Source organism: Narcine bancroftii, chromosome 14, assembly GCF_036971445.1.
Source record: "Narcine bancroftii isolate sNarBan1 chromosome 14, sNarBan1.hap1, whole genome shotgun sequence".
Classification (NCBI taxonomy): Eukaryota; Metazoa; Chordata; class Chondrichthyes; order Torpediniformes; family Narcinidae; genus Narcine; species Narcine bancroftii.
This window is the reverse complement of record NC_091482.1, coordinates 6,632,315-6,920,672: the sequence shown is the minus strand read 5'-3', so window position 1 is coordinate 6,920,672 and position 288,358 is coordinate 6,632,315. Positions and strand designations below refer to the sequence as shown.

The 288,358-nt window shown below is 45.7% G+C and overlaps 5 protein-coding genes and 1 non-coding gene across 16 annotated transcripts; 1 reads left to right on the top strand and 5 right to left on the bottom strand.

Moving 5' to 3' along the window:
• Nucleotides 1-15,874: 15,874 nt before the first annotated feature.
• Nucleotides 15,875-27,301, bottom strand: mrps23 (mitochondrial ribosomal protein S23). 2 transcript variants are annotated; one of them, XM_069910521.1, is made up of 5 exons: nt 26,997-27,301; nt 24,803-24,979; nt 24,145-24,222; nt 21,472-21,595; nt 15,875-16,359 (listed from the first exon to the last, which is right to left on the bottom strand). In XM_069910521.1, the coding sequence occupies exons 1-5, from the start codon at nt 27,257-27,259 to the stop codon at nt 16,228-16,230; spliced, it is 774 nt and encodes a 257-aa protein (XP_069766622.1). In that variant the 5' UTR covers nt 27,260-27,301; the 3' UTR covers nt 15,875-16,227. The 2 variants fall into 2 exon arrangements, with proteins under 2 accessions (XP_069766622.1, XP_069766623.1); XM_069910522.1 differs by having other exon boundaries at nt 27,027-27,301.
• A 1,897-nt stretch (nt 27,302-29,198) lies between these two features.
• glod4 (glyoxalase domain containing 4) lies at nt 29,199-67,926 on the bottom strand. 2 transcript variants are annotated; one of them, XM_069911463.1, is made up of 9 exons: nt 40,573-40,715; nt 38,925-38,974; nt 36,546-36,666; nt 35,760-35,904; nt 33,133-33,269; nt 32,594-32,680; nt 31,237-31,350; nt 31,040-31,126; nt 29,199-29,479 (listed from the first exon to the last, which is right to left on the bottom strand). In XM_069911463.1, exons 1-9 carry the CDS (start codon nt 40,660-40,662, stop codon nt 29,414-29,416), a joined length of 897 nt encoding a protein of 298 aa, XP_069767564.1. In that variant the 5' UTR covers nt 40,663-40,715; the 3' UTR covers nt 29,199-29,413. The 2 variants fall into 2 exon arrangements, with proteins under 2 accessions (XP_069767564.1, XP_069767565.1); XM_069911464.1 differs by lacking the exons at nt 38,925-38,974; nt 40,573-40,715 and adding an exon at nt 67,745-67,926.
• mrm3a (mitochondrial rRNA methyltransferase 3a) lies at nt 42,079-55,873 on the top strand. 2 transcript variants are annotated; one of them, XM_069911461.1, is made up of 4 exons: nt 42,079-42,505; nt 46,079-46,323; nt 52,342-52,506; nt 55,010-55,873. In XM_069911461.1, exons 1-4 carry the CDS (start codon nt 42,129-42,131, stop codon nt 55,543-55,545), a joined length of 1,323 nt encoding a protein of 440 aa, XP_069767562.1. In that variant the 5' UTR covers nt 42,079-42,128; the 3' UTR covers nt 55,546-55,873. The 2 variants fall into 2 exon arrangements, with proteins under 2 accessions (XP_069767562.1, XP_069767563.1); XM_069911462.1 differs by lacking the exon at nt 52,342-52,506.
• On the bottom strand, nt 44,112-44,247 carry LOC138750051 (U4 spliceosomal RNA). The gene has a single exon (XR_011349041.1). It is a non-coding gene; the product is annotated as a U4 spliceosomal RNA (small nuclear RNA).
• A 9,182-nt stretch (nt 67,927-77,108) lies between the features above and the next one.
• nxn (nucleoredoxin) lies at nt 77,109-167,994 on the bottom strand. 2 transcript variants are annotated; one of them, XM_069910959.1, is made up of 9 exons: nt 167,561-167,994; nt 117,764-117,881; nt 117,542-117,675; nt 115,790-115,890; nt 107,393-107,499; nt 100,679-100,858; nt 99,976-100,097; nt 93,990-94,059; nt 77,895-78,080 (listed from the first exon to the last, which is right to left on the bottom strand). In XM_069910959.1, exons 1-9 carry the CDS (start codon nt 167,864-167,866, stop codon nt 77,992-77,994), a joined length of 1,227 nt encoding a protein of 408 aa, XP_069767060.1. In that variant the 5' UTR covers nt 167,867-167,994; the 3' UTR covers nt 77,895-77,991. The 2 variants fall into 2 exon arrangements, with proteins under 2 accessions (XP_069767059.1, XP_069767060.1); XM_069910958.1 differs by lacking the exon at nt 93,990-94,059 and having other exon boundaries at nt 77,109-78,080.
• Nucleotides 167,995-168,217: 223 nt separating this feature from the next.
• On the bottom strand, nt 168,218-277,794 carry LOC138749514 (aldehyde dehydrogenase, dimeric NADP-preferring-like). 7 transcript variants are annotated; one of them, XR_011348713.1, is made up of 27 exons: nt 277,686-277,794; nt 273,233-273,458; nt 270,884-271,115; nt 262,005-262,090; nt 260,897-261,105; nt 259,785-259,902; nt 257,263-257,404; nt 256,049-256,215; nt 253,575-253,674; nt 250,717-250,949; nt 217,730-217,831; nt 215,549-215,617; nt 213,313-213,461; nt 211,421-211,463; nt 209,282-209,326; nt 207,892-207,989; nt 206,632-206,729; nt 205,651-205,764; nt 204,579-204,646; nt 200,981-201,089; nt 200,302-200,377; nt 199,495-199,564; nt 195,875-196,007; nt 193,420-193,514; nt 192,338-192,419; nt 173,724-173,867; nt 168,218-168,340 (listed from the first exon to the last, which is right to left on the bottom strand). XR_011348713.1 is itself a non-coding variant. In XM_069910955.1 (27 exons), exons 3-27 carry the CDS (start codon nt 273,392-273,394, stop codon nt 190,801-190,803), a joined length of 3,012 nt encoding a protein of 1,003 aa, XP_069767056.1. In that variant the 5' UTR covers nt 273,395-273,458; nt 275,351-275,410; nt 276,071-276,200; the 3' UTR covers nt 189,764-190,800. The 7 variants fall into 7 exon arrangements, 6 of the variants coding, with proteins under 6 accessions (XP_069767056.1, XP_069767052.1, XP_069767054.1 ...); XM_069910955.1 differs by lacking the exons at nt 168,218-168,340; nt 173,724-173,867; nt 277,686-277,794 and adding exons at nt 189,764-191,012; nt 275,351-275,410; nt 276,071-276,200; XM_069910951.1 differs by lacking the exons at nt 168,218-168,340; nt 173,724-173,867 and adding an exon at nt 189,764-191,012.
• Nucleotides 277,795-288,358: the final 10,564 nt, after the last annotated feature.

The following is a 288,358-nucleotide window of genomic DNA, read 5'->3' as shown; positions in this document are numbered from 1 at the left end:
ACCTACATCTATGTTGTCGATCCCCCTCATAATTTTAAATACCTCTATCAAATCTCCCCTATGCACCAGGGAATAAAGTCCTAACCTGTTTAACCTGTCTCTGTAACTCAGTTGCTGAAGTCCCAGCAACATCCTAGTAAATTTTTCTATTTTATTCAAAAGTGAATCACGAAAATCTGTGGACCTTGTGGTTGAAGTAAAAACACAAAATGCTGGAGAAACTCAGCAGGTTAACATGGTCTTTATGGGGACCACTGTTTGACCTGCTGAGTTTCTCCAGCATTTTGTGTTTTTACTTCAATCTTATTGATAGCTCTCCTGCAGTTAGGTGACCAGAACTGCACGCAATACTCCAAATTGAGCCTCACCAATGTTTTATAGAACTTCACCATAATATCCCGATCCTGTACTCAATACTTCAATTTATGAAGGTCAATGTGCCAAAAGCTCTATTTACCTGTGATGTCACTTTCAGGGAATTCTGTACCTGTGTTCCCAGATCCCTCTGTTCTACCTCACTCCTTAGTGCTCTACAATTTACCTTGTATAAGTATTATTTTACTTACTGCGGACCACCTACAACGACCCTGTGGGGGGAAGCATGAGCACCTCCCCAGACCACCATGGAATCTTTATCCTGTTAGGGGAGAAGGGGGGCATTTTTTTAGAACTTATTTTCTTTGCATGGTCAAATTAGCAACCTGGTTTCCCACGAGCTCCAGATTCCAAGAGCACATGCAGGCTCGCCGTCAGTGATGGTCTTCCCCGCCTCTCCGCGGACCACTGCAGACCAAAGGCTGAGAAATCCTGCCATTGGAGTTGAGGCTTAGGTCTCGAGAGTGGGGTTGGAACCTACGATCCCCACTGTTCCCCAGTGAACCAAGGCTTGCTACCTCAGACGCAGCAGGGGATTCAGTGAGGAACATGCAATTGGTGAATTGGGCTGCTCAAAAAGCAAATGGTATATCTGCAGCTTTGACATGATGCTGTCTGACATGGAAAGCCTCTCGTCTCCGAGTCAGAGGATAGTGGGGTGGACCTGTCTGAAGAGGGCATGTAAAATCATTGAGGACTCCTTCCACCCTACACACATCTTTCAGCTGCTCACGTCAGGAAAGAGATACAGGAGGATTAGAGCCAGCACCACCAGGCTGAGGAACAGCTTCTTCCCACGGACAGTAAGAATGCTAAACGACCAAAGGAAGTGCTCACATTAACCATCTGAGACTCTCATATGTACAAAACAATATCTTATAGATATAATTCTTGTCCTGCATATGTATTATTTGTCTGTATGTGTGTTATGTCTGGTTGTGTGTCTGCACGTTTAGCACCGAGGACCAGAGAACCCCGTTTTATCAGGTTGTACTTGTACACTCAGATGACAATAAACTTGGCTTGACTTGAGTCGCACTCCAGAGACTTGGGAGCGAAGACCAGGTCTAACACGGCAACACTGAAGGAATGCTTCAGTGGTGGCCACTGACAGTGAAACATTCTGCTGAAGACAGAAAATGCCTTTAATTCTTCAGATTGCTGTAAACAGTGGGTTAAGAGCTCTGTTTTATGTCAAAAGCAAAAGTCACACCATCTGTTCTCAGTTTGCAAAATAAACAGGTAACATGAATTATGATAAACTTGAGCAGCTTTTCATTTTTCATCCTTAATTTTGTCACTTAAATAGTAACTCCCATGGGAAAGTTGAACGCTGCTTTTAAATCAGGGCTGTGCTTTGCTATTTTGTACTTAACCAAAACAAATGCAGGTTCATATCTGTAACAAAGGCAGCAATGGTAATAAATGGAGATAATGTACAGCTGCAGCTGAAACCTGGTATTTGGAAATGTTAATAGCTTGTATCTGGGTTAGTTGTGCCCATGACTAATCTCTAATTACTAACTGCCAATTTCTGCGCAGCGCCCTGTCACTTATTCGAGTTGATTGATAAAAAGCACAGAGCAGCTGATTCCATCTCGTTCTCACACTGAAGCTCTCGACTGGCAGCGTCGCGCTGATCCATTAAACCGTGCACTGGGTGCGCACACCATTACAATAGCCTCCCTGCACGCAATGATAATGGATACTTGGGACCCATTTCAAAGCCGCAATCTAATTCTGGGTTTAAATTACATTACCCACCGCAAGCTAGAAAGAATTAAAAAAATCTTGACGGAACTGTCATCTGAATACTGAATTAGTGCTTTGAAATCACAGCAGTAATCTAATATTTTATGCAGTCACAGATTCTGTTAATAGCTGGCGGATTTGTTCAGTGGGGTGCAGGCTGGAGACGGGGTTTCTGGGTGAGATGCAGTCAGGGTGCATTGTTATAGCACTCTTGATGTTTCCCCTGGGGCTGTGATCAGTCTTGTGTGGTGGTCACACTTGTTACACAAGGTGGAGGTGCAGTGTGTTATCTTCAGTTTCATACACAGAGGGCACTGCGCTGTCACAAGTACGCAGAACAGCAGTTTGGTCGGCGTACCGGGTTCAAATCTGGCTCTGTCGGTAAGGAGTTTGTACCTACTCCCCGTATCCGTGTGGGTTTCCTCTCATTTTTCAAAATGTACTGGGGGTTGTAGGTCAATTGGGTGTAATTGGGGGGGCACGGGTTTAAATGGGTGGAATTGGCTTCTACCGTGCTGTAAATGGCCCTTCAGCCCATTGCATCTGCACTAATCATGATGTCCCTTTAAACCAGTGGCTCTCAACCTTCTTTTTTCCACTCACATACGACTTCAAGTAATCCCTTCTGAGAATAGGATGCTGACTTTGTGGAGTTTGCAAGTCCTCGCGGTGACTGTCAGCTTCCTCCAGGTTCTCTGGTTTCTTCCCCACCTTCCAAAAAGCACACAGATGGGTTGGTAAACTGCCCCCTCAGTGCAGGTTAGTGGTAGAATCTGGGGGGAGGGGGAGGTACTCAGAATGAGAACAAAATAGAATTAGGGTAGGATTAAAGTAAACGAGACCCAGGGTTACCTGTTATCGTGCTGTGCCCCTCGCCTTCGGATCCACCACAGAGAGTTGACTTAATACCTCTCCCCCTGAACATCCATCTCCCCTAATCCCCCTGATTGGGCCTACCTCAGCAGCTCCTTGGGAATAGAGAACTTGTCCACGGAGGAGAAACTTCTCCTTCACTCAATCTTAAATGGACAAGCCCGTGCCATGAGATATGCCTCTCCCTTTGGAGCATTGGCTGTCAGGATCGGAGGCTGCCTTTCACCCATTGCTGTCAGCCCCCTCACCATCGCTATGAATTAAGTGGATGGTATCCCACGTCTCTGAATGCACAAGGTGACCACCCCACATTGGCCAATCTCTGCTGACCACATTAACCCTTCATGCCAATGTTTCTAGCCTGTGCGTGATTCAAGTCAGTTGACTCCATCAGGAAGCAACATGTTAAAAACAAGCAGCTGTGTGAGAGACTGTGAGAGGCTGGATTGTCTGCAAGGATGGCCATTACACTGGACAATGAAGATTTCCCTTCCTGAACAGACGGTTTTTAAATATAACCTATTTTTGTGATTTCCTGTCATATTTTAAGTCTACTTCAAGCAGACAAAACCATGAAGTGAAACATTTCATTCAAAATCCATTTTCTGCATTCGCACTTGGGACTTCTTCCCGGCTGATCTCGGTGCCATCAGTGACGAACACGGTGAATGGTTTCCCCAGGACCTTACGGCCGTGGAAAAGTAGTATCAGGGCAACTGGAATCCATCTATGCCGGCCGACTATTGCTGGGCTCTGACATGAGAGGCATCAGATGCTGAGTGCAAACAAAAATCAGCGGGAAAGCATTTTTAGGTCAGTTGAACTAATGCAAGGACCCAGTTATGTGATTAAACAGGCCAAATGCAATAAAAGCTCATTTGATGTTTCTCCAACTTCCTTCGTGATACAACAAATCTGGAATTGTCTTTGTGTTCAGCTTGAAGTTGTCTATCATAATCCCCCATTTGTTTTCAGGAAGCAAATCTTTTTAAAAAAGTATAGTTGTCCAGTGTTATTTGTTCCTGAATAATCAATGAACCAAAGACGTTGCCTTTTCGTGCACTTTTTAAAAATTTATTGTTGTAAGTTGTTTTATAGGAATATTTGCTCTGTGACGCTGCCGCATCACAACGAATTTCACGACTCGTTCATGACAATAGATTCTGATCAGCAATTGCTCTGGTGTTAACATGTTTGTCCACTCAAACCTCTCTCTCATCACAGACAGATACCATGGCCCAAGTATTACTCCCCCTGATAACTGCATCAGCAGGCATCTGAATAAAAGGCATGGAATAAATTGACCAAAAACAAGAGGGAGAATAATTCTTTCTGTTTGATTTATGTTTGAAAGGACCCTCCGACAGTGAAGGCAGTCTCATTAATATAAAGAATAAGGTGTTTAATGCAGTACTTGATTTCTAACCACCCTTTGAATATTTCATCCTTAGGGGATTTGGGTAAAGAGTGATGTTTAGTGCCTTGTTTAATTAAGCTCTTCCTGTTGGATGAATATGAATCAATTTATTTCCCTAAAACCTGTCGTGACTGATGAGCTTTGGAGACCCATAGTTTCATAAAAGGATTATCTGTCGGTGGTGATTTGTTGAAATTTCTTGAGATGAGAAATTTGAGAAGGAGTTAATGCAGAAGAATTCACAATCGTGAGTTAGGTGCAGATTTATTGTCAGAGTATTTACATGACACCGCGTGCAACCCTGAGATCCTTTTTCCTGTGGGCGACACAGGAAAAAAAACTGCTCAATGGACACATGTAAACAAATAAAGAAATGTAAACAAACTGACAGTGCAATAGAGAGAGAACTAAAAGAAAATCAATAAAGTGCAACAAGTAAGAGTCCATAAATGAGTCCCTGATTGAGGAGTCTGATGGTGGAGGGGGAACAGCTGTTCCTGAACCTGGTGGTGCGAGTCTTGTGAAACCTACTCCTCTTTCCCGACGGCAGCAGCAAGAACAGAGCGTGAGCTGGGTGTCCAGTGTGAGTTGTAAGATGTGGATCATTATGCACCTGACAGACAAACAAGCTAGTGCACACAAGCGCGAGACACACACCCACACCCACACACCCACACACACCCAGGTGAGTGAATACACAAGCACAAACACAATAGTAAACATGGATTCACATGAATCTCTGGATCACAAGTTAAACAATGCATGATTTACCCTCCCCTCTATCTGACAAGCCTGCCACCAGGATTCCTTTGGCTGGAATCTGCCAACTCGCTATAGACTGGAGAACTATCCCTACAAATGTCTCAGCGAAGATGCCAGAAGCAGACAACAGCACGGGGCAGTTCCCCGGCCCACAGAGAAGTTGAACTGACACCAGAGAAACAGGGCGCACGAAGGCAGGGCTCGTTGGAGAGGGCGACCCTTGTTCAAATGAATGATCTCCTAACCCTGGGTCTTGCCCCATGTTGCCATGATTCAAGTCACGAGGTTTCACCTTTGGGAGAGTCAGCTTCCTTTGGCTTCCAACTCCGATGAGTGGAAGAGCCTGGTTCCATGATCCACCAGCAGGCTCTATCATTCCTGGAACCTGGCCCACTATTTGGGGAACCACTTCAGTTTTTAAATTTAATTTAGAATCAGCACGGTGACAGGCCCTTCTAGCCCACGTCAATTACACCTGCACAACCAGTTAACCTATCGACTCCCAGGCCCTTTCAGAATGTTTCTGAAGGGTGGGAGGAAACCAGAGCACCCAGACAAAACCCATGCAGGTCATGGGGAGACTGAATCCGAACCCAGGTCACTGGCGCTGCGTTTACCGCTATGTTAACCATGTTGCCCAGTCTCCGATCACCTGCCCCGGCACGTACTGGTACGCACACCTCTTCATGGTGCCTGGTGTAATGCATCAGCCTCTGAAACCATGAAGCCGTTTGGCCGATTGGGTCCATGCCATCCCCAGAGGTAAAGGCCTGTTGGTCTCATATCCTCACGGTAAAACTCGCTCGGCAGGGAGCCAGTCATACAGCATGGAAACAGGCCCTTCAGCCCATTGAGTTACTGTTTTACAATGATACACATTCCCCGATGTATGAATTTTAAACGAAGACATAGAGCACGGTAACAGGCCATTTCGGCCCACGAGCCCGTGCCGCCTAATTACACCCAATTAACTTATAACCCCCCGGTACATTTTGAACTGTGGGAGGAAACCAGAGCACTTAGAGGAACCCACGCAGACAGAGGAAGTACGTACAAACTCCTCACAGAGAGCATCTGATTGCCGACGCTATACCAGTGTTGCTCTAACCGCATCACCAACCATGTCGCCCAACGACAATAAAATAATTTAATTAAAAAGAGACAATAAATTTTTTTAAAATAGATAATTAAGACAGAATAGACTTTGGGTTAACCTCAGTGGAATTTGGAAGAATTAAAGGATCTCATAGAGATGGATAAAATTCTAACAGGACTAGACAGGATAGACCAGGAAGGACAATTCCTGATGTTGGGTTCAATGGGACACAGTTGAAGATCAAGGATGAAGCCATTCAAGGCTGAAATGAGCAGAAACCTCTTTGCTCAGAGAGCTGTGAATCTGTGGAAGTCCCTGCTGTAGACTGATTCATTGGGCAGATTCAGAAGGGAGATGGATGTTGCCCTCGTGGTTGGAAGGGATTCAGGGGTATGGAGAGAGAGCAACAATAAGGGACGGAAGTCACACGATCGTACTGAATGGTGTTGCAGGACAGAGGGGCTGACCGCTCCCTCTATGGAAGAAAATCTTCGGCCAGATTCATGCATGGGATTATGGAGTGTGTAGGATTAGAACTGTGGAGTCCACATTAGGGTTGGGGGTAACATTAATTATGACTCAAAGCCACACCTGGGTTGGACCTTCCGGCTTTTTATGTGGTTCGTTTGCAGTTATCTCACAGTAACCAACAGTCAGTTAATGGACTAAAGGTTCTTGTACTCATTACAAACAAGCCATTTAACCCAATGAGTCCAGACAGGCTCAAATCAGTTCCCTGCAACTCATTCTTCCTTGCACGAGCCCATGAATTCCCTTCTAACTATTAAAGGGTGGTGGTTTTATTAAAATCCTGCGACCATGGGGTCTGCACCCACGATGTCAGTGCCTATGTTTGGCAGCAGCCACAAGATGTTAGAGACTCCAGGGAAGCGGAGGTTTGGTACAAGGCAACAGACAAAAGGGAGACCACCCCTGCCCAACCTGTGAGAAGAAAAAGCAGAGGAGAGGGGCAATGAGTCAGCACACAGGAGGGAGATTGAAAACTTGCCTGAATGGGGAATCAACAACAACCTGGCACTCAATGTCACCAAAACCAAGGAGCTGATTATGGACTTCAGGGAAGGGAAAACCAGGGGTGTACGATTCAGTGATCATTGGGGGATCGGAGGGGGAGAGGGGGAGCAAATTCAAGTTCCTGGGAGTCACTATCTAGGAGGATCTTTTCCTGGACCCAAGAAGAAACTCATCAGCACCTCTACTTCCTCAGGAGTTTGCCGAGAATTGGTATTACAGTGGAAACCCTGGCGAATTTCTACAGACGTGTGGTGGAAAGTGTGATATCCTGCTGCATCACGGACTGGTACGGGGACACCAGTACCCGAGCAGAAAGCCCTGGAAAAGGGAGTAAACACAGCCCAGGACATCACAGCCAAAACCCACCCCACCATCGAGAACATCTACAGGGAACGCTGCCGTCAGAGAGCAGCAGGATCTACACCACCCAGCACACGCTCTGCTCGCTGCTACCAGCAGGAAATTTTTAAGTTTAAATTTAGACACACAGCACGGTAACTTGCTATTTCAGCCCACGAGCCCGTGCCACCCAATTACACTCCATTGACCGACACCCCAGTACTGTTTTAAACAGTGGGATGAAACCGGAGCTCCCGGGGAAAACCCACGCAGACACGGGGAGAACGTATAAACTCCTTACAGACAGCGCGGGATTCGAACCCCAGTATTGATCGCTGGTGCTATAAAAGCGTGGTGCTATAAAAGCGTGGTGCTAACCGCTACGCCAACTGTGCCGAAAGAGGTGTAGGTGCCACAAGACTCACACCACCAGGTTTGGGAACAGCTGCTCCCCCTCCACCATCAGACTCTTCAACAACAAGTTCAATCAGGGACTCATTTAAGGACTTTTACTTGTGCACTTTTTGATTTTTCTCTCTGTATTGCAGTTTGTTTACATGTGTACAGTTTTTTTTGCACTACCAATAAGTGATAATTCTGCCTCATCCGCAGGAAAAAGGACCTCAGGGTTGTACGTGATATGTATGTACTGAAATCTGAATACACCACAATCTCCATTTAAGAGGTAAAAAAAATCTGGCACTGGACAATTTATCTACACTCCCTCTTCTTCTAACCATCAACACAAACATTCTGCTCCCAGGGTGACGTGCAGTCCCTCTTTCAATGTCAGAGCAGCTGAGTTTTACTTTAAAAAATTTCTCTAATGTAGGATGTTGATAGAAAGTTCCTTGGCTTCAAGTCCACAGAATGGGAGGGTTGAAAGCTGGGAACCGGTGCCACCTGCTGGGCAATCCAAGGACTGTGTCCCTGCAGCCCAGAAATAGGCAACTTTGACAAGGGATTTGCATCTCTGAACATGGATTTTTCTCGAGATTAAACCTTTGTGTCACTTCATTAAAAGTACTCTTCAGTCAGTTTGCTTGAAATGTTAAGCCTCTCAAGCCTGACCTACACTCAGGCAGAGAAATCTCAGTGGAAATTTAAGAAAATTGTATTTCCACTGATATGCCGTAATTACCAGGTTATTTTATTCTCTTTCCTTCGAATGAATAATGAAAATTTATTCTGTTGGCTTGTTTTTTTTTATTTTGTGCAACAAAGTGCAGCATGAATAGATGGCAGGTGTGTGGCACTGTCTCAAGGAACTGTTGGGAGAGGCGACTACAACAGTCAAAGTGGCTAACCCCTGACCCCAGCAGGACACCTGAGACTTCTGGGTCTGTGCTTCCCCAAGGGGAGGGGAGCAACAACGCAAGAGGCCATTCAGCCCATCGAGTCCATGTCAGCTCGCTGTTGGATCGACTCAGCTGGGGGCCCTCCCCTGTTCCTTTGATCCAGTCACACAAGTTCAAATCTGGCCACCGCACCTTGGAAATTTCGAGCCATAGGACGGAGTTATGGAGACAGAGAGCTCGGAAATAGGACCCTTGGTTCACCGAGTCCACACCAACTGCCCACCTTAACCCTATTTCTTTCATTCTCTCCATATCTTAATCAACTCCCCACAGATGCTACTGACCTTGTGGCCTGTTTCAAGGCTGTAACAGTTCCACAGACGATGCCACAGCCTTGACCTTTCACTCTGTCCTGACCCATATGGAGAACAATGATGGCAGGCTGCTATTCATTGACTTCAGCTTGGCGTTTAAGACAATCATTTTCCAGAGGCTGGTAGAGAAACTATCCTCGCCGGGATGCAACACCCCTCTCTGTCACCGGATTCTGGACTTCCTAAGGGAAACACCGCAGTCTGTCCAAGTTAGTAGTAGAAAGTCGTTGAGCACTAGCACACCTCGTGCCTGTGTGCTGACTGCCAGATCCAGCTCCAACAGTGTCAAGTTTGCAGACAACACATCAGTAGTTAGCTTCATCAGCAATAATGATGAGTTGCACTGAAGAGGAGGTGGAGAATCTCGTGGTTATGGAGCAAGAGTAACAACCTGAGTGGGGGAAAAAAACGAAGATGATCGTGGACTTCAGGAGGACCAGGAACAACCACCTTCCACTACACATTAACGACTCTGTATGGAGAAAGTGGAGTTCACTTAACTAGTAACCTATTGAGGACATGCAACAGCTCCTCATTTGTAAGGAAGGCTGCACTTCCTGCAAAGACTGAAGCAGGTGTGACTACCGGCCACTATCATGTCAACCTTCTACAGGAGTTCTAATGAGAGCATCCTGGCCCGGCTACATCACAGTGGTGTAGTTACTGCAGAGAAATGGATCGGAGGTTAATCCACAGGACCATCAGAGCAGCAGAGAGGATCTCCCCCCCCCCTCGACGTGATCTACTGGAATAGTTGTCTGAAGAGGGTGCGCAAAATCATCGAGGACCCCTTCCACTCTGCACACAGCATCTTTCAGCTGCTCCGGGGGAGAGATACAGGAGGATCAGAGCCAGTACCACAACAGCTTCTTCCCATGGGCAGTGAGAATGCTGAACGACCAAAGGAGCTGCTCACACTAACCATCCGAGACTCTCATATTCACTAAACGATATTTATTTATTACCATCTATGAATACTTGTCCTGCAGATGTATTGTTCGTATGTGTGCTATATCTGCTTTTTTTTGCACTGAGAATCGGAGAAAACAGTTTCGTCAGGTTGTACTTGTGCAATCAGATGACAATAAACTTGACTTAAAATTGGGAATTACTGGAAGTACTCAACAGATCTGTGTTAAGCGACTCCATCTATCATTTCATTTGGAGACCTTGCATCTGAACAGTCAGTCGGCCATAGTTACGAGTGCAGACACAGAGGCTCTTCAGTCCATCTCCTTTGTGCTGACCATGTTACTCTTCTGAGCCAGTCCATATTTGCCTGTGCTTGGCCCATACCTCTCTACACCTTTCCCATCCATGAATACGTCCAAATATCTTTTAAATATTGTAAATGTCCCCACCTCTACCATTTCATCTGGCAGTTCGTTCCACCGCCCCGTGTGTAGAAAAGATCCCATTTAAATCTTTCGCCCCACCCTCAAATCTGTTGTTGTCATCGGTATGTTATGTTTGCAGCAAGAATTTTGCTGCATCTGTACATTATCTGTATATGTGGGACAGCACGGTTAGTGTAGCAGTTAGCGCCACGCTGCCACAGCGCCATGCTGCCGCAGCGCCACGCTGTCACAACGCCAGCGACCCGGGTTCAAATCCAGTGCTGTAAGGAGTTTGTACGTTCTTCCCCATGTCTGTGTGGGTTTACTCCCACCCTTCAAAAATGTACAGGGGTTGTAAGTTAATTGGGTATAAATGGGCAGCATGGGCTTGTGGGCTGGAAGGGCCTTTTACTGTGCCGGATGTCTACATTTCTACAATTTTCATTTCTGCTCACTGATTTTAGACATCCCTTCCCAGGAAAGAAATGTGATCACTTAGTTTATCCAAGCTGTAAACCTCACAAAGATCAATCTCCCCCCCCCCCCCCACCCCTCACCCCCCAGACTCCTACAAAGATCTATCTTCCACCAGTTCCATGGGTCTCCAATCTGAAATGTTGACTCCATTTCTCTTCTAGAACTAGGGGACACAGCCTCAAGATTTGAAGGAGTAGGTTTAGGATGGAAAGGAGGAGGAACTTATTTACACAGAGTGGTGAACCTGTGGAACTCTCTGCCCAGAGAAGCAGTGGAAGGTGCCACATTGATTAAAAAATCAGGTGTATTTTTGCAATGTGGGGGAAATTAAGGGTTACAGGGAAAAGGCAGGTCAATGGAGCTGAGCCCAAGGCCAGATCAGCCCTGATCTTATTGAATGGCAAAACTCAAACGTTTCGAATTGCAATTCAATTTGCTTTAACAACGTTGCCCACGGCTCCTCTGATCATCACCTGGACCAGCCATTCTCAATGGGGGCCACAACCCATTCAAGTAAAAATGGTGAGAAAACACACAAATGCTGGAGAAATTCAGCAGGTCAAACAGTGCCTTCATGTAAAAATACATCTCCAACGTTTCAGGCTCACCTTGATGAAGGGCTCAAGCCCTGAAACATTGATGACGTATCTTTACCTTTGTTACATAAAGGCGCTGTTGGACCTGCTGAGTTTCTCCAGCGTTTGTGTGTTTTCTCACTTAATCACAGTGTCAACAGAATCCTGGGTTTTACAAATAAAAACACTGTTTTCCTTTCACCTCACATAACAAAAAATTTTTTTAAATTATTTTTATGTAATAGGTACAGACGAAACCAAAATCTGTTTCACAAGGTAGAGGCCCATAAACTGAGCAGAATCCTAGAGAGGTCAGAATGGAAAAAAGGTTGAGAATAGCTCATATAGGACCACTGTACATGAACTCGACTGGCCAGTGCTGTGACAGGGAGGGCCAAGTAGACAATGCATGTTTTAACAGAGCGTAATTGAACGAGTTATCAACATCGATTTCAATTTAGTGCATTTTAGAAACTAAACATTGTGCAATTCTTTTCAGAATTAGATTCACAGAGTCACTTTGGCCCAACTCATCTGTGCTGACCACGTTGCCATTCTGGTCCAGTCGCATTTTATCCAGATCCTTCTAAATCCTTTGCATCGACTGTATACAGCATATCCACTCAAGTGTCCTTTGAACATTGCAATTCAAATTAGAGTACCCGACTCCGCCAGAGAACATCAATCGTGAAAACACCTCAAACCCAGCAGAAATTAAATATGGAAACATCCCCAACTTTTTAAAAAACTGCTCCCGCACTTCCTGTCCACAGCCGCACTAGATACGCTGAGTGGTTTGATCGAAGACATTTAGCCAATTATAGGGGATACTGTAGATGCTGAACAGCTGAATTAAAAAAAAAAATACTGTGATGACCCAGGTGACAAGGCTGGCCTGTGACAGAGAACAAACACAGGAAAGGATTTCTTCACCTGGGGACAGCTCGGAAAGGGAAGATAAACAAAGTATAAAATGGCTACGTTGAACTATATGACTTTAAATATTAATGGTATACATAACCAAATTAAAAGGAAGAAACTGCTAAATTTACTGAAAAAAGAAAAAATTGATATAGCATTTGTGCAAGAAACACATTTAACTGAATTGGAGCACAAGAAATTGAAGAGAGATTGGGTAGGACACGTAACAGCAGCATCGTATAATTCAAAAGCAAGAGGAGTAGCTATATTAATTAGTAAAAATGTGCCATTTAAAATAGAAGAGGAAATAATAGATCCAGCAGGGAGATATGTAATGATAAAATGTCAGATATATTCGGAGTTTTGGAATCTACTCAATGTATATTCACCTAACGAAGAATATCAAAAGTTTATGCAAGATATCTTTTTAAAGGTAGCAGATACGCAAGGGAACATATTAATAGGAGGGGATTTCAACCTGAATTTGGATTCAAATATGGACAAAACTGGGAAAAAAATTAACAGAAAGAACAAAGTAACCAAATTTATAATTAAATCGATGGAAGAAATGCAACTTTTGGATATATGGAGGAAACAACACCCAAAGGAAAAGGAATATTCATATTACTCGGCTAGACATAAAACATACTCAAGAATAGACCTATTTTTGTTATCAGCTCGTATGCAGGATAGAGTAAGAAAAACAGAATATAAAGCTAGAATACTATCGGACCATTCACCCTTAATATTGACAGTAAAGTTAGAGGACATCCCTCCAAGAATGTATAGATGGAGATTAAACCCCATGTTACTTAAAAGGCAGGATTTTAGAGAATTTATTGAAAAACAAATTAAAATGTATTTTGAAATAAATACGGAATCAGTGGAAGATAAGTTTATACTATGGGATGCAATGAAAGCATTCATTAGAGGGCAAATAATAAGTTATGTAACCAAGATGAAGAAGGACTATAATCAGGAAACAGAGCAGTTGGAAAGGGAAATAGTAAATATAGAAAAAGAATTAGTAATGAAGGAAGATACAACTAAAAGAAGAGAATTGGCGGATAAAAAAATAAAATATGAAACACTACAAACATATAAGGTGGAGAAGAATATAATGAAGACAAAACAGAAATATTATGAACTAGGGGAAAAAACACACAAAATTCTAGCATGGCAGCTTAAGACAGAACAAGCTAAGAAAATGGTATTGGCATCAAGGAAAAAAGACAAACAAATTACATATAATCCAACGGAGATTAATGAAAACTTTAGAGAATTCTATGAACAATTATACAAAACTGAAAACGAAGGGAAAGAAGGGAAAATAGATGAATTTCTGACTAAAATTGAACTACCAAAACTACAAATAGAGGAACAAAATAAATTAACAGAACCATTTGGAATAGTAGAAATACAAGAGATAATAAAAAAATTACCAAATAATAAGACACCAGGAGAGGATGGATTCCCAATAGAATTCTACAAAACATTTAAAGACTTATTAATTCCGCCCCTCCTGGAAGTAATCAACCAGATTGATAAAACACAAAGCTTACCAGATTCATGTAAAACAGCAATAATTACAGTAATACTAAAGCAAGGGAAAGATCCACTCTCACCAGCGTCATATAGACCAATATCTTTACTTAACACAGATTATAAGATAATAGCTAAACTATTAGCAAACAGATTAGCAGAGTATGTACCGAAAATGGTAAATTTAGACCAAACTGGATTTACCTGGGGCCAGCTAACGTTTTGAAAGTCTGTACCCACGAAGGTTTGGAGGCTCAATGGGTGATGGTATTCCACCTCAAAGCAATAACAAAGAGTCCTTCAACAATGAAGGGTGTCCACTTCGAACAGAGACGCGGAGGAATTGCTTCAGCCAGAGGGTGGTGAATCTGTCCAATTTGTTGCCACAGGCGGTGGTCATTGGGTACATTTAAGGCAGGGATTGATAGGTTCTTGATTAGCCAGGGCTTCAAAGGTTGTGGGAAGAAGGCCGGGCAGTGGGGCTGAGAGGGAGAATGGATCAGCTCATGATTAAAAATGGTGGGGCAGTCTCGATGGGCTGAATAACTTATTTCTACTTCTAACGATCCAGCATTTTCTACTTTTATTTAATCTTTTTTATGGCCGGATGCGGGGGGGCGGGGGGGCGGAATTCTGGGGCGGTTGGCAGCAGAGAGCATGACTAATATTGTGCAGTGAGGTCGGAATTGGAGAACAGTGGCTCTCAACCACAAGAGTCCCTCCTACATCCAAACCTTCCACCAGTGCCTGCTCTGTTCCTGCAATGGCAAATAACATACAATATTTCAGCCCTTCTAGTCCCGCCCAGAGCCCACCATACCCCTCCCACCCAAATTTTACTTAAATGTTAAAATTCACTAGTTCAGCTAGCAGCTTGTTCCATACTCCCACCACTCTCTATGTGAAGAAGTCCCCCCTTCACCCTTAACCCATGTCCTCTAGTTTTTTTTTAAATCTCACCTAACCTCAGTGGGAAAAAGCCTGCTTCCATCTGTACCCATCATAATTTTGTAAACCTCTATCAAATCTCCCCTCATTCTTCTACACACCAGGGAATGAAGTTTTAACCCATGGAACAATGCAGTGCAGAAACCAGCCTTTCTAGTTTGTACCCAACTATTATTCTCCCTAGCCACACTGACCTGCACCCTGACCATAGCTCTCCATACCCCTCCCATCAATGTAGTGTCCAAATTCTCCTTAAAAGTTAAAATTGATCCCACATTCAACTGGAACCTCGTTCCACACTCTCTGAGTGAAGAAGTTCCCCCTAAACTTTTCCCCTTTCACCCTTAGCCCATGTCCTCTGGTTTGTACCTCACCTACCCTCAGTGTAAAAAGCCCACCTACATTTACTCCGTCTAATCCCCTCATATTTTTAAATACCTCTATTTAATCTCCCCTCCATTCTTCTACGCTCCAGGAAATAAAGTCCTAATCTGTTTAACCTTTTCCTGAAGTCCTGGTAACATTCCAGTAAATCTTCTCTCCACTCTTTCTATCTCATTGATATCATTCCTGTAGTTAGGTGACCAAAACTGCACACAACACTCCAAATTCATCCTCACTAATGTCACACGCACCTTCACAACATTCCCACTCCCATACTCAAAGCTTGATTCGTGAACATCAATGAGCCCAAAGCTCTCCTTACCAATCTTTTTCCAAACATCAATTATTTAAAATAAAAGTAATGCAAGATTAATTTTTACTAAATAGATTATATTTCAGAAACTGCAGATCTGGAGCTAAAAACAAGGGGGTGAAGGAACTGAGTGGGTTAGGCAGCAGCCAGTATCAATGTTTCAGATGGACCTCCCCCTTTCTTCAGATGAAACATCAACCGCCCCTCTGCCTCAAGAGTTTTCTTTCTGCAGTACAGTTCAGGAAGACATCCGCAGGAGGTCTCAGTAAAATCCGAGACTCCCTTCAGCTGTCCTGCAACACAAAGGGATAATTTCTTGGCGGGGCGCTTCAGGTCAACCCTTGGAAGGGGACATGTCCACCACATGCAATTGGAAACTGTTCATCCCGGGCTGAGGTCGGCTAGAGACCTACGGCTGAGTCGTCTCCTCCCTTGATCCCTCTTGCCCATCCTTCGGCGCTTCTTGCGACTTCAGGTCCGACACCAGACCCTGCGCCTCCGCCTCCTGGAGAACCCCGCCTGGCAAACTCTTTGAAGGAATCTGCAAGTTCACAGCAGGGTACAGAGTCACAGAGACACACACAGCATGGGGAACAGGCCATTCGGCCCGTCGGGTCTATCCCAACAGTAATCCATCCAATTACACCGATCCTACATTTTATCCCAACATCCCCCAGGATCCCTCAGCTCACCCACACATACAGCGGCTATTTAACCTGCCAAACCATGTTGGAAAATGAGACGGAACAGGAGCACCTGCTGGGGTGGGGAGGGGGCACGGGAAGCCACATGGTCAAAGGGAGAACGAGCAAACTCCGCAAAATCTGCACCCGGGCTAAGAACTGAAGCTAAACAAGAAAGTCTGCAGATGCGATTACTGTAGTTTACACAAAAATGCTGGAGAAACTCAGCATAGCGTTCTTTATGTAGCAATGATAAAGATACATAAACAACATGAGTTGAGGTACAAGCAAAGCATAGGCAGGTGGCTGAATAAAATGGTGGGGGTGAGAGGCAAAGGGAGGAGCACAGGACCACAGGCAGGAGGTAATAGGTGGATAAGGGAGGGAGGGCACAAGAGAAAACATGGGGAGGGGCTATGGCTCTGTGAATGGAGAGCTGGAGGAAAGAAGACAGAGAGATGGGGAAGTGAGGAGAAAGAAAAGGGAGTAGTCTAACCAGAGAAAGATGAAGTTAATGCTATCTGGTTGGAGAGTGTCCAGACGGAATATAAGGTGTTGCTCCTCCAATTTGCAGGAGCCCTCAGTTTGGCAGTGCACGAGGCCATGGACAAACATGTTGCCGGGGTAGTGGGGTGCAGAATTTAAATGGTTGGCCATCATAGCTGTGGCAGAGGGAAGGTGCTCAGTGAAGCAAATTTCTGCAGGTGTCCATGGACAGCATTCTGTCTGGTACGGAGATGCCAATGCACAGGTCAGGAAAAGACCAGAGAGTTGTGCACTCAGCCAACGCCAACATGGGCATTAGTCTCAAAGGGGGGGGGGGAGAAAAAGTCACTGTATATGTGTGAAAAAGAAATAGTGTATATCATGGCTAATGTGATTTATGGTGTGAAAAATAAAAAAATTTAAAAAAAAAAAAATTTTATACTTATCACATAATGATAAGATCAGATCTGGAATTTTCATGTTTCCTTTTGACATTGGGTCCATGCCACCTCTCAGACCAATCCCTTCAATCGTGTTTCAAATGTATTTCCCAATAAACTAGTGTGTAACGTAAAAAAAAACAAAAAAAAAAAAACATGGGCATTAGTCTCCACTCCATTAAAGAGGTGGTATCTCAAGAAAGCAGCTTCTATCATCAAGGACCCTCACCACTCAGGTCAGGCCCTCTTCTCACTACTACCATCATGAAGGAGGTACAGGAGCCTGAAGATGAACACCCAGTGGTACAAAACAGCTTCTTCCCCTCCACCATCAGATTTCTGATTTGACCAGGCATTATCTCACTTTTTTCTCTTCTTCTGCACTAATTTTTTAAAAATGTAATTTATAGCAATATTTTCACCTGTGACGCTGCCGCAAAACAACAAATTTTGTGACATGTTCATGATAATAAATTATGATTCTGATTTTTCAGAGGTTGACATTCTGAGTCTCAGGAGTTGAATGCTTGGCTACTGAGTATACAGGGGAAGAAGGGGAACTTGCAGGAGACTACAGGGATGTGAAGGGCTGAGTCAGAGACTCGACCAGAGGAATCATACTTCAGCAAACTGGTTAACAATTTGCAATATGAGAAATGAATGATGGAGAATTCATGGAGATCAGACAGCTGCATACCACATAGAGCAGAACAGGTTATTCCCGTCTTACTCAGCAGACAATCGGCTCAAACTTCGAGCTGATGGAGGAACTCAGCAGGTCAGGCAGCCCCCACGAGTAGAAATGGGCTGTCAACGTTTCAGGATGGGACCCTTTATTTGAGCATTTCCCTCTGCGGACGCCATCTGACTTGCCGAGTTTCACCAACAGCTCCTCGTATGCTCAAGATTCTACAGTATTTTTTGTTTCTCTCGACCAGTCATTCTCAACAGGGGCCCTATGGCCCCCTCTGGGAGACACAGCAGATTTGTCAAAGCCTTTTCAACTCACACAAAGCAATTCTTTTTAACATGGTCGGTAGGAGAGAAGTACGGAAGAAATCAAAACAACAACTTCACAGGGAAGGGGGCCCATAAACTGAGCAGAGTTATTTTTGGGGTAGGGAAAAAAGTTTAAGAATGGCTGGTCGAGGACCTCGGTTCACACTTCTCTCTGCCTCTCAGTACCACCTTCAGCCAACAGAGGGTGCATGGAGATGGGGGAAGCAACAGTAAATTTTCACATGGCTAATTTTCAACTTTGCATGAAGCATTTGACGTTTGCAGTGTCTTCACTGAGAGAAAGGAAAGAGCATCTGGAAAAGAAACAGGCTGGGAAATGCATTACTGAGGAAGTGGTAGCGGGAGAACTGGAACATCAATCAGAGTCAATGTGGCTTTATGAAAGAGAAATATTTTTTGACAAATCTCTTTGAAGATGCAATAAACAGATTGGATAACAGGAAACCAGTAATATATACATTGGATTTCCAAAAGAGATGGAGAAATAATAGAGCTACACAAGTCAGGAGGTCATACCTAGTGATTCTCTACATCAGGCAGTTCAAAACCCCCTTTATCACCCACAGACCACCTGAAGTATTGATTCTGCATTTTTACTCATGGATGCTATCTGACCTACAGAGTTTCTCCAAAAATTTTTTTGTCAGGACCCCACCATTGCAGGCTCCAGGGGTACATGCGGAGAGCGCACTGAGGCTTGGCACAGCCAATGCAAGGGCGCTGTGGGGAAGGACCACAGTCTAGAGAGTCTGTCACCAGACATTGAGGGGCTGAGACTGAGGGGAAGCCCCTGCAAACAAAGGGTGTGTGGGGGTGGAGAAGTGACAAGGAGCCAAGTGGTGGCAATGGTGTAAATAGAAATTAATCCAACAATGTTCAGTGATGGGAACGTATGGATACGAAACTAAGGGTTGGAAGAAACTGAATGGTTTCCTTTTGTAAATAATTTATTGTGAATAAAATTTACTTCTGCTTTTTAAAAAATTCCTTCAGTGCTGCACTGAAGAGTCAACCGAGATCTTTGTGCTTAGGTCCACGTAGAAAAGCCCAGTACCTTCTGCTTCAGAGACAACAGTGCTTTCCACTGAGCCACACACCATGATTCACACTGCCCGTCCTGGCCACGGAACCAGGGTTTACTTTATAGTAAACCTTACTTTGGAGGTAGGCTGAGAAAGTTTGCTTGTCAATTCCTGGGATGGAGATTTAAAGGGAATAATTGAGCAGATTGGGAGGTGGGGTGGGGGAGGGACTCAGTGGAGTTTACAACAAAATGATCTTATTGAACTACTGAGAGGTTGTTTCCTTGTCAGGCAATCTAGTACTGGAGTTTCAGAAAATGTCACTGCCCACTAATGATAGGGGTAGTTCTTCTTTCAATTATGTGGATCCTTGGATTTCTCTACCCCAGAGAGAGCCACTGAATGTGCTCAAGGTTGAAATGAACAATTTTGGACTAGCTGGGATTCAAGGTTAAGAGGCACAGGTCAGAGGGCAAGATTAGACCAGCTCTAATTTTACACAACAGGAGAAAATGCTTGAAGGGTCACACAGACAATTCTTGCTACTAGATGAAAATACGTCTTTATGTTAATTGACTTGCTAATATTACTGATGTGACTATCATCTCCTCCAAACCCTGGAACCCTTAAAGATCTATGCCCTCCTCAAATGGTCAGATTTACATTGTACATCACACACGGTGGCTATCTCATTAACTGCCAAGGTCCCACCTGTGAAATTCCCTCCCTAAAGTTCTCTGCCTCACTCCACTTTCCAGCCGCAATAACTCTGGACGTGGCCCAAGGTGAAATTCTGCCTGGTAATTAGTCCATGAAGTGTCATGGAACCAATTACCGTGGCAACAGAGGGTTACAAAGGCAAGTTGCCGTTTCATGCCTACAGATGATAAACAAGGAGAGTCTTTTCCAATCCAGTACGCAAAAGTGCTGGAGAAACCCAGATGCACCATCCATCAGAAGTCAGGGCATAACTATCAGTAATTTAGCATTCAACAATCATTTGGCGTCTTTCTTCACATGGAAATATTCCAAATATTTTGGAGAATCAAAGATGCAAAGAGAATAAGGGACAGAAGTCATTAAGTATTAATTAAATACTTTTACTTGGTTGGTGAGCTTGAAAGCTGGTAAATCCCACAGACATGAATATCTGAATCCTTGGACTTTGAAAGAAACTACTTGAAAATTGTGAATGCTGTGATTATCAACACTTTTTAAATTTTATTTATAGCATGACAGAAGCCAATTCTGGCCATTTAAAGGCGCAGTGCCAAATTACACCCAAATGATCCTACAACCCCGTAGATTTTGGAGGGTGGGAGGAAACCCACACAGACACCCGGAAGAACGTAACCTGTGTTACGGGCAACACTGGATTTGAAACCAGGTCGCTGGCGCTGTAACAGCATTGCACTAATCACTACGCTTCAAAAGTACTACAAAATTTAATCGATACCACTGGAGTTTGTTTTTGTGCAAAAAAAAGAATTTCAGCACCTACGTGCCTTGTACTTGGTGTATGACAATAAACCTGTGATTGTTATTGCTCATTATCACAACAGTCTCTAAGCATTGGAGGGTAGCGAACTTGATCCCAATATTTAAAAGAGCAAGGAGAGGAAACGTGGAACCATCAACCTGCTGGGCTTGCATTATTTTTCCCATCACTGATGATATCAATAAAGACGAATGCAATAAGAGGATTAGTGCACACACCATCAACTGGGGTTCAAATCCGACGCTGTCTGCAAGGAGTATGCACGTTCTCCCCGGGCCAGCGTGGGTTTTCTCCCGCTGCTCCGGTTTCATCCCACCCTTCAAAAGTGTACCAGGGTTGTAGACTAATTGGGTGTAATTATGTTTAAATTTAAATTTAAAAAGGAGTACTTGGGTTAGGGTTATGAAAAGGAAAATCATCCTAAGTTCTTTGAAGATGTGACGAGTAGTAGAATAGACATGGGGAAATCAGTGGACTGCTGCAGACCACCGGCGCTGTACGTACCCGGTTTCCTGCCTTCCTCCGCAAAATTATCCCCTCTGCCAGGAGCGCCCTGCTGGTTCCCTCAAAGAGTTTCTCTTCATCAGCTTCGCCTTGAGCCTCCAAATCCTGGTACTTCTCCACAAACCTAGAAACAGCAGTTTGCACAACGTGAGAGTTTCGAGCCCAAAACCAGGAATCTTGCCCGTCCTCAGCATCAAAACTGAAGCTCTATATGTGGAAAAACATTACTTTCAATGAAACAAATGTTTTCTGCTGTGACAGAAGAACAAAGATGAAGAACAAATTATCGATGACTTAAACTTTGTGCATGAATAATCAAAGATCAGAGTTAATGATTACCCCACCACTGAATCACAGAATGTTGCAGTGCAGGTCGAGGCCATTAGGTCCATCGAATCTGTACCGGATCTATGTGAGAGCAATCCAGATAGTCTCACTCCCCCAATCTCCCCAAGGCCACACAATTTCTTGCTCTTTAGATAAGTTCTTCCTTTTGAAAACTACAATGTATCTTTCTAGAATGCATATAAAAATGTACTTGTGCATCAACTTTGCAAACCAGTAACTTGTATAGAGATGGTATCAACTCATCCTTTACATATTTTATTCCTTCAGAATCAATTGTCATGAAGATGTCACAAAATGTGTTGTTTTACAGCAGCGTCACAAGTGCAAATCTTGCGAAATTACATTTAAAAATACATAAATTAGTGCCGAAATAAGAGAAAGTGAGGCAGTGCCTGTGGTTCATTTTCTTTTCAGAAATTTGACGGCAGAGGGGAAGAAAATGTCCATGTGCTGCTGGGTGCTCGTCTTCAGGTTCCTATACCTCCTTCCTGATGGTAGCAGAGTGAAGAGGGCATGGCCTGGGTGGTAGGGGGAGGGTCCTTGAGGATAGAGACCACTTTCTTGTCACTACCTCTTGTCGATGTCCTTGCTGGAGGGAAGGCTGGAGTCCCTGATGTTGCAGGCCGAGTTAACATTCCTCTGGATTTTTTCCTCCCTGTCCTGTGCATTGGCACCACCATACCAGACAGTGATGCAACTGCCCAGGCAGGAAACTTTCTCGATGTATCTACAACATCCATGTCTCTGCAGTGACCCACCTTCAGCATTGCAGAATCATTTTTGATGCCCCTTTCAATCAATTTGATAGCTCAAACTAGACCATCAAAAAAATGATGATATGGGAAACTATCAAAACTTTGATGACATGGGAAACCTTCACACTCAGAGTTGGGGGGTGGGGGAGGAGGAGGAATTTCTGGTCCCAGCAGACAATCATGGGTCACCGAATGAGTGCTGTACAAAGCTACAAGGTGAAAGAAGCAAGGTTTCTCAACACACTTGCTTCATGTCTTTGTCAATATGCAAGTCCATAGCTGGTCTGTATTGTTTCTAAGGTGAATGGAGAGGGCGGTGCATCAACTTGGCTATAGACAATGACACCCACAGCACAGCTAGCGCAACACTACTACAGTGCCAGCGAACGGGACCAGGAATCGAATCCAGTGCCAACTGTAAGGAGTTTGTACGTTCTCCCCGTGTCTGCCTTGGTTTTCTCTGGGTGTTCCAGTTTCCCCCCCACCTTTCAAAACATACAGGATTGTAGGTTAATTGGGGTATTTGGATGGCACCGTCTCATGGGCCTGTTACCTTGCTGTTCATCTAAATTTAAATGTAACCTCAGAAAGTCCCAAAGCGAAGGACTGTCAATGTTTGTTGTAATGCAGATATGCCAGAGCATCACGTACAGCTCATTTTCATTGAAACAGTGCTGCACTGTCCTTTACATCCAGATGAGATTCCACATTAGGCTGTGGTCTCATTTTAATTTTAACAGGCCTATACTGCCCAAACACACCAGTTAACCTACAAACCCGTATGTTTCAGAGGGTGGAAGGTAACTGGAGCACCTAAACGAAACCTTCCTCCCTGCACACAGCATCTTTCAGCTGCTCCCGTCAGGAAAGAGATACAGGAGGATCAGAGCCAGCACCACCAGGCTGAGAAACAGCTTCTTCCCACAGGCAGTGAGAATACTGAATGACCAAAGGAACTGCTCACACTAGCCCACTGAGACTCTACTATTCATTAAACTATATTTATTTTATCTATGAATACTTGGCCTGAATATGTATTGTTTGTCTGTATGTGTGTTATGTCTGGTTGTGAGTCTGCACGGAGAATGCTGTTTCGTCGGGTTGAACTTGTGTAATCAGATGACAATAAACTTGGTCATGGTGTAATAGAAATGAATGTAACAATGGACAGTGATGCAAATGTAAAACTAAGAGCGGGAAGAGATTTTGATTGGTTTTCCTTTTATAAATAATTTATTTTGGTTTTTTTAAAAATTCCCTTGGTGCTGCACTCAAGAGTCAACCAAGATCTTTGTGCTCAGGTCCATGTATTCAAGTCCAGTACCTTCTGCTTCAGAGACAACAGTGCTACCCACTGAGCCACACACAATGATCCACATCTTGCCTCTGTCTATCCTGGCCACATTTTACCTGCCCACAGAACAATAAGCGAGACCCAAGTGTGACACAATAAATGGGCTTGCTTCATAGCTAAATCATCGGGTTGTTCATTGGGCATTTGGATACTGTAATAGGTGCAGTGATGTCACTGGTTCGGCAAGGTGGGAAAATAAACAAAGGTTTCTCTTACCTTTGGCACGTGGAGACAAAATTGGATCGTGAAAGGTCAAATGCTCTTGGCCCATTTCCATACATCTCATAGAATTTCCTGCAATTAAAATAATCTTTTAAAAACCTTAGAAGTAGAACTGAGACTCAGTGCAGTGAATTACCTGTTCGAACAATACACAGAAATGCTGGAGGGACTCAGCAGGTCCACTGGAGATAAAGATATCTTACTGACATTTCGGGCTTGAGCCCTTCCTCAAGCTATGAGCAAAAGGCAGCCAAGAGGTGAAAAGGGAAAAAAGGGAGGGGCAGGAGTACAGAACAATAGACCAAAACATGTAAATTGGATGATAAGAGCGAACTGTGCACAGCGAGGGGTTATTTTGTGTGGACTACCTTAACTTTCTACCTTTTTCTCTGATCCCATGTTTTGTGCATTGAACGTGTGTGGGAGACTAGAAAAGGGTTAAATTACCTGGTTATCAGGTTGCTCTTTGTGGGTGCATGTTGTACATAAATCACCAATGACTATCTTATATTATCTTCAACAGTTGTAAGGTGCTTTGAGATACAATGAAAGGTGTGACCAAAATGGGTCTTGATCTCTCTACAGTTATTATCTCCCCCACTAGCAGATTTTTGTGTCTACTGTTGTTTGTAGAAGTGCAGGTAGAACTTACGCCCGAATCATGTCTTCCTGGTAGAAAATCTCCTGAACTGGATCTTGGGCTTTTCCAAACCTTTGCTTTGGTTTCTGGTAGATAGGTTCACGTTTTGGAGGGAATGCAGCATATACATCAAACCAGGAGGGCTTCTGATACTCCTTCAACACACCAGAGCGCAACAGGTCTCTGACCCTACATTTTAACCAACATCAATATCAGCATTAGTAGATTCTTAATCTTTATCTAATATGAATAGGCTAATTCCGACCTTAATTCTTAACAAAGTTATCATGTTAAACCCAAAGGAAATGAATGGCGGACCTCAGAGAGAATGTACCTGTCAATTATTTAAAAAATAAAATCTGCTTCTTGGGGCCTTTCTCAATAGGAATACAGCAAATAATAGGATCACACAGGCCCTGGAAACCTGAGAACGAGGAGACAGTCTGAAAGTCCTCTCGGCTTCCCCCCTCCCCCAACTTTTTTTTCTCATGTGTTTGTAATTGTTTTTAAATAATTGATTTTTGCACTTTTACTTGGGTTGAACTGGGAAGGAGGGTGAAGGGTGGGGGGTGGAGAAAGGAAAAAGAGAGGACTTGGCAAACAATGACCTGTAAAAGGGGAGGATAGTTCCTCTATCATACCTGGCTAATATGAGTCTGTAAAACGCTAAATAAAATTTTCCACAAAAAAAATCTGCAGATGCTGGGGTCGAATGCAATAGAAAAAATGTGCTGGAGAAACTCAGCAGGAAATAAAGAGTATCCAACGTTTCAGGCCTGGGTCCTTCGTCAGATGCAAGGAAAAATTCTGGGTGTAGTTAGTGTAGTGGTTAGCGCAACACTGTGACCCAGCTTCGGAACCAGCTGTCTGTAAGGAGTTTGTATGTTCTTCCTGTGTCTGCATGGGTTTCCTCTGGGTGCTCCATTTTCCTCCCACCGTTCAAAACTTATGTGGGCTGTAGGTCAATTGGGCGGCACGGGCTCGTGGGCTGAAAGGACCATTACTGCGCTGTATGTCTAAACTTTTTTTTTTAATTGTTGTGACCAATACATACATCTCGATCCATGGAAACAGCAATATACTAACAATCAGGTATAGTCGTGATGTTGACTCAGAAAAAATGTTGACCAGAAGAATTACTGCGTACTGAAATACTGCAAGGAATCTTTCTCGAGCAGGGTCTCCAAAGACTTCACACTCTTCCCAAGAGTCAAGTGAGATTTTGTTTCTCAAGTCACAGAGGGCAGGCTTGAATCCATAACCCTCTGACTTAAAGTTGCTCACATTTGTAATGGGGGAAGGGAAAGGAACACCCCTAGATTCTGAGATGGACTATTGCCATTTAACTTAAACAAAAATCACAGGCTTTTAACCCTGACACCCCCCTAAACCCCCTCCCATCCTGACCCCAAAACCCCTCAAACTCTGCAAGCCCTCAAACCCCCCCCCAGACCTTTCAAACTCCTCTGTACCCCCCAAACTCCTCCCCAGACCTTTTAAATCCCCTCCAGACCCCCCCAAACTCTCTGCACCCTCAAACCCCCCCGTCCCTAAACACTCCCGACCTACAAACCCTTCCACTCCTCCAACCACCCCAAACCCTGCTGAATTCTACAAGGCCTCAAATCCCCAGACCCCCCCAAACTCTCTGCACCCCCAAACCCCCCCGTCCCTAAACACTCCCGACCTACAAACCCTTCCACTCCTCCAACCACCCCAAACCCTGCTGAATTCTACAAGGCCTCAAATCCCCAGACCCCCCCCAAACTCTCTGCACCCCCAAACCCTCCACACCTTGACCACCAAAACCCTCCCATGCCTCTGACCTTCCCAAACCCCAAAACAGCCCGAACTTTGCACGCCCCCAAACCCCAACACTCACACCCCAACCCCTTCCACGCCCCTGACCACCCCAAATCCCAATTCTGCAAGCCCCCAAACCTTCCAAACTCCTCCATACCCCCCCAGTCCATCAACACAACCCACCCCCAACCCCTGACCACCCCAGACTTTTCAAACCCCGTGCCCCCAGCCCCCCCAAACCCTCCCGACCCCGCAGACCCTCCTCCGCTCCACGCCCCTGACCAACGCAACCCAACCCCCCCCCAGTCCATCAACACGACCGACCCCCCCAACCCCTTCCACGCCCATGACCACCCCTCACCCCCTCCGAGGCCCCGACTCTGCTCTTGGCCGCCCCGCCGACCTGGTGAAGACGCTGCCGAATCTCTCCAACCTGCTGCCCGCCATGTTGCCCGTCGCCGGCCGCTCCGAGACGCCGCCAGGCTCACCAATCGATCGGCCGCTCCGAGTCGCCGCCAGGCTCACCAATCGATCGGCCGCCCGACACTCAGACATCGATGAGCAGGCGGGACGATCCCCTCCTCTCCCACTGCTGGTGAAATGTTTGACCACGTGAAGGTGGAGAAATGAAGGATGCAGGTGCCGGATGGAGAAGGGCCGGCTCATGTGGGGATGTCCCCATCCTCAGGGAGTTGGTGCCAGACCCCCAGATTGGGGACTGTCAACCCAGAGAGGGGGAGGGGGAGGGGGAGGGGGAGGGGGAGGGGGAGGGGGAGGGGGGGGGAGGGGGAGGGGGAAGGGGGAGAGGGGGGGAGGGGGAGGGGGAAGGGGGAGGGGGAAGGGGGAGGGGAGGGGGGAGGGGGAGGGGGGAGGGGGAGGGGGAGGGGGAGGGGGAGGGGGGAGGGGGAGGGGGAGGGGGGAGGGGGAGGGGGAGGGGGGAGGGGGAGGGGGGAGGGGGGGGAATGGATGCATTTTGCAGGACTGGAAAGTGAGCAGAACAAAGAAGCCCATGGGTACAGGCTGTGTGGAAATGGCCGAGGAGAACAGAATCTGGCCAACTTCACCCTGTGCTGGGGGACATCAAACCAGCAGAAGTTCAGAGAGAAAAACCTGGACCCAGCAAACTGGCCAGTCACAGATTTCCAGTTTTTAAGGCCCTTCCCAAATTCAAGGCCTCGGCCAAAATCTCCGCAGGGTCTGGTTTGCAACAGAACCCACACTCAATTCCCTGCTGCGAGAAGCTCAGCCAAGGCACTGACCCTATCATCCCCATTTATGTCTATCTTGATTTCCCAAGTCATAAGTGTGTTTGTGTATATAATATATATCCCTCCATAAATCTTCGTCCGCGAAGCCAAGCCAAAGATATATATTCATACATAGAACACAAGAGCATAGTACAGGCCCTTCAGCCCACAGTATATACCTAACTGTGGTGGAACACTGTACTGTTTGGCCAGTACAGAATGCAACTCCTCCCCTTCGAGGAGTCCTAATAAAGGCTGCATCACCAAATCCCCTCCCTTAGTACTTCCTTGGAATCAGGCCAACAGTATATAAATATGACTGTGTTTACAGTGATTAAAGCCTATTAACCTCAACTTCTGGTCGGGTCTAATTGATAGCACTACACTAACCGAAAAAAAACCCTCCCTACCTCATAACCACTATTTTCATTCCATCCACGTGCTTGTCTAAGTCTCTTAAATCTCCCTATTGTTCCAGCCTCCACTACCCCCGGCAATGCACTCCAGGCACCCACGACTCTCTGTGAAAAATACTTACCCTGTTGTCTCCCCTAAACATTTCTCCCTTCACATTGTACAGATGTCTTCTGTTGCCTGCTACTCACACCCTGTGAAAAAGGTGCTGCTCGCAGAATCTTGTAGACCTCTATTAAGTTGCTCCTTCTTCACTCCAAAGAGAAAAGCCCTAGCTCTGCTAAACATGCCTTACAAGACTCTCTTCCCAATCCAGGCAACATCCTGGTAACTCTACTCTGCACCCTCTCCATAGCTTCCCCATCCTTCCTGTAATGAGATTTCAAATTTAGATTTATTGACAATGGCACATACATGACATCACATATAACCCTGAGATTCTTTTTCCCTGTGGTCAAGGCAGAATTACCACTTATTGGTCATGTAGTCCTGGTGCCTGTACAGATCCACACACACAACACACAAAATACACAACACAATCTCAAACACACACATAATCTCACACAACACAATCTCACATACAATTTCACACACAAAACATACAACACATTATATCACACACACATAATAATCTCACACACACACAACATGGCTGCCTCCCTATTACTCTGCATTCTAATCTACAGATTTCCATTCTCATGGATTAAATAAAACCTCGAAGGTAAGCTACAGCTGAATAGAAGTTGTAACTAGTGTTTAGACATGAACTGCACTGGGAAGGGTTGGATGTAAAATTGTGCTTCACAGTTAGTAAAAAGTCTGAATACAACTTTGGACTCTGGAGAGCTCATCCACCCTCACTACTATTGGACCAATGAATACAGCCATCGTCAGGATGGACAAACACAGAGCAGAACTACCATATTAATATTGCCACTAACCACGAACGTCAACAGCCTTTATTTCGAAGCAGTGGACAACTTCAGTACAAGGAAGGGGGCAGGTTTATTTGCTTTGTGCCGGGTGTCCTTGGTGAGGATTTTCCACGTCGGCGGACACTCAGCTGCATGACTACCACCAAGGAAACAGAGCCCCCCAGCCCCACCAAAATAAAATTCTGCAATCAGTGAGGTCTGTGCCCGAGCCACTCCAGCCCCTTTCACGCGGACGGCTTTTCATGACGATGTTTTGCAAACCATTCTTTGCTCTTGTCTGCTGCGATAGCCTGTGAGGAAGAATAAAGCAACGGTTAATCTCCCACTGTAACTTGTGTCTTGGTTCCTTTGTTGCATCAGCCACGCACATCCTTCTTCACGCTTAAACTCTTTCAACCCACACAGAGAACCTTCCAACAGAGTACAGGCCCTTTGTGCCAACCTCTATAAACCCACTCCACAAACTAAACCTTCCCCACCTCACACCCATAACCCTCTATTTTTATTGCATCCATGTGCCTATTAAATGTCCCCTCGGTACTAGCCTCCACAACCACTCCTGGAATGCATTCCAGGCACCCACAACTCTATGTAAAGAATTTACCCCCCAAGGTCTCCCCTAAATTTTCCTCCCCTCACCTTGTACTGATGTCCTCTGGTATTTGTTATTCTCGCCTCAGGATAAAGGTGCAGGCTGTTCACCCTATCTATGCCTGTCATAATCTTCTTCTCCTCTAATATTCACCTCACATCTTCTTTGCTCCAAAGTAAAAAGGCCAAGTTCTGCTAACCTTGCATCACCCGGCCCGTCAAGCCTGCTCCGCCATTTAATGAGATCATGGCTCATCTCCACCGACCTACTTTTCCCCCAGATCCTTTAATTCCCCAACTATGTAAAAATATCTCCAACCTTGTCTTAAATTGCTTTACTGAGATCGCCTGCACTGCTTCAATGGGCAGCGAATTCCACAGATTCACCACCCTCTGGGAAAAGTAGTTCCTCCTCATCTCTGTCCTAAATCTACTACCCTGAATCTTGAAGCTATGTCCCCTAGTTTTAGTCTCAATTATCAGTTGTTAAAAAAAAAACATACCTACCTCTATCTTATCAATTCCTTTCATAATTTTATATGCATCAGGAAGATCCCCTCTCATTCTTCTGAATTCCAGCAAGTATAGCCCCAGGCGACTCAATCTCTCCTCATGGGCCAACCCACTCATCTCTGGAATCAACCTGGTGAACCTCCTCGGCACCATGTCCAAAGCCAGTCCATCCTTCCTCAAGTCAGGAGACCAGAACTGCACGCAGTTCTCCAGATGCAGCCTCACCAGTACCTTGTACAGTTGCAGCACAACCTCCCTGCTCCTAAATTCAATCCCTCTGACAATGAAGGCCAACCCTCCATTTGCCTTTCTAATAGCCTGCAGCACCTGCAAACCAACCTTTGCGAAGCATCACCAGCATGTCACGGTCGTGTACTGGGGGAGGGTGGGGAGTAGAGCCGGTCATCACTGGTGACGTATCTGGGGCGACACAGGAGAGGTAACGCACGTGCGAGCTGGCCATCGCTGCTGACATATCCAGGGTGATGCATGAGATGTAACAGGAGGAAAATGGGAGCGCCGCGATCAGCTGCGTGGTAGAAAGCCAATGAAAAGGGAAGGGGGTGTGGTGAGAGGTATTTTCTGGGAAGTAGAAAGGGGATGTTTTTGGAATAATAAAAAGGTCGCTGCTAAATTTTTGGGCTGAAGAAGTGTTCTTTTAAATGTGCAGAGCGTTTACCTTACAGTCTCTACAAGCACTCCCAAGTCCTTCTGCACTCAGCATGCTGCAATTGCAAGGTACTCACATCGTCCAGCAGCTTGGAGGCAGCAGGATCCACCTTGGAGAGGTCACGGAAAGCTTCATCACCCACAAGGCAAATCTCGTGGCCGTCCTTGTGAACGAGACACACAAGTTTCATTATGCAGCGTTGGGACAATAGGCAGGTGACCCAAGAAACAAACACCTCCCACCCCACCAGAGTAACAAAGCCCTGCGGCTCACCGGATCTGCCAGGATCACAACATCCACCGTTGCCTTCCCCGGCGTCTCCAGGCTCACCAGTGCCGTCAGGATCTTGTGCTTTTCCTTTCTAATCTGGGACTCAATACCTGGTAACTTTAATAAAAATAATGAACACAATTCATTGTCCTGTCTGGCTGAATCATCACATGAGAGAGTATCGGACCAGAAGTCAATACAGAGGATCGTCAACACGGCTGAGAAGATCACCCTTTCCTCTAAGACGACATTCAAATTAATTTAGACATACAGCACAGTAACAGGCCATTTCGGCCCACGGGTCCGTGCTGCCCAATTTACACCCAATTAACCTACACCCAATTAACCTACACCCCCGGTACATTTTTGAATGGTGGGAGGAAACCAGAGCCCCCGGAGAAAACCCACACAGACACAGGGAGAGCATACCAACTCCATTCAGACAGTGTGGGATTCGAACCCCAGTTTTGATCACTGGCGCTGTAAAGATGTTGCGCTAACTGCTATACATATTCTGCAATAATTTACTCCATTTCATTTATAAGAGATCCAAGATTGCAGGACATTGTTCACCAATCGCACGTCTTGCCAGGAAGAAGCTATTTCCAAGCCTGATTTTAATGCTCCTGTACCTCCTTCCCAATGGTAGTGGGTCAGAGTCGGTCATCTGTATACATTACCCCCTTAAGCCTCAGTGAAGCTTGGTCTGTGGAGACAGTAGACCACAATTGGAACACAGTGGCTAAACCATAGAAGAATGAGGGGAGATTTGATAGGGGTATATAAAATGATGGTAGGTATAGATCAGTGGGCCTCAACCCTTTCATATCCACTCACACACCATCTTAAGTAATCCCTTACTAGCCATGGAGTACTTACGGCACCATTGGGGTTGGGTGAGTTACAAACCAGAGGACATGGATTAAGGGTGAAAGGGGAAAAGTTTAGGGGAAACTTCTTCACACAGAGAGAGGTGGGGTTGTGGAACGAGCTGAAGTGCTGAATGTGGGTTCAATTTTAACATTTAAGAAAATATTGGACAGGTTCGTGAATGGGAAGGGTATGGACTGGTGCAGCTCAGTGGAACTGGACAGAATAATGGACTAGAAGGTTTGAAGGGCCTGTGTCTGGGGTTTCTCGATGGTTCTAAAAGACCAAGTTATGGAGTACTTTCTCCTCAAAAGCCCCTCTTTGCTCCTGTCCAAGGTGACAGAAATGGGTCAGCTTTCCCACCTCAGTTTACTCTTTTAAAAAAAAAACCAAAACCCCACCACGCTGGTTCCTGCTGCTCTGTAGTGGCTGTTACAGTGATTTATGACCTCCATTCGGCCTTCTGCTTGTTTATTAACCCCATCATTACCTGCTGCCTTGGACACGAGAATGCAATCCTTCCGTAAGCTGTGGCATGATCGACAGGGCCCCCGATATCCTGCAGTTCCAACTTGCACTGTAACGTGAGCAAGACATCAGCTGGGCTGCCAAAAGCAAGATTCTGCCATGTGGCCCTTTTGAGTTCTGATCAGGGTGCCTCTCTTCTTTGCCCTCGGACCTCTCCCCCATCATCTTTCTCTCCTCCCTTCCACCTGTATCTATTACCTCTTAGGATGAGCCTGTGCTCATCCCCTTGCTTCCTCCCCATTTCCTCCATCTCTCCCCTCATCCTTCCCCTTTGTTCCCCCCATCCCTTTCCTTCTCCCCATTCCTCTTTCCCTCCCCCCATTCCTCCTTCTGAGGAAATCTGAGGAAAATAGACAGTAGGGGAAAAGGAGTGAGAGAATGCAATGGCACAAACTCGTGGCCTCTGCTGTGTTGCAAGGATTTAGTTTCACCCCATCTTCTCCCTCACTATCCCCACCCATCTCAGATCAACTGCACAGACGTGATTTGACCACAGCTCACCTGTTCATCTGCATAACCTAGCAGGACCTGTTTCTCACTGTCATTCTTCTTGTAGACTTTCATCCCAAGCACATCACACCAGTATTTAATTGAGCGCTGGAGGTCCGACACAGCAAGGGTCACCTTCTGAACTGGATCTGTCAGAGCAACAGGAGCCTTTATGCAACATACCTGAAGTTGAATAGATGCTCTCCAAGCCCTTTGACCAGTTGCTGTGGTTGAAGGGGTTAATGCTACCCAGTGAGGATGGGATACTTACATTTTTTAAAATTTAGACACGCAGCACAGTAATAAGGCCATTTCGGCCCACAAGTCCGTGCCACCCAAATTCACACCCAATTAATCTACACCCCAGTACGTTTTGAACGGTGGGAGAAAGCAGAACCCTCAGGGAAAACCCACGTAGACACGGAGAGAACTTGTCCTTACAGACAGCATGAGATTCCAACCCCAGTCCTGCGCTAACAGTGTTAACTTTTACAAGCGAGCTGAATTTTAAACAACTGATGCCAGCTGAGTAATGTTAGTCATCATGGTTACAAAGCAACTCACAAATACCTCAAGGATTATAGCTCCCATTTGATTAGACTCAGCTGCCAGCAGGGAGCTGACATACAGAGTATGCGGGATCTGTAATGGGGCTTGCAGTCTCATGGTGATGTTTACATCAACTTTAAAGTAAAGAACTTTTCCTTCATCCATGTGTTTTCTAAGAACTCACACATACGAATATTAGATGAAACAAGTGTAACCTTCAAAATCATCAAACGTGCTGAGAAATCTTTGGAAGGAAGAGTCCACAGCCTGTTAAGCAGGTCAAATGATTGACTGATCCTGAGGCTGGTCGAGTTAATCTTGTTAAATCACGGTTAAGTATAGTACAACCCCGATTATCCAAAATCAGATTCTCCAAAATCCTCATTGATGCAAAAAAAAAAGTTTTAATTCTAGGTAAATGAGAATATCCGAAACAAATCAGAAATCCTCATTTATCCAAAATTTTTTTGGAGCCAAACTGACCTCACACGTTGGAAAAAATTCTCTCGACGTGTAATTAGAACAATTGTCCTCATTTCAGGTAACTCCCTTCCCCCCTCTCTTTCCATTTCTTCTTTACCTATCCCTATTAATTCTTTTCTCCAACTCTCCCTCTCAAACTGCGCGCCACTGTCTCCCAGCTGCAAGCGGTCAGAAGAATCCCTTGAAATCAAGGAGTCATCAATGAGAGTGGTCTCCTGGGCAGGAGTGGGGCCTTGGTGGGGAGGTGTTGGTGATTGGTGACAGCCAGCATTTTTTGGTGAGAATTAAACATCACTTTAATGCTTAAAAAGCTTTCCCTTGCTTTTCATTGTTGTTTAAACACTGTTAAAAGTGATTTGCTGTTGCTATTGGGATGTTGATAAAAAAATATCAGAAAAAAATTGTTTATATGACATAGGCTCGGTCCCGGCCATTTTGGATAATAAGGGTTGTACTGTATGTAAAAGAAAGAGTTAACTCCATCCTATTCCCTTGCGGACATGTCTGTCCACGGTCTCATGCACTGCCAGACTGAGACCAGCCACAAATTGGAGGAACAACACCTCATCTTCCGTCTGGGCGCCCTCCAACCGAACGGCTCTGGTTGATGAAACCACTGTGGAAACGGCAGACTCTGGCCCGTCGGTGAGGAGGCCCACTGCTTCTGCAAGCTCCTGATGCACGTGCTCAAAGCCCTGTTTCATTGTTTGCCTGGGTGACTTTCCCTAGCCCAGAGTTTTCGCTACTGAACAGAGTTCACTGGCCAGTGATGGCAGCCTGCAACCAAGCACTGATTCGCTGCATCAAGAGGCTGAATTTTATTTTTCTCTGATCGCACCAAACTGTGTCAAATTTTTAACAAGTAATGGTGACATGGTTATTACTGTACAGCAATAAATTAGATTAGAGCTGCCATTCTCAACCTTGTTTTTGGCTATGGCCCCTCTTAGGACTATGCTCAAAGTTTAAGGGCCCCCCCCTTCCCTGTGAAGCAGGGTTTTGTCCGTAATTCTCTCCAACGGACTCCGTAAAAGACATAAATATTTCAGTCAGTGGTTCCCCCTTAGACGCACTGCTGCCCCCAGGACTTTAGAACCCCCGTTGAGATTGTTTTTTTTTTAAAAAATGTTTTATTTAACAATTTTTAAACCACAACAGTAAATGCATTTCTTTCAATAAAAAAAAACACAAAAATTATACATGCGGAATACAAAATCCCACCCTCCCTTCCCAAACCCCCCCACCCCCAAAAACTGGAGAATGTCAAGAGAGTAAACTATTTAATGTAAAGTTTTTAATAATATATTGATGCTGGGGATTACCAAGAGATGGGGGTCTTCAGGGAGTCTGTTAAACATTCATACCCACATTTTGCAAATATAGGTGCCATATTTTCCAAAATACCTGATCGTTATTTTATAAATTATTGTTGGGAAATATTAGGACTCTAAGACCTAAATTGAATTGAATTTGTACAAATTGCTTTTGGAATCAGACATAGATTGAGGGATGGGGAGATGGCATGCAGAGCTTTGTTGGTGGATTCCTCCGTTGAGATTGGCTGCTTTAAAACAATAGAGTAAAGGAACAATAATCCGTGTGCAAACCTGTCTTGGGCTGATCTTGATCCACCAAATAGAATTTGTATCCACCTGGGGCCTCAGTTACATACGTCGCATCCTGAACTTCGGTCAGGGGCCATCCGTGCCTCTTCGCATTGCTCACTGCCTCACTCGACTGAAGGGTCATTCCCTATGGAAAGGAAAATCCCGTGAGATTGGATGCCTGTGCCAAGTCGGGACTTGGTGCTTGGACCCTCGCTGTTTGCAATCTACGGGTCCGACTTGGAAGCGGAGGTGGGAAGGCAAGATCAGCGAGTGCGCGGATGGCACAAGGAATGGTGGAATTGTTGATGGGGCTGGGGAGAGGCATCGATCGTCAATGGCAAAACAAAGTGACAGAGGAGCCCAGCAGGCCAAGCAGCATCTGTGGAGGCAAAGGGACGGTCGATGGGTCAAGACACTGCATCGAGACTGACAGCTACATATGAAATTTGGGATATTTCGGCAGCGTCACAGTACAAACATTCATATTATAACCATCTTACAACATTACTATAAAATAATAAGAATGCTCAAAAAGGCAGTGTCTTTGGTTCGTTGATTATTCAGGAATCTGATGTCCTTGTGCTGCTCAGTGCTTGTCTTTGGGCTCCTGTACCTTTTCCCCAATGTTAGCAGAGTCCAAGACCTTTGATTAGAATGGAGAGAGTGGGGGAGTAAGAAATCAGGTTGGTTTAAAGAGTGGGGCTCTAACTCAATTTAGATTGATCTTAACAGACATCAATGTAACCCAGGCAGGCAGAGAAATGGGTGGTCAAACGGGATACTTACTAGGAAGTCATTCCCCAAGCGATATTCACCAACTCCATAATTATACGTCAACTCAGATGCAAAGTGATTGTCCTCGGGACCATAGCCAACCATGGTCTTGCTCCATTTGCCATCGTAAGGCCTGTAATGCAGTTGAAAAAGTTTAGGACATTTGTAATTTCTGCAGTCAACTTACAACAAAGTACAGTAAAACCCTTGGGGAATGGTAGATGCAGGTTAAGTGAATTTTCCGGTTGCTTGAGATTGCGTGGATTGGCGGACTAACGGCGAGGTGCAACAATTTTAAACTTTCGTATTTTTTTTAACCAACTTATTTTCTGCAGTTTTGCCGGTTGCTTGAATTTCTGATAACTAACTTAATCCCAGAGTGCCAATCTGCAACAAAAGGCACGTCCACATTCAGTTTACAATAGTACAGATTTTAGATTTATTGTCAGATTCTCTTTCCTGAGGATGAGGCAGAATTTACCACTCATTGGGAAAGCAAAAAAACAGACTGAAGGTACACACGTAAACAACTAAAGAAATGTAAACAAACTCACTGTGCAACAAAGAAAAAAAAAGTTAGAGCCCTTAAATAAATACGTCCCTGATTGAGTTTGTCATTGAGGAATTTGATGGTGCAGGGGGTCGCAGCTGTTGGTGAGTTTCATGGCTCCTACCCTTCTTTCCAGATGGCAGCAGTGAGAACAAAGAGTGTGCTGGGTGGTGTGGGTCCTTGATGATCGCTTCTATTTTCTGATGGCATAGATGTGGTCAATGGTGGGGAGGGTTTTGTAGGTGATGCTCTGGGCTGTGTCCGCTACTTTTTGCGGGACTTTACGCTCAGGGGCATTGGTGTCTCAATACCACAATGCAGCCGGTCAGCATTCTTTCCACCATACATCTGTATAAATCTGCCAGGGTTTCTGATGTCATACCAAACCTCCATAAACTCTTGAGAGAGTAGAGACACAGGCATTCTTTCTTCACAATGCCATTATCACTGTATTTTTAAAATTGTTCTGTATGATGTTTTTTCACTGCTGTACTACATACTCGATGGAGTGCACGTACAACAAACACTCTCACTGAACCTCGGTACATAGGACGAATTGTCCAGGCAGTCCAGTCCTTGATTCTCATCTGCAGCCACTGTTGACTCACCACAGAGAGACCCCAATCTCATTGAGACGAATAACCAGGATAGTCTGCAGACATTGAGATTGTGGTGCAATACACAAGTGTGCTGGTGAAACAGCAGGTCACACAGCATCTATAGGAAGTAAAGGGTAACCAGTGTTTTGGTCCTGAGCCCTTAGTTTGAACACCAGGAAAATACTTCTACATCGTTTTGAACAGTGCATCATTTACAGGAGTCATGGAATTAGGCTGCCCATCATGGGTTTTATCTGACACTGCAGCCCTCCAGAATCAGAACTTGCTAATCACAAAATTTGTTGTTTTGCAGCAGTACCACAGCGTAAAGATTTATATAAACCACTTTTACAAAAATAAATAAAAATAGTGCAAGAAAAATCAAAGTAAGACAGTGTCTGCGGTTCATTGATCGTTCAGGAATCTGAAGGCAGAGGAGAAAAAGCTGTCCTTGTGCCGCTGAGTGCTCATCTTCAGGCTTGAGTTTTTTTTTTCTTGTCTTGATCTTTGGCACCTCCAAACCAGACAGTGATGCAACCAGCCGGGTGCTCTCAACGGTACGATGCAGCAGTTTTTGAGAGTCTTTGGTGACGTACTGAATCTCCTCAAACACCTCCCAAAGTCTAGCTGCAGGCGAACCTTTGAACGCGTCGAAGCGGAGGCTCCAGGACAGACCCTCGGAGATGTTGACATTCAGGAATTTGAAGTTCTTGACCTTCTACACGATGAGGTCCATTCATATTCTCCTGACTTCCTCCTCCAGTCCACAATGATTGCCTAGGGTTTGATAAGAGTGCAAGGTTGTTGGTGTGATTCTGTCCCCCTCCTGTACACCCTCGCACTGCCATATGTGATTCTGCCGACAACCATGGTGTCAACAGCAAATTTATAGATCTCCACCCCCAGTCATGGTGTAGTGCGAGTGGAGCAGTGGGCGAAGCACACATCCTTGAGGATTTTCAGAGATAAAGTCAATTCTTACATAGATAAAGATGATCCATTTCAAAGATAAAGAGAACAAACTCCAGTGTTCCTCCAACACAACCAAAATAGATTACAGGGCCTTGACCTGCAACACTGACCATCTCTTTCCCTCCACGGGTGACAATGACCCACTAAGTTCCTCCAGCAGTTTGCTGCTTTTGCTGCAAACAGCACATTGCTCATTGAAAGCCAGTCAATGAATTTATCTGCCTGGGTCAGTCATCGTTTATTCCCACAAGCAAAGCAAATTCTACTCACCCATTGCAACTTGCTTTGCAGCCTTCTTCAAACTCCTCGTGACGTAGAACCTGTTGCAATCATCCAACATTCAGTTATTCTCCTTGGAACAGAGGAGATGGATATATTTAAACTTTTTTACATTTAAATTTATTTTTAAATTTAGCCATACAGCACTGTTACAGGCCCACGAACCCATGCTGACCAAATACCCCAATTAACCTACTCTCCCCCCACCATCACCCCCATACAGAGGAAACCCACGCAGACGTGGGGAGAACGTACAAACCCCTCGTGGACAGTGCCGGATTCAAAGCTGGGTTACTGATGCTGTAACAGCGTTGCACTAACCGTGTCTCTGTGAGTGAACTTCACTCTGAAGGACACATCATTTATTGCCAATAGGTGTTAAAGGGGATTTCACAGCTGAATGGATTGCAAGGCCAGATAACAGTTGGAGGAGGATTGGCAGTATCTGTTAGCCAGACCAGGTGAATGATTTCCCATCACTGGAGGATGTGGAGCAGCAAAGTGCATTTTTCTTTGAAAGGCAACAATCTGATATTTTGAGATCACTTTTACTAAATCCAGCTAGTATATATGCCGGTGTATCGAACAGCTCTGTATTGGGCAACCCCCAAATTTTCCACCTAAAGTGTAGGCTTTGCACTACATCCTTTGTATAGGACGACCCACTGACCAGTGCAATGATGCTGTTTCATTACCAAATATTAATTATTTTTAAATTTTTAAATAATCCACTGTCAGCTCCTGTAACAGGCTGCTTATAGCCTATACAGAGCTGACAGTGGTAAGACTAGGATGGACCCCCGCGGAGGGAGTGCTGACATTGGACACGCACAGGTTTCCCCCCTCCCCCCCCCCGAGGAACTTGGTGGGTCAGTGTCACCCAGGGGCACAGACTGAATTCATTTTGTTTTATGCAGTCATTAAAACAGCTCTTGATATAATGGACTGCTCATACTCTGATGAAGCACTCAGGCTCGAATTGTTGGTTATGTATCTTTTATACCTTGATGAAGGTATAGAAAGTGCACTCTTGACCTAAAGGTAAATCACGAAAGTCTGAAGACACCACAGTTGAAGTAAAAGCACAAAATGCTGGAGAAGTTCAGCAGGTCAAACAGTGTCCTTTATGTAGCAAAATTTTTTTTTAAATAACTGATGTTTCAGGCATGATTGAGCCCTTCATCAAGATAGCTTGATCTGCTGAGTTTCTCCAGCATTGCAATTTTACTTCAACCACGATGCCTGCAGACTTTCGTGTTTTACTTGTCATATCTGAAGTACAGGAAAAACGAACTGAATTTGACTGCTTCACAGGGGAAATGGGGCCATAAACTTTACACAGAATCCAAAAAATGTTGTCATGAATGGCTGTTCATTCATTGGGAGCTTAAACAAGGAGGAAAATGCGGTGCATCCTTCCAGCTGCCGCCTGCCCCATCAATCACCTCCCACTCCACATGGCAGAGTTTCTGGTTCTTCATCAACCCACCTGCGAGCTGGAGTGTTTGCCTGGTCTCCTCAGTCGTGGGGAGGCGGGGAAAGGGGAGTGCACCAGCGCTCTTCATGAAGTTGCGCCTCCACAGACACTAAAGCAGCAACAAGCCTACCTGCAGCGAGGAGACGCAAACATCACACCCACCTTCATGCCCAGGACATCCCTGTAAAACTTGATGACAGGATCGCGATCGCCCACTTTAAACACGTAATGCAGCGCCCGTCCCAGCACCATCGCGACGCGGCAGCTATGGGCCTTCGCGTCACGTGATCCGGCCAGATTGTTACAACTGCACCCCAAGGCGCATGCGCGCTCCTCTCCCATTTGTTTCCAGTTGCCTGAAGCGATTTTTATTTGGCATTTTCTTACGAAATAAACACCAATATATCCTGGAAACGCCTGACATGCTTTAAAAAGAGAAAATGATCTGAGTACTTAGCAAGTCAGGCAGCATTAATGGAAAGAGAAACTCAACGTTGCAGAGCATTGCATAACAGACCCTTCAGCCCACAATGCTGTGTCAACTAGTGGTTCTCAACCTTTTTCTTTCCACTCGTGGAAAGAAAAAGGTTGAGAAATTTTTCCTACCTCACACCCATAGCCCTCTTATTTTCTTACATCCATGTGCTTCTCTAAGAACTCCACGAGTGACAAGTGAAGTTCCATGGGGATATGTTCTGCTCTTCAGTTGCTCCTGTCAGGAAAGAGATTCAGGAGGATCAGAGCCAGCACCACCAGGCTGAGGAACAACGTCTTCCCTCGGGTAGTGAGAATGTTGAATGACCAAAGGAACTGAAAATACTGGATACATTCAGCAGGTCAGGTAGCATTTGTGGAAGGAGAAACAGTTCATATTTTGTTTCCTTATCCCTTCTTCTGAACTGCATTTATTATCCTTGTGTGTCAGTTTCACTGGGTTGTGAATCCAACTCTAGCTGTATAAGTACCGCGCGCTAACCGATTGCGCCACTGGAGCTCTGAATCCAACTCTAGCTGATATGTTTCTAAACTATCATAGGAATGTCATATCAACTTGGATTCAGACATTGATTTAAATATTTGGCATGTCATTGAAAAAAACTCATGGAAGCATCTACAGGTGAATCGTTGAGAGCATTCTGGCTGATTGCATCTCTGTCTGGTATGGAAGTGCCAATGCTCCAGACAAGAAAAAAAACTCCAGAGGCCAGTGACATCATGGGAACCAGTCTTCACTACGTCAATGAAATCTACAAGAGATGTTGTCTTAAGAAAGCAGCCTTTATCCACAGGACCCTCACCATCCAGGCCAAGCTCTCTTCACTCTGCTACCGTCAGGACAAAGGTATAGGAGACTGAAGACGAGCACTCAGCACAAGGACAGCTTCTTCTCCTCCAACAATAGATTTCTGAATGATCAATAAACTACAGACACTGCCTTACTATGACTTTCCTTCACTATTTTTATTTATTTTACAAGATGGGTTATATAAATGTTTGCGCAGTAACGTTGTCGCAAAACAACGAACTTCGTGACATGTTCATGACAATAAATTCTAATTCTGATTCTGCAATATCAAAAGCGATGCACCTCAAACATCAGAGGTCAGGGCTGTCAATCAAAGGTCCCAGGTCTCTTGACGCTTATGACGTCACCAAGACAGCCATGTGATTCTCTGCTCAGCTCTCATCGGTACGCATGCGCGGGGCGACGGGCAAAGATGGCGGCGCTCATGGGGGTTGTGTGTCGTTGGACAGGAACCCGGCTTTCGCCGTCCTGTGGCCCGGGAAGGCGATATGTGAGGGCGCTGAGGAGGAGGCCGATTGAGATCGTGGATACTCGGAGCCTGGGAGCTTCTGGGACCGGAGAGAGGCCCGGAACCGGCAAGAGGGCCCCCGGCCAGGCGGTGTCCGGCGAGAGGGCCCCCGGCCAGGCGGTGTCCGGCGAGAGAGCCCCCGGCCAGGTGGTGTCCGGCGAGAGGGCCCCCAGCCAGGCGGTGCTCTGGGGCGGGGATCAAGGCGGGCAGCAGGCCTTCGGCCCCGGATCGCTGCACGGCCTGTCGTTCGAGAGGGCGATCCCTGGGGATAAGCGGCTGGCGTAAGGAACAGTTACTGATTAAACCTCCTCGACAGATCCGGCTAAACCGGGGACTGACCCTCAACACCCTGCTCCATCAACCCCCCCCACCATCTCACTTGATTCCACCAACCGTTCTGTCTCACTCCTCACATGTACAGGCTGTGACCCCACTGCACTCTCATGATGCAGGGTCCCGACCAGAAATATCGAACATTCAGAGATGCTGCCTGACCTTCTATTTTGTTTGTAGTGTAATTAGCACTTCTCTGTGGACCTGCACTGCCATTCACCAAGATCATGACTGGTCTTCCACCTCAATGCTTCTTTCCTCCAATATCAACCTATACCTCATTGCTTAGAAATGAGTGAGTCTCTGCAGCCCTGTGAATTTTTGGAATTTATTTCCCTTTAAAAAAAAATTAATCTCAGTCTGAAACAACCTACCCCTTGTTCTCAAATTGGACTCCTTAGTCGTAGAAAGCCTCCTTCCTACCCAATGTTCCCTTTAATATTTAGTGGTCAGCATACGCATAAAAATCTTGCATTGTGTCCATTTTTTTCCCCCCAGTGATGAAAGTATGTGCGCACAATGGTTGTGCAAATGTAAACTTGAAATTGTTTCAAGATCATTTTGCCACAGCCTATCTCTCGTAGCTGTATTGGCATGTTTTAATATAATACAAATGTGATTGCATTCTATGAAGTATTATTATTAACCGCATTATTTTAGGTAACTAACCTTTTGTGCACACATTAATTTCCTTTTGTACACTGGTTGTAAAACAAGTGTGCATGCACACATGTGCACACTTAGACCTGTCATGCTCTTTAAGAGTTCTGTGAGTTTTGATGCGATTTCTTTTCATTCTCCTAAAACTCCAGCCTATAGAATACAGTCCAAGTCCAGTCAATGTTTCCTCAGAGCAAACCTGTCTCCTGAATTTTCACTAACTTTCTACATGATAAGTACATTCTTTCTCAAGTTAGAGGTCAAACTCTGTAGTACACTCCATGGCATGTCTCACAGAATGCTGTATAGTTGCAATAAAACTTACTTCTCTAATCAACCCCACTTGTAATCAATGTTCACATACCATTTGGTCTCATAGCTGTTTATCACACCTGACCATTGGCCTTTAATAAGGGACCCTTTGAATAACACTTTAATTTTTCTACACCATTTAATAAATAATCTGAATTTTTGTTAAATGCACAAAAGTTCAAAATTTAAATTTATTGTCAGAGTACATACAACTCCGAGATTCTTTTTCCTGCAGGCCAGGCAGAATTTCGAATTACAGTTAACTGTATAAAACTCGACTCAAGAAGAAAAATGTAAACAAATTGACTGCAAATACAGAAATATTAAATAATGAGTCCTTAAATGAGTCTTTGAGTGACCCTGTATATGATCGCAATTTTTTCTTAAATTTAAATTTAGACATAGAGCACAGTAATAAGCCATTTCAGCCCACGAGTCTGTGCCACCAAATTTACACCCCATTAACCTACACCCTTGGTATGTTTTTTGAACGGTGGGAGGAATCCGGAGCCCCCAAGGATACCCACGCAGACACCCAGAGAATGTACAAATTCCTTACAGACAGTGCAGGATTTGAACCCCGGTCCGGTACCGATGCTGGCATTGTAAAGGCATTGTGCTAACCACTATGCCAACTGTGCTGCTCTAAGTTTTCAATAGGCAATAATTGCGCCTCGGGAAAGCCTCATCGGCTACAATGGTGCCACTGCACAAAGCCATTGTTTTCCCAACTCACTATTCTTGTCGATATTTTCTTAAGAAAAATTATAGGAGCCTCAGTGTTCAAAATTCAACTTCATTTAGCATCATCAGTGAACTTGGAAACTTGACGTTTGGTACCCCGCAACCAAGTTATTGAGGCACATTGTGAATAGCACTGATCTCTGGTGTATGTGGCTAGTCACATCCTGAGATGAGTTCATTTACTTACACCCTGTGCTTTTTATCCAATAATATCCTCAGGCCATATGCTCTAACCATAAAAGATTACAGCACAGAAACGGGCCTCTTCAGCCCTTCTAGTCTGTGCTGAACCATTTTTCATAGTTCCACTGCACCCATAGCCCCCTGCACCATGTCCCTGTCCAAATTTCTCTTAAATGTTAAAATTGAGCCTTCATTCACCATCTCAGCTCGAAACTCATTCCACACCCCCACCAGAAAAGATGTAAATCAGGGCTGAATTTAAAACCAAAAAGAGATGGGCATCTTAGTTTTATTTAATAAAACCGGATAAACTCAGTGGACTTATTCCATGCTGTCATAAGAAAGGAGCGGAGAAACTTTTGGAATTGCCCATCTCTGCTTGGTCCTGACAACACATGGTATGCAAGTATAGTCCATCTTCTTAACCAACCTCCTGTTTGGGACCTTATTGAAGCTCTATTGGAAATCCAAGTTCACCATCTACATTTCCTCCCTTCTACTTGCATTCTCCAAAAAAACTTCATTTTTTTAAAATTTAATTCAGAGATCCAGCACGATAATGGACCCTCCCGCCCCATGATCCTCACCACCCAATTATAGCCACGTGACAAATTCACCTACTAACCCCGTCTTTGGAACAGCCGGAGGAAACCCACACAGACGTGAGAACCTGCAAACTCCTTGCAGTCAGTGGTGGATTTGAACCCAGGTCGCTGGCCTTGTAATAGCGTTGCACCAACCGCTACACTAACTGTGCCGCCCTATTTCTCAGACATGACTTCTGCTTTATAAATCCATGGTGGCTGCATTCAATCTTTTTACACCTTCATGACTAGTTTATAAAGGGAAGTTATTCCCATCAACTGATCACTCTGGGGACTCATTTAAAGTTTGGGGCATAAGGTACAAGGGAAGTGCAAGGAAAAATTGCTAGGTAAGGTATGGTCTGGAATTCACTGCCCAACAGAGAGTTGTGGTAAATAAATTGGACAGACATATGAGAGGGCACGTGGGATGGAACTGATGGGATCACTCTGCAAGCATCTGGATCAATCTAAAGGGCTCAGTAGCCTGCGCATATGTGCCATCATCCCTTTGTAAACCAGATTGTGAACTTGGACTTTTTTTTGTGTAATACCATGTATACTTGTGTAAAAGTCGAATTTTGTAGACCATTTTTTAACGTTAAATTTTTGGGGTCAACTATTACATGGATACGACTCTTGACTGTAATATTAAAGTATCTGCATCATCTGAGAGGTTGGGAGTTCTGATAGGTAGTGGCCAAGGTGTGAGTCCACGTTCCAGGTATCGGGAATTCCAGTGGGCAGGTGGCTGGGACCAGGTGGGAAACCAGCGTTCAAGGCGTCGAGAGTTCCGATGAATGGGCAGCCGTGGCAGAGGTGTGAGTGCGCGTCCAGTACATTGGGACATCTGACCTGCGGGTGGCCAGAGGTTAAAGACTAGGGTCGACCTTTACACGCGATAAATGCAAAATAACTGATTTTTGGGGCCAAAAATACAGGGTCGACTTTTAAATGGTATTGACTATTACACAAGTATAAATGGTAAATCCTGGTGACTCTGGTCTGAATCTAAACAAGTCTTACTGTTACCAACAGAAAGGTTATGACCATTGTGAAGTCCAAGAAATTCCGTGACCAGCACGGGAAAATCCTGCTCGAGGGTCGACGGTTGATAACTGATGCTTTAGGGGCCGGAGCTTCGCTCGAGACTCTCTTCTTCAGTCGTGTGGAGAGCCTGAAGGAATTGCCTCTAGAGAAACTGAAACATGTTAAATATATCAAAGTGAAGTTCGACGAGATTAAGATGTGGTCTGATCTTGTGACTTCCCAGGGTGCAATGGGTAAGTGACAAACATCACTGGGGATAAAGGGAATTAATAGTGCCACTTGTAGACTGTAGGTACAAACAATAAAAAGGACACACTCAATGTACTTCAGCCAAAACCTGTGTCAACGTTTTCTTTAACTCTACACGAATCTTCTTCCCAGCTGCCTCATGCCACAGCCTCTGCCTTTCTGAATCACTAGAGAGCTGCAGGTAACCGTGAAGCTCCATCCTCTCCTTCTTCTGACCCTTTGTATGCGCGTTAATCGCTCTGCTGTTCCTGGTCCCCATTCCAACACGCGCATGCACATTGCATTTCCTGAGCATCACCAGCAGGCGACCAGCCCTACTCCAGGCCTGCATAGCATAGGCCTGCATAGCATAGGCCTGCATAGCATAGGCCTGCATAGCATAGGCCTGCATAGCATAGGCCTGCATAGCATAGGCCTGCATAGCATAGGCCTGCATAGCATAGGCCTGCATAGCATAGGCCTGCATAGCATAGGCCTGCATAGCATAGGCCTGCATAGCATAGGCCTGCATAGCATAGGCCTGCATAGCATAGGCCTGCATAGCATAGGCCTGCATAGCATAGGCCTGCATAGCATAGGCCTGCATAGCATAGGCCTGCATAGCATAGGCCTGCATAGCATAGGCCTGCATAGCATAGGCCTGCATAGCATAGGCCTGCATAGCATAGGCCTGCATAGCATAGGCCTGCATAGCATAGGCCTGCATAGCATAGGCCTGCATAGCATAGGCCTGCATAGCATAGGCCTGCATAGGTGTGCGACCCAACAAGACGCACAGGAGATCACAAGGGTTGAAAGCCTGAGCAATGATACGCGGGAGGAACTCAGAGGGTCAAGCAGCCTTCCTGAAGGGTTCCAGCCCAAAACATTGGCACTTCTTTCTCTCCCGCTGATGCTGCTTGACCGGCTGAGATCTTCTAGCGAATTGTTGCTCCAGGAATCATTGTAGCTGGATGATCAAGAGGTCCAAGTTGTTTTAAACCTGCAGCAAACCCAATAAAAGAAAAGGATAATTTGGACGTGTTGCTTTTCCAAAGTACTTTACAGCCAAGGAAGTAAATTAGATCCAAAAAGATTAAAAATTCCATTCTTGTCATGTAATAGTACAGACTATGTTCTATTACATGAAATTGTCTTCTTCCTGCTGTAAGGCAGGCAAAGAGTCATCATGAGTGTTGCCCGGCACCCCTTACAGTACAAGAGAAAGAGAGGCCCTTCAGACAGACTGAGTGTGCACGGATTTGCCTCCAGCGCTCCAGCAGCCACACAGACCTCTGTTTGATTAATCGGCGACCCGAGCTCCAGATCCAAACCTCCAACACAATGAGTGCCCAAGGCCTTTTGGGAGCCCTTCTTGCCCTCAGCGCCCTCTCGACTACCTGGTTCCCATGAGCCAGTCTCCAGCAGCCCGTGAGGGTCCCATGACTGCAGGTCGCCCGCAGTCCGTGTGGGTCCCTCAGCTGCTGAGCCCATTATAACGTAGAAAATATGACTGTGCCATTGTGTACACCACATCCTTCCAGATATCAGGGTGGCCTTTTAATATTCATTTTCCCTTTGTCTGGTGATTCGGCCCTTGAGGGAACTCTGCTGGGACAAAATAATGACACAATGACCTATCTACTGCCCAATTGATTCCACATAATGACAGAACATTACAGCACAGCAAACAAGCTCTTTGGCTCTTCCAGTCTGTGCCAAACTCTTATTCTGCGTAGTTTCACTCACCTGAGACCAGCCCATAGCCCTCCATATCCCTTCCATCCATGTACCTGTCCAATTTTTTCTTGAATGTTAAAATTTAGCCTGCATTCACCACTTCACCTGGCAGCTCATTTCACACTCGCACTACTCTGTGTGAAGAAGTCTCCCAAATAGAGGATGGATTCCCAATAGAATTCCATAAAACATTTAAAGATTTATTAATTCCTCCCCTCCTGGAAGTAATCAACCAGATTGATAAAACACAAAGCTTACCAGATTCATACAAAACAGCAATAATTACAGTAATACCAAAGACAGGGAAAGATCCACTCGCACCAGCGTCATATAGACCAATATCTTTACTTAACACAGATTATAAGATGATAGCTAAACTATTAGCGAACAGATTAGCCGACTATGTACCAAAAATAGTAAATCTAGACCAAACTGGATTTATTAAAAAAAGACAAACAACAGACAATATTTGTAAATTTATTAACTTAATTCATGCAGTAGAAGGAAGTAAAGCTCCAACAGTAGCGGTTGCTTTAGACACAGAGAAGGCCTTTGACAGAGTAGAATGGAATTATTTATTCAAAGTACTATAAAAATTCAGCTTACCAGAGAAATTTATTAATTGGATCAAAGCATTATATAAGGGGCCATTGGCGAAAGTGACAGTAAATGGATATATATCAAAGCAATTTAACTTAAGCAGGTCAACACGACAGGGATGCCCACTATCACCTTTATTGTTCGCGTTAGCTATAGAACCACTAGCAGAACTGATAAGAACAGAAAATAAAATAAAAGGGATAAAAATAAAAGACAAGGAATATAAAATCAGTTTATTTGCAGATGATGTTATAATATACTTAACAGAACCAGAAATATCAATAAAAGAATTACAGAAGAAATTGAAGGAATATGGAGAAGTGTCGGGATACAAGATTAACGCAAATAAAAGTGAAGCAATGCCAATGAATAATGCGGATTTCTCAAAATTTAAGAAAGAATCACCATTCAGATGGCAAATGCAAGCAATGCGATACCTAGGTATACAAATAAATAAAAACCTCGGCCATCTATATAAACTCAATTATTATCCACTACTGAAAAAATTACAGGACGACTTAGAGCATTGGAAAGACTTACCACTAACACTAATAGGAAGGATAATTAAAATGAACATTTTCCCAAGGATACAATACCTATTTCAGGCATTGCCAATACCTATTTCAGGCATTGCCAATACCTATTTCAGGCATTGCCAATACCTATTTCAGGCATTGCCAATACCTATTTCAGGCATTGCCAATTCTTCAAGGAGTTAAAGAAAATAATAAGGAAATTTTTATGGAAAGGGGGGAAACTGAGGATAGCACTAGATAAATTAACAGAATGGTATAAACAAGGAGGCTTACAACTGCCAAACTTTAAAAATTATTATAGAGCCACACAATTAAGATACCTATCAGATTTTTATTAAACAAGGGAAAAGCCAGATTGGACTAGATTAGAACTAGATAAAATAGGGGAAAAGATACCTGAACACATATTATATAAATGGGATGAAAAATTGGTACAATGTAGGAGTTCTCCAGTATTACATCATCTGCTCAATATTTGGAAGAAGATTCATGTAGAAAGGAATAAAACAAATTACCAATTACCAAAACTAATACTGATGCAAAATCAGCTAATCCCTTTTACAATAGATAACCTTTCCTTTAGAGAATGGGAGAAAAAAGGGATCTAAAGAATAGGAAATTGCTTTTCGGGAAATAAATTATTATCCTTTGAACAAATGAAGGATAAATATAACTCACGATATAGTGTTGGCATACTACCAACTGAAATCCTACTTGAAGGAGAAATTGGGAAGCAGTCTGAGGTTACCAGAGGGAAGTAACTTTGAATATGTGATTACAGATACAATGATAATCAAAAGATTTATAACAAATATGTATATTAAACTACAAGAAAAGGAGAATGAGGAAACAAATGGTAAAACTAAACAAAAATGGGAACAAGAATTAAACATAAAGATAAAGAAGGAAACATGGGAGAAGCTATGCTCTGGAACTATGAGAAATACAATAAACACGAGGTTACGTATGATACAATATAACTGGATACACAGGCTATACATTACACCTCAAAAGTTAAATAAATGGGACCCAACAGTATCTGACAGATGTTTTCACTGTAAAAAGGAAATGGGAACAACAATTCATGCAATCTGGACATGTGAGAAAGTGAAAAAATTTTGGGAAGATCTAAACCAGACATTAAATAAAATCAAAAAACCCAGAGATCTTCCTCCTAAGTAACATAAAAAACAAAGAATTTGGACTTGATTTGGATGGTGCACAAAAAAGATTTGTTAGGATAGCCCTAGCTGTAGCAAAAAAATGTATTATGTCAGCCTGGAAATTAGAAGATAACTTGAGAATACAACAATGGTATATAGAAATGAATAAATGTATTCCATTAGAAAAAATAACATATAATTTAAGAAATAATATTACAATATTTGAACATATATGGGAGCCATACATGAAACATAATAGAGAAAACCTACCGGGGACATCTACCACCTAAAATGACAGAAGGAGAAGAGAATGAAAAGAACAGACTCAGTGGAATTTCTTGTTTATTTTTATTGAGTGACAACATTGTTTGATGGGTTTAATGTATCTTAGATTCTGAACTTTAAATGAATGGGAGGGGAGGTAGGGAAGGTGGGAGGGGAAGAGGGAGGGGGGGAAAAAACAACACTGTATATATTTGAAAAGGAAAATGTATGCATCTTGATCAATGTGGTTTATAGTGTGAAAAATAAAAAATAAAAAGTCTCCCAAATGTTCCCCAAAACCTTAACCCATGTTAAGGTATCTCAGCCTAGTTGCATTTACACTGTACCCTTCATAATGTTGTATAGCTCTATCAAAACTCCCCAGTTACTCATCAGGGTCTTTTTTCACATTCCAACATCTGCATCTTCTTGAAAGTTCAACATACACATGTAAATAATGAAATGTAAACAAACTGACTGCGATACAGAGAGAGAAAAATCAATAAAGTGCACAAGTAAGAGTCCTTAAATGAGTCCCTGACTGAGTTTGTCATTGAGGAGTCTGATGGTGGAGGGGTAGCAGCTGTTCCTGAAGTGGTGGTGCAAGTCTATTGGCACCTACACCTCTTGATGGCAACAGTGAGAACAGAGCATGTGCTGGGTGGTGTTGATCCTTGATGATTGCTGACGACAGACGTTCCCTGTAGATGTTCTTGATGGTGGGGAGGTTTTGCCTGTGATGTCCTGGTCTGTGTCCACTCCTTTTTGGAGGGCTTTACACTCGGGGATATTGGCCATACCAGACCATGATGCAGCCGGTCAGTTCATTTTCCACCACACATCTGTGGAAATTTACCAGGATTCTGGCACCAAACCACTGCAAACTCTTGAGGAAGTAGAGGGGCTGATGTGCTTTCTTTATCGTGCCATTAGCATGTTGAGTCTAGGAGAGATCCTCTGAGGTAGTGACTTCAATAACTTAAATTTGCTCACCCTCTCCACCTCTGATCTCACAATGATCACTGTGTTGTGTCTCCAAGTTACCTTCTAACCTCTGTCTCCCTCCCCCCACATAGCTGTCTCGGTCTTTCTCCTGTTTTCTCTCTCCTTGTGTGTCTTTATCACTCAGCAGCCACTGTCTCTCAACTGCATGCCTCCTCCTGGCTTCCTCTCCCCTTCACCTTTCCTCATCTAATTCCATTCATCACCTGTTCGCCCGTCTCCCCCCACCTCTGCCAAACTCCTTGCTACACTCAGTCCTGACGCATGGTCTCGAAGCAAGACGTCAACCATCCCTTTCCCTCCATAGATGCTGTCTGCTTCACTGAGTTCCTCCCACAATTTATCTTTTGGACCAAGATTCAATTTTCACTTGAACAATCCTTTTTGAATCACATTGCATTGAAATTTTTGAAGTATTTTAAAAGAGCTGTGTTGGCCAATGAATGTTAATGTATGGCAGATAATTCTACACAGCAAGGGGGTTGGGATGGAGGGCTGATCTTCCAGGACATAGCAGAACCCCCTGCTCCTCTTCAAAAGTTCTACATCTACAGGAGTTCTGGTTTTGGTTTAATATCTTGCCAGGAGAACTGTACCAATACTAAGCTAACCATTGGATGGCCTGGAATTTCTGGAGAAAATAATTTACTAACCTGTAGTCTTGGGCCTGGAAGCAAATAGGACACAGAATAGTACATTTTCCTTCTGTTTTTGGCAGGGATTTTTGTGAAGCCAGAATATTCCACGATGAAGTATCCAGTTCTCCCAGAGCACAGCATACCCCTCTACCTCATCTGTGACAACATCCGGGACCCTGGGAACCTGGGCACAATATTGCGATCTGCGGTGGCAGCTGGATGTAGTAAAGTATTATTGATGAAAGGTCAGTGTCATCAGTACCAGAGAGAGTGGTCGAATCAAGTACAATTGTAACATTGAAAAGATGATTAGCAGTGTTGAGTCGGAAGGGAAAAGTTTGATGGGTTCAAAGAATAGCGGGTCTGGACACAGGCTGAATGCAGAAATCTTTACTGAAACACAAGTAAGGGATTCGCAACAGTGCAATCTGTCACATCGGACTTAACAAAACTGATACCAGTAACTGCTTACACTCTTACAAGTACAGCACAACCCACTCACATCGGTCTTAATACCTACTGATACTAGCAGCTGCTCATATACATTTTTCACAACCAACGCTACCTGCCATTCCTTGTCTAATGTGGACATGGCTCGGATGCTATCTACAACTATAACAGCATACAACAGCCCAATGTAGTGCATACCTTACCAACAACTCCTCCGGCATTGTTCACAACAGGGTTTGTCAAATGGCCAAAGAGCAAAAGAGGAAGATCTACTACATGTGGTGGACTTTACAGTACAGTAAGCTGGAGGACCTGGTCATCCCTGGGTACAGAGAAGCCACATGACCGTCCATAATCCACACTCCCACCAGGTTCCAGACGGAGAGGCCACATGACCCTCCACAATCCATACTACAGCCAGGTACAGGGATAGGAAAGGTTTAGAGGGAAGTGGGCCAGATGCAGGCAAGTGGGATCATCTTGGTCAGCATGGGCAAATTGGGCTGAAGGGCCTGTTTCTGTGCTACATTCCTCTATGCCTGTAACTGTTATAACTCCCCCCCACCCCCACCAAAATCCTCAGCTCTTTGGCTTCTCTCCAGACACCAAACAGGGTTTCCGGTAACCGTTTTAATTCTGCCCCTCCCCAATAAACTGCGGGAAAGAAACCCACAGAAAGTGCTGAAGGTGTTCAGCAGATCAGGCAGCTTCTGTGAAGAGAGAACCAAGTAATACTGCTGATGCCTTGTATGAACTGGAAGCAGTGAGAGGACACATGTTATAGGAGACGGAAAGGCATGAGGAGAATGTTTATGAAATGATGGTACCCAAGGTTGTCCAGGTCATAGAATCTTTTTTTTTTTTACATACATAATTTATAATTTAATAATTTATAACCATGCAGCATGATTACAGGCCCTTCTGGGTCATGACCCCGTGCCGCCCAATTAACCTACAACTCCCGTACATTTTTGGAGGGTGGGAGGAAACCAGAGCACCCGGAGGAAACCCACGCAGACATAAGGAGAACGTACAATCTCCTTACAGACAGCACTGGATTCGATCCCAGGTCGCCGGTGCTGTAATAGCGTTGGGCTAATCGCATTGAAGACCGTAAAACATAGGATGTTTCATGTACCTGTTTAACATTAAATTAATTTTATTGGCCCCAAATATTACCACTAACCCATACACTAGCAAAGGTTCACAAGGCAGTAACTATCCAGCCCATCGTGTCTGCCCCACAATTTAATCATGAGCTGATCCACTTTCCCACTCAGCCCCACTGCCCGGCCTTCTCCCCATCACTTGTGATGCCCTGGCCAATCAAGAACCTGTCAATCTCTCCCTTAAATACACCCAATGACCCAGCCTCCATAACCGCCTGTGGCAACAAATTCCACAGATTTACCACCGTCTGGCTGAAGAAATTACGAGGCATCTCTGTTCTCAGCAGGCACCCTTCAATCTTGAAGTTGTGCCCTCTCGTCCTTGAACCATGAAAAACAACCTTTCTACATTACACTGTCCATACCTTTCAGCATTCGAAAGGTTTCAATGAGTCCCCCCGCCCACTCATTCTCCTAAATTCCAATGAGTACAGGCCAAAAGTTGTCAAATGCTCCTCGTATGATTACCCTTTCGTTCCTGGAATCATCCTGGTGAACCTCCTCTGAATCCTCCAACATCAGCACATCTTTTCTGAAATGAGGAGTTCACAACTGCTCACCAGTGTCTTACAAAGCCTCACATCCTTGAAATAGGCCATTTGGCCCACATAGTCCATGCTAAACATCATGTACCTGTTTAACATTAAATTAATTTTATTGGCCCCAAATATCACCACTAACCCATACACTAGCAAAGGTTCACAAGGCAGTAACTTACATACCAAATCTTCTACCTTTGGGATGTGAAAAGAAACTGAATGTCAGGGAGAGTGTACAGGCCCCACACAGTCCCAGAGCTCTGGGTTGAACCCTGTTCACAGGAGCAGTGAGGCAGTGTCTGGTCCACTGCTGTGCCCTGTGTGACGCAGGTCCTTAGAGCGCCTCATTGTCCCTCTTACTCGCTGCTTTCAGGGAGGAACAATTGTGATTGAACATTTAAGGTAAGGAAGCAGGCGCTAACTTTACCCCAGACCCACTCCAATCTCCCGACCCAATCCCTGACTTGTGCAGACAATGGCTGGAATGTTCAACTCGACTCTACACTATCTTTGAGCACAGGCTGGAGCTCCCGCATAGATCACGGAGTGTTGTCGAGTTACTCACGTGATTTTTCTCTCTTCTCCCCTAGGTTGTGTGGATGTTTGGGAGCCCAAAGTGCTCCGGGCAGGAATGGGCGCCCACTTCCGCATCCCTGTGATATCACATTTGGAGTGGGAAGTGGTCCCCAACTATCTAACCACCAGCACATGTGTCCATGTGGCTGACCACTGCTGTCCGGTGGCCAAGAGCCCCCCAGCCCCTCCCCAATCTCTCTCCGCCAGCGAGGCTGCCAGGGAGCCAACAATGGATCCCGCCGAGAGTGACAGCGAGGACAAGGAGAGCAGCTTCCCCCTCTCACTGCCCCGAGTGGCTGCTCAAAGCTGCTACCAGCCATGGGCGAGGAAGCAAACTGCCATCGTGATTGGCGGGGAGACGCACGGACTCAGCTTAGAGGCCCTGCTGCTGGCTGAGAGGACGAGAGGAAAACGACTATATGTTCCCATGTCTCCCGGCGTGGAGAGCCTCAACTCAGCCATGGCGGCGTGCATTTTACTATTCGAGGGGCGGCGGCAGCTCTTGTTCAAGGGACCAGATGCCAACAGGATTAAACTGAGCTCAAAATAACACAGGGCACATCCAAGGCACTACCATCTCTAACTGTTCTCAAACCGTCTGACCAAACCACCTCCATTACTTTGGGAGGTCCTGGTGAAACTTGTACTGTTCAGACCACCAGGCAACGTCGGGAGTTCATTAACATAGCTGTTGGCATATTTCCTCTGATTACTGTGGAAACAAGGAGCTGGTCTGGCACCAATAACCTCAGTGTGATTTGGCTCAGAGTGCTTCTAAAAGAAACAACTTAAAAGTACATTGACCGCAATATTGGTTTAAACAGTATATTATGCTCCAAGATGTGAAATTGTATTAAATAGCAAGCAATTACCAAACCCATTTAGTTTGCAAGCACTGTTTTGGTTCGCCTTCACGGATCATTTTCAATGAACAAGTGTGCTGAGAGCAGTCTTGGTGGGGCCTTTAGAGGGGTGCAGGTGCTCTAAAGGTTCAAGGTTCCTTTTATTGTCGCATAATAATATTAAAAATTTAATATACATGATATACGGAGTGGAACACGAGCCTGCAGACACTGTGATTTAGTGAAAACACAGAAATGCTGGGGGGCGTCGCAGAGTCCACAAGAGGATAGAGAACTGACGTTTAGGGCCTGAGCCCTTCAAGATATCACTTACATAAGGTGCCACATACACGACGTACCTTGACTTTTGTCTGATACAAGGCAAATAAAGAGTCGTCATTAGTCCCTAAAAATAAGAAGCAAAAGAGAGTCCCTTCAGATTTACTGAGTGTCCATGGATTCGCCTCCAGTGGTTCTATAGGAACCTGGAGCAACAATAAATCAGCTGGAGGGACTCAGTGGGTTGAGCACAGAGCATCAATGGGAGAAAATGCGCGCTTGACGAACTTGGCCAGAACCCGTCAAAGGTTGGATGCCTTTCCGGCCGAGATTCTCCAACCCGTTTGTGCATGACAGTCGGCCCAAGAATCTGCAGACCTCTTTTAAACTCCACAGGGTATTGGACAGGGGATGGGGAGTAAGATAGAGGGAGAGACTGCTGCGAAAGATAGAGATTAGAATGGGAGTAGTTAAAGAAGGGGTAGAAGCAGGGGGATCCGAAAGAAGGGGTGGAAGCAGGGGGATCCGAAAGAAGGGGTGGAAGCAGGGGGATCCGAAAGAAGGGGTGGAAGCAGGGGGATCCGAAAGAAGGGGTGGAAGCAGGGGGATCCGAAAGAAGGGGTGGAAGCAGGGGGATCCGAAAGAAGGGGTGGAAGCAGGGGGATCCGAAAGAAGGGGTGGAAGCAGGGGGATCCGAAAGAAGGGGTGGAAGCAGGGGGATCCGATAGAAGGGGTGGAAGCAGGGGGATCCGATAGAAGGGGTGGAAGCAGGGGGATCCGATAGAAGGGGTGGAAGCAGGGGGATCCGATAGAAGGGGTGGAAGCAGGGGGATCCGATAGAAGGGGTGGAAGCAGGGGGATCCGATAGAAGGGGTGGAAGCAGGGGGATCCGATAGAAGGGGTGGAAGCAGGGGGATCCGATAGAAGGGGTGGAAGCAGGGGGATCCGATAGAAGGGGTGGAAGCACGGGGATCCGATAGAAAGGGTGGAAGCACGGGGATCCGATAGAAGGGGTGGAAGCAGGGGGATCCGATAGAAGGGGTGGAAGCAGGGGGATCCGATAGAAGTGGGGCTACCGAAGACGATATCCATGAACCTGCAATAGCTGCTGGTGCGTGCGAGCGGGGAGCGGAGACACAGCACTCCCCTGCGGGGTCCAACCACCCACCCAAACCGACTGCCATCGGCCCCAAACAGGCTTTCAAGGAGGTGACAAGAGGTTTATTAAAATTCTGCGACTCCGAAATCTGAGCCCAAGATGGTAGGGCCGTGGCCAGATTCCGGGGAAGCAGAAGTCTGGAGCAGGGCCCCAGAAAGACAGGGCAACCTCCCCAGCTCCGTTTGAGAAGCAGAGGAGGCGACCCCCAGGACGGTGACCGTGGCTGGAGACCCACGCAGGCTGTGGGGCACTGGAGACTGGCTCGGGACCGGTGGAAGTAGGAACCGGGATGTGAGAGGGAGCTGGAGGCTCCTGACCAGGACAGCGTTTCGGATCTGGAGCTCGGGTCGTTCGTGGATGGTTTGGACTGAAGGCTGATCTAGGACCACTCAGTCACCGAAGGCTCTCTCTTTTGCTTCTGTCTCGGACTAAGGGGCACCAGGCAATTTCTGCCAGTAGCAAATGTTGTGTAATATGACATGTTCTGTTGAATTTCATGTCAATAAATGAATCTTGAAATGACAGACGGGGTCTCTGCTCCTGTTAAGAATTTCAGATCCTGCAATTCAGTGACTTGCCCCGGCCTGGAGCTGTATCCAGTATTTTGTGATGCTGACTGTAGCCACATGTGACGCCCCGATCTGCTCTGAGGACCACTGCAGCAACTTCGTGGGGCAGGAGAACCACCCTCTCTCTAGGAAGGTTGAGCAGAGGCAGACGCGTTCCTTTAAGGTTTAGAACAGTGGTTTTCAAATTGCCCCCCCCCACCCCAAACACATTCCACCTGAAGCAATCCCTATGTCATGTGTAAGGGATTGCTTAACTGAGTGGAAATAAAAAGTTTTGATTGGACCTCATTGAGTCGTTATGTGCACGGTTTCAGAACTCCAAAAGGAAATGGGCCGATGACAATTTTTCTCAAGCTAAATATTTCAATAACAATGGGGTTGATTCTCAACCTTCCCTTCCCACGAATCCCTTACTAATCGCAGAACACCTATGGCATAGGGATTACTTAAAGTGGTCTGCGAGTGTTAAGATACCTATCAGATTTTTATCAAACAAGGGAAAAGCCAGATTGGACTAAATTAGAACTAGATAAAATAGGGGAGAAGATACCTGAACATATATTATATAAATGGGATGAAAAATTGGTAAAATGTAGAAATTCTCCAGTATTACATCATCTACTCTATTTGGAAGAAGATTCATGTAGAAAGGAATAAAACAAATTACCAATTACCAAAACTAATACTGACGCAAAATCAGCTAATCCCTTTTACAATAGATTACCTTTCCTTTAGAGAATGGGAGAAAAAAGGGATCAAAAGAATAGAAAATTGTTTTTCGGGAAATAAATTATTATCCTTTGAACAAATGAAGGATAAATATAATATAACTCACGATACAATGTTGGCATACTACCAACTGAAATCCTACTTGAAGGACAAATTGGGAAACAGTCTGAGGTTACCAGAGGGAAGTAACTTTGAATATGTGATTACAGACACAATGATAATCAAAAGATTTATAACAAACATGTATATTAAACTACAAGAAAAGGAGAATGAGGAAACAAATGGTAAAACTAAACAAAAATGGGAACAAGATTTAAATATAAAGATAAAGAAGGAAACATGGGAGAAGTTATGCTCTGGAACGATGAGAAATACAATAAACACGAGGTTACGTATGATACAATATAACTGGATACACAGGCTATACATTACACCTCAAAAGTTAAATAAATGGGACCCAACAGAATCTGACAGATGTTTTCGCTGTAAAAAGGAAACGGGAACAACAATTCATGCAATCTGGACATGTGAGAAAGTGAAAAAATTTTGGGAAGATCTAAACCAGATATTAAATAAAATTACAGAAAACAATATACCAAAAAACCCAGAGATCTTCCTCCTAAGTAACATAAAAAACAAAGAATTTGGACTTGATTTGGATGGTGCACAAAAAGGATTTGTTATGATAGTTCTAGCCGTAGCAAAAAAATGTATAATGTCAGCCTGGAAATTAGAAGATAACTTGAGAATACAACAATGGTATATAGAAATTAATAAATGTATTCCATTAGAAAAAATAACATATAATTTAAGAAATAATATTGAAATATTTGAACAAATATGGGAACCATACATGAAACACAATAGAGAAAACCTACCGGGGACAACTACCACCTAAAATAACGGAAGGAGAAGGAAATGAAAAGAACAATTTCTTGTGTATTTTTATTGAGTGACAACATTGTTTGACTGGTTTAATGTAGCTTAGATTCTGTACTTTAAATTAATGGGAGGGGAGGTAGGGAGGGTGAGATGGAAAGGGGGGGGGGGAGAGAAAATGACACTATATATTTGAAAAGGAAAATGTATGTATCTTGGTCAATGTGGTTTATGGTGTGAAAAATAAAAAATTTACAAAAAAAGTGGTCTGCGAGTGGAAAGAAAAAGGTTGACCACCATTGTTCTAGGGTCTAACATTCTGTGTTCAAAACATACCACAACTCCAGGCCCACCAACAATTGCTAGCCTTGTGATATCGTGCTAACCGTGTGGATACATGGATAGGATGGGTTTAGAGGGAGATGGGCAAAACACAGGCAGATGGGATGAGTGCAAGTGGGCCTTTTTGTTCAGTGTGGGCAGATTGGACACGAACATATAAAATTACAGCGCACTACAGTCCTTCTGCTCTCAAATGTGCCGACCTATGTATTCCTAACAAAAAAAACTCAAAACCTTCCATACCTCATAACCTTCTATTTTTTTTCATCCATGCAAATCTCCCTTAAATACACCCAATGACCCAGCCTCCATAACCGCCTGTGGCAACAAATTCCACAGATTTACCACCGTCTGGCTGAAGAAATTACGAGGCATCTCTGTTCTCAGCAGGCACCCTTCAATCTTGAAGTTGTGCCCTCTCGTCCTTGAACCATGAAAAACAACCTTTCTACATTACTCTGTCCATACCTTTCAACATTCGAAAGGTTTCAATGAGTCCCCCCGCCCACTCATTCTCCTAAATTCCAATGAGTACAGGCCAAAAGTTGTCAAATGCTCCTCGTATGATTACCCTTTCGTTCCTGGAATCATCCTGGAATCATCACACTCTTAAATGCATCTATTGTTCCAACTCCACCACCACAACTCTCTGTTGAAAAATACTTGCCCCTGATGTCTCCCCTAAACCTCTTCACTTTGTACAGATGTCCTCTGCTGTTTGCTACTCTCGCCCTAGGAAAATGGTGCTGGCTGTCTACTTTATCTATGCCTCTCAGAATCTTGTAGACCTCTTCAGTAACCTCTCTCCAAAGAGAAAAGCTGTAACACTGCTAATCTTTACCTCATAAGACATATTTTCCAATCCAGGCAACATCTTGGTAAACCTCATCTTTCCAGAAACAAGGTGACCAGAACTGAAAACAATATTCTCAGTGTGGTCTCACCAGACATGTGTAGAGTTGCAACATGACCTCTTGACTCTTGAACTCAATCCCCCGACTAATGAGGCCAGCATCCCATAGGTCTTCTTAACTACCCTATCAACCTGTGCGGCGACTTTGAGGGATGTATGGATTTGAATCTCAAGGTCCCTCTGTTCATCCTCACTCCTAAGTAACCAACCATTAACCCTGTCCTCAGCCTTCCGGTTTGTCCTTGCAAAATACATCACCTCAAACTTATCTGGATTGAAACCACTGTTTTAATCGTATCTATTGACTTGTTATGTGCACAAAATGGGCCAATGACAACGCAGGTTGATAGGACAGTTAAAAAGTCCTTTGGTATCCTGGGCTTCCTTAGTCTGGGGATTGAGTTCATGAGGTAATATTGCAGCTCTGTAAATCTCTGCTGAGATCCCACTTGAACATTGTGTTCATATCTGGTCACCTCATTACAGGAAAAATGTGGAAGCTATCTGGAGGATGCAGAGGAGATTTGCCAGGATGTTACCTGGATTGGAAAACATATCTTATGAGGAAAGGTTAGCTTTTCTCTTTGGAGTGAAAAGGATGAGGGTCTACAAGATTCCAGGCGTAGATAAGGTTGACAGCCAGCACCTTTTTCCCAGGGTGGGAGGACATCTGTACAAATTGAAGGGGGGAGAGTTTAGGGGAGACATCAGGGATACGTGTTTTTTTTTTTTTTTTTTTATACACAGAGAGTCGTGGGGGTCTGGAATGCATTTCCAGTGCAGGCTGGAACAATAGGGGTGTTTATGAGACGCAGTCAAGGCATAAGGATGAAAGAAAAATACAGGGTAATAAGGTAGGGAGGGCTTTGATTTAATTTTGGTCAGTATATAGTGCTCTAAGGGCTGAAGGGCCTGTGCTGTAATATTCTATGTTCCAATAGTCAACTAAATGATCTGGGCACTAACAAAGCTGGCTAAGCAGCATTATGGTGAAAGTAGAGATAGAAGAAGGTTATTCCGGTGGAGCAGACAAGGCGGAAAGATCAGCACCGAGTTTCAAAGGTCGAGGTGGTGCAAAGACTCCTCTGTAGGCTGGGAGCCAGCAGAAGCGAAAGGGTCTGTAGCAGATCTGCAGTGGTAGCAAATGAACTGCTAGTGAGGAACATCTGGAAACTCTCAGGCTAAAAACAAGCACTCGACATTTGGAAATAAAAAGTGAGAGGTTTGGCAAACTGACAAAGATTTGCAATAAAATGGACGGCGATACTACTTTAAAATTCTTCAAAACATTCCTGAGGAATGTGTCCCTTTAATGGGCAGAGAGTGAAATGGGTTAGAATCCGTGGGGCCAGATGGAGATCCCAGTGGGGGTAAAAAAAAAAAAGGGACATAGATGTTGAAACTCGAGGTTATTTCTGGAGTGGAGGCCAAGCTTGGATTGAAATTTGGTTATGTGACACCTGAAATACTGCGCTTAATCTAAAATAATAAATGTAACACTCAGGGGAAAAAAAACCCAAGTAGTTTGCAAGGAAGTTCCACACCGGAAATGAAGATTCCCTCAAAAAAAAAAGGTTTCTCAATACCCCTGACCGGAAAGCCCTGTAAAAGGTACTGGACACAGCCCAGGACATCTCAGGCAAAACCATCCCTGTCAAAACCATCCCCGCTATTGAGAATGCGAATGCTGCCGTCAGAGAGGAGCAGCAAAAATCATCAAGGATCCCCACCACCCAGAACAGATTCTTCTCGCTGATGCCACAAGACTCACACCACCAGGTTCAGGAACAGCTGCTTCCCCTCCACCATCAGACTCATCAACGACAAACTCAGTCAGGGGCTCGTTTAAAGACTCGTACTGTTGCACTTTATTGATTTTTTAAATTCTCTCTGTATTACGCAGTTTGTTTACATTTCTTTATGTCTTCAGTATTTTTTCCCACTACTGATTAGTGGTATTTCTGCCTTGCCCACAGGAAAAAAAAATCTCAAGGTTATATGTGATGTCAAGGATGTTCTCTGACGAGAAAATCTGAAAAGTGAAGATTATCAGGGAAGGTGGTGAACTGGGCAAACAATGAGGAACTCAGTAGATCAGGCAGCATCCGTGGGGAGACATGGTCAGTCAATGTTTCGGGTCAGAAGTCTAGACACTGGTAGGGAGGGGTGATATCAAGGGGTGGGGGTGGAGAAGCTGGGGAGGGACAGAGCAGGGCTGAGACCTCTGGGAGAGTTCAGAAAAGCAAGGTGGAAGCAGAGGAACCAGATAGAGGTGGGGGAGGGGGGATTCACTAAAAACTAGATGGGGGGGCGTGGGGAGTGCATGTGACTGGATATCCTGAACTTTGAAATCTTTGGTCATATTGACAGAGGCATTTTCCATTTCTAGGGGAGACTTAAAAAAGGGGCCAAGAATCAAAAGTGATCAGCAATTTGTCTAACAGGAGCATCTTGATCAGTGGGTGACATGGTTAGTTCAATGCTTTTACAGCGCCAGTAACCCGAGTTCAAATCTGGCACTGTCGGTAAGGAGTTTGTACTCTCTCCCGGTGTCTGTGTGAGTTTTCCCTGGGGTGCTCCAGTATCTTCCCCCTCTCCAAAAATGCGGGTTAGTGGGTTAATTGGGTGTAATTGGGCAGCTCTGGGTCATGGGCCAGAAGGGCCTTTACCAGAGAATATTACAGCACAGAAACAGGCCCTTTAGCCCTTCTAGTCTGTGCCAAACTATTTTTCTGCCTTGTCCCACAGAGTATGGGCACCCAGTCCATATTCTCCCATCCATGTGCCTGTCCAAATTCTTCTTAAATGTTAAAATTGAGCCCAAATTCACTTTAGCTGGAAGCTTGTTCCACACTCCCACCAATTTCTGTGTGAAGTTCCCCCTAATGTTCCCCTTTCACCCTTAACCCATGCCCTCTAGTTTATATCTCACCTGCCCTCGGTGGAAAAAGCCTACCTACATTTACTCTGTCTACCCCTCTCATAATTTTATATACCTCATCAAATCTCCCTTCATTCTTCTCCACTCCAGGGAATGAAGTCCTGACCTGTTTAGCCTGTCCCTGAAGTCCGGGCAATATCTTAGTAAATCTTCTCTGCAGTCTTTCTATCTTCTATCCTGTTGTTAGGGGACCAAAACTGCACACAATCCTCCAAATATGGCCTCACCAATGTCTTGTACCATAACATAACTCCTATACTCAGTAGTTTGATTTCTGAAGGCTAATATGCCAAAAGATCTCTTTACAGCCCTGTGTACCTGTGATGCCACTTTCAGGAAATTATTTACCTATATCCCCAGATCCCTCTGCTCTACTGCAGTCCTCAGCGCCCGACCGTTTTCTATGTATGTCCTTTCTTGGTTGGTTCTTCAAAAATGCAACACCTCACATTTGTCTCACACCACGTTGTAAAGGACTAGATCTGGAAACAGGCCCAACTCCAACAGTTAATTAAATATTTGAGAATAAAAAGCTTGTATCATAAGTAAGTAATTGAAGTGAATCCAGTAATTAAAATCCTGTCCTTGCTCGGCCTGGATACCGTGCAACTCCAAACTCACAGCCTGTGATCAGCTCTTAACAGACCTTCTAAAAAAAATGGCCCAGAGAGTCACAGGCAAATGATTACAAAATTCTGCATATTTTAAGCAATATCCAGGAAGAAAGGATGTAACGTCAGAAAACCTTAGAAAGGATTATGATGTGTAAACGTCAACACCTGAAGGGAAATTCAAGTTCCTGCTTATTGCCATCTGATTCTACATATACAACATGACAAAACAACACATCTCCGGACCATGGTGCGCACACACACACGCACACACACAGAGTCATACTGTACACCCCATGCACAAACAACACGTATCCATAGAAATTCAAAATATTTATAAAAATATGGGTTTCTAGGATTGTTCAATGGACTTGATCAGGCTTGATCAGTTATAGATATGGGCAGATAAGTGACAAATGAAGTTTAGTCTGGATAAGCATAAGGCTTAACACTTTGTCCCATCACCTACTATAAAATACACGACTTACAATAATACTGACAGCCCTTTTGTGGAGTTGGAGCAGTCCCTGATTCATGTAACAAGGGGAGGTTCGAGAGCCTGACAGCTGTGGAAAGAAAATGTTTCTGAACCTAGAGATTCTCGTCTTCAAACTTCGGTACCTTCTACCCGAACGTAGCAGTGAGAAGAGATTGTCGCCAGGGTGATGGGGGACCTTTACTTTGGCTGCCGTCTTGAGGCAGATTTCTTCAATGGAGGGGAGCTCAGGAATTGTTAGAATTACATTGATAGGTTTCAGGAATCGGAGGTTGTCGGGATTGGGCTGGAAAACAGAACAGGATGGTTTTAATAAATGACAGAGTGGGCTCCAGGGATTGGCAGATCTCTGCTTCCATCTCTTGAATTCTTATGGTCAATTAATTTAAATCCATGTTCTCTGGTTTCTGTCTCTCCTGCCAGTAAAGACTTCATGGACTGGCAAACCGAGGCTTCCCGCAAAGTGGAGGAACAAATGCTAATATTCCAACTGCACTCTCCAACCAGACTGCATTAACATCAACTTCTCCGGTTTCTGTTAAACCCCTCCCCTGTGACTCTCTCTTTCCCTAACCCTCTGTCTCTCCTTCCCTCCAGCACCCCACCCCCTTCCCTCCATTCAGAGAGCTACCCCCTGCCTCCATCACCTTGGCTTTTTTCTAGTCCACCCTCCCACCTATATCCACTGTTAGCTGTTAGCCTGTGCTCCTTCCCCTGGCCCTTCCTCCTCCCCTCACACCTTGACGAAGGGCTCTGGCCTGAAGCGTTGGTTACCCTCCACTTCCCGTGGCTGCTAAATGACCTGCTGAATTTCTTCAGCACACCGGACACAGGCCACTGGCAATTGCAATCACAGGACTCACACCAGGCCGCAGACTGCCGAAGACTGGCTGAAGGAGTACCAGGTATCAGAACCAGGGAGCTGGAGGTGTGCATCTGGAGCTGATGGTTTGGACTGAAGGTCGTGTGGCTGCGGGAGCGGTGGAGGCGAACCCTTATACTCTGGGGATTGGGGGTGTGCCTTTCTTTGGCTTCTCTCTCTGATTGTAAGGGGTGCCTGGCCAATTTTTGCTGATAGTGAATCTTTGTCTGTCTTACGGCAGACTAAAGGAAATTTCATGTATCTTCACATTTTCTGTTTTATTTTATGACAATAATTGCACACCCAAAGAACCTTTTTTTGGAAGAAATGTTGTTTCCAAAGGGAAGCCTCTCTCCAAGATGGCTCCTGTGTTTTGTTCTAACTCACCACATACCCTTACTATCTGAATGTAGTTTCTCAATGCATGTGTTTGGGGTGGGGGGAGGGTTGGGGAGCAGATGGTTGGATGTACAATGTAATGAGGTTGAGATTAGAACTAGATTCATGGGCGTCCTGGACAGACCTGTCAGCGTGACGGATGGTGTCTGGATTGTCACAACGACACACCAGCCTATTGCCGGCAGTGTGATGTACAAATGCATCCCACGGCTGACTGATTAACTACATTACAGACTGCGGGTAAAATATTAAGCCAGGATTTCTCATTTATCAAGCTTGGCTGGGATGGCAGCAAGCCAGCAAGGAGAATTTTGGCCAATTAACATTTAGAGTTTGTTTTGCAAGAACAATCTTGCTGAGGATGGATCCACACCTATTTAATCCCTGTCGCTCTGCAGCAGACTTTTTGTTCAACAGTACTGTAGTTAATAAAATAATCATGCATTTTAAAATGGAGTCTGGTTAAATACTTGGGGAAAGAGCAGGGCCTTATTAGAACTGCCACATTGACTTGCCCACAGTATGTACTGCAAGAATCTATAAACCATTATAAAATCTATTGTAAACAACGGTGTTGATTTTATGTGCATCTTTTAAGCTGTGTGTTGGGAGACAAGCTGTAGTCAGTAGCCCGGAGGGTGTTTCAACAGTCAGGTTTTATTAAATTTGTATTCCTTTGGATTGCCACACATAATAAATCTCCCTGGCCAGTGCCCGAAAGCAGGGGAACCGCCTCTAACAGCAGAAATGCTCCCATGTGCAAAAGCCCACAGCAACAGGGTTAAAGATGGATTATTCCCTGCACCCTTCAAGCTCCTGAATAAACCCCACAACAGTGCTCTCGTGCTACCTTGCTTGGGACCGATTTTCTTTTAATTAAAACTCTATATCGTGCTCTTTACACTGCTGAATGAACATATGGGAGAACCGGCTGGACTGTTTGTAGAAGAACCATTCTGACTGGAGAAGGCGAGCAAATTTAAGATCTTAGGAGTCATTATCTCAGAGGATCTTTCCTGGTCCCAACACACCAATGGCATCGTGAAGAAAGCACGTCAGCGCCTCTACTTCCTCAGGAGATTTGGAGGTTTGATACGACAACAGAAACCCTGGCAAATTTCTACAGAGGTGCGGTGGAAAGTGTGCTGGCCGGCTGCCTCACGGGGGCACCAATACCCCTGAACATAAAGCCCTCCAAAAGGTAGTGGACACAGCCCAAGACATCACGGGCAAAACCCTCCCACTATTGAGTATATCTAGAGGGTACGTTGCTGTCGGAGAGCAGCAGCAATCATCAAAGACCCACAACACCCAGCACACATTCTGTACCCACTGCTACCATCAGGAAAGAGGTATCGGGGTCTCAAGTCTGTTTAATCTTTCCCTGTAACTCAGTTCCTGAAGTCCCGAGAACATCCTAGTAAATCTTGTCTGCACTCTTTCAATCTTATTGGTATCTTTCCCGTTCTAAGCTAGCCCAACCCTTCACCTTCTGAAACCCAAAATAGCTGCTGTGTTTACTTTCATATTAGTGGCTTGGTTCCCTGCAAGCTTTCTGTTGTGACCAATCAATCTTAAACTAAGTCTTCGTTCTGCTGTTTAAATTTAATTTCCTCTCCAGGGTGTTTAATGAGCTTAAAAACAATCCCGTTGTGTTCCTTGCTGCAGATATAGAACAAAGATTTGCACAGCACCTTTCTCAGGCTCTGGATGGTCCCAAGCACCTACCTGCTGATGGAGCGGAGTTGCCACATGGCGGTCAGGGTGCACAGCTGGATCCCACGGAGACCCTCGGGTGATAATAACGTTACTGGTGCACTCGAGGGGTCGATATCAGTTGGGATGCTGGCCAATCATTCCCCCCCTCTCCTTAAAATGGTGGCTGTCACAGCATCACTCACATCAGCTGGCGAGAACAGTCAACGTCCTAGCTGTGAAACACAGTCAACAAACACAGTCAACCCAGGGGCGTATCTACGGAAAATAGCACCTATGGCAAGCACTGAAATTGCACCCCTGTCCAAACATCTTTTAAATAATATTACCATAATATCAGCTCAAAAATCAAGCTTGCTAACCTTTTAATTAACAATTTATGGCACGATATGAAAATTATAACTGCGCCTTCATTGCTTTTACTGATACAAATTGGTCTACGATGTGATCAATGTCCATTTTTTCAGTTTCCTTTCTTTCTATATTCAGCAGAGCAAGATTACAGAGTCTGCCTTGACCCATGGAGGTTCAGCGTGGCTGCTCCAGAAGCCCAGCAGGACGGACGGGCAGTCTTCGACGTGCGCGTCATTGAGGAAGCGCAGGACGATGGGCTCCTGCATCCCGTCATCACGGTTCAGCAGCTCCTTGAAACACTCAGGTTGAACACCTTGAAAACGCAGTCCCGGAGCCACTCAAGGCAGGGGGGTGGGGGGCGGTCGTCGATCAACATGGCCAGACAGGGCTGGGCCTCACCGCCAGTTTCTTCCCACAGTTCAAATAAAGTACGGGGTATTTGGGCATCATGGGCCAGAAAGGCCTTTACCATGTGTTTATCAGAATTTAAATGTTTAAAATTTAAATTTATTTAAAAGAATACTCACAAGGATGTCACTGGGCTGAAGGACTTGAGATATATGGAGGGAGCAGATTGATAGATGACCCAGTTAGCGCGACACTATTACTGGTTTGAATCCGCCACTATCAGTAAAGGGTTCGTGTGTTCTCTCTGTGACTCCGTGGGTTTCCTTCGGGTACTCTGGTTCAGCCCCCCACCCATGTTATAAAGACGTACGGGGTTAATTGGTCACAAGGGTATATTTGGGCGCTGCGGGCTCATGGGCCGGAAGGGCTTGTCACCGTGCTGTATTGCTAAACTCAAATTAAGAATAGGGTGAAACTGTTTTCCCATGAGTGAAGGAGGCTGAGGGGTGACAGGCCAATAAAAGTTTGAGATCTAGATAGGGCAGACCATTTACGAGAGGGTAGAGACTAAACGTGAGAGGAACAAGAGTTAAAGGGGACCTGAGGGAAACTTTCCCACACAGAGGCTGGTGAACGTGAAGAACGAGCTGCCAGACGAAGAGGTACAATTAGAATATGTAAAGGACATTGGACAAGGAAAGGTTTAAAGCTGTGGTTCGCAACCTTTTTCTTTCCACTCACACTCCACCTTAAGTAACCCATCTGCCATCGGTGCTCTGATTAGTAAGAGATTGCTTAAGGTGGGATGTGAGTGGGAAGAAAAAGGTTGAGAACCACTGGTTTAGAGGGATATGGGACAGACAAATAGATAGACATCTTGATCACCATGGAAGAGTCGGCTTGTTTACGACCCATATAATCCTGTGTCCTAAAAATGGGATGACGTTCATTTGACAGACACAAGGTTTCAAAACTATGGGGACCTTTCCTGAGCTACTTTCAGAATCTCTAATTTTATTATAAAACCTGTCTTCCAACACTATTATATTACTCCAGGTACAAGGGCTACTTTAATTATAGAACTTCAGCTTGGTAATGGGCACCGGGGGTGGGAGGGGAGGGCAGAAAATGAAAATGTAATATTCAGGATATAATTGTAAGATGTTCTGGTACCTTATAGATGTTCTCTGTAAATTAGAAAACTTGTTGATTTCTTTATATTTGACATCTGTTTCAGATTTTACAAATGTTCAGTATGTATTTGTTTATTTTTGTAAAACAAAAAATATTTAGAAAAGAAAAATGGAATGTGATAGCATAATGTGATGGGCTGAACAGCCTTTCTCTATGACAGTGGTGGTGAAGAATGCATAGTCTAACTGGTACAAAAGGTTTAGCACACACTAGATGGGCTGAAGAGCCTGTTTATGTGCTGTACTATGGCACCATGGTATAAACAACAATGTAATTGTCTACCCTCCAAGGGATTAACACTGAACGTGTGTGAATTCTCCATCAAAATTCTATTTCAAAGAACTCTTCCTGCTTGGGAGTCCAAGCCCCACAATCTTGGCCTTGATAAGATTTTTCCACTGTTATGTGACACATACTGCTCATTAGCTGTGATGAGCAAGAGGTCCACAGGATGTATCTTGATGCCGGACAATAGTCACTCAATAAATCACCCAGCACTGTCTTCGACTGGTGCTTGAACGATAAATGACTTGGTTACACAAGCTGCTGCAGTGATCACAAGAACCAGGCTTGTAGGAATTAGCAACCCACAAGGGTCTAACAAAGGAAAACCAGGGGTATACGATCCAGTGATCACTGGGTGATCAGAGGTGGAGAGGGTGAGCAAATTTTATTTCTTGGGAGTCACTATCTTGGAGGATCTTTCCTGGACCCAACACACCAATGGCCTCGTGAGGAAAACACATCAGCGCCTCGACTTCCTCAGGAGTTTGAGACATGGATCGGAAACCCTGGCAAATTTCTGCAGGTGTGTGGTGATAAGTGTGCATCAAGGTCTGGTTCGGGGACACCAATACCCCGGAGCATAAAGCCCTGCAAAAGAGAGCCCAAGCCATCACAGGCACCAAGAACGTCTACAGGGAGCGCTGCCGTCGGAGGGCAGCAGCAATTCTCAAGGATCCACACCACCCAGCGCACGCTCTGTTTTCGCCGCTGCCATCAGGAAAGAGGTGCAGGTGCCACAAGACTCGCACCACCAGGTTCAGGAAGAGCTGCTCCCCCTCCACCATTAGACCCCTCAACGCCAAACTCAATCAGAGATTCATTTAAGGACTCATACTTTTGCACTGTATTGATATTTTTCTTCTCTGTATTGCACAGTTTGTTTACAATTCTTTATCTGTTTACTTTTTTTGCACCATCAATAAGTGGCAATTCTGCCTCGCCCTTAGGAAAGAGAGTCTCAGGGTTGTATGTGATGTCATATACATACTGACATAAAAATCTGAAAGGAGGCTGGGAGCCTTCATTAGAAGCAGAAGATTCCAACACCAATAATAAAAGTACAAACGGAAAACTCACCCTTTAATTCCTCTACTGTTGGACTCAAAATATTGAGCATTTGAAGCCAGGATCCAAGTCCAGCTGAATACATTCCAAGAGCTTGCATCAAATGACCACCTGCCTCACATTGTCCCACTCTCCTCTCTCATTGGCTGCTTGTCCTTGGCCGAGTGCAGCCAATTGCAAAGCAATTAAGGGCTCTTCAGCACCCAGTTGAATGTACCACAGCTGTCACTCCCACAGAGTGTAAATTAGTTCCCATATTGACTTCACTAGAATCAAAATTTATTGCCATTAACATGTTTTGTGACAGCACTTACAAAATAAATATTATTCAGGAATCACAAGATCACAAGAAAAAGGAACAGAAGCAGGTCATTTGGCCCATCGAGTCTGCTCCGTGAGACCTCCCTGAGCTAAACTGTTCTCACATCTAGTTCCAAGCTCCGGCCTTGTTCCCATATCCCATGATACCCTGACTATTTAGATACCTATCAATTTCCTCTTTAAACTCCCCCAATGATCCAGCCTCCACAGCTGTACGTGGCAACGAATTCCACAAATCCACCACCCTCTGGCTAAAGAAATTTCTCCTCGTCTCCGTTGGGAATTGGCACTTTTTAATTCTGAGACTGTGCTCCCATGCCCTGGAATCTGATGGCGGAGGGGAAGAAACCGTCCTTGTGCTGCTGAGTGCTCGTCTTCAGGCTTCTGTTGGTAGCAGAGTGAAGAGGGAATGGCCTGGGTGGTGGGAGGTCCTTGAGGATTGAGGTTGCTTTCTTCAGACATCGCCTCTTATAGATGTCCTCGATGGAGTGATGTCGCAGGCCAATTGACCAACATTCCAGAGATTTTTCCGGTCCTGTGAGTTGGTACCTCCGTACTAGGCAGTGATGCAACCAGCCAGAATCCTCTCCATGGGGCACCTGTTGAAGTTTCTGAGAGTCTTTGGTGACATCCCGAATCGCTTCAAACTCCTGATGAAGTATAGCCACTGGCGAACCTTCTTCGTGACTGCATCAATGTGGAGGCTCCAGGACAGATCCTCAGAGATGTTGACACCCAGGAATTTGAAGTATTTTAACTAAATAACAAACCTGTTCAAAGGAAGTGAAATAATTTCTTTTCTCACCCCGAGTGGATGTATTCCCGATTCCACAGCCTCTTGGAAATTAATATTTAATCCTTCAGCGCTCTGGACATACCTTTCCATTCATTATTTATAATGTATTCACTTTGGATCAGGAGGAGTGAGAGTCTGGAGTGTGCTTGAAGTTTCCTTCCCTGAAGGGAATTAGTGAACTTCCTATTTTTTGGTAAAACAAACCATTACTAGTCTTATCAAAAAAACACACACTAATCCAGATTTACTTAATTAAATAGAACCTCTCAGTCTGCGCCAGATCATTAATCTAGAGCTCCCAGCGCAGGGATATAAGAACAATGCTACTGTGCTCCCCAGTTAAACAAACGAACTAGCAGAGGCTGGGGGTCTTGTGCCGTATGCAGAAGTGCTGGAGAAACTCAGCAGGTCATGTGGCGCCCATGGAACATTACAGCACAGAAAACAGTCCTTTGGCCCTTCTAGTCTGTGCTGAACTATTATTCTGCCTTGTCCTATGGGCCTGCACCCCGTGCATAGCCCTCCTCACCCCTCCCATCCATGTACCTGACTAAAGTTTCTTCATTGTTAAAATTGAGCCCACATTCACCACTTCAGTTGGCAGCTCGTTTCACACTCCCACCACTCTCTGGGCAAAGTTCACCTGAATGTTCCTCTAAAACTTTTCCCCTTTCACCCTTAACCCATGTCCTCTGATTTGAATCTCACCTACCCTCAGTGAGGAAAAAAGCCTGCTTGCATTTACTCCAACGACACCCCTCATCTTTTTGTAAACCTCTATCAAATCTCCCCTCGTTCTTCTACACTAAAGTAGTGAATGTGGGCTCAATTTTATCATTTTAGCAGAATTTCGACAGATACATGGATGGGAGGAGGAGTGTTCCATGGTTATAATAGGAATGGGAGTAGGGAAAGAGAAGATGGGAGCATTGGAACCACAGAGGTGGGGGTTACGTAAATATCGATGTTGATGCCATGTGGGTGAGTCACATGGTTCCCCATCTTTATGTTTCGCGTCTCTCTGGTAATGGATGAGGCCGAGGACAGGCATGTCTGTGTGGAAATGATGCGAGAAATTAAAATGGAGATCCCTATTGCATTGCATCACATCCTTCCCTGTGTCTATAACCTCTGCTGGCCCCAACATATAGCACTCCACCAGTTCTGCGCTCCTGAATTCATCCACTCGACTATTGGAACATTAGAACATAGAACATTGCAGCACAGCACAGGCCCTTCAGTCCTCAATGTTATGCTGACCCATATATTTCTATTAAAAAATATTAAACCCTTCCTATTTCATAACCCTCTTTTTTTTTCATCCATGTGCCTGTCAAAGAGACTCTTTAATGCCCGTTATTTGCAGCCTCCCCCACCCTCCCTGGCAAGGCATTCCAGGTGCCCACAGCTCTCTGCGTAAAACACTGACATCTCCCCTAAACTTCCTTCCCTTCACTTTGTACAGCAGCCAAGTGTTCAGCTGCTGACAGACTAAACCCGTGAATCTCCCTCTCTAAACCTCTCTGCCTCTCCGTTTAAAACCTACCCCTGCAAGCAAGATTCCTGCACTCGTTTGATGTCCTATTTGCTCTTAGGTATGTTTTACGGGGTTAAAAGGTACTCCATAAACACAAATAGTTGTTGCTGCCGCTTCCAGACCGAAAGGAACTGTTTGCTCGAAAGCTTTTCTTTCAGTTCAGTGTTTACACTGGAGCTCAAACAGGCTTCAAATTAAATTTCAGCCCAGGCCCATTGACTTTCCCTCTGCCTGACAAATAAGCTGTGGCATGAACAATGGGGATTTGACCTGTGACCTTTGCATGGTTGTCCTTATTAGCCCATCTGCTTTAGTCATGCAATTAAATCCTCTCCCATCACAAAAAAATATGATACTCAGCACAACACTTGGGCAGTTCCCACCTCCCACAAACCACAGCTTGATCATTGTGAAAGGCAAATCAGACGGCATGTTTTCCAGTGAAGGATACATCCAGCCATTGTTTCCTCTGTGTTTGTCCCTGCTTCTTGCGTTAACAGCACTGGTTCCTGGGAACCTGATCAGAGAGGAAGCAGTTCGCCCTATATGGACAGGACAGCAACTCTTTCACTTAAGCCCACTTAAACTCTAGCTGCAATGTGAAAACTAGTCCTCCCGCCCAAAACCTAACAGAGGAAAGGAACAAGTTTTTTCTTTGCGTGTGTACATGCTGGGGAGGGGGTGGGGAAGGTGGAGAATCAGGACAACCGTGGAATGCAGCTGGGCAAAGTAACATCATCTCGAACCACGTGGGGCCCTCAGGCATTCCATGCCCACGATACACACTGATTTTGGTTCTGGCTCCCTCCTTAGCGCCTGCCCTCGGGGGAGTTTAACATTGCATTGTGTCCTGACCATTTGGCCCAACAAGTGTATGCTAGTCCACGATCTGCCCAGACCTCCTCTCGTGTTGGAGAACTGGAACAATCTTTCCTTTTAAACAAGAGGAGAGAAGGTTCTTCAGGGTAGGCATTCCAGCTCACCGACATCTTCGCTCTGGTGCTCTCTCCGAGGTATGCCAACCCTGAAGAACTTTCCCTCCTCTCACTCATGCAACACAAGGTGAAGGAAGGGCTCAGGCATAACATTGTGGGCCAAAGGGCCTGTACTGTGCTGCAATGGACCTGCTGAGTTTCTCAAGCACTCTCTTTTGTTCCTTTTTCCCTTGTCTACCCACTTCACCTCCTCATAGGGAAGGGCTCTGTATCCCAAGCCCTCTTTACGGGACAGTGCTCGAGGCGAGCTAATTCTATCTGCCGCCCCGTGTGGTCATTCGTGGGGGTTGGAGGGGGTGAGGGGCACAGAGGTCCTCTTCAGTGGGGGAGACAGGGACAGAAAGAGGCTGCCCAGATCCTCAAATCCCACCCACTCCCCCCCCAGCCCGACCTCATTGCCCTTGGTCCAAGCGTATCATTAGGCCAGAGGGGGTTGCAGAGAAAAGTTCACAAGAATGTTCCCAAAACTGGAGGACTTGAATCACAAGGAGAGGCTGGGACTGTTCCCCTGGAGGGTGGGGGTCACCTTACAGACATTTATAAAGTCACGAGGGACACGGGTGAGGTGATCAGTCATTGTCTGTTCCACAGAGAAGGAAAACTAGATGGAATAGGTTTAAGGCGTGAGGGGGGGGGGGGGGGGGAGAGTATTTTAAAAGGAGTTGCTAATGCAATGCTGTTTCAGCGCCAGTGATCGGGACTGGGGTTCCAATCCCTCGTTGCCTGTCATTCTCTATCTGAATTGCATTGAGTGTCCTTGAGGATCATTTTAATTTTAACTGCCAGGAGAGGACCTTCTGAGCTTCCTGTGTTGCCTGTATGGTCTCCCCGTATCAGCATGGGTTTCCTCCAGAGGGCTCCGGTTTCCTCCCAGCGTTCAAAAATGTACCGGGAGTCAGAGGTCAATTGGGCGGCACGGGCAAGGAAACTCAGGGGCGTAATTTTTCCACACAAAAGGAGTCAGGCGTGCGGACCGAGCTGCCAGAGGTGAGACCAACTCAACATTTAAAAGGATGGGAAGGATTTCAAGGGAAGAGGGATGAATCCAGGCTTGGGGAGACCACTTCGATAGGTTGGGCGGAAGGGTCTGTTCCCATGCTGAACATTTCGGCTTCATAAACACTCTGCATCCATGGCTGCCTGGATCTGGACCCTAGAGGGGAATATTCTCGTCCATCTGGAGACCATTCCTCTTAATGCCGGATACCCCCAAGTGGGAAACATCCTCTCACCATTAAACCCACAATACAGATGTTGTACTGAATTTGACAGCTCACACACAGGCCATTCGGCCCACCTAGTGTATACCAGCCATTCCACAACTCTTTACACTAAACCCCTCCTCTCCCCCGCACCCCTCCAACATTCCTACCGACTCCCCCCCAAATCTTACCACCCACATCTACACTTCCAGCGGCCACCCCCATCCCTGTCAACCTACCAACCTGCAGTGGTTTAAGAGTATGAGAGGAAACGAGAGCCTGAGGCAGACCCACACAGTCCCAGGGAGGACATGCAAACGCCACACAGACAGCACCTGAGACTGGGTTTGTGGCCAGGTCTCTGGACCTGTGACGCAGTGGTCCCAGCTGCCACAATCATTTCAATGCGATCATTTCATCCATACTGGGGTGTGAATATGGAAGTGGACAGATGCCCACCTGAGTCACACATACACCCACCCCCATACAAATATGCACACACATTCCACACCCCCACACATCCAAATACCCCCACACACCCACCCCCCCCACACACTCACACAGGCACCCACACCCATCCTCATTCACACCCACACACACCTACTCACGCATCCACATGCACACACACATTGTCTGAGCAACATACGTGCACATACACACTCACTTAGCAACACACATGTACACCTTCACACCAACACACACATATGCACTGAGCAATGCACAAGTGCACACACTCCGAGCAACACACACACAAGCACAAACAAACACACTGGCACACACTCATGCGAAGGCACACATACAAACTTTGAGCAAACACAATGCATACATTCACATCCAAACACACACCTATTTACATGTGTGCACACACCCACACACATACAAATACATGCTCTCACACCCACACACATAGAAAGATGGAAAGAAATTAAATGCATGGAGAGAGATATGCACAAAGCAGAAGAAAAGAGACCAAATGAGGAGAAACGGATAAGAGAGAGTCTGGGAGAGAAAATATAAAAATTGAAACGATGCGACAGAGACAGATGATGATGGAAGAGGACATTATACAAAGGTCCAGAAACACACTATCGAGGGTCACCTCCACTGTGTCCAAGGGAACTGACCTCAGCCTCAGTCAATGAGGGTCAACAGCAGTTCAAGTGCTGCCACCAGCTCTTCACCACAGCCGGTGAAGTGATGCGGGTGAAAGGTGCTGCCATCTACCCTTTTCCACTGGAAGCCATTTGCACCAGACACAATGAAAATAAATCACAGCTGCTTTCAATGTGATTGCTGCCATGTTTATTGGGCTGAACTTGCAATAATTTTAAAACATTTTTACGGAACCAGATTACATAAAAAGGTGGGGGAGGGGTGAAGTGCCAGTCGATGAAGTAGACAAAGATGATGTGGTCCAACAATAATCATGGCTTTTATTAGCAGAAGGTCATGGAACAATAATGAAAGACAATGGGTGCCTATACAGTTATATCCAAGGGAGTGTCCTTAACAGTCGAGATAACGCACAGCCAATGTTAGTACAGCAAGGCTCGCCAGAGGGGAGACAGGCAGCTTGGCAGACATTCACCACAAGGGGATATAAAAATGAAGTGGCAAACAATCCAGCCTTTAACTGGCCAATTGATGGGGGCCTTCTCTGCAGAACCAGAGCTGGGTTAGCATTTGAGATAGCCAAAGGGCTCGGTCTACCTTTGAGAAGGCAGTCTGCATGGGATGGAGGTGTGCCCAAAGCTGGGGCAGCCCCTTGCTTTGGTGGTCCAACTTCTTCCAGTTTCAGAAGATGGGAGCTGTGACACCCCCCCACCCTCCCCAAGCCCTCGGCCTGTCGCAGATGTGGAAGGACTGTAATGCTCAAGGCGGGATTTAGATCGAGCTCTCTTCGTGCTAGGATCTGGTAAAGCAGAGGTAGGAAATGCCAGCGGTTTCCCAGCTCAGAACCACAACGGTAAAACAGGTAGAAATTCGAGATTTAGAAAGACCTTTTTTTTTGGAAATTGTTTTTTTCATGATTTAAATAGGATCAGGTGAGAGCATTAAATGTTCTCCTTCAGATTGGCTCCGGCTTTAGCTTTTCCTTCAGAAAGGCCCGGACAAACTCCTCCACAACAGCTGGCGTGATCTCCTCCACGTCCTTGACATACTTAGCTCTCTGCGACATGTCCAGGATGGTGAGCAGCGGCGCCGATTCTGGCAGGTTGTTGAAATCCCTCAGCGACTCCGTCATGTCCTCCTGCAAGAGGAGTGGGGAGGGGGGTGCAGGTTAGTGGCCGGAACGATCGCGGAGCAAGGAGGCTTTGCTTTGGCGATGCAACCGGTGTGTCAGTGCAACCCAGTCGAACATTGCAAGCAACTGCACGGGGTGGGGGTTGCCCAGAATTGGACATTTTGGTGCTGGACATTATAGAGAAAAATAAAGACTTTTGTAGTCCTTTGGACATTTTGCCGCCCACAGTTTGGAGCTTTCCAGGAAACCCCCAGCGTTGGAATTTATTGTTATACTTATTAAATAATCAAAGGGTGGAGAGACCCTCTCTCAGGGTCAACGGCCGTCTAGCAAACACGTGCCTTGAAGCACAGAAAGGGCACCCCTTGCATCAATGCTTGGTCTGGCCATTCACGGCCATAGAACTTCCCCCAACTGTCTTGGACCTCACCATGCCGCTGGGTCCGGGAGGGGATGTTGAGAGGGTGGGTCTGGACCTGTGCAACCCCCTGCTCACCTAAATCCATTCACGCACATTCTGTTCCTTTCTGAGGAGTGGGATATCAAAGATTGCAGAGGGATTTAAACTACTTAGAGGAGTGGACAGAGAGATGGCAGATGAAGTTTAATGTTGAGGTGCTTCATTTTGGAAAGAATAATCAAAGCAAGACATGTGTGGTAAATGGGAGGGTGTTGAAGAATGCAGTGGAGCAGAAAGATCTAGGAATAACGGTGCATTGTTCCCTGAAGGTAGGAGCGCATTTGGATAGGGTGGTGAAGAAGGCCTTTAGTATGCTTGCCTATATCAATCAGGGCATAGAATATAGGAGTTGGGAAGTAATGATGAAACTGTACAAGGCATTGGTGAGGCCAAATTTAGAGGATTGTGTGCAGTTCTGGTCACCGATTTATAGGAAGGATATTAACAAGATAGAGAGAGTGCAGAGAAGATTTACAAAAATGTTGCCTGGGTTTCAGCATCTGAAATACAAGGAAAGATTGAGCAAATTAGGTCTTTGAGAGGGATAGATAGAGTTGATGTGGAAAGGTTTTTCCCATTGAGAGTAGGAGAGATGGATACAAGAGGTCATGAGTTGAGAGTTGACGGGCGCAAAGATTTAGGAGTAACATGAGGGGGAACTTCTTTACTCAGAGAGTGGTTACTGTGTGGAATGAGCTTCCGGGAAAGGTGGTGGAGACAGGGTCAATTTTGTCATTTAAGAAAGAGTTGGATAAGTATATGGATGGGAGGGGGATGGAGGGATATGGGCAGAGTGCTGGTAAGTGGGATTAGAGGAGGGTACTTGGATCAGTGCAGACTAGAAGGGCCAAATTGGCCTGTTTCCTTGCTGTAATTCATTTTGGATTTATTGTTATATGTATTAAATAATCATGCAAATAAAGGCAGAGGTTTCAGACAGGGCAGTGGGACTGAGTTGGGCAGCAGACAGTGAGTGGGCCAAAATGTCCAGGCATCTCTGAGAGGGCCAAAATGTCTTAGACCAGGCGAGGGTGGTAGGGGTGGTGGAGGCTTCAACAAGCAAATGGTTCAACAGGAGATATTGGAGTCGCGTGTGATACACACACCTGCTCGAGAAACTCAGCAGGTCACGCAGCATCCATAGGGAGTAAAGGCTAACCAACCTTTCAGGCCTGGGCCCATCCCCAAGGTATGAAGAGGGCTCGGTATAAGAATATAATTGGGTCAGGAACAAGCCCCATGGTGTCGATCCTGCCTCAGTTCTGTTCTCCTGCACATTCCCCGGAAACCTCAACTCCACCAGCAACAGGCCCTGGCCTCTGTATATTCAATGATTGTAAGATAATTCCAGGTTTACAAGTTTTCATTACATGGAACGTTACGGCACAGTATAGGACCTTCAGCCCACGATGTTGTGCTGACCTATGTAAACCTACTCCACAATGGCTTCCAATCACACCCAAATTAACTCGTCCATCTTCCCTCCTCACAGCCCATAACCCTCCATTTTTCTTGCCCCTATCCTACCAGCCTCCACAACCACCTCCGGCAATCCATTCCAGACACCCACCACCTCTAAATGTTGCTTCCCTCACTTTGAAGAGATGTCCTCTGGCATTGACCATGCTGCCCTGGAGAAAAGCTGCTGGCCATCCACCCTCTCATTACACCTCTACTAAGCCACCTCTGTCAGTCCGAAGAGAAAAGCCCTAGCTTGCTAAACCTTTCCTTCAAAGGTGATCTCCAATCCTGGCAACATCCTGGTAAATCTCCTCTGCTCCCTCCTCCAAAGCTTGGATGTAGTTCTGATAATGAGGCGACCAGAACAACACATTTGTTCTCTCAGGCTCTTGAACCTCCCCTTGTTACACTAATCAGGGTCCAACTGACACCACGAAATGTCTCTCTGTTCTATGGCTGTCACCTTTTTTGGCACCAGGAATTATTATCCATCTATTTTTTTCTGGGACATAGTGGAGTTTAGGGTTAACAATAGATAATAGGAGCTGGAGTAGGCCCTTCGGCCCGTCGAGCCAGCACCGCCATTTTACAGATCATGGCTGATCACTACTATCAGTACCCCTTTCCAGCCTTATCCCCATAACCCTTAACTCCTTTGCCCACTAGAGTCTTATCTAACTCTCTTTTGAACATAATCAGCGAATCTGCCTCTACCACCCTGGGAATGGGGAGGAAAGTGTGGCTGAGGCAGGATTTTTAAAAAATTTAAACCGACTCCAGCCATTGAAACCCGTGCCGCCCAATTCCACCCAAATTAACTCCAGCCCCCGTACATTTTGGAACGCACGAGGAAACTGGAGCACCCGGGGAAAACCCACGCACACACAATGAGAACGTACAGAGAGCGCTGGATTCAAACCTGAGTCGTGGGCGCTGTAATAAGTGTCATGTTTACTACTCGGCTAACTGTGCTGGCCAAGATCTGGTGGGGCAGTTTCGAGGGGTTTGTTCAAGTTCACTATCATCTGACTGTACATGTACCACCAAATGAAACAGCGTTTCTCTGGACCATGGTGCACACACGTATCACATTTCTCACACGGCACATAACAATCACATACATACATAAACAATTAACCCTATTACAGTAACCCCCCCCAGTAACTGGCACCTATTGGGATTGGTAGATGCCAGATAAGTGAATTTTCTGGTTGCTTGAGATTGTGTGTTGCGTGATCGGTGAACTGACCACTGGGGGGATTTAAACTTTCATATTTTTTACCTATTTATTTTCCGCAATTACCTTCCGTTTCTCCATCCATTGCACTGTTTGCTTATTGAAGCTCGCAACATTTCATTCTCTCTTTTTAATTCAATTAAGTCTACAATTGCAATTATTTTTATAGTTGTGTTTTTTGTTTACTGTTTGGCTGCAGCAAGTAAAAAATATGGTTCATAGATACATTGTACAATGTGTTGGATAATCAATCAATCTTCACTAAAACCAATTTTCCCATTCACAGACCATAGGCTGGAGACATTTTGTCTGCACAGGCAGTTGCAAGACCCTGCGCTGTGTTAAGGATAGATCCTGGCCTGCTGGTCCCCTGCAGCTTCTCATAGCTGGCACGATGGGCTGTGTATATTGGATTCCATTAAGTGGCATCTAAGTCTATGTTTTGTGGAGGTGACTGCAATGACCTTATATGGCTTTGTAAACTGTATCGACACACTCGCTGTTTGAAAGACTTTGATGTGTTTTGAGTAAAAACACAGAAATGCTGGAGGAATTCAGCAGATCTCGGAGCTTCCACGGGAGGTAAAGATATCCTGAATCATTTACCTTTACCTCCTGTGGACGCTGCAAGACCGGCTGAGATCCTCCAGCATTTCTGTGCTTTGACCACAATCACAGCGTCTGCAGACTTTCATATTTCACTTTTTAGCATCGTGGTTGATGGGGCTATCCAAGGGGTCGAAAAATGCCAGAGGAGGTCGATTGAACTTTTGGGGTTGAAAGAATTGTAGAGATCAACATCTCTGCTCCTGCCCGGGGAGCCCGACGTCCCCACTCCTGCCCGGGAGCCCAATGACCCCACTCCTGCTCAAGGGTCGGAAGGGCCTGTTACTGTCTTATATATCTAAATTTTTTTTGAAAACAACCCTGCCTCCACAGCGCTGCAGCATAGAGAGAATTCCCGGTGAGAAAAATAATTGCTTCTCATCTATCCCTCGACAAGTCCTTAATCCGCAATTAGTTCCGTATGATGATGGTGGTGGTGAGAGTTTACTGACGTACACACAAGTACAAATGCAATGAAAGTCTTACTTGCTGGTAATGTAAAGTATACGAACAAACAATAAAAGGCAGATCGAAGACAGAGAGAGTCAGATACTCAAATGTCAACAGGTGTACTGTGGAAAATTCACTGACAGCCTGGTTGGGGAATTCGATTGCCCAGGAGTGCAGAAGGTAGCAAACATAGCCAGGTCCATCACAGGCTCTGACCTCCCGTCTATTGTAGACATCTATGTGAAGCAGCCAACCTCATAAAGGAACCCCACCCCCACCCTGGTCACAGTCTCTTTTCACTGCTCCCTTCGGGCTGAAGGTACAGAAGGATGGTTTCCAAAATCTATCAGGCTCTTGAACCTCCCGTTGTGACTCTAATCAGAGACGAGTCCAAAACCATAAAAGGTTTGTCTGCACTATTGCAAAATAGTGGGATAACTGTGAATATTTGTTACCTATTTATCTTATTGTCTGTTAAATCAATTAAGTTTTATTATTATAGATTTTCTTGACAAGTACCTGTTCGGCTGCAGTAAGAATTTTGGTGACTTATGTACATTGTACATTTTATAGGAGTGTACACTCATTATTTTCATAAGTATAAATTAAATTAACAAAAATTACAATAAACAAATAAATTAAATTCACACACCCCCTCCAAATCAAGAAGAAACTCTCAGTAACACCCAGTCAAGTCTCCTAAGGATCTTAATAAGATCACATCTCCTTCTTGTAAACATTATTGAGAAAAGGCCCACGCTGTGTATAAAACCCCTGCAATCAATACCGCCAACCTTCACTGGTGCCTCAACTCCCTCCTTGGACAACGCCCACCTTCACTGGTGCCTCAACTCCCTCCTTGGACAATGCCCACCTTCACTGGTGCCTCAACTCCCTCCTTGGACAACGCCCACCTTCACTGGTGCCTCAACTCCCTCCTTGGACAACGCCCACCTTCACTGGTGCCTCAACTCCCTCCTTGGACAATGCCCACCTTCACTGGTGCCTCAACTCCTTCCTTGGACAACGCCCACCTTCACTGGTGCCTCAACTCCCTCCTTGGACAACGCCCACCTTCACTGGTGCCTCAACTCCTTCCTTGGACAAAGAAAAAAACAGAAAGCAGTGAGTGTTTCCAACTGCCTCTCTCTGTGGAGAGAGTGTTTTGGCCAATTGACCCTTCTAACTCCATGGGGCGGTGAAATGAAATCGAGTTCAAAAGGTGAGTCCTGAAACAAGAAGAGGCAAGCAGCTGCTGGTAAAGTGGAGCAACACATCTAATGCTGGAGGAACTTAGTGGGTCAGACAGCGTCATGGAATCCCGGAGAAGGGTTTCGGGTCGAAACATTAACTGTCAATTGTCTTCCTTCCCTGGCCTGCTGAGTTCCTCCAGCATTATGTTTGGGGCTCCTGGGGGCTGTATTGTTTGGAGTTTGTACTCAGACAGGCTGGTTCTGATGAAGAGTCATCAGCCTGTAAAATTAACTCCATTTTCCTCTCTCCACAGCAGCTGACTGACCTGCTGAGCGTTTCCAGAAATTCCCTTAGATTTCAGATTACCAGCGAGTGTATGCTTTATATCTCGCACTTCCCGAGTAACGTGGATGTCATTGGGACATGGAGGGGAGCTTGAGTTTTAAGGAGAAACTGGCCTCTCTTTTCCATCTCTTCCTTATCTTGATAGTGGCGGCTGGACTAATGGTGTGTTTTTGTTATAAGGCACTGGTGAGATCTCACTGTGAGCAGTTTTGGGCTCCTAATATAAGAAAGAATGTGTTGACTTTGGAGATGGTTCAGAGGAGGTTCATCAGGATGATTCCGGAATGAAAGGGTTATCAAATGAGGAGCATTTGACAGCTCTTGGCCTGTACTCATTGGAATTTAGGAGAATGGTGGGGGGGGGGGGGGGGGAAATCTCATTGAAACATTTCAAATGTTGAAAGGCGTGGACAGAGTAGAAAAGTTGTTTCCCATGGTGGGAGATTCTAGATCAAGAGGGCACAACTTCAGGATCGAAGGGTATCCAGTTGGAACAGAGATGTGGAAAAATTTCTATAGCCAGAGGGTGGTGAATCTATGGAATTTGTTGCCACGGGTGGTTGTGGAGGCTGGGTCATTGGGTGTATTGAAGGCAGAAATTGATAGGTTCTTGATTAGCCAGGGTATCAAAGGTTGTGGGAAGAAGGCCAGGCAGTGGGGCTGAGTGGGGAAATGGATCAGCTCATGATTGAATGACGGGGCAGACTCAACGGGCTGAATCGCCTTTTTCTGCTCCTGCGCTTGATAGTCTAAAACAAAGGGAAACCAATGTTGTCCATTTTGTGCACACACCCATAATGGGATTTTGAATCTTGACACTGATATTTTATTCCAGATTGATCAAGCTAATTGATTTAAACTCGTGCAGTTTACTGACCCCAAACCTGACTGCACAACTGAGATTGTCCTGTGTGGCGGGAATATTGTGTGGGACAGTAGATGCAAAGCATCGAACCGGAAGTCAATACAGAGGATCATCGAAATGGCTGGGAAGATCACTGGGGTCTTCCTTTCCTCTACGGATGACTTTCACCAGGAGCACCGCTTAAAAGGGCTCATTGAGGACTCTTTCAATCCAGCACACTGTATCTTCGACTCACTACCATCAGGAAGGAGCATCAACATCGGGACTGCCAGGGTGGGAAAATGTTTCTTCCCACAGGCTGCGAGATTGACATAACCATGTAAATCATCCCAAAATATTTATTTTGAATTATATCTTTATGGATGTGATCATGACGTGCTGTGTATTGTGTGTGTGTGAGCATTGTAGTCCAGAGAAATACTGTCTCATTGGGTTGTACATATAGGGATGATAATAAACTCGAGGTGGATCTCCTGGTCTCTAATGCTGATACACACCTGATCAAATCTGCAGAGCTTGGCAGGGCCTGTGATCTAACAGCCTGCCCGTCTACTATCTGAATAAAGCAGGGAGCCTCCCATGACTGGAGAAGTCTGGGACTTGGGAACAGCAGGAAAATTAAGGAGCACATTACAAGGACAGGGAGGCAGAACGTTGGAGGAGGATCTTGGGCAAGGGAAGGAGCGGAAGGACAGGGAATGACGTTGGGAAGATTGGTAGGGAGAGCAGGAAAGTGAAATGATTGCTAAATGGTAGGAAGCTCGTAAATGTTTGCAGGGACATCTGGGTTGTGCTGCTTTATGAGGTAGGGAAAATAGACATGCAGGTAATTGGGTAAGTGGTTGGGAAATTGGCCCAGACTGCATGAGGGTGGAAATAGAAAAGCATTCGGATTCCAGCCTTCTTGCAACAGAGGCCAACGCTTCATAAGGATGAATCCTTGAAATTCCTGAGCTCAAAGCACCATGGATGGTGGGATGTTGAGCTTTTTTCGAGGCCACGAGGATTTGATGGGAAAGGATTCGCCCAGGACGATCCAGGAACCGAATAGCCTAACTTTTCCAAAAGCTGCAGTGGCAAGATTCCTTTATTGCCATGTAATAAAAACAAAAGCTGTTGTTATCTGCCATAAGGCAGAGAGATTCACCATCAGCGCCTCTTACAGTCAGAGAGAGAGAAGAAAAAGTGAGGCCCCCTCAGAGTCACCGAGGGTCTGTAGATTCACCTCCAACAATGCTGCAGCCCCCATAGCCGCAAAGAGTCCAATCCAAGCTCCAGATCCAAACGATGACCTTCAGGGCCCTTGGACCCCCTCTCGCATCCCAGATCTGATCCCTTCAGCCAGTCTTGAGCAGTCCGCAGTGTGAATCCCTCCACTGCAATTGGCAGCAGCCCGCAGCCCACGCGGGTTTCTCTCTCGCGCCATCAGCAGCCTATGTGCTCTTCAGCCGCAGAACCTCTCACTGGTCCCCCATCATGATCACTGTCCCGTTAGTCGTCTCCTTCTCAAACGGGGGTTTTTCTAGTGCTCTGTGCCAGTCCTCTGCTTCCCCGGAGTCTGCAACACCCCACCACCCCCCCCCCACTCTCCGTGGCTGCTGCCGATCACAGGCGCCGCCATTTTGGGTGCAGACCCCGCGGTCGCAGAATTTTTAAGTACGGAGCTGAGGGCTGTTGGACTGGTTGGTTGGACATTGCGGGAACGCTGTATCTCTGTTCCCTGCTCTCCGCGGGTCTGCACCAACACCGCCATCTTTGCGTCGTTGTTGATGTAGTGAGTGGGGAGAGAGGATAAGGGAAAGGTGCCATCTCGTTCATTCTCCCATGGTGGTGAAGTTGTATAAGACATTGGTGAGGCCAGATTTGGAGGATTGTGTGCAGTTCTGGTCATCGAACTACAGTAAAAATATCAATAAGATAGAAAGAGTGCAGAGAAGATTATGAGGATGTTGCCTGGACTTCAAGAATTGAGTTTCAGGGAAAGGTTAAATAGGTTAGGACTTTATTCCCTGGAGTGCAGAAGAATGAGGGGAGATTTGATAAGACGTATTTAAAATTATGAGGGGTATAGACAGAGTAAATGTAGGTAGGCATTTTCCACCAAGGTTAAGCAAGACAAGATCTAAAGGACACGAGTTAAAGGTGAAAGGGAACATGTTTAATTGGAACATTAGGGGGAATTTCTTCATACAGAGTGTAGTGGGAGTGTGGAACGAGCTGCCAGCTGAGGTGGTGAATGTGGGCTTAATTTTGACATTTAAGAGAAATTTGGACAGGTACATGGATGGGAGGGGTATGGAGGGCTATGTTCAGAGGGGCTACGCAGAATAACAGTTCAGCACAGACTAGATGGGCTTTTTCTGTGCCATAGTGTTCTATGGAAGGGAAGGTGCCCACAGAATAGAGAGCAAGTTAAGAGCCTTACAGATCTTCCAACAGACCTGGAATCACAGCTGAGGCTGCGTGGGATCAGGACTCAGTCCAAGACCAAAATTAATGTCAGCATCTGAAAACATTTAAGGTCAAATACTTTCATTGGTTGCAAGCTACAACATTCTGATTCCTATTGCAATTCACTCGAAAATAACCTCAAATCCATTTCCGAGATGGTTAACGTTATAAATGTAATGAGATGGAACATGTCCCAGTAATCCACGGCAGATTATGTATGAGCATTTCCAGTCATTAACCCTTCCCCGTCCTGGAAGAGCTGGGAGTTAATGTTCTGGAAAATAAACAAGAATCAAAAGGAGCGACAGACAGGCAGCAGGTAACAAGGGGCTACAAAAGGTCGGCACAGGGAGCATAAAGGCTAGCACCTCACTGTTACGCCACCCTTCAAAGAAACGTACCGAGGTTGTAAGTCAATTGGGTGCAATTGGACAGCATGGGCTCGTGGGCCAAAAGGGACTGTTACCTTGTGACCCATTGCATTTAAATTTCAAGTCCTCCCATGCCAACCCTCTTTCAATTGTGCCTCAGGGGGACGGGCACTCACCTCCCAGACAGAATCTATGGGTTCAAATCCCACTCCAGAGGGCTCAAATAAGCCTTCACCTTTTAGAGAACCGGGAACTGAGGAACTCTCATGGCAGGAGGACATCCCATCCCTAATGCAGGTCCAGGAACTGTGGATTGTGTGGAGAAGGATACGCAAGGGTCCTTGTCACAGTTCATCCCCTGCAGCAGCCTGACGGGCTCTCTGATTCACCGGCTGTTGCCAGGGACGCACGCAGAGACAGTCATCCAGAGCTGCTGGAAGATCAACTCGGCGAGAGCGGCCTCTGCCTGAAATCTGTTGGTCTTTCAGCTCATGGAGACGTTGGTGAGGGAATGCTGCCAACTGCAGGGGTAGGTGCTGAGTGAAGCCCCGAGGCTTGGTGCAGCCAATGCAAGGGTGCGGTGGAGAAGGATCACAGTCCAGAGTCCTTCCACAGTGAGGCTTGGGCTATGTGAGCTGCTATTTGCTGTTACTTTGACACTAGTCTCTCCACTAGCTGTGGAGAGAGTGGAGAGAATGAAGTGACCTCACTTGTCGGGAAGGCACAACAGTAGATGACTGAAGCGGGCAAGGCGACCGGCCACCATTATGTCAACCTTCTATAGGAGCGCTTTCGAGAGGGTGGTGGTTGACCGCATCACAGTGTGGGTACGCGAGTGGCTGAGAGGATCAGTGGATTCTCACTTCCCACTATCAATGTGATCGACTGGGATTGTTGTCTGAAAAGGCCGCATTGAGGACCCCTTAAACTCCACATCTTTCAGCTGCTCCCGTCAGGAAAGAGATACAGGAGTATCAGAGCCAGCACCACCAGGCTGAGGAACAGCTTCTTCCCACGGGTAACGAGAATGCTGAACGACCAAAGGGACCGATCGCACTAACCATCCAAGACTCTCACATTTCTGAAACAATATTTATTTATTTGTATATATGAATACTTGTCCTGCATGGGTATTGTTTGTCTGTACGTGTGTTATATCAGGTTGTGTGTCTGCGTGTTTTGCACCGAGGACTGGAGAACGCTGTATCGTCGGGTTGTACTCCGCAATCTGATGACAATAAACACAACTTGACTACCAGACACATTTTCCCCTCCTCTAGATCTCTGCATCAACCCTCCCTATTTCTATTCCCCCCCCCCCCCCCCGCCCTTGACACTTGGGCCAACACTCCTTTAACCTTCCTGGTGCTCGTCCCTGCACGCTCTCCTGTTGAGTGTCACCTTTCTGGATCACGATGTCACGGCGTGGCGGTTACACAACAACACCACCCCCCACCCCCCCCCCCACCGGGCCTGCTGGAGCCGCAGCCCTTTGTACGCAGAAACTGGAAGCGATCTCGTCTTCACCTGACCTGGGCGTTACTTTGCAGGGTTGAAAGAGAAGGAATAGAAATGAGCTGCAGGGGAATCATCCATCATTCTGACAAGTGCAGACTCACTGCCTCACTCACAAGATGAGGACGGCCAAGTTGCTGGGTATTGTATTAACTTCCCATTGACGAGAACATTCCGGGGATTGGCGGGCTTCAAGTTTGAAGGGAGTTTGGATAGGCTGGGACTTTTCTCCCTGCAGCATAAAAGGCTGACAGGAGAGGGTAATAAAATCACGAGGGGCCTAGAAAAGGTAAATAGTCCTTGCCTTTTCCCGTGGGGGGGGGGGGGGAAGAGAGAGTCTAAAACTAGAGAGCATAGATTTAAGGCAAAGAGGGGAAAGATGTGGAAGGGAACTGCCTCCACAGAGGGCAGTGGGTATGTGGAACGAGCTTCCAGAGGAAGTAGACCCGAGGACAAATCAAACATTTAAAAGATATTCAATAAACGGAGGGGAAAGGGTTACGACAGGGTTGGTCAACCTTTTAATTTAGACATACAGCACAGTAACAGGCCATTTCGGCCCACGAGTCTATACCAGGTTAATTGGGCGGCACGACTCATGGGCCAAAACGACCTGTTACCGTGCTGTATGTCTAAATTAAAAGGTTGGCCACCCCTGGGTTGAAGTATCTGGTTGAAGGTGAGGGGAGAAGATTTAGAAGGGAGCTGAGAGGCACCTTCTTCACCACGCAGAAGGTGGTGGGTATGCGGAGGGGGGTAGAGACAGTAAAGACAAGACACTGGAGAAACTCGCCAAAGATAAAGTTACATAACCAATATTTCAGGCCTGAGTCCTTCATAGGCAAAATGTAGGCAGGCATCTGAATAAAATGATGTGGGGAAGGGGCAGGAGCACAGTCCCACAGGCAGGAGTTAATGGGTGGTTAAGGGAGGGAGGGCACAGCAGCAAACAAGGGAAGGGGGTGGCTCTGTGAAGGGGGTGGGGAGACAGAGGGATGGGGGAGGGGGGGAGGGAGGGAGAATGGGGAGTGGTCCAGCAGAAACCGGAGAAGCCGACATTAATGATAATACAGTTGGATGTTAGGTGTCTGCAGACACAATGATTGAAATTTTTTAAAAAGCGATGGTGGAGAAACTCAGCAGATCAAATAGTGTACTTTACGTAGCAAAGAGAAACAGAAATCTTTTGTCTGGGCGCCTGCCCACATTTTATCAAATGTGATGAAGGGCTCAAGCCTGAAACGTTGGTGATGCATCTTTGTCTTTTGTCTTCTTTGTGTCAGGAATGTTAGATGCTGTTCCTCCAATTTACGGGTGGCCTTGGTTTGGCAGCACACGAGGCCATGGACAGACACATTGGCATGGGGGCAGAATTTTTTTTGAAGGAGGGGGTAACCTCGGATGATCAAGATCAGTGGTTCTCAACCTTTTTCTTTCCACACATTCCACTTTAAGTAATCGTGGTGCTCTGTGACTAGAAAGGGATCGCTTAAGGTGGGATGTGAGTGGGAAGGGAAGGTTGAGAATCACTGCTCTAGACCCCATTGTTACTGAAATATTTTGCTTGAGAAAAATTGTCATTGGCCCATTTCCTTTGGAGTTATGAAACCGTGCACGTAACAAGTCAATGAGGTACAATTAAAACAGTTGTTTCAAACTTTTTATTTTCACTCACACACCACCTTAAGCAATCCCTTACTAATCACAGAGCACCAATGACATAGAAATTACTTAAGATGGTCTGTGAGTGGAAAGAAAAAGGTTGAGAACCACTAATCTAGATCTCAGGTACATAGATAGGTAAGGTTGAACAGGATTTGGGCGATCATGAGGGGAAAGTGAGGGGGGCAGTGGGTGTGCGGAACGGGCTGGGCAGAGGACATTGGGATGAAAGGCCTGTTAACAGTGTGGTAAAACTCAGTGACTACGACCATTGCCTTGGGAATCCTCAGCAACAGGAGAAGCACAGAATAAAGCAGAAACTTCCACGGGAATGGAAAGCCTCGACTTGCCAGCGAGGGTCTGAAGCTGTCACTGGCCCTGACCAATTAGCCAGGTGCAGGATGTATTTAATGCACTGTAGCTTGCAGTGACTGTCACTCGCCATATCCATCACACTCGCAGCTCATTTCCGATCTTTGCTCTTTGATCTTCGTGTTTACAGCAGCCTTCGAGTTAGGGGCAAGTCAGTCTGGCTCATGTCAGACTGAGGTAATGGATTGGAGCACAGGCCCTCTGGGGAAGAGACCCAGGGCTGTTCCCGAGGTTCTTTGGAACGCTCTGCAGGCCATCCCATGAGCGGCCGGAACCCACTACCACTTCCCAGGCTCGGAGCTTCGGTCAAGCTTGATTGCTGAGTCCACTACCTTTCTGCGAATAATGAAATCATCTCTGAAATAGCCAGCATGAGAACACAAGCCAACAGGAACAGGGCACTCAGCCCTTCTAATCCCCCCAAACCCCATCATTCATGGCTGATCCTCAACCCCTCTACTGCCCCAGTTAAGAGTCAAGTGGCAGAGAGGCAGGCCATTTGGCCCATCCTATCCATACCACCCATCAAATACTCCTGGAGTGTAGGAAGTTGAGAGGGGATTTTGGATGGCATGGTTAGCGAGATGCTATCGCAGAGCCAGCAATCTGTGTTTGAATCTGTGGCTGTCTGCAAGGAGTTTGTGTGCTCTTCCTGTGTCTCCGGTTTCCTCCCATGGGATTAACAGATTAATTGGTGTATTTAGGCGACACGGGCCTGTAAGCCTAAAAACACACACAAATGCTGGAGGATCTCAGCCGGTTTCACAGCATCCATAGGAGGTAGATATATAACTAACAGTTTGGGCCGGAGCCCTTCAAGGTATGACTAAAGAACAGAAAGGCAAAAGACTGAAGACCAGCAGAGAGAGGAGTCCAGTCCCACAAAAGGTGTTAATTGAATATGATAAGACCCAACCAGTCTTCAGCCTTTAGGTCAGTGGTTCCCAACCTTTTTCTTTCCACTCACATACCACTTTAATTATTCCCTATGCCATAGGTGATCTGTGATTGGTAAGGGATTGCTTAAGGTGGTCTATGGGTGGAAAGAAAAAGTTTGAAAACCGTGGTTTTATTCATACCTGATTGACTCATTATGTGCATGGTTTCATAACTCCAAAGGAAATGGGCCAATGACAATCTTTCTCAAGCAAAATATTTCAGTAACAATTGGGTCTACAGAAGTGATTCTCAGCCTTCCCTTCCCACCCACATCCCACCTTAAGCAATCCTTTACTAATCACAGAGGACTGATGGCATAAGGATTACTTAAAGTGGTATGTGAGTGGAAAGAAAAAGTTTGAAAACTGCTAAAGACTCCATTATTGGAATGTAATACTACATTTAGAATGCGACATATATGAAATTTTTAAATTCTCCCCACTGTCAGGAAGACAGAGTTGCCACTTTGTCCGCACCCCTCACAGAAATGAAGGCCCAGCGAGGAATGAATTCACGATCCCTTGTTTACAAGGCCAGTGTTCTAACCACTGAACTATTGGAGCCTCTTCAGATGCATTTAGGTCTGGAGTGCCGAAAGCTAGAGGTTCTGGGTCAAAGGTGAGAGGGGTAGGAGACCCAAGGGGCAATTATTTTCACACAGAGGGCGGTGGGTGAGTGGAACGAGCTGCCTGAGAAAGTGGCAGAGGTAGGGGATAATTGCAATTTTAGAAGAGATTTGGGCAGGTACATGGAGGAGAAAGTTTTCAAGCAATGGTTCTCCACCTTTTCCTTCCACTCACATACCACCTTAAGTAATCCCTTATTAACCATGGAGCACCGATGGCAACTTATGGCAAATTTAAGTTCTTGGGTGTCACTATCTCAGAGGATCTTTCCTGGACCCAACACACCAATGGCATTGTGAAGAAAGCCCGTCAGTGCCTCCATTTCCTCAGGAGTTTGAGGAGGTTTGGTTTGACACCAGAAACCCTAGCAAATTTCTACAGAGGTGTGGTAGAAAGTGTGTAACCAGCTGCATCACGGTCTCGTATCGGAACATCAATGCCGCCCCCCCCCAGCGAAAACCCCTGCAAAACATAATGGATGCAGTCCAGGGGCATCACACACAAAACCCTCCCCACCATCGAGAACATCTGCAGGGAACCCTGCCGTCAGAGAGCAGCAGCGATCATCAAGGATCCACACCACCCAGCACACGATCTGTTCTGGCTGGTGCCATCAGGAAAGAGGTATAGGAGCGACCAGGTTCAGAGATCCCCCTCCACTATCAGACACCTCAACGACAAACTCAATCAGGGACTCATACTTCATTAATTTTTTACTCTGTAATGTACAGTCAGTTTGTTTACATTCCTTTATTTGTTTACACGTGTACCCTGAGTAAGTTTTTCGTTTGCACTACCAATAATTGGTAATTCTGCCTGGCCCGCTGAAAAAAGAATCTCAGGGCTGTATGTGATGGCGAGTGTGTAGTCGGACAATAAAGCTGATTTCTTGCATGGGTTCCTTCCCTGCTTTTGGCCTCTCCCAAGCCTGGTTCAAGGTGTGACTCTGACCCGAGGGCCACCAACAGCCTCCCACACCACGTTGAGCCTTCTCAGTAACAGATGCCGAATCCTCGCTGCAGCAGCGCTCCCCAAATCGTCGCCAATTAGCACAAGCTCAGTAGAAGAATTAAAACCAGTTGGACGAGGTGCTCCTGGCTGAAATTCAAGGACGACAAACTCATCTCAGGAGCTCCAGAAAATTCATCTGGGCATCCTTCCACTGGAATCTTCTCCAGCACTGGTTATCCTGAAATATATTGAAACCATTCCGTTCCACTGACAGCTCATCACTAAATTAGATTACACTGTGAGCTCAGTGCAGTCACACATGGAGGAAACACAAGAAACTGCAGTAGAAAATGCAAACCCATCAGCAATTCAATAAAACGCTTCAAGACCATAGTCTCTTACAAACTCACCCCCAAATTTCGGGATCTCGGCCTCGGCACCGTGCCCGGCTCCCACCCCTGCAACTGGATCCCGGGCTTCCTGTCGAACAGACCATAATCAGTGAAGTAGGGGGTAAATGGCGTTTTGGGCCTGGGCCCATTGTCAGGTACAAGCAAAAAGTAGGCAAACCCTATCAATTTTCTACAAAGGTGTGGTGGAAAGTGTACTGGCCGGCTGCATCACGATCTGGTGTGGGGTCACCAATACCCCTGAGTGTAAAGCCCTGCAGAAGGACATGGACACAGTCCAGGACATCATGGGCAAAACCCTCCCCATATCGAGAACATCTACGGGGAACGCTGCAGTCGGAGAGCAGCAGGGACAAAAAAGGATCCTAAAGGATCCTCACCACCCAACATATACTCTGTCCTCACTGCTGCCATCAGGAAAGAGGCCTCAGTGCCACAAGATTCACACCATCAGGTTCAGGAACAGCTGCTACGCCCTCCGCCATCAGACTCCTCAACGACAAACTCAATCAGGGACTCATTTAAGGACTCTTTTTACTTCATTAATTTTTTACTCTGTAATGTACAGTCAGTTTGTTTACATTCCTTGTACCCTGAGTAAGTTTTTCGTTTGCACTACCAATAATTGGTAATTCTGCCTGGCCCACTGGAAAAAGAATCTCAGGGCTGTATGTGATGTCGAGTGTGTACTCGGACAATAAAGCTGATTTCTTGCATGGGTTCCTTCCCTGCTTTTGGCCTCTCCCAAGCCTGGTTCAAGGTGTGACTCTGACCCGAGGGCCACCAGCAGCCTCCCACACCACGTTGAGTCTTCTCAGTAACAGATGCCAAATCCTCGCTGCAGCAGCGCTCCCCAAACCGTCGCCAATCAGCACAAGCTCAGCAGAAGAATTAAAACCAGTTGGACGAGGTGCTCCTGGCTGAAATTCAAGGACGACAAACTCATCTCAGGAGCTCCAGAAAATTCATCTGGGCATCCTTCCACTGGAATCTTCTCCAGCACTGGTTATCCTGAAATATATTGAAACCATCCCGTTCCACTGACAGCTCATCACTAAATTAGATTACACTGTGAGCTCAGTGCAGTCACACATGGAGGAAACACAAGAAACCGCAGTAGAAAATGCAAACCCATCAACAATTCAATAAAACGCTTCAAGACCACAGTCTCTTGCAAACTCACCACCAAACTTCAGCATCTCAGCCTCGGCACCGCGCCCGTCTCCCACCCCTACAACTGGACCCAATGTTACAGGACATTCAGTAAAGTAGGGGGTAACCGGCATTTTGGGCCTGAGCCCGTCGTCAGGTACAAGTAAAAAGTAGGCAAACCCTGTCAATTTTCTACAGAGATGTGGTGGAAAGTGTACTGACCGGCTTCAACACTGTCTGGTGTGGGGTCACGAATACCCCTGAGCGTTAAGCCCTGCAGAAGGAAGTGGACACACCTCAGGACATCACGGGCAAAGCCCTCCGCACTATCGAGAACATCTACGGAGAACGCTGCCGTTGGAGAGCAGCAGGAATCATAAAGGATCCTCACCACCCAATACATGCTCTGTGCTCGCTGCTGCCATCAGAAAAGGTGCCACAAAACTCGCACCCACCAGGTTAAGGAACGGCTGCTTCCCCTCCACCATCAGACTCCTCAATGACAATCTCAATCAGGGGCTCATTTATGGACTCTTACTTGTGCACTTTATTGATTTTCTTTTTTTATTCTCTCTGTATTGCACAGTCAGTGTGTTTACATTTCTTTCTTTGTTTATACATGTATGTTGAGTACAGTTTTTTTCTGCACTACCAATAAGGGGTAATTCTGTCGTGCCCGCAGGAGAAAGGATCTCGGGGCGGTATGTGATCTGTCAATAAATCGGAATTCTGAATCTGATTAAAAAGCGGGAGGGGGAGAGGGGAGGGGAGAGGAAGGGGCACAGACCAACAGGTCATAGGTGGGAGGGTGGAAGAAGCTGGGAAGTAATGGGGCGGTATCTCTGTATGGAGAGGGAGGGCAGTGGGTAGCTAGAGGAAGGAGATGGAGTGTTGAGGGAAAGGGAGGGATGGGGAAAGGGTGAACAGAAATTGTAGAATTTGATATTAATGCCATCTGGTCATAGTGGCAAGACAGAGTATAAGATATTGTGACCCCCCCCCCACCCATGTCTTTATTCAGGAGCTTGTCTGTTTTTGCTGAAACATGACGAAGGGTCCCGGCCCAAAATGTCAGCCACCCTTTATGGATGCTGCATGAGCTGCTGAGTTTCTCCAGCACTTTTGTGTATTATGGCCGTGTGAGCGAACCTGGCCGCTGATCGCTGACAGGAGATCAAAGGTTCACTCACATCAGTGGAAAGGTGAATCCAGTCACATTCCTGATCCCAACAGGTTTAAAGAGAATTATTACCTTCTAACTTTCCGCCCAGTCTTGCTTCTGATGGTTTAGCGCAAGGTCTGTTTCTAGTTTAAGGTTGAGTATGTTCTCATGTTAAGGGAATGCTTCCAATTAACGCTCAAAGCTTTCAGGCTCAGTTTGGACAGTGGCAGACACGAGTGCCTGGGAAACATCAGCCATTCCAGACGCAGTGACCACTTGGTACCAGGAATTATTTCCATCAGATGCAAGATCACCAAACTCTGGTTTGGATCTGGAGCTTGGTTGCTCCAGATCAGGAGTCTGTGTAGCCAGAAGCGAATCCATGGACACTCAGTGACTCTGAAGGGATTCTCTTTTGCTTTTCTTTCTTGTTCTGTCAGGGGCAATACTTATGGCAACTCTTTGTCTGCCTTTCGGCAGGCAGTTAAAGTATGTGTGTTACATTTTCATTGATTTATTACGTGATAATAAAAGGAGCATTAAACTTGCTATGACACCATCTGTGCACCTGATCTACCCGTTTAAAAAAATAATTAAAATGTACAGACCCTCTGGCCCATGCCATCCAAATGTAGCCCTGTGACCAATTAACCTACCGACCCTGTAGATCTTTGGAGGGTGGGAGGAAATGGAGCACCCAGGGGAAATCCACGCAGACATGGGGAGAACGTACAAACTCCTTACAGACAGCACCGGATTCGAACCTGGGTGGCTGGCCCTGCACTAACTGTTCCTTCCTTCAGTACCTGAAGCCTTGGGTAAAGGAAGGCGGTGGGATTCAAGAACTGCAGTCACGAACGTAATGCTTGTGTAGCAAACATGCACGCACTACTTTAATTCCGAGATACCGCAAGGTGGCAGGCCCTTCTGGCCCACCAGTCTGCGCCCATGTGACCAATTAATTTACCGACCCCTCACGTCTTTGGAAGACACCCAAGTATCTGAGAGAAACCCATGCAGCAACAGGGAGGAGGTACAGACTCCTTACACCGGATTCAAACCTGGATTTCTGGCACGTTAGTAATGCTGAGCTAGACGTGCTGCCCAAGTTTGTGAGGGTGTCGGTTTCCCTCACCCACGCATGTTCCAGCTTCTCCTTCTCCAATGCACAATTCCCTCAGCAGGTACCCAGACTCAGCGGTGATCAGGCTGGCCTGATATCCTCTGGTGTCCGTGGTAGCTGCCATTCCTCCCCACTAAGCCAGGCAGCCATGTGCGGGACCTCACTTTCTGGCAGTGAGCACGGATTGTAGCCGGACGTGGTCCAAGAGGAGGGAGAGGACGCTTCTCCAGAGTGGCAGCGTCAGACCGCCAGGCTCCAGTTCATGCATCAGGGTTGGGGGTTAACACCCAAGGTCTGCGTGATTCTGCCTCTACCAGTCATCTGAGCGGAGAAGGTATCGCAGCCTCCCACACTGCAGCAGGCAAGGAATGGGGGCACCACTAACTCCCGCTGCCCTCCCCACCTGCAGCTGATGAACCCAGGTCTGGCTCACTTCTACAGACCCCACCCTGGGCATCTGCCTGGTGATGGACCACAGATATCACCCCCGATCAGTTCATTTTATGTCTCGAGGGATATCTCCCCTGAAGAAGTTACGGACACCGTTTGACCAGCTATATGGTTATAATTGAAAATATTGTTAACTGAGATCACAAAAAATGCAATAGGAAGTTAATTCCCTGCAGATTAGTGCTCAGATCAGTTTTTTTCAGATCTTAGTTAAAAACTGTACTATTGACCTCAGGAGTTGCTGAACCGGAGTTTTAACCTGGAGAATATGCATACTGAAATCAGGAACAAATAAACGATAAGCAGGAAAACTGGTGATGATTTAACTGACTTTTAGTTGTATTTTTGCCCGTGCACATGTGGGCATGTGCCTGAATTTCTGGCAGCCCTTGCATGGGAGGCCTTGTGTATCTTTCAACTTAATTTCATTTCCCTTACGCTCCTGGGAAATGTTTAAATGCTTTTAAAAGTCAAAACACAAGGCTCTGCGATTGCGTCTCAAGCTGGGCCCTCTCCCCACCCCATCCCCCACATCTTGGCAGTGCGGGAGTTGGGGGGGGGGGGGGAATGGATCCCAGCCTCGCTCCCTGCGGAACAGCTGGCAGCTGCCAAGGGACAGCACCTGGTTCACAGCAGGAGCCGGCAGACACCAGCGTTACTTAGTGGGTGGAAGAAAAAAAAACGTCTTTTAACAAGCACACAACATGTTCCCCTCCGCTAGCGCCGATGCCCACAGGCTTGGGAAAATTACTGCCATTCGGAAACAAGGCAGAGCCATTTTTCCACAGCTTTACCTGCTTTCGGTTTCATTGCAGCCCCCTTGCATTTTAGGTGAGGTTTTACAAGCATTGGACCAAAGCTTGCGAGCTGAAGGAAAGGGTTATGTCAGCCATCAAAGCCATGTTATCAATGCAGCTGCCCTCTTAGAGTGACAGAGAGAGATAACCACAGAAACAGGCCCTTCTAATTGTCAGCCACCCAATCACACAGAGCCTCTTTAATTCTCTCTACATTCCCATCATTCCCAAACTACACCCCCTCCCCCCCCCCCCCCCCCCCCGCCCCTGTTTCTACAGACTAGGAAGAATTTACAACTTCCAATTAGCCCACTGACCTGCATGTCTTTGGGACAGGAGAGGAAACCAGGGCAGAACACCTAACATGACGCTGTTACATGGCCAGCAACCTGGGTTCAAATCATGCACTGTCTGTGAAGAGTCTGCACGTTCTCCCCGTGTCTGCGTGGGTTTACTTCGGGTGCTCCGGTTTCCTCCCACCCTTAAAAAATGTACCATGTCCTTGGGCATTGCAGGGACAGGCCTGCAGAGATGATACCATGGTCACCTTGCAACCAAGTCACCCTCCCCCCCACCACACACACACACACACACACACACACACACACACACAGATAAACAGATGCGAAGACACAATGCATACCCACACACACTCTCTCTCTCTCTCCTTGAGTTCTGTGGCCGACAATGTTTTAGGATTCTTTCTGCAGAGAGGTTGGACAGGGACCATTAGACCGGGGAGAGGTGAGGGATGATGAGTAGAGGCAGTTGACTGGCAGGTGTCAAACAAAGGAAGGGCGAAGACTGGCAGGTGTCAAACAAAGGAAGGGCGAAGCAAGAGGAAGGGGTCAGGTGGAGGGTAGAGCCTTCATCCCCACAGATCATCCCAAACCACCCTGTGTGACCCACCTTCCACCTGAGCCCCTCCTCTTGCCTCTCCCTCCCTCGGTCTCCCACCTGTCCATCATCCTTCAGCCCTCCCTGCTTCACCAATCCCTTACCAGCACCTGCCCAACCCCTCCTGCCCTCTCCTCATTGCACTGGCCCTCTCCTGACTGCCATTAGGTTCCAGCCTGAAATGGTGACTGTTCATTCTCTTGCACTGAGCCGCAGTGACCCGCCAGCAGATTGCTTGTGGCTCGAAATAAAAGCCTGTCTGGCTAATAGCAGGAGGAGCAACCAGACGTTCGGAATATCACCCAGACCAGCGCAATTGAAGTGCGGAGGGAGCCGGATCGTAGGAACGTTACTGGAGCAGAGAGCCATGGGATTGCAGGGGTACGTTCACGCTTATTCACCTACCTCTCCTGCCACAAAGAACAACAGTGGGGGGCTCTCCTCCTTCTCTTTGTGCTCTGAGAGAATTTTTTCTGCGATTGGTTGGATCAGTTGTTTTGCTGGCTCCAGTTCTTCCTCCTCCGAATCTCAAGGGAAAGTTAAATTGGGAACAGTCACCGACAGGCTGAAGTCAAACAAGCACACGTATACCCTCACCACCTCCCCCCCACGCATACACACGCACCCCCAGCCCCACACACCCACATATACACTTTTATTATTGCAGGAGTGACTGTACAAGTATGGATTGACTTGCCTGGATTGCACGCCAATCTTTTCACTGCATCTCGTTACATATGACAATGCACAATTCAGTTCTTTTTACACAGATACTCTATATGCAGACACAATCACTCTCACATACAGGCAATTTGTATACACTTGTTTACAATATGCACATTTCCACAGTCTCCACATATACTCAGGAAACGCTGCATACACGCGTACACACAGATACACAAAGCATCATAAACACAGACACATCTTCTCACACACATATATACACACACAAAGGTGATACTTGCAACACACAGATACTTACACGTACACAGACACACACACAGCAGATACTTATACTTGTAGATACAGACCCACATTTACACATGTACACATGCACACACATGCACAGATTCAAACTCAGTTCTCGAGCAGGAGATCGATGCCTTACCCACAAACAGAACCAGGCAGGGCCCCTCGTTCAGCTGCATGGCGTTGGACTCTGTGAGTTCCAGCACAGGTTTGGGATGCCAGGGAAACTCTTTACAGTCCATGTCGTTGACCACTGCCACCCTTCCCTGCAGAGTGATGACCTTGCCCTCCTGGTCCAGGATAATCAGGGTTGGAATGCCTGCATTTAAAATAAAACATCAGTGATCACTTGGCCTCTGTGTACAACTTCAGCAACATTACAGCTCCAGTGAATCACCTCTGCTGTAATTGTCTGGTCTGAACATGTATTGTGAACCTTAATGCCACAGATTCAGGGGGAACCAAGACATTTCTTGCAATGAAATATGAAGGTTTGATTGCAACAAAAGTGCCCTGAGATGATTCAATCGGAGTTTATTATTGGCTTCACTGCATCAAATATAATCCAGCCGAGGGAGTACTGTACACATTTTTCTCACAATATAGAATGAGGACATTCAGCCCATCAAGTCTGTTCTGGGTCTCAGAGCAATTCTATCAATTTCATTCTTCCCTTGTACCCTGTAACAAAAGCGCGCAAAATCATCGAGGATGCCTTCCACCCCGCACACAGCATCTTCCAGCTGTTCCCATCAGGGAACAGATCCAGGAGGATCGGAGCCAGCACCACCAGGCTGAGGAACAGCTTCTTCCCACAGGCAATGAGAATGCTGAACGACTGAAGGAACTGCTCGTGCTCAAAACAATAGAGATGAAATACTTGTCCTGCATGTGTATTGTTTATCTGTACATGTGTTATGTCTGGTTGTGTGTCTGCGTGTTTTGCACCGAGGACCGGAGAATGTTGTTCCGTCAGGTTGTACTTGTGCAATCAAATGACAATTATCTTGACCTGACTGTAACTTATTCTCTATCATAAGACCATTACTCCTCCTTCTCCTTAAATTAAACTACTCATCAATAAATCAGATGCATATGGAACGTCCCCCGAGGTCAGGTTCCAACTCAGGTCACGGGCAGCTCTGTGAACACTCTGTCTGTGAAGGGTAAATACAAAGATGGGCTGAGCGGTCTGTTTCAATGCCCTGGAAAGCCCTGCTGGCTCTCCATTGGAAAAGGCTGCCTCCTGTGCAGGCAATGTGGGAGCAAAATGCTCCTCCACCAGCCCCCCCACCAACGTCCGTCAGTCAGCGGTTAGGCCAATAGGAATCCACACCACTTCGCTCCCTCAGCTACGGGTGCATCTGCTGGAGACCCCGCAGTAACCCAGCCTCGGTCTATCACAGGCAGCACAGCAACAGCTGCATTTTAACCTCAGCCTCCAACATTCAGTCCCGCTGACATCCTCAATTACAAGCAGGCATACCCATTCCATTTTAGGAGACGCCCTACCTCACCTGCTCCTCATCTTCCTTTCTCTTTGCAATACACAAATGTAGCGGAGAAACTCAGCGGGTCACGTGGCATCCAGGGGAAGGATCTTCTAACTGTTTAGGGGAAGGATCTTCTAACTGTCCAGGGGAAGGATCTTCTAACTGTCCAGGGGAAGGATCTTCTAAATGTCCAGGGGAAGGATCTTCTAACTGTCCAGGGGAAGGATCTTCTAAATGTCCAGGGGAAGGATCTTCCAACTGCCCAGGGTAAGGATCTTCAAAACATCCAGGGGAAGGATCTTCTAACTGTCCAGGGGAAGGATCTTCTAACTGTCCAGGGGAAGGATCTTCTAAATGTCCAGGGGAAGGATCTTCCAACTGCCCAGGGTAAGGATCTTCAAAACATCCAGGGGAAGGATCTTCTAAATGTCCAGGGGAAGGATCTTCAAAGCATTTGTGTATTGCACTTGATCCCAGCATCTGCAGATTTTTTTCATTCATTCCTCTCTCTACCTTTTCTGCTCTCATCCTTTCCCTGCCTCTCACCCCTTCCTTCCTATCACCTTTGGAACCCTCCCCCAGCTTCTTTCCCCCTTTACACGTCATCTAATTTTTAATTTAGAGACTCATGTTTACAGGCACTAGTGGCCCACATCTGTAGAACGTGGGAGGAAACCATAGCTCCCAGAGGAAACGCATGCAGACACGAGGAGAACGTAAGAACTCCTTACAGACAGCACGGGATTCGAACCCGGGTTGCTGGCACTGTAACAGCGTTGCACTGTCCGTGCCGCACCAGAAATGTCAATTTTTAAAATAAATCTCATCTTGACTAAGGGTCTCACCCCAAAATGCTGATAAGACATTTATCTCCACAGATGGTGCCTGACGCATTGGTCCTCCCCCAGCTTCTCCCTGTTTGCTAACAGCAGAATTTGTTCTGGGGGGTGGGGAGATGAAGGGGTCAATCGCATGTGTGTCAGGAATCTAACCCCATGGATCAACGCCCCATGAGTTCTACAGTTAGTCGGGGCAAACCGACTGCAGGCAGTATCTTGCCCAGAGGTGTTTCAATGTCAGGCTAAAAACAAAATCTGGACAGTTAAATCCAGTCAAGCTCTGTTCAGTGAAAGCAGAATAGAACTGTGGGCATCACGGTTAGTATAGGTGGGCATCACGGTTAACATAGATGGGCATCACGGTTAACATAGATGGGCATCACGGTTAGCATAGATGGGCATCACGGTTAACATAGATGGGCATCACGGTTAACATAGATGGGCATCACGGTTAACATAGATGGGCATCACGGTTAACATAGATGGGCATCACGGTTAACATAGATGGGCATCACGGTTAACATAGATGGGCATCACGGTTAACATAGGTGGGCATCACGGTTAGCATAGGTGGGCATCACGGTTAGCATAGGTGGGCATCACGGTTAACATAGGTGGGCATCACGGTTAACATAGGTGGGCATCACGGTTAACATAGGTGGGCATCACGGTTAACAAAGGTGGGCATCACGGTTAACATAGATGGGCATCACGGTTAACATAGATGGGCATCACGGTTAACATAGATGGGCATCACGGTTAACATAGATGGGCATCACGGTTAACATAGATGGGCATCACGGTTAACATAGATGGGCATCACGGTTAGCATAGATGGGCATCACGGTTAGCATAGATGGGCATCACGGTTAACATAGATGGGCATCACGGTTAACATAGATGGGCATCACGGTTAACATAGATGGGCATCACGGTTAACATAGATGGGCATCACGGTTAACATAGATGGGCATCACGGTTAACATAGGTGGGCATCACGGTTAGCATAGGTGGGCATCACGGTTAGCATAGGTGGGCATCACGGTTAACATAGGTGGGCATCACGGTTAACATAGGTGGGCATCACGGTTAACATAGGTGGGCATCACGGTTAACATAGATGGGCATCACGGTTAACATAGATGGGCATCACGGTTAACATAGATGGGCATCACGGTTAACATAGATGGGCATCACGGTTAACATAGATGGGCATCACGGTTAACATAGATGGGCATCACGGTTAACATAGATGGGCATCACGGTTAACATAGATGGGCATCACGGTTAACATAGATGGGCATCACGGTTAACATAGATGGGCATCACGGTTAACATAGATGGGCATCACGGTTAACATAGATGGGCATCACGGTTAACATAGATGGGCATCACGGTTAACATAGATGGGCATCGCAGTTAGTGTAGGTGTGTCATGGTTAGTGTAGGTGGGCATCACGGTTAGTATAGGTGGGCATCATGGTTAGTCTAGGTGTGTCATGGTTAGCGTAGGTGGGCGTCACGGTTAGCATAGGTGGGCGTCACGGTTAGTGTAGGTGGGCATCACGGTTAGTATAGGTGGGCATCATGGTTAGTGTAGGTGTGTCATGGTTAGCGTAGGTGGGCGTCACGGTTAGCATAGGTGGGCGTCACGGTTAACATAGATGGGCATCACGGTTAACATAGATGGGCATCACGGTTAACATAGATGGGCATCGCAGTTAGTGTAGGTGTGTCATGGTTAGTGTAGGTGGGCATCACGGTTAGTATAGGTGGGCATCATGGTTAGTCTAGGTGTGTCATGGTTAGCGTAGGTGGGCGTCACGGTTAGCATAGGTGGGCGTCACGGTTAGTGTAGGTGGGCATCACGGTTAGTATAGGTGGGCATCATGGTTAGTGTAGGTGTGTCATGGTTAGCGTAGGTGGGCGTCACGGTTAGCATAGGTGGGCGTCACGGTTAGTGTAGGTGGGCATCGCAGTTAGTGTAGGTGTGTCATGGTTAGCGTAGGTGGGCGTCACGATTAGCGTAGGTGGGCGTCACGGTTAGTGTAGGTGGGTGTCACAGTTAGCATAGGTGGGCATCACAGTTAGTGTAGGTGTGTCATGGTTAGTGTAGGTGGGCAGCATGGTTAGCGTAGCAGTTAACACAACGCCGTTACAGTGCCAGAGATGGATCTGGGGTTCGAATCCTGCACTGAAAGTAAGGAGTTTGTTCGTTCTCCCAGTGACTGCATGAGTTTTCCCCGGGACTCCCACCTCCTACCACCGTTCAAAAATATACGGGAGTGGGTGGTGTCTGAAGGTTAATTGGTTGTAATTGGGCGATGCGGGCTTGTGGGCTGAAAGGCACACTGTGCTGTATGTCTAATTTCAAATAAAAAGAACAATTTTCTGTTATTAGGGGACTATATTGATATTTCTTGCTGCCATGTTTGTTTCTATTTTATGATAAGTTTATGTTTTGTAGCTTGATGATTTACATTAACACTGACTCAAGGGTTTGGGGAATCTTTTTAAAGGAATTCAATAACATTTAAATCTTTAAAAAGGACTGGTCAGGGGTCTCCCGAGAACCTTCTGAGCAGCAGCTCTGCTTCAATGGCCCAACACATGCTCTGTCATGCACTGGAACCGTGTGTGTTGTAATAAATCCTCCAGAGTTCACACGCACTCCCAGCGCCGAAGATCAAATGTACTCAAGCTTTGGAAAATAAACATTACAAATGGCTTCTTTACTCCTGAGAGCAACTGGGAGGTTTAGTTAAAGGAGGTGAGGGAGAGGAGATGGGCTTACAATGCAAAATGGCATTGGAAATGAAAGGGGGTGTGGGTGGGCCAGGTAGTCTCTGTGGCACAGCGTGGTCAGGTACCACAGAGAGCTCATGAATCAGAGGACGTTCTATGTGACGGGAGGCCAATCAGCCCACTGGCCTCTGCCAGCCCCCCTTTCTCTCTTTGAATCTTTTTATCGAGTTTTATAGAACAACCACACATTGTATACGAGGTCACCAAGTATGAAGAACAAAAGTACATTTCCAAAATTAAAACAATAGCGAGATACCCCTTCCCCGTACAATGTTGTTGGAATGAGAAAAAAGGGGGAAAAAAACAAAGAACTCTCACCCCCTCCCCCCCAGCGAAAAATACTTGGGATGTTTTGACATAAAATTAATAGAGTTCTGCTGAATCTATAAAACATTACTAACTGAAGGAAAAACCATGTATGTAAGTGAAAACTTTCAAAAATCAAGACAAAGAGATGTTAATGAGTATAAAAATACTCCCTAAGAGACTCCAAATTTTATGAAAATTAGTGTCAGCGTTCACCGCGGAAAACCTCCCCCTTTTCTTTCAGCGGAAATGCAGCCCGTGTGAAAGTGACCTTGGGTTCCAAAAATGAAGCAAGTAAATCATTCCAAAATATTTCTTTTGGGTTTTGTATAAGTGCGTTTTTTATGCGCTGTGTCTGTGGGGGCACAGTGGTCCAGAGAAATGCTGTTTCGTCGGGTTGTGTATGGAACACTACAGCACAGTACAGGCCCTCCGGCCCTCGATGTTGTGCCGGCCCATATATTCGTTTAAAAAAAAGCACTAAACCCTGATGAGAGGAGACTTAATAGAGATTATGAGAGGCATAGATAGGATGGACAGCCAGGACCTGTTTCCCAGGGCAGGATCAGCAAACACCAGAGGGCATGTATAAACTTGAACTTGAACTATGGTGACGTAGGACATGGGCTGCAGCGAATTGGCTCACAGCGAAGTCCTACCAGCATCAATGACAGCAGGGTCAACATTGTTAGCAACATCGAGTCATGGAGAATTGACACTGACATCTGCTCAGGATGGCATCAGGGGATTATTTTGCTTGGAGCTGAGATTCGACAGGGTGTCACTGCCAAAGTTGTGCAGGAGTCCTCCACAAGTGCTCGTCAGAGGGCCCCACTCTCCCCTCGCTGCTTCCCAACACGCTCTCTTTTCCTAGCAGGGACTTAACTGCACCAGGACAGAGAATTCTGAGCAGCGCAGGAGCCAATGAGGCACTGTCAACAACAACCCACGTCCACTCGGGATAGAGCCGAAGCCTTCAGTGAGACCCAAATACACCAATTAATCTAGAACCCCGATACATTTTTGAAGGGTGGAACAAAACCGTGGCACCCAAAGGAAACCCACAAAGACACAGGGAGAATGTACAAACTCCTTACAGACCCGGGTCACTGGCGCTGCGATAGCATCACACTAACCACATCAAGTTGGACGACCTTCCCTGGTCATTCCCCACCCCACCCCACCACCCCCAACAAGTGTCTGGGCAGACTCAGAAGTAACTCACTGAACAGATTTAAAACAGAAGTCCCAATGCCTTTCTGGAGTCATTTAACCCCAGACGCTGGGATTTTCACAGAAGTCTGCAAACTGCTGTTTTGTGGTAGAAAGCTCAGTTGATGCCATTGATGTTTTGTGGTCTGTGAGAGGAGAGACAAGAAGGATTCCCATGCCGACAGCGAAGGCGCCTACCTTGTATGCTGTAATGTCGGTTGAGCCGAGATCTCCTGGCTTCATCAGAGTACGGTACAGCTGTCCAAGGCATCTCACTGAAATACTGTTTGTAGGAGTCCTCCGACCTGTGGAGGGAGGGAGTTCATTGAGAGAAGCAGGGTTCTGTTTCTAAGCTGGGCATGGGCGAGGGAGGGTTTGAGGCTGAGTATTGCAGTATTCACCATCCATAGGGGGCATCATGCAGGGTGTCGGTGGAAGAAATTTAAGGGGACAATGTGGAAGAACACGGCACAGTAGTGTAGCGGTTAGTACAATGCTATGCAGCGCCAGGCACCCGGGTTCGAATCCAGCCCAGTCTGTTAAGGAGTCCGTACATTCTCCCTGTGGGTTTCCTCCAAGTGCTCCAGTTTCCTCCAATGTTCAGGGTTGGTAGGTTATTTGGTCACATGGGCTTGTGGGCCAGAAGGGCCTGTTACTGTGCTGTGTCTCTAAATTTAAAAAAAATTATAAGGGGTGTGGAAAGAATAAATGCTTTCTTCACTGAGGTTCGGTAATACAGAATAGAGGACGCAAGTTAAGAGTGAAAGAGGAAATATTTAAAGGCAACATTATGGGGAACTTCTTCACATAGAGAGCAGTGGGAGTGCGTCATGTACTGAGCTGCCAGCCAAAGTGGCTAATCTGGGCTCGATTTTAACATTTGAGATAAATATGGACATGTAGATGGAGGGGAGGGATATGGTCTGGGTGCAGGTCTGTAGGGGAAAGCTGAATAATAGTTCGGCACAGACTTTATGGGATAGACAGTCTGATTCTGTGCTGCTGTCTTGTGCAGTTCTATGGAGGGGCAGGACCTTCACTCATAGAATAGCAGGTCTCCCAGGAAGGGGGGGGGGGGGGGGAGACAGAAAGAAAAAGAGAGAGAAAGAAAGTTAGAGAGAGAGAGAAGTTAGAGAGGTAGGAGGGAGAGAGAGGGGTTAGAGAGCGAGGGGAGCTAGAGAGAAAGGGGTTAGAGAGAGAGAGAGTGTTGGGGGGTTAAAGAGAGAGAAAAGTTAAAGGGAGAGGTGAGAGAGAGAGAGTCAGAGGCTGTTTGGCTGGCAGGGTGAAGGGTGGAACAAAACCGTGAACCATCTGATTTGCTTCAGCTTAGAGGCCTATGGGCAGATACACCTTTTTCCCTCAGCTTAGAGGCCTATGGGCAGATACACCTTTTTCCCTCTAGTAAGGGACTTTGAAAATAGAGCACATAAATAGGGCACCAGAGGGGCAAGTTACTCAAGAGTAACTCACAAAATTCTGCAGACGAAGTAAAAACCACAATGCTGGAGAAACTCAGCTGGTCAAACCGCACACTTTATATGGCAAAGATAGGTACATAACCAATGTTTGGGGCCTGAGCCCTTCAATGTATGATGAAGCTGAAGCCTGAAACATTGGTTATGTGTCTTTACCTTTGCTACATAAAGTCCACTGCTTGACTGCTGAGTTTCTCCAGCATCATGTTTTTACTTCAGTCACTGTGTCCACAGACTTTTGTGTTTTACTCCAGTTACCAGCATGCCTAGTGAAGGAAAGGGTAAAAGGAATTTGCTGCTCTTGCTTCTAACATCTGGCCCAGCTGGGAAGAGGAAGCCACACTCCTAAAAATCCCTGTGATTTGGGATTGTAGAGGGAGCGAGCCGTGACCTGGTACGTAATGAGCTGATCTTTGTCTAACAAAGCAGCAGCCACGTCATCTCGATCTGATCCTGGACAGGGACAAAGCAATGTTTATAATTAGAGTCACTGCTCATAAATATCAGCGGAAGAATTACGGTCTCTGTTCCTGGAGAAGTGCCAACAGCTAACTCGACACTCGGGCTTGGTTTCACCCAAAGATTACGGACGGCCTGTCGCACGTGCACAGACCAGGCCTGCATTAACCATTAAGCAAAATGAGCACATGTTTGGCCACCGAGGGAAGGGGGAACCGCAGAGTTTTTTCCAGTGCCGGATTTACCATGAACGAGGGTCCCACAAAAAGGGACCCCACAATAAATTAAAAAAAAAACATATATAGATACAATTTATATTTGCTATAGTTGAGGTGCCTGGAAGAAACTGATTTTTTAATCTCTTATATATCACATTCAGGACTTATTGAGTCTTAATGTCCTGTCAGATAGACAATGGAAGGATCGAGGGATCCATTGTCGGGCTGTGTTTAGGGTATCAATTGGCCTTAATCCAGCCCTGGCACAGACCCACATTGTGTCTGACTGCACCACATGTTAACCAATTGAGACACCAGAAACACCACCAGGCCACACACCATTCTGAATTGTCATTCACATTCTCGCGTGATGTCAAACGAGACCATTTCGCCCATCGGGTCTATGTCAGTTCTCAGGCTCTCCCACAGGCCAGACAACTGCCCCCAGGTTCTCCCACTCACCGACACGCCCAGGGCAATTAATGGTGGATGATTCAACTTGCAGTCTGCAGGTAGTAGGGTCCTGGGAGGAAACCGGAGCACTTGAGCGGGTGTGGTCACAGGAAGAACATGCAAACTCCACAAACACAGTGCCAGAGTTCATGATCACCAGCCTGGAGAGGTAGCAGCATTATCCTCTGCACACAATGTATGGACCCCAACTTGTTTAAAGTCACCGAGGAAGTGGTTGGTGGGGGGGGGAGGTGGTAATGTGTGTGTCTGTGTCTACATAGGTGCAAATTTGAGCAGCACGGTTAGCATAGCGGCTGCCAAATCTGCTGCTGTCTCTAAGGCATTGTACAGTCTCCCTGTGTCCGCGCGGGTATCCTCAAGGTGCTCTGGTTTCCTCCCACCCTTCAAAACGTACAAGGGTTGTTGGGTGGCACAGGTTTGTGGGCCACAAGGGACTATTACTGCGGTGCATGTATAAATGTAAATATTAATTAAATGTGCCTGTGTGAGTGCAAGCATGTGTGTGTAGGTGCGCATATGAGCACGTGTGCTACATGTGCCTGTGCACTCACATGTGTGTGTGTATATGAACATGTGTGCATGCTTGTGTGTTCATGCAAGTGTGTGTGTGTGTGTGTGTGTGTGTGTGTGTGTGTGTGTGTGTGTGTGGTGTACTTAACATACACCATTTCCACAGATCGTCACCCCTGGAATTTCCAACCTGCAGTACAGTACTGAGTGATGCTATAGAAATCCAAGTTGTTATTGAGCCGAGTCCTTGTTTAGGAGGGTGCTTACCGAGGGAGACTGGGCTTAGATGTGGATGATGTTGGCAAGCTCGTGTTTATTGTACATCCCCAAGTTCTAGTTTACTATCAGCTTACTGTAGACTTATAACTAGATGTAACAGCATTTCTCCAGATGACAGTGTGCCTACACACACAAGCACACACGTGCACACACAGAGCACATGATAATCGCATACATACATACATACAAAGAAATAGTATATAAAATAAATCTGTATAAATATTCTGAAATATTTTACTCCACTTCATGACTAAAAGAGCCATCAATCTCACAGTTTGGCAGTCCTGATGGTAGTGGGTCAAAGTTATTGTGCACCACGTGGAAAGGCCCCTCAGTAACGCTCCTATAATGAGGCAAGGGAGGTCCCACTAGATGAAGTAGGTCCTGTATTTAAGGGGGAAGCTCTGAATTAAGTTTTGTTCCTCCAGGGTGAACCCAAGCCCTTTTACCGGTATTTTGCTCAGGGTAAATCCGAAATGAAAATGCACATTTAACTTGTCATTTGTCCAGATGTTCTTTCCAAAGAGAAGTCTTTGTGCAGCCACTAATTGATGGAGGAGCCTTCAATGGGCCCTTTCAACCCTGGGATTCTCCATCCAAAGACAATAGAACATTCTAGCACAGGCCCTTTGCCCACGATGTTGTAAGCCGACAAGAATTTCACCCTTCCTTCCCTCACACCTATTTCTTACATCCATGTGCTAAGAGTCTTTTGAATGTCCCTATTGTACCAGCCTCCATCACAGCCCCCCCCCCCCCCCCACTACCCCGGGCAATACAATCCGCACAAATAGACAAAGCCTCCTCTCTTTATCAGCTGTACATTAAAGGCTTTGGTTCACCTCATCCCAGCTAAGAGTGTGGACACTGGTCCATCTCACACTGTGGGGCAAGAAGATGCGGGGATTAGAAGTTAGATGTGCCAAACTGTTGCTATGATGGGAGGCGGTGGGGACTTCTCAGAATGGGATGGGGGCACTCTGCTGAGGGAGTATTGTCCCTTCCCTGAACCGGGAGGCTGTTGGGCTTACAAAGAGGAGGCTAAATCAATTCTGCTCCCTGATGCCAACAGAAGATTGGACCTCAGCTTTCACTCTCACGGCCTCCAGTCAACCGTATGTCAGAATCCATGGATGTCAACCTTCCATGGGAAAAGGCATTCCCTACGGAGCAACTTCCAGGATATTTCTTGCAGCTGGAACTCGTCTTCATCTCATTAGTTTTGGAAGCTTCTGGGAAGATGGGGATGAGAGGTGTCAGGGACAGGATTCATTCAAATTTGTCCAGGGAAATTGAGCATAACAGCAGGCGGCAGGTAGTGCCCATCCCTCCCAATGCAAGAGATGTGTTCGACCCCGACCTCTGTTGTTGTCTGCACGGAGTTTGCACAACCTCCCTGTACCCGCGTGGGCTTCCTCTTGCATCTCTAGAGGCATGTGGGTTGGTGGGTTAATTGGCCCCTGTAACGTGCTCCTTAACGTGGAGCTGTGTGGTAGAATCTGGGGACGGGGATGGTATTAGGACTGTGGGGAGAATAGGACTAGTGTGAGTAGGTGGGTAATGGTCAGTGGGCCTAGGGACCTACGACTAGTTACTTGGTAAGTATGGGTTCACACCAAGAAGGACTGATGCAATCTTTACAATTACGGTGGACTTGTGCGAAAATGGAGGAGCAGACTCAATGGGCCGAATAGCCTATTTCTGCTCCACTGTCTTGGATGAACTAAATCAAGATTCCAGGTTCATGCCCAGATGGAAGATGAGGGCTTGTTCCTCCAATTTGCAGGTGGTCTCAGTCTGGCAGTGGACAGAACTGTTAGTGTGGGAACGGGGCAGTGAATTGAAATGGGTTGCCACTGGGAAGTCCTCGCTATATCAATTGGACTAGGCAGAATAATAGTCTGGCGCAGACTAGAAGGGCCTGTTTCTATGCTGCCATGTCCTATGACTCTCTGGGACTTGGTTGGCCTGGCCAGTATTCATTGCCCCAAAATGAAACCCATGGAATTAGTGCAAGATTAGTGTGTAATCGGCCAGTACAGAGTGATGGGTCGAAGGGCCAGTTTCCATACAGCGTGACTCTGTGCTCCACCACATGATGAGCAGATGATTCCAGCTTAATTATTTGATTTGAAGTTCCCCAGTATCTATGGTTGGATTCACCGCTCACATCTGGAATCTATTCGAGTAAACTTACTTCCTCAGTAATTGCATTACTCATGTGATCACTCTTCTGGCAAGTGCTGGAGAGTATTTCACCCTGTCAAAACTACATTATAATCGCAAACTATCCTTCCTGGCCGTGGAGATGTATCCCTCACACCTCATCTTCCGTCTGGCACCTTCCAACAGGATGGTATCGTCTTCTCTGGTTTCCATTGACTTCCCCCCACCCACCTTGGCCACACCCATCCATTCTCTCTCCTCTATTGGTCTCTCTCTTCCCTTTTCACTCTGTTTCACAAAGAAAAACCGAACCTCTCCCCCAGACAATTCTCTCCCTACCTCTCTCCAGGGTCACATCCTTATCTAATTAACCCCTTCTGCCTGTTGGCCTGTGCTCCTCCCCCTACCCATCCTGCCCTCCCTTCCCTTCTCCTCTGCCCATCCTGCCCTCCCTCCCCTTCTTCCCTGCCCATCCTGCCCTCCCTTCCCTTCTCCCCTGCCCATCCTGCCTTCCCTTCCCTTCTCCCCTTGCCCATCCTGTCCTCCCTTCCCTTCTCCCCCTGCCCATCCTGCCCTCCCTTCCCTTCTCCCCCTGCCCTCCCTTCCCTTCTCCCCTGCCCATCCTGCCCTCCCTTCCCTCTTCCCCCTGCCCATCCTGCTCTCCCTTCCCCCCTTGCCCATCCTTCCCTCCCTTCCCTTCTCCCCTGACCATCCTGTTCTCCCTTCCCTTCATCCCTGCCCATCCTGCCCTCCCTTCCCTTCTCCCCTGCCCATCCTGCCCTCCCTTCCCTTCTCCCTGCCCATCCTTCCCTCTTCCCTTCTCCCTCTGCCCATCCTGCCCTCCCTTCCCTTCTCCCCTGCCCATCCTGCCCTCCCTTGCCTCTCCCCCGCCCATCCTGCCCTCCCTTCCCTTCTCTTCCTGCCCATCCTGCCCTCCCTTCCCTTCTCCCCTGCCCATCTTGCCCTCCCTTCCCTCTCCCCTGCCCATCCTGCCTTCCCTTCCCTTCTCCCTCTGCCCATCCTGCCCTCCCTTCCCTTCTCCCCCTGCCCATCCTGCCCTCCCTTGCCTCTCCCCTGCTCATCCTGCCCTCCCTTCCCTTCCCTGCCCATCCTGCTCTCCCTTGCCTCTCCCCTCCCCCTTGCCCATCCTTCCCTTCTCCCCTGACCATCCTTCCCTCCCTTCCCCTCTCCCCTGCCCTTCCTTCCCTTTTCTCCCTGTCCATCCTTCTCTTCTCCCATTGCCCATCCTTCCCTCCTCCCCCTAATTCATGAGCCTGCCTCATGAAGCCCTTGAAGAGGGGCTCAGGCAGGCCCAAAACATTGGTTATTTATCTTTACCTCGATGCTGCGAGTTCCCCTGCATTTCTGTGTCTTTATTACAATCACAACATCAGCAGACTTTTGTTTTTCACACCCTCACCCCAGGCACAACCGACCTTCAGTGATCATAGACTGGGACTGTTTCTAAGGAACGAAGGTGCCTGCGGGGTGAGCTTTTAAGAGGGATGTAAAATTACGAAGGGCACAGATAGTCACGTCTTTATCCCAGGATATGGGCGGATAAAACCTAAGGGCAATGCACAGACGTAGTGGAAAAAACTCAGCAGGTCGTGCAGCATCCGTGGGAAGTCCAGGGTAACTAATGTTTCACGTCTGGGCCTTTGGTCAGGTACTACCTGAACTGCTAAGTTTCTCCACAATGTCCCCAGTGCCTGGACGCTTTCTACTTTAACTCCCTAAAGCCAGGGAGTGCGAGTTTGAGGTGCAAAGGGAAAGATTTAAAGGGGCCATTTTCCCCACAGAGGACAGGGAGTCTGTGAAACGAGTTACCAGTGGAGGTGGGTGAAATTGTAGTGTTTTCAGGACATTTTGGACAGGAAAGGCTGAGGGAGGGAGGGAATGGGCTGAGCAGAGGCAAATGGGAATAGCACTGGGATTTGTGCTGAAGTTTGGATGTCTGCCTACATTTTGCTCATCATCGTCGCCATCAGAAGTGATCTAATCAGGGGGCATTAGGGTAACCACAGGGGGTGAGGTGGGGGGCACAAACTGCCATTCGAGAACTGACTCATCAGGGGGAAGGGGACTGGGTGTTGTACCTGCCATGGGCCTCCTCCATCCCCGACACCTCCCCTTCCCTCCGGCGTTTCAGATATGCTTATAGCATATGGAGACTAAAACACACTATTCATTTCAGTGACCCTCGCTCCCCCCCCCTCTGATGGCGGCACCTGGTGTGGTCCACAACCCCCTGGTGACGTTGGTGCAGCGGGTGGGTGGGAAGTGGCACAATAATTCATTGGCCCGCCTATGCCCCCCATGACACTAAGCCTGCCTTAATGAAGCCCAAAACGTTGGTTCTGTATCCTTATCTTTGCTACAAGGAGGACCCTGTTTGACCCACCGAGTTTCTCTAGCGTTGAGTCTTTACTTCAGTCACGGTGTCTGCAGACTTCCATGTTTTATTTCATACCATTGGGCTGAAGGGCCTGCTTCCATGCTGTTACACTTTATGACCTCTCTCGGGAATCTGATAGAGTGAATAATGACAGTTTATGATGAAGTTTCTGGGATAAATATGCCAGGGGATGAAGTGTGTATCTTAAATAAATTTTCTTACACTTAAATTTGGACATACAGCACAGTAACAGGCCCATGAGTCCATGCCGCTCAATTGCACCCAATTACCTTAACTCCTGTACATTTTGAAGGGCAGAAGGAGCACCCAGAGAAAACCCATGCAGACACAGGGAAAACATCCAAACTCCTTACAGACAGCGCCGGATTCGAACCCCGGTTGCTGGTGTTGTAACTGTGTTGCGCTGACTCTATACTACATATCTGTGGCATCCCTCTCTGTCAGTGAAAACTTCACAGTCATCCCCTCAGTCGGAGCACTGGGGGGGGCTTCTTCGCCACCCCCGCACCCATCACCACCGCAGCCAGTGAAATACAGAGAACTTCAAACACCAAGGCCAAGCTGGTTCGACCCCCAATTAAACGAACACTGTTACCTGTCGGCGCTGACAAAAATAATCTCGAACTTCTGCCCCGACTCTTTGATTTTCCGATATGACTCCACAAGAATGCGGGTGAAGTTTCTGCAAGGAGGACACTGCCACAGAAAGGAAAGGGTTAACGAGGCAAATGTTACAAGGCTGCTTCAGCATACGCATCTTTAAAACATGGTGCTCATCAAAGATGCCCTTGAGTTCACCCAGAACTCCATGAACAACTCTTGGGTTTTGTGTTGGCTTGCATCTTGCCAAATCTGAGCTAAACCCTGGCTTGTCACAGTGTCCTGTACCCGTAGATGTATAATCATCCCTGGAGGGGGAGAAAGGATTTCCATGGCATTTAAATATGGCTGGAATGCATTTAAATCAAATTTCCCAGCTCCCTGCTTGAACTATTTCCACAGCTGTTGACTCCGTTAGATGGCAAAACTCCCTTATCTGGAATTCAAGCAACCGGCAGCCTTAAGCAACTGGCAAAAAAAAATTGTGGAAAATAAATTGGTTAAAAATTATGGGTTTTAAATTGGCGCGCCTCACTGTTAGTTCACCAATCACGCAACCGGGAAATACACTTATACGGAATCTACCAATACCCATAGGTGCTGGATGCTGGGGGTTTTTCTAGACGTGATCATTAAGAGGGTAGAGGAAACCTTTTTGGCAGGAAGGGATATTGGAGAGGTTGGGCAGTGAGTGGAGGGGAAGCAGAGGCCAGGAGGGTCAGAGTGTCCACCTTCTCCCACCCACTCTGAACTTTGAGGCCTGCCCAAACTCGCTGCTACAACTGTGGTCACTGGTACACGGCCATTCCCAGTCTTGGCACAAGTTCAAATATGCCCCAATCTCTGCAACCAACTCTAGCTTTGAACAGGAAGCTGCCGAGCAGGGACACAGACCTTTCTGCCCATTTAGTCCATGTTGACCCCTTAAGGATGTACTTATGTTAATCCCACTGGCAATGCAGTGTTCTGTCTGCACTACATTGGACCACCAGCAATGCTGTGTTCTCTAAGCACTGCACCACTGGCAGTTAGTGTTCTCTAGGCACGGCACCACTGGCAATCCAGTGATCTCTCTGCATTGCACCACTGGCAATCCAGTGTTCTACTTGAACTGCACCACTGGCAATACAGGTTCTCTCTGCACTGCACTGGGTGGCATCAATGGCAAAGTGGTCCTCTTGGAACCATGCCAGATTGCCACCCAGATCAGGCATTCATTGGCTTAAATCACCTCTGCTGTTTAAAACAAGTCACAAGCAAATAGGTTCATTCAAGAGCCTGATAGCTGTGGGTAAGAAACTGTTTTTTTTAAGTCTGTTGGAGAGCATTTTCCCCACCCTTAAGCTTTCTCCCAGATGGGAGGAGGGAAAAGAGAGTGCGTCCTAGGTGGGTTAGGCCCTGCCTTTCCCAGGCAGCAGGAGATGTACATTGAGCCCGTGGAGGGAAGGAAGCTTGCCTGATGTTCTGAGCGGAGCAGCTCCCATCCCACAAGGTGATGCATCTGGTGAGTTTCCTCTCAATGGTGTTGAGGACATTCCAAACCTCCTTCCAAGAAAGTGGATGAGTTGGTACGCTTTGGGATGGTATGGGGTAGAGGGGTGAATGTCCTGATGAAACCCAGGGGAGGATCTGGGGTGAAACTCCCCACACCAGGATGAATAGAGGGGGTGCCCGAGGGGATCGGTGGTGATCACGGAGGCTGATGGGTAGAGAAGGAGAGCGTGCGTTGGGACACTTCGAGCCTTACCCAGTGCGCAGAAAAGTAAATACCAATGTAGCTGCCGTTCAGATCGCTGCTGTTCACCGTCTGGCCGCCATTCCTAACCAGCGAGCCGGCCACGACTTCGCCGAAGGACTTGGGGCCCCATGGGAACTCGGACCCTGCTCAAGGAGACAAAGCGATCAGCGCGGTAGCAACGGACCGAAACGGCTTCCCGCGGCCCAACGCTGGGTGCTGTATACTCCCTACCTAGTGGGTCATCCCGGATGATCAGCTGCCCGTTCCGGCTGACGATTCTCCCGGTGCTCGCCTCGATGAAGATGAGGGTGGGAATATTGGTGACTTTGTACTTGCTCCAAAGCTTCACCTGAAATTGGAGAACAACGACTGCTCAGCTAATGCGCTGTTCAGAGGGATGAATGGACAGGTACAAAATAGGTGAGGCTGGACCTTGAGTATTGTGTCAGACCCAAACATGCTGCAGGAACTCAGCAGGTCACCCAGCATCTGTGGGAAATAAAGGGTAACCAACGTTTTGGACCTGGCCCCTTCAACAATGTTTAAGCCAAAAGCTGGTGTTTCTGAATGAAGAGGAGAGGGGAGGGAGGAAGGAGGGGAGGGAGGAAGGAGGGGAGGGAGGGGGAGGGGAGAGAGGAGAGGTGGGGAAGGGAGGGGAGAGAGGAGGAGGGGGATGGGGATGGGAGAATAGGTGGATGTGGGTTGGAGGGTAGAAGAGTAAAAAGCTGAGGTGATAGGAATAGGAGGTATCTTTCTGAGAGGACAGGGAAGGGAAGGGGGTGGGGAGCTGGAGGAAGGGAGACAGAAGGATGAAGGGAAAGAGAGAAAGAGGGCCAGGAGGAGGGTTTACTGCCAAACTGAGGCTATGCACAAATTTGAGAAACAACACCTAATATTCTGCCTGAGCACCTCCAATCAGATGGGATTGACAACTTCTCCACATTCTGCTAAAGCCCTCTCACTCGTCTCTGTTCCCTTCACTTCCAAAAGATGCTGCGTGGCCTGCTGAGTTTCTCCAGCACGTTTCTGTATTGCAGTACGGTCAGTGTCTGCAGGCATTCCTGTTTAACACCTGGAGTACCGTGTGCAGTTCTGGTCTGCCCACGACAGGAAGATTCTGGAAAGGGTGCAGAAGAGGTTTCCCAGGGGTGCAGCTGGATAAGAGGGTTATGAGCTATGGGGAGAGGATGGACAAACCTGAGTAATTTTCTCTGGAACATCAGGGCTAAGGGCGGGGTGGGGGTGGGGGGTGGAGACCTGATAGATATTTATAAAACTTTGAGTGGCATTGAGATTTCTGATTTATTGTCAGCGTACCTACATGACATCACACAACCCTGAGATTCCTTTTTTCTTGCGAGCCAGACAGAATTACCACTAATTGGCAGTGTAAAAAATAAATTGTACACACAGTAAAATAAAGAACTGAAAACAGTAAACGGCAGAGGATATTTCATATTTGTATAGGTGTACAGTGTATATGTATTGTTTGCCTGTATGTGTTTTTGCAGTGTTTTGCACTGAGGATTGGAGAACGATGTTTTGTTGGGTTGTACTTGTACAATTGGATGATAAATGAACTGGTGGAAGTGGATCCAATAGTAGAGTTGAAGAGGCTTCTAGCTAGACAGATGAGTCTTCTACAGGTGGACCATGGAGAGCATTCTGGCTGGTGGTATCACTGCCTGGTTCAGATGCACCAACTCTCAGGACAAGAATAAAGTCCAGAGGGTTGTTAACTCGGCCTGCGACACCACGGGCATCAGACTCCATTCCATTGAGGACATTGACATAAGACAGCGTCTTAAAAAAAACAGCCTCTATCCTCAAGGACCCCACCCCCCCCCAGTCCAAGGCATCTTCACTCTGCTACCATTGGGTAAAAGGAACAGGTGCCTGAAGACGAGCACTCAATGGCACAAGGACAGCTTCTTCCCCGCTGCCATCAGATTCCTGAATAATTCAATGAACCAAAGACACTGCCTCACTTTTCATGCTCTGTTGTTTTTATTTTTTATAGTAATGTTGTAAGGTGGTTATAATATGAATGATTGCACAACGACGCTGCCGCAAACCCCAAATTTCATGACTTGTTCACGACAATAAATTCTGAGTCTGAGTCTGGATTTTGGACCCTGGGAAACAGAACCAAAGGATTCCAAACAAACTGACTGGAATTTTAGAGCACAAGGGAAGTAAACCCGAAGGTATCTGGGTGCACATTTAAAAGCAGAGTGACATGGTGGCCTTATTCAGTAGGACAGCTTGTCAGAGAGCAGAACAAATACTCTCTATGAGGCATTGTATGACCAGTCTCACAAAAGGCCCATTTAAAAATCAATTTGAAAATGCCAAATTAACATCTAATTGCATCACATCTTAAACCAATCACTCAGGGCCATTCTCAACCAGATTCACAATCTCCAACCTAAATTCTGACCTGTCATTCGGCCAACAACGTTCAGCAGATTTCTCAGTTCAAAGGCACGTATTTTTGACAATAAACACCGTAAATTTAAAAAAAAAGTTCTGAACGACTTTCAGGCAAGAGAAACGCAATGTCTGATCAGAGCAATCTCTTGAGATGGGATTGTCACCTCTAGGATCCTTATGTCACAAAAAAGAGATATTAAAATCGAAGAATAAGTAGAAACAGTCGCTGTTCCTGAAACCCACCCTTTTTTCTTGCTCCCTGAACTGACATGAACTTGGACTTGTTAAGTTCTGGCACCCAGGTTGAGCACAGTTGATGCTGGGAGTGAAGCCATGGGCTGGTATGGGCTTTTTCCTGACAGCTTCACTGCCCGCCCTGGCTCCGGGTGAGTACAGAAACACGTCATCCCTGCATGACATGCTAACTTACTTGTCCTCGGGATCCAATCCACAGGACACAAATGAATGAGCTAGAGACATCAGTGGTTTTCATATTTTTTCTTTCCACTTCTACCGGAACGCTTCCACCAGCGCTGTCTCCGCTCCATCCTCAACATTCATTGGAGCGACTTCATCTCCAACATCGAAGTCCTCGAGATGGCAGAGGCCAGCAGCATCGAATCCACACTGCTGAAGATCCAACTGCGCTGGGTAGGTCACGTCTCCAGAATGGAGGACCATCGCCTTCCCCAGATTGTGTTCTATGGCGACCTCTCCACTGGCCACCGTGACAGAGGTGCACCAAAGAAGAGGTACAAGGACTGCCTAAAGAAATCTCTTGGTGCCTGCCACATTGACCACCGCCAGTGGGCTGATCTCGCCTCCAACCGTGCATCTTGGCGCCTCACAGTTCGGCGGGCAGCAACCACCTTTGAAGAAGACCGCAGAGCCCACCTCACTGACAAAAAACAAAGGAGGAAAAACCCAACACCCAACCCCAACCCACCAATTTTCCCTTGCAACCACTGCAACCGTGACTGCCTGTCCCACATCGGACTTGTCAGCCACAAACGAGCCTGCAGCTGACGTGGACATTACCCCTCCATAAATCTTCGTCCGCGAAGCCAAGCCAAAGAAAAGAAAAAGAAGAAAGACTTCAGGCGGTCTGTGAGAAGGTTTGAAAACCACCATTTTAAATCATATCTAATTGACTCGCTATGTGCACAGTTGCATAACTCCAAAGGAAATGGACCCATGATAATTTCTCTCAAGCAAAATATTTCAGTAACAATTGGGTCTAGAGCAGTGGTTCTCAACCTTCCCACTCACATCCCACCTGAAGCAATCCCTTACTAATCACAGAGCACCGATGGTGCAGGTGAAATGTGAGGGGGAAGAAAAAGTTGAAAACCACTGAGCTAAATCAGACCTAAAAACTCAGCAAAAAAAATGAAGCCTGTTATGCTCAGGCCCTGCACCTTTTCTCCAGCACTTTATTAACTGCAATCACAGCGTCTGCAGACTTTCTCGCTCATTCTGTTCTTAATGTAGAAGCTTGGTTTGACTTGGGGGGATGGGGGGGGGTGGTGGTGGGGGGGTGCACAATTTGCATTATCATTAACAGAAACAGAAAAACGTACAAAATGCTTGTACCAGACACAGAAATGATCAACCGATGTGTAAATTTATCTTTCCCACCCCAATGAGATGGATTTTAACATTTCAAACAAGACGAATTTCCCCCGAAACAAAGCAGGTGCAGGAGCTTGGGGCAATTCAGGTGGAGACTGTCTTTCTACAGCTAAAGGGATTTTTGGAATGCATCTTTACACAGTCGAAGTCATCAGTAAAAACACCAGCCCATTGCCAAGTGACAAGAGTTCATAATGTTTATTTCATTTATGGTTTTTGGACTGCAGGCATATAACAGCATAATCAAGGAATTTGACCGGTACACAGGCTGTCTAAAAAGGAATGTGCAAGAGTTTGGAGTCAATTTGTGCACCGCAATTTATCCTGCAGGACCCCTACAACTTTTCGTACCAGAAACATTCATTGACAGTCATCCCCTCTGCAGCACGTCCAACCCCCGGGACTGTTGCACTCAGGGATTTGCAGTCTAAAAAAGGCGCCCAGTGTGAACGACCACATGGGCAGTCATTATGTTCATTTTTTTCCAATATTTTCCCGACATTGCAATCTAAAAAACATGGAATCACAGTGGGCCACTTGCTCATCAAGTTTACACTACCAGTAAGTGATAATTCTGCCTCTCCTCCAGGTTAAAGAATCGCAGGGATGTATGTGATGTCATGTATGAAACACAAACATCTGCAGACGCTGTGATTGCAGTAAAAACACACTGAAACGCTGGAGGAACCCAGCCGGTCTTTAGAGCGTCCTTAGAAGACAAAGATTTATCACCGACATTTCGGGCCTGAGCCCTTCAAGGAATAAGCAGAACGCATTCTGACAATACAGGTACGCCCCACCTTACGAATACTCGAATTACGAAAATTCGCTTTTACAAAGAAAGCCATGTTCGCTTTTATGGAAGGATTTGAATAGGTTTTAGCTTTTATGAAAATAGCCTCCAATAGTAGTGAACAGGTCTTCACTTTATACCATTTTGGCTAACGAAAGGTTTCATAGGAACGTCTAGTTTCATAAAGTGGGGTTTACCTGTGCATCTGAAATCTGAAATCAATTCCTTTCCTCAACCGATGACATTCACCAAGAGTTTTGCTGGCATTTTAGTCCAGATTTATCGAGCTAATTGATTTGAACTCACATGGAGACTACCAGCCCCCACCATGACAACATTTTACAGGACAGTGTCCTGTGTGGATGCATCACTGTGTGGGACGGTAGCACAAATCATCGGGCCGGAAGCCAATACACAGGATCATCGGAACGGGCAAAATCACTGGGGTCTCCCTTTCCTCCACTGACGACATTCATGGGGAGCACTGCTTAAATAGAGCTCAAAGAATTATCGAGGACCCTTTCCATCCACCGCACAGGATCTTTGACCCTCTACCATCAGGAAGGAGGGACAGGAACATCAAAATCAAGACTGCCAGGCTGGGAACTAGCTTTATGAAGCACAAAAGTCTTCCGAAGGCCGTGATTGAAAAACGGTGAGATTGATGAAAAATGATGGGGATGACTCGATGGGCTGAATTCTACTCCTCTGCCTTATGGTCCATCCTGTAACCTTGGGCCTCTAATAAATGAAATGAGTAAATTATTCCAAAATATTTCTATGTAAACTTATTTTATATATCTTTATGTATGGTTCTGATTTTGATGCTCATACTTCTTTCCCATTAATCCATCCAGGTGTTAATATCCTTCAGGGCCAATATCCCTCTATCAATAGTGGCCTCGGTGAATTGCTCTGGAATCCTCTCATCCGCAATCTCTTCATCATGGGGAGCACGAAGAGGGTAGGCGCTGGGATCCTGAAAAGTCAACCAGCTGCTGGAGGGACTCACTGAGTCGCACACAACTCCCCTGGGTAGAAATTGCCAGTGGTCCTCATGCACTGCCAGACTGGGAGCATCCGCAAGTTAGAGGAACAACACCTCCTCTCCCGTCTGGGTGCCCTGCAACCGGACGGCATTAACATCGACTTCTCCAGTTTCCATATAAAACTCACCCCCCTCCCCAGCTTCACTCCCCCGCCTCATTTCCCCCAGCTCTGTCTCTCTCTTTTCCCTCTGTTTCCTTTTCAAGATTCAGTTTAATATCATAGAAATAAAACATTGTCCTATTACATGAAATTTCTTTTTGCCTGCTTCAGGGCAGACAGATTCACCACCGGCATGAATTACCTAATCGCCTCTTACAGTCGGGGAGAGAGAGAAGCACAAGAGAGAGCCCCCAGAGTCACCGAGTGTCTGTAGATTTGCCTCCAGCGTTTCTGCAGCCACACAGAGTCCAGTCCAAACCGTTGGCGACCCGAGCTCCAGATCCGAACCTCAGACACGGTCAGGGACCCTTCAGCGCCCTCGGCACCTCCTCACATCCTGGTTCCGATACCTGGTATTTCTCCAGCCAGTGCGAGCCAGTCTCCAGCAGCCCACAGCTTCCGCGGGTTCCTTGCCTCGAGTCACCAGCAGCCCCGCCGCCCGCACTGGTCCCTCAGCCGCAGAGCCCCCTCACTGTCCCGCCGCCGTGGTCACCGTCCCCGCGGGTCATCTCCTCTGCTTCTCCTTCTCAGATGAGTGATAATCTCATCCTCTGGTGCCCTGCTCCAGTCCTCTGCCTCCCTGGGGTCTGCAGCCCCTCGTGGCTGCCGCCGATTATAGACGCCGCCATCTTGGGTGCAGACCTGCGGTCGTGGGATTTCAAATAAATCCCCCGTCGGCTCCCTCAGCGGGACGTTCAAAGTCTGCAAGGGGGGATGAGCCCCATAGGAGCCCAAAATCAATTCTCACCTTTCCTCTTATCATATCCAATTAACACCTTTTGTCTTATAGTCTGGACTCCTTCCCCCTCCCATTCTTCCCCCTTTCATCAGCCCTTAATTCAAATGCTGTGTTTCTTTCCTCACACTGGAGGAAGGGCTCAGGCCCGAGACGTCGGTAACACACCCTTACCTCCCACGGACGCCGCGAGACCAGCTGAGTTCCTCCAGCGTCCCTGTGTTTTTAACCCCAGTCTGCGTCTGCAGACCGTGGAGTTTCACTCTCTGAAGGAAAGGAAGTAGTGGGCAACAGGCTTCAGTCTCTTCACAGCCGCCACCTGCCAAAAGCCTCAGCGGTGAGGGATGGAAAACCATTGCTGACGGCAGCTGTCACCCGGAGCCATCTCTGGCTCAGATCTACGAGCACTTGGAATGGAGCAATTGTCCTCGTGTTTACATGCCCCATTAACTAATTCCATTACCAGTGTCACAACAGTAGGTTTCAAGAACCATGTGAGTGCCTGCTTATAACACTGACGTGACATAATTACATTGAATCTCTCCACACATCTCTGTGTACATCCTACAGCATGCCTTTGATGCTTGTATCCTTGTTTGCAGTTGTGACAAATTAAAACGGAAATTACAGCTCATTAAGTTGTCAAACAGCAGTTAAAGGCATGGGGGGTTCTGGGAATCTATACAGCAGTGGGGCCAATTATCAGTGCAGTGAAGATTTTTGGCTACTATCTGAGGACGTCAATGCAGAAGAGTGTGTTCACACGAAGGCACTGGCCTCAAAAGTTCAAAGTTTCCTTTTATTGTAAAGAAACAATATTAAAAATGTAATATTCATGATGCACTTCAACTTCTGTCCGCCCTAAAGCAAACAGCGAGTTGCTGTCAGCATTGCCTGGTGCCCCTAACAATGGGGGAAAGAGGAGCAAAGGAGAGTCCCTTCCGAGACTCCGAGTGTCCATGGATTCGCCTCCAGTCCTCTTGCAGCCTTTGCACCCGCACAGACTCCTCTTCAATCCATCGGCCGCCCGAGCTCCAGCGATCGGGGCCGGGGTTTGAGTTTGTACTAATGGCTGCAGATTCAAAACTTGCCGGATCACGGGAGTTGCCGAACCATGGGGCGCTGGATAATAGAAGTTGAACCTGCGTTACCGGCTTGTGGTTGGGGGGGGGGGTCTGGAGACTGGTGAACTACTGGTAGGTATTGGACGTTTCAGGCCTGAGCCCTTCCTCAAGGTATTCGTGATAAAAGACAGGCTTCTGAAATGAAAGGCTGGGGTAAGAATGAGAGGGGGAGGAGTCCATACTTACTGAATTGATAAGAAGAACGGTAGCACAGATCGAGCCTTTTCAGTTCATCTCACTCATACCAACTGCATACAACTGATCCCACCTCTGAGTTGATCCAACACCGGTTGGTCAGAGTTCAGAGCGACGTGTACCCAAACAGAAGGCGGCGGAGATGGCAACAACAGAGTCAGACTGCTTCATCCCACCGTGTATGTGCTGGCGCTCAAATGCACATCCCATCATCAGCTCTTCTGTGCCTTGGCAATTCATGCTCTCTCTCAGATGTTTTTAATTTAGAAAAAAAATTCTAATTCAGAGATGCAACACGGTTAAAAGACCCTTCCGGCCCAATGAGCCCGCATCACCCATTTAACCGACAGCAGCACTGTTAGTGGAGCGCTGTTACAGTGCCAGTGATCAGGACCGGGTTTCGAATCTATAAGGAGTTTGTACATTCTCCCCGTGTCTGCATGAGTTTCCACCATTTAGTTACTGTACAACTAAATTTTTAAAATATTTTAAGGATATATAAATTAAATTCAGAAGGTGGGAGGAAACCAGAGCACCTGGAGGGCATACAAATTCCTCACAGACTGTGCCGGATTCAAACCCGGAGTGCGCTGACCATGCCAATCCAAGGCCGTGAGAGTGCTGGCCCCCGTCGCCTTTCCAGGCACTTGTGTCCCAGATTTTCCAGATGTAACTCTAGCTGATATTCTGCAGTGAATTACCGGCAGTAGCCCGTGTGATAATAGAGTCAAACACGTGCTCTCTTCTCTCCCTGCACCCCCCAACCCCCACTCTCTGCAGTGATGTCAATTAATGAACAAGAACTCCCTGCCAATTTTTTCCTGCCCCACCCCTCCCTGCTTCTCCGCCTTCCCTTCTCCTTGCTGACATCCGCTCATAGTTTAGACAAAACGCAGCATGACCCCTCCACGACTGACACTCCCGGGGGCATATCTTCTCCCACACTGAGACATTTTAAATTGCCCAGTTTCTATTTGGTTTATCACTGCAGGAAATGTTCACCGCACACCACAAATCACTTGTGTGTTTTTTTAAAAAAAACCAAGAATGTGACTTTCTACAAGAGGAGGAAAGAATCCATAGGCAGGATGAGAAACTGCTTGAGATGATCCTGAAACAGGAATAAAATAGCAGGTCGCACCCATCCCAAGTCTAAATTAATTTGAAACAGTCGTGCTGGATAATGCTTCCAGCTTTCTGAACCACCCTCACCTTAATCCTTTGGACTCCGTGTCCCAGTTTTCAGGGACTACCGACAAATGCATCTAATCCGTATCCTGGTTTTCCAGGACTGGTTTTATACCCAAACACTAGCTTGTTCGTACTGTAGTTTACCCATGGACCAAGTCCGGAGAATATATTATGAAAGAAAATTGACTGGAGACCAAAGAGTTAAAGATCTGCAAAATGTGGGTGACATACTGATGATACCATCTCACAAACAGAGGGGGTTCTGTCTGGTTGCATCATTGTATGGAATGGTACTTGCAAAGCATTGGACCAGAACTATATAGAGGATCATTAAAACAGCCGAGAAGATCCCTTTCCTCTATAGATGACATTTACTGGGAGTGCTGTCTCAAGAGGCTTCAAGAAATTATAGGACCCATTCTACCCCCAGCAACCCACTACCATTAAAAAGAAGGTACAGGAGCATCAAAATCAGGACTGCCAGGCTGGGCATAAGCTCCTTCCCACAGGCTATGAGATATTACAAACCCATGAAAATTATTCCAAATATTTCTGTATATTTATTTTGATTATTTATGCGATGTCCAGGTACTATATATTGTGTGTTTTTGTGTCTGGAGAGACTCTGTTTCGTCTAGTTGTGTATGAACATTCAGATGATAATAAATCTGAACTTAAACACACACATTTACACCATAACCCGTGTGGTTTCTGTGCACCAGACACGACCTCAAAACTGCCTGCCCGTGCTGGAGCGGTCAGTCAACTTTTCGGGTCGGGACCCTTTATCAAGACTAATGTGACCCTTTATCAAGACTTGCATGAAGGGGGAGAGTCGCTGCGGAGGGAGCAAGAGGTGAAAGGATGTTGGAGGGAAGGTGGGAGAGGTGGAGAGTCAAGGAGAGGGAGAGAGCACAGAGGTGGAGGGGGAATTAAAGAGAAAACAAGAGCGTGAGTTGGCAGAGATGGAAACTGTGGAAGCAGATTGATTAGAAAAATCAACATTCATGCACTCCCCAGCATCTTTCTGAGAATGAAGTTAAAAAAAAGGGGTGGGGGGACACGTAAAATCACTCGTTTAGTCTCGGTAAAGGATCTCGACCTGAAGCATTGACTGACCATTTCTCTCCATGGATACTACCTGGCCCATTGATTCCTTCCTGGTTCTCACTGTTCACACATCTCTCCCAACAAATTGTTTGAATCTCTAGCACTATAATTAAGACAGCTTCTCTGCTCTCTGGGAAACACCACGTAGGTTTCCTGAGTGGATGAGAAATACAGACGATCCTTGCGTTTGAAGAAAGGCAGCCTGTCCCCGGCGCACTGTGCCTGCACTGCAGGTTCTCTCCTAGTCACTTTCAGTCCATCCCCAACCCTTGAGCTGCCCTGGGCCTGGGATCACCACCGCCCTACTGATCCCTCTCCAAGTTGTACAACACCAGAGCTTGGAAAACACATAATCAGCAGCTTTAAAATCAAGCAACTCCCTCCTCAACTCGGCACTGGGAGGAGCTTAACATTTTTTTAAATTTAGACGCACGGCGGGGTAACGGGTCCTTCTGATCCATGACCCCATGCTGCTCAAATGAAGGGTGGGAGGAAACCGGAGTACCCGGGGGAAACCTACGCAAGGCAAACGCCATACAGACAGCAGCAGTTTGGAACCCAGGTCGCAGGCACTGTGATAGCGCCACGCGAACCGTGCCGCATCACAAGACCGCAGCAGTCACGAGTTTGAACACATTAACCTCCAGTTTCAAGGACAGTTTATTTCCTGCTATTACACTGGACAATGAAGATTTTGCTTCCTGGTCGCTTTTGGATGTATTTTATGGATTTTAGCCAGCTGATCACAAAAATCACCTTAACATTTTCCTATCACGTACCATTGTTTAGATAAACCTATTTATGTGATTTCCCATCATATTTTTAAGTCTACTTCAAACATCCAAAACTATAAAGTGCAACATGTCGTTGAAAATTAATTTTCTGCATTCGCACTTGGACGTCTTCCCGGCTGATCTTGGTGTAGTCGGTGACGGACACGGTGAAAGGTTTCACCAGGACATTGCAACCATTGAAAAGTGGCATCAATGCTGAGAGGTATTATGAGAGGTATCAGATGCTGAGTACAATGAAAATCAGCGGCAAAACATTTTTAGGTCCGTTGAACTAATGAAATGTGTCAGCGTCATTAAGCAATTGAACCTGCTAAATTCAATCAAAGGTCATTTAATGTTTCTTCAGCTTCCTACGTGATACAGCAAATCTGAAATTATCTTTGTGTTCAGCTTGAAGTCGTCTGTCATCATCCCCATTTTGTTAGGAAGTAAACCTTTTGAAAAAAAATGTTGTCTAGTGTTACCAGATTCTTGGATGGACCTCTCAGTGGTCAAAGATGACGTCCTTGCTCAGCTTCAGTAGTACTTTTCTCCATACCCCGCACCTTGCCTTTGTAACACACATTACTCTAAACCCTTTCACTTACTGTAACACCGCACCCTTCACTCTGCTATACTTAAGTATGGGCTGGCTTGCCAGAATAGCACGCCAAACAGAGCTTTTCACTAGATTTCATTAGACACGACAATTCAATTCAGGAGGGCAGAAATGCACAACTGTCTTTTCCTCTTATCTACTGCTCCAACGTATTTTTAAACATTTAAAATAAAATCTTTTTGTTTGGGACTTTACTGTGAACTGTACATTCCTGGTGGCCTGTGGGGTTGTCTGGTTAACGTCCATTCACAGCCTGTAACGCATGGTTTTGTCCTTCCCCAGACTCTCTCCTGCTTCTATAAAATGTTCCTCCTTTTTTGGAAAAGAAAATCCTTTGTTCTTTAAGGAGCTGCAGTGAGAACATATTGGTTTATAATTTATGACCAGAAACGTCCCAGAGGATTTCAGGATCACACAGGCCCGAGGAAGGAAAGCCATCTGCTGTGGAGATCCTGCCGCCCTCTTTCTGCGAGCGGGAGACTGCTCCAGGGCTGGGCCGCTACCCAGAATTCAGGGGTCTGATGTTTTGTTTGTTCCGTCCCTTAACTTGAGCTGCAGTATGACAGATCTGCAAGAACAAGCCTAGCATTTGGAGTCTTCTCTGATGTACACCAACACTAATGATTAATTCCACCCCAATGGGCCTCAACGCACGTTAGAATTGAAAGTAAATAACAGCAAAGCCGGGGAATTTTGATTTGGGTCAGACTAGTCTACAGGTCTATGGGTAAAAAGAATCTGAAGAAGCTGCTTTTCACCCAGAGGGTTTTGAAATCGGAAGCACACTTGCTTGAGTAGAGGATGAAGCCAGGTGTTTAAAAGGGATCCAGACAAATACTTGTGTTAACGAGGAATAGAAGGCTCACAGAATTATTATTGATGGCAATGATGGTTAGCAGGTGTTGATGGGCTGATGAGCCTGTTTCTGCCCGACTCCATCGCTAACTTGCTGTTCTGTGCGTGAAGCCAATCACGCTGCCTGGACTGGAGAACACGTCTGATAAGGAAGGATTGACAGAGCTAGGGCTTTTCTCCTTGGGGATGGGAGCAACTTAATACCCCTTTACACAGAGATCCCACTTAACTGGCGTGTGAACAACCCATGTTTAAAGCCAGGTCAGGTCATTCACACTGAACCTAGAAAAGCCGGGTCAGCAGTCGGTGCAAAATGCATCAGCTCTGATACTACCTACATTGCCAGGTAATTACCAGGATGAAAATGCCCCCCCCCCCCCCCCATCCCACGTTTGAAGCATTCACACAGGTAAGTGAAGTGGTTAAAAGCTGGTTAATTCCCATCTTTCAATGACAGTGTAAAAGGGGAAGCATGGGGGGTATAGGTAGAGTGGACCGCAGCACTTATTTCTCTGGCAACATTAGCAGAGAACATCAGTTTAAGGTGAGTGGAAGAAAGTTTAGGGGAGAGGTCAGAGGTCAGTGTGCAGAGAGTGGTGGTGCCTGGAATGCTTTGCCAGGGGTCGTGGTGGAGGCTGGTACAACAGAGACATTCAAAAGACTCTCAGACAGGCACATGGATGGAAGGAAAATGGGAGGTTGGACTGCGAAGGTTAGATTGATGGTGGAGTGGGTTTATGTAGGCTGAAGGGTCTGCACTGTTCTATGTTCGAAAACCTAACCAAACCAGTGGGTAAAGCCCTGATCGCATTTAAAGGTGCAGGACATGCAATGAAAAACACTCCTGCGAAGAACTCTGCCACTTGGGTCCTACTGTCCCTGAGCTCGCTGAGTTGCACTGCCCCTGCCCCCCAGTCTGGTCCGGTCTTGTCTCCATATCTTCCATGGCCTCCTCTCTCCCCATCTCCTTCGCCACCCACAGACCTCCAGCATCCTGCCCTCTTGCAGATCCCCAACTTCGACAGATGCCAGGTCTCTCTCCTCACCACTTTGACCAACCTCAGTGCCAACACTTGCCTGGGATTCCCTTCTACAAAGAGCCTGAGATTGCCATCCGATATTATCAATACAAGGTCATGCTTAATGACCAATGTCCTTTGATATGGCACAGGGTGTTTGCAAGGAATCACAGCTCTGTGTTGACCATGAGTAGTTCCAGTTTGTAATAGTGTGGGAATTGACCACTTGGCTGGAGCGAGGGTTGTGGATTCTTCAACGTTAAAAGGGGAGTTGTGGTGAAGGAAGTAAGTTACCTCCTCCTCACGAGGTAAGGAGGATCTGCATTAAAACCTATGTATAGCTGGTAACCTGGCTTCACCTACGGAGGTGCGATGGCCTCCTGAGATGATATCCCAGCAAAGGGGCCAAGCTGCTGCCTTCCTGCCATGGCACTGATACTGAACACCCCCCCCCCCCACCCCGGCGCTGTCTGCACAGTTTTCTCCCTGTGACCACGTGGGTTCCCTCTGGTTTGCCCCTCCCCCCACACCCCAGAGATGAATAAATGGCCCGCCTAGTCCGTTAAGTGAGTGGCAGAAAATCCAGGAGGTGATGTTGGGAATATGGGGATAATAAAACAGGATTTAGAACATTAGGGCACTGCACAAGCCCTTCAGCCCACAATGTGGTGAGCCCTTGGTAAGGTGTCTTAAAGGCCCGTGGTAACCACAGTAACAGTTTCTCGATGAAACAAAGCAGCATTAATATTGAGAGGGAGCTTTGGTAACATGAGCAGAGATGGTGACCAAAATCAATCCCCATTATTGCAGTGTCACGGGGTTTTAAGTTGCTCATTTTATGAGATAAGCTCTGGGGTTACATAAACTTGTAACGGATCAAGCACTCCCAGGAGAGTGCTGACTGTCAGAAGCTGCACAGATAAGAGTATTTTTTTAACCACTCATTCAGAGGTTTGTTTCTAAAGTCAATGAAATAGACTATCCCACACACCTTGGATTAAATTGGCTGTCACAGGCAGTTAAGTGTTAGCAGCGTCATGAAAATAGTTCATTATGGTGAAGGGCAGATCCTTCAGTCCATTACACTGTGCTAACCTATGGAAACCTAGTTTTCCCCTCCCTCATACCCATAACCTTCTATCCCTCCTACATCCATGTGCCCGTTGAAGAGTCTTAAACCAGCCATTCTCAACCTTTCTTTTGGCTACGTCCCCTTAAGACCCTGCTCAAAGTTTATGGGCCCACTTCCCTGTGAAGCAGTCAAGTTTAGTTATTTTTATTCTGTGCTTCTCTCCTGCATTAAAAAAACCATTAAAGTGTTTTATGATTTCAGTCTGTGCCCACCCCCGCCTTAAAAGTGCTGTGGCCCCAGGGGGGGCTGTATGGACCCCATTGGGAATGTTCCTATTGGAACAGCCACTGCAATGCATTCCAGAGACCCACTACTCTCCAATTAAAGTACTTGCCTCTGTCGTCTCCCCAAAACTTTCCTCCCCTCACGTTAAACAGATGCCCTCTGGTGTTTGCTTCTCTCACCCTGGGAAAAAGGCCTGGCTGTCCACCTCTATTAAGTCACCTCTCATTTCTCCAAAGCGGAAAAGTCCAAAACTCTGCTAACCTTGCCTCAAACATTATGGTAAATCTCCATGACTTCCACATCCCTCCTGTGACACTACATTCCAAGTGTGGTCCAACCAGAATTTTATAAAGTTGCTGCATAAGTACTGGCAGAAGGAGGCAAATTCAACCCCTTTTCATTAGTTCCCACACCAACCTCAGCTTCCACAAAACTGACCCCTTGGAAACCTCCATTGCTGAAACCCACAGGTTCATCCTCCCCATCACCATTTCTTACTCTCCCCCTACTCAAGCCCCATCTCTTCCTTTCAGCTTCCCCTTTCCCAGCCCCTCTCACCTACCCCTCCTACCCCACCCTGAACTCTCAGGTACAGTGAGCAAAATGCCAAGCGTGTCAAATGGCACGGAGACAGGCCCTTCAGCCCATCCTGACCTCAACTGCATTTATCTGCATCCCTCGAAAGCAGTGGTTTTCAAATGTTTTCTTCTCACTCACATCCCACTTTAAGTCATCCCTCTGCCATCGGTGTTCTGCGATTAGTAAGGGATTGCTGAAAGTGGGATGTGAGTGGGAAGGGAAGGTTGAGAACCACTGCTCTGGACCCAATTGTTACTGAAATATTTTGCTTGAGAAAAATTGTCATTGGCCCATTTCCTTTGGAGTTATGAAACCGTGCACATAACGAGTCAACGAGGGACGATTAAAACAGTGGTTTTCAAACATTTTCTTCAGACCCCTCTACCCTCCACCTCCCCCCTCTGACCTCCCCTGCCGACCACCTACACCCTCTGACCTCCTTAACCTTGCACCTCTGACTTCCCCAATCCTCCACTTCCGCCCCCCAGTTTCTCCCCCGACACCCTTTTCCCCCTAACATCCTCCACAGTACTGACTCCCACTCTGCTTGGTATAAAAAACTACACCATAAAACCCCCACAAGGAATTCAAGCCCGCCTTCAATTGTCCCAGCGACTACTTCTAATGCTCAGTGGTGGCACAAAAAAAACCACACTGAAATAGGTACAACTCCCTCCTAAGCACGCACAGATGAAATGTCTTAGGACATACCCTTGATATATACAGGTATTCGCACCAAAGCCCTTTGGGTCTAATGTCTCCCTGAGCTCAAGCAATAAACATCTGGTTCAATAATTGAAACCATTAAACATTAGTCATGGAGAAAGGCCAGGTGTGAGGGCAGCTCTGAGATCCTGAGAGGAATATTTTTGTATTAATCCCAATTACTTCAAAATTCTCAGCTGTTCATGTTAAAAAGGACAGGGTAATTGATATATTAATCAACAATAATTGTTTCTAACTGAGCAAACTGTAAACTTTGGCAAACATTAATCTTGCTTTTGAATTTCTACACACAAAATAGAAATGTACTTTAAATGCTTTGCAGCTACTTAAGTACTTTAGGAAGTTTGGCCACTGTTCGACTGCATGGGGAGACAAGAGACTGCAGGTGCTAGAACCTGGAGCAAAATGGCATGGAGGCAGGCCCTTCAGCCCATCATGGCCTCAACTGGTCACATCTGTCTGTGTTTAGGCCCCGTCCCTCCAAAGCAGTGGTTTTCAAATGTTTTCTTTCCACTCACAGACCACCTTAAGTCATTCCTATGCCATCGGTGCTCTGTGATTAGTAAGGGATTGCTTAAAGTGGGATGTGAGTGGGAAGGGAAAGTTGAGAATCACTGCTCTAGACCCAATTGTTACTGAAATATTTTGCTTGAGAAAAATTGTCATTAGCCCATTTCCTTTGGAGTTATGAAACGATGCACATAACGAGTCAATGAGGGACGATTAAAACAGTGGTTTTCAAACTTTTTCTTTCCACCCACATCCCACCTTAAGCAATCCCTCACTAATCACAGAGCACTGATGGCATAAGGATTGCTTAAGGTGGTACTGAGTGGAAAGAAAAGATTTGAAAACCACTGAATTAAAGAGTGAAACATTAAAATCTGCTGACGCTGTGACTGGAGTAAAAATAAAGAGATGCTGGAGGAACTCAGCCAGTCTCACAGTGTCCATAGGAGGCAAAGACAATGTTTTAGGCCTTAGCCCTGCTAATTACATTTGAAACATACCGGGGGGGGGGTAGGTTAATTGGTTGTAATTGGGTGGCACGGGCTTGTGGGCCGAAATGGCCTGTTACCGTGCTGTACGTCTAAATTAAAAAATTTAAATTACCACTTGTCCACGGCAAGTATTTTTTCAACAGTTCAACAATGTCTCAGAGATTTGTTCTTGCAAAGACCAGGATATCTTGGACCAATAGCACTCCTGAAGTCTATCCCTTTAAACCACTGCTCCCAGTCAGAAATTTGGTTCCTTTGTCAAAGGGATTAATACGCTAAATGCCAACAAGCATCTATAAACCCTTTGGGGAATGTGATCAAAGTAGAATTTGGCATGTGGGAGAATGAGCTGTATCCCTTAGCTTTGTCCAGTTGAGTCTGGCATCATTCTGGGTCAGTGACTGCATAATTCTGTGCACGTCAGACCATTACTGACTACCTCACACTGAACCTACTCCTGTGCTTGGCAATGCATCTGTCCATGTCAGCCCACTTGAGTGTGTCTGTACATCTGTACATGCCCAGGCATATGTCTGAGTCTGTCTGTCAGAGCTCGTCTGCATCTGGTCTCCATCTGAGAGCGATCAAGGCTACAATGCCTCTGGGTATGGATAATAGATTTGCACCCATGCACGCAGATATCGCTAAAGAAATGAACAAACTAAATGCCAACTCAGTCACGTGCGGATCATCCTATTCATGACTTTAAACTGTTCAGAGTTGGCGACAAATTCACATGAATAATTCCAATCTGACGACGGGCGGACTGCAGAAATCTATCTCCCCGAGAGGGTTAATCCTGAGATGGCCAACTAAAATATTTGGCATTTATTCCGAGAAGACCAGAGCAAAGGAATGCTGCTCACTCTCCCACATCTCAAACTCTACTTTAATCACATTGCCCCAAAGAGTTGGCATTCAAGCATTTAGCAGATTAATTTTTTCTACAAAAGGACCACATTCCTGACTGGGAGCAGGCGTAGTGGTTTAAAAGGAGAAACTCTAAGGGTGCCAAGATATTCTGGACTTTCTGAGAACTACGGTCATCTCCGAGACGATGTCGAACTGTTGCAGAAATACTTGCCGTGGACAAATGGTCATTTGACTGAGGTGGGTGATGAGGATTTTTTTAAATGTTATTTACAGCATGGTAGAAGCTGATGGCAACCATTTAAATTGTGCCACCCAATTAGACACAAATTAACGTATGTCCCATTTGCTTTGGAGGGTGGGAGAAATCCGGAGCACCCAGGGAGAACCCACGCAGGTCAAGGGGAGAACGTACAGACTCCTTACAGACAGCGCCGGATTCGAACCCCTGTTGCTGTGATGGCGATGTGCTGACCATGTCACTAACCATGCCGTTCTAATGGAGTCCAGTTGAGTAAACAAGAAACGCTGCAGATGCTGGGGTCCAGGTGTGCTGAAGGTCTTCAGCTAAAACCTCCTGGAATGGATCCACTCACATCCGCTGTCTCAGTGCAGCCTCGTAAAAGTGCTGGAGGATCTCAGCAGTATTCATCGGAAGTGAAAGGCAGTCAACGTTTTGGGCCTGAGCCCTTCCTCGGGGATGTCAAAAGTCAGGCATCCCCTGAATAAAGAGGTGTTGTGTTGAGGGCTGGGGCAGGAGCACAGGCTAACAGGTAAGAGGTCATAGGTGGATACAGGTGGGAGGGTAGAAGAGAAGGCTGGCACGGCTAGCAGTGAAGTTAGCGCGATGCTATTACAGTGCCAGCGACCCGGGTTCAAATCTGGCACCATCTGTGAAAAGTGGGCACATTCTCCCTGCGACCTGTGTGGGCTTCCTCCCACCCTCCAAGACGTATGGGAGTTGTAGGCTCATTGGTGAATTTGGGCGGCACAGGTTTGTGAGCCGGAAGGGCCTACCGCGCTAAATTTTTAAAAATTTAAGCATTCAATTTAAAGTGTTGGGGGAAGAGGCCAGAGGGTAAACTAAGAAAAGTGGCCCTCGATAGCATCGTAGCTGAGAGGATTTTGCCAGACTATCTTCTTCCCAAATCCAGCAGGCAGAGAAACCCTGCTTTATGTCCGAGTGGCCACGGGTCTGGTGAACTCCACTCAGACTGGGCGAGATTCTCCAGGGTGCTGCCTGGATGCTACTTCAGTTACGGGGAGAGATTGGACAGGTTGGGGGGAGGCAAAGGAGGCAGTGAGGGTGACCCATCAGAAAAATACACCGTTAAATGGAGAACAAGAAAATCTGCAGATGCTGGTGTAAATGGGAAGTAAATGGTAACCAACATTTCTGGCCTTTTGTCAGGAATTATAATTGTTATTTGATTACTCTGGACAACAACGATTTTGCTTCCTGAACACTTTTGGGCTACTGCTCACTGTAAAATTTTCCTATCACATACCATTGTTTAGATATGACCCATTTTTGTGATTTCCTATCATATTTTAAGTCTACTTCAAGCAGACACTTCAAGCATTCGCACTTGGACGTCTTCCCGGCTGATACTGGTGCCATCAGTGACGAACACAGTGAAAGGTTTCACCAGGACATTGCGACTGTGGAAAAGCACCATCAGGGCAACTGGAGTCCATCAACCCTCCCCACCTCTGCTCTCCCCACCTTTTTATCCAGGCACCTACATGCTTTATGCTCGTACTTCGACGAAGGGCCAAGGCCCAAAATGTCGATGCTACGTGACCTGCTAAGATTCTCCAGCATGTTTGTGAATTGCACTCCGACCCCAGCATCTGAAGACTTTCCTGTCTCATGGCATAGGTTTAAGTTGAGAGTTTGAGGGGGCGGGGGTTTTATTTAAACTCAGAAGGTGGTTGATATATATTTTTTTAAATTTTTGAACATACAGCACAGTAACAGGGTCTACCGGTTATGAACCCAATTAACCTCAACACTCCCGCACCCCCCGTAATGTTTTTGAAGGGTGGGAGAAGAAGGCTCCCCCCCACAGGGTAGCTGGGAATGGCTAATAAACTGCTGGCTCTTCCTGCCGAATGACCACATCTGAAAAGAGAACAGAGAACGAATTTTGCGACACATTCGCGACAATAAATTCTGACTCTGAAGTAACCATGGGACCAGCCAGCTTGCTGCCGAGGCCAGCATTTATTGCCCACCTCTTTACAACGGAGGCAGTGAGCTACACTGGATGGTAAGTGTTGGTGCAATCCTTTACGCTGCAGAGTTGTGGAGTCCAGAGAAAACTAGCACTGGGGAAGGGCGCTTTCCTGATTATTCCAGGGCAAGGTTATAATTATCATATTAAAGGATCACAAATTTCCCTGTGTCTCAGCCCAAGCATCACGGATACAAATTTCACACTAAAGGGAAATTCACTGCATAACACAGTAATTACCTCTCATTACACTGTGTACAAACAGAATGACCAGGTCAGCAAGATTGAACCACAGCTGTGAAGCAGGTCTCCCAGCCACCAACCAACCCATTAACCTTCGGAAGTGTTGGGCAAACTGACTGTTCGAACCGTGAGGAAACAACTCCTCCTTTCTCCCCCCCTGCTCCCTCTGTTTCCTGGCCCAATTAATCTCAATGAAAACAATTCCACTCTTTGCCAAAGGGTTTTTTTCTTAGACACCTTCTGCACAATTTTGCTCACTGTTAGTGAGTTGAGCAGGTTTCCTTCATGGGGTGAGGGGGTTAATTGGGTGGCATAGGCCGGAAGGGCTTTGTTACGGCGCTGTATGTCTAAATTTTGAAAAATATATAAATTATAAATATAATTTATATATAAATTGAACTGCTACTTTTATTTTAAACTCTGGGATGTGCACATTTCCTAGGCAAATCTAAGATCTTCTAGAGGATCAGAGGTAACCTCTCCCTCCCCCCAAAATTTGAAGATTTTGTTCAGAATCCTGCTTATTATCAGAAGCACCTTTTGACACATCACTTCCATCAATCCATTCTAATGTGGCATTAAACACTACAACACAGTGGCTCCATGAAATAAGAACAGAAACTGTTGGAAACACTCAGGCAGGCAGGCAGGCAGCGAGTAACAGAATCAGTTTCAGGTCAGAGACCCCCTTGGTCAGAACCAGGGAAGAGAGAAACAAGTTAACCGCGCCAATGCAGGATGGGGGAGAACAATGGAGTTTCTCCGAGAGATTAAGGAGGAATTCAGAAGAAACAAAGGAACTTGAGTGGGCTTTAGAAGAGAAGGCCAAGGAAGCATGTATCTTCATTGGCAGGAAGACAGAGGACAGGGTCGGTTGCTTCAAGTTCCCGGGAGTCCTCACTTCAGACCTGGAGTCAACATACAGAGGCAACTGTGAAGATGGCACACCACTGCCTCGACTTTCTCAGGGGAGGAAGAGGGAGAGGGAGGAGGAGGAGGGGAGGGGAGGATGAGAGGGGGAGAGGGAGGAGGAGAGGGAGAGTGTGTGTGAGTGAGAGAATGTGAGAGTGTGGGAGCAAAAGGAGAGGAGTGTGTTAGAGAGAGATCGATAGAGTAAGAGTGAAAGAAAACACTACACAGCAAGAATAAAGAGAAATCATTTTTTTGTTAACAGAATATAAAATAGTGCAGAATCACAAATGTTTAACAGATGTCTGCTTTGTGGCAAGTTCAGGTCAAGCAAACACAGCAAACACCAATCACAAGAATCCAAACTACGGGGCAGCTGTCCAAGAGTTCTCTGGACGAGAATGCTCACTTCCAAAACTCTGGATAAAAATGGATCCCATGTTGGAGGCTCCTTCGTCTCCTACAGCCTGACAGGTGGAGGCCTCCCCCCGTGGGGTCTGCCGGAGAGCAGCAGCAGCTAAAGTCCGACCACACCTGCTGGCCTCTCTCACTCTCTCTCTCCCTCACTCTCACTCTCTCACTCCTCTCCCCTTGCTCCCACCCTCTCTCACACACACACTCCCTCACTCACAAGGAAACAACACTCACACACCCCTCTAATTAGCGTTCCACTGTTAGAGTGCCAGCGACCTGGGTAAGAAACTGCCGCTGTCTGTAAGGTGTTTTGTAAGTTCTCCCTGTATCTGCAAGGGTTCTCCCTGAAGCTCCGGTTTCGTCCCACCCTTCAAAACGTACGGGGTTGGAGGTTAATTGGATGCAATCAGGTTTAAATGGCCGGAATTGGCATCTAGCTGAAGTTCAAGTCACCTTTATTTATCATTCATACCCTGCTCACATGGTAAAGACGAGATAGTATCTCTCCAGAACGATATTTTTGCATAAAAAGTTAGAAGTTCAACACATTAATCTCAAGTTCGTTATCATCAAATTGCACAAGTACAACCCAATGAAACAGCGTTCTCCGGTCCTCAGTGTAAAACATGCAGACACACAACCAGATATAACACATATACTGACAAACAATAAACATGCAGGAAAAATACAGATAAATATAAAGAAATATTTTTCAGTGAATAGTAAAGCCTCAGATGGTTCATGTGACCAGTTCCTTTGGTCGCTCACCATTCTCACTGCCCGTGGGAAGAAGCTGGTGGTGCTGCTCTGATACTCCTCTATCTCTCCCCTGACAGGAGAAGCTGAAAGATGCTGTGTGCGAGGTGGAAGGGTCCCTCAATGAGTTTGCACGACCTCTTCAGACCACGATCCCAGCAGATCAAGTATTGATGGAGGGGGAGCAAGACTCCAGCAATCCTCTCTGCTGCTCTTATGGTCCCATGGATCGACCTCCGATCCAATGCTCTACAGTAACCGTACCACACTGTAATGCAGCCGGCCAGGATGCTCTCAATAGATCTCCTGTAGAAGGTTGACATAATGGTGGCCGGTCGCCTTGCCCAACTCAGACTTCTCAGGAAGTGCAGTCACTGTTGTACCTTCCTGACATGTGACATTTTCTATCATGTTGTAAAAGAATTTCTAACAGCCAGAGAGGTCTAATATCAAATCTCCACCATTCCTAGCTTGGACAGGGCATGTCCTTGTTGCTGCCGCATCAGATTCTGATTTATATTTCCGATTTATTGTCGGACTACGTACACAACATCGTATACAACCCTAAGATTCTTTTTCCTGCAGACGAGGTAGAATTCTCACTAATTGGTAGTGCAAAAAAACTGTACACAGTAAACAAATAAGAAAAATAAACAGATAACAAATGTAAATGAACTGACTGTGCAATACAGAGAGAATTAGTAAAAAAATCAATAATGTGCACAAGTAAGAGTCCATAAATGAGTCCCTGATTGAGTTTGTCATTGAGGAGTCTGATGGTGGAGGGGGAGCAGCTGTTCCTGAACCTGGTGGTGCGAGTCTTGTGGCACCGATACTTCTTTCCTGATGGCAGCAGCTAGAACAGAATCTGTGCTGGGTGGTGTGGATCCTTGATGATTGCTGTTGCTCTCTGACGCTGACCATATGCTCCTGAGAGTTTACGCCAGTCCCCACCTGGTGATGAAGTGGCAGGCGGCAGTCAGAGTGAATGTCGGCACACAAAAGCTGCACAGAGCAATGGGTCAACGTCTGGCTCCAGGATGGGACCGAGGATGGAAGATCAGGTCGAAGTGACACAAAAAGGGACAGTGCAGGCCCAGCAGAAAAGTGCAGGACAGCATTCCCTCTCTGCTCGCCCCGTCCCCAAGGCCGAATGAATGGTCGCTGTGGCAACTCCACATGGGATTCAGCGCATTCCTGCAAAATTGCCTTCCAGCTGGTGTCCTGAAGGGCCCGGCGTTTCGCTGCGCGCGGAGGTGCAATGAGGTGCAAAGGGGACGGGAAACGGAGACGCTGCAAATTAAATGTGCTGCTCCCTCGAGGTTCTGCCACCTCACTCAAATGGAGAGAAAACGAGGCAAACAGGTGAAGTGAAACACGAAAGTCTGCAGACGCTGTGATTGCAGTGAAAATGGACAGTAAAGAAATATTAATGATGCTTCAGACATGACCCCTTCTTCAAGGTTGATTAGTATGGACAAGTTGGGCCAAAGGGCTGTAGAATTCTACCTTACCAAAAAAATACTTCAATTATTTAAACAAGATTTGACCTTACAAAATTCATGAAAGGACAAGCAATTTCCTTCAATGGATTGTATTAACAAACCAGACGGGGTTTTTCAACAACAATTCACTCGATTTGTGGTTATTGTTACAAAGCAGACAGCACGGTTAGTGGTCAGCGCAACGAATCCCGCGCTGTCTGTACCCGCTCCCTTTATTTGAGTGTTCCAGTTTTATCCCACCATTCAAAATAAAAACATACCTGGGATTGTAGATCAATTGGGTGTAACTGGGCAGCACGGACTCATGGGCTGAAAAGGCCTGTTACCGCGCTGAATGTCTACATTTTTTATATATAGATGTACAGCACGGTAACAAGCCCTTTTGGCCCACGAGCCCATGCCACCCAATTGGCCTACAACCCCTGTACATTTTGGAGGGTGGGAGGAAACCAGAGCTCCCGGAGGAAACCCACGCAGACATGGGGAGAATGAACAAACACCTTAAACAGTTAACAGCACCGTGTTAACTGTGCCACCATGAAAGAAAGAATGAGAGGTCTTTTTTAAATTCCAGATACTTTTGATGGTCATTCCAGAGGTTCGGTGGTGGGACTTCAACTTGGTGAGGTATGGGTGGATGTGTTGCCGTGCCGTATAACCATATAACCATTTATGGAGCGGAAACAGGCCATGTTGGCCTTTCGAGTCCGCACCGGTTCACTGATTTTGTGCGCCCTCTTCAGGCATTGGTCCCGGTAGATCTTCATTCAATAACGATGGGTGAAATCAATGCAGGTGGAATCTTATTGAAATTGAAAGCAAGATTGTTGTCCTGGCACCACACAACCAAATTCTTGATCTCCATCCTGCTTTCTGACTCATGGTCATTAACTTGGATCTCTGAAAATCTTATCGACTAAAACTTACCTTTATAGTGTAGGGCAGAAGGGGTTAAATTCCTGCATCAGCTGGGGCTCACAGTCCCATGGATCTTGCTGATCAAGGGGCAGTCTAATAAGAGGCAATTAGGACCATTGTGTGAGCTGATAGGATCAATTGCTTCCTGTGGAGTTTGGAGTTTGTGCAACTGAAAACAGGAGTGGCAGGAATGTTGGGAAGCATTTCCTTACCTCGAGGGGAATGCCAATCGGGAATACCATCCCTCAGGCAGTTCATAGACTCAGCCATCACAGAAACAGGCTCTTCGTCCCACCCAGTCCCTGCTGTCCATCAGGCACCCGTCCCCCACATTCTACCTCCCACCGAAACACCCACGGCGACTGGCAGCAGCCAATGAGCCTGCAGGACTCTGAGACGTGAGAGAAAACTGGAGCAACGGGGGGGGGGGGGGGGGGGGGGTGGGGTTAGGGTGGTTAACCCATGTGGTCAGGAGGAGAGCATGCAAGGGGTCACCCTTCTGCAGTAAAAACACAGAAATGCTGGAGGAACTCATCTGGTCTCACTGTGTCCATAGGAGGTAAACATCTATAACCGATGTTTCGGACCGGAGCCCTTTTCCTCATTCCTTGAAAAAGGGCTCAGGACTAAAACATCAGCTATATTGCTTTACCTCCGATGGACGCAGCGAGACCAGCTGAGTTCCTCCAGCATCCTTACATTTTTATTACAATCACAGCATCTGCAGACTTTTGTGCTTCACCTCATGAACCTAGTCCCATTGCCTCACGTTTGGCCCACATCTTTCAACCTTCCCCTCCCAAATACCTGTCTAAATGACTTCTGAAGGTTACAGTCATTCCAGCTTCTAACCCAGTCGTTCTCAACCTTTTTCTTCCCACTCACACTTCCCATTTCCCTTCAGAGACACTGAGTGTCCATGGATTCCCTTCAGAGACACTGAGTGTCTGTGGGTTCCCCCCCAGTTCTCCCGTAGCCTCTGCAGCCGCACAGGCTCCTGTTTGATCCATCGGCGACACGAGCTCCAGGTCTAAACCTCCAATGCGATTGGGAAGCCTCAGCTTCTGAGACCCTTCAGGAGTCCTTCCTGCCCTCAGCGCCCTCTCGAACCCCGGCTCCGATACCTGGTTCCCATGAGTCAGTCTCCTGCAGCCCATGCGAGTCCCCCCCAACCGCAAGTTGCTGCAGCCTGTGTGTGTCCCTCAGTTGCTGAACCCCTCGCTGCTCTGGAGGTTGGGGGGAGGGTGTGTTCACCCAGTTTCTGGTACACTATGCCAGACCGCTGCACACCCCTCCCCACCCTCGGAGTCTGCAACCACTCGTGGCTGCAGTTGAACACAGGCTCCCCCATCTTGAGCTCAGACTCCGCAGTGGCAGGATTTTAAAACAAGTCGTTTAAAGTCTGGACGGACCCGGGTAGTTGAACCCTTTGGAACAGAACTAGTGTCTCTGATCTTCATTCACCTGGGTCTGGAACAGCAGCAGAGAGTCATTTTTTAAAATATTTATTTTTTTTTTTGTTCCTGGAGTTTGACATTTTGCTCTACCTTTTAATTTTGGCATCATGTTGGGGGCGTCCGTTAAACAACAGACCAACCTGTTCCCCACGGACTAACAAACTGAATTGTGATTGGCTGCTCACAATCAGACAATGGAAGTTACCCTCTCTATTGAGTCAAGATGGCGGCCAGCCTCTGTCGTAAAAGGTTTAAGAATGTGGGTCATAATCATCTTCCAGAGCAAGAACACAGGAGTAGGAGCACTGTATTCAGGGAATAAAAAGCTCATCTATTTAGGACGAATCATCTACATCAGTGGTATTCAACCATTTTCTTTCCACTCACATACCACCTTAAGTAATCCCTCTGCTCTCAGTGCTCTGTGAGTAGTAAGGGGTTACTATGTGAGTTACCATTAGGTGAACTAGGTGGCCACCTAGGGTGCAGACCTCAGAGAGTCAGGGTGGTCAGATGTCCGGTGGATTACCAGACCCCACACCCAAGGTGAGGCCCTCGGTGATGCCCAGCATCAGTGCCCAGCTGAACTGCAGGGGTATGCCTGAGGGCCAGCCCGATGAGCTGGTGGAGCGGCTGAACCGGCCCGATAGCCTGCTCCTCCTGCAGCTCTGCCAAAGCCCCTGCGGGCACCTTCTTCACCAACAGATCGGCCCTCTCCTCTTCACCCTCTTCGAGGGGCTGGATGGCCACTTCCCCGGCTGCTCCGGAGCTGCGTCTTCCGTCAAGAACACCATCGCCCTGTCCTGCGGCTCCGCTCTCCTGGGCCAGGGCTCCGACATCCACAAGGCACTGTCTGTGTGCCTGCAGTGGATGGCAGGAGAGCAGGTCAGACTCCCCCATTATCCACCTCATCTCCGTGCTGGCCACATACATCAGAGCCGAGGTGGTGTCCTGCCTCCTCTTCGCCCCGCTGCCCTTCGACGCCAAAACCCACCACATTTGGTTCTCACTGGCCGACGACAGCGGCTTGGCAGCGGCAACAGCCACCTGCTGCTCAACGCCTTGGATGAGTGCTCGTTGAGCCTGGAGGCTGGAGCAGCACCGCACCATGGTTCTGCAGTTCGCCTGGCCCTGGAGCCCTGTCTGCACCCTGAAGGAGATGCTGTCCAACTGGGAGTGCGCCCCAGCCATCAGAGGCCTCTAACCACGGCTCTTCTGCGCTCAGCTGCTGAAGCATCAGGGCACACCTCAAGGTGTGCACAGGGTCGCCCGATACAAGGAGCTGCTCGTCGAGGCACTGCGGGTGCTCCGGGACACTGGCGGCAGTGGTGTCCTAACTAAACACAGAGCAGCAATAGCATAGGGGATACTTAAAGTGGTATGTGAGTGGAAAGAAAATGATCTAAAGAATTATGCAAGCTTTAAACTGACCCCATGATTAAAGATTCCTCACAATGGCTCCCAAACAGTTCAGAATGGATTTGGTCGGTTTTGTTTAGATTGAAGCAGGCTGCTTTCTCTCAACATCCTCACTACAGCAGCTGAAGCTGACAACGGTGTACGAGGCCAACTCTGATAAACGAGAAGGTGACTCTTTAATCCCTGTGCAATGTTTAGAACACACGGTGTGGAGTGTGCGTTATGCCACGCTCACTGTTCCAGTAGATGGAACTGGGTCAACTGCCTGAATTCAGGCCCATCCCCCAAGTCAGCTTTGCAAAAAGGCACATTCTGTGGCTTTTCCACTGGCCACCGTGACAGAGGTGCACCAAAGAAAAGGTACAAGGACTGCCTAAAGAAATCTCTTGGTGCCTGCCACATTGACCACCGCCAGTGGGCTGATAACGCCTCAAACCGTGCATCTTGGCGCCTCACAGTTTGGCGGGCAGCAGCCTCCTTTGAAGAAGACCGCAGAGCCCACCTCACTGACAAAAGGCAAAGGAGGAAAAACCCAACACCCAACCCCAACCAACCAATTTTCCCTTGCAACCGCTGCAATCGTGTCTGCCTGTCCCGCATCGGACTGGTCAGCCACAAACGAGCCTGCAGCTGACGTGGACTTTTTACCCCCTCCATAAATCTTCGTCCGCGAAGCCAAGCCAAAGAAAAAAAACAGTCATGCAGTGAAGGAACGGGGACTCAGCCAGAAGGCTGGACCGCAACACAGATCCGGCTCCCTGCCGATCACAACTGTTGACCGGCAGGCAGCACAGCGACCCTGGGCTGACCCTACTCATTCTCCCCTCCCTCCCAAAACTTCAGACTCAACGGCAGTCTTGTTAATGAAGCAAAAGTACTCGGGCAGGTAGAAGATGGGCGAATGTTTTAAGGGTGGTCTGAAAACTCTCTGATAACTCTCTCTCTCCCCTCTCCCCACACCCTCCCTCCCCTTCTCTCTCTTCCTCTCCCCTATGCCCTTCCCTTCTCCCCCTCCCACTCCCCCCTCCCTCCCATTCCCCTCCCCACTTCTTCCCCCTCTTCTACCACTCCCTTCCTCTCTCCCTCCCTCTCTCTCCCACTCTCCCTCTCACATACACTCCCCTCCCTCCCACTTTCCTCCACCTGCCCTGCCACTCCCCCTCCCCTCTCCACTTCCCTCCCTCTTCCATCGCACTCTCCACCTCCCTCCAACTCTCCCCACTCCCTTCCTCCTGCTCTCTATTTCCAATTCCCCCCACACCCTCCCATTCCAACTCCCCCCATTCCCTCCCTCCTGCTCTCCCCACTCCAATTCTCTCCACTCCCTCCCTCCATTTCCTCCCTCCTGCTCTCCCACTCTAACTCTCCCCACTCCCTCCCCAACTTTCTCCACTCCTTCCCTCCTGCTCTCCCACTCCAACACCCCACTCCCTCCATCGATACTGAGAGCTTTAAGGAGAACACAGTGACTGTGACATTAACAGAAGCACCAACCACACCCTGAAGATCCACAAGTCCTCACGGCATCACTCTGAGGGTGTCAGTATGTGGAACGGGCTGCCGGAGGGAGCAGGCACATCCAGAGGTCATTGGACAGATCTCTGGATAGGACGGGTTTAGAAGGACATGGACCAAATACAAATGTGTCAGACCTGGGCTGAAGGATTTGTTCCATGCGGTTTGATGAAAACAGACTCCCTACTCATTGTCACATCGCTGTCCCTGGGATCCTGCTGTACACAATTGGTTGCCGTGTTTCTGACATTACATCAGTGATTACATTTCAGAAATATTTTATCTTTTCCACAGTAATTTGGAAAATCCTGAAATCTGACTCACACAGCTGGTCACTCCACAGGAGCAGGAATTCACAGAGATGGATAAATGTTGCAGGCTCACCCACATCATCACACATGCAGCGTTTGCTCACACACACTGGCACCCACGTCCACACGCCAATACACACGCGTGAACACACACAAATATCCACACCTACATCCGCACAAACATGCACATGTACACCCACATACGCAAATATACCCACCAACACATACCCACCCACGCACCCCTACCCACGCACAGGAGAGGGTGGGGGAAGGAAGGGGCACACAAACCCCTTAAAAATCACAGACTCGTATACAAAAAGGATCACCCGGGAAGCCGTAGCAACACAAAACACAACAGAGATGAAGGGATCCTTTATCCATCCACAAACATAGCAAGTTCATTTCACAATGGAATTCCTCTCATTTCTTCAGATCCACAGGAATTTCCCTCTGCTCTGAAACTGCCTGGAACACGTCACCCTGACAAGAGGGCAATATGAAAAGAATGCAAGTCATTGGAAGTCCGAGAGTGGCGACCAATTCGAATAAGTTACTGGCAAGAACGACAGCCGGGTATTCTGGAACTAAAAATCCACAAGCTGAGATCTCTCCCTGGGGAAGAATCTCAGGATTGTACTTGACGGCCATGTACATACTCTGACAATCAGTCTGAAATCTGGAAAATCCGGACAGGCCCAATCCCCGAGCAATCCGGATTTTAGGATTTTTACAGCATGCCCTCTGACAAAATATCTGAACATTGAGTTCTGAGATGCACTGGTTCCTTCTCGGCATGGGTGGGTGATTAGAGAGGGGGGGTGGTAGTCCATGGCAGGGGGCGAGGATGCCCAATGTGTAATGGCGAAAAGTTTAAATTGTCCTCTGAACAGCACAGAGCTGGTGAGTGGAGACTGCTTATAGGTTGCAGTGGGCCTCCCATCAAGAGCATGCTCGATGCTTCCACTGGTGGCTTGTGTCCACCATGCCACCTCAAGCAGAGTTATGACCATCCCACGCCACTGTGAGTGTTAGACCTCAGCCAATCTGTGCTGCTGCTGGGAAGGGGGCTGACTCTTCGACAGTGTCTCCATGCCCAAGAAAGGGTTAAGAGATAGAAACTCCAATTTCAGGAGTGGGGAAGAGCAGGAAAGAGCATCAGTGTGTTTGTCACTGCCCTCAGCAATAACACAACACTGCAATGTTTAGAAAATGATCAGCAGTGGGAAGTGAAGCTTCAGAGGCAACTCGTGCCTATTTATGGATGTAACTTCTCACGAGACCACAGGGTTGCAGAGGCAGGGAGAAAGAGAGAGAAAGCGGGAGAAAGAAGGGAGAATGAAAGGGAGAGGATAGAAAGATATAGAGAGGGATAGAAGGAGGAGAAGGGAGGTAAAAAACAGACAAGGGGAGTGGAGGGGCAGAGACGAGCAAATGTAAGAAGTGGAGGAGAGGAGGGGACATGCTAGCCAAGCCCTGCATTGTGTGCTGCAGTGGGCAGTGACAATGGGACAAATGGCAGATTCCAGATGCCCAGCACAGTGGCAACAGTGGGAGAGATGCCTGCCCCCACTCACCTGCCCTCAGTAGTGTTCCGCTAAAGCTGCAGGAACTGCACCTCTTCCTCTTGCTGAACACAATACAGTCTTCCAGGCTCAACGCTGAGGAAACTATCTCAGGTCATGGATCTGCGCTCTGCTGCTTCCATCTTTAGATTCTCCACCAATACCCTTACTGCCCCTGCTCACCCTGTACCAATCCCCGCTCTCCTTCCTCCTGACCTCCTCTCCCAGAGAGTTCTCTCCTTCCCTTCCCACTTTCCCATTTTTTTTAAACCTTTTTAAAAAAACTGTTTATGCTCCAACCTGTTCCAACTCCATAAACGCAGGGCAGGTGAACAGGTCACGGAAACTCCCCCTCGGGTGCAGAGTGAATCTGGGTGGAGTCGGTGAGAAAGCGAGGAGAACGGAGAGCATCTTCCAAACCCAGCTAGATGCATGGGGACCCCACCAGCTGACAGGTGTCCTCCAAGACACACACCAGCTTGACGTGGAAACATATCATTGTTCTGTGACCATCATCAGGTCAAATCCCTGGAGCTCCCTCCCCGAACAGCGCTTGGACCTCAAAAACTGCAGCACTTCCAAATTACACTAGACAACAGATTTTGCTTCCTGAACATTTTTGGGTGTATTTCTGGATTTTGGGCTGCTGTTCACAAAAATCACCTTAAAGTTTTCCTATCACATACCGGTTTTTAGATATATCCTATTTTTGTGATTTCCTTTCATAGTTTAAGTCGACTCCAAGCAGACAAAACCACAAAGTGCAGCAAGACGTTTAAAATTCATTTTCTGCATATGCACTTGGACTTCTTCCTGGCTGATCTTGTTGCCGTCAGTGACGAACACAGAGAAAGGTCTCACCAGAACATTGTGACCGTGAAAAAGTGGTATCAGGGCAATTGGAATCCATCAGTGCTGGCCAATTATTGTTGGTCACTGACATGAGAGGCATCAGCTGCTGAGTACAAACGAAACATTTTTAGGAACTGCTTCCAACAGAGGGTGGTGGGGCTTCCGGCTGAATGCAGGTTCAATTTTAACTTTTAAGGAGAATATGGACAGGTACATGGATGGAAGGGGTATGGAGGGTGCAGGTCAGTGGGACTGGGCAACCAAAAAAAATGGTTTGCACGGACTAGAAGGGCCTGTTTCTGTGCAGTAATATTCTATGGTTGTGAGAACATGCCACTAACAAGATTAAAGGCAGTTTCTTCCCCGCAACCATCAGGCTCCTGAATGAACCCCGCAACAGTGCTCAGTGCGAATTGATCTTCAATTTTCATTGCAATCCGAGACTCTGTAAATTGTTCCCTTCGCACAACTGCATGAGTATTAGAGGTGGGAACATCTGCAATCACCGTGAATGAAGCAAACTCAAGACGCTGCAGAAACTCAGCAGTCAAACAGTGTCCTTTATGTAGCAAAGATAAAGTTACATAAACAACAGCTCGGGCTTGAGCCCTTCCCGAATTTTTGCTATAGAAAATGCACTTTGACCTACTGAGTTTCGTTAGCATCCCGCAGGTTGTAAGACTGATGAACCAAGTACTCCTGCAACTGAGTAAATCATCCCAAAATATTCATATTTACTTTAAATTATACCTGTATGAACATACTGCATGTGATTATCATGTGCTGTGGATGTGCACCATGGTCCGGAGAAACACATTCGCCTGGTTGTACATGTACAGTCAGACGATAATAAACATGAAAGGTTCCATTATTGTCATGTAATACAACATTTAGAACGTAACATACAAGAAATTCTTTAATGTAAGGAAGACAGAGATCGCCACTTTGTCTAGCGCCCCTCACAGAAGTGAGGGCCCAGCGAGGAACGAACTCGCGAGCCCTGGTTTACAAGACCAGTGCTCTAACCTTGAGGTTCAACATTCTGCAAATAGGCCAGAAAGTTATCTAGACATTGCAAACAAACATGAGACTTGCATTTATCTAGACCCAGTCATGTCCCAAAGATCTACAGGTGCTCCTCAACTTACAATGGGCTTACATTCCGGCAAACCCACCATAAGTCTATAACCAATACCACACCTATCATTTTTTAATAATTAAATTTTGAATACCTTCATTCCACACTGAATAAAACCATTAACGTACACAGCAGAAAGCTCGCTGGTCATGAAGAATTAATTGCTGGATGGTGAGGATGTTAAAGTGACAGGGTCATTTTCACTCTCCTCTCATGATGCTTGAGAACGGCTAGTAGAATGCACTTGGTTACTTACAGTGCAGTGTTTCGTGTGATTGCTGCAGAGACTGTGAGCGTGATTGAGTCAGCATCGCGAGACAACAGCGTACCACATATTGCAAGCTTGGGAACAGAATGCAATTCAAAATTGAAAGCACCGTCATAATTTTGAAAGTCTGACCATCATAAGTAGGGGAGCTTCTGTATTCCACACCACTGGAAATGCAACAGCCAATCTGTGCACTGCATGATCCCACGTCCAGATGGCCAGTTTTAGCCATGCCGACCTGTACCGGCCACTCTCCTTTGCAAGTGCCCTGGGCCACCTTCTTGCACTGACCTGAGGGAACAGGTTAAGCCTTGGTTGTCAGGCCTTCACTCCTGTGAACTCTGGCTGGAGCCAGGCCTCGCCTCAGAGGAGAGCCTGCTTCCCACTGCCATTGACTGAAACTGTGCACCTTTAAACATGGTGAATTGCCTTGTAATTGCCCCACTTCTTTGCTTCATCACAAGCAGAATGCCAAAGTGGCCAAATCCCATGGAAAATATGCACAGAAGTTTCCTTTACGTGGTACAGTTTCTCTTGGACTGGTCGGGAGAGAGTATGCATGGCGCTCCACTGGAAAACTCTAAATCACTTCAAAAACCACAAGCTGAGTTTAAGTCGGGTCAGATTTCTTAAAAGCAGCAGAACTTTCTCTTTCTCTGTCTGAGAGGCCTGGACAGGAGGCCACAAGCCCCTTGGCCATTCCCTCCTCACTGGCTTCCCGGCAGGCGGAGGGAGGATCCTCTCTTTGCCTCGTCACAGCTGCAGTTGCTTGATCCGTGAGCAGGCCCCCTGCCTTTCTCCCGCCCTCCCTCCCTTGCCTGGCGAAGGGCCCAGGCCCGAGGTGTTGGTGCAAAAGCACAGAAAAGCCAGAGGAAGTCAGCCAGTCTCACAGCATCTGTAGGAAGATGCATTACCGACATCTCGGGCCTGCTGAATCAAAATATTGGTTGCCCTTTATTTTCCGTGGATGCTGCATGGCCTTCTGAGTTTCTCCAGCACCTTTGTGTATCAACAGACAGGGGATCAGGTGCAACAAGTCTCCTTAGGGAGGGGAATAAAATCCACCGACCTCCTGGGACCTCTGGCCCCACGTGAAACACGAAAGTCTGTAGACGCTCTGATTGTAGTAGATACGCAGAAATGCTGGAGGAACTCAGCATGTCTTTCAGGGTCCATAGATACATCGCCGATGTTTCGGGCCCGAGCCCTTCTTCTTCAAGGAATGAGCAAAAAAGGAAATCTTAGACTGGGGGAGGAGTCCAAACGAACAAAAGGTCTCACTGGATATGAGGAGAGAGATGAGAATGTATTGCATCTGTACAAAAGGAGAGAGGGAAGGGAGAGACAGAGCTGTGGGAAGGCGATAAGGGAAGTAGTGAAGGGGGGTGTATGTGGGGAGGTTTAATGAAAGCCAGAAAAGTCAACGTTAATGTCATTTGGTTGGAGAGTGCCCAGTCAGAAGATGAGGTTTGTTCCTCCAATTTGAGGGTGGTCTCAGTCTGGTGGTACATGGACAGACATATCAGCAAGGAAATAGGGAACTGAAATGGGTGGCCACTGAGAGATTCACACCATTGTGAGGTGCTCAACAAAGCCATCTCCCAGTCTCCGCAATGTAGGGGACACCGCAACCAATCCACAAATACTTGGAGGGGCAGCATCCGGGATGCTTCTGAGAACCTCTCAGTCATTTGTCAGGAGCCCACGGAAGTTCTACATCACTGGTACATGTTCATCGGCTCACATCCAGCGCTTTCTGTCTGTCACTTCATGTGGCAGATTCTGTCGTTCCCATCGTTGCTTCATCGGCCTCCTGCTAACCCACAAGCCAGAGCGGAGCAGGTGATCCTCAGGCCTGAGGAGCTACCCAAGGGAGAAGCACCTAGAACATGGGAAAGCTCTGCCTGTTGTATGCTATTGTTTACCTATATCCATATGAATACAGTATATATAGGTATAGAGAGAGGCATACATATATAATCACACACACACATACTCAGTGTATGTATATGTGTGTGTATGGATAGAAATGTCTATGTATGTATATAGACACACATAAATAAAGAGGAATAGAGAGGGGGAATAGAGAGAGGGGGGAATAGAGAGAGAGAGGGGGAATAGAGAGAGAGAGGGGGAATAGAGAGAGAGAGGGGGGAATAGAGAGAGAGAGAGAGAGAGATTGGAATAGAGAGGGAGGAATAGAGAGAGAGAGGAAATAAAGGGGCAGAGCTTCAGTAGTTATCTTGGCATAACATCAGAAACAATTCCAGGCCATTATCCAAAGAGTCAAGTTCAAAGCCCACTATAGCTCTGGAGAATTTAAGTTCAAATAAATAATTCTGGATTTGAACCTACTTGCAGTCGCTGTTGCCATGGGAACAACAGACTGTCCTTCTCAGTCTGGCCGACCGATATGTGCCTGGGGACAGAAACCTCAATGACTGCCCCTCAGTTCAGGAGCATGCTGCATAGACAATAGACCCTCCCGGTCCCAGCGTTGTCCACATAATGCATGGAAACAAAATGAGACACCACGATGAATTTCTGTACCAACTTCCAGAATGTCCCAACCAAGGCATATCTGAAGTATGATTGCTGTTGTAAGAAACACAGCAAGTTCCAGTAACAGGAGTAAGAAAATAACCAGGGAACATTTTCTCTTCAAATACTCAAGATTATCCCATGAGTTCTTTTCCATCCACCTGTGAGAGCAGGGAGCGTCTCTCGGAGTCAGAGGTCCACAGCGTAGAAACCATCCCTGCAGTCCAACTTGTCCATACCAACCATGCACTTAAATAGGACTCAAAAAATTATCGAGGATCGCCACCATCCAGAACACAGAATCTTCAAAGTTCAAATTTATTGTATGAATACACATATCGCATACAACCCTGAGATTCTTTTTCCCGTGGGCCAGGAAGAGTTTCTAATTACTGGTGTAATGAATCTGTGTTAATATTGAGGTTGATGTTAAGCTATATTTCATATAAAAAGTCTTAGCGAAGTAAGATACAGAGTTAGGGTACTGTATATATTCTTAGTAAGTTGGTTGTGGGCTGGTACAGGGTCACACACAGGTGTGTGTGGGTTAGGATGAGGGTTAGGGTTCCTAACCCTAACATTGACACTCAGAAAGAGGGTTCCTTTTTGAAGACACAACATGTGGAAAGGCAGAGCTAATGGAACTGAAGTGGATTTTAATTGATTTATTGAAAACTGAAGTATTTAAGTACTCAATAAGAACTGTTGAAGGAGGCCATCTGTTTTAAACAAGAACAGGTTTTTCTTGAGATCATTAGACTTTCCAAAACCAGACCACTTAGGCCTCTTGGAACAGAGTTACAAAGGTTCCATGATTTCCAAGAAACTGGAGCTGGCAACTGTTAAAGATTCCAGTACATGTTCACATGGTTCTCAGGAATCAGACTGATCTCATTGATGTTGTAACATCACATGATGTCAGAGAACTATATTTCGAAGGCAGAGACACATTTTCATCAGAAGGTCGACATCCTGGAAAGGCAGGACTAGCGCAGTAGTCTCTAGGAAGAAATTGAGATGCTGTTCTATATTGTACGATCTTTATCATAGGAGATACACAACATAAGTGGCTTTTAAGTAAGACTGCTCTTTTACGAATAGAGAGGCAGCCTCATTCATGCCAGAAGATGATCATTCGTGTTCAAAGAATATCTCTCTGAAAGGACAGCTTGTGAGCTTCAGGAGATCTGAAAATATAATGTTTAAAAGTGTTTCATAATTACTTCTGAACTGTGATTTAAAAGAATCCTGAAGACAACAAGACATTTGAAACTGGACTTTAAAAACTGACTTTTTCCAGAATCAAGTTTAAATTGTAATGGTTTTAAATTGTAATACACACAAACACACACATTTACATTTGCACAAGGAGGGGTTAAATTTAGAGATAAGTAAGAAATGTTATGTTATTAATAGTTTGATAAAACTATTATTTTTAATTTACCATTGTCTGGTGAATTTTCCATTGCTGTTCCTGTGTTAGTACTAATAAGATTTTATTAGTTCGTAACACTGGTAACTGTAAACTATATTCAAGAAATAAATGTAAACAAACTGACTGTGCAAATGTAGAAAATAAATTTTCAATAATAACTAATGAGTCTGTGATTTTGGAGTCTGATGGTGGGAGGGGTAGCAACTGTTCTTGAATGTGGTGGTGCGAGTCTTATGGCACCTGTACCCTCCTTCCTGATGGGCAACAGCGAGAACAGAGATTGTTCTGGGTGGTGTGGATTTTTGATGATTGTCGCTGCTCTCCAACGGCAGCGCTCCCAGTAGATATTCTTGATGGTCGGAAGAGCTTGACCCACTGCCATCAGGAAGAAGGTACAGGAACATCAAAATCAAGACTGCCAGGCTGGGATTGGCTTCTTCCCACAGAATGTGAAATTGGTGAACAGTATCTTTAACTGAGTAAATCATCCCAAAATATTTATATTATGTTTATTTTATATTACATCTGGTTGTATACATGTGATTATTAAGTACTGTGTATGTGTGTGCACCGTGGTCTGGAAAAACACTGTTCCGTGTGAACAGTCAGATGTACAGTCCGTATGTGCAGTCAGATGATAATGAAGTTGTCGAGACCGATTTGTCTCAGCCCAGCAATCGGTCAAAGGGCTGCACCATCACACTCCCACAATTCAGCAGTGGTGCTCAAAATGAGACCCTTCTGCTTCAAAGTCCGAACAATATCAGGGATCCCCTGCCTGACTCATGACGGTCAATGCCTCAGGGACACAGCTGCTCAATCTTTGCCATCTATGAGCTACCCTGCACTCCACATAACTTCAGGAAAAAAACAGAAGCCCACATTGTGATCTCGGACCAACAAACTGCATATCTCATAACAAGGAACTCTGCAGAGCGATAAGTATTAGACAGGAATGTAAAAAGCTGAAATCCCAGCTACGTTTAGGCACAAGGCCAGTCAGAAATCAGTTTCAGTTGGCAACACAAATCTTCGCAAAAACCCAAGTCTGCCATTTCAAACAGCTTTTATCACTAACATTAATACATTCAATATTCTTTTAATCCCACTTTCACAAGCTGGAACAACTCGAGCTGGATTGGGTCGTGGTAGACACACACAGCAACGCGTGTGTCAAACAAGTTGCACAGTATAGACCAGGCCCTTTTGGCTCATCAACTCCATGCTAGCCATGACTCTAATCCCCACATTTTACCACATTCCCAGACACCAGGGGCAATTTACAGCAACCGGCTGCCTCTTTGGGAAGTTGAGGGGATAAACAAAAGCAACAGAACTTACACAGAGGTCAATATAGGAACCAAGCACCATTGATACTAAGATATATGTATACACACACACACACACACACACACATATATATATATATATATATATATATAAATATTTATATATACATACATATAAAATATGTATATGGTATAATTAAACTGCCAGACCTTTAAAGTAAAACCGAGGCCACCAGTAAATTGGAGGAACAACACCTCATATTTCGTCTTGTCACTCTCTAACCAGAGAGCATTAATATCTGCCTCTCCAACCTCCATTAACCCCATCCCAGTTCCCAATACCTCGGTCTCTTCCTCCAGCTTCCCTTGCCTCCCCCATCACATTGCAGCTTCTTTCTCTCTCCCCCCACCCTGTTGACCTGTGCTCCTCTCGTGGCCCCTTCCTCCATCCCCTCTCTCCCCCCATCCAACTTTTTATTCAGCTGTTGGCCTGATTTCTTTCTCACGTTCCTGAAGAAGGATTTAGACCCCACATGTCAGTTATCCTTTTCCTTCTGGTGGATGTTGCTTGACCAACCCAGGACCTCACAGGCAAAACCCTCCCCACCGTCGAGAACATCTCCGGGGAACACTGCTGTCGGAGAGCAGCAGCGAACATCAAGGATCCATACCACCCAGCACACACTCTGTTCTCGCTGCTGCCATCAGGGAAGAGGCATCAGTGCCACAAGACTTGCACTACCAGGTTCAGGAACAGTTGCTACCCCTCCACCATCAGACCCCTCAACGACAAACTCAATCAGGGACTCATTTGAGCACTCTTACTTCGGTATTGCACAGTCAGTTTGTTTACATTTCTTTGTTTGTTTACGTGCATGCAATATGTGGTAATTCTGCCTGGCCCGCAGGAAAAAAGAATCCCTGGGCTGTACATGATGTCACGTGCGCACTCTGTCAATAAACCTGAAAACTGAGCTTCTCCAACACATTTGTGTACTGCACGTAAAGTAAAACTAATCTTTTCTCCCACATCTGATCCCGACCATCAGGTAATTCATTGTTGCAGTTTACATGAACAACAAACGAGGAAGGAGTATTTCCAATTATTCTGCTGCAGTCAGCGCCTCATGGTCTTTACACCCCCAGCACCATGTTCCAACGCATAATTATTGCAGCATCCGAAGATGGTCTCCAACAGCCTTCATTAGGCCGTCTCAAGTAAAATAAAAAGGCAAATTTACCTTTTATGCCGATGACCTTCAAGGCAGAGGTCCCTTTATGCAGAGCTGAGTCAGCTTCCAGAGCTGAAGGAGGCAGGGCAAGTGGTGCAGTAGCACCCCCAGCTACTGTGACATCAAACTTACGCCTACGCTCGACAATGGTGACTGAAGGGCAGGTCAGAGCACCAGTGGAGATCTGTGCAAGCAGTCTTAGGACTCAAGCAGATCTCCTACGCAACGTAATTGCCTTTATTAACCATATAGGTCTTTTTAAATTCACACTCCTGGGTTGTGGGGTGGTGGCTACGTTCCATGTGACCCAGCGGCTTGGAGACACAGAAGGATAAATTATGTGGCACACCAGCCAGGTCCATCATGGGCACCCTCCTCCCATCCACGGACATCTTATGCCAGGCACTGCCTTAAGAAGGACACCAACATCACAGAGCAGTCATTCCCAAAGGGGGCAGTGAGCAGGGCGGTCCGAACATTTGTCAGCATCTTGTTGATGTGGTCTGGACAGGACATGCGCCACACGCCAGCCTGATCAGCTGGCAGATGCCGTGGGGACTGGTAAAGTGGTTCACACCCAATGTCAAAGCCCTAGTGTGGACCAGTGAACCCTGGGGGTCCCCTTGATACTCAGCTTCTCCCCCTCCCTTTCATTGACCTTCCCCCTATCCTGCTCTAGGCAATAATAGCAAGGCATTGCTAATTGACAACAGACCATGCCAGCTGCCAGCAGGAGAAGCCCATCAATCCAATTTACTGAGGAGGGGAGCAACACACTGGTGTCACTAGGGGGTGTGGACCACGTTGGGTGACACCAAAATGACTCTCTATAAAATTGTTGGGCAGTGTTTCAGCAAAAATGTATTATTTTGTATAAAAATATCCCTGTCGTTAGTTATAACAACAAAAACATTTTCCGTAAGCCCAGCTTCCATGTATCAATGTTCCTACACAATGTTCATTTACTTTTTGAACCTTCTAACGTGCTCCGGTCAGAGCTGTCATTATTACCCAATTACAATGAGCTTTGAATCACATGGTTTCGTCTGCACGCGCTACCAGCACATGTTGTTGTTTTCAATGCTGCTGGTGTTTTTATAGTTGTTGCGGGAGGAGGTCCGTGGGTGAGGGGGGGAGGGGCAGGAGGGTGACACCATGAGTTACTGCACTGGGTGACACCAACCCTAATGACACCACAGGGGCAACACTTGTCTGTCCTGAACCCAGGTGGGGCCAATAGAGTCCGCTCCAGTGAGTCCCACCAACTGGCTCAGTCGTGACTATTCGGTCTGGCCCAGAGAAGGGGGGATGGATCTGGGATCTTGCAGCTCTCTGGGACACATGCATCAACCTGCTACTAAGGGCTGAGGCTTGGAAAGTAAGATTCCTGTGGCAACATTAAGCAAAACGTTTCAATCCACTCAAAGTACTGTTTGTGTAGCCACTCTCGTATGGTTCCCAAGGGGTTAAACACTTAGCTGGAGTGCCTGTTGATTCAGGAGAATATCTCAGTATCTCTACAAATCAGGCCCTTAACATCAACACGATGTTATCACCACAAATTATGCAACACCAGAACACCCTCCTTCTTCCCACATCTCCAAACATTCCTGTCCACCGGACATGAAAAGCAAATCCTCTGGAGAAATTTTCATTACTGGGTTGCATTTATTCAACTCTGGCCCACGAGAGAAGTCTCTGACTCTCTGCCAAGGCTGCATCGCTTTCACAGCAATTCCACTGGCGTTCTACATCCATCATCTTCTCCTCCCCATCCTCTTCCTGCCCCCGTGCACCCACCTCCACCATCCGCACACTTTGGACCAGCCTCATGGATCCACGCATGCAAACAGACACAGCTCTCAACCACGCTCGCGGACTCGCACGTGCCCAGACGAGCCCACCAAAAACACTCCCGTGCACTCAGACGAGACCGAGACACTCACACATACACCAACATCCTCATGAACACAGTCAGACGTGCAAACGAGAACGGGGGGATTACACTCATGCCAAAATGGGTAACGCACACAGAAACAAGTACGGAGGCAGATAGTGTGAGCACAAAAGTCTCCAGATGCTGTGATTGTCATAAAAACACAGAATTGCTGGGGGAACTCAGCTGGTCTCGCAGCCTCCATAGATCTCAGAAGCTCAGGCCTGGTCAGAACTTGGATGGGAGGTGCTGTAGGCTTATGTGAGAGGCGCTGGACAGAGTGGTGACTCTCTGCCTGCCTTACGGTGGTCAAAAGTTAAAGAATTTCATGTATATTACATTCTAAATGTAGTATTACGGGACAATAATGGAACCTTTACCTCTTTAGGAGGTAAAAATATATTACCCAAGTTTCGGCCCTGAGCCCTTCCTCCCCCCCCAAATGAAGGACCCTCCCCCCACTCCCAAATCCGTCCAGCTATTCAGGCCCATGTCCGCCAGAATCCGCAGCTCCTGCCTCAGTCTCCTTGAAAGCTCCAGTGTTGGTACATCACCCTCAGGAGGAGGAGACGGGGATCCAGGTATGACCTGGGTGGTGGCCGTGCATTCCATCTGTGGCATTTCAAAGAGAGGTTACAGACAGCCAGGAATGGCTAGCAGATCAAGTGGAGCACAAAAGTCTGCAGATGCTGAGATTGGAAGTAAACTCACAGAAGGGCTAGAGGATCTCAGCCAGTCTTGCAGCGTCCATAGGAGGTAAACGTATAAAACCAATGTTTCGGGCCTGAGCCCTTTGAGGTATGAATCTGCTTTTTCAAGCAGATGTCAGGCGCCAGCCTGCTTTTTGCTTCTACCTTCCTCAAGGGCCCAGGCCCAAAACGTCAGTTAGATATCTTTCCGCCCGAGTTCCTCCAGCATTTACTGTGGACTTTACGGCTTGCAAATATTTTGTTTTCTTATTCAGAGGCTTGGAATCAGCTGGTGATCTGATCGAGACCACTTCGCCACTGCATAGATAAGGTAGTGGAAGGCTTTGATACCCTTGCCAATATTTCCCACGAATCAATCACCTTCTGCTGCTTTCCCACTGACCCCCAGATACCGGCTCAACTCATGCACCAACCCAGGACTTTTGGCCACTCCTTGGAATAATGGTCCATCCCATCCATGTCAACATTTTTTTTATAATACTTCCAATATTTTATTCAAAGTCACAGAAATGTCAACAGTGGGGGGCCCCAGTTGGGCCATCACCACCCCAATTCTCCCCAATTTAATTACAGTTCCTTCCCTCTTACAGGTCTCTCCTCTCACCCTCGCCCCAGGATCAATTAGAATTTTATTTAATATAAAACCACTTCAACATACCACAGTATTTCAAACAATCCAAATACATGTGGTATTTTAGATATAAAAAAGGAAAAAATAATTTTAAAAAAGAAAGAAAAACTACCTCTAAATTCCACCCCCCTCCGTCCCACCCCCTCCCCAACCCCCTACAAACTAAAAAAAAGGACCACAGGAGCATTTCACTTTCCAATTCTTTTAAACTTCTACATTCATAGAGAAAGGGAATGTTTGAGATTCATTTAAATTTCAATGCCAACAGTTTGTAAATATGGGCTCCACATTTCAAAAAATTTATGATATTTATCTCTTAAATTATAAGTAATTTTCTCTAGTGGAATACAACTCTGAATTTCTGCATGCCATCTGTCCATTCCTAAATAAATATCTGACTTCCAAGTTATAGCAATACATTATTGCCAAAGATCCTCCTCCTACTTTCATCTCAAGCTGTGTTGCGCTGTCTCCCACTGCATGGTCCCCAACACCCTGACAGTAGCTCATGTTCCACCCCCATCTCAGTGACCTTCTCAAACCTCGACAAAAAATTCAGCACTCCTCCAACTGGACTCAGTGGTGGTGCTAACACCACCCCCACCTCCGCCAGCCCAAGTCTCCCACCTTCAGCAACTGCAGTTGCCAGCACAAACTTCCAGCTAACCCTGGGAACCCTGAACCAACACATCTTCGCGGCTCCAGTCTTGTTCCAGCCTCTGGAAAACGAGTAACGTTGCTTCTGGATATTTTTAAAAAATTAAACTTAGATCAGTGGTTCTCAATCTTTTTCTTTCCAGTCACATACCACTCTAAGTAATTCCTATGCCATAGGTGCTCTGTGATTAGTAAGGGATTGCTTAAGGTGGTATGTGGTATGTGAGTGGAAAGGTTGAGAATCTCTGCTCTACACCCAATTGTTACTGAAATATTTTGCTTGAGAAAAATTGTCATTGGCCCATTTTGAAGTTCTGAAATCCTGCACATAATGAGTCAATTAGGTACAATTAAAAGAGTGATTCTCAATCTTTTTCCCCCACTTACAGACCACCTAAAGCAATCCTTTTCTAATCACAGAGCACCTATGGCATAGTGGCAAGTGAGTGGAAAGAAAAAGTTTGAAAACCACCAGTTTAAGGCATGGTTGGGGAGACGTTTGAGTCTTTTTGTTGAATCAGAGTGGTAGGTAACAGGGATGGTGCTGGAAGCAGATACTATCATTGGATTTGGGAGCCTTCTAGACAGATGCTTGCATATGCAGGGAACAGAGTGACATGAATCAGATGCAAGCAGGTGAGTTTTACTGTAACTGGGACATCACGTTAATCTCAGATGGGCTGAAGGCCCTGTTCCTCTGCTAACTGGGGGAAATCACACAGGAAATGCTCAGTTCTCTGGCATGTTGTGGACTTGACAAGTGGAAGTTAATGGAGAGTTGGCTTGACACCACCCTAGGCACTGCCCATGCCTCAACAAGGACCCTCTGATATGCCCATCATACAGCACCGGATAACAAGGTGCTTTTTACTGCACTTTAAATCCCTGTAATGTCTCAGCAGAGTCTTCAGATGGTTTTAGGATCGAGGTAGACGGATTCACCATACGCGAGGGGTGAAAGGTTAATATAGGTTGAGAGGAATGTGAAGTTGAGGTCCAGTCACATGGATTGGTAGAACTTTCCCATGGGACAGAATGGCCCTTTCCTGCACCAAATTCACATGTCACATTCAATCTTCTGGCAGGGAGGTCAACACCTCCTCCACCCCCCCCCCCCCCACCCCCCCACCCCAACCTCCCCGAGCCCTGCTTCACACAGTTTGGCCTCATTTAAGTCAAATTCCAATCATAGAACATTACAGCATAGTACAGACCCTTCAGCTTACATAAGCCTACTCAACCATCTAATCCTCCCTGACCTCACACCCATTATCTATTTCTTGGAGATCCGCTTTGGGACCCTGCTCAGAGTTTATGAGCTCCCTTCCTGGCAAAGCAGTCAAGTTTAGTTGGTTTCTTCTGCACTTCTCTCTGACCAACGACATAAAGAATATTTTATGATTTCAGTCTGTGCCCCCCCCTTAAATGTGCTGTGGCCCCCCGGAGGGGGGGGCAGGGAGGTGCACAGATCTGCCACTGAGAGTGGCTGTTTTAAATGTTCCTCCTATAGGACCAGCCTCCACCACCAACCTGGCAACATATTCCAGGCACCCACCACTCTGACATCTCCCTGAAACCTTCTCCACTCACCTTAAACCATTTTCCTCTGGTATTTGCTGTAGTTGCCCCAGGAAACAGGGGCTGCCTCTCCACCCTATCAAAGCCCCTCACAACCTTAGATACTTCTATTAACTAATCTCCTATCATTCGTCGGACCAAAGACAAAAGCCCGAGCTCTGACAACCTTGTTTCATCAGAAATGATCTCCCATTCAGCAACTTCCTGGTGAATCTCCTCTGCCCTCTCTCTAGAGCGTCTACATCCTTCCTGTAATGAGGCAAGATCTGAACATTCCAAGAAGAAGGGTAAACCCACTGGAGAGGTTTCTCCGCTAAATAATGTGGCAACGCTCCCCCTGAAGATAACACAGTCTAAGGTGCTCTGCAAAGCTCTCCCCAGAATTATCCAGAGCATGGTCCCCGACACAGAGCCCGACTCAGGGAATAATTCTCACCCTCCGCAATGTGCTAGGCTCAGTCTGCCATAAAATAACCCGGAGGGAGCCAGGTCTGAACCGTAGGTTACCCTTTACTCCCTATGGATGCTGTGTGATCTGCTGAGTTTTTCCAGAATGTGTGTGCATGGCAGTGGGTACAATTGCACTTGGACAGAACCACGTAGACCAAACAAAAGCAAATGTAACTGGTGGGCAGAAATGCAATAAAACAGATGTGATATCACACAAAAATCCCTTCAGTCTGTCATAAGCCAGACAGATTCACCATCAACAGAAATTGCTGGGTGCCCCTTACAGTCAGGAAAAGAGAAACAAAAGAGATTCTCCGCAAAGTCACCGAGTGTACATGGATTTGCCTCCAGGGCTCTCACACCTGAGCTCCAGACCCAAACCTCCGACACAATTAGGAACCCTTCAGTGCCCTCTCACATCCCAGTTTTGGTACTTGGTTCCCCTTCAGCCAGTCTCCAGTGATTTGCAGCCTGAGATTGTGTTCGGAGGAGGCCTGTTGGCCCATTGAGCTCATCTTTGCACTTTAAAAGCTCCCCATTTAACCATTTAATCCTGTAGTTTTGACCCCTAATGTCGACTCCACAGATGCTGCCCAACCCTCAGTTCTTCCAGCAGTTTGCTTAATGATCCAACATTTGCCACCTCTGGTGGAACAGCCCGGTTACTGTTGCTCACCAGCCACAATGCAGGGATACACGAAGCACTCAGCTTTGGTTATTACTGTTGGACTCACAAGGTGGGGGTTGCGAGCCAGGCACATCAATGACAGGTCTTCACTCTGCCTGTGAGGTCCCAGGACGAGGCCCTGTGTTGGGAGGTTTCCCAAGTGGGGACGGGGAACCCATTACAGAGGCCTCAGCTGCTTATCTGTCCCGCAGATTTAGGGCAGAGTTTGATGGGATGTTTGGACACAGCAGTCATTGTGCAGTGACACACATACCCCCCCCACCCCACACACCCACATACCCCCCTCCCCCACCCTTACCGGGTGAACCAAGTGTTCACATCCATAACCTTACAGGTTGACAACAAATTTTTTCAAAGGTTTGCTTCCTGAAAAAAAAATTGGGGATTATGATACAAGCTGAGTACAAGGATAACTTCAGATTTGCTGCATCATGTAGGAAGTTGGAGAAACATTAAATTAACTTTTATTGAATTTAGCATTAGGCATATACGCACCACAAATGCAACAGAGCTGTTGCAAGATTGGAGACATTTCTGATGCACAGAATCTTCCCGAAGACAATGAATGCTATTGTTAAGTCCACTCACTCTGCTATTGCCTGAAGAACATGTGCATCAACATGCTTTCAATCTATAATCAATGTAATGCACAGCATCTGTATATGTGAGCCACTTTTATGGCCTGTCTGCATCTATTCTGTGGAAGCATGCCCAGGCCTAAGACAACATTTGCATAGGCCCACATATGTGGGCAATATGTGAGTCAAGTTTATTGTCATCTGATTGCACAAGTACAACCCGCCAAAACAGGCATCTCCTCTGGTCCTTGGTCCAAAACACGCAGACACACATAACACACATACAGACAAGCAATATACATGTAAGAAAAATATTTCATTTACACAAATAAATAAATAGATGTTGTTTCATTGATGTGAGAGTCTCAGATGGTGGGTGTGAGCAGTTCCTTTGGTCGTTCAGCATTCTCACTGCCTGTGGAAAGAAGCTGTTCCTCAGCCTGATGGAGCTGAGTAAACATAAAATATGGCACAAAATAGGTGAAATCTAAAAAAAAGTACGTGATAGGAAAATTGTTTGGTGGTTTTCGTGATCAAAATCCATAAAAACCACCCAACAATGTTCATGAAGCAAAGTCTTCATTGTCCAGTGTTATTGGCAGTGCCCCTGACTTGCACACTACCAACCTCCCCCACTCCTCCCCAGGAAGGGAGTGAATGGTTTTGGGCATGAATGAACAACAGAGGGTGGAGCCCTTCTCCTGTTTGTGCGTCATATGTTCTTAACCTAATATCGCAGCAAAGAGATTAATAAAAACAGGTTTATACAGAATCTCACTTACAACAAAGATTTAATCTAGCTGTCACACTGTGCCAAGATTAACTACCTGACAGGACACACCAAACCGAGGGGTACAACAACGTCTCTCCACTGCCACCATTCGTCATCCAGGCATTGCCCAGTCAAGTGTGCAGTCTCAACATTTCCCTCAGAATTCATTACTCCGGCATGATTCTCTCAGAGTGTGACACAGTTTATAAATAAAAACACATCTGGATCCATGTCAAAGAGATTCATACTGATGGAAAGAGAAAATAAAATCCAATAATTGAGCACAGATCAGGCAGCAATGATTCAGAGCAAAGACCTGAGATCGGGTGTGGTCAGTGAGGTTTTATCAAGTGGACTGTGGAGGGGCAGAGGGGGGAGGGGGGGGCTCTGCACTAGTGTACCCAGGTGCACATTTTATGTGCAATACTGCAAGCAATATATGTAATATTGCCCTTACTGGACTGAGGTCAGTGCAAATATTCTCTCCCATGCAAGCAATATTGTACCCAGTGTTACACTCCATCCAGGCTTCAACAATGTATCCAATATACAATCTCTTTAGCATCTACTCGATCACATACATGCAATGTTCTCTCCAGTACATGCAATGTTACATCCAATATGTCCAATACTGCTGCAAAAACACAGAAATGCAGGGAAAATTCAACCAGTCAGTCCATACGAGGTAAAGATACATCACCAATGTTTCGGGCCTGAGCCTTTTTTCAAGGTATAAGCTAAAATCAGGAAGGTGTCTGAAAAAAACTGAAGACTGGTCGGGGATGGGGGGAGGCCATACCAAAAAAAAGGTGTTAATTGGATATAAGAAGAAAGGTGAGAATTGATTTTGGTTCAGAAAAAGGGAAGAGAGATAGAGTGCAGGGCAGAGAAGGGTGTTTAACAGAAACCAGAGAAGTCCATTCAGTTTGAAGGGGGCCAGACAAAAGGTGAAATGTTGTTCCTCCAATTTACAGGTGGTCTCAGTCTGGCAGTGCATGAGACCATGGACAGACAAGGGAATGCGAAGGGGAATTAAAATGGGCAGCCACTGGGAGATCTACTTTATAGTGGCGGACAGAGCCAAGTCTTCAACAAAGCAGTCTCCCAGTGGGCATCCAGTCTCTCCGACGTAGAGACCAGGATAGGAGCGCCAGATGCAGTACCCTTGTGCAATACTGATTCCAGGCCGCTTTCAATAGACAGCATCCAATAATTATGCACTGTTCTTCAGTCCATGGCAACCCTAGGACAAGAGGGCACAACTTCAGGGTAGAAGGGCGTCAGTTCAAAACAGGGATGCGGAAAGATTTCTTTTGCCGGTGGGGTCGCGCGTCCGTGGATCTTGTTGCCACGGGGAAGCGAGGTCGCTGGGTGTATTTAAGGCAGTGATGGACAGGTATTTAATTGGTCAGGGCATCAAGTCTGAGTGGGAGGATGGATCAGCTCATGATTAGAATGGAGGAACACACTCAATGGGCTGATTGGCCTACTCAGCTCCTTCATCTTATGAATACTGTGCCCAGTCAGTTACATTATATCAAATAATTATCTGTCGTTCGATACTTCAATGCAAAACATTGTATGCAACAATAAATCAAGTAGTTATTTGTGTCAAACTTCAATGCAACCCATGCAACACAGTATCCAAGCAGTTCCACTGGATCTAAGCGTGATTCTTGCTCGAGATTCCAGTGCAGTGCCTGCAACATTGTGTTGCACATGAATGCAGGCAGGGTGTGATCCCGGACAATGCTGGATCGGAGGGGTTCTCAGCGTCTCCTTGCGGGCGCAGCCCTGCCGCTTACCTTCCGCTCCTTGTCCTGGAAAGGCAGCATCAGCCAGGGCATCTGGCCCACGAACTCCAGCCACGGTTGGTGCTTCTCCTCGGAGCTGATGAACACCACCTCCAGCTTGTCGGCGTTCTCGCCCTGCTTGAAGCGGCCGTAGAAGTCGGCGAGCTCCGCGTTGAACTGCTGGCACGGGGCGCTCCAACTGCAGCCGAAGTAGAGGGCGAGCAGGCGGCCGTCGGAGCCCAGCGCCGAGCTCTCCACCTCGGCTTGGTGCCGGTCGGTCAGCCGCTCTCCCAGCAGCTCGCACACCAGCCCGGCCATGGCGGCGGAGAGGAGGAGGAGGGGGTGGGGGGGGGGGGGGGGGGACCAGACCCTGCGGACGGACGGTCCCAGCAAATCTCAGCGCCTTGGATCGCCTTGCCGGGGCTGCGCTGCTCTCTGATCGGTGTGTGTGTGCGGAGGGACCAATTCTGAACCACCAGCACTCCTATTGGTCCCAGCAGCGAATTCCTGCCTCACTCAGCCCACCCATTATCAGCCAGAGAGTCAAACTTTGCAGCCCTCACACTGAGGATCATTTCCAAGTGTTGTTCTGGCCACCTCCTTGGAGCTGGAGGTGTTTTGGAGAGGGGGCAGACGAAGAATGATTTGTTGTTCTATATTCCGATACAGTGCATGTAACATTATATCCAGGAAACCGTACAATAGGTTGTGTTGTACATGAATGTCATTTTCATTGGTCGTTCACACCCTGTTGAAAGGCGAGATGGGTCTCTCCAGGACCACCGAGAACATCTACACAAATAGAAGTTCAACACATTGAAATATTAAGACATGGACAGTAAAAGTCTCCGGTCCACTGCCATCAGGACTGGCCCCACCAGGTTCAGGAACAGCTGCTCCCCCTCAGGCCCTCAGCCTCCCAGAACATATGTTTTAGGAATTCAGCTTTTGAGGGGGGGACACAACTTGCCCAGTCTGGACGTGAGGGCAGGAGTGCTACAGTACCTCCTACCAGATGGCAGAAGGGAGAACAGTTTACGTGAGGGGGCGTGTGGACGTTTATTGCCTGCTGCCTGAGTCGAGTGTTCTAGATGACCTTCGTGGTAGGAAGAGAGACCCCCAATGATCTTTTCCGCCGACTTCACTGTCCTCTGCAGGGTCTTGCGGTTCAAGGAGGTACAGCTTCCAAACCAGGCGGTGATGCAAATTCAGATGGATTATCAGAGTATGTACCTGACATCACATACAACCCTGAGATTCTTCTACAGGCAAGACTGAATCACCACTTATTGGTAGTGCAATAAAAAAAACTATACACAACGTACACATGTAAACAATTAAAGAAATGTAAACTAACTGACTGTACAATTCAGAGAAAAATATCAATAAAGTGCACAACTCAGAGTCGTTAAATGAGTCCCTGATTGAGTTTGTGGTTGAGGAGTCTGAGGGCGGAGGGGGAGCAGCTATTCCTGAACCTGGTGGGGCGAGTCCTGTGGCCTCTTTTCTGATGGCAGCAGCGAGTGCTGGGTGGTGGGGGTCCTTGATGATCGCTGCTGCTCTCCGACATTCTCAATAGATCAGGAGGGTTTTACCCTACCTTTTGCAGGGTTTTATGCCTGAGGGTATTGGTGTCCCTATACTAGTCCGTGATGCAGCCGGTCAGCACCCTTTTCACCACACCTCTGTAGAAATTTGCCAGGGTTTACAATGTCATACCAAATCTCTGAGGAAATAGAGGCACTGATGTGATTTCTTCCTGAAGCTATTAGTGTCATTTACATAGAACCCTAAGATTCTTTTCCCTGTGGGCGAAGCAGAATTACGACTTATTGGTAGTACAAAAAAAAACAATAAATAAATTGCAAAAATGAGTCCTAAAATGAGTCCCTGAATGAACTTGTTGTTGAGGAGATTTACCAGGATATTGCTTGGATTGCAGAGCATGTCACATGAAGCAAGGTTAACAGATCCAGGGCTTTTCTCTTTGAACCGATGAAGGTTGAGCGTTGACAATAAGATTGTGAGGGACTTAGACAGGGGAGGCAGCCAGCACTTTTCCTGGGGAAAATAGTAGAAGACAGCTGTTCATGGGAGATATGAGAGGTTTTTTTTTAAGTGGTGGGGGCCAGGAATGAGTTGCCGGGGGGTGGTGGTGGAGGTTGGTACAATAGGGGCATTCAAAGACTTTGTAGAAAGGCACATGGATCTCAGACAAATAGAGCGTTATGTGTGTGAGGTTTGGAAAAATTAGATTGTTGTGGAGTAGGTTTCCATAGGTAGGCACAACATTGCAGGCCAAAGGGCCTGAGGTGTTCTCTGTAACATTTTCCCTGCCCTGTATTTTGCAGTGAGGGGAGAGAGGGACTTGCATCTACATAGCCACTATCACAGCCACCCAAGGTCATTTGGGTTCTCTGATGCGTCCTTACTCCTGCGATGCTGGGTGACCAGCGTGCAGCAAGATCCCACTATGCAGCGAGCAATGGGTCAGTGTTTCGGAGACAGTTGGGGAACTGGATGAAGATTAAAACCCCGGAGGGGGTTAGAAATCTGAAATAATGATAGGCCTTGCTGCAAATACTCAGCAGGGCAGGCAGCCTCTGGCAGGGTTGACAATTCAGATCTGTGAGTTGAACGGGTCCTGATGAACCATCGTGCACTGTTCCCCTGGCCGCAGACCTGCTGGCACCCATCGGAAGTAAAGGTGGATTACCAACGTTCCGGGCCTGAGCCCTTCTTCAAGGTAGGAGAGAATTCCAGCAGGAATGTCCGAACAAAAGGTTGGGATGAGGGGGAGTGGCAATGGTAGGAGATGATAGGTGGATGAGGGGAGGGAGGGGACAGCAGCAATGGGGGGAGGGGCGAGGGGATGGCTGGGTGGGTAAAGAGGAAGGGAGGGGAGAGCTGGAAAGACAAAAGGTGTGAATTGGATATGATAAGAGGAAAGGCAATAATTGATTTTGGTTCAGTGAAAGGAGACAGAGGAAAAAGGGAAGAGAGAGAAAAAAAATGAGAGGGAAGGAGACAGGGAAGAAGAAGGGTGGTTTCTTAATGGAAACCGGAGAAGTTTCCCACTCAGCCCCACTGACAGATTCATCCCCCCTCTGCCTGAAGAAATTCCTCCTCATCTCCATTCTAAGCAGACACCCTTTAATCCTGACCAAACTTGCTTAATGCAAGACCATAGACGACCAAACCTACTTAACCTAGACCAGGCGCGACCTAATTTGGTTAACGCAAAAGCAACATGCAATAACTTCAGACGTTTGAGAGCTGCAAGACATGAAAATATATGACATACATGTTTTTACTCTTACCGTATAACCATTAAATGCACATTTTGATTTTAAAAATTGTATAAATATTAAAAAATACATGTACATAATGATATGTAGTTTTTAAATTTCTAATTTGTATTTGTGTCAATAATAAAAATGTGCACAACGTATATGTGTGTAATAGTTGAACATTGTGGACCAAATTTTAGGGCAAAATTTAGGGGGTCGATATTACACACATGCTGCGATAAGTGCCTGAGACGTCAGGAGCTCAGATGGACGACCGGCAGGGACCAGGTGCTAAGTCCGTGTTTGTGATTTTGGGAGCTTTGGTGAATTGTCAGGCAGCTGGGGCCTAGATGAGAGTCCATGTTCAGTTGGGATGTCAGGAGCTCGGATGGGTGGGCAGCCAGGGCATCAGAAGCTCAGATGGGTGGGGTCCCATGGCATCAGGAGCTCCAGAGGCCGGGCAGCTTGGATCACACTTACACTCCACTAATTTCACTGCCCGCAAAACAGCCATCATCACACGATTGCAAGCGACCCTCACCCACACTACACAGCCAACATATTTCCACGAGCCGCACATTCATGTCAAAGAGCCAAACGCGGCTTGTGATCCACAGTTTGGCCACCCCCTGCTCTGGACTCTCCCATCAATGAGTACAGGCCAAGAGCTGTCAAACGCTCCTCATGTGATAACCCTTTCATTCCCGGAATCATCCTTGTGGACCTCCTCTGAATCCTCTCCCAAGTCAACACATCTTTCTTAAACGAGGAGCCCAAAACTGCTCACAATAATCTTTGAGATGTCACCAGGGCTGTATAAAGCCTCAACATTATATCCCTGCATTTACATTCTATTCCTCTTGAACTGAATGCCAGCATTGCATTTGCCTTCTTCACCACCCCCTCACCCTGCACATTTACCTTCACCCTATCCTGTACGAGGACTCCCAGGATCCTTTGGATCTGGGTATCTTCAATTTTCTCCCCATTTAAACCCTACTTCAAGAGAGGGAAGACACAGTGTTAAAGAAATAAGAGGAACTTAGTTGGTGATGGTTGGAGCGAGGAAGGGTGAAGGATGACAGGTTGGGAGAGGGTGAGTGGGAGGGCTGGGAATGACTGGAAGCAGGTGAGGAAAAGAAAAAGAGGAGCAATGGGAGGGTGAAGGTGTGGAGGAAAGGAAGGATGGCGGACTGATGGGGACAGAGGGGGAGGGGAAATGGTGGGAAGGGTGTGTGTGTGTGTACAGTGGGGAAGGGGTAACAAGGGGTTGGGGAGAAGGGTCTGTGAGAGGACTGAGGTGGATGAAATTCCTGGTTGAAGGGATTTTCTCCTTCAGAGTCAAAATATCACAATCACAGGCTGGTACGGGGGCACCAACACCCCTGAGCATAAAGCCCTGCAAAAGGTAGTGGACGCAGCCCAGGGCCTCACAGGCAAAACCCTCCCCACCATCGAGAACATCTACAGGGAACGCTGCCGTCGGAGAGCAGCAGCAATCATCAAGGATCCACACCAACCAGCACACGCTCTGTTCTCGCTGCTGTCATTGGGAAAGAGATGTGGGTGCCACAAGACTCACACTACCAGGTTCAGGTACAGTCGCTTCCCCTCCACCATCAGACTCCAAAGCAATAAACTCAATCAGGGACTCATTTACGGACTCTAACTTTTGCACTTCATTGATTGTTTTTCTCTCTGTTTTGCAGAATCAGGTTGTTTACATTTCTTTATTTGTTTAAATGTTGAGTATAGTTTATTTTTTTGCACTAAGTGGCAATTCTCCCTCAACTGCAGGAAAAAGAATCTCAGGGTTGTATGTGATGTCGAAACTGCTCTAAGATGTCGACTGTGAGATGCTGCCTGTCCAGTTGAGTTTCTCCAGCAATTAGGGCATTCTTCCACACTGAGTGCGACCTCAGATTTCAGATTTAAAGTTAATTTTTCCTTCATTTAATTATAATATTTGGAATGATCCCCACTGTGATGCTTAGATTTTACATTCCTTTTGTGTTTTTTTTATTGGCACTCTTCAGAACCATTCATGACATGGGAAAGGGTTCGCAATGCTTGTTGTCAGGCTGGCTGCTGGCCCTCATGAGTGAGCAGTGAGAGGCTGGAGGGGCTCAGTGGGTCAGGCAGCGTCCATGGGGAGAAACATTTGGTTGATGTTTCGTTTTGAGACCCCCCTCATTGATTCTCTGCGGGACAGGCCTGCATTTCCGTAGCACCTTCTGCCACATTGAGCCCAACCCCGTTCAACAGGCTAGTCTTGAATACTTGAACTGTTGTAGCACAGGCAGCACTGCCCTAAACCTGCACACCCGAATCTAGGTACAGTATCCGGCACCTATGGGGATTGATAGATGCCGGATAAATGAATTTTTCAGTTGCTTGAGATTGCGTGGATTAGTGAACTAAATTGGCACAGCTATTTTACACATCCGTATTTTTTTACCTATTTATTTCTGCAATTTTTTTTGCCAGTTGCTTGAGGCTGCTGGTTGCTTGAATCCCAGATAACAGGAGCTTTACTGTAATTAATTCTCAGTGTCAGTGGTCAGAATAAGTGCGAATGGGGCAAACTCACCAGCTCCTCTTGGAAATTGCACCTGGGGATCTTTTACTCCACTTGAGAGAGCAAGAGGGACCTTGGTTTAACATTGGATCAAGGGTGTACTCCCACACGGTCCGTGTGTTAGGCTGACTCAAGCAGAGACAAATCCCAATGGATTCTGTTTCATATTCCAGAAGCCTATTAATTCTGTGTCAGCACTTGGCAATCCTATTCCTTCACTTACTTCCCTGTTAACTATTCCCTCTCACATTCTCCTGCCACTCACCCACACACGAGGGGACCCCACACATTAACACAGACGACTCACCGATCGACCTGCGTGTCTTTGGGATGAGGGTGGATACCGAGCATCTCGAGGGAATGCGCTGGTGTGCAAACTCCACGTGTCAGGTCCGAACCCGTGTCTCTGGGGCAGTGATGTAGCAGCCCTGCTGCTATCCTCGTACATCACCTTTATACAGGAAGAAAGGCAGAGGAAGGATAAATGTACCTTGTCATGAAAAGCTTGGAGAACAATACACAAATATACGCACACCCTGACACAGTCATATGCACACCCTTACACACAAAACCACGCACAAACCCTGACACTGTCTCACACACACCCTTACACACAAATGTATACATGCCCTGACACAGTCACACACACAAACCCTGACACACAAACCACACACACACCCTGACAGTCACACACACACCCTTACATGCAAACCACGCACACACCCTGACAGTCACACACACATCCTGACACAGTTACACACACACCCTTACACAAAAAACCACATGCACATCCTGACACAGTCACACACACACACCTTTACACAGAAAACCACGCACACAAAACACATACATTCCTATACAAAATGATACATACTTAAAACCCACACATCCTTACATTTAAAAACACATTAGGGCTAGGGTTTTTCACAAAAATAGATCATCCTACACACAAAATACTTACAATATTTAAAATATATTTCTACACATATGTGCGGACATATACATGCGCGTGCGCACACACACACATTAATCTTACAGACTCATTGATGGAATGCAGATTTTAAAATATTATCTTATTTTACTATGAACCTTTCGTTCCAGAACAGTGTTACAGAGGAGGAGACACGTGATGGAGTAGTGGCCGGTCGGGCAACAACAGCCCTCTCCGGAAAAGTTTAAAAAAAACACACAAAACACAAAGGCACAAACATAAATATTAAAACAAAGTGAAAGTAAAGGTGGGAAGAAAATGGCAGCGAAGAAAGAAAAGTCAAAAGCAACGGGAAGAAGAGAAGAAGAAAGAACGTCGGAAGAAGAAGGTGAAGGCCTTACCTGTCCGAGGAGGCCCGCCGCGGAGAGAGAAGCCCGCTCCCTAAGGTCAGTTGAAGTCCCGAGCTCGGGACTACAAAAATGGCTCGCGGAGCCAAGTAAAAGTACGCAACCGCGCATGACAAAAAAAACACTGACGGGAGGGAGGACCAGCTGAGGAGTCGATCTCCACAGCTGAGAATGACAGCTACAACACAACAACAGGAAGAGAACACAGAAAACAACAAGAACAAGAAGAGAGTAAAAAGAAAATAAGGAAACAACAGATGACCAACCCAGAGGAAGAAGAAGAAGAAGAACATAGAGAAATGGAAGAAGAAGGGAAAGGCAAGACAATGGAAATATATATTTTTAAAGAATATATGGAATCAGTAAAAGAATGGCAATTACAAGAATTTAGTGAAATAAAAAGAAGAATTAAAAGTACAGAAGAAAAAATGAATAGATGAATAGATTAGAGATGGTCATGTCGGATATAGGAAAAAGAGTGGACAAGGTGGAAGAACGAGAGATAATCTTAGAAATGGAAGTAGAGGACTTAAAAAAGAAATTAGAAGAATCTAATAAAAAAGTTAAAGAGACACAAGAGCTGTTAGCTCAGAAGATAGATATAATGGAAAATTATAATAGAAGAAATAATATAAAGATAGTGGGCCTTAAGGAAGATGAAGAAGGCAAGAATATGAGAGAATTTATAAAAGAATGGATCCCCAGGGTCCTAGGAAGACCAGAATTACAGGAAGAAATGGAAATAGAAAGGGCACATAGAACATTAGCCCCGAAACAACAGCCACAACAAAAACCAAGATCCATTTTAGTAAAATTCTTAAGATATACAACAAGAGAAAATATATTGGAGAAAGCAATGAAGAAAATAAGAGAAGAGAAAAAGCCACTGGAATACAAAGGTCAAAAAAATTTTTTCTATCCAGACATAAGTTTTGAACTCCTGAAGAAGAGAAAGGAGTTTAATAGAGCAAAAGCGATCCTATGGAAAAAAGGATACAAATTTATGCTAAAGTACCCAGCGGTACTTAAAATAGTTATTCCAGGGCAACAAAACAGACTATTCTTGGATCTGGAAGAAGCACGAAAATTTGCAGAACAACTACAAAACAGACAGAGAGATGAAAACATGTTACGAGAGCAAAAATATGGGTATATATATCTATATATATATGTGTGTGTATGTATATATGTGTGTGTATGTATATATGTGTGTACATGAGAGTATCCGTATTTAAAGGAAAATATATAGAGTAAGGATAAGAATTAATAAGGGAAAGAAAGGGAAGAGAGGAAGTTAGGAGGGAATTAAGAGAGTGACCTTTGTTATATATGAAAATTAAAATCTTTCCTGGGGGGGCTGGGTGGGGAGGAGTTACGGTCACTGCAAAATCAGTTGACGCTTGCGAGTGAATTCGCAAATCCAAATGGAGAGGGGAGATGTGGTTGCCTGACAAGGGATAAAGGGCAACTCAGGAAGGGGAGGGGATAGTGGGGTGAAAGAAATTTTAGATAGGAGAATAAGGGAAATTTTTGATGTTTTAGAAATGTTGTCTTATAAAGTGTTCAAAACAAGAAAGCAGAAATGGATAAGAAGGAAAGGTGATGATGGAGAAACGGAAAGGGAAGACACACAAAGTATGAAATGGCTACGTTGAACTATATGACTTTAAATATTAATGGAATACATAACCAAATCAAAAGGAAGAAACTGCTAAATTTACTGAAAAAAGAAAAAAATTGATATAGCATTCATGGAAGAAACACATTTAACTGAATTGGAGCACAAGAAATTAAAGAGAGATTAGGTAGGACATGTAACAACAGCATCGTATAATTCAAAAGCTAGAGGAGTAGCTATATTAATCAGTAAAAATATACCAATTAAAATAGAAGAGGAAATAATAGATCCAGCAGGGAGATATGTAATGATAAAATGTCAGATATATTCGGAGTTTTGGAATTTACTCAATGTATATTCACCTAACGAAGAAGATCAAAAATTTATGCAAGATATTTTTTTGAAGATAGCAAACACGCAAGGGAACATACTAATAGGAGGGGATTTCAACCTTAATTTGGATTCAAACATGGATAAAACTGGGAAAAAAATTAACAGAAAGAACAGAGTAACCAAATTTATAATTAAATCAATGCAAGAAATGTAACTTTTGGATGGATGGAGGAAACAGCACCCAAAGGAAAAGGAATATTCATATTATTCGGGTAGACATAAAGCATACTCAAGAATAGACCTATTCCTCTCATCAGCTCACATGCAAGACAGAATAAGAAAAACAGAATATAAAGCTAGAATATTATCGGACTACTCACCCCTGATATTGACAATAGAGTTAGAGGACATCCCTCCAAGAATGTATAGATGGAGATTAAACTCCATGCTACTTAAAAGGCAGGATTTTAGAGAATTAATTGAAAGACAAATTAAAATGTACTTTGAAATAAATACGGAATCAGTGAAAGATAAGTTTATACTATGGGACGCAATGAAAGCGTTCATCAGAGGGCAAATAATAAGTTATGTAACCAAGATGAAGAAGGACTATAATCAGGAAACAGAGCAGTTGGAAAGGGAAATAGTAAATATAGAAAAAGAATTAGCAATGAAGGAAGACACAACTAAAAGAAGAGAATTGGCAGATAAAAAAATAAAATCTGAAACACTACAAACATATAAGGTGGAGAAGAACATAATGAAGACAAAACAGAAATATTATGAACTAGGAGAAAAAACGCACAAAATTCTAGCATGGCAGCTTAAAACAGAACAAACTAAGAGAATGGTATTGGCATCAAGGAAAAAAGACAAACAAATCACATATAATCCAACGGAGATTAATGAAAACTTCAGAGAATTCTACGAACAATTATATCAAACTGAAAACGAAGGGAAAGAAGGCAAAATAGATGAATTTTTAACTAAAATTGAACTACCAAAATTACAAATAGAGGAACCATTTGAAATAGTACAAATACAACAGATAATAAAAAAAAAACTACCAAATAATAAAACACCAGGAGAGGATGGATTCCCAATAGAATTCTATAAAACATTTAAAGATGTAATAATTCCTCCCCTCCTGGAAGTAATCAACCAGATTGATAAAACACAGAGCTTACCAGATTCATGTAAAACAGCAATAATTACAGTAATACCAAAGTCAGGGAAAGATCCACTCGCCCCAGCGTCATATAGACCAATATCTTTACTTAACACAGATTATAAGATAATAGCTAAACTATTAGCAAACAGATTAGCCGACTATGTACCAAAAATAGTAAATCTAGACCAAACTGGATTTATTAAAAAAAGACAAACAACAGACAATATTTGTAAATTTATTAACTTAATTCATGCAGTAGAAGGAAGTAAAGCTCCAACAGTAGCAGTTGCTTTAGACACAGAGAAGGCCTTTGACAGAGTAGAATGGAATTATTTATTCAAAGTACTACAAAAATTCAGCTTACCAGAGAAATTTATTAATTGGATCAAAGCATTATATAAGGGGCCATTGGCGAAAGTGACAGTAAATGGATATATATCAAAGCAATTTAACTTAAGCAGATCAACAAGGCAGGGATGCCCACTATCACCCTTATTGTTCGCGTTAGCTATAGAACCACTAGCAGAATTGATAAGAACAGAAAATAAAATAAAAGGGATAAAAATAAAAGACAAGGAATATAAAATCAGTTTATTTGCAGATGACGTTATAGTATACTTAACAGAACCATAAATATCAATAAAAGAATTACATAAGAAATTGAAGGAATATGGAGAAGTGTTGCGGTACAAGATTAACGCAAATAAAAGTGAAGCAATGCCAATGAATATTACGGATTTCTCAAAATTTAAGAAAGAATCACCATTCAGTTGGCAAACGCAAGCAATGCGATACCTAGGTATACAAATAAATAAAAATCTCAGCCATCTATATAAACTCAATTATTATCCACTAATGAAAAAATTACAGGGCAATTTAGAGCATTGAAAAGATTTACCACTAACACTAATAGGAAGGATAAACTGTATTAAAATGAACATTATCCCAAGGATACTATACCTATTTCAGGCATTGCCAATACACTTGACAGAGAAATTCTTCAAGTAGTTAAAGAAAATAATAAGGAAATTTTTATGGAAAGGGGTGAAACCGAGGATAGCACTAGATAAATTAACAGAATGGTATAAACAAGGAGGCTTACAATTGCCAAACTTTAAAAATTATTATAGAGCCGCACAATTAAGATACCTATCAGATTTTTATTAAACAAGGGAAAAGCCAGATTGGACTAGATTAGAACTAGATAAAATAGGGGAAAAGATACCTGAACACATATTATATAAATGGGATGAAAAATTGGTACAATGTAGGAGTTCTCCAGTATTACATCATCTGCTCAATATTTGGAAGAAGATTCATATAGAAAGGAATAAAACAAATTACCAATTACCAAAACTAATACTGACGCAAAATCAGCTAATCCCTTTTACAATAGATAACCTTTCCTTTAGAGAATGGGAGAAAAAAGGGATCAAAAGAATAGAAAATTGCTTTTCAGGAAATAAATTATTATCCTTTGAACAAATGAAGGATAAATATAATATAACTCACGATGCAGTGTTGGCATACTACCAACTGAAATCCTACTTGAAGGACAAATTAGGAAGCAGTCTGAGGTTACCAGAGGGAAGTAATTTTGAATATGTGATTACAGACACAATGATAATCAAAAAATTTATAACAAATATGTATATTAAACTGCAAGAAAAGGAGAATGAGGAAACAAATGGTAAAACTAGACAAAAATGGGAACAAGATTTAAACATAAAGATAAAGAATGAAACATGGGAGAAGTTATGCTCTGCAACTATGAGAAATACAATAAATACGAGGTTACGTATGATACAATATAACTGGATACACAGGCTATACATTACACCTCAAAAGTTAAATAAATGGGACCCAACAGTATCTGACAGATGTTTTCGTTGTAAAAAGGAAATGGGAACAACAATTCATGCAATCTGGACATGTGAGAAAGTGAAAAAATTTTGGGAAGATCTAAACCAGATATTAAATAAAATCACAGAAAGCGATATACCAAAAAACCCAGAGATCTTCCTCCTAAGTAACATAAAAAACAAAGAATTTGGACTTGATTTGGATGGTGCACAAAAAAGATTTGTTATGATAGCCCTAGCTATCGCAAAAAAATGTATTATGTCAGCCTGGAAATTAGAAGATAACTTGAGAATACAACAATGGTATATAGAAATGAATAAATGTATTCCATTAGAAAAAATAACATATAATTTAAGAAAGAATATTACAATATTTGAACAAATATGGGAGCCATACATGAAACACAATAGAGAAAGCCTACCGGGGACATCTACCACCTAAAATGACAGAAGGAGAAGGAAATGAAAAGAATTGACTCAGTGGAATTTCTTGTTTATTTTTATTGAGTGACAACATTGTTTGACGGGTTTAATGTATCTTAGATTCTGTACTTTAAATGAATGGGAGGGGAGGTAGGGAGGGTGGGATGGGAAGAGGGAGGGGGGGAGAAAACGACACTGTATATATATGAAAAGAAAAATGTATGTATCTTGAGCAATGTGGTTTTTAGTGTGAAAAATAAAAAATTTAAAAAAAAGAACAGTGTTACAGCATTTGGTTGGTGCTGGAAGGGAAGGGCTGTTTCCAGGACAATGGGAGAGCAGTGGCCAGAGGGCAGAAAACGCTGGGTCCAGTCTCACAGCCATTGGCCATACATCACACAGCTGAGAACTGTGAGCCCAGTCTCTTGGTGCCACCTCCCTCCCGACCAGGATCGGGGAGCAGGCTTGGAGCGCAGTAGGGTGCGACTCAGTGTAGTGCACTGATACAAACGGACCCACCAAGTGGAGTGCGTGATGGGAAGGACCATCTTCAACTGCAAGTGCCATTAGGAAAGTGGGAGGTGGGCTGGGGACGGCACAAAAGGTGGGAGAGGTTGGATCTGGACCTCAGGTCGCTGATGGAATCTGTGCGGTTGCACAGACCGCGGGAGGACGCTGGAGACAAATCTATGGACAATCAGTGACTCTGAAGGGACTCTCTTTCACTTCTCTTTCTCTCGTACTTTAAGGGGCTCTGGGCAACACTAATGGCGAATCTTTGTCTGCCTTACACCAGGAAGAAGGCAATTCCAAAACCATATGGGGGGTTGGGTATAATTGGGCAGCATGGCCTGTTACCGTGCTGTTTGTTTAAATAGAACCCAAAATTTCAACTGACCATTTCTCCCCAAGGATGCTTCCTGTCCCACTGAGACCTTTTAGCAGTTGATAGCTTTCATAGATTTTAATTTCAACAAATACAGCTCAGGAAAACGTCCTTCTGACCCATGAAACCTGTGCCGCCTAATTACACCCTATTAACCTACCAACCCTGCATGTTTGTGGAAGGTGAGAGGAAACCAGAGCACCCGGAGGAAACCCACACAGACTCCTTATAGACAGGGCCAGATTCGAACCTGGGTTGCTGGCGCTGTGGTAGCTTCGCGGAAACCTGGCGTGCCCCCTTGTGGGTAGGTGGCTAGATAATCCCAGTCCACTTTATAGCTTGATTGGAGAGAGTGGACTCAGACCAGAATCAGGGGACACAGCCTCAAGATTCAGGGACGGAGATGAGAAGAAACTGCATTTCCCAGAAGGTGGTGAATCTGTGGAATTCACCGCCCATTGAAGCAGGGGAGGCCACCTCAGTAAATCCATTTACAACAAGCATGGATAGATTTCTATGTAGTAAGGGATTTAAGAGATCCAGGGAAAAGGCAGGTAGATGGAGATGAGCCTGTCGTCAGATCAGCCATGATCTCATCGAATGGCGGAGCAGGCTTGATGGCTGGATGGCCGACTCCCACTCCTATTTCTTATGAGCATTGACAATGTGACCATCCTTTGCATTAGCCTGGACCTTGTGTTGAAGTCAGATCAGAAATCAGGACCCTGTGATTCAAAGCTTCAGATTCCATTCGTTGTTGACTATATAAAATTAAAATACATAAAAATCTTTCCTTTGCCTGCCCAATACGCACAAAGAGCCCCAATAGTCCAGCGACACAATCAAGGCAGGGCAAGGGTGTAGTCACACTGCAATTGGACATTATGTGAGCCCACCATGGGCTGCTCTCAAGCCAAGTAAAATCACCCAATGGAATGCAGTTCAGAGACATTTAAACCTAGCCAATGCTGCCACCGCCTGGTGCAACCTGGTAACTGCTGGGTTTCCAGGCAGACTCGCCCAAGATGAAGTTTAAGGCAACTATTAACCTGGCTTGGGAATTGGCTGTGAAACTGGGAACAGTGTGTGTGGAAATTCTGTGATGAGTGACATCCTTCAATGTCGTTATAAATCATACGAGAATTGTTTGATTGCAAATTTAAAACTGTGGAGCACAGGGACAAATCAAAGAAAATAGTGTCTTTGTCCCAAACATTCTACCTTTACCTCCTGTGGATGCTGCGAGACCGGCTGAGTTCCTCCGGCATTTCTGTGCTTTGACCACAATCACAGCATCTTGGGCTTCACTCCAAGGCATAAAACTACGGCATTGCAAAGTGCCAAGTTGGAGCAGTCCGGGTTCCACAGGGAACACTGGCCTCAGAGGGAGGGGAATGCAAATTCATCAAAATATTCCTCCACTCCAAGGGTTTGATTACACTGGACAACATAGATTTTGCTTCCTGAACACTTTTGGGTGTATTTTAGGGATTTTTGGCTGCTGATCACGAAAATCACTTTAAAAATTTTCGTATCACGCATCTTTTTTGAGATATAACCTATTTTTGTGATTTCCTGACATTTTTAGCATGCTCCATTTACATAGTCAGGGCATCGAGGGTTTCGGGGAGAAGGCCAGGGAGTGGCCATTCTGTCATGTCTGTATGTGTGGTGTGTTATGTCTGGCTGTGTGTCTGCGTGTTTTGGACCGGAGAACACTGTTTCCTCAGGTTCTACTTGTACAATCAGATGACAATAAATTTGATTTGACTGTGACCAGTTCCATCGCTCTCTTCCCCAGGCAGTACATTCGATGTGAAGAAAGCTCTCCTTCTATCTCTTGTAAATCTCTTCCCCCTCACCCCAAACAAATCTCCTCTAGTTTGACTCCAACATTTCTGGAGTGCAGAACCACTCAAGGCCACAGCTGCCTTTGTTCAGTGTTCAGGGTCATTGACCGAAGTTCGATGTAATTATTGACAAAGTACGTGACTTCGTGCCGCCTGGCTCCACATGCTGGACCTTTCACTGGAGTTGGACAAGCTCAGGAGAGCTTGTAGCTGTGAACTTTCTCATGGTTCAAGGATTGTGTAAACCCCGGTGAATACGGCCTTGCTAAAGCAACACGATCGTTCACCAGATAAATTGCAAGGTCCATTCAGTCAACCTTAACTACTGTTACTGAGAAAATCCAAAGTACAGCGTGGTGCACACTAAGAATTATTAACAATGACAAAATTTTCAAATATAGCCATGGAGTTTTCTACAGTGGGGAAATAGACCCTTCAGCCCAACGTGTCCATTTCCTTGCATTTGGTCTATATCTTCTCACATCTGGGGTAACTCTCTATACACTGGGATTAGCCAGTCCTCCCTAATCTGCCTCCAACTGGTTCAGAATGCTGCCACTAGGGTCCTGACAGGTGCTGTAAAGAGGGACCACATCACCCCAATTCTAGCTGCCCTCCAGTGGCTGCTGGTGTGGCTCAGAATCGACTTCAAACCGCTGCTATTTACATACAAGGTCCTCAATGACTTTGTCCACCCCCCCCCCCCCCCCCCGCCCCATATACTCCGCTCCCAAGCAGCTCAGATCAGCTCCTGCAGTACGCCTGGCCGTTCCTTGCACTAAGCTTGGATAAAGGGGAGACCGGGCCTTTGCAGTTGCGGTCCCCAAATCGTGGGACAGCATTTCCCCCTGACCATTAAACTAGCCCCTTCCCTCAACTGCTTTAAATCCAGGTTAAAAACATACCTTCTGTCCTTAGCGTTCAACGACTGAAACCCTTTGTACGTTCCTAATCTACAACAGTGTTACACTATTCACTGCAATTGTGGTCTATTTATAATGCCTTAATCCATTGTTCTGTAAATAGTTGCACTAGTTTCAATCAATTGTCTTTGGTCAATGCAAGTTGAAAAAAATGTGCCTTATAAATAATGAACTTGAACTTGATATCCTTCTTAACATGTCTTATCCCTGTACCTGTCTACACATCTTTTTGACTTGACAATTGACCCCACCTCTACCACTTCCTCTGGCAGCTCGTTCCGTGTTCCCTCCACCCTCTGTGTGAAGAGGATGTCCCTCAGGACACAAGATATAAAGATTTTGGAGCAGAAGGTGGCCCCCATTGCTTCACTGAGCCTGTTCTACCATTCCAATCCTGAGCTGATCCATCCACCCACTTAAATTCATAAATCTGTCTCCTCTCATTTTAGATTCCTAAAGATGATGACTTTTTGCCTTATCCATGACCCTCCTTAAGGTCTTCCCCAACACACCATGGTGCAAAGTGTTGGAAAGTGCGCTGACGAGATGAATCACCATTTAGTGCGGGGCCACCAATACTGCTGAGCAGTGTCAGATGGAGGAGGGGGTGGTGGAGAGTGGCTGGTTGGGTCAATTGTCCAAAAAGAAACAAAGGGCTTTGAGGCCTTCAGTATGGGGCTGTGGGGGGGGGGGGGGGGTGGTGGAGGTGTAAAGCGATGGGATGTCCATGGTAAATATGTGGCGATCAAGTTCAGGGAACTGGAAGTTGTTGAAGTGATGGAGGGGGTGTGGTGTCCCAGATGTAGGTGGGGAGGGACTGGACCAGGTGGGACAAAACAGAGTCAAGGTAAAGCAGACATCAATTCGGTGGGGCAGGAACACAATGGGTCTGTGGATCTTGGGTCGGGGGTAGAAATGGGAGTTACAGGGTTGGGAGTTCTCCCTGAGCCGAACTCTGTGTCAGGAATCATGCTGATTGCCGTGGACACTTCCAGTAAGAGTTTTGCAGGGCAGTGCAGACTGTTATCTCGAGGGTGAGTGTTCCCACGTTACTTGACGGAAAAGCCTCTCCAGTGGATGTACAACTAAAGACCCTTTCTCTTGGAACTTGTTGCCTCATTATAGGAAGGACATAGACACTTTAGAGGGGGGGCAGAGGAGATTCACCAGGAATTGCCTGGATTGGAGAACGTTTCTGATGAAACAAGGTGGTCAGAGCTAGCTATGGATTTTGTCTTTGGACCGACGAATGATGGGACGTTAGTTAATAGAGGTATCTCAGGTTGTGAGGGGCTTCAATAGGGTGAAGAGCCAGCCCCTTATTCCCGGGGTGATAGTCGCCAATACCAGAGGACACTGGTTTAAGGTGAGTGGAGGAAAGTTTCGGGGAGACGTCAGAATTGTTTTTTAACACAGAGAGTGCTGGGAATGCGTTGGCAGGGTGGGGGTGGGGGGGGGGGGGTGTAGTCCAATAGGGACATTTAAAGTAGACATTCTCCACGGTGGGGGGGGGGGTGAGGGCGTTTTTATGTTTTATTTTGTGTAGGAGAGAAGTACGAAAGAAACCTGACTGCTTTGTGGTGAGATTTAATTACACCACTAGGTCACCAGGGGTCATCCCGGTGACCTTGTATATAAAGCAGTCCAGAGCTACAGTCTAGCCTTCCAGGCATAGTGTACATATTAGTTTATTAAAGCTGTCTTATCCTCTCACTGCTAGTGTGGTTATTGTCAGTACATGCTTCACAGGAAAAGGGGGCCCATAAATTTTCAGCAAGGGTCCGCAAGGGGGCCAAAAAGGCTGAGAATGGTTTAGAGGGATATGGGGCAAGCTCAGATGGACAACATGGTGAGCATGGATATGGTGAGCTGAATGGCCTGTTGCCATGCTAAGCAGCTCGATGATTCTGACTCTATAAAAGGTGTTAGAGTTGGAATAAAAACCACCTTCATTTGAAGCTCCTGGAACTGTAATTGGAAGAAGAATTTGAACAGAACCACAGCAGAATTCAAGGATACATCCACAGCAAAGGGAGGACACTTGCAGGCATTTCCCCCCCCACCCCCCGAGAATTATTGTGTCCCCCCCATCCACACTGCTAGCATCTCCACACACTTACATCGGAGGGAGGGGCGGACAGAGGAGGTTCATGGCAGGTATGGCTCACCACACTCCCCAGCTGAGTGAATTTTCAAATGTCAGTTTGTGCACCCCCCCATCCCCACCCCACGTTTACTCTAATGCCCTCGATTAGACTCATTCTGACGCCGACTCTGGATACATCGCAGAGGTGTTCGCAAGATCATTGGGATGTACTTGCAAGGCAATAGGGAAGGATGGGACAAACCAAGTGGTGGTGAGGCCGCATCTGGAGAACTGAGCGCAGTTCTGGTCTCCTGACTTGAGGAAGGATGGACTGGCCTTGGAGGCAGTACGGAGGAGGTTCAGCAGGTTGATTCCAGAGATGAGGGGGTTTAGCCTATGAGGAGAGATTGCGTCATCTGGGAATTTAGAAGAATGAGAGGGGATCTTATAGAAATGTATAAAATTATGAAAGATATAAAATCACAGAGGTCCGCAAGTTTCTACAGGAGGGCATCATAGAGCAGACCATCAGCCCCTGGAGAGCCCAGGTGGTTGAAGTAAAGTCAGGAGAAAAACTGCGCATGGTAGTGGATTACAGACAGACAATCAACAAATAACCGGTGCGGACTCGAAAGGCCAACATGGCCTGTTTCCGCTCCATAAATGGTTATATGGTTATATGGTTAAGTTAGAGGTCGTTCCCATTGGTGGGAGAGACTAGAACAATGGAACATAACCTTAAGACCCAGGGTTGTAGATTTAGGATGGAGATGAGGAGGAACTGCTTTTCCCAGAGGGTGGTGAATCTGTGGAATTCGCTGCCCATTTAAGTGGTGGAGATGACCTCAGTAAATATATTTAAGACAAGGTTGGATGGATTTTTACATCGCAGGGGAATTAAGGGATCTGGGGAAAAGGTCAGTGGAGATGAGCCGATCATCAGATCATATTGAATGACAGAGCAGGCTCGATGGGCCGGATGGCCAAATCCTGCTCCTGTTCTTATGAAACCAAGACCAATTCAATGGGCCAAGTGGCCTCCTTGCCTGCTACAACCAATCTCTGATTCTGTGAAATTGCCTTCAAATTGGGATTTCACTCCCTGCATTATAGATGAAACGCTGGATTAATTATTAAATAGATTGAAATGGACTGAGAAAATGTCTGATTTTTTTTAAACACCAGTTTAGCATTTTCTTGATCTAAGAATATTTTCATCATGACTGCAGTTAAAGTTTAAGATGTACTTTAGAATGATTATAGTTTATTTTGCTACAGCCAAAAGAAAAAAGTCACAAATCGCTTAACTGACATTTTAAACCACTAATGTGTTCACAAAGTAAGAAAAATTAAAACCATGACCACTAATTATTTATCCTGGATCACAAGGTCCTAGAGAGAGAGGTCATTCAGACCATCATGCTTGTGCTAGCTGTTGGAAGAGTTCACAAATCAATTTCTTGTTCTGTTCCCAAATTTTTTTTGTGGTTACATTTTTGTGTTATTTTTCAGTGTTTGACGTACGAGAGGTTCTGAACAGAGCTGTTTCCAACTGCCCATGCAGGCAAGGAACCCGAGATCACTACTCAGAGGCTCCAAACTGGTTCTTTTCTCAATTAGCAAGGACGTGGAAAGAGGTCAGAAGAGGTTCACTGGAAGGTTGTCTGGATTAGAGGATATGAGCCACGAGAAAAGGTTGGACAAACTGGAGTTGTTTTCTGCAGAGCATCGAAAGGTGAGGGTGTGACCAGATATAAATGTTTAAAATTGTGAGAGGCAGAGATGAGCCCTCATAGAGCATTACAGCAAAGAAACAAGCCTCTTTGGCCTTTCTAGTCTGTGCTGGACCTTTTTTTTTTGCCTTGCCCCATTGACCCTCCACACCTTTCCCATCCATTTGCCTGTCCAAATTCCGCTCGTGTTAAAATTAAGCCTGCATTCACCACTTCAGCTGGAAGCTCGTCCCACACCTCCAACGCTCTTGGTGTGAAGAAATTCCCCCTAAACCTTTCCCCTTTCACCCTTAACCCATGTCCTCTGGTTTGTATCTCACCTCCCTCAGTGGAAGTGTCTATCCACAGTCTATATGATGTCAGTGCTGCCCAATTGCTCGACAAAAGAAGGTGTAAGGCGCTCCTTCCATTTGACAGCCTTGAGCAAGGTGTCGTACCTGTTCAGCCTCCCAGTCAGGGTCACGTGAAGCCATGGATCGCAGATGGTGGATGGTTTTTACAGGCAGATTCTACAAATTGGAATTTACGGTCGTAAAACTAAAAGCGCCAGGCGGATGAATCTGCTGATCAATGGCCAGGGTTCAGTACGAATACTGCAACTGAAGAAGGCGATTGGAAACCACTTCAGTATCTTTCAACATGACTACGGTCTCAACTCAAAGATGGAGCCTTCACCAAAGGAGAAGAGGCAACAACTACAGTTCAGAGGCTCAGATATCATGACGGATGGAGAGATATGATTATCCAAGCTGAACGGCAAGGCACAGGCCTGCGATGCCTTTGAGTATCATTCTTCAGTGGAAGTATGCAATGATGGATTGCTTCCCTGGAGTCTCCCACCCTGCTCCCCCACCCCGCCCATTGACATGATCTACCAGGATCACTGTCTGAAGAGGACGTGGAAAATAATTGAGGGCCCCTTCCGCCCCGCACACAGCATCTTTCAGCTACTCCCATTGGGGAAGAGATGCAGGAGTACCACCAGGCTGAGGAACAGCTGATGAACAGCTTCTTCCCACGGCCAGTGAGAATGCTGAAGGACCAAAGGAACTGTTCACACTAACCGTCCGAGACTCACATTCATATAGATGAATACTTGTCCTGCATATTTTTTGTTTATCCGCACATGTGCTAAGTCTGGTTGCGTGTGTGCGTGTTTTGCACTGAGAACAGGAGAACGGTGTTTTCAATTCAATAAATTTGACTTGAACCCAGTATCTGGAGTGGGCACTCAAAAGGTTTACATGCCTGGGTGCATTTTTGGAAACAACTAGATGTCAACACAACACAAAGGATTCACATTTATATTGCTCCCTCACATCCCTGATAAAGGTTCCATTATTGTCACATAATACTATATTTAAAATGTAACAAACATGAAATTCTTTAACTTTTGCCTAATGTAAGGCAGATAGAGAGTTGACACTTTGACCAGCTCCCCTCACAAGCTGCTTTCAGGTGCTCGGGCGCAGATAATGCGCCGTCAGACACGGCTGGGCGAGTGTAGCTGCGACGTTCAGGTGGCCGCGGAGAAGAAGCCTTCCTGTCAACTGAACATGCCGGCTGAAGGAGGGCCACGTCCGAGCAAACGCCGGCTCTTGTGGACTGTGGCCGTAATCCCAGTGCTGCTTTCAGGTGCAATGAGGGAATTCTGTGAGCCGGAGAATATATCTACAGGAGGAGGGTTAGTTAAGAGCTCCTCCTGGCCGGGTTCTCCACTTTCAGGTGGCCACCTGACAGCCGCATTGGGGTTGAATAGGCGGTTTTACAGTCGGGTATTCTGGCCACCTGGAAGCGGCTACAGAAACCTCCAAGTACTGACCAGGCCTTAGATCAGAAAATCTCATTCATATTCATGCTCTTAAACTTCTGCATTCAGATCTGATCTTATCAGACACATAAAAACATGCTGGAGACACTTAGCAGGTTAAACAGTGCACTTTATGTAGCAAAGGATAAAGATACATCACCAACCCTTCAGCAAGACCTTGGTTATGTATCTTTACTATATAAAGTCCACTGTCTGACCTACTTAAATCTGCAGACTTTCATGCTTTACTTGTTAACGGAGGCTCTGTGTAAAAACGGCAGGGTTATAAATAAATAATGCTCATGGAAATGGAAGAAGAAACAATTGGCATGAATTTTTATTTGTTCCAATGATAGTTGAGGACCTGGAGACCACTTTCACACTTGTCAGATACATTCTCTCAATAGTGCACTTCAATGGTCATGTACAAATTCAAACCAAAGCTCAGTCTGTGGGAGGCATGTATTGGGGGGTGGGGGGGGGCAGTACCAAAATAATGGTATTTCCAGGTTTCTTTTTCAATCATTATTGGATTGAATGTAAGCTCAGGCAGTAAGAAGGGATGTCGTTTCATTTTCAATCCTTAGGAGATCCTCAATGAAGACGGGCGAACAGGTGCTCTCCTTTAAAAAGGTGGAGGGTTTAATAATGAGCCAGATACTGTCGACGCTGCTGAAGATAAAATTGACCTCCCTCCTCACCTTAGCTTCCAACTGGAAGGTTAACAGGCCATCGAGGGCTGTTTGGAACAGTTTGGCAATGATATTGGTGACAAAACACAGAAATGCTGAAGGAACTCAGCCAGTCCCACAGTGTCCATTGAGGTCAAGATACGACAGATGTCTCGGGCCTGATACCTTCGTCAAGGTTGAAGCAAAGAACATGAAAGCGTCAGAATAAAGACTGGTAGGGAGAGGAGTCCAGACCAACAAAAGGTGTTAATTAGATATGAAGAAAGGTGAGGATTGATTTTGGCTCTGTGAAAGGAGACTGAGGGAAAAGGGAAGAGAGACCACAGAGCTGGGGGAAAGGTGACGGGGGAAAGAAGAGGAGAGTTTAACAGAAATTGGAGAAGTTGACGTTAATGCTATCCGGTTGGAGGCGCCCATATGGAGGTTGAGGTGTTGTTCCTCCAATTTGCGGGTGGTCTCAGTCTGCAGTGCATGAGACCATGGACGGTATCAGAATAGGGCGGGGAATTGAAATGGTGGCAGTTCTGTTTGTTGACAATCTGGGCCATGCTCTCCTTGTCTCCCTTAGTAAACTGTTCAATGCCTTGCGTTGATGTTCCTCACTCTCCAAAGGAACCAAGACCCCTGCTTTTCTCTCTGATGCTCAAAGGGGGGGGGGGCTATAACATCTGTGACAACAGCAGCCCAGTGGCCAAAATCAGTAATCCCAAGAGAAAGGCGAGACCCCGGCGTACAATCAGCTGTTTCACTGTTAGTGTTGGGGGAGTGGTGCTGGCACTCATTTTTGGGCTAGATGTTTCCTCTCGTAGTTGTTCCGTGGTTATCTCCACTGGACTAACGTCGATGACCGCAATGTTTACTGAATACACTTCTGTAACGTAAAATGCCATTGAAAATTTATAAGTTCACTGCTGCACTCGGAAGGAAAAAGGTTGCTTTAGTGACCCCATATTCTTTACAGAGATCAAATGCCTAACAAAAAAGGGTTCGGCGATAATAAAGACTGCAAGAAATTCATTGTAAATGCCAGTCAGGCCATCACAAACATAGAACCATAGAACATTACAGCACAGAAACAGGTCCTTTGGCTCTTATAGTCCATGTCAAACTAATTTTCTGCCTTGTCCCACTGGCCTGCACCCAGTCCATAGCCCTCCATAACCCTCCCATCCATGTACCTTTCAAATTCTTCTTAAATGTTATAATTGAGCCCGCATTCACCATTTGACGTGGTAGCCCGTTCCACACTCCCACTACTCTCTGTGTGAAGAAGTTCCCTCTAAACTTTTCCCCTTTCACCCTTAACCCATTTCCTCTGGAGTGTGTCTCAGCTACCCTCAGTGGAAAAAGCCTACCTGCATTTAATCTGTCTATCCCCCTCATAATTTTAAATGCCTCTATCAAATCTCCCCTCATTCTTCTACACTCCAGGGAATTAAGTCCTCACCTGCTTAACTTTTCCTTGTAACTCAGTTCCTGAAGTCTGGGCAATATCCTAGTAAATCTTCTCTGCACTCTTATTGATAACTTTCCTGTAGTTCGGTGACCAAAACTGCACACAAATATTCCAAATTTGGCCTCAACAATGTCTTAAACAACTTTAACATAACATCCCAACTCCTGGACTCAATACTTTGATTTATGAAGCCCAATGTGCCAAAGCTCTCTTTACAATCCTATCCACCTGTGACACCACTTTCAGGGAATTATGTACCTGTATTCCCAGGTCCCTCTGTTCTACCACACTCCTCAGTGCCCGACTATTTACTGTGTGTGTCCTTTCTTGGTTTGTCCTTCCAAAATGCAACACATCACACTTGTCTGCATTAAATTTTTCATCCCATTTTTTCAACTAGTCCAGATCCCTCTGCAAGCTTCAAAAACCTTCCTCGCTGTCCACACACCTCCAATCTTAGTGTCATCTGAAAACTTCCTGATCCAATTTACCACATTATCATCCAAATCATTGATACACATTACAAACTGTCTGGCCTTCTCCCAATAACCTTTGATGCCCTGGCTAATCAAGAACCTATCAATCTCTGCCTCAAATACACCCAGGGCTGGTATGTACATAAAGAATGCTGCGTGTCTCACTGAGTTTCTTTCTCCAGTATACTTGTGTGTAAAAAAAATCAGACAAGGTTTCTTCTTTTTTTAAATTCAGACAGTTAAAAGATGTCATGAACTTCACACCTGTAGAAATGGCCTCCGTCTGACCATTTGAAGCCCTGCAAGAGGAGTCCACATCTTTCTTTACACCTGCGTTAATCAGAGCCTGTGAACAAAACACAGAGGTGCCTTCAGTGACCACCATGGGCCTGGAGAGGGAACTCTTTCTCCCTTGGTGCAGAGGTCCTCCTGCCTCCCAATGGGCTGTCAGGTGTTTGCTGGAGGTTTAGTAGTGGGCCCCTCCTAGGGGAATGTGCTTGAGGTCTGATGTGCATTGCAGGAGTGAACAGTCCAAGCCCAGGTGAAAATAGAAATGCTGGAGAAACTCAGCAGGTCTCGCAGTGTCCAGAAGAGAAAGTAAAAGCCTATGGGGATTGGTAGATGCCAGATTCGTGAATTTGCCCGTAGTTTGAGATTGGATGTTGCGTGACTGGCCAACTGACCTATTTATTTTCTGTGATTTTTTTGCCGGTTGCTTGAATTCCAGATAACAGGGATTTTTACTTTAAAGCAGAGTCTGAGGCCTTCTTCAAGGTACGAGCAAAAAGCAGGAAGGCACCTGAGAGAAAAAAAAGGCTGAGGGAGAAGGGAAGGACCAATAGACAAAAGGTAATAGTTAGACATGGATGGGACAGGAGAAGAAAGGTGAGAATTAATCGGGGAGGGGATAGCTCTGTGAATGCAGAGCTGGGGAAAAGGAAAGAGAGATAAAGGAGACATGAGGGTTGGGGGGTGGTGGGCTAACAGAAACTGGGAAAGTCCATATTAATGTCTTCGGTTGGAGGGCGCCCAGACGGAAGTTGAGGTGCTGTTCCTCCAATTTGTGGGTGGTCTCAGTCTGGCAGTGCACGAGATCATGGGCAGACATGTTGGCAAGGGAATTGGACGGGGAATGACCACCCATTGCGAGGTGTTGACAAGAACTGCAAAGTTCCCTTAGATACCCCCTCCCCCCACCGGTGACGGATGACCTGCGGCATTGATAGAGGTTCAAGAGGCAGATCATAAATGCGGGATCCGAGCCGGGAGTCATGCATTGTGTGAAAGGACAGGGGAGGAAGGAGAGGAGAAAAATAATTGGCCATGGGCCAACTTTCTTCACCTACCTGATCGGATGCCTTCTTCCAGTTTAACTTGTATATCACTGCCTGAAAGAAAACAAACTGCAGGACAACACAGCAGATCATCCCAATCCAATAACCTGCAAGATAACAACAGCACTGTCAGTACATGGAAAACATAATCAAATATAAAAAAAAATATTTTCCCCAATTATTTCCCCAATGGAAGAATCAAACAGTGACACAGGCCAACCACTCCCTCTCCTCCCACCCCCCCACATCTCCCCTCCATACCTTGTACCCCCCACAAAAGATGGAAGAGCAGATGATCACAGGAAACAGTTTGATCAACTGTGTCATGGACTAGAGACGTGTGAAAGCTTGCAGTACTCCAGGGTCTCTGATTATTTACTTTCACCCTGCTGAACACTGGCTCATGGGAGCTAGGTATCGGAACCGGGATTCAAGGGGCCGCTGAGGGCAAGAAGGGTTCTCAGGGTGCTGACTGGCAGCGGTTTGGACCCGGAGCTCGGGCGGCCGATGGATCAAACAGTAAGTCTGTGCAGCTGCAGAGGCTGCGGAAGCGCTGGGGGCGAATCCACGGACGCTCAGCGACTCTGAAGGGATTCTCTGTTGCACCGCTTTCTCTGACTGTTAGGGGGACCGGGCAAGGCACACGGTGACGACTGGAAGGTAGCTGAGGATAATGAAGCATGTGACAAAATAACGAAAGGCAAAAGAGGCAGCAGATGCTGGAATCTGGAACAATCTAGAACACTGGAAAAACACAGCACTTTCGGGGGCAAACGGTGAGTATGGATATTGTGTCAATACCATGCATTGGAACTGAGAGGGAAGTGGAAGAGTAGTTCAAAGCTTATATTTATTATCAGGGTACATACAAGACATCACATATAACCTTGAGATTCTTTTTATTGCACTCTGAACAGATGCACCAAAATTCTTCCTTGATTCAACCAAATAGGTAATCAAGATACACCAATCTACAGCAGATGTTCTCAATGGGGGCTCTATTGGGGACACCCCCCCACCCCGGGCGCCACATTTAAGTAAAAGCCTTGTTTTCTTTTACAAGACTCACATAACGTAAAATTTTTTATGTCGCTGGTAGGACAAACCCAAAACTTGACTTGAAGGGCCCATGAACTTTGAGCAGGTTCCTCAGGGGGCCGTAGCCAAAAAATGGTTGAGAATGGCTGATCCACATTAAATTGGTGCTGTACGTCAAGGCAGAAGAAGGGACAGTTAATCCGTAATTCATGCAACCGGCAGCCTCAAGCAACCGGTCAAAAGTCACGGAAAATAAATAGGTTAAAAAACATATGGAAGTTTAATGCGGTTAGTTCGCCAATCACGCAACACACAATCTCAAGCAAATGGAAACATCACTTATCTGGCCCCAGAAGTGCCGGATACCAGGGGTTTTGCTGTACCAAGGATGTCGTTAGTTATTGAGAGGGAAAAGTTAGCTGAGTGTGGCAGATAGAGTTCAGTGTGGAGGCAGGCAGTCTTGGACTTTTGAAAGCACTGTTGCAGAAATTCCTTGGGTATCATTCTCACCACACTCATTCCTCAAGGGCTTCAAAAACTTCCATTGCTTGGTGTGAAGTGGGACGTTTACAAATTATCACAAGATGTTTAGTTGCATTGCAACTTTCAAAGTGAAGCAGCCAACATTCCAGGGACAAGTATGAAGTAGCGATAAACATTTATGTTACACCAGTGTGGAGTTTAATGTGAAAGGATATATTTAATGAATATGCTTAACAAAGGGTTAATGAATTGAGAGAGAAAGTACAGCAGCTGCTTCTGAGTTGGTGGGAACATCACTGTTTTCTTAACACGACCTTCTGTTTGTCGTAGTGAGATAATAGCCAATTCCACAAGAATGTCAATATACCTCGAGTTAGGGACACTGACATTTCCCAGACAATCCTCAACATCACAGGGTAACATATTATTGTCAACACAAAATTGTCAGGTGTGTGTAACTTGTGTGAAACCTGTAAGGGTCTCATGCAGATCCCTGCCCAAAAGGAGCACGAACACTCTGAAGCTTCGAGCTGGGGCTTTAGTGTAGAGAACGAGTTACAAACATTCTCTTATCATCCCCTTACTCTTGCTTGCATTACCAAGGTGAATAAAGAAACTGTGTACATTTAATCAGTTCTGCTAGTTGGTGCTGTTTGTTTCCTTACAGCACAGGCAGACTTTGACATCACCATCAGTCCTTGATCTTCCATGACTCTTACTGAATCTCTCACCATCAACATCCCATGGGTCACAACTGACCAGAAACTTAGTTGGTCAATAATAAAAGTCGACACCAGAGGTTTAACGTTCATAATTGCAGTTACTTCAAGAATAAAAAGCAGGGGAGGTGGGAGTAGGCCAGAGGTTGGAAGGTGATAGGTAGAACCAGATGGGGAGGAGATGATGGGTGGATGGAAGCAGGAGGGAGTGCGGTATAATTTCCTACCCCATATTCCAAGTTTTTTGGCAAACATCAGGGGGATTCCAATGGGATATGAGATCGCATAGAATCCAACGATGTTAGCGATGGCACCCAGCTTTTGCTTCCCCGCTCCTCTCAACACTCCTCCGCTCACACCCTGTGTAACAGGTAAAGAAAACAAAAGCCAGTCACCCTCGCACCATCCAACCACAAGGAGCAGAATAACCGCGTTGAAGAAAGAGGCGGGGGGGGGGGGGGCGGGGTGGATAAATCTGGTTTTTCTTCTCGGGTGTTCTCACTTGGAATGGCACCATCACTCAGCTTGATGAGACGCTGCCTCTCAACTCCAGTGACCCAGCTTCAATCCTGACCGCACCAACCACTGGGAGTTGGCATGTCCACCTCGTGACTGCGTGGGTCCCGCCTTGGGGGGGGGGAATCCTCGCTTCCCACAAGCGCGCAGGTCAGTGCACTCCCCACTGTATGGTGGTGAGTGGTAGAATGTGGGGGTGGGGAGAGAGTCAGAGAGTCCTCCTCGGTGACCTAGGCTGGTTCCATTTGCCTATGTTTGGCCCACATCTTCCAAACCATTTTTAGACCATTGTAACTGTACCCATGCTGATGGAAACATGGGTGATTAAAATAGGTTTAGTCCGGTCAGTATGGACCTGGTGGGATGAATGGTCTGTTTCAATACTGCATCTCTCTATGATTCATTAACCGTGATAATAAAACCCTTGGACACTCTTATACACATGGTTTCAGGGACAAAATCTAATGTCCTTGCTAAACAGATACTGGGATCAACTGCAGTGCGCAGAGGTGCTGTAGAAACTCAGCAGGCCACACAGTGCCCATGGGAAGTAAAGGGTAACCAATGCTTTAGGCTGGAGTCAAGTTATGAGCTGATGTGTGGAAAATGGAGGAGATGTGGGTAAAGGCTGAGTTGATGGCCTTTCTCTTTTCCCTTCAGCTCCTCATGGGCTTCCCCTTCCATTCAGAAAGCTATCCCCTCCTCCCATCACCTTTATATTCAGGCACTGTCTGCTTTTTGCTCATACATTGATGAAGAGCTCAAGCCCGAAACGTTTGGCAGTGATATACCTTTGCTTCCCATGGACGCTGTGTGACCTGCTGAGTTTCTCCAGCACGTTTGTGTATCAATCTACTGTCCTTACATGGACTGACTTACGTACAACTCCAGGCTCACTAATCTGTTCGATTTCACTGCCCACTCCTCCACCCCACACAAAATAGGCCAGGAGGCAATTTGCAATTGTTAATAAAAATCCCAGAATTAAATTGCTTGTCTTTCTTTAGTCATTCACAAAGCATGGCAACAGGCCCTTTTGGTCCACACACTATTTGACCGACAACCCCTGGTACATTTTGGAGGGTGGGAGGAAACCAGAACACCCAGAGGAATCCCACGCAAACACAGGGAGAAAGCACAAACTCCTGACGGACAGCGCAGGATTTGAAACCCAGTCCTGGTCTCTGGCGCACTAACACTGTTGTGCAAACTATTCAGCCAACCAGGTTACTTTAAGCTGAGGACATCAAGGCAAATGAAGGCAAGTTGGAAAAATGGGTTTTGACTGTGTATCATCCAACTGAGTTAAACAGGTGAGGATTTTATTCCCCAGAGCGCAGAAGAATGAGGGGAGATTTGATATACAAAATTGTGAGGGGTATCGATAGAGTAAATGCAAGCAGGCTTTTTTGCCACTGAGGGTAGGTGAGATACAAACCAGAGGACATGGGTTAAGAGTGAAAGGGGAAATGTTTAGGGGGAAATGTCTCCACACAGAGAGTGCTGGCAGTGTCGAACGAGCTGCCGGCTTGAAGCGGTGAATGCAATGGATAAATTTAGACGTACAGCAGAGTAACGGCCATTTCGGCCCACAAGTCCATGCCGCCCATTTACACCCAATTATCCTACAGCCCCAGTATGTTTCGAGTGGTGGGAGGAAACCAGAGCCCCCGGGGAAAACTCATGCAGATGATGGGAGAGCTTACAAACTCCTTACAGATTGCATGGGATTCTGACCCCGGTTCCAATCACTGATACTGTAAAGACGTTGAGCTAACAGGCTCCCCAACCATGCTGCCCCAAATCTAAGGATCAGGTTAAACAAACTAGTCACGCAAGAGAGGGCAGCCAAACTGCAAATTCACAGGGCACAAATATAACTAGAAATAGACCATTCAGCTCCTTGAACCTGCTGTACCTATAACAGCTAATCTTTTAACTCCATGCTACTTAGCTGCTTTAACCCCGTAATCCTTGACTGTCTTAATTCCTCAAAAGTTCAAAATTTCCTTTTATTGCCATGAAATAATATGTTAAAAATGTAATAGACATTTGTAATAAAATGTAATAGTTCAACTTTTGTCTGCCATAAGACAAAGAGCTATTGTGAGCATTGCCCGGAGCCAATAAAATTAGGAAAAGAGTCCCTTCGGCGACACCAAGTCCGTGGATTCAGGTCAATTGTGGGACATTTAAAAATGACCTGAAGAATTAAACAAGCCAAGGATGTTCAAGGTCCTGGATTCATTGCGTGGGATTCCTCTGGGTGTTCTGGTTTCCTCCCACCCTCCAAAATGTACCGGGGGTTGTCGGTCAAATAGTGTGTGGACCAAAAGGTCCTGGATTCTACAACACAGAAGCAGGCCCTTGGGCCCAACTCGTCCATGCTGACCAAGATTTCTATCTGAGTTAGTTGCATTTGCCTGCATTTGGCCCATCTCGCTGTCAACCCTTCTTATCTATGCAGCTGTTTTTTAAACGTTGTCATGGTCCCTGCCTCTGCCATTTCCCCTGGCAGCTCATTCCACAGACCCACCACCCCGTGTAAAAGCATTCCCCTCAGATCCCCTCTAAATCTAAGTCTAAGATTGTGCCCATTCCTCTTATCCATGGCTCTCATGATGTTATTATAGCTATGTATAAGGGGAATGACTCTGAAAACACTGGACAGCCAAGGTTGCCCCTCAGCCATTTACACTCCTCAGAGAAAAGGCCCAATCTATCCAATTGCTTGTAACTGGTGTGGCTCGCCTTTTGGACGGCCCAGTTGGTGTAGTGGTTAGCACTACTTTGCTACACCACCAGCAACCAGGGTTCGAATCCCGCACTGTCTGTAAGGTGTTTGTACTCTTTCCCCGTGTCTGCGTGGCTTTCCTCCTGCTGCTCCGGTTTCCTCCCACTCTTCAGAACGTGAAGGTTAATTTGGCGCCCGGGTTCCTGGGCCAGAATTGCGTGCTACCATGACGTCTAAATTTAAAATGTCAAGCAACGGGGACATGAAAGTATATTCCCAGCCCGTGCAGAAGCAATGAAAAAGTACCACATTGTAGAGCTCGTCGAAAGAACCAAAGACTTGTTGATCCAAACCAAGGCTTTTATTAGCAAAAGACAAGAGCTCTTCACAGGTGGCCAACCAGTCCGGAATGATCTGACCTGGCTAGGGACACAACCCTTTAAGGCCCAAACAGTAGGCGTGGCTTAGCTCTCAGCCAATCGCTGTAAGCACAGTCTAGATACTGTAACTATATACACTATATACATTGGTGATAGATCTGTACTATACACACATCATTCAAACATCCCGACACTCGTGTTGATATATAGTACTTACATTCATGGCATCAAAGAATTGGTGGATTACAGCCAAGGGTAACACATGACCAACTAATTCAATAACCTCCCTGTAAAGAGAGAGAGAGAGAGAGAGAGAGAGAAACGTGTCAAAAGAACCATTGATTGAGCCTGAAAACACAATGAAGGTCTTGCTTCCTGGACACCCTTGTGTGTATTTTATGGATTTTGAGCTGCCAATCAAGAAAATCGCCTTAAAATTTTTCTATCACCTATTGTTTTTAGATATAACCCATTTTTTTGATTTCCTGTCATATTTAAGTCTACTTCAAGCATCCAAAACTATGAAGTGCAACATGTCATTGAAAAATCATTTTCTGCATTCGCACTTCGACATCTTCCCGGCTGATCTTGGTGCAGTCGGTGACGAACATGGTGAAAGGTTTCACCAGGACATTGCCACCATGGAAAAGCGGTATCAGAGCCAACTGGAATCCATCAATGCTGGCCAACTATTGTTGGGCACTGACATGAGAGGTATCAGATGTGGAGTACAAACAAAAATCAGTGGCAAAACATTTTTAGGTCCATTGAACTAATGCAATGTGTCAGTGTCATTTCGCGATTAAAAATGCTAAGTTCAATAAAAGTTGATTTAATGTTTCTCCAACTTCCTACAAGATACAGCAAATCTGAAATTATCTTTGGGTTCAGCTTGAAGTTGTCTATTATAAACCCTAATTTGTTTTCAGGAAGCAAACCTTTTGGAAAAAAAAATGGAATCATTTGACAAGCTGTACATGTGAAGTTTTTTGAAGTTTGAAGAATCTTTTTTAAAAAAACTAACTTGTCATTGGTGAAGATGAAGCCCAGGTTGCGGCCGATAGATTCCAGGATCACACCATTCAACAGAGCACAGACTCCTGTTTGTTCAAGAGCAAGAAGGGATGATTATTTGCACCAGGTAAACCAATAACGTTGGCCAAGTGATCACTAGTAGTCGCAGGGTTAAAATAAAGCATCGCTTCCTTTTTTTTCTTCTCTCAAAGGAGCAGAAATAGGCTGTTCAGCCCATTGAGTCTTCCTTGCTACTCAATCATAATCTGATCCATTTTCCCACTCAGCCCCACTCCCTGGCCTTCTCCCCATACACTTTGATGCTCTGGCTAGTCAAGAAGCTATCAATCTCTGCCTTAAATACATACAATAACTAGGGTTGTGGGAACAAATCCCACAGATTTACCATCCTCTGGCTGAAGAAATTCCTCTGCATCTCTGTTCTAAGCAGACGCCCTTCAATCCTGAAGTTCTGCCCTCTTGTCCTAGACTCTCCCACTGTGGGAAACAACCTTTCTACATCTACTCTGACCATGCCTTTCAACATTTGAAATGTTTCAATGAGATCCCCCCTCTTCTCCTAAATTCCCCTTCAGGCGTTTGAATAGGAGCCCCAACCTCTCACACTCTGCGCATACATTCTACATTCAAGGTCACATAGCATGGTGCACCGTGGACGAAGGACTCACCGATGCAGCCCAGGGCGACTCTTGCAGAACTCCTCGCCTTCTTTGGTTTTTTAGCCCCCAGTGCGTTACCTACATGAACACTGGCAGCCATGCTGATGCCCAGAGGGATCTGTTGGAGGAGATAGACAGGACCTGAAATGGCGCAGCATCAGTTAGAATCACACCAAACAAACGGCACGGGTAGAGGCCCTTCAGCCCAGCTCATCCATACTGGCCTCTGTGCTCCTACGTAATCGCCAATTCACCCACTTAACCTTTTCAACATTTAAGGTGCTGGAATGTTTATTACACAAGATGTAACACACAGTTACGTAATTCAGACCGTCAAGTCTGTGCTGAAGCTTTGGGAGAATTAGTTCCTCTTTCCTGTCCTGACCCTGCAGATATTTTCACTTCAGCTGCCCATCCCATTTCATTGTTGGAAGTTCTCACTGAATCAGTTTCCTCTGCTCTTCCAAGCAGTGATCTCGAGGGCCTCCTGGAAATGAAAATTTCCACAGGTGGCCTCAGGCCTCTGTGGCCCCACTGTAACTGGGGATGCCTGGTCATTGACCTTTCCTCCAGCAGAAGGTGTCCTCCCACCCCAGGTTATCCTGTCAAGCGCAGTGACAAGGGGATCAAATATCTTCGTGTTGCTTCCTTTCGCCTTTCTCTGGAAGGTTGAGTGGGAGAATGGACGAGCTCATGATTGAATAGCAGGGCACACTCGATGGGCTGAATAGCCTATTTCTGTTCCTATGTCTTATGGTCATCTCCATGTGCCCATCACCCACATTCAGTCCATTGTTCTCACTTGGTCACTATTTCACTCATCTTCTTCCACCAGCTATCTCCACCTTTATGCTCCCTTCCCCATCCCACTCCCAGCTCCATCTACCCTTTTCAACCTTTTCAACATTTAAGGTGCTGGAATGTTTATTACACACGATGTAACACACAGTTACGTAATTCAGACCGTCAAGTCTGTGCTGAAGCTTTGGCTGCTTCCACCACCTTCACTCCACTTGCTCCCCCCAACCTGCCTGCCGTCCTTCGCTCCCTCTTCAGTCCGCCTTCTGCCTCCATTCCCTCTCCCCTTCAACACTGCCTGTCTTCCTGTCTTCCCTCTTTTTTCTCAGGAGGCTTTGACTCAAAAGGTTGACTGTCCATTTCCCTCTGTGGATATTGCCTGACCTGCTGAGCTCCTTCAGCAGTTTGTTTCTTGCTTCAGATTTTAACATCAGCGTGATTATATTCTCCGGTCCTTCCTCACGTCTGGAGTCCTTCCCTGCTGGGACCATTGCAGCTCAGTACCCCCTCCAAGGCATCACTCCTTCCTAATTCAGGGCTCGAACAGACCTAACAGCCCCACTCAGACCTAACCAATAAATCACCAGCAGTTCCTCGCGTTTCAACTCTCTCCAGGGAAACCAAGAATCGGAACCAGGATGCGAGGGGTTGCCAAGGGCAACAGAAGTTTCCTGATTGTGTCGGAGGTTTGGATCTGGAGCTCGTGTCGCCGATGGTTGGGACTGAAGTCTGTGCGGCCGCAGAGGCTGTGGGAGTGCTGGACTCAAATCCACGGACACTCAGTGATTCTGGGGGGGGGGGGGGGGTGGGACTCTGTTTTGCTTCTCTTTCTCTGTCTATAAGAGCTGTCGGTCAATTTCTGCTGATGGTGAAGCTTTGTCTGCCTTATAGTAGATGAAAAGAAATTTCATGTAATATAATATATTCTCGACAATAAAAGAATCTTGAGTCCTAACCAAGTAGTCCACAACACTTCTCATTCCTCCAAATTGGTTTCAGGCTTTAGCTACTCCCTGTATCCATTATCTTGATGTCAATCCAGAAAAATCTAAAGTGATACACTTTGGAAGTTTGAACTTGAAGGCAGCATTTATGCAGGAGAGATCTTGGGAAGATCCAAAGATCATTCAAGGTTGCCATGCAAGTTGATGGGGTGGTTAAGAAGGAGAATGGTGTGCTGGCCTTCATCAGTCGGGGGATTGATGTGACGAAGCTCCACGAAACCCCTCTTAGTCTATTGTGTTCAGTTCAGATCACATCTTTCTAGGAAGCTTCATAGAGGGTTCAGAGTAGATTTGTCAGGATGCTGCCTTGGTTTGGAAAATAAGTCTTGTGAGGCAAGGTGAGCAGAACTGGGACTTTTGTCTCTGGAGTGAAGAGTGAGAAGTGAGTTCAGGAACAAGATTCTGAGACACAAAGATAAGGTGGACATCTGGCACCTTTTTCCCAGGGCGGAAGTAACAAACACCAGAGGACGTCTGTACAAAGTGAAGGGAGGGAAGTTTAGGGGAGACATCAGGTGGAAGTATTTTTTTGTGGGTGCCTAGAATGCCTTGCAAGGGCTGGTGGTAGAGGCTGAAACAACAGGGGCATTTAAGAGACACATGGATAAAGGTAAAATAGCGGGTTACAAAGTAGGAAGATAAGAGTGAGGGTTAGTATTTTTTGATAGGAATATTTAAGTTGGCACAATATCGAGGGCTGAAGGGCCTGTACTGCGTTCTATGTTCTATCATAACAGAATATAAGATTACGAAGGGTATAGAAAGGGTGGAAAGCCAACAACTTTTTATCAGGGCGGCAATGGCCAATGCAAGAGGACATCTGTTTTAGATGAGTGGAGGAAAGCTTCGATGAGATGTGGGAGGTATGTTTGGTGTTACACAGAGCGTGGTGGGTGTCTGGAATGCATTGCTGGGGATGGTGGGGGAGGTAAAGATGTATAACTGACGTTTTGGGATTGAGCCCTTCTTCAAGGTATGAGCAAAACACAGGCAGGGAGAAAGGGGGAAGAATGGGAGGGGAGGAGTCCAGACCAACAAACAAAAGGTATTAATTGGATAAGAGGAAAGGTAAGAATTGTCTTTGGCAAAGGAGACAGAGGGGGAAAGGGGGGCAGGAGGGAGAGAGAGAGAGAGAGAGAGAGAAAGAGAGAGGAGACAAAGATGGAGGGGGGTGCAGTTTAATGGAAACCATAGAAGTTGATGTTAATGCTTTCCAGTTGGAGGGTGCCCAGACGAGATGTCGTTTATATGGTGGGAGAATCTGGGACCAGAGGACACAGGCTCAGAATAAAAGGACATCCCTTAAGAACAGAGATGAGGAGATATCTCTTCAGCCAGAGGGGAGATTAACCTATAGAACTCGTTACCACAGACGGTTGTGGAGGCCAGGTCATTGGGTCGATTTAAAGCGGAGGCTCATAGGTAATGTTGATTTGGAAGTGTCAAAGGTCATGGAAGAATGCAGGAGAATGGGATTGAAAGGAAGTCTACATTCGAAAGGCAGACCAGACTCGATGGGCCAAATGGCCTGGTTCTGCTCCACATTCTTATGATCTAATATTTAAGATAAAGATCAGTGCTCTCTGTACCAGTCCCTGAGAAACCATCCTGTAAACTTTATCTTCTCTCAAAACCAGTGACCACTTCTCCTCAACTTTATACATTGAACCATCAGAGGGAAGTTAGTGATTCAAATATCATCAAGGCTACTGTTTTAAAGTAACTCAATTTCTCTCCACCCCCACCGAGTGAAAACCTTCAGCTCTTTTTATAAGCTGCCCAAACTCTGCAGCCTTTGTCCTTACCATGTACACTGTTACTATAATCTGGTAAATGATGCTTTGGGCTCCAAGTTCAACCTCATTGATCAGCCCTGTGGATGAGAAACAATTCTGTGAGCAATGACAGCCAAGACAGAGAAAGTTTGGGTCCAGTCCAGAGGAAGTCTCACAATCATAGAGACAGTAAGAGGCCCTTCAGCCCATCGCATCCACCATGCTGCCCAATTACATTTGCCCACTTTAGGTCGATTAAAACCTGCCACGTTGACTGAGCTTTTGATCACTTTCACCAACATCCCACGTGGCTCGGGTATCTCCCGGGAGGCAGCCCAAGATATTTTGCTACGTTAAATAGACCTTATTTCTGCTTTCACCTTGACGTTTCCATTCTTATAAATAATAAAAACACAGAAATGCTGGAGAATCTTAGCAGTCTCGCAGGATCCATAGGAGGTTAAAAAAAAATATTACCGACACCCTCCAACCCCCGCACCGAGACTCTCCACCCCATTGACTCCAAACTCCAACCCCTGCCTAGTCTTTATCATTCCCCTGACCTTCCTCTATCAGAGACGGAATGCTCTGTCCTCAATAGAGGCCTCACCCATGTCCTCCTTCGAGAATAACATCCTCCCATCTCCCCCTCATTGACCCCGTCTCTCACCCCTAGCTGGTCGTCTCCATCCCCAACGCCTTCCTCCTCTCGGATATGGAATGGTCTGTCCTCAGTTGAGGCCAACCCCTTTCGAGAATAAACGTCGGTAATATGTTGTTACCTCCTATGGTTGTGGAGGCTGGAACATTGGGGCCATTTAAGAGGCTCTGAGACAGACACGTGAATGAAACAAAAATAGAGGATTATGGGGTAGGGAAGGGTTTCTTACTTTTTTTGAAAAAAGAAAGGAATATATGGGTCGGCACAACATTGAGGACTGAAGGGCCTTTACTGTGTTGTATTGCTCTATATACACTGTGAGACATGGCATTCATTATGATATCTACTGCTAATAAATTGAGTGGAATTAGTCAGGAGAAAAGCCCATAATTACTAACTCACCAAGTCAAGTATTTGACAAAATGTGGTCAGCTTAGTTACCTGCAAGGAAAGATCCAAATTCATAGCTCCACCACTCAGCACACATCATAACCATACTGGGAACAGCCAGTCGGAAAAAGCCACCCCACTCCTGCAGGCAATCGGTGGACCACCCTGCATTTAAAAACATTTACTCAAGTCATTGACCATGCAGAAGAAACCGGGGGGTGGGGGAAAGCAAAGAGCGATGCCGGCTGGTCCCATCTTTCAGAGTTCAGGGCCGGCTGACCTTGGAAACGTGGGGGCAGAACCTCCCCTGGGATTTTCCCAACACTTCGAGGAACCGCAGACCAATGTTGCTTCACAAGAGATGGACGACGAGGGAATGATTTTGCATAATCATTCTCTGTCAATCGAAGGTTCGGATTGGAGGGGGAATAGGTCGGGAATTTTCACTGAGTAAAACACAGATGCTATGACTGTAGTAAAAACAGAAATGCTGGAGCAGCCCAGCTGGTCTCCCAGTGTCCCCTTACCCTACTCGTACGTTGAGGAAGGGCTCAAGCCCTGAAATGTTGGTTATTTATATTTCCTTCCTACGGACGCTGTGAGACCTGCCGAGTTCCTCATACATTTCTGAGTTTTAACAGGTATTTTCATTGGTCAGAGGGGTAGGAGGTAAAATCAGTTTGAGTGAGAGACAGGTTTCACCCAATCAGATAATGAGGCGTTAGGTTGGGGATCTTTATTGAGGCCCAAAATGTTGTCCGACCATTTCGACCCATGGATGGTGCCTGACCTGCTGAGTTCATTGTACGTTCTCTCCGTGACTTTGAGTGGGTTTTCTCTGGGTGCTCTACTCCCGATGGTTCCTTGGCCGAGAATGAGGACGCTCGGCCGAGTCATGCTATTCTCGCTCGCTCACACCACGAGAGCGGGGGACTGGGAGGGGCGCTCAAAAGTCACCGACCAAAACGAGGGACGACATGCAAGGTGAGGGGGGGGGGGGAGACAATTGCAAGCCAGGTGGTGGTAAATTACCTGCCCAAGTTTTCACGTGCAGCTTCCTCCATCGAATGTAGATAAACAGGAGGATGACTTGGAAATACTGAGAAATAACGTTGGCAGCGGCCGAGCCCCTGAAACACACCAGGGCGATGCATTAAAGGATGCACCATGCCGCGTGATGGCGGGATGCCCACACTCAGTGACAATTACATTGGAACCCCTATCACTCCTGCTGGGCCACCTCGCCAAGGAGAAGGCACATCCCATCGGCCTCACTGGTCCTTGAAAACTAGCAACAGGAGTAGGCCATCAAAAGGGCCATCTTTCACCACTCCTTGTTCCATTCTCCTTCCGACCCCTTACTCACCTCTCCCGCCTTCTCCTTCTTAACTTGGCCATCTCCTCTCTCCTTGATCAGACGATGAAAATTTTTCAACCAATTCCTCGCCCAACCCCAACAGATGGGGGAACACTGTTGGCCCACTGAGCTCCTCCAACAGTTTCCTTTTGTTCCAGATCACAGCGTATGCAGTCTCTTGTGCCTCCAGTCGACAGTTTAACCCCCTTCCATGTAAGGAAGCATTGGGTGTTCATGCACTGCTGCCTAGGTCAGTCTGGTACATGTTGAGACCAGAACTGTGGGCAGCCAGATTCCATTCTTCTCCCTCAGTATCATGTTCTGCGGTCTGGAGGAATGCTGTCATGTTGATTTTATGGTTGTACACTAAAACCCCCCGTTATCCAGAATTCAAGCAACTGGCAGCCTCAAGGAACCGGCAAAAAAAATTCCAGAAAATAAATTGTAAAAAAAGCAGAAGTTTAAAATTGGCGCACCTTGCCGTTAGTTTGCCAATTACAAGCATATTCCAGTTGGAATCTCAAATAACAGGAAAATTCACTTATCTACCAATCCCCATAGGTGGCAGATACTAGGGGTTTTACAGTCAGACAATAATAAACTTCAACGTGGCTATTTCCTGAGAGTGATTCTAGTCGAGGCAATACCTGGAATTGCATGTAAGCTGGTCAAAAGAATTTTCAACCTTCTCAACCCTACCTCTTAATACGAGACCCTGCAGCTCTCGTAGCCAAGAGAGAGGTCTGTCCCTTTCTGGTGGGGATCTCAAGACCCCTCCCCAGCTCAATGCCCCCTCCAACCACTCTATCACTCAGTTTAAACCCATGCCCACTGGCTTTGGACCCCTCGAAGGGAACTCAGCCCTGCCTATTTACTCCAGTTAGTCTCCTCTGTATTTCATACATCAAAGAGGATTACACTGATTGGTTACTTACTGTATGCCCAGAGATAGCACGAAGAGCAGGAAGTAATTTATTGCTGCGTTGAAAATATTGCTCACCAGACCAGTGAGAACCTGTGGCATGTTGATCCCCTGGAAGGAGAATGGGACAAAAATCAGTCCTGCCTTGTGCAAGGAGCAGTGCAGTGCCACTAGAGGCACAGTGTGGGAGAGGAAAAACAGGCAACAAGAAAATCTTATGGAGCTGGAGAAACTCAGCAGGCTACACAGTGCTCTTTGTGTAGCAAAGATAAAGATACATAACTCATGAGGATACAGCAGGCTATCAAGAAGGCAAATGGAGGGTCGGCCTTCATTGCAAGAGGGGTTGAATTTAGGAGCAGGGAGGTCGTGCTGCAACTGTACAAGGTACTGGTGATGCCGCATCTGGAGAACTGCATGTAGTTCTGGTCTCCTGACTTGAGGAAGGATGGACTGGCTTTGGAAGGGGTGCAGAGGAAGTTCACCAGGTTGATGTCAGAGATGAAAGGGTTAGCTATGAGGAGAGATTGAGTCGCCTGGGTCAGTACTCGCTGGAATTTAGAAGAATGAGACGATTAACATACAAAATCACAAAAAGTATGGATAAGTTGTTTCCATTGGTGGGGGAGACCGGAACTAGGGGACACAGCCTCAAGATAGTAGATTTAGGGTCACAGATTTAGGACGGAGATGAGGAGGAACTTCTTTTCACAGAGGATGGTGAATCTATGGAATTCTCTGCCCATTGAAGCAGTGGAGGCGACCTCAGTGAATATATTTAAGAAAAGGTTGGATAGATTTTTACGTAGTAGGGGAATTAAGGGATATGGGGGAATAGGCTGGTAGGTGGAGATGAGCCTTTCATCAGATCAGCCATGATCAATTTGAATGGTGGAGAAGGATCGATGAGCTCCTGCTCCTATTTCTTACGTTCCTTTAACCAATGTTTTGGGCCTGATCCCTTCATCAAAGTGCAAGCAAAATGCAGGGAGGGGCCTTAATAAAATGGTTGGGGGGGGGAAAGAGTGAGGAACTGTAAGGGTTGACTGGGAATGGTAGTACTGAAGGCTGGAAGGAAATGAGACGGTGGCAGCCAAAGTCAGGAAGAGTTCACGTTCAGGGAAACCGTTTCCAACGGCTGAGGGGCCCAGACCTAAGGCAACGGGAAAAGAAGCCGATGCAATGAGGGGAAGAGTTACCAGGCTCAGAATTGGAAAGAACTGCCTGATGAGGCAGTGGGAACAGACCCTCTCGGTGGCTTTCCAGGGGGGTCGGATAATTATTTGGAGAAGATGTTGCAGAGACATAGGAGGGAGAGATTGAGTGGATTTGACTGAAGAATCTTCACCGTGTACTAAAACATTGATTAACTTCTCTCTGAATTTACTCTTCAGTAACTTTACCTGATTTTGAAGATATTTGATCTCCAACTGATAAAGATATATAGCCTAGGAAGAGAGACATAGACATCAATTTACATAAATAAAGACACACTTGCCTCACGTTCACTGAGAGGAACAATGGTTTAGTGGGTTAGTGCATCATCTCAGAGTCATATAGCATGCAGAAAGGCCCTTCAGCCCCACTGGCCTGTGCTGGCCAGCTAGTCCCATTTGTCTGCCTTTGGCCCATATCCCTCAAAATGTTTCTATCCATGAACCTGTCCCAATATCTTTTAAGCAGTTGAAATTTTGCCCACCTCTGGCAGTTTGCTCCACATACACCTCTGTGTGAAAAACTTGCTCCTCAGGTATTTAAATCTCACCCTCTCTGCCATACGCTGGGAAAAAATGACCCTCCATCTTATCTGTGCTCTTAATGATTTAGTACATCTCTATCAGGATTGTCCCTCTGCCTCCTTCACTCCAGGGTAGTGGTCCCATGCTATCCAGTCTCCCTTGTAACCCTATTCAGTCAAGGCAACATTTATGTGAATCTTTTGTGCATGTTCTCTAGCCTAATGACATGCGCCGTATAATCCAGGAACCAGAACTCTACACAATATTGTACAGCTGTAACCTGAAGTCCCAACGTTAGTGCTCAGTGCCTTGACTGATGATGTTGACTGCCTTCTCCGCCACCCTGCCTCCCCCACTTTCAGGGAGCTATATGCTTGCACCTCTAGGTCTCTCTATTCAACAACACTTAGCGGGGCCTTGCCATTTACTGTGCGTGTCCTATCACTTTGCACTTATTCTCCATCTGTCCTCTTTTCCATAGTTCTATATCCTCATTTAACCTTAGACACCGCACTGATCACTGTTAATTTTGGTGTCATCCGCAAATTTACTCAACGTGCCACCTTCATTCTTACCCAAATAAATAACAGCACCAATACCTGCAGTGCACCTTGTGTTATCGACCTCCAATCTGAACATCCCTCCAATCTTTTCTCTGATACCTTCCATAAGCCAGCATTGTATCCAGCAGGCTTGCTCATGCTGGAGAGCATGGGTCCTAACCTTCCAGTACAGTCCAGCTTGTGCTTCAGTGGGTGATATCAACAATCTGGATCCAGCCTCACACCCTGTGGAGCTTGGCTAAACTGTGCCGAGGTCAGCTGTTCACCTCACACAAACCCACACCAGTGAGGGTGAAAAATCTGTCCGGTTTCACCCTTCTGCAGAAAGGTAGCTTGTGAGAGAATTGGTTTGGAGTTGACCTTGCCCCTGACTCGGCCATTTAATGCAGACATACAGCGCGGTAACTGGCCCTTCCGGCCCAAGGGCCGACGCCACCCAAATATCCCAATTAACCTACGAGTCTCAAACATTTTTGAAGGGTGGGAGGAAACCGAGGCACCCAGATGAAACCCACACAGACACGGGGAGAATGTACCAACTCCCTACAGACAGTGCCGGATTCAGACCCAGATCACTGGTGCTGTTGCACTGTGGCGCTAACCACAATGCGAATTGTATCGCCCATGTGTAGAATGGCCTTCATTGGCCTCTCAACTAAGATCACATCAATTTGAGGATGGAAGGACAGTGGGTTTGTTCCCATGTTAATAATGAAGCGGGACATACGGCTCAAGTTCCATTTTGTGAATTTGACTGGTTTAATTAGCATGAATCACTCTTCCTTTCAAATCTCCGTTGCAAATTGTGTTGCATTGCCTTTCTGCGAAGACATTCATACTAATGGTGTTATATTCAGGGGGATCTTCAGTGGGCATTCAAACAAATTAAATTCTCCAGTTATTTTTCAGTGATGATCTCTGATATTTAAGGTTTCTGACTGCAAATTGATGCTATTTATTGTCATGTAATAAAACACAAAGCAATATTTCATGAAATTAACTATAGTCTGCCATATTTTCACATTGCCTGGCACCCAGTTAGAGAATGAGAATTAAAAGAATACCCCCTCCCCCCCCCCACCAGAGTTCTTCTTTAACACTTGTTACATGGAGCAACTTTCCCAGTTCTACGGTGGGGCCGCTTCTCTCCTCCTAGATGCTGCATATTCCCGGCATTACTTCCAACCTCTGCACCACTTCAATCATGTACCAAGTGTGTTCACTGCAATGCTTTACTCACAGGAATGGCAGGCATGAATATGTTCACGTACAATTTTGTTAACCTGCAAGAAAAATGGAACACACTGATGAAAGGAGAAGGAAACACAAATTCAATGATCAATCAAATGGAAACTCAATGCAGACAGCAGACTTCAGTAGTGGAGATTGATGATTGGGGGCAGGGTACACAGACGGCTTTTGGATGAGACCCATGTGGCGCCAAGAGTTTCCATCCACAGAGGGAAACTTAATCAGAAGAGATCCTCCCGGAGTGTGGGTGAGGACAGAGAGAGGCAGAAAGAGAAAGAACGAGAAAGAAAAAGAGGTGGAAGAGGGGAAGAAGGAATGAGAGAAAAAAGATAAACTATAAGGAAAATGAAAGAGAAAGAGAGGAAGAAGGAAAGGGGAAGGAGAGAATAAGGGAGAGAAAGATTGTAGAGAGAGTGAAAGAATGAGGAAGAGGACAAAGGGAAAAGAAAAATGAGGAAAACGAGTGAAACAATGTGGAAGGAAATAATGAGGGGAAAGGATGATGGAAAAAGAAATGGAAGATATGAGAAAGAGATAAGAAACAGAAAGAGGAGAGAGGAATGAAGATAAATATTTTGCCTCCTTTACGTCCCTAGCGTGTTCCATGCCCTAACCACTGATATTTCTGTGGAGTAGAGACTGCTGTAAAATGTAGGAAAGGCAACACAGTAAAATGCCCATTATCTTGAATTCACACAACCAGCAGCCTTAAACAACAGGCAAAAAAAAAGGTAAAAATTATAGAAGTTTCAAATTTGTGCACCTCGCTGTTAGTTTGCCAATCCACGCAACACACAATCTCAAGCAACTGGAAAATACATTTATCCGGCATCTAGCAATCCACCCCCCCCCCCCCCCCCCATAGGTGCCAGATACCGGGGGTTTTACGGTCTTCATGCAGATGATCCCAAAATCTGCAATGTGATTGAAGCCCAACAGCCTGTTTTATTAATGATATTTGACTGACCAGGACAGCAGGGAGAAACATTCCTGTACTTGTTTGCCATATGGTTTGTTCTAGTCACATGAAAGGGCAGAGAGACAGCAGCTCCCAGCAGCACCACAGGCATCACAAGAAAACCCACCCATATGTGTCAGGTGATGCTACAGGGGTTGAATGAGCCACGAAACCTACACTTCCTAAGGAGGTTGAGGAGGGCAGCGTTTTATAGGAGCACAGTCGAGAGTGTCCTATCTGGCTGCCTCATTGCATGGTTCTCAGTAGCTGCAAAGCATCAAACCAGGTCGATACAGAGGATCACCAAAATGGCCGAGAAGATCACTGAGGTCTCCCTTTCCTCTAAGGACCACAATCACCAGGAGTATTGCTTAAATTGGGCTCAAAGTACTATTGAGGACATTCTCCACCCAAAAAGGTGTATTTTTAACCCACTGGTACAGGAGCATCAAAATCAGGACTGCCAGGCTGGGAAATAACTTCTTCCCCGCAGGCTATGAGCTTGATGTACAGGATCCCGTAACCGTGTAAATCGCCCCAATATATTTACCTATATTTATTTTAAATTCTATCTGTATGTATGCATGTGATTATTATGTGCCGAGCTGTGGTTCAGAGAAAAAACATCTGGTTATACATGTACATCAAAGATGATAAACTTTAACTTGTTATTGGGGTGAGCAATTATTTCATAAAGAAGATGGTTTTACTAATTTTGAGATGAATTTGCAGTCAGAAGTTCTTCTAGAAGGGTGAGGGGAGGTGGGAGAGGAGGAGGACCTAACACCTGCGCACTTTGTGGGACCCCACAGACTGTGCTCATCCTTTCCTTACACGCTGTTACGACCTCGGGACATCTCTCATTAAAAACGTTAAACATACAAACGACAAATATACAGTATTGAAGTTGTAAGGAGCCTCACTTGGCCACCTCGGGAGGCTGTCGGAAAGCCAGAAGGATGTGCTCTGTGTTAGCGAGGAGTGCCAAACAGGGAAAGCAGAACAACATGAGGATGAGTATCCCTCGCTGGAGAATCACGCCAATTCTCTTCAGGTTCTTACTGCCATGTGTCTGCAAATGAGAAGGCAGGGGAAAATGTATGATTGACAACCTTTACCAATAGCAGCAACTGATGTTGACATTGTTACCATCCCAAATGCCAGTGTTCAATTTTAGTTTCAACATAGACAGCATGGTAACAGGCCCTTTTGGCCCACCACCTCGTGCCACCCAATTAACCTACAACCTCTTGTATGTATTGAACAGTGAGAGGAAACCAGAGCCCCTGGAGGAAACCCATGCAGACATGGGGAGGACATATGACCTTTTTACAGATACAGCCAGACTCAAACCCCAGTTGCTGGCACTGTAGCAGTTTTGCGCTAACCGTGTCTTGATATTAGACATGAAAGTCTGAAGACACTGTGATTGCAGTTGAAGTGCAGGAGAAACTCAGCAGGCCACACAGCGTTCTTTATGGCACAGATACCTAACCAACGTTTCAGGCTTGAGCCCTTCGTCAAGGTATGGGTGAAAAGCAGGCGGGCGCCTGAATGTGGGGGGAGGAGCACAGGGCCACAGGCGCAGGTGGATAAAGGAGGGAGGGCACAAGAGATAAAAGCTGGGATATAATAGGGGAAGGGGATAGGTTTCTGAATTAAGAGGAAAAGGGGTGGGGAGCTGGAGGACAGGAGGGATAGGAAAAGAGACAGAGAGATACGAGGGGCCGAACAGAAACCGGAGAATTCGATGTTAATACCATTTTGTTGGAGAATCCCCAGACAGAAATATTAGATGCTGTTCCTCCAATTTGTGGTTGGCCTCGGTTTGGCAGTCCACGGGGTCATGGACAGACATGTCAGCGCAGGAGTGGGGCGCGGAATTAAAATTATAATTTTGCAATAAAAATAAATAATTCGTGCACAAAAGATAAAAAAGGCAAGGCAGTGTCCACAGGTTGATTGTCTCTTCAGAAACCCGATGGCTGTTTTTGTAATGTTGCACCTTCAGGCTCCTGGACCTCCTTCCTGAGGGTTGCAGTGAGAAGAAGCTGTGGCCTGGGTGCTGGGGGTCCTTGATGATAGAGGCTACTTTCTTGAGAAACTGCCTCTTAAAAATGTCCTTAATGGAGTAGAGACTGATGCCCATGATGTCAGTGGTCGAGTTTACAACTCTCTGCAGCGTTTTTTCTGTCCCGTGCATTGGCACCTCTGTACCAGACAGTGATACAACAGGTCAGAATGCTCTCCACAGTGCACCTGGAGAAATTTGCAAGAGTCTTTGGTGACGAACCAAATCTCCTCAAACTCCTCATGAAATATAGCCGCTGGCGAGCCTTCTTTGTGATTCTGACATGATGGGCCTGGGACAGGCATTCAGAGAGGCTGACATCCAGGAATTTGACCAGGAAACCTTTCAATTGTTGTAAAGAACAGGTCCATCACAGGCTCCGATCCAACCCCCCCCCCCCCCCCACCTACTATCCATTGCAGATATCTATGTGAAGTGCTGTCTCAAGAAGGCAGCCAACATCATAAAGGGAACCCCCCCACCCAGTGACAACCTCTTCTCACTGCTACCTTTGGGCAGAAGGTAGAGAAGCCTGAGCCCAACACTTCTAGGTTCAGGAACACTCTTTCCAATGGTTTAAGTGAAAACACACAAATGTTGGATGAACTCAGCATCCATAGGAGGTATAACCGACGTTATGGGCCTGGGCCCTTCTTCAAAGTCTGATCAAAAAAACAGGCAAGCATCAGAATAAAAAGGACGGAAGAAAGTGCAGGCTCTCAGGTTCACTATTGTAACACCACTTCTTTACCTGCACGGTAATAACGGTGAACATTATCTATCTTTTTTTAATGTATACTATTGTAGTTTTTGTAATGAAGTTCCTGTTTAAAGTCAGAATTTCAGTGCATATGTACAATGTGAATGACAATAATCCCATTATCATCAAAACTGGCCCGTTTTGTCTGGTCTTGAGAAGGTGACTGCCATCCTTACCAGTCTGGCATGTATGTGAATGCCACAAATGTGGCAAACTCGTCACTGCTTCCTTGATTCAGGAGCTACTGGGGGTGCCCACATCCCAGAAATAAACCGTGCACTGAATGGACTGCAAGATCCCATTGGCTTTGTTAATGACCAGCACTTACCTGAGAAATGAATGTGTCGCAGGTTGAGGCCAGGCCTGACCCTGTGGAGATGGCTGTTACATTGATCACCTGTACAAAAAGCAAGGAGAAAAGTACCAAAGAGTGTCATTGTTCCGGTTTCAAGGAGAGAACTGAATGAAGCAGTTACTTCTGAATTTTGCTTTTTTAATTTTTTTTGACGTACAACATGGAAACAGGTCCTTCTGGCCCACAAGCTCATGCTACCCAAATACCCCAATTAGACTCTAACCCCCGAAGGTTTTGAAGGGTGGGAGGAAACCAGAGCGCCCAGAGGTGGTGGGGGGAGGAAAGGAAGGAGCAGGGGGAGGAATATACACCAACAGGTAAGAGGTCACAGGTGGCTATTTTAATTTTTTAAAAATTGAAACATACAGCACAATAACAGGACCTTTCGGCCCACAAGCCCGTGCCGTCCAATTACACCCAATTAATCTACAACCCTAGTACATTTTGGATGGTGAGCCCCTGGGGAAAACCCACACATACATGGGGAGAATGTACAAACTCCTTACAGACAGCGCGGGATTCGAACCCCGGTCCCAATCACCGTCAGGGCGTTGCGCTGTGGATGGGAAGGTGAAGTGATAGCTCTGAACCTCACTCTCTCTCCACTCAGTAATTGTTCTTTATGCTGCTGAGGTATGGTTACCGTTTCGGAGGGTTCTTGTGTATTTTCCGACGCCTGGACAAAATCGAGTTGACATCCTTTCAAGCGGAAGGACAGAAGTCTGAATCCGGCACCTCTATGTTTAAGAAAAATGTTTCCAACAACCAGCAGGCTCTTGAACCTCCTTGAACTACCCTGACCACAAACTACTCCAGGACCACCCAAAAGACTCCCTGCATTACTGAAGTGTCACTTTATATTACACTAACTGCAATGGTTAGTATTTATTTATCTATCGTATTACAGTACCTTTATATATTTTTTCTGTCTCATGATGCAGTATGGCAATGTACACTATGGTTGGTGTATCTTGCATATCTATGTGGATCCAGCAAGTCAGAATTTCGGTGTATCTGTATATATGTGTGTATGACAATAAACTCATAACAACCACATGGATCATGTTATGATCAGATCTGCCATGATCTTATTACATTTCAGCAGGTTTGAGGGCAAAGTCGCCTGCTCCTGGTCGATACGTTTGTCTGAGGTCAAAGCTTTCCTCACCATCAGGTGCTGCAGAATCCAAATTTATTGTCATGTCATGAAATTTGTTGTTTTGGCAGTGATGTCTCAGGTGCAAACGTTGCTATAAATTACATTTTAAAAATAAATGAGTGCAAAATAAGAGAAAGAAAGGTTCACTATCCGTTCAGGAATCTGATGGTGGAGGGGAAGAAGCCGTCCTTGTGGGTGGGTGCTCGTCTTCAGGCTCCTGTGCCTCCTTCCTGATGGTAGCAGTGAGAAGAGGTAAGGGTCGTGCTGATCTTGAAGGGGTTTGCAGGAACTTCCCTTCCCACTCGCCAAGACTAAAACTATTATTTTTCATGGTGCTAATTCATTATCTAGTTTAAATCCACACCATCACTGATGAAAGGTGCTTGTTTCACAGGAAGAAAAACATGGTTGAGCAATGGAGCACAACTTAAGTTTAACCCTTTGGACTCCATGTCCTGGTTTTCAGGGTCTACCAACAAGCGTATATGTCCCGGTTTTCCGGGACTACAGCAAGTCCCTGGGTTAAAAACGTCCGACTTATGGACAATTGTACTTATGAATGGACTACGCGTGGCTTCAGCGGTTCTTCGGCTTGAGGAAGGAGAACACCGTCTGCCATTTTAAGTTGGATCAAGTAGCCATTTACAGTGTTGAGTGTGTACCTTTGTATTTGGGTTAATTGTTTTTCCTATTTACCCTTGTAACCATGCCTCCAAACTGTAAATCCGTTGCATGGTGATGCACCTGTTCCAATTTACCTACAAATTCGACTTAAAGACAGACTTGGGAATGGATCTCATTCGTAAACCAGGGACTGCCTGTACCATCAAATGCATGTGCTCCATGTCCTGGTTTTTCCAGGGTTGGTTTTATACCCAACCACCAGACATTCATGCTGTAGTTTATCCAGTCCGGAGTATGTATGGGTTAAGATCCATTGATTGTATCTTACAAGCATTAGCCAGAAAACCAGCTCACACCATTGATAAACTCACCGTTGTCGCTAGTGAAACTGCATCCAACTCGATTTTTCCCAAATGTCCACAGAAAATGGTGCTGACAATATTTATGAGAAACACCATCAGTTGTGTCAAAATCTGTTGTCAAAGGAAAATATAATGAGTTCACTTCATTCAGGGATAAAAGAGTCTTTTCATCATCAAAGGAGATTCAGGATGGAGACACACGACAGTGAAACAGGTCCTTCGCCCCAACTTGCCAACCAAAATCTCCCATTCATATTAGTCCTGCTTTCCTGTGTTTGTCATATTCTTCTAAAGCCGTCCTTTTCATAGATCTATTCCTTTTTTTCTTTAACATTGCAATAATACCTTCTTTGGCACCCTGCTCCAAAAAACCAACCACCCTCTGGGTCATAATGTAACCCCTTCAGCTCCTGCTACACCCCCCACCTTAAGCCTACGCGTCTCATAATCTTGCTCTCTTCTATTAGGTCTCCGTGATTGAGAGAAAACAAGCCCAGCCAGCCTCACCCCACAGATAAACTCCTGACAAATCCCCTCAGCACAATCATGTCTGCCCTTCAGTGCAGTGACAAGTAATGCAACGGTCCTCCAAGTACAAAGCCAACCAGGATTTTGTAAAGTTGCAACACAATGCTCCAACATTTCAGGCAATCAAAGCAGATGCTTTATTCGCCACCCTATCGACTTGTGCGCCACTTTCCAGAAACCACAACCTTCAACCCCAAGATCTCTCTGTTCATAAATGTTCCGTGTATGACCCATCTCCATCTGACTTCCCAAAATACCCCACTTTGATTTGTTGGGATTAAACTCTACTAGCCAAATTTCTGGCCTTCTATACCCTTAGATAACTTTCTTTCTACAGCCGCCCCTCAGTTTTACCACACTGGGACAGCACGGTTAGTGTAACTCCATTACAGCAAATTCTGAGCCACCCTTCAGTTTTACCACACTGGGACGGCACGGTTAGTGTAACTCCATTACAGCAAATTCTGAGCCACCCTTCAGTTTTACCACACTGGGACGGCACGGTTAGTGTAACTCCATTACAGCAAATTCTGAGCCATCCTTCAGTTTTACCACACTGGGACGGCACGGTTAGTATAACTCCATTACAGTGACTGGGACCGGGGTTAAAATCCTGTATAGAGTCAGTACGTTCTCCCTGTGTCTCTCAGGGGCTCTAGTTTCCTCCACGGTTCGAAACATCCCGGGTGTTGTAGGTTAATTGGGTGTAATTGGGTGGCACAGGCTCGTGAGCCGAAATGGCCTGTTACTGTGCTTTATGTCTATAAATATTAAATTAGTTAATTGGTCACATGGGTCTAATTGGATGGCATGGGTTCGTGGGCTAAAGGGGCCTGTTATTGTCCTGTGTCTCTGAATAAATAATTAAATCAGACCAAACTACTATAATCCATCACAGAGGATAAACCCAGTCTAGGTAGCTTGGTGGTTTATACGAGCACCGTATTAATTACATACTTCCCTGGCCAGCAAAACCCATGGGCTGTGAAACTGCTTTGTTAACCCTGACATTGTGTGATGATTGTGGCCAACTTCTCCGCTGTTTACTCAGTTAACTTGTAATCATGTGTCGGGAGGACAAAAGCTTTCATATTGTTCACTCCAATGCTTCAAAATGTTAAATTTGGAAAGCAAAATACCTAAATGGTCTGTCTTGTAGATATGGAGAAGGTATGGATATTGTTACCCAGGGCAGATTTTATTCTCACTACCATCCAAACAGCATCCACTGGGAGGTTATTTCAAAGTCACTCACATGCAGGCCTGCTCAGTAAGGACGGCAAATTTCATCAATGTACATCAGTTAACCAGATACTAAATGTATGAGTAAATACTTAAAAATGGATGGAGGACCATGAACAAAGTTCTGGTAAAGGTGATTAATACAGATAGGTATTCGATGGCCTAACATGGACATGGTTGTCTGAAGGACATTCTCTGTGACTCCATGAGACGGTTCATTACAATGAAGCAGTGTGGCTTCATGGACATTTATTACGGCCACCAGTTTTTTAAAAAATTCTAAACTTCATTCCCCACATTGGGGTGATGGCATTTGAACCCATGCCTATTCCAATAATTGAGGCCTTCAGATGGTTGCCCGGTCACCACTTGTAGTCCGTCACATCCAAGTGAATGAAAACAAGGAGTCAACAGAATTTCCACACCATTTCTCTGAGCAGGTTGAGGTAATCATTGTTGAAAAAATACAGTATAGGTTGAACCTCTTTAATCCGGCAACATTGGGATCTGGCCAATGCCGGACCACAGAAAGTGCCAGAATACAGAAATTGACCCCTAAGGGAAACCCCCCTATGTAATCATATCAAAGGTCGAGCAAAGCTTAAAACAGGAAATAATACCATGGGGTGGCAGTTAGCGTAGCAGTTCGCACAACGCCTTTACAGCGCCAGCGATCAGGACGTTGATACAAACTCCTTACAGACAGCGCGGGACTTGAACTGCAGTTCCGATCGCTGGCTGGCGCCGTAAAGGTTGAATCTGCCACTGTTAGTACAAATTCCTTGCAGACAGCACAGGACTCAAACTCCAGTCCCAATCGCGGCAGATTCAACCTTTTTTTTTATAATTTTTTTATTTTTCACACTATAAACCATATTGATCAAGATACATACATTTTCCTTCTTAAATATATACACTGTCATTTTCTCCCCCACCCTTCCCTCCTCCCCTCCCATTAATTTAAAGTTCAGAATATAAGATACATTAAACTCATCAAACAATGTTGCCACTCAATAAAAATAAACAAGAAATTCTACTGAGTCAGTTCTTTTCATTCTCTTCTTCTGTCATTTTAGGTGGTAGATGTCCACGGTAGGTTTTCTCTATTATGTTTCATGTATGGCTCCCATATTTGTTCAAATATTGTAATGTTATTTCTTAAATTATAGGTTATTTTTTCTAATGGAATACATTTATTCATTTCTATATACCATTGTTGCATTCTCAAGTTATCTTCTAATTTCCAGGCTAACATAATACATTTTTTTGCTACAGCTAGGGCTATCCTAACAAATCTTTTTTGTGCACCATCCAAATCAAGTCCAAATTCTTTGATTTTTATGTTTCTTAGGAGGAAGATCTCTGGGTTTTTTGGTATATTGCTTTTTGTGATTTTATTTAATATCTGGTTTAGATCTTCCCAAAATTTTTTCACTTTCTCACATGTCCAGATTGCATGAATTGTTGTTCCCATTTCTTTTTTACAGCGAAAACATCTGTCAGATACTGTTGGGTCCCATTTATTTAACTTTTGAGGTGTAATGTATAGCCTGTGTATCCAGTTATATTGTATCATACGTAACCTTGTGTTTATTGTATTTCTCATAGTTCCTGAGCATAACTTCTCCCATGTTTCATTCTTTATCTTTATGTTTAGATCTTGTTCCCATTTTTGTTTAGTTTTACTATTTGTTTCCTCATTATCCTTTTCTTGTAGTTTAATATACATGTTTGTTACAAATTTTTTGATTATCATTGTGTCTGTAATCACATATTCAAAATTACTTCCCTCTGGTAACCTCAGACTGCTTCCTAATTTGTCCTTCAAGTAGGATTTCAGTTGGTAGTATGCCAACACTGTATCGTGAGTTATATTATATTTATCCTTCATTTGTTCAAAGGATAATAATTTATTTCCTGAAAAACAATTTTCTATTCTTTTGATCCCTTTTTTCTCCCATTCTCTAAAGGAAAGGTTATCTATTGTAAAAGGGATTAGCTGATTTTGTGTCAGTATTAGTTTTGGTAGTTGGTAATTTGTTTTATTCCTTTCTACATGAATCTTCTTCCAAATGTTGAGCAGATGATGTAATACTGGAGAATTCCTACGTTGTACCAATTTTTCATCCCATTTATATATGTTCAGGTATCTTCTCCCCTATTTTATCTAGTTCTAATCTAGTCCAATCTGGCTTTTCCCTTGTTTGATAAAAATCTGATAGGTATCTTAATTGTGCGGCACTATAATAATTTTTAAAGTTTGGCAGTTGTAAGCCTCCTTGTTTATACCATTCTGTTAATTTATCTAGTGCTATCCTCGGTGTCCCCCCTTTCCATAAAAATTTCCTTATTATTTTCTTTAACTCCTTGAAGAATTTCTCTGTCAAGTGCATTGGCAATGCCTGAAATAGGTATTGTATCCTTGGGAAAATGTTCATTTTCATAATACAGTTTATCCTTCCTATCAGTGTTAGTGGTAAGTCTTTCCAATGCTCTAAGTCGTCTTGTAATTTTTTCATTAGTGGATAATAATTGAGTTTATATAGATGGCTGAGGTTTTTATTTATTTGTATACCTAGGTATCGCATTGCTTGCGTTTGCCATCTGAATGGTGATTCTTTCTTAAATTTTGAGAAATCCGCATTATTCATTGGCATTGCTTCACTTTTATTTGCGTTAATCTTGTACCGCAACACTTCTCCATATTCCTTCAATTTCCTATGTAATTCTTTTATTGATATTTCTGGTTCTGCTAAGTATACTATAACATCATCTGCAAATAGACTGATTTTATATTCCTTATCTTTTATTTTTATCCCTTTTATTTTATTTTCTGTTCTTATCAATTCTGCTAGTGGTTCTATGGCTAACGCAAACAATAAGGGAGATAGTGGGCATCCCTGCCTTGTTGATCTGCTTAAGTTAAATTGTTTTAATATATATCCATTTACTGTCACTTTCGCCAATGGCCCCTTATATAATGCTTTAATCCAATTAATATATTTCTCTGGTAAGTTGAATTTTTATAGTACTTTGAACAAATAATTCCATTCTACTCTGTCAAAGGTCTTCTCTGCGTCTAAAGCAACCGCTACTGTTGGAGCTTTATTTCCTTCTACTGCATGAATTAAGTTAATAAATTTACAGATATTGTCTGTTGTTCGACTTCTTTTAATAAATCCAGTTTGGTCTAGATTTACTATTTTTGGTACAGTCGGCTAATCTGTTTGCTAATAGTTTAGCTATTATCTTATAATCTGTGTTAAGTAAAGATATTGGTCTATATGACGCTGGTGCGAGTGGATCTTTCCCTGTCTTTGGTATTACTGTAATTATTGCTGTTTTGCATGAATCTGGTAAGCTTTGTGTTTTATCAATCTGGTTGATTACTTCCAGGAGGGGAGGAATTAATAAATCTTTAAATGTTTTATAGAATTCTATTGGGAATCCATCCTCTCCTGGTGTTTTATTATTCAGTAGTTTTTTTTTATTATCTCTTGTATTTCTTCTATTTCAAATGGTTCTGTTAATTTATTTTGTTCCTCTGTTTGTAACTTTGGTAGTTCAATTTTAGTTTAAAATTCATCTATTTCATCTTCTTTCACTTCGTTTTCAGTTTGATATAATTGTTCGTAGAATTCTCTGAAGTTTTCATTAATCTCCGTTGGATTATATGTGATTTGCTTGTCTTTTTTCCTTAATGCCAATACCATTCTCTTAGTTTGTTCTGTCTTAAGCTGCCACGCTAGAATTTTGTGCATTTTTTCTCCTAGCTCATAATATTTCTGTTTTGTCTTCATTATGTTCTTCTCCACCTTTTATGTTTGTAGTGTTTCATATTTTATTTTTTTTATCTGCCAATTCTCTTCTTTTAGTTGTGTCTTCCTTCATTGCTAATTCTTTTTCTATATTTGCTATTTCCCTTTCCAACTGCTCTGTTTCCTGATTGTAGTCCTTCTTCATCTTAGTTACATAACTTATTATTTGCCCTCTGATGAACGCTTTCATTGCGTCCCATAGTATAAACTTATCTTTCACTGATTCCATATTTATTTCAAAGTACATTTTAATTTGTCGTTCAATGAATTCTCTAAAATCTTGCCTTTTAAGTAGCATGGAGTTTAATCTCCATCTATACATTCTTCGTGGGATGTCCTCTTAACTCTATTGTGAATAACAGGGGTGAGTGGTCCGATAATAGTCTAGCTTTATATTCCATTTTCCTAACTCTCTCTTACATGTGAGCTGATAACAGGAATAGGTCTATTCTTGAGTATGTTTTATGTCTGCCCAAATAATATGAATATTCCTTTTCCTTTGGGTGCTGTTTCCTCCATATATCCAAAAGTTGCATTTCTTGCATCGATTTAATTATAAATTTGGTTACTTTGTTCTTTGTATTAATTTTTTTTCCAGTTTTATCCATGTTTGAATCCAAATTAAGGTTGAAATCCCCTCCTATTAGTATGTTCCCTTGCGTGTCTGCTATCTTCAAAAAAATATCTTGCATAAATTTTTGATCTTCTTCATTAGGTGAATATACATTGAGTCCAAAACTCCGAATATATCTGACATTTTATCATTACATATCTCCCTGCTGGATCTATTATTTCCTCTTCTATTTTGATTTGTACATTTTTACTGATTAATATAGCTACTCCTCTAGTTTTTGAATTATATGACGCTGCAGTTACATGTCCTATCCAATCTCTCTTTAATTTCTTGTGTTCCACTTCAGTTAAGTGTGTCTCTTGTATGAATGCTATATCAATTTTTTCTTTTTTCAGTAAATTTAGCAGTTTCTTCCTTTTGATTTGGTTATGTATTCCATTAATATTTAAAGTCATATAGTTCAACGTAGCCATTTCATACTTTGTTTATCTTTCCTTTCCGTTTCTCCATCATCACCTTTCCTTCTTATCCATTTCTGCTTTCTTGTTTTGAACACTTTATAAGACAACATTTCTAAAACATCAAACATTTTCCTTATTCTCCTATTTAAAACTTCTTTAACCCCATTCTCCCCTCCCCCTCCTGAGTTGCCCTTTATCCTTTGCCGGGCATCTCCCCTCTCCATTTGGATTTGCGAAATCACTCGCAAGCGTCAACTGATTTTGCAGCATAAATAAGATAGAAATAGGAGAATAAGGAAAATGTTGGATGTTGTAGGAATGTTGTCTTATAAAGAGTTGAAAATAAGAAAACAGAAATGGAAAAGGAGGAAAGGTAATGATGGAAAAACGGAAAGAGAAGATAAACAAAATATAAAAGGGCTATGCTGAACTATATGACTTTAAATATTAATGGAATACATAACCAAATTAAAAGGAAGAAACTACTAAATTTAAATGAATAAATGTATTCCATTAGAAAAAATAACATATAGGTTAAGAAATAATATTGAAATATTCGAACAAGTATAGGAGCCTTACATTAAATACAATAGCAAAAACCTACCGGGGACAAACATTACCTAAGTTGATGGAAGGAGAAGGAAAGAAAAGAATGGACTCAGTAGAATTTCTGGTGTATTTTTGTTGAATGACAACATTGTCTGACTGGCTTAATGCAACCTAGATTGTATACCTAAAATGGATGAGAGGGGGGGGGTGGGGGGGTGGCTTGGGAGGAGGGGGGGGGGAGAAAAAGTCACTGTATATGTGTGAAAAAGAAATAGTGTATATCATGGCTAATGTGATTTATGGTGTGAAAAATAAAAAATTAAAAAAAAACTAAAAAAAAACTGATTTCGCAGCGACCGTAATTGTTCCCCACCCAGCCCCCCCAAGAAAAGATTTTAATCTTCATATATAACAAAGGTCACTCTCTTAATTCGCTCCTTACTTCCTTTCTTCCCTTACTTTCCCTTCTTAGTTCTTATCTATACTCTATTTTTTTAAATATACATATACCCATATACACACATACATATAGTTTGTGGTCATTTTTGTTCTCGTTACATGTCTTCATCTCTCTGTCTGTTTTGTAGTTGTTCTGCAAATTTTCGTGCTTCCTCCGGATCCAAGAATAATCTGTTTTGCTGCCCTGGAATAACTATTTTAAGTACCGCTGGGTACTTTAGCATAAATTTATATCCTTTTTTCCATTGGATCATTTTTGCTGTATTAAACTCCTTCCTCTTCTTCAGGAGTTCAAAACTTATATCTGGATAGAAAAAATTTTTTTGACCTTTGTATTCCAGTGGTTTTTTGTCTTTTCTTATTTTCCTCATTGCTTTCTCCAATATATTTTCTCTTGTTGTATATCTTAGGAATTTTACTAGAATGGATCTTGGTTTTTGTTGTGGTTGTGGTTTAGGGGCTAATGTTCTATGTGCCCTTTCTATTTCCATTTCTTCCTGTAATTCTGGTCTTCCTAGGACCCTGGGGATCCAATCTTTTATAAATTCTCTCATATTATTGCCTTCTTCATCTTCCTTAAGGCCCACTATCTTTATATTGTTTCTTCTATTATAATTTTCTATTATATCTATCTTCTGAGCTAACAGCTCTTGTGTCTCTAACTTTTTTATTAGATACTTCTAATTTCTTTTTTAAGTCCTCAACTTCCACTTCCATTTCTATGGCTGTTTCTCATTCTTCCACCTTGTCCACTCTTTTTTCTATATCTGACATGATCATCTCTAATCTATTCATTTTTTCTTCTGTACTTTTTACTCTTTTTATTTCACTGAATTCTTGTGATTGCCATTCTTTTACTTATTCCATATATTCTTTAAACAAAAATATCCATTGTCTTGCCCTTCCCTTCATCTTCCATTTCTCTGTGTTCTTCCTCTTCTTCTTCTTTTTCTTCTTCTGAGTCCACTCCAGGATCTGTGTCCTTTACCTCTGTCTCTTTTGGTTTTCTTGTTGGTTTGTTTGTTTTATCTTGTTGGGTATTTTTGGTCTTCTTATTTTTATTAGAAGTGTCTTGCTGCTGGTCTTCTTCCTCTGGGTTGGTCGTCTGTTGTTTCTTTGATTTCTTTTTACTCTCTTCTTTCTTGTTCTCGTTATTTTCTCTGTTTTCCTCTTGCTGCTTTGTTGTGGTTGTCAATTTCAGCTGTGGAGATCGACTCCTCAGCTGGTCCCCCCTCCCGTCAGTGTTCTTTTTGTCTTGCGCATCGCGCATGCGCGAGGAGTCACGCATGCACGGTTGCGCACTTTTGTTTGGCTCCATGAGCCATTTTTGTAGTCCCGAGCTTGGGGCTTCAACTGACCTGAGGGAGTGGGCTTCTCTCTCCGCGGCGGGCCTGCTCTGCACAGGTAAGGCCTTCACCTTCTTCTTCCGACGTCTTTTCTTCTTCCCGTTGCTTTTGGCTTTTCTTTCTTCGCTGCCATCTTCTCCACACCTTTACTTTCACTTTATTTTAGTTTTTGTGTTTGTGCCTTTGTTTTATCTCTGTTTTTTTTTTAAAACTTTTCCGGAGAGGGCTGGAGTTCCCCGACCGGCCACTACTCCATCACGTGACTTCTCCCCGGCAGATTCAACCTTTACAATGCTGGGGATTATGACTGGTGTTCGAGTACAAGCTCTTTACAGGCAGTGCGGGAATAACAGCGGCAGATTCAAAAATGTGCCAGTCCACAGAATGTCAGATAACAGAGGTTCAACCTGTATGAGCACTCAAGTGGCAGGATTCACAGGTTGGAATTGTTTTAAATTTAAACATAGAGCACAGTAACAGGCCCTACGATCTGTGGCCCCCAAATACAACCTCAACCGCCACATGTTTCTGAACAGTGGGAGGAAACCCATGCATTCATGGGGAAAACAGATAAGCCCCTTACAGGCAGTGCCGGGTTCGAACATGAGATGTAAAAGTGTCGTGCTGGAACCTTAAAGAAAATATTGCAATCTATTGGAGCGGATGAAGGATACACTCAGTGTATTCACTACTTCTCAGGAGATGACACAATCCATGGAAGCCCAGAATAAATACAGGTGCTTTTGCCAAAACGACCGTAGTTCTTGTCGTAAGACCCCAAGGGAGGGATTGATGGTTTTGGCATTAATTTTGTATACACAATTATGAGGGGTAGATAGATTAAATTCAAGTAGGTTTTTGTTCCCCACTGAGGGTAGGTGAGATACGAACCAGAGGACATGGGTTAAGGGTGAAAGGGAAAAAGATGAGATGGAACTTCTTCACACAGAGAGTGGTGGGGGTGTGGAATGAGCTGCCAGCTGAAGTAGTGAATGTGGGCTCCATTTTTAACAATCAATAAAAATCTGGACGTGTACATGGATGGGAGGTGAATACAGGAATATGGACAAGGTGCAGGTCAGTGGGACTAGGCGGTATAATATTTTGGCACAGACTAGAAAGGCCCATTTTCTGTGCTGTAATGTTCTTTGATTCTATAGGGCACCCATTCTCAATGGGGGCCCTATGTCCTCTCCCATCATGGGCGCCACAGCACGTTGAAAGCCTTGTTCCCTTTTCACCTCACATCACAGAAATGTTTTTTTTTTTTAAAATCGTCATCGGTAGGAGAGAAGTTCAAAGAAAGCAAAACTTGGCTGTTTTACAGGGAAGGGGGTCCCATATACTTTGAGAGGAGTCCTGGTCAGGAGGAGAGAATGAAAAAAATGGTTGAGAGTGGCTTGGGTCAGGCAGGTGTGCAAAGATGTTAAGGGGTGAAGGCTTCTGAAAGGGCAGACCTGTGGCCACAGGATTATTATGACGTCTAACAAATGGTCTCCCCAAGACATGGACAGTGGAAGACTCAGAGATTACAGCTTCAAGCAAGTTACTTTGCCCTGGATGTTTCGTTGAGAGTACAATCAAAAACTTAGTCATCCAACCAGAGAATATTACTTCACACTGACTTTATCAAAGGCATGCTTAGATTTTTTTTTTTTTTTTACAAATAGTTTTCAAAACCTATTAAAAGTGTTTTTTTTCTATAAAATGCCTTTATAACAGAAGCATCTATATTGTGGATCTTGCTTATTGATCTTGTTACATTAAACGATATTATACTTTGCAGTGTTTCCTTTACCATTCTATGTGCACTCACCACCGGCACAGAGAACAGGCACATCCCTTTCACCTCCTCCCAGTATCTGAGTGGTACCATCCTCAGAAGCACGTCCATCCAAGTTCTAGATGCACGAGGGGGATTGTTTGGGGTCGCTTGCATTAAGTCCGCCATTTTCTCACTCCTTCTCAGGCGTCGAGGGACACCAGACAGACGTACTCCTGCTCCACTGGGTCTCCCTGCTGCCCTGAGATCAGTCGCCCAACCCGGAACAAATTGGTGATAGGACAAGGAGGCACCGTCCGCACTTCAGGGGATGAAGGCTGAAGTGCTTTCCATAATATCAAACTGTGGGATTAGAAAGTTTAGAAAATGATTCATTTATTGACTTCCTGAAGTACACCTCAAATTTCAGTGAATGTAGTTACTTATCAAGCTTTCCCTGCACTTTGCAACTGCAACCGCTGACCCAGCACGGTTAATGCAGCACCAGCGATCAGGACTGAGGGTCAAATCCTCCGCTGTCTGTAAGGAGTTTGTAGGTTCTCCCCACATCTGTGGGTTTTCCCCAGGGGCTCCAGTTTCCTCCCATCCTTCAAAAATGTACCGGGGGGGTGTAAGTTAATTTGGCAGCACAGGCTCGTGGACCACAATGGCCTGTTACTGTGCTGTATGACTAAATTTTTTAAATCAGGTGATTTAATACAGGAGCACAGTTCCCTGAAAGTGACAGGGTTGTGAAGTCAAGTTTATTGTCATCTGATTGCACAAGTACAAACCAACAAAACAGCATTCTCTGAACCTCAGAACGAAACAGCATTCTCTGAACCTCAGTACGAAACACACAGACACAAGCAGATATAACACATAGACAAACAATACATATGCATCTATATAAATAAATAATGAGAGTCTCAGATCAATATTTATTTATGAAGAAGCTGTTTGGCAGATGTGCCTTCATTAGGTGGGGAATGAGTACAAACATTGGGACCTTATGGTACCACTGTACAAGACACTGGTGAGACCACAGTTGGAGGCATTAGGCACTTTCAGGTGGCCAGTTGCCCCACATGTAAAGCCGCATGTTTTGGCAATATGCGGCTGTTTTGAGGCCACCTGAATGTGCAGGAGGTGCTCTTGGGGCGAGCTATGTAACCCTCCTCTCGAGAGGGATAATCAGCTCAGCTCAGTGGCTCCCCCAACTGGCTGAAAGCGGATGTGAAAGGGTCAGGCTGCTGATCACAGCTGACACTGGGCAGGAGCCGGAGTGTGCTCAGAGCTGCATCCTGTGCAGCCGTGACCTTCGGGTGACCAGCGCTGCACTTTAAATGCTGCCACGTGAACGGCAATTTAAAAGGGCCGCTTCTGCTTTTTCAGGCACATTCTTAGTGTAGAATGCACCTGAAAAAGCCTACTGTGTGAAATTCTGGCCATCCACCTTTTGGAAGGATGTGGATATCTTTTAATTGGACGGCCCTCGAGCCTGTGCCACCCAAATGCCCTGTTCGTTTTGAAGGGTGGGAGGAAAAAACCCCCATGTAGATACAAGTATAAACCCCTCACAGACAGCGTGGGATTCGAAACCAGATTGCTGGCACTGTAATGGCGGTGCACTAACCACCACATTAACCGTGCAGCCCTTTGCTATTGAAAAAAGACATGGAAATGCTGGAGGAACTCAGTTGGTCTTCCAGTGTCCATATGAGGGAAAGATATATTACCGACGTTTCAGGCCTGAGCCCTTCAAGGAATAAGCAAAGAAATAGAACGTGTCAAGAGTAAAGACTGTAGACTGGCCGGTGTGGGGGATGGGGGGTGGGGGGGGGGAGGAGTCCAGTCCAACAAAATTGGATTGGATTGTAGAGCTCATCGAAAGAATCAAAGACTTGTTGATCCAAACTAAGGCTTTTATTAGCAAAAGACAGGAGCTCTTCACAGGTGGCCGACCAGTCCAGAATGATCTGACCTGGCGAGGGACACAACCCTTTAAGGCCCAGACAGTAGGCGTGGCTAAGCTCTCAGCCAATCGCTGTAAGCACAGTCTAGATACTGTAACTATATACACTATATACATATACATTGGTGATAGATCTGTACTATCACATGGATATGATAAGAGAGGTGAGAATTGTTTTTGGCTCTGTGAAAGGAGACGGAGGGAAAAGGAAGACAGAGCTGGGGAGGAAGGCAATAGGGGTGTTCATGCACATTGGTATTGATACATTGGAAGAAGTAGAGGGTATGCCCCAGATATTGCCAGGAATGGAGGGCTTGAGATATGGCGAGGGGTTGGCGACACGGGCCTGAATCATGGGTGGCTGAGGGATGAACCTGCAGAGGTTTATAAAATCACAAGGGGGCATGGAGAAAGTGAATGCTCGTAAGACTTTACTCCAGGCAAACAACTCCAGAACGAGAGTGCATAGGGTTGAGGTGAGAGCAACACTTCACTTCAAAATCTGCAGGGATCACCTACTGCACCTGGTGCTCCCATTGTGATCTCCTTTATCATTGGAGAGACTGGGAGCACCCGGGCTCTGTCCGCCGCAATAGCGGGGATATTCCAGTGGCCACCCATTTCAATTCCCTGCCCCGTTCTCTTGCCGATGTGTCTGTCCGTGGTCTCATGCACTGCCAGACAACACCTCACACCTTTGGGTACCCTCCAACCAGATAGCATCAACATTAGACATCCCTGTCCCCCCACCCCCGTTTTGGTGTCCCTTTTCTCCTTTCCTCTAGCTCTATTTCCTCCCTTTTCTCACTGACCTAGCTCTGCATTCATGGAGCCAACATCATCCCCCCCCCACCCCCCACTTCCCCATCAATTTTCACCTTTCCTTTCTCCTGGTCCCTTCTCCACATTCAATTAACACTTAACCCCTTTGGTCAGTGATCTGATCTACTGCACACAGTGCTCCCACTGTAGCCTTCTCTTCATCAGCAAGACCGGATGCAGACTAGGAGATTGCTTCGCTGAGCACCTTCGCTCTATCCGCATCTCCCAGTGGCGAATCACTTCAATTCCGTGCCCCACTCCCGTGCAGACATGTCTCTCCATGGCCCCACCAGGCCACCCGTAAATTGGAGAAGCAACACCAATTTTCCGTCTGGGCCTTCTCCAACCGGACGGCATTAACGTCGACTTCTCCGGTTTCTGCCAGCCTACTCTCTGTTCTCCCTCCCTTCCCTTTCCCTTGGTCTTCTCCAGTTCTCCACACCCTTCCCTCTCCATTCACAGAGATAAGGATGACAAAAAAAAACATGGTATGATATCCTAAAATCTGTCAAGAGGCATTACAACAAGCCTCTGAGTGTAAAGTTTGTCAGAAGACCAATCCAAGCTGATGGGAGAAGTGGGCCACTCTTGGATTAAGGTTTTACTACTGCCCCTGTTTGAGAGTTAATCCACATAGTGTGATTAAGATGTCCCCGGATGAAATTGTTTATGGAAAACCACTGCACACACCTTGGGGTAGGGGGAGGGGAGGGAATTCTAGACTTGCATGGCCTCAATGATGAAATTTGAACACATGTCCAGCAACTAACCAATGCATTGTCAGCAGGTAAAGGAAACACAGAAAGCACTGCCTGAAGGAATAGAGGAACATTTGCTTCAACCCAGGGATTACACAATGATATAAAATTGGGATTGTAAGAAGTTGGGGAAATTGCCGGAACAGACCCTTCCAGGTCCTGCTCTGTGATTAGCAAGGGATTACTTAAGCTGGTCTGTGAGTAGAAAGAAAAAGTTTGAAAATCACTGTTTTAACTGTACCTAATTGGCTCGTTACATGCACAATTTCATAATTCCAAAAGAAATGGGCCAGTGACAATTTTTCTAAACCAAAATGTTTCAGTGACAATTAGGACAACCTTCCCTTCCCACACACATCCCACCTGAAGCAATATCTTACTAACCATGGAGCACTTATGGCACAGGGATTACTTAAGAATGCAAGTCTGGGGGAGGGGTGGGCCACTGATTTACAGGGATGTTGTCAGAGCTAAACAGGTTAGGACTTTACTCCCCGGAGTGTAGAAGAAGGAGGGGAGATTTGATAGAGGAATAAATTTATGAAGGGTATACATAGAGTAAATGCACGCAGGCTTTTTCCATTGAGGTTGGATGAGATACAAACCAGAGTACATCCTGTCATGATAATGAATATGTATGAGATGTACCGGAAGTCACGTGGTATGAGGGAGAGGTAAGAGCACAAGCAGGAGAACAAAGGAAACTGGAGAATAAAGCCACTGAGAAGTTTACCTGATAAAACTTGTGTTTAATGTTTTATTAACTTCACATTTCGGGCCACAAATGTGACATTGGCAACGAGGATGAAAGAAGCTTGAAGAAAATTATAGACTAAACAAGATTACAGAGGATTACAGACAACTTCAAGGTGATAAGAATTTTCTCTTTGTCTCAGTACTTTTGGGGCTGGAATATTTCCTCATGGCTGGGGCAAACGGTGACTTTCTAACACATAGTGGAATTGCTCATTTTGACACAACAGGTGATGCAAGCACTGTAAGTGTGAAGTGGAAGGCATGGCTGGAAGAATTTGAATCCTACGCCGACAGTCGTGGCCTATTTCTACATACCGGTACAGTTGAACAAAAAGCGCAGAGAAGGGCGTTACTTCTTTTCACTGCTGGTCCTGCAGTTCGGGAAACATTTAAGACACTTTTGAATACTGGAAGAAAGGATGAGTACCGGAAAGCGGTAGATGCATTAAATGCACACTATGTAGTGACACCGAATGCTACATTTCAACGCCATTTGTTTCGGAGAACGAGACAAGAAGATGGCCATACAATTGCTCAGTACGTGACGAGACTACGCCAGCTAGCTGTTGGATGCAATTACATGCCAGCTGATTTGGACAACCAATTACTGGATCAAGTCGTACAGCACTGCAGATCAGATAAACTCAGAAGACGTCTACTGGAAAGAGGGAGTGAGTTGGAACTCATCGATGCTTTAGCTATTGCTGCTGCATTAGAGGCTGTTGAAGGGCAATCTCATACCATGACCCTGAAAGACAACTCAAGCCAGCAAATTAAGAGGCTCTCACATCGCCATAACCAGCCAAGATATACGCCGACACATGACGTGGAGTGTTATCGATGTGGAAACCGAGGTCACTTTGGAAAAGACCCATATTGCCCGGCCAAAGGAAAAGTTTGCAGAAAGTGTGGAGGTAAGGACCATTTTGCAAAGAAGTACAAAAGCAAGTCCAAAGCAGACCAGAAGAGGAAGAGTACAACTTCCAAAGGCAAAGCCTGGGGGAAAGGAAAGTATCCTGGAAAGAAAGATACCATTCGCCAGATAGACAGTGACGATGATGATACCCAGGAGGAACAGAGTTGTTACCAACTTACGTTGAATGAAGTACATCATGAGAAGGTCCCAGTGATCATTGGTGGAGTGACAGTTCAGGTCATTGTAGACTCAGGCAGTGACAGTAATGTGATTGATCGACATTTATGGGAGAAGTTGAAAAGGAAAAAGATCATCTGTACCTCAAAGAAGTGTTCCAAGAAACTGTATCCATACACAACAACCAAGCCATTGCAGACCATTGGATGTTTTACTGCAACTGTTGAAGCTGGAGATAAGTACACCGAAGCAGAGTTTATGGTCATAGAAGAGAGGGGAGAACCATTGCTGAGTAGAAGCACAGCGCAAGACCTGGCAATACTTCATATTGGAGCTTGTGTCAATTCAATTCAGTCATACGAGGATATGAAGCAAGAATTCCCCGCAGTCTTCCAAGGAGTAGGAAAGCTGAAAGGTCGACAATTGAAGCTAGCGGTAGATGAAACGGTCAAACCCAAGGCACAACCAATGCGCCGAACTCCGTTTGGACTTTGTGGGAAAGTCGAAGCCAAAATTAAAGAATTGATCGAACAAGACATTATAGAACCTTATAGAACCGGTGGAACATTCGACACAATGGGTCAGTCCCATAGTGATTGTGCCCAAACCAAAGGGTGACATAAGACTATGTGTTGACATGAGAATGGCCAATGAAGCTATAATTAGAGAACGACACCCTATACCAACGGTGGAGGAAATACTTCAAGAACTAACTACCAGCAAGGTATTCTCAAAAATTGATCTGAAATGGGGCTATCATCAATTAGAGCTGGATCCAGGTTCCCAAGATGTAACAACATTTGTGACTCACTGTGGATTGTATCGTTACAAGAGACTATCATTTGGAATTAATGCAGCTTCGGAGATCTACCAGTATGAAATCTATCGAGTGATTCAAGGCATTCCTGGAGTTGCCAACATTTCTGACGACATCATAGTCCATGCACCAACGAAGGAAGAGCATGACAAACGGTTGAGGCATGTACTATCTAGGCTACAGGAGGCAGGCCTTACCGTGAATGGAAACAAGTGCCAGTTCGGTGTGTCAGAAATGGACTTCATGGGACACAGACTTACACGGGAAGGACTTAACCCTGCAGAGGCCAAGGTGAAAGCTATTGCAGAGGCACGTGCACCTCAGAATGCAACAGAGGTGAGGAGTTTCCTGGGATTAGTCAATTTTTGTGCAAAGTTCATTCCTAATTTCGCTACAGTGGCAGAACCACTAAGGAAACTAACCAGGAAAGGTGTACCATTTCATTTTGGATCTGAGCAGAAGAAAGCGTTCACAGCGCTGAAGCAAAGCCTGACAGATGCAAAAACTCTTGGATATTATGATCCGGCGGCATCAACCAAAGTCATAGCGGATGCCAGCCCAGTTGGTTTAGGAGCCGTGTTGGTCCAGATGCATGATGGAGGACCAAGAATCATTGCCTATGCCAGCAGATCGTTATCAGATGTGGAAAGAAGATACTCTCAGACAGAGAAAGAAGCACTCGGACTTGTATGGGCCTGTGAGAGGTTCCATGCATATTTATACGGCATTGAATTTGAACTCATCACAGATCATAAGCCATTAGAGGTGATCTATACACCTAGATCCAAATCATGTGCCAGAATAGAGAGATGGGTACTCAGACTACAACCCTTTCTTTGGCTTGGCTTCGCGGACGAAGATTTATGGAGGGGGTAAAAGTCCACGTCAGCTGCAGGCTCGTTTGTGGCTGACAAGTCCGATGCGGGACAGGCAGACACGGTTGCAGCGGCTGCAGGGGAAAATTGGTTGGTTGGGGTTGGGTGTTGGGTTTTTCCTCCTTTGCCTTTTGTCAGTGAGGTGGGCTCTGCGGTCTTCTTCAAAGGAGGTTGCTGCCCGCCAAACTGTGAGGCGCCAAGATGCACGATTTGAGGCATTATCAGCCCACTGGCGGTGGTCAATGTGGCAGGCACCAAGAGATTTCTTTAGGCAGTCCTTGTACCTTTTCTTTGGTGCACCTCTGTCATGGTGGCCAGTGGAGAGCTCGCCATATAACACGATCTTGGGAAGGCGATGGTCCTCCATTCTGGAGACTTGACCCACCCAGCGCAGCTGGATCTTCAGCAGCGTGGACTCGATGCTGTCGACCTCTGCCATCTCGAGTACTTCGACGTTAGGGATGAAAGCGCTACAATGGATGTTGAGGATGGAGCGGAGACAACGCTGGTGGAAGCGTTCTAGGAGCCGTAGGTGATGCCGGTAGAGGACCCATGATTCAGAGCCGAACAGGAGTGTGGGTATGACAACGGCTCTGTATACGCTTATCTTTGTGAGGTTTTTCAGTTGGTTGTTTTTCCAGACTCTTTTGTGTAGTCTTCCAAAGGCGCTATTTGCCTTGGCGAGTCTGGTGTCTATCTCATTGTCGATCCTTGCATCTGATGAAATGGTGCAGCTGAGATAGGTAAACTGGTTGACCGTTTTGAGTTTTGTGTGCCCGATGGAGATGTGGGGGGGCTGGTAGTCATGGTGGGGAGCTGGCTGATGGAGGACCTCAGTTTTCTTTTTTTTTAAATTTTTTATTTTTCACACCAGAAATCACATTAGCCATGATATACACTATTTCTTTTTCACACATATACAGTGACTTTTTCTCCCCCCCCCCCCTTTCCTCCCAAACCACCCCCCCACCCCCCCCCCCCTCTCATCCATTTTAGGTATACAATCTAGGTTGCATTAAGCCAGTCAGACAATGTTGTCATTCAACAAAATTACACCAGAAATTCTACTGAGTCCATTCTTTTCTTTCCTTCTCCTTCCATCAACTTAGGTAATGTTTGTCCCCAGTAGGTTTTCGCTATTGTATTTAATGTAAGGCTCCTATACTTGTTCGAATATTTCAATATTATTTTTTAACCTATATGTTATTTTTTCTAATGGAATACATTTATTCATTTAAATTTAGTAGTTTCTTCCTTTTAATTTGGTTATGTATTCCATTAATATTTAAAGACATATAGTTCAGCGTAGCCCTTTTATATTTTGTTTATCTTCTCTTTCCGTTTTTCCATCATTACCTTTCCTCCTTTTCCATTTCTGTTTTCTTATTTTCAACTCTTTATAAGACAACATTCCTACAACATCCAACATTTTCCTTATTCTCCTATTTCTATCTTATTTATCCCCAATCTCCCCTTCACCTCCTGAGTTGTCCTTTATCCCTTGTCGGACAACCACATCTCCCCTCTCCATTTGGATTTGCGAATCCACTCGCAAGCGTCAACTGATTTTGCAGTGACCGCTATTTCCCCCCTCCCCGCCTCCCCCAGAAAAGATTTCACTTTTCATATGTCACAAAGGTCACTCTTTTAATTCCCTCCTTATTCTCTCTATTCCATAACCTTCCCTTATTAATTCTTGTCTATACTATCTATATTTTCCTCTAAGTACAGATACATTCATGTATGCTCATTGTCTCTATTCACTCTTATACCTCTTTACCCGCATACATATCAATCGTGATCATTTTTACTCTCGTTACCCGTCTTCATCCCTCAGTCTATTTTTGTCTTTACCCACATACATATCAATCGTGATCATTTTAACTCTCATTACCCGTCTTCCTCCCTCAGTCTATTTTTGTAATTGTTCTGCAAATTTTCGTGCTTCTTCTGGATCCGAGAATAGTCTGTTTTGTTGTCCTGGAATAAATATTTTCAATACCGCTGGATGCTTTAGTATAAATTTATACCCTTTCTTCCATAAAATCGCCTTTGCTGTATTGAACTCTTTTCTCTTCTTTAGGAGTTCAAAACTTATATCTGGATAAATGAAGATTTTTTGCCCTTTATACTCCAGTGGTTTGTTGCCCTCTCTTACTTTTTCCATTGTCTTCTCCAGTACCTTTTCTCTTGTAGTATATCTTAGGAATTTTACTACAATAGATCTTGGTTTTTGTTGTGGTTGTGGTTTAGAGGCCAATACTCTATGTGCCCTTTCTATTTCCATTTCTTGCTGTAGTTCTGGACATCCTAGGGTCTTAGGGATCCACTCTTTTATAAACTCCCTCATATTCTTGCCTTCTTCATCTTCCTTAAGGCCCACTATCTTTATGTTATTTCTTCTGTTATGGTTTTCCATTGTATCTATTTTTTGAGCTAGTAGTTCTTGTGTCTCTTTAGTTTTTTTATTAGATTTCTCCAATTTCTTTTTTAAGTCTTCTACCTCCATTTCTGCTGCTACTGCCCGCTCTTCCATCTTGTCCATTTTCTTTCCCATTTCTGTTAAGGTCATCTCCATTTTATTTATTTTCTCTTCTGTGTTGTTTATTCTTTTTCTTAAATCCTTAAATTCCTGTGTTTGCCATTCTTTAAATGACTCCATGTATCCTTTAATAAGAGCAAGTATATCCTTTACCTTGCCTTTCTTTTCTTCTTCTATTTCCCTGTACTCTTCCTCTTCCTCTTCTTCTTCCTCTGGGTTGACCATCTGTTGTTTCTTTGGTGCCCTTTCCTCCTCTTCTTTCTTGTTTCTATTGTCTTCTGTGGTCTCTTCTTGCTGCAGGTGTTCTGCAGCTGTCGTTGCCGGCTGTGGAGATCGACTCCCCAGCTGGTCCCCCCTCCCGTCGGTGTGTTTTTTTTCATGCGCATGCGCGGTTGCGCACTTTTACTCGGCTCTGCGAGCCATTTTTGTAGTCCATTATTTACCGACCTGAGGGAGCGGGTTTCTCTCTCCGCAGTGGGCCTCTTCGGACAGGTAAGGTCTTCACCTTTTTCCTCCTTTGTCTTCTCTTCCTCTCTTCTTACCGTTGCTTTCGATTTTTCTTTTTTTGTCGCCATCTTCTTTCCACCTTTATACTCACTTTTCTGTAACTTTTATTTCTGTGCCTTTGTGTTTTCTTTTGTTTTTCCCGACTTTTCTGGAGAAGGCTGGAGTTCACCGTCCGGCCACTACTCCATCACGTGACTCCATCGACCTCAGTTTTCTTCAGGCTGACTTCCAGGCCAAACATTTTGGCAGTTTCCACAAAGCAGGACATCAAGCGCTGAAGAGCTGGCTCTGAATGGGCAACTAAAGCGGCATCGTCTGCAAAGAGTAGTTCACGGAGAAGTTTCTCTTGTGTCTTGGTGTGAGCTTGCAGGCGCCTCAGATTGAAGAGACTGCCATCCGTGCAGTACCGGATGTAAACAGCGTCTTCATTGTTGGGGTCTTTCATGGCTTGGTTCAGCATCATGCTGAAGAAGATTGAAAAGAGGGTTGGTGCGAGAACACAGCCTTGCTTCACGCCATTGTTAATGGAGAAGGGTTCAGAGAGCTCATTGCTGTATCTGACCCGACCCTACAAATATAAAGTAATCCACATTGCAGGGAAAGCAAACATTGCTGATCCGCTGTCCAGATTGGTGAAGGATGGTGGTCCACAATCCAAGTCAGAATTGGGAACAGAAACAGAGAGCTTAGTACGCTTCGTAGCTATTCAGGCGACACCGAAAGCTGTGACTACGAAGGAAGTCGAGAGAGAATCTGAATGTGATCCAGAACTCAAGGAAGTAAGAGAATGCATACAGAGTGGACAATGGGACAAGTGTACTCACAAGGCTTACATTCCCATTAGAGACGAACTTTGTTGCATCGGACAGTGTGTATTAAGAGGTTGCAGATTGGTGATACCGCAAAGATTGAGACCGAAGATCGTATCCTTAGCGCATGAAGGACACCTAGGTATTGTTGGTACCAAGCAAAACCTCAGAACCAAGGTATGGTGGCCAGGTTGTGATAAAGATGCAGAGAAATTTGTTAAAACTTGTCATGGATGTCAAATCACAAGTAGGAGTAATCCGCCAGAACCGATCCGGAGTAGGCAACTTCCGACAGGACCATGGATCGACGTAGCTGTTGATTTTCTTGGACCTTTACCGACGGGTGAATCAATTATGGTAGTGATAGATTACTACAGCAGATACTATGAGTACGTGGCGTTGAAGTCCACAACCCTGAAAAAAAAATACAAGCGTTAGCAGAGATATTCGCAAGATATGGATTATCTGTTACATTATACTCTGACAATGGTCCACAATTCACTTCAGAGACATTTGCGGAATACATGAGGACCACAGGTATCCACCATCATAAAGTAACTCCGAAATGGCCGCAAGCCAATGGAGAAGTAGAGAGACAAAATCAGTCCATTGAAAAACGATTGAGGATTGCACACGCAGAAGGACAAAATTGGCGAGAAGCATTGCTATCTTATGTGGCTGTCTATCGAGCAACGCCTCGTGCAACCACTGGAAAAAGTCCTGCAGAAGCATTTTTTGGGAGAAAAATCTGCACAAAAATGCCAGAAATAAAGGAAATCCGAGACGACCAGGAGATGAGGGACCACGATGCTGAAAAGAAAGGTGCAGCAAAGCTGTACACAGATTTGAAACGTGGAGCCAAGTTTGATAATGGAGATAATGTTCTAGTGAGGCATGAAACTGGTGGTAAGCTAGACATACCTTATTACCATCAACCCTATACTGTTGTATCCAGAAGTGGCAGTATGGTGACAGTCAAGTCTCCAACTGGAGTCCGGTATAAGAGAAATGTATCAGGTGTAAAAAGGTACCAGTCCAGAGATATATCGAGTGAAGAGGTTGAAAGGCCAATACGAAATGCTGAAACTGAGAGACCTGATGATGTTCCAGAGGCAGTTACCAGCACTCCTGATGAAGTGACTAGAACGCCAGAAACACCCAAAGCCGTGGTGAGCAGTATTTCCGATGCCGAGAGTGAACAACCGAGAAGCGACGACAGTATCGCAGGCAGGCTGAAACGAAACCGGAAAGCGCCCAAACGATACAAAGACTTTGTGCCATAGTTTTAATAAGAACTTTGGGACAGTATTTTAATCTTGTATCATAAAGTGCATGTATGAGTGCTGTAGGAAGTAAATTTTATGTAGTTGAGTTATAGTATTACCATTAGTTACGATGTTTGTATGTTTCCGAGGGATATTGGTAAGTGAAGGTAAAGTTTATTTCTGATTAAAGGAGGGATGTCATGATAATGAATATGTATGAGATGTACCGGAAGTCACGTGGTATGAGGGAGAGATAAGAGCACAAGCAGGAGAACAAAGGAAACTGGAGAATAAAGCCACTGAGAAGTTTACCTGATAAAACTTGTGTTTAATGTTTTATTAACTTCACATTTCGGGCCACAAATGTGACACATGCGTTAAGGGTGAAAGGGGAAAAGTTTAGGGGGAACATGATGGGGTACTTCTTCACACAGACAATAATGCGAGTATGGAATTAGGTGCCAGCTGAAGTGGTAAATGCAGATCAATTTTAACATTTTAAGAAATTTTTGGCCAGATCCATGGGTGGGAGGGGTATTGAGGGCTATGGACTGAGTGCAGGTCAGTGAGACTAGGCAGAATAATAGTTTGATACAGACTGGGTTGGCTGAAAGGCCACTTTGTGCTTTAGTGTTCTACTGTAGCGTTTGTGGTACGCGAGCGCACATCAAAGCCTTGAAGTCGAGACATGTTTATTGCACTGGCCGTCGTGTTTATATGGGCCTCAGGTGCCCTGCATCATCCCTGCCGTGCGGGAGGCCACCTGACACGACGGCCTGTGTCATCGCCCACTGTCCCCCCCACAGGTTCGCACGGTCGCCGTTGCATCGGCCATTTTGTGGACTGGCCCGCATCTCCATGCACGGGCCACTTACATCATGATTCTAAAGATCAGAGAATGGAGGCCATGATGTGGAGAGCAAGCAATCAGGAGAGACATGAGGAGCGAACATTGTGTGATCCAGTGGCTTCAGGTGAGAGAAAATGGGAAGAAGAGGGAGATGAAGGAGAGCATTTAATTAAAGCTGATGATGTAGCATACAGTAGCAGTTATGGTAATAGATCAGTAAGCCAGATGAATTCAAATCCCACCTGTCCTTGCTAACTCTAGTGACTTCGGGGAGAAGCACCAGAAATAGAATTCCTGGTGGATTGTTGGGCAATGCATGAATTATCCTCAAAAAACTCCACTAGGTAGGGCAGGATTAACAGAACCATAGAACACTACAGCACAGAAACAGCCCTTCGAGTCTGTGCCAAATGATTCTTCTGCCTAGTCCCACTTACCTGCACCCAGTCCATTGTCCTCCATCCCTCAATAATCTGAACTTCTTGAATCCGCCTGCCCGAGGGAACAATTTCTATCCTGATAGGCTCGTTATTTCAAAGGTTCCTTTTATTGTCACAGAATAATACATAAAAAATGTCATATACACGAGATACTTCAACTTTTATCTGCCTCAAGGAAAACAAAGAGTCACCAAGAGCATTGATAGGTACCCCCAATAAGATTTGACAGCATACAAGACACACAGGGATACAAGATGGACCTTCCCCCCCCCCCCCCACCATTTCAGCAGGGAATATTAAGAATTTATTTTAGTGTATTCACAGGTAAGTTGGCGAATGGGTTCCTCTTGCACTGCTGGCAGGGGCTGTCGTGGTTGGCCTTCTCATGGGGGGAGGTGTGAGCGACAGCAGTGGCTCCAGAAAGAGGTGGTCCATGTTTCCTGGACAGCTGCATTTCCTTTGTGGGCTTCTTGAAGCTGGGCGAGTTGCCAGTCACCACCTGCTCTATTTCAACTTTGCATACAAGACCCGCAGGTGGGGTGGGGGGGGGGGGGGGCGGTATTTTTGATCCAATTTTTGTGGAAAAAAGTGGGTCTTGTATGCCATCAAATACGGTAAGCAAAAGAAAGTTCCCGCAGAGACACCAAGTGTCCGTGGATTCACCTCCAGTGCTCCCGCAGCCTCAGACTCACTGGCAACCCAAGTTCCAGGTCCAAAATCTCCAATACGATCAGGATGCCTTCAGCATCTGAAGCCCTTTGGGAGCCCTTCTTGCCCTCAGCACAGTCTCAAATCCCAGCCCTGATACCTGCTTCCTGTGAGCCAGCCTCCAGCAACTTGCGCACGTCCTTCAACTACAAGTTGCCAGCAGCCTGTGTGATTCCTACAGTCACTGAGCCCCGCATTGGCCCACTGCCATAATCACCGTCCTGTAGGGTCGATTCTTCTACTGTTTCTTCTCAGAGAGGCACCCTGCACTGGTCCGCCATTCCCCCGGAGTCTGCAACTTGTCGCAGTAACAGCCCAGCGTAGGCACTGCCCTCTTGGGTGCAGACCCCATGGTTGCAAGCTGTTGAAAAATAGCCACGAACATCTCCTCTCACAGTTCGTACACAGTTGTCGGCATTAGGATTGGGCAGGACGACTCCGATCCCAAGGCATTTCTTCTAACTGTTAGCTTCAAGCATTTTTTTTTAACCAACTACAGACGTTAACTGGCTTCCCGAGATCTTTTTCAAACCAGTGGCATGACATTCGCTGTTTTCCAATCTGCTGGGACCTGCCCAGAGTCCAGAGAATTTTAGTAATTACCAAAATCACCAAAAGACTCCTGCAGATTTCTACAATTGCATCAATGTCTGGTATGGAGGTGGCAATGGACAGGACAGGAAAAGGCGACAGAGTTGTGGACTCGGCCAGCGCCATCATGGGCATCAGTCTCCACTCCATCAGGACATCGACAAGAGGCCATGTCTCAAGAAAGAAGCCTCTATCTTCAAGGATCCCCACCAGCCAGGCCATTCCCTCTTCACACTGCTACCATTGGGAAGGAGGTACAGGAGACAAACACTCGATGCTACAAAAACAGCTTCTTCCACTCTGCCATCAGATCTCTGAATGGACAATAAACCAGACACAATACTTTTTCACTAATTTATTGATTTTTTAAAACATGAAATTTTTATAGCAATTTTGCTGCCGCAAAACAACGAATTTTGTGATGCGTTTATGACAATTCCGATCTATGACCTTTCAGTCCCTGGGATGCATTCTGTCAGGATCAGGGGACAAATCAGCCTTTAGACCCACTACGCTGCTAAACAATGCGAGTGATCATATCGAGAACCTCAACTCCCACCACCATTCTGTGGTGCATTAGATGCGTCTTACACCATTGCGGTTGATTCCAAATGCACACAAAGGACTGGATCTCAGCATCAGGTGAATGGGGCCTTCCTCAGGCTGTCGTTCCCACCCCCCACAACAAAACTTGGTCCAAAATCAGTCCAGTGAGTCAACCCATACGTAGTACGTAGCAGAGAGCAGTTGCAGAGATCAGTTACGTAAGGCAACATTATTTTATCAGTGCAAGGTTTGTTCAGGAGTCCAATAATTGGAGGGGGCGAGATCTTCCAACATGGAGGCCATAAGCCTTGACATTCTAGCATTCACAACCCTTATGTGCAAAGCTGGAGGGACCCAGTGGGTCTATGGGGAGAAATGGTCAGTCAATGTTTGGGGGGGTTGGGTCCCTTCACCAACACTGTGCCTTGGTAAATTTAATTACTCACCTTGATGTTTCCCAGCTGTCAGGAGAGGTTCTGTCTCCAACCCCCACCCCTCCTCAGGTATGTGTTCCAACCTACAATCATCCTCGGGGGGGGGGTGGGGAATATCCCCCTCAAATTCCCTCCAAACGACGTCTCACCTTCAATCCAAGCCTTACCCTCCCGCTTGGAGGTGATGCAATGTGGGGTTCATCGTGGAGGACCAGAGAGTGCACGGAGGCTGGTGGGATTGGGGGTGGGTGATTCAGAAAAAACAAGGACAATGTTGATTACCGTATTTGATGGCATATAAGCCCCCCCCCCCTCATTTCAGCAGGGAATATTAAGAACTTTTTAAAAAAGTGTATTCACAGGTAAACAGAATGTTTTTAATTCAGTTCTCACTCACTTCACTGTGCAGCTTCTCCTCGACAGACCACCCAGTCCCGGGACCCTCACCAGCAACCCGCGGGTATTTGCGACGTTGGCAACGGGTTCCTCCTGCACTTCTTGTGCAGCGGCGGCTCCAGAATTAGACGGGGTCCCTCGGAGCTGGAGAGCCGTGAAGTCTCTCCCAGCAGCAAACGCCGCGCTCCCTCTGCACCCTTGCAGTGATCTCACTCCTTTGGTCACTCGCGGCTCCTTACCTCTCTGCCCGACACGGCGCATGCCACCTGGTGTAGTAACTGGCTCAGTTGTGGGTCAGGCCGCCACTTCTCCTTGGCAACGTTCAGCACCCGCTGCCGCACATAGGATCCGCTGGTGAACAGGAGGTTGGTTCTCCATGCAACAGTTCACCGTCTACCGGTGTGGGCGGCAAAAAAAGCTGAGCCATGGCTGCATGCCCCAGGGAATCCAATGTTAATGAGATAGGTGCCCCGAATCACACCTGTCTGATCTGACCAACAACCGAGTCTTTGCTTGCTGGAAGAACCTAATCGATTTCACCTGAACAAAAGTATTGGCCATGACATGCAGCATAAGGATAATGCTGATTTCAACTTCGCATACAAGACACGGGGGATATTTTTGAGCCAACCTTTGGGGGGGGGGGGGAAAAGTGGGTCTTGTATGCCATCAAATACGGTAAGTGTGACCGATCTATTGGGAGGGGTTGGACTTGAGAAATGGAGGTTGCTCTCAGAGCATCGTCAGAGAGATTTGACCAAGTTCCTGATGGAAACACAGCAAATAAGAGCAAGAGGTCATTCAGCCCTTCTAACCTGCTCCTCCATTCAATACAATCACGGCTAACCACACCACTTCAGTCTCCTATTGCTGCTGCTCTCTCTCCAGACCCTTTGATCGTGTTGGACATTGGGGCCACATTCAACTTCCTTTTGAATACACCTAATGTACCGGCCTCAACAACCTTCTGTGATGGGGAGTTGCACGTTCACAACTCCCCGAGTGATGATATTTCTTCTCATCCCATGTCAAGACTGCGAGCCTCATTTGGGACTGTAATGGAAGATTCTAACTGTGTTGTTTTTTACTTTTGCAGCTCTGGGTTCTCCAAGGCTGAGAACCTGCTTGTTTTTAGAATCAGCAAACATAAGCTAAATTCCACCGAGGGGCCAGTGAGGCAGTTATCTGAAGAAAGGACATCTGTGTACCAAGAACATTTCATCTTCCTGCTTGTTTTGGTCACAGACTGTCAGAGGCCTAGCCTTGATGCAAACATTGTATTCAAAGTGATAAGCTGAAAATTATGATATTCGTTAGAAGCCTAGCATGCTAGCTTGCTTGCTTATCTTTCTTGCTGTGCTGGGAATAGGTGTTTGGGTAAGCAGTTTTTGGGTAATATAAGCCATGGTCCCACTGCTGAAGTTTGAGACTCTCCGAGAGGTGGCAACATCTCTGAGCAAGAAGAAGAACATTTAGAGTCCAGCCAAAGTCCCGGTTGGGGGAGGTGGAGAAGCTGCTACCGGCGCCCTGACAACTTATTACAAGTGTGCAGTCGTTGCCTCGCTTCGGCAGTTGGGACCAGTCCAAGCGTTGATAAGTATAGTTGGGAAGGGCTTGCATATTGTAGTTTGAAATCAGCTTTTGAATTTGTAATAAACATTTGTATAATCTGAACTGCTCTCAGTGTGTGTGTGTGTCTATTTTCTTTCAGTAGCTCAAACACCGTGAGCAATCTAAAACGAACAAAATGAGAGGTATAAGTTTATCCAAGACAGGGACACCCCCAACAAGTTGCTGACATGCTGGGAGAGGGTGAATGTCCTGTGAATGAAGCAGTTCAAGGGCCATAGTGGGGAGGGGAGGAAGAGAAGGCATGGATTTTAAATGGTGGGCAAGACACAGGGGCGTGTGGGCATGCTTCTTCTGAGAAATGGGTAAATGGGATGAGTATAGAAAGGTTATGAGGTTGGCATGGACATGATGCAGCGAGGGGCCTGGTTCTGTGCTGTACGATTTGATGAGCATCTGGAATTGACCAGGAACCCCCAGCTAAGCAACATCTCCACCTTACAACTTTTTATTGTGTCCGTAATCTCATCCCTCCTCTCCAGCCTTAGTCACCGCGATCAGTGTTTCATTAAAGATACACAAAAATGCACGTTATTTTGAGCAACTGCAGACATTTTGCCAAAGGCCTTGCATTCCGACAGCACCTTTCACTTCCCTTTCAGGTTCACCAGCAGTACTTTCCAGCCAAGGAAGCCACTTATGTAGCGTGGTAATAGTTATTAGAATACAGAGGGAGGCTCTTTTTGTGGTAGGTGCCTGGAAGGAATAGCTGGGGGTGGTGGTGGAGGCATTCAAAAGACTCTTAGATAGGGACATGGATGTAAGAAAAATAGAGGATTATGGGTGTGAGGTTGGTAAGGGGGAGAGTGATGTGAAGGCTTATGTGGGCGGACTCAACATTGTGGGCTGAAAGGCCTGTACCGTACTATTCCACATTGTGTAACACAACAGCCACATTCTGTACAACAAGCTCTCCAAGTGGCAGGCAAACAGCTAGAAATTAGTGACATTGGGGCAAATTCCCTTCCTCATTTTCAAGGAAAATCATGGGATCTTTCATGCCCCCCCCCCACCCCCCACTCCCTCCAAGGGTAGAGAGTCCTGCCTCGAAGCCTTGCATTAACCACAACACCTCTGGCAGCGCAGTCCTCCCTCGGTTCTACACCAGAGAATCAGTCTGGGATGTCGTGCGGGAAGGCCTGTCATCTTTGATGCCCCTTCAGATATTTCATGCGTCAGAAAGATTCCAATAAAGAACCCACTACCCAAGAGAAAACCCCATCAAGTGAGGAAATGCTTCATATTATCAGTGAGGAAGAAATTAACATAAAATCTCTTTTCTGAAGACCACAATTAGACAGAGTATTGTGATAAAACTTTAGAAAAGTCGCAGATAAAATTTGAAATCATAGCTCAGGAGCCATTTGATCCACAATCCCGAATTGGTGCTGGCCCCCTCGATGCCGTATCTTCTCGCTAAAATGTGATGGGATCTTAGGGTTGTTCAGATTGTGTGGATGGGGGGGGGTCACTGGGATGTCAAATAGATTCGTTGGTTGGACACTTTACTGTCGAGTCTGGCGATTTCTGACTCTACAAATCTCGTGCACTTCTGTGCTGTTGTCGGGACCAATTGGGGTCGTTTACCATCGGAAGAAAAGCTGAAAAAAGGAAGTCCGGAATTAGAAAGTGTTGTTTCCCACCCACAAGGTATTAGGAGTGTGCAAAAGCAAAATGATGCAGATACTGCAAATCTGAAAATTAATGACAATGCTCGGAATTCACAGCAGGTCAGGCAGCATCTGCAGAGAGAGAAGTGGAGTTAATGTTTCCATATCCTTTTATCAGAACTTGGAAGAATTAGATACAAAAGGAGATCCAGAAATATGGTCGAACAAAAGAACATGTACTAAGAAACCATGGTGATGGTGACCATGGCATCGGACAAGTGAGGGGCTTAGCAGCTCCACACAGGGCTGCGGGAGACTCTCACGGGCTGCTGGAGACTGGATCATGGGAACCAGGTATCTGAGCCAGGATTCATGAGGGCACTGATGGCTAAGAAGGGCTTCCAAAGGGCTTCAGTCCTGATAGTGCCGGAGGTTCTGACCTGGTGCTCAAGGTTGACGATGGTTTGAACTGGAGTCTGTGTGGTTGCAGAGGCTGCGGGAGGGCTGGAGGCAAATCCACGGACACTCAATGTCTCTGAAGGGACTCTCTTTTGCTTCTCTTTCCTTCGTACTGTAAGGGGTGCCAGGCCACACTATGGCAACTCTTTGCCTTATGGGAGGCAGAGGGAAATTTTGTGTAATATTACATGTTCTATGCTAGTACATGACAATAAAGGAATCTTGAATTGGCAACAGGAGTAAACAAATAAATAAAAAGTCAATCTGTAAATAGGAGGAATAGATAATTGCGTAAAATTAAGAGCGAAGAATGTTCTGCACTGTAAGTTCAGAGAACATTTATGAAGTTGTACACTGCAGAAACAGACCCTTCGATCCACGATGTCCATGCTACCCAAGAGCCAGAAAATGCTACAGCACAGAAACAGGCCATTTGGTTCTTCTAGTCTGTGGTGACCATCATTCCATTAATCCCATTGACCTGCTCCCACTCCACAACCCTCCAGAGTTCTCCCATTCATGTATCTATCCAATTTATTCCTAAAACTTAGATCGAGCCCGCATTCACCACATCAGGTGACACTCCCACCACTCTCTGAGTGAAGAACCTCCCCCTAATGTTCCCCCTAAACCTTTCCCCCTTCAGCTTAAAACTATGAGCTCTTGTATTTATCTCCCCCAATCTCAGTGGAAAAAGGCTATTCACATCCACTCCGTCAATACCTCTCAAAATTTTGTAAACTGCTATCAAATCTCCCTCATTCTTCTTCGCTCCAAGGAATAAAGTCCTAACCTGTTTAATATTTCCCTGTAACTCAACTCCTGCTGACCCGGCAACATCCTAGTAAATCTTCTCTGCACTCTTTCAATCTTATTGATAGCCTTCCTGTAGTTAGGCAACCAGAACTGCACACAATATTCCAAATTTGGCCTCACCAATGTCTTAAACAACTTCAACATAACATCCCAGCTCCGAAACTCAATGCTTTCATTAATCAAGGCTAAGGTGCTAAAATCTTTCTTCACAACCCTGTCCACCTGTGACACCACTTTCAGGGAATAATGTATGTGTATTCCCAGATCTCTCTGCTCCTCTGCATCCTCAGTGCCCTGCCATTTACTGTGCATGTCCTACCTTGATTTGCCCTACCAAAATGCAATGCACACCTCACACTTGTCCACATTAAACTCCATCTGCCATTTTTTGGCCCATTCTCCCAGTTGGTCCAGATCCCTCTGTAAACTTTGAAAATCTTCCTCGTTGTCCACAGCGCCTCCTATCTTTGTGTTATCAGCAAACTTGCTGATCCAATTCACCACATTATCATCCAGATCATTGATATTGATAACAAACAATGGTCCCAACACAGAATCCCTGAGACACACTACAGGCCTCTAGCCTCCACTATCACTCTCTGTTTTCTCCCACGCAGCCAATTTTAAATCCAGTTTACAACCTCTCCATGGATACCTAGTGTCTGAACCTTTCTGCCTATCCACAATAATCCCATTTTCTACTCAGATTGCCTTTAAAACTCCTTCTTCTTGACCTTACAGGCAGCACCTGATTTAAACCCAGGTCTCCGGCACTGTAATAGCGTTGTCTAACCACCATGTTAACTGTGCCGCTCACATAAATGTCTTCAATTCAAATACTGGGGGAAGTTGTTGCATTTCTAATCTGGTCCCCTCTACATCGGAGAGTCTGGGCGCGGACTGGGAGATCACTTTGTTGAGCACCTCGGCTCTGTCCCCCACAATAGCGTGGATCTCCCAGTGACCACCCATTTCAATTCTTCATCCCATTCCCTTGCCGACACGTCTGTCTATAGTCTCAAGTACTGCCAGACTGAGACCACCTGCAAATTGGAGGAACAACACCTCATCTTCTAACTGGGCTCCCTCCAACCGGATGGCATTAATATCGACTTCTATGGTTTTCGTTGGACCCCCGGTCTCTCTATTGCACAGACCCCATGTCTCCTTTCGCACAAACCTGATAAATTCCACCTAGTCCCTTATCCCATCCAATTAACACCTTTTGTTGGTCTGGATTCCTCGTGGATTGTTTGAATTCTGAGACTTTGATATATCCTGCTTCTGCCATTTCCAATTTTTTCTTGAAGAAGGGCTCAGGATCGAAATGTCAGCGATATATCTTTGTCTCCTATAGATAAAGCAGCTGAGTTCCTCCAGCATTTCAGTGTGTTTACTACAATCAAAGCATCTGCAGCCTATTGTGTTTCTCACTGTTATTTATCTATAATCCATTCTCTCTCTGTAAACAACTGATATTTCCTATCATACACCCAGCTCTGCTCCAACTACCAACTCTTTGGCAGACACAGTATTAGACGCAATCATTGCAGACTCACCTTAACTATTATGGAAACCACTGCACCCAGCAACATGAACCCAATGAGCTGCATTTTCCTGCTATCTCTTTTCTTTAGCAGCCACAGTATCCATTTCTGCTTCGAGTCACTGGCAGGGGCGTATCGGATGCTGTTCACCTTTTCCATGCCCAGCGACTTCAACACACAGGCTCGGCGATGGCTGAATGTTTCAAAGCTGAATCGGCCGTGGTACGCGCCAAAGCCACTTTTACCTGTAAACGGTATTGGACTTCATGATAGCATGACCACCAGGGGCAAATTCTGCCCAAAAACTTTTCACTGTTGTAAAGTTGAAACAGACCCAGGCAATTCAACTTTTTTTAAAATTTGCAAAAGTGAAATAGTCCAGCCCCTCACAACAAAGTCCATATGGCGCCACTGAGGGCCACAGCACATATAAGTAAAAGCCTTGGTTTCTTTTCATCTCACTCAGCATAAATTTTTTTTATACAGTTGGAGAGAAGTACAGAAGAACTCAATGCTTCACAGGGAAGGGGGCCCATAAACTTTGATCAGGTGGGGGGGGGGGGGGGGGGGAAGGAGAGGGGTGGAGACATAGCCGAGAAAATAGCTGAAATATTGTATCGGGGGCTAGTCTGTAAACTTCAGTGTCAGAGGCATGTAGCATTAGGACAGCGTGGCGCAGTGGGTCAGAGGCACTGAGTGACCCAGGTTCAATCCTGATCCCAATCCTGTCTGCGTGGAGTTTGCACATTCTCCCTGTAAACGTGTGGGTCTCCCCTAGTTTCCTCTCACATTCCAAAAAAGGTGCCGGTTGAGGAAGCAGTTAGCGTAGCGGTTAGCAGCGAACCAGGTTAAAATCCGGCGCTGTCTGTACGTTTTCCCGTGACCTGCATGGGGCTTCCTCCCACCCTTCAAAACGTACATGGGTTGTTGGTAAATTTGGGTGAGATTGGGCAGCACGGGTTTAAAAGGCCAAAATTGGCTTCTACTGTGCTGTCAGTAGATTTTTAAATATTGAATTGGCCACCATAAAACTTCAAGGGTGTGGGTGAGTGGTGGAACCTGGAGGAGGGAGTTGATGCAAACAAGGAGAGAATAAAATGGGGTTAGCAGTTGGTCAATAAAGATTTGGTGGGCTAGAGGGTCGGTTCCTCTGCTATTTCTGAGACCCTTTTCAAAATGATCTACAGTGTGATGACAAATTTCAGTATAATTAACAATTTATGATAAATGTACTACTTCCATAGAACTGGTCTGTCATCCAATGTGGTCAGGGGACTCACAAAACCAGGATTTGTGAGGGTGCTGAGGGCAAAAAGGTACCTACTTACCTGAGGCAATGCGATGGGCAAAGTCTGGAAGAGGTATTGGAGTCTCGGCAACACGTGACAGGCAAGGTCACAAGTCCTCCACAATTTTTTTGGAGCAAGAGGACATCATTAAGATTGCACAAATTTGATAAATTGTTGTGTTTATAAGTTTATGTTTGTACATTTAAAATGTTACTATGGATATTTCTGAAAAAAAAATCAAAAATAAAATATTCAAAAAAGGTAATCACAGAGCACCTAGTCATAGGGATGACTTAAGGTGATATGTGTGTGGAAAGAAAACGTTTGAAAACCACTGGTTTAGGGTCCCTGAACAGGTGCACGTCAGCCATAAGTTGTCAGAGATTGGAAGGGAAGAACAGTCTCCCCCTATCCTCTGTGTGATAGAATGAGTGCAACGCTGTGACAGTACCAGCAGCCCAGGCTCGAATCTGGCACTGCCCGTATGGAGTTTTTATGTTCTCCCTCTGTCTGGGTGGGTTTCCTCCAGGTTCTCCAGTTACCTCCAACCCTTCAAAAAAAAAGTACAGGAGTTGTAGGTTAATTTGGGTATTTGGGCGGCACGGGTTCGTGGGCTGGAAGAGCCTTCAACCACGCTGTAAGTCTAAATTTAAAAAATGAAAATGTTTTCAATATCCCTGCAAGAGTCTCACACCATTAACAAGAGGACAAAGATCCCCACGACCCTTCTAACCACTATCTTGCGTCTAAATTATAAAACAAGGTGATCGTTTTGCCCATCCCAGGGTCAAAATTTTATTTAATTGTTTATATTTCAGGGCCGATATCCCTCAATACCCAAAAATCTATCAACCTCAATTCAGGACAGTGTCAGTGAAAAAGACTTCACAGATAACTTGGGTAGAGAACTCCGAAGATTCACTGTCCTCTTGGAGAATCAACTTCTTTCAGCGCTCTTCTAAACAGGCAACCATGCACTGCCAGACTGAGACTGAATTGGAGGAACAACACCTCATCTTCCATCTGGGCACCCTCCAACCCGATGGCATTAACATTGACTTCTCCTGTTCCGTTAGCCCCCTACCAAATCCTCATCTATCCCTCTCTCTCTCCTTTCCCCCAGCCCTGCATTCACTGAGCAACCCTTCCCCGATCAATTCTCACCTTTCCTCTCCTGTCCTCCAATCCACGTCCAATCCTTACCTTTTCTCTGTTGGTCTGTGCTCCTCCCCTGCCAGCCTTTTAATTCAGACGTCTACCTACTTCCTACTCATACCTTGAGAAGGGGCTCAGCCCCAAAATGTTGGTCATATACCTTTACCTCCTATGGACACTGAGATCTGCTGAGTTCCTCCTACAGTTCTGTGCTTTAACCTTGTCTTGAACAAAACTCGTACATCCTTCACCAAGTCCCACCCCCAGACCTTAAGCAACCGCCTGCCCCTGGTCTCAGGTGCCAACATGCAGACCCTGCTCTGAATCAGACATGGAGGGAAGAGGCTGGGCCCTCCTTGTAACTGCATTCCCTTTCCCCACCGCCATGCAGGGTGGACAGATGTTAATGAATCGCCCCAAACTCACCCACGCCGCCGAACGGGAGGGCCGGGATCGAGTAATGGATGAGACAGTCGTTGGCCGTTACTCCGCCACTGGACGTCTCCCCGATCATCTTCTTCACCAGCTGTGCACAGAAAGAGAGGGGGGGGGTCAGGCCCAAATTGGACGTGCAGTAACACTCCGATAAGCTGGCACACTCTAATGGTCCAATTTCATGGATGATTGGATGCTCTTCCTATTAATATTTCAGCATATATATTTTTTTCAGATAATCCGTGTAAATTTTACACTGAACTCATTAAGGTGAGCAACGCAGGAAAACCCAGACCCCAGGTGGGTGTCAGACAATGAAAGAAATGCCAGCCGTCACCTGGAAGGGTTTTCTGCCTGAAATGTTGACTGTCTATTGCTTTCCATGCATGCTGCCTGACCCACTGGCTTCCTCCAGCCCTGCTTGCCTGTGTTATTCAAGAGCCTTTGGACTCTCCAGGATCATACTCCAATTTGCAGGAGGCCTTGGTTTGACAGTGCACAAGGCCACGCACAGCCATGTCAGCGTGGGAGTGGATTACGGAATTGAAATGGTTGACCACTGGTAGGCTCCCGCAAGTGCAGTGAAGGTGCTGAATGAAACAATCTCCCAGTCTGCAGCCAGTCTCTCCCATGTCGCAAGGCCACAATGGGAACACCAGATCGGACTCTGGCAAGGTACAGACACTATCAATCAGTGGGGATTAGGACCAGAAAGTTCACCTTTTGCTTACCCTGACCCTGACCCAGGTAGAACTGCATTAAGGCTGTGCTCTTTCCGCAGTCTGTCTGTGTCAAACCCTCACAACATCAACTGGCTTCCAAATTCTCGTCCTCCCAGATCAAGCACCTGAAACGTCAACCATTTCTTTTCTCCCACTGATGCTGCGCCTATTCCAGCATCTGGGGTCTCTTGTGTGCTTGCAGTTGTGGAATAGAATTTCCGGGCCACATACCGAGGTGTTAGAGGAAGAGAGATGGCCAAGAGTACAGAGCCACTCCCAATTCAACAGCACCTTAACGGAGCAAAACGGAGAAAAACACAGCGTCTGCAGACACTGGGGAACAACAGTGAAACCCTTGTTATCTGCAATTCAAGCAACCAGCAAACTAATCGAGAAAAATAAATATATATATTTTTAAAACATTAAATAATTAAGAATAAATAAAATAAATAAATAAAAGTTCAAAATTGTAGAGTAAATGTTCTCTGAAGTAACACATAAACCATGGTGAATATTCAGCCAGCAGAGGGCCTTGGTCAGGCTTTGCTTTGAGCAGCTGTTTGAATAAAGTTGGGTGAAACAGCGATGGCGTCGCCCAGGATGAAGAGCTGGTTGATGCCGCTCCCCGTTAAGATGACTCTCTTAAAGTGCCTCCTTATCCCTGCTTAGTAAGAATCTTTATCTTTATTAATTTATTACTAAGTATATTAGTAAGGCTTTATCTGTAACCTTGGGGGAGTAGGGATTAATTATCTATATTATTGTCCGTCTTTTGGGAAGCTCCGTGGAGGGGGAGGAACCTGCAAACAAATTTGTGACATGTCCATGACAATAAATTCTGATTCTAAGATGCCGCGACAGTTAAATGTTTTCAAAAAATAAGACTGAAAATAAATGCTTTAAGGTTTATATGTTCATGCAAGTGAAATTTTTTCAGTTTAAGAACAGTATAGTATTTTTGTTTTTTTTAAACTGTTTATTCTAAATGCAAGTGTATTAGTTAGACATTGTAAGAGTCTCAAGCATCCGGAAAACTCACCTATCCGGCATCAACTAATCCCCACAGGTGCCGGACACCAGGAGTTTTACTGTAGTACAATACACAATGTGTTGGAAGAACTCAGCAGGTCATGCAGTGTCCAAGGAAAGCAGTAGGCAGTCAACGTTTTGACTCCTCTGGTTTCTGCTAGCCGACTCTGTTCTCCTTTTGTCAGCCTTTCCCTCTAATTCACAGAGCCATCCCCACTCCCCTTGTTTCCTGGTATGCCCCCCCCCTTATTCATCTATTACCTCCTGCCTTTGAGACTGCATTCTTCCCTTTGCCTCTCCCCCCCAACCACTTTGTTCGAACGCCTGCCCACATTTTGCTCATACCTTGATGAAGGGTTCAAACCTGAAACATTGGTTATGTATCTTTATCTTTGCTCCATAAAGTCCACTGATTGACCTGCTGAGTATTGTGTTTTTACTACATTTCGGGCTTTGAACCTCGAGAGACCTTGAAAAAGGGGAAGGGCTGAAATGTTTGGGGAGGACGTTCTAGAGCTCGGGGCTTGGGAACTGAAGGCAGGCCGGCTAATGGTGGAGCAATTCCATTCAGAGAAAGAGGCCAGACCTGAGGAGGACAGAGATCACGTTGGGGGAGGTGGCAGCCAGGAAGACATGGGAATATTTGTGGCGCTCACTGTCGGAGGACAGTGGGGAGTCCACGTAGCAGCTGTCAGTGAAGATGGCAACCCTTACCTTCTTGTTGTGCGAGAAGAGGTACAGAGCCAGAGGCTTCTCCCGCTTGTTGATGAAGGCGATAGCCTCGTCCACGCTGCTGACCGTGACAAGAGGCAGCAAAGGCCCAAAGATCTCCTCCTGCATGATCTTGGAGTCGGGATCCACATCAGTTACAATTGTTGGAGCTGTGCAAGGTGACAGGAGGCTTGGTTTAGAGATGGAATGGAAGGTCCCACTTTGCACACCATCGAGGGGCTGATGAGAACCCCGCCAGAGCCCATCTGTTACGGTCTCTGCCAACTCCCGATGCTGACACCAGTTCACCATGGCTGAAGTGGTCAGTCTCTCACAACCGTCGATGCACTGGGAGCAACTCTCCACTGAGTAGCTCCCTGTGCAGCTCATCAGCGCAAGCAGGCAAAGGGAACTGGGTTGGGAGAGGATGTGGATCTAGGATCTCCCCATTTGAAGACTGGAACTCAACACCATACTCATGGTCAGTTACTAGGGCAAAGAAGGGTATAGCCCATTAAGAGGCGGCAGGGTGAAAAATGACAGCTATCCATCACAGCTGCCAGACAGTCACAGGGTAACGATGGGCGTGACACATTGGGAAGGGTGAATAATGTCGGACAGCTGCCACATTCAACCACACCATTGGTTCCAACTCCCTGACCCCGTTCTAGATCCACAACTCTCACTGCCCTTTGCCAGGTGGCCCTCTCTCTATCCTAGACCCTGGCCTGGGACCTGGCCCGGACACAGCCACAGTGAGGACAGAACAGATAAGAGCAACAACTTCTAAACTGGCAGTTGGGGGAAACAGGGGCAGGAGATTGGTCAAAATCAGTTCAGCCTCTGCTGTGGCAGCACATGGGGGGAGTGAGGAAGGTGAAAGGCTCTCAGAGATGGCCACTCCCAGAGAGGGGAAGGGAGCTGAAAGAAGAAGCAAAGTCTCAGTGGGAGGTGGGGGGGGGGGGGGGGAACGTGGACAGTCACAGAGAGAGTCCCAGTCACAGTGTGAAGGAAAGAAAAGACCAGGATGTGGTTCTGTTGCACGACTGGACAGTGACCTCAGCTGCGTGTTAGGGATCAGAGTGTTAACCAACCGTATCTGCGCGGAAAACAGACATCACACGTCGCCCCACTGGTACTTTGCTCCCACAGTGCGGTGACTGTCTGTGACAGGAGGTGGAGCACAAGAGTCCATGGTGGCACAACCACTCACGTACCTATGTAGAGATCCCCTTCGTCATTTTCACCGCCATACGCCACGTTCACTCCTTCCAGCAGAGACATAATCCTCCGAAAATGCCGCTGGTTGACAATTCGCCCGTAGTCAGGGGATTTCTGGGGATCAGATCCATAAAATTCCTGCAGCAGGAAGAAACAAGCTGATTGAGAAACTCTTTGCTGGCCATCTTGATGCCAAGACATGAGGAAGCAGTGCCTGATGTTAAGGATCAATGATAAAGGAGTTGTCAACAGGAAGGGGCATCAATGAACCTTTCCCCAGCCACCATAACTAATCTGCTACATTGGAGATGAACCCAAGGACTGCACACCTCGAACGTTTCATAAATGTAAGTTAAATTTAGACATTTAGTATGGTGCTGCCCGTATACCTCAATTGACCTACAACCCCCCGCACGTTTTGAAGGGTGGAAGGCTTTTTGAAGGGTGTGCTTGGACGATACAAATGCAGTCATGGGAAGAATGTATAAACTCCCTACACACAGTGCCAGATTCGAATCCGAGTCGCTGATGCTGTAATATGCTAACCGTGCCGCTCCAAAGAACTGTTCATAGAACTGTTCAGTTTCTCATACTAGTTTGGGAACCCAAATTCCATTTTTAAAACCTCCCATCCTTACCCAGGTGGGGCATATACATGCCTCCAGTCTCACTCCACACATCAACATCGCCACTGCCTTTTGAAACAGACTTGCCAATCACGCAGTCGCAACATACTGCAAATGGTCAGGAATGAGGCCCAACATCTCTGCAGGAATGCAAATATGGGCTGGACTGCTGACCCTATCAGCAACACCCATGCTCCAAGAATTAATGAAAAAAAGAGCTGCACTGTTAGTGTAGCGGTTGGCGCAACATTATTACAGTGTCAGTGACCAGGGGATCGAATCTGGCGCTGTCTGTAAGGAGTTTGCACGCTCTCCCTGGGCTTGCGTGGGTTGCCTCCCACCCTCCAAAAGGTACTGCGGTTGGAGGTCAATTGGGTGTAATTGGGCGCCATGGGATTGTGAGCTGAAAGCTACAGTAACAGCCATGGAATGGCGACCTCCACTCCAGTTCCAACATCAGACAGGCTGCTGACAGCCACGTTTGTGGGAACCAAGATCATGGCGGAACAGTCGAACCAATAAAGGACAGGACAAAATGTAAAGAAAATGGGTGTTTCATTGTGTTAAAGGCAACATCAAAATGGCATACAAGGGTTGGAGCAGGGAGCAGGATAGCTCCACACCGAGGAATGTCCTTGTACACCACAAACATGTACAATCAGGAAAGCCAACAATACGTTGGCCTTTATTGCAAAAGGATTGGGGTACAAGAGTACACACTCCAACATCAGGTCCTGATGAGAATGGAGCAGGAATGTTGTGCACAGATCTGGTCTCTCCAAAGAAGGAGATACTGGAAAAAAGAATGCCAAAAAAATGTCACCAGATTGATTCCGGGAAGGTCAGGCTTGCCCTCGGAGGTGAACTGCGCTGGGCCTATACTCTGGAGTGTAAAAGAATTATATTAACTGATTGAAATGCACAGAACTCTTCATAATAGAGATGTGGGGATGATGTTTCACCTGGCTCAGGTGCCTACAAAATGGGCCACAATCTCAAAATAAGAGGACAGCCATTCAGGTTGGAAATGAAGAGAAGTTTCCTCACCCAGATGGAACCTTTGGAATTCTCTCACTAAGGTTGTGGGGTCTCAGAGTACATTCATACACTAACTGGTAAATGTTTATATATTCAGGGAATCAAGCAATATGGGGAAACAGATGGAGGTAAAAGATCACCCTTGATTAAATGGAATGGCGGGATGGGTCCGAGGATCCGAAGGGCCAAGCCCTCCCATCTCAGTCAGCTCCATAGTGTAATCCCAGGTAATGCAAAGACCAAATTCACATCCAGGCAGAAACTTCATGCTGATGTAATCACGAAGAAGGCTCGCCAGCGGCACTACTTTGTGAGGAGATTCGGTAGGTCACCGAAGACTTGCAAACTTCTACAGGTGGACCGTGGAGAATATTCTGGTTGGTTGCATCACTGCAACATCAAAGGCACCAGACTTCACTCCATCAAGGACATCTACATGAGGCAGTGTCTTAAGAAAGCAGCCTCTATCCTCAAAGACCCCCACCACCCAGGCCAGGCCCTCTTCTCTCTGCTCCCATTGGGAAAAAGGTACAGAAGCTGGAGGACAAGCATTCAACGGTACTCTTCCCTGTTGCCATTAGATTCCTGAATGATCGATGGACCAAAGAGACTGCCTTACTTTAACTTTCCGTGCACTATTTTTATTTAGTTTTGTAAGGTGGTTTATATAAATGTTTGCCACAGAACAAATGTATTTCATGACTTGTTCATGACAATAAATTCTGATTCTGAAACTCATTCATCTTGCACAAGATGAAATGAAGAGAACGGCCACCACATCCAAGATGGCCTTTCCTCTTTCATATGAAGGGTCCTTCATCACCCTTCTCTTCCCCCTCCCTTTTTACACTCACTGTAATGGTGGAGCTCATTTTCTTCACCAGTTCATCTTGGATGCTCTTATCACACAGGATGTAGTCAGGGGCGATGCAGGTTTGGCCACAGTTCGTGTATCGGCCCCACACGATACGCCTAGAAAGGGCAAACTGAGTATTTATAAACGACCAAAGTTGATGGCAGGAAATCTTTAACCAAGAATGTTCCTCCCTTCCTCTTGGATCTTGCTGCCCAGCATCCATAGGAAGTAAAACGTAATCAATGATTCAGGCTGCATGACCTGCTGAGTTTCTCCAGCACGTTTGTGTATTGCACTCGACCCCAGCGCCTGCAGTTTCCTGTTTAACGGTTTAACTGGATATGCCATTGTATAGGGCAACCCCAGAATTTCCATCTAAATGGTGGTTTTGAACAATACCCTTTATATAAGATGACCCTCTTCTCCTTCCCTCCCCATCCCCTTCAAAACCTGGCACTTACTGCTGACCAGTGGATGCTGTTAAAAGCAAATCACAATATTTTAATAACAACTTATCATTTAAAGGTTTAAATTTTATTTGTATATTTTAAAATAAATTACTGTTAGCTCACAAAACAGGTTGTTTAAAGCCTGCCCAAAGCCAACAGCAGTCGGACTGGGCGGATGGACCCTGCGGAGTAACGCTGAGACCTCGCAAATAACTAATGGGGCATGAACGAGATTGCATTGGAGCCAGTGGAAAGATGGTGGCGGTGCTGCGAATTCGTCGGCAACCTTTTGAGACAAACAGCATGGTAACAGGCCATTTTGTCCCATGAGTACATACCAGAGGTTTAGGTTAATTGGGCCGAAATGGCCTGATACCATGCTGTATATTAAAAGGTTGGCCACCCTTGCCATAGGTGCTCTGTGGTTAGTAAGGGATTACTTAAGGTGGTATGTAAATAAATAAAAAAATGGTTGAGTCTGTACGACGCCCCACCAAGCTGTACTGGGCCCCCAGGCAGATTTAAGAGCTCATCAGGACACTTAAATGATGGGAGAATCTCTGCGTCCACCACTCCATCAGTGTGTGCCAGAGTGAAGAGCAACTCCCACTCTGAAGACCGAAGATCATCGCCAACTGCCTTGTTTCAACCAGAGACCAACCTGCAGGCAACAGCCAGATCGCAGTCCGTGTCGACGTAGCATGGACTCTTCCCGCCGAGTTCCAGGGTGACCGGCGTCAGGTGCTTGGCAGCTGCCTCCATGACCACCCTGCCCACCACGGTACTGCCTGTGTACAGGATGTGATCAAAGGGGTGCTTCAACAGCTCGGATGCCTCCTGTGGCCCTCCTGTGACCACTGGGTACAGGTCCTTGAGGAAGGAAGGAAGGTTTTGTTGAGCCAATCTGCTGCTCCTATTACCCACCACGTCCTCCAAAATGCTGGGCTTCATTGGAAGAGGGTCACTCAGTCCATCCAACCACCATCCAACTGGCTTTCATGTCCCGGGAGAGACTGAGGGGAAATGTGATAGGGGCTCAACAGAGCAACATTCACCTCCATGCCACAGGGAATTCTGGCTGCATTATGTCATTAGGCTGGTAAGATAACAAAAGATTTGAAGGACTTGAGGGACTGAGTAACAAGGGGAGGCTGCATTAAAAAAAAACCAGGGGTGTTTTTCTCCAGAATAGGATAATGAGGCATGCATGGTTGGTGTAGCAGTTAGTGCCACACCTTTACTGCGCCAGTGATCAGGAATGGACCGGGGTTCAAATCCCACGCTGTCTGCAAGGAGTTTGTAGGTTCTCCCCATGTCCACGTGGGTTTTTTCCGAGGGCCCCGGTTTCCTCCCACCATTCAAAATGTACGGGGGGGGGGGGATTAGGTTAATTGGGTGGCACGGACTCATGGGCTGAAATGGCCTGTTACTGTGCTGCATGTCTAAAATTTTTAAAAAAATTTTTTTACTGCTAGCAGATGCTACAGAATGGTCTCTAGAATGGAATCATTCTGATTCTTTGCCCTCCGGCCTACCCAGACTTAGCAACTGCTAACAAAACACAGGCCCCTGCCACAGGCCTCTTGGTGCCCATTCCAACATGCTCCATCCCCCTGACTACTGCACTTCAAGGGACGTGGAATTTCTTGTTTAGCAGCAGGACGTCCTCCTTGCCGTGAAATGTCCACTAGAGAAATGTCGCCGAGTGACATGTTCTCCTGGTGGAAGAGCGGACACCAGGCTGGGTCCCCAGGTCTGGCCGCACTCACCTTGTCCAGGTACTGAGGGAGGATATCCGCCAGCAGCTGTGCAGTATTCCCACTCACTTCTGATGGCTTCAGCACGGCGGCATTTCCTGGAGAACAGGATTATAATGTTAATTATAGAACAGGACTTGTAGCGCCAAGTCAGGCCATTTGGCCCACTGCGGTCATGCTCCACCCAAGCCTCCTCCCTCACCCCATCAACATACCCCTGCCTCTTCCAGCAGATGTTCCTCAGGCTTCTTTCAAAACATCATTTTCATTCACCCCAACTCTACTACATTAAAATTAGACACACAGCACAGTAACAGGTCCCTCTGGCCCACGAGCCTGTCCCGCCCAAACACCCCAATTTACCTACAACCCCCATATGTTTTGAACGGTAAGGGGAAACCGGAGCACCCGGAGTAAACCCACACACACATGGGCAGAACGTTCAAACTCCCTCAAAGATTTAAACCCAGGTCGCTGGTGCTGTTATCCAAGTTTCTCCTATATTCCCCACTTAATCTTCCAGTGATGCCTGCCCCTTTCCAAAGACCTTCCTAGGGCACCCCCTTCACCCATCTCATCACTGACAAAAGAGCCCGTCGCATTTGACCCAGCCCCATTGGGTCACTCCCGACACGATGAATGCGACTTTCCATTCTTTTCTCCCTCTTACTCAAGTAACACCATCCATGCCCCTTCAACGCATCCTACCCTTTCCTCTTCCATGAGCCATTCCTTGGGGCTTCACCTCAAGGCATAGTTCCGTTCACCCCAGCACCACCAGCAGAGGAGAGCTCAGCGTTCTCTGAGTTTTTCCCGAATTCCCCGCTGGGGCACCCTCGTATTTGGTTCCAGTTGTGGTCCGCCACCACAGACCAATGGCAGTGGAACGAGCCCCCCAACCCCTCCCTCGAACCCACTCACTCCACACCAGAGAGACCAACTGGGAGCAGCACCTCTGGAGCATAGACTGAACCATGGTCCTAACATAGCACAGGTGCCTGCCTAAGTATCTTTTAAACATGGTAATGCAGGTTGAATACCCCTTATCCGAATACCTGAAATTATCCAAAAACCAAAACATTTTTTTGTCCGTGGTCCCATAAGGTAATATACAATAGAGTTCAGAAATCCTGATCGGAGAACAGAACATAGAGAACATAAATAGTGCATTATAGAGTGTAGATCCAAATGCTAATATCGATACACGATCCTTTATCCGGAACCCTTGGGGGACAGTGTGCTCCGAATTTCGGATTTTTCCAGATTTTGGAAAGCTCACCCAAATTGTGCTGCCGTATCCACCCCCACCCCCTTCCAGTCGCCCGGACGTCTTCCCCGACCGCCAGTCCCTCGGCTGTCTCCCCCAACCGTGGTCCCTCGGCTGTCTTCCCTGGCCACTTCCCCTGACCGCCGGTCGTTCGGCCACTTGGCAGTCTCCCCTGACCGCCTCCCCCAACCGCCGGTCCCTCAGTCGCCTCTCCACTTGCCAGATTTTGAAGCTTTCCGTATTTTAGATGTCTGGATAAAGGATCGTGTACCTATATTTGTATTGTAACATGAATGCATGAGTGTTCCAAAATCCCAAAAAATCCAAACTCCCAAACATTTTAGACATGGGGTACTCAACTGTGCTGCCCTCGTTTACAGCTTTCCCTCGTCAGCTCATTCCATATACCCTCCTTTCTCATTGGAGCAATGAAAGACAAGGGGCAACTTCATCGAGTTGTACAAAATAGATGGAGGTGAGATAGGGCCCCAATTCCTGGGGCAACAATAAGAAATACCAGAGGGCATCTGCTTAAGGAGTGGAGGAAGGTTTAGGTGAGATGCCAGGGGCATGTTTTACTCAGAGTGGTGGATGGTGAGAGGAGGCACGTGATGGAGTAGTGGCTGGTCAGGAAATTCCAGCCCTCTCCAGAAAAGTTGAAAAAAAACGCACAAAACACAAAGGTACAAGAGTAAAAATGAAAACAAAGTAAAAATAAAGGTAAGAAAATGGCAGTGAAGAGAGAAAAGTCGAAAACAACGGGAAGAAGAGAAGATGAAAGAACGTCAGAAGAAGAAGGTGAAGGCCTTACGTGTCCGAGGAGGCCCGCCGCGGAGAGAGAAGTCCGCTCCCTCAGGTCAGTGGAAGTCCCGGGTTCGGGACTACAAAAATGGCTCGCAGAGCCGAGTAAAAGTGCGCATCCGCGCATGAAAAAAAACACACTGACGGGAGGGGGGAACAGCTGCGGAGTCAATCTCCACAGCTGAGAGAAACACCTGCAACACAGCAACAGGTGCAGAACACAGACAATAACGAGAACAAGAAAGAAGAGGGTAAAAAGAAAACAAGGAAACAACAGATGGTCAACCCAGAGGAAGAAGAAGAAGAACAGAAAGAAGTGGAAGAAGAAGAGAAAGGCAAGACAATGGATGTAGCTTTTTTTAAAGAGTATATGGAAATCAGTGAAAGAATGGCAATTACAAGAATTTAATGAGATAAAAAGAAGAATTAAGAATGCAGAAGAAAAAATGAATAAAATAGAAATGGTCATATCAGAGATAGGAAAAAGAGTGGATAATTTGGAAGAATGAGAAATAATCGTAGAAATGGAAGTAGAGGACTTAAAAGAGAAATTAGAAGAATCTAATAAAAAAGTTAAAGAGGCACATGAGCTGTTAGCTCAGAAGATAGATATAATGGAAAATTATAATAGAAGAAATAATATAAAGATGGTGGGCCTTAAGGAAGATGAAGAAGGCAAGAATATGAGAGAATTTATAAAAGATTGGATCCCCAGGGTCCTAGGAAGACCAGAATTACAGGAAGAAATGGAAATAGAGAGGGCACATAGAACTTTAGCCCTGAAACCACAACCGCAGCAAAAACCAAGATCCATTTTAGTAAAATTCTTAAGATATACAAGAGAAAATATATTGGAGAAAGCAATGAAGAAAATAAGAGAAGACAAAAAGCCACTGGAATACAAAGGTCAAAAATTTTTTTTCTATCCAGACATAAGTTTTGAACTCCTGAAGAAGAGGAAGGAGTTTAAAACAGCAAAAACGATCCTATGGAAAAAAGGATATAAATTTATGTTAAAGTACCCAGCGGTACTTAAAATAGTTATTCCAGGGCAACAAAACAGACTATTCTCGAATCCAGAGGAAGCAAGGAAATTTGCAGAACAACTACAAAACAAGCAGAGAGATGAAGACATGTAATGAGAGTAAAAGTGACCACGAACTATATGTATATATATATATATATATATATATGTATATATAGATATAGATATGTATGTATATATGTGTATACATAAGTGTATCTGTATTTAGAGAAAAATATATAGAGTATAGATAAGAATTAATAAGGGAATGAAAGAGAATAGAGGGAATAAGGAGGGAATTAAAAGAGTGACCTTTGTTATATATGAAAATTGAAATCTTTTCCGGGAGGGGCTGGGTGGGGAGGAGATACGGTCACTGCAAAATCAGTTGACGCTTGCGAGTGAATTCGCAAATCCAAATGGAGAGGGGAGATGTGGTTGCCCGGCAAGGGATAAAGGGCAACTCAGGAGGGGGAGGGGAGAATGGGGTTAAAGAAATTTTAAATAGGAGAATAAGGAAAATGTTTGATGTTTTAGAAATGTTGTCTTATAAAGTATTCAAAACAAGAAAGCAGAAATGGATAAGAAGGAAAGGTGATGATGGAGAAACGGAAAGGGAAGACAAACAAAGTATGAAATGGCTACGTTGAACTATATGACTTTAAATATTAACGGAATACATAACCAAATCAAAAGGAAGAAACTGCTAAATTTACTGAAAAAAGAAAAAATTGATATAACATTTGTGCAAGAAACACATTTAACTGAATTGGAGCACAAGAAATTAAAGAGAGATTGGGTAGGACATGTAACAGCAGCGTCGTATAATTCAAAAGCAAGAGGAGTAGCTATATTAATCAGTAAAAATATACCAATTAAAATAGAAGTGGAAATAATAGATCCAGCAGGGAGATATGAAATGATAAAATGTTAGATATATTCGGAGTTTTGGAATCTACTCAATGTATATTCACCTAACGAAGAAGATCAAAAGTTTATGCAAGATATTTTTTTGAAGATAGCAGATACGCAAGGGAACATATTAATAGGAGGGGATTTCAACCTTAATTTGGATTTAAATATGGATAAAATGGGGAAAAAAATTAACAGAAATAACAAAGTAACCAAATTTATAATTAAATCGATGCAAGAAATGCAACTGTTGGATATATGGAGGAAACAACACCCAAAGGAAAAGGAATATTCATATTATTTGGGTAGACATAAAACATACTCAAGAATAGACCTATTTCTGTTATTAGCTCGTATGCAAGATAGAGTAAGAAAAACAGAATATAAATATAAAGCTAGAATATTATCGGACCATTCACCCTTGATATTGACAATAGAGTTAGAGGACATCCCTCCAAGAATGTATAGATGGAGATTAAACTCCATGCTACTTAAAAGGCAGGATTTTAGAGAATTCATTGAAAGACAAATTAAAATGTACTTTGAAATAAATACAGAATCAGTGAAAGATAAGTTTATACTATGGGATGCAATGAAAGCGTTCATTAGAGTGCAAATAATAAGTTATGTAACCAAGATGAAGAAGGACTACAATCAGGAAACAGAGCAGTTGGAAAGGGAAATAGTAAATATAGAAAAAGAATTAGCAATGAAGGAAGACACAACTAAAAGAAGAGAATTGGCAGATTAAAAAAAATAAAATATGAAACACTACAAACATATAAGGTGGAGAAGAACATAATGAAGACAAAACAGAAATATTATGAACTAGGGGAAAAAACGCACAAAATTCTAGCATGGCAGCTTAAAACAGAACAAGCTAAGAAAATGGTATTGGCATCAAGGAAAAGAGACAAACAAATCACATATAATCCAACGGAGATTAACGAAAACTTTAGAATTCTATGAACAATTATACCAAACTGAAAACGAAGGGAAAGAAGGCAAAATAGATGAATTTTTAACTAAAATTGAACTACCAAAATTACAAATAGAGGAACAAAATAAATAAACAGAACCATTTGAAATAGTAGAAATACAAGAGATAATAAAAAAAACTACCAAATAATAAAACACCAGGAGAGGATGGATTCCCAATAGAATTCTATAAAACATTTAAAGATTTATTAATTCCTCCCATCCTGGAAGTAATCAACCAGATTGACAAAACACAAAGCTTACCAGATTCATACAAAACAGCAATAATTACAGTAATACCAAAGACAGGGAAAGATCCACTCGCACCAGCGTCATATAGACCAATATCATTACTTAACACAGATTATAAGATAATAGCTAAACTATTAGCAAGCAGATTAGCAGAGTATGTACTGAAAATGGTAAATCTAGACCAAACTGGATTTATTAAAAAAAGACGCACAACAGACAATATTTGTAAATTTATTAACTTAATTCATGCAGTAGAAGGGAGTAAAGCGCCAACAGTCGCAGTTGCTTTAGAAGCAGAGAAGGCCTTTGACAGAGTAGAATGGAATTAGTTATTCAAAGTATTGCAAAAGTTCAGTTTACCAGAGAAGTATATTAATTGGATTAAAGCATTATATAAGGGGCCATTGGCAAAAGTGACAGTAAATGGATATATATCAAAGCAATTTAATTTAAGCAGATCAACAAGGCAGGGATGCCCACTATCACCCTTATTGTTCACGTTAGCTATAGAACCACTAGCAGAATTGATAAGAACAGAAAATAATATAAAAGGGATAAAAATAAAAGACAAGGAATATAAAATCAGTTTATTTGCAGACGATGTTATAGTATACTTAACAGAACCAGAACTATCAATAAAAGAATTATATAAGAAATTGAAGGAATATGGAGAAGTGTCGGGTTACAAGATTAACGTAAATAAAAGTGAAGCAATGCCAATGAATAATGCGGATTTCTCAAAATTTAAGAAGGAATCACCATTCAGATGGCAAATGCAAGCAATAAGATACCTAGGTATACAAATAAATAAAAATCTCGGCCATCTATATAAACTCAATTATTATCCACTAATGAAAAAATTACAGGGCGATTTAGAGCATTGGAAAGATTTACCACTAACACTAATAGGAAGGATAAACTGTATTAAAATGAACATTATCCCAAGGATACTATACCTATTTCAGGCATTGCCAATGCACTTGACAGAGAAATTCTTCAAGGAGTTAAAGAAAATAATAAGGAAATTTTTATGGAAAGGGGGGACACCGAGGATAGCACTAGATAAATGAACAGAATGGTATAAACAAGGAGGCTTACAACTGCCAAATTTTAAAAATTATTATAGAGTCGCACAATTAAGATACCTATCAGATTTTTATCAAACAAGGGAAAAGCCAGATTGGACTAGATTAGAACTAGATAAAATAGGGGAAAAGATACCTGAGCACATATAATATAAATGGGATGAAAAATTGGTGCAACGTAGGAGTTCTCCAGTATTACATCATCTGCTCAATATTTGGAAGAAGATTCATGTAGAAAGGAATAAAACAAATTACCAATTACCAAAACTAATAATGACGCAAAATCAGTTACTCCCTTTTATAATAGATAACCTTTCCTTTAGAGAATGGGAGAAAAAAGGGATCAAAAGAATATAAAATTGTTTTTCAGGAAATAGATTATTATCCTTTGAACAAATGAAGGATAAATATAATATAACTCAAGATACAATGTTGGCATATTACCAATTGAGATCCTACTTGAAGGACAAATTAGGAAGTAGTCTGAGGTTACCAGAGGGAAGTAACTTTGAATATGTGATTACAGATACAATGACAATCAATAGATTTATAACAAATATGTATATTAAACTGCAAGAAAAGGAGAATGAGGAAACAAATGGTAAAACTAAACAAAAGTGGGAACAAGATTTAAATATAAAGATAAAGAACATGGGAGAAGTTATGCTCTGGAACGATGAGAAATACAATAAATACGAGGTTACGTATGATACAATATAACTGGATACACAGGCTATACATTATACCTCAAAAGTTAAATAAATGGGACCCAACAGTATCTGACAGATGTTTTCGTTGTAAAAAAGAAATGGGAACAACAATTCATGCAATCTGGACATGTGAGAAAGTAGAAAAATTTTGGGAAGATCTAAACCAGACATTAAATAAAATTACAGAAAACAATATACCAAAAAACCCAGAGATCTTCCTCCTAAGTAACATAAAAAATAAAGAATTTGGACTTGATTTGGATGGTGCACAAAAAAGATTTGTTAAGATAGCTCTAGCCGTAGCCAAAAAATGTATTATGTCAACCTGGAAATTGGAAGATAATTTGAGAATACAACAATGGTATGTAGAAATGAATAAGTGTATTCCATTAGAAAAAAATAACATATAATTTAAGAAATAATATTGAAATATTTGAACAAATATGGGAGCCTTACATGAAACACAATAGAGAAAACCTACCGGGGACATTACCACCTAAATTAACGAAAGGAGAAGGAAATGAAAAGAATTGACTCAGTGGAATTTCTTGTTTATTTTTATTGAATGACAACATTGTTTGACTGGTTTAATGTGTCTTAGATTTTGTACTTTAAATTAATGGGGGGAGGTAGGGAGGGTGGGATGGGAAGAGGGAGGGGGGGGGAGAAAATGACACTATATATTTGAAAAGGAAAATGTATGTATCTTGGTCAGTGTGGTTTATGGTGTGAAAAATAAAAAATAAAAAAAGAGTGGTGGATGGTGGGGAAGGGACTGAAGTAAATGCAGAAGGGCAGCATAGTTAGGGTGGCAGCTAGTGTGACGCTGTTACAGTGTAAGCAACCAGGGTTTGAATCCAGTGCTGTCTATGAGGAGTTTGTACGCTCTCCCTGTGACTGCGTGGGTTTCCTCCCACCCTCCGTAAGGGTTGTTTAGTCAATTGGGAACCATGGGGCTTGTGGATCAGCGATGTTGGTTTAAAATTTTTTTGTAATTTTAAAAAGGAAGTCTTTATTTTACAAAAATGACCAAAAAACTCAGGACAGAAAATAAATCGCTCCTCATCGTTAGAAGAATTGTTGTGTCACTGCCTGGTCTGGAGGTGCCAATGCACAGGACAGGAAAAGGCGACAGAGTTATTGGGCCAGAAATGTTTGTCACTGTGCTGCATGTTTAAATTTTAAAAAGGAAGTTTTTTTAAAAAAGTGACTGAAAACCTTATGACACAAAAAATAAATTGCTCCTCCTCAACCGAAGCGGCACGGTTAGCACAACGCCGCTATAGCGCCAGCGATTGGGACCGGGGTTCGAATCCTGCACTGCCTGTAAGGAGTTTGTACATTCTCTCTGTGTGGGTTTTCCCCAGGGGGCTCCAGTTTCCTCCTAATGTTCTAAAAGTAAGTCAATTGGGTGTAACTGGGCGCCACGGGCTCGTGGGCCAAAACGTCTAAATTTTTTAAATATACAGTTGTTTCCCCCTTATTCATGAAGGATATGTCCCAAGATCCCCAGCAGACGCCTGAAACCATGGATAGTACTAAACCCCTATATATAAAAATACATATATATGTTTTTCCTATACATACACACCTATGATAAAGTTTAATTTAGGCACAATAAGTGATTAACAACAATAACTAATAATAAAATAGAACAATTAGAACCACATACTTGAATTACATTCCATAAATGAGTAAGGGTTACTTGAACAGAAGTACTACAATACTGCAACAGTCAATTTGATAACTGAGATGACAACTAAGTGACTAATGGGCAGGTAGCGCATACAGCATGGGAGGGGGGGGGGAATTCCATGGTATATTGTTGGTGGAGGTGGGCCACTGTTGACCCTGAAGCTTACCTGCCGCGATGGCCCCAACTAAAGGCTGGAGCACGATGGCCAGGGGATAGTTCCAGGCCCCAATGATGAGAACCACGCCGAGGGGCTCTCGGTGGATGTAAACTGTATCCATTAGCGTCATCATGTTCTTCTTTACAGACTCTGGGGCAGTCCATTCGGGCAGCTTGTTCACAGCCAGTGCAATCTCCCCCAGAATGCCCGCCATTTCGTAGACTTCCACAGCAAACTGATTCTGCCAATTCACAAAGGTAGGAAGATCATTAGCGTTCCAGCCTGCCCCCAGTCTCAGTGACAACCACCCACCCAATCTCCCCCATGAGGGCATCCCCCCCCTAAAGTGTCTGAGGAGTTTGTACTTTCTGTGGGATCCCACTACCCCCTCCCCCCTTCCAGGTGCTCCAGTTTCCTCCCTCCCTCCAAAAATGGACGGGGTTTGAACGCTAATTCAGAATCACCGACAGCGATGAGGAATCGGACAGGAGGGAGATAGAACAGCTCGACAACAAAGTTGCACTCAATGTTAGCAAAACTAAGAAACTGATTGTGGACTTCAAAAGGGGGAAAATCAGGACACAAATCAGTCCTCATCGAGGGGTTAGCAGGGACAGGGTAAAGAACTTCAAATTCCTCTGAACATCTGTCCAATCACGAAGAAGGCTCGCCAGTGGCTATACTTCGTGAGGAGTTTGAGGAGATTCATTATGTCACCAAAGACAATAGGTGTACTGTGAAGAGCATTCTGACTGGCTGCATCTGTCTGCTATAGAGGTGCTGATCCACAGGACAGGTAAAGACTACAGAGCGTTGTGTACTCAGCCAGTGCATATGGGCACCAGTCTTCACTCCACTGAGGACATCTACAAGAGATGGTGTCTAAAGAAAGCAGCCTCTATCCACCAGCCAGGCCATGCCCCCTTCTCACTTCAACCATCAGGAAGAAGATATAGAAACCCAAAGACGAACACCCAGCAGTACAGAAAGAGCTACTTACTCTCTGCCATCAGATTTCTGAACTGACAATGAACACCACCTCATTTTCACTTTTTTTCCCACTAATTTTTAAAGAAATATAATTTATAGCAATTTTTCCCCTGTAATGTTGCCTCAAACAATCAACTTAATGACACGTTCTGATTCTAAATAACATTAGAAAGTGAAATCCAGCTTTGTAACATTAACTGCAGTGCAGCTACAACTTGGAGTCAGATCAAACATGATCAAGTATAATCCATTCAGGCCCTCAAAGAGGGACCCCCAGAGTAAGCATCTCTTCCACACCCATGACCCCTCAGGACCTAAAGCTGCTATCGAGCCACTTTCCACTCAGCTCAACTCCAGCAGATACAAGCTGAGCCTCTCCACCAAACTATCCGCCCATTCTAGGAATTAATCTGATTGATCTGTCCAATGCATTGGTAAGAGGACATCCGGAGTACCGTGTGGTATTCCAGATGTGATCGTACCAATACACTATGTACTGAAATACAACATCTCCCCCCCTAACTTTTGCAATCTGGTCACCTCTCAAGGATGGATAACTTATTAATTTTTCTAATTGCTTTGCTGTACCTTTTGCAATCCATGCTTCTTTGACATTCAAATCCCTCCACCTGGGGTTAAATAGCACAGGGACAGGCCCTTCTGTCCAACTCTTCCCTACTAAACAAGTTGCCAACCTGAGCTCACCCAATTTGCATGCATTCATTCCAGGCTGCTCAATCCCTCGAAATAAGGCAACTCCCTCATTTCTGGAATCAACCTGGCGAACTTCTTCACCAACCCCCATTTATCTTTTCTCAAGAGACCAGAATAAATGCACGCAGTACTCAAGGTGGTACTTTGTACAGTTGCAGTAGAGCCTTGCTGCTCTTAAACTGAATCCCTCTCACAATGAATGCCCTCATCCTATTTGCTAACTTTTTGCAGTTCATATGCAAGCACTCCGAGGTCTCTCCCAGACTGTAATATTTTACCCAATAAATAATAGTCCAGTTTAGTATGGCTCCTAATAAAGTGGATGATCTCTGATTTACTGCCGTGGTACTCCATCTGCTGGACCTGTGCCCACTCACTCAACCTACCTACTCCTCTCTGCGAAGTCTGTTGCTTTTCCACTCAGCAGCTTGGGACTAGCTAAGTTGGTCTGAACAATTAGCTGAAGGGCCTGTTTCAGTGCTGTGGGACTTCAATCTGCAACAGTAGTCTTCAGTGCTGTGGGACTTCAATCTGCAACAGTAGTCGTCGCAGGTACAGATGGGTGGAAATGGAAGAGGTTTCAGGAGGGAACGGACCAGTGTGTCCATTCGGAACCATTGAGAGCGACCGTGTGCCAGGTACTCGGTTCCCAACCTTGTGCAGGTCCTTCTGGAGCGCCTCCGTGAACAGATCCTTATTCTCTGTCAACATCCTCTCCAGTGCCTTCAGCTGCTGGACACGGAATTCCAGTGGTCGGGTCTTGCCCAGGTTATAGGCAGTTCGGGCGCCTGCTACCGCGAGCTTAATCTGCTCCATCGTGCGTCAACGTCCCACAGAGCAACAGCAGGATGACTCCACAAGGGTTCCAACGGATCGAGGCCTGAGTAAAGTTTAAACAAGAGGGCAGAGTGCACATTAAATCCTGTCTTAAATTAGGTTATTGAATCTGGAAGTGGGAAAATTATATTACTTGGTGCAACGGATAGTGTCACGCTGTTACAGCATCAGTGACCGTGGTTCGAATCCAGCACTGTCTGTAAGGAGTTTGTATTCTCCCCGTGTCTGTGTGGGTTTCCTCCGGGGGATCCAGTTTCCTCCCACCCTTCAAAATTAAATGGGGGTTGTAGGTCAATTAGGTGGCACGGACTTGTGGCCAGAAGGGCCTGTTACCAAGCTGTATGTCTAAATTTAAATCCAATTTAAATTTAACTGAGAAAAGTGGGCAATGCTGGCTCGTGTTATAAGTATCTCTTCTTGACAGGCCCATTGCCTCAGATTCAGTGAGCAGTAACAAATCAAAAGGTATCCAAGGATTTTCCTGGTAAGACCACACTGACTCTGCAAAGTAACTTTAGCCTCAGCATTTGGTACAGTGACACCTGGGTCCAGTTCTGACCTTTGTCACTGTCTGTATGGAGTTTGCCTGTTCTCCCCGTGACCGCATGAGCTTCCTCCAGGCACTCTGGTTTCCTCCCACGTCCCGCAAATTTGCGATTAATTGCCTCTGGAGCGTATACGAGTGGTAAAATCTACAGGGAAGTTGACTGGAAAGGGGCAGGGTAGGGAGCAGAGATGGAGGATAAATGGGTTGGAGTAGAATTTGTGTGATAGTTCTGGTCATAGATCTGTTGGACTGAAGGGCCTGTACCTACATTTCATGCACGTTGACATATCCATGACTCGACAGATCAACACTGCACCCCACATCCTACGTTTGGGCAGATCTAGAAATGACTGGAGTGGGGGTGGGTGGTGGAAACAGGAAAATCTAAGTGTTGAATGTAATATTATGATTGGTTCTAATGTAGCAAAGCTTAGCAGAATTTCCAAATTAAGGCTTCAGGACGTCAGTCAGGCATAAGTGGTGAGAAAAAGCAGGGGATAAGAAGGTAGGTGGTGGGGTGGGGAAGAGGGCTTGGTGCAATGGTCAAAGAAAGGGGACACATAAGGTAAATAATTTTTTTTAATTTAAACATACCGACCCTTCTGGTCCATGAGCTCATGCCGCTCAATTACACCCAACTGACTTAAGACCCCCATTACATTTTTGAAGGGTGGGAGGAAACCAGAGCACCCAGAGGAAACCCTCGCAGACACCCACGCAGAACTTGGGTCGCTGGCGCTGGAGCAGTGTTGCGCTGACCGTTATGTAAACCGTGCCACCTCAAACAATTAAGAACATTGCCGTGACTCGGAGTCGGACCATGGTTGTTGTGGTCACAATGCAGAGTACTAGCCACTATACAATCACAGCCAGCTACATGGGCACTTGTAAATAGAACTGAACGTTGACACTCAATGAAATTTATATATCTTAGCCACTCAGTCCGTCCCAGCACAATCTTAGCAAATCAGTCCATTCTATCATTGGGGCAATGTCTTCTGGGAACGGAGCCAGCTCAAGATAGTTAATCTAGATCTGGCCTTTCTCCTCTGTGACTTGATCTGTTTCATAAAAATGCTGGCATGACACAATACATCAATGTTGTTATCTATTACTCTATATACACGCGTAATAATCGATCTTGTGTAATAGTCAACCATCTTTACGGTTATGGGCCAAAAATCATGTGTTTTCCATATGACCTATGTAAAAATCAACCCCCCCCTCATTTTTTGGCCCCGCCCATCCGAGCTCCAGACTTCCGTGGATCCTCAGCCTGACCTTCCACCCACCGAAGCTCTCAATACCCTGGCCACAGTCTCTCTCCTTGGCCCTGGCCACCTGCCCATGCCAGATCCCCGACGCCTTTGTGCGGGGCAGGTACTTACCGTGGTCAAAAATAGTATCCAAGTGTAAAAGACGACCCCCACAAATTTGACCCTGAAAAACTGCTCCGAAAATCGACTATTACAAGAATGTACAGTAAAACCTTTACAGTCTCCAATATCAGGGATTTAAAATGAAAATTTAATTGAGCTAGGAAGACCACAAACTAATTCAATTGAATTAGAACAAAAGATGAGTGAAAACTAATCATCAAAAAAATTCCTTCATTCCCCCCAAGATAAAGTAATGTGAAGAATCACAAAGTTTTTCAAATTCAACTCCAGATTCAACTTAAACCCCTGACTTCACAGCTAACACGACTTCATCTTCTCTCATCCGGAACCCTGGATCTCAGCCTCCACCATACCTGCTCTCATGAGAAGGCATTCCCTTCCTGGACATTGGTAATGTCCTCCTCTTTCAAACAATGAGGCCTCCCCACTTGCTGTTTTCAGCGGAGCTATTTCCCCCACTTGTCGGTGCTCTGCTGTTTTCCCCCATGTCCCAAACTGAACAGGAAGAGGGTTCCCCTTGTCCTCACCCTTCACTCTGCATTCAGCTGAACTTCCCCCACCATTTCCTACAGTTCCAACTCAACCCCACCACCTCCTCAAATATTTCCACCTTCCGCAGGAATCACTCCTTTGTCTGCTCATCCCTCAACACCCTCCTCTCTGGATTGTTCCCCATAATCGCAGGTGCTCCTACACCTCCTCCCTCACCATCATCCAGGGGTCTCATCAGCCCTCTCAAGGGAGGCAAAGATTCCCTGCACCTCCTCTAACCTCAGTGCTAAATGGTTCTGGCCCGAAGAGGGGAGGGAGGGAGAGGGAGGGGGTTGAGGGAGGGAGAGGGAGGGGGTTGAGGGAGGGAGGGAGGGGGTTGAGGGAGGGAGGGGGTTGAGGGAGGGAGTTGAGGGAGGGGGTTGAGGGAGGGGGTTGAGGGAGTTGAGGGAGGGGGTTGAGGGAGTTGAGGGAGGGGGTTGAGGGAGTTGAGGGAGGGGGTTGAGGGAGGGAGGGAGGGGGTTGAGGGAGGGAGGGAGGGGGTTGAGGGAGGGAGGGAGGGGGTTGAGGGAGGGAGGGAGGGGGTTGAGGGAGGGAGGGAGGGGGTTGAGGGAGGGAGGGAGGGGGTTGAGGGAGGGAGGGAGGGAGGGGGTTGAGGGAGTTGAGGGAGGGGGTTGAGGGAGTTGAGGGAGGGGGTTGAGGGAGTTGAGGGAGGGGGTTGAGGGAGGGAGGGAGGGGGTTGAGGGAGGGAGGGAGGGGGTTGAGGGAGGGAGGGAGGGGGTTGAGGGAGGGAGGGAGGGGGTTGAGGGAGGGAGGGAGGGAGGGGGTTGAGGGAGGGAGGGAGGGGGTTGAGGGAGGGAGGGAGGGGGTTGAGGGAGGGAGGGAGGGGGTTGAGGGAGGGAGGGAGGGGGTTGAGGGAGGGAGGGAGGGGGTTGAGGGAGGGAGGGAGGGGGTTGAGGGAGGGAGGGAGGGGGTTGAGGGAGGGAGGGAGGGGGTTGAGGGAGGGAGGGAGGGGGTTGAGGGAGGGAGGGAGGGGGTTGAGGGAGGGAGGGAGGGGGTTGAGGGAGGGAGGGAGGGGGTTGAGGGAGGGAGGGAGGGGGTTGAGGGAGGGAGGGAGGGGGTTGAGGGAGGGAGGGAGGGGGTTGAGGGAGGGAGGGAGGGGGTTGAGGGAGGGAGGGAGGGGGTTGAGGGAGGGAGGGAGGGGGTTGAGGGAGGGAGGGAGGGGGTTGAGGGAGGGAGGGAGGGGGTTGAGGGAGGGAGGGAGGGGGTTGAGGGAGGGAGGGAGGGGGTTGAGGGAGGGAGGGAGGGGGTTGAGGGAGGGAGGGAGGGGGTTGAGGGAGGGAGGGAGCGGGTTGAGGGAGGGAGCGGGTTGAGGGAGGGAGCGGGTTGAGGGAGGGAGCGGGTTGAGGGAGGGAGCGGGTTGAGGGAGGGAGCGGGTTGAGGGAGGGAGCGGGTTGAGGGAGGGAGCGGGTTGAGGGAGGGAGCGGGTTGAGGGAGGGAGCGGGTTGAGGGAGGGAGCGGGTTGAGGGAGGGAGCGGGTTGAGGGAGGGAGCGGGTTGAGGGAGGGAGCGGGTTGAGGGAGGGAGCGGGTTGAGGGAGGGAGCGGGTTGAGGGAGGGAGCGGGTTGAGGGAGGGAGCGGGTTGAGGGAGGGAGCGGGTTGAGGGAGGGAGCGGGTTGAGGGAGGGAGCGGGTTGAGGGAGGGAGCGGGTTGAGGGAGGGAGCCGGTTGAGGGAGGGAGCCGGTTGAGGGAGGGAGCCGGTTGAGGGAGGGAGCCGGTTGAGGGGAGGGAGGGAGGGACAGGTTGAGGAACCCCGCTATGACCCCCCTGCCCACCTGCAGCAGAGGCGGAGACGAGGCGCCGGCGGCCGGTGAGGGACAAACCGAGCGAGGCTCGAAACGCGACCACACCTCCTGCAGGGACAGGCTCTGCGCTCGAGCCTCCTCCCCTCTACGAATGAACGCACACAGGGAGGGATCGCTGCTGACAACTCCACACCAGGGAGCCTCCTGTCGGAGGAACCAAGCCAGCGCAGCTTGATCCTCCGGCAATGCGATGCCCCTTTGACAATCCAGTCCCCGACCCCTTGGCCTGAAGGGACAGACGCTGGACTTCAAAATTCCAAACCTCAGTCCAGCTGAGTGCGAGCAGAGGTGCAGAAACCCCAAGGCATGGCTTCGAGAAAAGGGTGCAGAGGTTTATCATGACACACCATATCATCCCACCATGCCTGTGCCAAGCAGGATGCCAATCTCAACTCTATGTACTTGCCTTCATCTTGCTGCTGTCCCTCTCATCTCCTGCATCTGGTAATCATGGTCTGGTCTCCTCTGCACTGGAGAGACTAGCATTTGCTCTGTTGACCACCCTGGCTCTGTCCGCCACGATAGCCTAGATCTCCCAGTGGCCACCCATTTCAATTCCCCGTCCCCTTCCCTGGCTGGCACGTCCCATCCAGGGTCTCGTGCACTGCCAGACTGAGACCACCCATAAAATGGAGGAGCAGCAGCTCATCTTCTGACAGGATGGCATGAAGAGCGACTTTTATGGTTTTCGTTCAACCCTGCCGTCTCTCCATTCCCTGTTTCGCATGGACGTGATAAATTCAAACCTCTTCCCTTATCCATTTAACACCTTTTGTTGGCTTGGATTCCTCCCGCATTGCTTGAATCCTGAGACTTCCTGCTTCTGTCTTATTCTGCTTATTCCTTGAAGAAGGGCTCAGGCCTGAAACGTCTCTTTGTCTCCTTTTGACACTGAGAAGACTGGTTGAGTTCCTCCAGCATTTTGGTGTACTTTCACTCTAGTCATGTGTCTAGCACCTGAGTGCTTCTCCCTCAATGTCAGTTCATTGATCTCAGGAAGAAGTGAGGTGTTGCATACATCTGGGCAAACAGGACTGAGATCCAAATCACAGAGAGCTTCACGCTTTCTGGTTCAGGCTCCAATCACATTTACTGCTGAGAAAACAGGCCAACATGTCTACTTCCTTCAAAGCCTGAAGATATCTGGCAGATCCCCGATACCTCATTTATTGTCATCTCATTGCAGAAGAACAACCTGACGAAACAGCGTTCTCTGTCCCTCGGTGTGAAACACGCAGACACACAACCAGATCTAACACACAAACAAACGTGGTTAGCAAAAACCCACTAAGGCACCAGTGATCAGGACAGGGGTTCAAATCCCATGCTGTCTGTAAGGAATTTGTATATTCTCCCCATGTCTGAGTGGGTTTTCCCCAGTGGCTCCCACCCTTGAAAAAGCATACTGGAGAGTTATGGGTGTAATTGGGCAGCACCAACTCATGGGCTGAAGGGCCTGTTACTGTGCTGTCTGTCTAAATTTAAAACACATGCAGGACAAGTATTCAAATAAAATGAATAAATATTTTTTCAAGAATATGAGGGTCTCTAATAGTTAATACGAGCGGTTCCGATGGTTATTCAGTATTTTCACTGCCCGTTGGAAGGGAGATTCTTACTCTTCTTCTTTGGCTTGGCTTTGCGGACGAAGATTTATGGAGGGGGTAAAAAGTCCACGTCAGCTGCAGGCTCGTTTGTGGCTGACAAGTCCGATGCGGGACAGGCATTGTCCCATTCTTACTAATTCGCAAAGATACACCCCCCACGACCTCTCCCCACCCCCATCCTGAGCGTAAAGTTCTGCAAAAGGTAGTGGGCACAGCCCAGGACATCACAGGCAAATCCCTCCACACCATCAAAAACATCTACAGGGAACGTTGCCGTTGGAGAGCAACAGCAATCATGAAGGATCCACACCACCCAACACATGCTCTGTACTCGCTGCTACCATCGGGAAAGAGGTGTCGGTGCCACAAGACTCGCACCATCAGGTTCAGAAACAGCTGCTACCCCTCCACCATCAGACTCCTCAACAACAAACTCAATCAGGGACCTAAAGATGCTTACTTGAGCACTTTTTTGATTTTTTTCTATCTCTATATTACAGTTTGTTGACATTTTCTTTATTTGATTACATTGTGCAGCTTTTTATTTGCACTACTGTGGGTTGTCGCCTCTGCTTCTTCTCAAATGGGGTAGTGTAACATCCAGAGACTGAGTGAAGCAACATGGACAATTAGGGCCAAAGGGCCTGTCTCCAACCCTCATAGCATGACAACATTTACCAGTCTTCGGAATTTCCTGCAACCTGTGGAGGTTGGATCACTGAGAACATTCAATGCCAAGAGGACATGTTTTTGGTTGTGAGAGGATGGGGGGTGGGGAAAGGAGGACAAGGAAATGGAACTCAAGCCAAGATCAGTTCTGTTGTGACTTTACAGAACAGGCTTGAGGGATCAAATGGCCTGGGTCCGCTCCTACCTTTTGCCTTTCAGGCGAGATGCTAAACTGCCATGTTTGCATTTGGAATGGATGTGACAATTCCCATTATATGGCTTCAAGCAGGGGGGCGTAGCAAGATGGAGTAGAAGAAAGATGAGTGTTCCACCTTTCCCCAGCTGGATTATTAAATACCCGATTTAAAAAAGTATAAAAGTGGTTAAAAATAATATTTAGTCTTTTGAATAACAGTGATTCATCATGGCTACCAAAGTGAAGAAATCTAAAACTCAACTTCAGAAGAAATTACTGTATAAAAGTGTAGATGATCTGAGGCCTACCTGCACAGCTGAATCCATGGAGTCATTGTTGGGAGTCTCCAACCCTCAGAGGACTCCTGCCCATTCAAGTTTGACCTCAGCGCCGATCCTGCAGTCACAAGATGGTGCCGGCATTCTGGTGAGTTCGGTCGTAGCCGACCCGTGTGCATGTGAAGCCATGTGTGCAGGTGGCCCGACCGAGAAAGGGACCCGTGACATTGCTGGGTGGCCCGGGGACACGCAGTGTAGCGTCAGAGGACGCTCCTGCACATCCGGTGGTTCTGCTGGGTATGCGCGGAGCATCCCTGGTCTGTGACCATTTAGAAAATGTGTGGGCTATGGGGGAGCCCGAGCGCCACACAGTCAAAGGACCTATGGTGATGAAGGAGAAGAGGAACTTACCTTATTGGAATTTGCCCAGGAGGAGGAGCCCGCAGTTAAAGAAGGTAAAAAAAAGTGGCTATGGAATCTGGATTGGACTCAGTATTCACTATTTTGCAGATGGATAATATGTCAAAACAAATGTCAACTCAAATGACCCAAGGATTTATGGAGATGAAAAAAATGAATACTTTGTGTGAAGAAATGTCAACTATGAAACAAGAGTTTCACTCTTAACTGGAGTTAAGAGTGATATTAACAGATGTATAAAATCTGTTGATATTGTACAAGATAATTTTTTTTAAATTGAAACAGCATTTTCTGAATGTCAAAAATCAGGTGGAACGCAATAAAGAAAAAATGGAAAAAGTGGAAGGTTCTTTTGTAGATTGGGAGATTCAAAGAAGGGATTTATTGATGAAGACTGATTCATTGGAAAATCAAAGCCAGAGAAATAATGTGAAAATAGTTGGTCTTCCAGAGGACTTTAAAGATTCTGATCCAATAAAAAAATTTAATCATTCGATCCCAGAGGTACTGGGTAAAGAGCTTTTTCCTGAAGGTTTGGAACTGGATCGGTTCCTATCGAGCTTTGAGGAAAAAAAACACTTCCAGGACAAACACTGAGGGCAGTCTTGATTCATTGTTTGAAATATCAAGATAGAGAAATGATTCTTCGAATGGCAGAACAGAAAGTGCAGCAGAGTCAGTCCCTGTTGATGATTCAAAATGATAGTTTTTTTTTGTCGATTTGTGTCAAGAGGTTATTAGAAGACGAGGGGAATTTAATTCAGCTAAAGATGACGAAAGGGCTATAAGTTTGCTTTTCGTTATCCTGCAATTTTGAAGGCTTTTTACGGAAACTTTTAATTTCAATTTTTTGAGAACGATTATATTGCCTTGGTTTTTGCTAATTCATTGTCAGAATTGCAAAGAAATGGGCGGTCTTCACCATCGGCTCCTAAGAGGAAGGTAAACGGAAATGGAAATGGGAACGGGAATGGATATGGAAAGAATAGTAAGAATGGAAAGAAAGAAGAGCTATACAGGAAATGCCAAATGGAAAGTCCCCAGGGGATGATGGATTTCCTGTGGAATTTTATAAATTTTTTTCATGAGGATTTATCTAATGTATTTGGACATGTGTTAAAATAAGTAGTTACTGAAGAACAGAAGTTGCCAGAATTTTGTTCAAGTGCTTTAATAACTGTTATTCCAAAAGATAGAGATCCATTAAGTGTCTTCATATAGACCTATTTCTTAAATTAAATGTAGATTACAAAATTATAGCCAAGGTATTAGCTAATAAGACTTGCTATGTACTTACCCAAGTTGATAAATACTGATCAAACAGGTTTTATTAAGAACAGAAATGCATCAGATAATATTCTTTGATTAATTACTTTGGTCAATGCATATCGAAAGCAGCCTATGGTAGTTGCACTAGATGCAGAAAAGGCTTTTGATAGGGTTGAGTGTGATTTTTTATTTAAGGTGTTAGAAAAGTTTAAATACAGCCCTTTTTTTAATTGGTTTGGTTAAAGCTTTGTATACGAACCCGATTGCTCGGGTGATGACAAATGGTCAGATCTCTTTACCATTTCAGTTGACTCATTCAACTAGGCAGGGCTGTCCATTGTCACCAGCTTTATTTGTGTTGGCTATTGAACCATTAGCTCAGACTATTCGGCAAAATGATGAAATTAGAGGGATGAAGGCTATGAATGAAGAATATAAGATTAATTTATTTGCAAATGATGTACTGATGTATTTGATGGAACCGGAACGGTCGTTGAAGCAGTTACAAGAGTGTTTGTCGAAATTTGGAGAACTGTCAGGATATAAAGTTAATTAGAATAAAAGTGAAATTTTACCAGTTGGAATAGATTATTCAGAATTTAAAATTACTACAAAAGTAAGGTGGACAAATAAAATTTAAATATTTAGGTGTGTTTGTAGATGTTAATTATCAGTCATTACATCAGTTAAATGATTAAACCTTGGCTGCTCTTGACTTTACCCTGCTGAGATGAGATGGACCCCCCCCACCCCAGCTGAGGACCAGACGGGGAAGGTGGGGCAGCAAGGCACAACGGTCCACACTATAGTTGTGCTCCCATGGAATTTAAGTATGGTTGCCAAATTGCCTATCTCTCCTGCTGCATGAAGCCACTTTTTTCAAACTTTATTTAAAAATAGAAAAGACATAACATACAGTCCAATAATCATCAAAAAATAATTAAATAAAGTGTAAAAGTCCCTGTCTGTAGAGTGTGTAAGCATGTACAGTACAGGTGGCCACTGGTATTAGAGTCTAACCTGGGTCCGATGTGAATGTCTATAATTGCTGTTTAATATAGTAATCGAGTACTGTTTGACATGGTCTCCTCTGTGTTATTTAAAGTTACGTGTGATTGTAACACTTGTGTTCAAACTCGTCTCTCGAATTGGCTCCCTCTTCTAAATTACAACAGTGGCTATGATTCACAATATAATTGATTGCATACAAAAGAATCTTATTGAAAGGGAAGAGTCTGAGGGCTGGTGAACATGTCTGGTCTGGTTAGAGAACTGAGAACAGGAGGGGGAATTGTCTTAGGGTAAAAGATCAGCCACATATTAGTGCAACTGGGAAAATGGGACAAAGAATTGCAGATGGAGTTTAATGCCCAGGTGCATCGTGCTGCATTTTGGGAACCTACATGGAGAATGGCAGGGCCCTGGGGAGTGGGGTGTTAGAGTGAGAACTTGGAGTGCATTGTTCCTTGAACAATGGCGAGGATGGCACATGAAGCGCATGCCTTTCTCAGCCAAACGTTTGGGTTAAGGAGCTGGGATGCCATGACACAGTTGTACAGACGCTGGTTCGGACAGTCAGGGTATTAAGACCTCAAGACATAGGAGCAGAAAGACTATTCAGCCCATCGAGCCTGCCCCACTGCTTGGCCTTATCCTCATTCCCTTTTGATGCCCTGGCAAATCAAAAACCTGTCAATCTCTGCCTTAAATACACCCAATGACCTGTGGCAACAAATTCCACAGATTCACCACACTCTGGCTGTAGAAATTCCAATGTATTTAAGTTTTAAGTGGACACCCTTCAATCCTGAAGTTGTGCCCTCTTGACCTAGACACTCCCACCATGGGAAACAACTTTTCTACATCTACTCTGTCCATGCCTTTCAACATTCAAAATGTTTCAGAGATCTCCCCTCATTCTTCTAAATTCCATTGAAAACAGTACAAAAGCTATTAAACGCTCCTCATATGGTAACCATTTCATTCTCCGAATTATCCTTGTGAACCTCCTCTGAACCCTCTCTAATGAAAGCACTTTGTTTCTTAAATGAGGAGCCTAAAACTCCGTGAGGTGTCACCAGTGCCTTATAAAGCCTCAACATCACACCCTGCTCTTCTATTCCTCTTGAAATGAACGCCAGCAGTGCATTTGCCTCCTTCAGCACCATCTCAACCTGCATGTTTACCTTCAGATGAGGACTCCCAGTTCCCTTTGCATCTGGATAGTTTCAATTTTCATTCAAAACACTGGCCGTGTTTTTTTTCCATCACAGTGCATGAGCGTATTGTGCCGAGTTCTGGTTACCACATTGTAGGAATGAGGTGGAGAGGATGCAGAAAAGATTCACAAGAATGTTTCGTGGATTGCCAGGCTTCGTTTTAAGGGGAATTGGACAGACTGGGTGTGAACACAAACATCTGCAGATGCTAGGGTCACCTGCACTACATAGTGCTGAAGGAGATCAGCAGGTCACACAGCAACCACAGGAAGGCAAAGACGGTCAACGTTATGAGCCTGACCCATTCATCGGGAATCTGAGGAAACAGGCAGATGCCTGAATAAAAAGGTGGAGGGGAAGGGCAGGCACACAAATAGGTAAGAGGACATAGGTGGATACAGATGGGAAGGAGGGTAGAAGTTGAGAAGTGATGGAGAAAAGGGCTGAGGGCTCTCCAGTAGAAGGGAAGGGGCTGGGGAGCTGGAAGTAGAGGGTTGAAGGAAAGAGAGAGACAGGAGGGGGAAGAGGGTTAACAGAAATTGGGGAAGTCATTAATGGTGTCTGGTGGAAGAGTGTAGGAATGGAATATGGTTCCTCCAATTTGCAGGTGCCCTTGATCTGGCAGGGCACAAGGTCATGGATAGACACATCGGTGTTGGAATGGGGTGTGGAATTGGCCAGTGGGACATCCTTGGAGGGGATCAGCCAAGAGATCTGCCGGTCTGCGACCAGTCTCCCCGATGAGGCCACATCTGGAGCATTGGACGGTGGCAGACAAACAGGAAGCTGGAGACCATGATCAGATCTCACTCATGGGTAGGAAGTGGTGGTAACTTGAAGGACTGAAGTGCCTGCTCCCATTGGGTCATCCAGGTAGGGGTGTGAAAGTGCTGAACACACAAAGCTGCTGTCTGTTCTCAGCCCAAGTTTAGTCACCAGAGCACTGTTGCACTCAGGAATAGCTGATCATGTGACACCACTCTCCCAAAGATCATCTAAACTGGCTTGATCAGTTCCTTGTCTGTCAAAGTTTCCACCCAGTTTGGTGCAGTCCCATAATCACACAACCCCAAACATTGTTTCCTTCCACAGCAACCTGAAATTCAGAAGGCAAATATTTCAAGCTGAATAATGCAGAAATCGAATATCGGGACCTTCCATCCACCCCTCCCAAGTGGGCTTTCACACTGTCTCTCTCATCAACTCCTGGTTCTTTCTCTCCAACAATCTCGTCACAACTGCTGCTTTATTTCCTCTCCAAAATGCTGCTTCACTCCCCCTCTCTCTCTAGCTAATTGTTTATCTCTCTTCCCCCACAACTGTGGTTTTCTCTCTCCTCTCACAGCTGTTCCACTCTCTATCATCACACTGCTGTTTCTCTCTCACACAACTGTTTCACTCTCTCCTTCACCAGTTGTTTCACTCTCTCGCTTTCTCTCTCAAACAACTATTCTCTCACCCTCTCCCTCTTCCCACCCGTATCGCTCTCTCAGCTGGGGCTCCAGCTGGGTTTGGGTATTCACCCTGCCTGGGGACTGGACCCTTTGCTGAGGGCCTTTGGATCTGGGCGATGACCAATCCCAGGCTCAGCGGTGGAATCAAGGCAGTGACCTGAGGCTGCAGCAGCTTCCGGGAGATACCCTCCCCCCCCCTCACCAGCCAACCTCCACTTACCCAGATCCAATCTCTCCTGTGCCTAGCTAGCACTGGTTCCAGCTGCTTCACCACCACTTCCTCAGGAAGAGGCTGAATGTTTGAACTGGCACCTGGCACAAATTCATCAGGCTTTGCCAAGTCAGGCCTCAGTGAGCCTATTCAACTGATACTTGAATCTGTGCACCATTTTGCTGGGTGGAGATCAGGACGCGGGGTCACCGGAGGCTAGTAACTGGGGCAACACCCTTCACAGCTATGCTCTCCCTCATCAGTAAGGTTGGGGCCACCCAGTGCAGTAACTCATGGTGTCAGCCACCACCCCCCCAACAAATCTCCCGTACCAAACCAAACAGAATCCTTAGTAATGTTACTTCTACTAATGTTACTCGTAAACCGTAATTCCCGTACATCACTAAATGCAACAGCAATAGTAGTGAGATAAATAACAAGCAAAATTAACGGCAACATGATTAGTAACTGAGCACAAGCCTCTTTTGATGTTTCTCCTTTTTCTTCAATTACTTTGTTCTCAAAGTTATTGATCTTGGTTCACAGATACTAATTACCACAATATTGTAGCTAAAACACCAGAAAATATGACAAAAGCAGTGACTATAAAAACACTAGCAGCAACGAAAACAACAGCGCATGCTGATGAATCCACGTGATTTGAAGCGTCGTTGTAATTGGGTCACAACGACAGCTCTGACCAGAGAACGTTATAGAAGGTTGAAAAAGTAAAAGTTAAACGAGCATAGAGTTTTAGCTTATGATACACATAAGCTGGGCTTACAAAAAATGTTTTTGTTGTTATAACAAACGATAGATATTTTTAAAAAATGCATTTCTGCTGAAACACTGCCCAAATTTTTAAAGAGTCAATTTGCTGTCATCCTCTCTGATGGTGTCACCTGGTGCAGTTCACACTTTCCCCCCCCCCCACCCCGCACAACACCAGTACTCCCCTCCACCCTAATCCCTTTCCACCCCTCCACATCTTTTCTCAATTATTCCTGCCAAACCAGTTCACCAATCACAATGGTAAAAATTAAAAGACCTCAATGTCGAAGACAGAAAAAGAGATAATAAGCGTAATTCCTTGCGCTAAGCCCTGTGCGAACTAGGCTGCCCTAAAATTGAAAAGATTTGGAGAGAAGAGACCGATTTCCGCCACACAATTTCCGGAATCTTCTTCACTAAACTCTGCAGTGACAAACACAGAATGATCTGCTAATGAAGATTTGAATTAAGGTCATTTATTGTTGTCACCTGTACAGAGATTTTGTGAAAAATATTTTTTTTTCCTTTTTCAAAGGTGGTTTATTCAGTGATTGCAATAATTCACATTAACACAGTATTTCAGATACACACTATTTACATGTTCAAATTATTATAGGATTTCCATCCAGAATGCACTCATGCCCTGTGGCACCCAACAGTCCTGGAAATCCCCCATCATACCCATGGACACCGTGCACTACTTCTCCAGAGACACATAGGTTTGGTTGTAACCAGGGAGATGGGCAGGCAATCAGCGCAGGGTGAACTCTTGACTTCCCGTTGCCTGGATTTACGAATGGCCAACATCAGGAGCAAACTGACCAGGACACCCCCCCTCCCCCCCACCCCACTCACTGGGTGACCAAAAATCAGGATCGTTGGGTCTGAAAAGCAGCCAGAACTTGAGGAGCAGCCCCTTCAGAAATTCTAATCAAGGCTGCAACCTCCCTCACTCCATTGTAGACAGTCTTCTCCCGGCCACAGAAATGTCAGATGGCCGGGGTGTCAGTAAACCAACTTAAAATTACACGGTGCAGATCATGGCAACACTTTCCACCCCAGGTCTCCAATGGTCACCAGGGGCAGGGGGAACTCCCTGTGAAAAGATTTCTTTTGCATGTCCTTCAAAGACTGGCAAAGTGTTGTCATGCCCCTGTACCATGCTGCCAAAAAATAGGTTTCAGTGAAATTCCTTAACAAATTCTGTGACGTATTCATGACAATAAATTCTAAACAATTCCAATCAATACCCAGAGAAACATCATGAAAAATGTAATCTGTGTGCTCCATAGATCACTGTAGCTCAGAAATATGGCCTTTGCCCATCTAGTCTGTGTCAAAAATAGGCCAGCAATCTTTGTTTATTCAGTCTAGATTCATGAGGGAAACACCCCAAATTTGCATTTACTGTATACTCCTGTAAAAGTCAAATTTTGTAGATCATTTATTAATGTTAAATTTATGGGGTCAACTATTACATGGAAATGACTTCTGAGGAGGGCTGAAATTCACTAGAATCCAAAATACCACATCAGTAGCAGAAAACCAA

Bases quoted from the DNA above. Each gene is read 5' to 3' on its own strand.
- mrps23 (XM_069910521.1), bottom strand. From the start codon at position 27,259: ATGAGCCGGCCCTTCTCCATCCGGCACCTGCATCCTTCATTTCTCCAC. The intron at 24,223-24,802 runs GTAAGTTCTACC...TTTTAATTGCAG, and splicing joins CAGGAAGACATGATTCGGGC to GAAATTCTATGAGATGTATG. The intron at 21,596-24,144 runs GTAAGAGAAACC...TGCTGTTTCTAG, and splicing joins TTTGTCTCCACGTGCCAAAG to GTTTGTGGAGAAGTACCAGG.
- glod4 (XM_069911463.1), bottom strand. From the start codon at position 40,662: ATGGTGCTGGGACGGGCGCTGCATTACGTGTTTAAAGTGGGCGATCGC. The intron at 35,905-36,545 runs GTAAGTATCCCG...TCCTTTCCATAG, and splicing joins GCTTGGGGAATGACTTCCTA to GGAATGACCCTTCAGTCGAG. The intron at 32,681-33,132 runs GTGAGCTGTGGT...CTCACGTTACAG, and splicing joins TAGGTTATGCAGATGAACAG to TGCAAGTTGGAACTGCAGGA.
- mrm3a (XM_069911461.1), top strand. From the start codon at position 42,129: ATGGCGGCGCTCATGGGGGTTGTGTGTCGTTGGACAGGAACCCGGCTT. The intron at 42,506-46,078 runs GTAAGGAACAGT...TGTTACCAACAG, and splicing joins CCTGGGGATAAGCGGCTGGC to AAAGGTTATGACCATTGTGA. The intron at 52,507-55,009 runs GTCAGTGTCATC...CTTCTCCCCTAG, and splicing joins TAAAGTATTATTGATGAAAG to GTTGTGTGGATGTTTGGGAG.
- nxn (XM_069910958.1), bottom strand. From the start codon at position 167,866: ATGGCCGGGCTGGTGTGCGAGCTGCTGGGAGAGCGGCTGACCGACCGG. The intron at 117,882-167,560 runs GTAAGCGGCAGG...CTCCAATTTCAG, and splicing joins TCCAGGACAAGGAGCGGAAG to GTGAAGCTTTGGAGCAAGTA. The intron at 78,081-99,975 runs GTAGGTGAATAA...CTCCTCTTGCAG, and splicing joins TGTTCTTTGTGGCAGGAGAG to GAGGACATGACGGAGTCGCT.
- LOC138749514 (XM_069910951.1), bottom strand. From the start codon at position 273,394: ATGGAGCAGATTAAGCTCGCGGTAGCAGGCGCCCGAACTGCCTATAAC. The intron at 262,091-270,883 runs GTAAGCTTCAGG...CCTGTTCTCCAG, and splicing joins AGTTGGGGCCATCGCGGCAG to GAAATGCCGCCGTGCTGAAG. The intron at 204,647-205,650 runs GTAACTAAGCTG...TCTCATCCACAG, and splicing joins ATTTGGATCTTTCCTTGCAG to GGCTGATCAATGAGGTTGAA.